This window comes from Canis lupus, chromosome 28, assembly GCF_011100685.1.
Source record: "Canis lupus familiaris isolate Mischka breed German Shepherd chromosome 28, alternate assembly UU_Cfam_GSD_1.0, whole genome shotgun sequence".
Classification (NCBI taxonomy): domain Eukaryota; kingdom Metazoa; phylum Chordata; class Mammalia; order Carnivora; family Canidae; genus Canis; species Canis lupus.
This window is the reverse complement of record NC_049249.1, coordinates 40864061-41098088: the sequence shown is the minus strand read 5'-3', so window position 1 is coordinate 41098088 and position 234028 is coordinate 40864061. Positions and strand designations below refer to the sequence as shown.

The following is a 234028-nucleotide window of genomic DNA, read 5'->3' as shown; positions in this document are numbered from 1 at the left end:
GCCACCGCGGGGCTCGATCTCACAACCCCAAGATAACGACCTGAGCCGAAACCGAGTCCCACGCTCAACCCACCGAGCCACCCAGGCGCCCCGAGACTTCCGCATTTTTACAACAAGGACTGTTTTTTAGACAATATATTTTATTGTAGGAAAGTTGGAGAATTAAAAAAGGAGAAAAATGTACTCAAAAGCCACGCCAGCGTTTGGGTGGCGTTTGAGTCAGCGTTTGGGTGGCCCCGTGCCTGCGGCCCTCCCTGCGCGGCGGCCTCTCCCGCGGGGCCACCCAGCGCCCCCCGCGCTCCCGCTGCCACACCTTGAATCACAATTCTCGTGGGCAGCATCTCGGGCGGGCGGATCAGCGGGGCCGGGGCCTGCGGGCTCGAGCAGGCCAGCGGGGTCGCCCCCCGTGGGACCTGCGGGCGGTTTCCCCAGCTCAGTACGTCACGGTGGGGCCTCAGTCGATCCCCGTGGAAGAGCGTCGCCCACCACCCCGGGGTCCGTGCCCGCATCGCCGCCGCCGCAGGTGCGCCCGGGGAGTGAGTGCGGGGCGGGCGGGCGCCGGGCCCTCCTCCAGGGAGTTCGGCGTCGGCTGCAGTCGGCCTCCCCGGTGGATCCGGATGAAGAAACCAGGCGCCTTCATACAGCTAAAGCGTTCACAGGTGCTTGTGTGTAGATTTCTATTCAGCCCCTCCATCCAGCCCCGGTCTCCAATAGTTTAATTTCTATATTAAATAATTAAAACTCTATTTTCAATTGCTGTGAACAATTGTTTTCCTTAATGATCTTCCCAGAGGAGCCAGTAATTTTATATCTTGTAAAGATGATGAAGTGGCATCATTATCCCATATCTCTGAAATATAACCGAGCGACTTCAGGGAAGGCCATTCGTATTCAATTAACGCTCCCTCGCATTAGGGCGGACAGTATTACTCCGCGCCGCGCACCCCCGCTGTCCTCTCATTTTATTATGACGATGATGGAGACAGAAACAACCAGTTTAATTATCCCATTTCCAACAGAAATCAATTTCAACACGTCCTCGCCCTTAAGCGGGAGGAAGCCAGCGGCGCGGCTCGGGGGCCGGGCAGGCCCACCCCGCTCGCGGCCAGAGCGGGGTGCACAGGGCCCGCACCCCACCCCCCCCACAGCCAGCCACCCACACCTGCACCCCGACCCTGGCACCCTGCACCCCGCCCCCAGCCCCACCCCCGCCCCCCGCTCCCCGGGGTGGCCTCCCAGGTGAAGCAGCCTGTGGGGACCGGCAGGCCCTGGGAGCACCTCTGACCTGCCTCCTGGCGTCCGGGCCCCGGGGACTGCGGGCTCCGCCTCCCTCCCTCGTCCCTCCCGCCGCCACGGACCCGCAGGCCGGGCCTCAGTTTCCCCCCCGGTGCTGCCGAGACCTGCTGCCCGCGCACAGGTGGGGGCGGGGGATTTACCGGCGGCGTCAGGGTGATTCAGGGGACGCGCCCTGCCTCGCCACTCAATCACGCCGCGCTCCTGGCCGCGTAATCTAATTGTTTGACATTTTTATCACAATTCATTGAGGCCGGAGGGAGATGACGAGACGGATGCCCCGGCGCTTGGCTGAGGGCCGGGAAGGCGCTGATGGGCCAAATGACAGGGGCGCTGCGAGCTTTTCTTATTATAGATTTTAATTCTTTGTGACAAGAGGCAGGAGATGGTGTCGGCTAATCAGGCCGAGCGGCTGCCCTGGCTGGGGCCCGGGGTGGGGCGCCCCCCACGCTGGCCCCGTTCTCCGGGCTGGGGACACGGCGGGTGGCTGGGGACGCTCGCACGGCGGCACAGCGTTCACCGGCCCCCCAGCCCCGGCGCGGCCGATGCAGCCACGTGTGCCCGGGACGCTGGGCGACTGGCCCTGAGGGTCCCGCAAGCCCACGTGGGGCCCCCCAGGCCAGGTCCCGTCCAGGGGTGCGGGGGGGCAGGAGGGGCCGCGGATCCCCGACCTGGCCCTGCTCGCTCCGGGCTGCAGGACCAGGTGCCACCGGCTCCTTCCCCGGCCCGGCCTCCCGGGCAGCAGGGGACCAGCAGGGGCTCCAGGGCGCCCCCACCTGCCCTCCTCCCCGAGCCTGGGGCAGGGGCCTGGGGCTCCGCTGCCAAACCACAGGCTCAGGGGCCGGGGGGCCCTGTTCCCGCTGGAGAGCCCGGGTCCCTCGCTGACCCCACGTGCCGTGTGGGCGCCCTGGGAACGTGGGCGGAGGGGAGCTCCCGTCTCCGGGGACGGGGCTGTGATCCCCACACCTTGGCGCAGTCCGTGGGGCAGCGAGGGCAGCTCTCAACGTCGCCAGGCGACCGGGACATGGCCCAGCTGGGGGCCCTGGGTGTGCCAGGCAGGGGCGCGTGTCCGGGCGGTGGGGCTGCTCCCTGGGCTGGTGCCGGGACGCGCCCCACGCTGCCCTCGGGCCGGGGACAGTGGATCCAGGCGAAGGCATGACCCGAGGGTCTCCTGGCTCCAGCTCGTGGCAGTGACCCCCGTCCGCGGCTCGCTGACCACACGTGGCTGCCCCGTCGGGTGCGCTGACCGTGACCCACCGGCCTCGGCCTCCGAGGGGAGCACAGCGCCCGGCCTGCCCGCCTCCCCCCAGAGGCCCCCCCCGGGCTGGCTCTGGGGGCCTTGCCCCGGCCCTTCTCACCCACGGGCTGACCCGCTGAGCACCCTCCGCGCCGGCCGACCACGGGCGCCGCCCCACGCTGACCCCCGGCCCCACTCACAGGCCTCGTCCCCCTTGGGGCGTCCCCCCTGGAATCGCGAGAATAACGGCGGCCCTCGCAGAGGGTGCCCCCCGCCCCCCGTGTCCCCAGGAGCACGGCCCCCCCGCCTCGGTCGGACTCGGAGGGTGTAGAGGGCACCGCACGAGGAGGCCGCTAGGGAGTGAAGGACGCTGGGGGCGGCCGAGCCTCGTGGGGGGGACGCTCCGGGTGCGGGGGGGCGAATGCCAGCGCGTGGGGGCTTGTCAGGACGCGGCCAGGACACTCCCCGCGAGCGCACCCACGTCAGGAAGGCGGCTGCGCCTTCTGTCCTCGAGCACCCACTGCCCCAAACCTCGGGGCGGATCCCCGAGGCGCAGACTGAGGCAGGAGACGTGACCTCGGGCAACGCGCCGCCCGAGGAGCCCGTTGCTGCTCTGTGGGTCGTGTTACTCTCCAGGATCGTGAAGGACCTGATCCTCCGCTCGGTCCCCGGGGGCAGATGGGACCGGGGCCCCTTCTCTGCTCCTCGTTCATGGGCTTAAAGATGAAACGACAATTTGTTTCGTGAAATGAGGCGCGCAGTTTCCCAGGTGGCGCCACGTGGGGGCCCCCGGCCCGGCCCCGCGGGCGTCCTCCCTCCTGAGCGGGCGCGTCACCTGCCCCAAGCCTGTCTCTGTTCCCCGGAAGTCCCCGTTTATCCCGCTCCTGTTCCTCGCACCCCACGCGGGAGAGTGACCGGGAGTTCACGGCCACCTGGGATTCGCTTTGCTGCAGCCCCCAGGCCGCAAACCCCACAGGTCTGACTCCCGTGTCCGTGTGTCCCGTGCAAACCACACGGCGGGCAGGGACACGCCGGCCCTGCACCCGCACCTCCGGGTCTTTCGGGGAGACGGTCCGGCCCGTCCTTCACGCACCCAGGGGAGGAGGAGGCGGCGCAGGGATGACAAGCAGAAAGAACCTCGGGGGCCGCGGGCAGAGAGGACGTGGGGCCACGGGGGTGGCTGCTGCGATGGCAGGTGACACCGCCACCAAGGCCCCTCCGCTGGGCCCGCGGCCCCAGCTGCTCACCCTGGCGACGCCCCGGGCGGTCTCCCTGGCGGGCGGGCTCGGCCCACTGTCATTTCACGGGAGGTCAGGGATGCTGCGTGGAGCCCCGGACGGGCAGCTGTGTCCCTGGCCGCGTCCCCGTCCAGCCCAGGAGGCTGGCGCTCCCGTCCTGCCCCTCGGGGAGGCCCCACCCCAGCACCTCCTCCCCATGTGGCCTCCTGGCACGGGCGCCTGTGTCCCCTGACGGCACCGTCCGCCCTGCACAGCGGGACCCGCCCACCCTTCCCTGCCCTGCGCGCGGCCCTCCCGTCTGGGTTCTGCTGGCCTCACCTGTTCCCAAGGACCGCCGTGGGCAGCACCTGCCCCACGGCCCGCCAGGCCCGCCGTGGAGGGCAGGTGTGTCACACACAGAGCCTGGCAGGGACCTGCCACCCAGGGGCACCGCGCTCTCTGTGAGGCGAGGAGGCCAAGCCTCCTCTGGTGACGTCTTCATGTCGTGCTCCCTGCCCGGGTCTGGCAGCTGAGAGTCCCCAGACCCCTGCCTGCTCCCCCCGGGATGTCCCAGAGTCTCCCGCAGCGATGGGTGTACCAGGGTGCCCGGCACGGGCTGCAGAGTGGGCCCCAGAGACCCCGAGGGCCGGGGAGGGGCCCCCAACACCAGGCCATTCTCAGACCCAGGCCCACGCGCCCCTCGCTGGGAGAGCGCGACGGGGCCCAGCACTCTGGCCTGAGACCACCCCCAGACCTTAGGACACGTCACAGACCTTCCTTCCGACTCCCTGGGCTGGACCCTGAGCTCCTGCCCCCCTCCCCAGCCCCGGGCCTCCAGCTGTCTCCAGGCCGGGTTCCGGGAAGCAGCCCCCCAGCCCCCCAGGCGCGTCGGCGGGCCAGCCCTTAGCAAGAGGGCCCCGGCCACCCTGTAACCCACGAGGGGACGATCCGCCTCCCATGACGGGCGACAGGCACCTCGTAAGAGCCCAGGATGGGGTGGACAAGGCAGCCCAGGCCAGAGCCCAGGGGGGCAGGGGCAGCCCCTCCCCGCGGCCGAGGCCTGCTGGCCCCGAGCGGCCCGTGGAAGGTGCCCGGCCCCCGTCCTGGCACAGCCAGACCCTCGCCCGCCACGATGCCCGCGCAGAGGGGGGCTGGGACCCGGCCTGGAGTGCGGCCAAGAGCCCTTCCGGAAGCCTCCGCCAGGCCAGGCCAGTCCCGTCCCATCCTGGGAGCACGGCGACGGCGGCCGCGGAGCGAGGCCCTAACACAAATCTTTTACTCGGTGCTCAATTAGCGTGTTTGGCACGCAGTCAGGACCCCCCAGCAGCCCCCGGGAGAGAGCTCATTACCCGCGATTGCACATCTGGGGCCCGCGCAGCCCCGGGGGAATGAGTCTGAGCCGTGATTTACGGCCACTTCCCTTTGTCCTTTCCTGAAGGAGACACGGTTCTCGGGACCCCAGAGGATGGCTTCCGAGCCGTCCTGTGTGACGATCCCCGAGGACTGGCCTCTGCTGTCCCGTTGTGCGGCCGCCCTCCTGGGGGCCCTCCTGCGACTCTGAGCCAGGCGGCCCTGCAGGGCTCCCCTCCAGGGATGGTCATCCCCCAGGGATGGTCCACGGGGCCCTGGGGGGTGACTCCCAGCACAGACCATCCCTGGGGGCTCGGGTCCCGCCTGCCGGGCTGGGCTGGGGCCGCCGCCTTGGATGTGGCTGCAGGGGACGGGTAGCCACAGGTCTCCGCGGAGCCTCTCAGAAGTGGGAGGGACAGCAAGGCGGTGCCAGGGCTCAGGTTCCCACGGGGTCCCCCTGCCCCCGGGGCCCCGGGCTCTGAGCTACCTCTTTGGGGTCTGTCTGTGGCTCAAGTGCTTATGGCCGCATGCCTGGCAGGGTTGGTGCCCATGGGGTGTCTTGCAGAGAGCGTGGGTCCCGGGAAGCAGAGAAGGAAGACAGGCACCTGCAGCAGCCACCCCTGCAGCCACCCGAGCGGCAGAGATCAGGGAAGCCGAGTGTGGGCAGGGGCAGCTGGCCGAGGGGGTGCCGCCCTCCGGAGAGGCTTTCATGAGGCGGAGGGAGGGAGTGTGAGTGGCCGTGTGTCAGCAGGGGGGACGTGGGCACCCCACAAGCACCCGCGGGCTGTGGACCTGTGTCCCCAGGGCGGAGAACGTGCGGCCAGCTCAAACGTCACAGCCCGGGAGCCCGGGAGCGTGTGGACCCCGCAGCAGGCCCTGACTCCAACGGGGGGCTGCACCTGCCGAGGAGGGAGGTGAAGACGGGGCAGGGCGGGAGCCCGCGGGTCAGCCCAGTACAGAGAGGGGGGAGCTGGGGCGCCGGCAGGGGCGCAGCGGGAGGCCGTGGACCCTGGGCTTCGGGGGAGCTTCAGGCTCTGCCCCGACGGGAGCGCCACCCCTTCCCCGCTGGCCAGGGAGGAGCCGGCCGGGCTTCCCTGCACCCCTGCCTGCGCCCAGCCCCCCCTTCCTGAGCACGCCTCCGGGCTCCTCCAACGGGGCTCCCGCCTCCCAGGGCCTGGCCGGCCTCTTCCTGCCGCCCCGCAAGATGCCCTTGGCTCAGGCGCCTGGGGCCCTGGGTGGTGCCTACCTGGGGGAGCACAGAGCCCCTCCCCCGCCCGGACACGGGGCTCCCACCCGCGGCTCTCGCCAGCCCCCGGAGCACCTGGGCACCGAGCGTCCCCGCCGGGCCGGGCAGGGTCGTGGGGACACGCTCAGGACGCGCATCCCGAGGTGCGGCGCGCAGGGCCTTGGGTGTTCCCGGGGCTGCACAGCAGGGCAGGGGGCAGGGGGCAGGGGGCGAAGGGGCGGGGCGGGGCGGGTGGGCGGAGGGGTGGGGGGAGGAGGCCCCTAGCCTCGTCCCCGCCCACCTGAGGGCCTCCAGGACGGCCCTGCTCACTCCCCCGCAGCAGCAGGGGTGCGGTGGGAGGGCGGTGCTCAGGTCCCACCGGGGGCCAGGGGGGCCGTGGAGGGGCGGGGAGCGCAGGGGCCCCTGCGTGTGGCCTCGGGGGTGACGCCACGCGGGCGTGGGCCTTGCCCCAGCCCCGGTCCCCGCCGCGCTCCCCTGCCCGTCGGCCCGGGGCGGCCCCTCCGCGTCCCCGACCTGCTGTGGCTCCGGGGCCCGCGGGCGCAAGATCCCTGGATGGGCCGCGGCGCCTGCTCGGGGAGGGGCGAGGGCTGCACCACGCGGGGCCCCGCGCCCCACCCCCGCCGCCCCGCCCCTGTCCCCCGGGCCGCCCCGCCCGCCCCGCCCCTGCCCCCGTGCCCCGCCCCCCGCCGCCCCCTCCCCCGCGGCACTTGCCGAGGCTCGGGGTTCGGCTCCGCGGCCCAGCGGTCCTTGGCGCCCCCCGCGGCTCCCGGGCGCCGGATGCTCGCAGCTCGGGGCCAAGCGCTCCCGGTCTCCGACGGCGGCGGGTTTGCGCGCAGAAGCCGCCGCCGCCGCCTCCGCCTCCGCCTCCGCAGGACGTTTCCTTCCAGGCCAGGAGGTGGCATCCTCCGACCTCGGCTCCGCCCGCGGGATCCGCCGCTGGGGACCTGCCCCGAGGGGGCGGCGCCTGGGGGCGCTGCAGGGGGCGCGGGGGGCGGGGCTGGGGGCGGGGGGAGCCTGGGGAGAGGGAGGGAGCGGGGGGTGGGATGAGCGGGGGGAGCCCTGGTGGGGGACCCGGGGAGGGGAGGGGAGGGGAGCGAGCGGGGAGGGACCCGGGAGAAGCCGGACGCCCACGCCTCCCCCTCCCCGCGCCCACTGGCTCCCGGGAGACGCGCGGCCCCATCGCGACCCCGGGCGTCCGGGCGGGAGCGGGGGGGGGGGGGGGGCGGGCGACGTCAGAGACCCGGGGGCGCGCGGGCGGGGGGCGGGGGCGGCTGGGGCCCCAGGTCCTGCGCAGCCTCCCCCGCGCCCCGCCCGCCCGCCCGGGGAAAGGGGGGCCCCAGGGACGCGCCCCGCCCGCTCCGCTCCGCCCGGGCCCGGGGTCCTGCGGGAGAGCGTCCCCCGCCGGGTCCCGGGGCGCACGGGCGCGCGGTGCAGCGAAGCGGGGCAGGTGAAGCGGGAGCCCCGAGGGCGCGGGGGCGTGGGCGCGGGGGAAGCTGCGCACCCGGAGGGGAGCGGGGAGCCCGACCGCCCCCGCGTCGCGAGGCCTCGTCCGGGCGGGAGTGACCGTGCGGCCGCCGGCCCGGGGCTCCGATCTGCCGCGGGGACCTCGCCGTCAACGCCGCACAACGAAAGCGGCGCCGCGAAGCGCCCCGGCGAGCGCGCCCCGGGTCCCCGCGCGGAGCGAGGCCGGGCAGTCGTCGCGGGCGCCCCGCACCGGGCCGGGGGAGGCCGCGTGGGCGCGAGGGTGTGGCCCCGCCGGCGGGGAGCGGCCCCGGAGGCCCAGCCGAGGCCTTCGCGAGGCGCCCCCGGGAGCGCACAGCCCCGCGCGCAGAGCCCGCCGGCCCGGGTGTGCTGCGTCGCGGGTGGGCCCCGGACCCGGCGGGGGCAGGGCGTGCGCGCGGGGCCGTGGGCCGTCGGGGCGGGGAGCGCGGGGGGCGCTCCCGGGGCCCGGGGCGAGGGGGGCGCACGGCGCGCGCAGGGCGGGTCTCGGGATCTGCATTCCTGCGGGCGATAGACTATGCCGCCGTATTTTTCCGTGGTTCCCCATTAAAAGCTTCGCCTAACTAAAGTCCCATCCGGCGGGATTTATTTCGTCCCGCGGGAGATAAATCAGGGCCCGAATTTACAGCCGGGGAGGCACCTGCCGCGCTAATGGGCCCTTCATGGAGTGCGGGCCGCGGGGGCGGCGGGCGGGCGGCGGGCGCTGGCCAATGGCCGGGCCGCGGGCGTCCGCAGCCAATCAGCGCGCGCGCCGCGCGGGGGCCCCCGCGGTTATCAGCGCGCCCGGCCCGCGCCCCGCCGCTCGGATCGGCCGGAGCCGGAGCCGCCGCCGCCGCCGCCGCCGCCCCTGCCCGCGCCCCGGCCCCCGGCCCCCGCCCCGCGCCGCGCCCGAGCCGCCGCCCAGCCTCGCGCCTCCCCGGCCGTCGGCGCCCGCGCCCCGAGCGCCCCGGGCCGCGCGCAAAGTTCCCGGGCGGCGGGCGCGGCGCGGGGCGGCGGCGGCGGGGCCCGGATGCGCTCCCGGGCCGGCGGCGGCGGCGCCCATGGACGCTAACCGCCCGGGCGCGTTCGTGCTGAGCAGCGCCCCGCTGGCCGCGCTGCACAACATGGCCGAGATGAAGAGCGCGCTGTTCCCCTACGCGCAGCTGGGCCCCGCCGGCTTCAAGGCGCCCGCGCTCGGCGGCCTGGGCGCGCAGCTGCCCCTCGGCACCCCGCACGGCATCAGCGACATCCTGGGGCGGCCGGTGGGGGCGGCGGGCGGCGGGCTCCTGGGCGGCCTGCCCCGCCTCAACGGGCTCGCCTCGTCGGCCGGCGTGTACTTCGGGCCCGCGGCCGTGGCGCGCGGCTACCCCAAGCCGCTGGCCGAGCTGCCGGGGCGCCCGCCCATCTTCTGGCCCGGCGTGGTGCAGGGCTCGCCCTGGAGGGACCCGCGGCTGGCCGGCCCGGGTAGGCGCGCGGGGCGCGGGAGGCGGGGGGCCGGGCGGGGAGCGGCGGGGAGGGGCGGGGAGGGGCGGGCGGCCGCGCTCACCCGCGCGCCCTTGCAGCCCAGGCCGGCGGCGTCCTGGACAAGGACGGCAAGAAGAAGCACTCGCGGCCCACCTTCTCGGGCCAGCAGATCTTCGCGCTGGAGAAGACCTTCGAGCAGACCAAGTACCTGGCGGGCCCCGAGCGCGCGCGCCTCGCCTACTCGCTGGGCATGACGGAGAGCCAGGTCAAGGTGAGCGGCGGCCCGCGTCGGGCGAACCGGGCGGGCGGCGGGTCGGTGCGCGTCCTGCGGGCCCAAGGCCCCGCGCGTCCCGGAGGCTGCGGGGTCCCCGTGCGTCCCGCGGCCCCGCGGCTCCTGCGCGCCCGCCCGCCCGCCCCCGCCCCCGCCCGGCCCTCGGGCCGCTGACCGCCCGGCCCCGCAGGTGTGGTTCCAGAACCGCCGGACCAAGTGGCGCAAGCGGCACGCGGCGGAGATGGCGTCGGCCAAGAAGAAGCAGGACTCGGACGCCGAGAAGCTGAAGGTGGGCGGCTCGGACGCGGAGGACGACGACGAGTACAACCGGCCCCTGGACCCCAACTCGGACGACGAGAAGATCACGCGGCTGCTCAAGAAACACAAACCCGCGAACTTGGCGCTGGTCAGCCCGTGCGGCGGCGCGGGGGACGCCTTGTGACCCGGTGGGGTCGGGTCGGGGTCGGGGCCCGGCGCCCCTCGCCGCCGCCCGGGTGTAGATATATTTTTACAGGATAAGTTATAAGGCGGCCGGCGCGGGCTCGGGCGGAGCCACTTTGTATGATCAATAAATTATTTAACACGTCCCGGGGAGCCGCGGCTCCGAGGCTGCACCGCGTGTGTTTCCTTCGCGGCCCCCGCCCCCCCCCCAGTCCCGGGCCCCGCGACCCGGACCCCTCGGCCGCCCGGGAGCCGGAGGAGCCGCGACGCCAGCGAGCGCCCAGCGCAGCGGGACGGGGACCGGACGGAGACGCGGCAGGTGGGCAGGTGCGCAGGCGGGCAGGTGCGGCGGCCTCCCGGGCTGCGGGCCGGCTCCGCGGCGGGGGCCTGGCAGGTGAGCAGCGCCGCCGCGTGCTGGGACCCGGGGCGGGCGAGGGGCGAGTCCCAGCTGCGGCTCCGCCCGCGGCCCGCAGCTCCCGGACCCTGCAGCGCCCGCGGCTCAGGCGGCCGCAGCCTCCTCGCTAGAAATGGTCGTTCGACTCATCCGGGCGCCAAAGGCAAACCCGAAGGAACCGCGCGCCCTCCGAGGGTCCGCTCGCACTGCCTCCTCCCCGGTGAGGCCCGGACGGCTCCGCGGGGGACGGGACCCGGGTCGGGGTGCAGGGAGCGCGGTGGGGGCGCAGGGACCGTGGTCGGGGCGCAGGGAGCGCGGTGGGGGCGCAGGGACCGTGGTCGGGGCGCAGGGATCCCGGTCGGGGCGCAGGGAGCGCGGTGGGGGCGCAGGGACCGTGGTCGGGGCGCAGGGATCCCGGTCGGGGCGCAGGGACCTCGGTCGGGGCGCAGGGACCGCGGTCGGGGCGCAGGGACCGCGGTCGGGGCGCAGGGAGCGCGGTGCGGACGCAGGGAGCGTGGTGGGGGCGCAGGGACTCCAGTCGGGACGCAGGGAGTGCGGTCGGGGCGCGGGGCCGCGGTGGGGGCGCAGGGATCCCGGTCGGGGCGCAGGGGCCGCGGTCGGGGCGCAGGGACCGCGGTCGGGGCGCAGGGGCCGCGGTCGGGGCGCAGGGACCGCGGTCGGGGCGCAGGGAGCGCGGTGGGGGCGCAGGGATCCCGGTCGGGGCGCAGGGGCCGCGGTCGGGGCGCAGGGAGCGCGGTCGGGGCGCAGGGATCGCGGTGGGGACGCAGGGAGCGTGGTGGGGGCGCAGGGACTCCAGTCGGGGCGCAGGGAGTGCGGTCGGGGCGCGGGGCCGCGGTCGGGGCGCAGGGACCGCGGTCGGGGCGCAGGGAGCTCACCGGCAGGCCCCGCCGCAGGTCCGGCTGGGGGAAGACCTCGGGCCGGCGCTCCACGTGGTCGCATCCTACTGAGAACTGTGGAGCTTACAGAAACTGTAAGGTTTCTCCTGGAAGGCATTTTTGAAAATGTTAGAGAAACGGAAAAGGCTGGTGATTGGTTCTATGCCGCGTGGCTGCACCATCAATTTTAAAAAACAGACGTTTCTTTTGAACCACTGGCCGGTCTTTTTAATGCAGCAACATGGAAACCTGTTTTATGTCTGGGTGAACTGCTTTCCCTGCTCACGTTGAGAGCAAAGGAATTTCCAGTTTTAAAGTCTCGAGGACAGCAGAGAGTTTTTATAATCTCGTTTTTAAATGCTGCGGGGTAATTCGTTAGTTACCGGTACGGTAAAAAAAAACAAAACAAAAAACCCGAAAGATGATTTTCCTGCACTTAACTGAGCGCTTGGTTTGGTGTAGCCGAGTCTGAGGACGACCTCCGGGATCTCCCCTCTCTCCTCTCGGCTCACCCCGGTCTCCAGTTAGCAGCCCACAAAGGAGCGCCCGCCCGCCGCTTAGCATCTCAAAGGCGATGGGGCAGGGAAGGCAGAGAAACAAAGCGGACGCAGGACTGTTTTCACCATGATCAATTTTATTGCTTAGGAACCGGAGCGGTCATTTCTAGAGGCCTCCACGGCGACCCACAGCCGATACCCCGTTCCACAGAAGCGCGTGGGGCCGGACTGCCGCGGGGCACGGGGACAGAGCAGCGGCCACAGCACTGACGCCGAACAGACCTCGATGGCACCGTCAGGAACGGATTCGGCAAGCGGACACCCCAGCACTTCAGTGGTAGTGATTTACCTAAAAACGAGCGTCTAAGGCCTTCGCCCAGTCCAGGAATTCTGTAGTGTTCTGAAGCAGATCAATAAAACATACGTTGTGTTTCATCCACAGGCTCTGCAATGACCTTTTAATGCTGTCCTTCGTGCTAGGGGAGACGTCGCGGCGAGGCTACTACTAGGCTGGCTGCGCTGCGCAGCCCGGGAAACTTACAGTTTTGCTCGTCGTAATAGGGTTATGTACAGCCCATGTTAGAAGCAGGTTCTATCTGAAGCGGACTAGGCTAGTTTTGTTTCTCCCATGATATTATTGTTTATGTAGAGTACTTGGCACCATAGAACAGTAACAAAAGACAGACGAAACGGTTTACAAAATTCTTAAAAGGTACACCCGAGCTAGCTACAAACTTCACATTCAGTTCTTAATATTACACAGAAAAAAAAGGCATAGGAGTAAGAATCTGCAAGTGTAGATGTGCTGTGGTCAGCGTCCCCCGGACGGCCCCGCTGGGGCGCGCGGTCGGACAGGTTCACGTGCCTCAACTGCTAGACTCCGTCTCTACCTGCGGACAGGACCCTCTCAAGCATTCATCCTGGAAAGTATATTTAGCATAAGTTTTGGTAAGATTTATAAATTATTTTTAAAAAGTATATATTTATATATATTTATATATATAAAAATGGAAAAGCAGCTGCAGTGTGATTCAAAAACCATGTAACACGGCAGGGGAGTAAATAACACGGCAGGGCAGCCGCCAGAGGCGGAGACGGGCCCCGGCTCTCCTCCAGCGGCCACACCGCCCACCGCCTTGCCCGGGCGCACCTCCAGCTGGCAGAGGGGACGTGGCCTCGGGGGGCTTCCACGCCGGAGAAGCTCTTCCCACGCTGACAATGATTAAAAATTGAAACTCTGAAGTCTCAGGTACAGACTCCCTCTCCTGTCTATAGAGTTTTGGCAACAGGACGGTGACTTATTACAAAAACCCAATATTTCTACTTAATGTCACACGAACAGACAAGACAGTGAGGTATGTGAGGCTTTTCCGGAACGTCCGGAGGCTGAAGCGAAGTGTGGGGCCGGCCGTCTAGCGGGTGGCGCTCGGGCGGGTTGTCGATGCAGCTGTAGGAGGACGTATCTCAATGGACGGGACGTCACCTGCTCCTCGCGCTACAGGGAGGTCTCGCGAAGGGCCCTCTGGTGTCGCTGCCATCGCTTCCCTGCCGTGGAATTGGTCACTCGTTAAAGGAACAAACACACCAGGAAAAGCTGAGAAAAGGTGGAGGAAGGAGTCATATTTACCACACGTCACTGCACGACACAACACTTGTGCACATGGGCGTGAGGTTTACCTGCCCCGGGCGCGATGCGGAACGCCAGGAACACGGGCTGCGGCGGGAGAAGAAGGGCGTCAGGAGCCCGGCCGAGCCCCGACCCAGCCCGACCCCGACCCGACCCCGCTCCGACCCCGCTCCGACCCCGTCACACGGCCTCCCGCTGGGGCCGAGTGGGAAGGGCGCGGCCTCCAGGTACAGGGGGCGCGGCTGCCCGCAAGGCCCTGCGGACGGGGGCACCGGGTGCCCTCCTGGGTCCGCTCCCGCGGCGACGGTGCCCTGAACTCGGGACAGCACAGCGCGGGCGCCCCGTCGGTCCGGCGGAAGGTAAGACGCGAGCAGCACTGCCCGGGCGACAGCGGGGGCCCCGGGGTGGGGGACGCTCAGGCGCAGGGCCACCAGGAGCCACCGCGGGTCCCAAGGGCACACGAGAAAGAGGGCCCTGGAAGCCACTGCTGGAGTCTGTGTCTTGTCATAAGTAGTGAAGTTCTCTACTTTGTTCCACGGGACTAGGCTTTTCTGTGCTTGCCTCCCCCCTCCTGGTATTTCACTGCAACCAAGTGAAAATAGACCAGGCGACCTGTGCCCTGGAGCCCGCCTGGCCCCCCCCACCTCCCACGACCAGCCCCGCCCCCGTCCCACCCCCACCGCAGTCCCTCCACCCCCACCTCCTGGTCCAGCCCCCCCACCTCCCACCTCCCACCCCGAGTCCAGCCCCTCTCACCCCACTGTCGCCCCCCCTCCCCCCCCCCCAGTCCAGCCCTCCTCCTCCGGGCAGTCCCCACCCTGGTCCAGGCCCCCCCTCCGCCGCCCACCGGGGCCCAGGGAGGGCACATCACCTTGTGGTCTCCCATGCAGACGTTAGGCCCGATGTGGTCGTAGGTGACAACCTTCTCCTCGCTCTCCGACTGGGGAAGCAAACAGAACCGTGTGGAAGGCGGGGATGGAGGGGCTTCCTGGGGGGGAGGGCACGAGCCCCGCACCCCCCGCCTGCCTCCTGGAGGCCTCTGGCCAGCTGGAAGGCAGAGCCTTCTGGAAGCCCCGTCATCCCCCTAGCCCCTGGCTCTTCCTGCTTCCGGAGCAGGGTCGGGTCGGGGCCCCGCGCCCTCGTCTCGTGCGCCCAGCGGTTCTCTTAGCCCAGATCCGTGTTTGGAGGCGAGCAGACGCCGAGTCCTGCTCCCCGCGTGTTAATTAACACTGTGCACCGGCTGCCCTTCCTCCGGGCGCCTCAGCCACCGGCAGGTGCCCGCGTGTTGGGGCGACCGGGAACCGTCTGTTCCTGGCAGGCGCCCCACTGGGCCGGATTTTCACATCCGCAGCTGAAGCACCGAGACCGTAAAGTTAGAACTGAGTTATCTTTAATGCAGCAGGAAGCTTAAGGTCAGATTCACTTTCCAGCACGGTCGCCTGCCAGAAAGTATAAAAACGTAACCTTCGGCGCCGGCTGCGCCCCTCCCGAGCCCCTCCCACCCTCACGCGCCGCGGCCCGCGAGGGGACATTCATCAGACACGCGCCGTAATTTACAAAGGCAGCAGAAAATTGTGGATTTCCATCCGCATAATCTCGAGACAGATAAACAAATTACAGCCGCGCGCTCATCACCGCGGCTCCCGGGCGCCGCCGCCAGCCCGCCGCCCTCCGTGTTTTCGGGCCGGGGAAGCAGAACGGAACATGACGACGAGGTAACCGAGCGTAGCATGATGGATGAGGCCGCGGAGCCGCTCGCGAGGCGCGTCTGCTCCGACTGTAACGCCCGCCGCCGCCGGGCGGCCCCCGGGGAGGGCCTGGGCCGTCGGGGGGGCTCCCTCCAGCTCTGAAGCATCACAGCTCCGAGACGTGAACGAGCAGGAGACCGTCTACAGGAACCGCTTCCAGGGAGCCGCCTGCAGCCCCGGGCGCGCAGCGGAGACGCCGCACAGTGGGTTTCCCTGGCTGTGGGTGCTTCCCCTGGTGGACGCCACCCGTGTCTCTGTCCCCCGCACCCTGGAGGCACCGCACGTGCTCGGGGCGGCAGGTGGATGCTGCGAGCCACCGCGAGACTGCGCCCGGTTCTCCCCAGAGCGCCACCAGCAGGCCGGGCAGGGAGGGCGCCGCCACATCCGGGGCCAGGCAGGCTCGGCCGGAGCCGTGGCCCTGTGCCTGCGTGGCCGACATCCCATGGGGCGTCAGTCGAGAGGCCCTGGGGGGAAGCGGTCCTGGGGCAGCCCCCAGCGACCGGCCCTGGGTGCAAGGGTGTCAGACGGGTGCGGGTCCCGGACGGGGCGCCGGGCAGGAGTGCCGAGGCCCCGACACAGCAGGCTTCCTGCAGACCCAGCGAAGCCCCTGCCTCCAGCCCAGGCCCCTGGGGGCTCCCCCTGGGCTCGGGAAGGACACCACGGGCTGCGCCCTCACGGAGCAGGGGGCACCGGGGGTGCGTGCGGCAGGGTGCTGGAGGCCCGGGGCAGCCTGGGGGGGGGGCGCTGCTCTCCTGGCTGTGACCCCGCCTGCCCAAGAAGGGCCCCGGGGGGGGGGCGGGGGGCAGCTGGAGCCTCAAGCAGCAGAGCTCAGGCCCACCCGTTGCTGTGTCTGCTCTGAGCACCGAGCACCTGCCTGCGGCCCTGAGTGGGATGTTTGGGACGCTTCCTCATGGACGGGGTTGAAAATCTAATTCAGATATTGATTCTTTTGAAAACACTCTCTGTATTAAAATGTGGGCACTGGAAATTCTGGAAAATCAGGAGGCTGCCTCCTAAAAGCTGCCTCGAGCCTGGATGTGAATCGGGCTCCTGATTTACAACTTGGGGGAATCAGGACAGATGGGTCCACCGCACTTTACAGCTTACAAGCGCCTGAGTGGACGAGAGCATGCTTGGCTCCCGAGGACACAATAAACTACTGATGTTTAAAGCACCGATGACCGTGCTGCGTGTTTTGGGTTCAGAAAGTCCTGGGGTGTCGCGAGGGCCCTGGGGCCGGGCGCAGGGTCTGAGGGGGCCCGTGTGGCCGGTCCTGGGGCAAGGCGGGCACTCACCTTCAGGATCAGCTCCCTGGCGGACGGGGACATGAGGACGCGGTCACACCACGCGGGGCACCGGGTGTTCATGTACTGCCTGCCCTGGCCGGAGTCCTCGCTGTACGGGTAGCTGCGGGGACAGAGGCACGGGTCAGCCGGTCGGCCACGGCTCTAGCCCCGCCTCCCGCGTCTTCCGGGCCCCCGGGGAGGGCCGGGAGGTTCTTCCCACGCACGCGGAGCGGCCAGTGCTGCGCAGGGAAGGAACCCACCAACAGAAGATTCCAGAGCACAAGGCCAAACCCACGATTTAAGTTCTCGCTTGAATTTTAGTTGTAACAGGCCCCGGGGACAAACCAATGGCATCACCTGTGATGCTGTGCTTTGGGTCTGGGACGCTGTCTGAGGACGGCTTGGCCCGGCCTGGCTCTGAACGCAGGGGTGCCGCTGGGGGACTCCCACCAGGCGCCCGGAGGCGGAGGCGGGGGTTCAACGCGGGCCCAGCCCCGTCCCCGTGCCTGCCCCACCACAGCGTCTGCTCAGTAGGTGTGCGGTGCCCCGGCCGCGGGCTCATCGTGGTGGCCCGGCCCATGGCCGTCCCGGACTCGGGGCTCCGGCCACTGGGCGCCCCTCCCACCCACTGACCTGGCTCAGCCACGGGGCAGGGCCCTGACGGCAAGGGACACAAACGTGGGCGGGGAGCCTGGGGGCGCCGCCAGCTGGGGACCCCAGGGCGGCTTCTTTCCAATTCCAGGACCCACGGAAGCAGTCCCGTCTCCGTCCACGGAAAACCGCCAGCCCCACCCCAAGTGGGCATCCTGACGGGACTGAGGGGTGAAGAGCGCACTCAGGATGAGCTGCCTTCGGGGAGACGGGGGCAGCGTCCCGTGTGCCCGCAGCAGTGAGGCGCATCTGCCCACCGCTGGTGACCTCGTACGGCCGTCACTAGAGTCTAGACTTTTCCTTGTAAAAAAATGTTTTTAAGTTCATTCCAAAGGCCCACGTGGTCTTGGGTGCGAGCTGGCGTCTTCTCTGCTTCACCTTCCTGCACCTGGAAGGGGGGACGGCGCTGGCCTTCGGGCCGCTCTGCGGAGGACCCGGTCCCTCTGCTCTGCGGCCTCCAGACCCGTGTCGGGCCTGCACGCTGACCAAAGGGTTCCCGCCTGCCCGTCCTGCAGGGGGTCCCACACGCCTTCACCAGGAACAGAGGCCGAGGGCCCCAGCCCCTCAGGGAATCAGCGTTTCACTTGACTAAAGACCCAAAGCAGCAAATATGCTTAAAACCCAAACCCACCCAGTCCTGCCTGTAGCAGCAGCGCGTGCAGGGGGCCCGGACGGCAGCGGCTCTACAGACGCCTGAGCAGGAGGGCGGCGAGCCCGTGGCCGATGCTGCTCCGCGCGTGCAGACGCCGGGCCCCCGGCTCCGCGGCGGTGAGGAAACGACAGCACCGGCCGGGCCCTGCCCGCCTTGGACCCGCAGCCTCGCCTGGGCTGGGGACGGGCTCGCTCCAGGAACGTGCTGCCTGGGAGCCGGGGACGGGAGTCCGCACGGATCAACCCCAGCTTCCGGAGGACAACGTGCGGAGTCGCGGGTCGAGAGCGAGAAGCCCCCCGGCTGGGGACGAGGTGGGGATGAGGGCGGCTGCGAGCTGGAAGCCGTGGTGGTGGGCGGGGGCTCTCCGCAGGCGACAGCGAGTCATCGCAGACTAAAGGGTCGTGCGGAGATGCAGTCGGGCAGGGATGAGCTCCCGGCGCTCGGACACCCCCCTCCACGCTCGGGCACGCCCCCGATGCTGCGACAGCAAACCCGTTCGGGGGCCCAGCTGGTCCTGGGGGCTCGTCTAGGGCCGCACACAGCACCCACAGACCACCAGGACCTACCAGGGCCAAAGCTCAGAGTTTGCACCACGGGCCCAGGGTTGTGCCAGGACACAGAAGGCGACTTCTAGATCCATGGGTCAGAGGTGCCTGCGCAGACCGCGGAGCTTCCGTCCTGCCCTGTCCTCGCCGGGACCCAACAGGCGGTCACCACTCACAGGGGCGCTGGGATGAGTCCCAGAGGAGAGCCGGAAAAGCCGCGAGTAGCGGCTTCTGGGTCCGCACCCCGAGGGCAGTCCCGGGATCCCGCATGGCCTGGCCCATCGTGCTTGGGCAGGACCCGGCCGCCACCGTCCACGGTGTCCACAGGGCACTCAGCAGGAGGAAGGACCTGTGCCAAGAAGGGTCCTGCTGGTCGAGGCACTGCCCTCGCTCCCACAGCGCAGGGGCCCCTGACCCGGGAACGGGCCCAGCCACAGGTGCGGACGGAACGGTGCCGCTGCCGCTGCAGGGAGGCCCAGGGAGCCGGGGGCGGGGGCAGAGCACCGGGGACCCGGCCCGCGCAGCCCCAGAGCGGATGGGGTCAGGACCAAACCTGCTGCCACGCCTGCGCCTCTGAGGCAAGCCCTGGAGGGCCGGGGGCACAGGCAGGCGGTGCCCGGGCCGGCTGAGGGGGAGCCGTGACCGCCGGTGACAATCGCCCACTTGTCCCCCCCACCCCCGGGGCACCTCCAGCTCCGTCCCTCGGGATGTGGGCAGCGGCCCCTTCGCGGAGGCCGGGAGACGCGAGGACTCCATCGGAGCAGGCGGGCGGGCGGGGCTGCGGGGGCGCACCCTGACATCACGGCCCTGACATCGCGGCCGGGAGGGCACAAAGCCCGGCTGTGTTTCCAGCCCTAACCCACAGGGCGGCCGCGGGTGGGGGACGCCGGGCTCAAGAGGAGACAAGGTAAAGCACAGCCAGACCAGGACGTCCTGCACCTGCTCCCCCAAGCAGGGGGCACCCAGGGAGGCCGCGGGGACCAAGCGCCTCCTCGGAGCCCTGCCCGGTGACAGCAGCCGCAGCCCGGTACCCAATACGCTGGTGTAGACGCGGGCCCTCGGCGGCCTGGCAAACTGCGTGTCCCTAAGTACTCTGTTTCAAAAACCCCCACCGTTACTGATATTCCCAGAAAAGACCGAGAAAGACAAAAAGAGAAGGAAAGGGAGCAGGAGCCGCGGCCACACTGCGCTCTCGGGTGGAGAAGGGGCGGCGGCACCCGGACCGGCCGCGGAGTGCGCACCTGGCTCCCCCGAGCGGCTCAGCTCTGGCCACCCCGACACCGCGGGGGCCTCGCCCAGGGCGCAGGGGACGGCGGGCGGCGGGGCTCCTTCCGGTCCGGACCTCCCAGCGGGACAGGTGACCCCAGACACCAACCTGCGGCCCGAGAGCCTCTATCCCTCATCTAGAAGTAAACGCCCCGGGGCCGACCGCCCGCCTCCTCGAGCCGCCTTTACCTCGCTTTACAGACTTTTGTCCTCAGAAGCCACGGCTTCCCCTCACTCTGTGATCAGCTGTTGAGCAGAAACACCTCCTGCCCACGGGACCGTGATCCTCCCCGCGTGACTTCCCCGGGGATGAGGAAACTGCTTCGAGAAGTTCTGAGTAGACCAGCAGCTCCTGTCGTCACCGTGTCACCCGCGCGGCACGGCCCCCACGTCCAGGGACGGCCCCGCTGGAAAGCCCAGGGTCGTGGCTTCAGCACCACCAGCAAGTCACGCCTGTGCGACCTGCGCGTGAGCACGAGTGCACGGCCTTCTGCCCCGTGCGGCTGCCCTGGGGTCTGCTCGGGACCAGCCTGCCGCATCCTGCCGCGTGGCGCTCCACTGCGGGGGCGAGTCTCCGACCGCCACGGTGCGCCCTCCGGCCCCTTCAGTTCCTGGCTAGTCCCGGGTGTGGTGTGTGGAGCCTCCGGGTCCCGGGGCCCTCCCGGGGGGTCGGGAAGGTGCGCGTGGCCCTCACGCGTCTGCCGCGGCCGTCGTGCTGGTGCTGGTGGCGCCCCTCAGCCCTGCCCCCTGGGCGCTGCACTCACCGTGCAGCCTGGGAGGCGTGCGGTTTCGAGATGCGGTGGGATGAGGAGAACATACGTGACGCGTGCTGCCGGGTGGCTGTTTTGGTTCATTTCATGGAATATCTCTGTTTTGCCAGAAAGGCAGACGCTGCTGTCACTCAGGAGTTTTGTCAAGCAGCGATGAAACGAGCCACTTCTCCAAGAAAACATCCAAGGCTATTTGTAGCCAGTGACAAAATCCAAGCGTTTGAGCCCAGCCCAGAACCCCGGAGAATGTGTGTGGGCCCCGTGCCTGACAGCGGCCCCGGGAAGACCGGCCTCCACTCGGTGATGCCAAGGGAAGCGCCGTCTGACACCTGCCGACACCTGGGGCCTGCGTACAGTCGGGCGACCCGGGGGTTCTGGGGGCCGGCTCGTGAGGTCGCCCCCGTGTGTGCATGGGCGAGAGACCGGGCCCTTCTAACCGCAAGGAGCCAGCGGCTCACAGATTCGGGTTCAGATCCACGCGGTGAGCCGTCGGAGGGCCGTTCGCCTCAGAAGCACAGGGACACACCGCCGGCATCTCGGACCTGCACGTGTCCAGGTGCCACCCCGGCCTGCGGGGCGGAGGGGGGCAGGTGCCACCCTGGAGCGCGGGGCGCGCCCTCCTGCCCGCCGCACACTCTGCCTCTTGATCACCACCCGCGGGCGGCGGCTGCCGTCGTTGCCCTAACGCAGGTGGGAGCCGCGCTGCGCCCTCGATGGGAAGGAGCCGAAGGCGCTCTGGGAATGTCGGAATGTCAGAATGTTAGCCCGTCTTCCAGCAAAGTGACAGCATGAAGTTGCAATCCACTAGGCCTGAGGGGCTGTGAGTCCGTGGGGAACAGCGACCGATGTCTGGAGAACCCTCTCTCCCTTTGAGGCCGGTCCGCAAACGGAGCGTCTGTGGGGGACTCGGCGTGTGGCTGTGCCGACGCTCCGCGCTCCGGCCAGGACGAGCGGCCCCGGGCATGCCCGGCCCCACGCAGTGCTGCGGGAGGCGCCCCCGGGAGGGACCCAGGCCGCGTGACCAGTGTGCAGCGCGCCCCCGGCTTGGAGGTGCAGGAGCAGCAGCCGCGGGAGCAGATGCTCAGGGTCCCTGCGCAGGACAGACAGGCGACGCCCTGGGACGGCGAGCCCCACGTTCCTGGATTCGGAAGAACCGGAGCAAACATAGGCCTTGCTGAGCCCAGAGCCCCGTGAGGACGGGACAGCCTGAGGCGGCCCCGGCCACACGGGCTCAGTCCTCGCAGCCTTCCAGACAGTCCCGGGAGCCCGGCAGCGCGCAGGGAGCTCCAGTAGGTCCTGACACGCACCGAGAGCCGCGCCGGCTGAGAGCACGCGGGGCCGCCCAGGAGCGCAAAGCCAGTCCCACGGGGCGGAAACGTGTGGGGCGCATCTCCCGGGCTGTGGAAGGGGCCTGGCATGCAGGGTACCCCTCGGTCCCTGCAGCATCTCGCTGTGCACAGCCCTGCCCGGGCAGCGTGGACGACGCACCGGGGGCCCCCTCTGGGAGGGTCCCCACAGGGCCCCGCCGACCTTTACAGACGTGAGCCGTGCAGCGCGGCCTCCGACCTCACAAGCCTCTGTCCAAGGGGAGGAGCATCCTCCAGTCCAGGACGCGTGTGCCTCGCCAGGGCACTGGCCTCCGCGGAGCCCCGGGGGAGGGTGGCCCTGCGGGTCGGGGTGCAGCAGCCCGGGGGCACCTCGAGCTCAGCCCCACCCGCAGGCGCCCTGGCCCCGTGCAGAGCCTCGTGGTCCAGCAGTCCAGCCTCAGACCCCAGTGCTGGGGCCCGGCCCTCAGGACACGGACACCCCCGAAGTCGTCCCGGGGTTCCCCGCACTGGCCCGGGGCGCGTGGGGATGGAATTCCTGCCTCCTCTCCCACGGGGGGACCTTGGGCCCGGGGCGGGGGCAGAGGGGCCGCAGGCCTGCCAATCTGGAAGGCTCTGGCCCCGAACAGGGGTTTGTTCACTCACGACTCAGCGGGCAGCGCTGCCCCTCCCCCGGTGGGCGTAGCACGGCGTCCCCAACTCCCGCACACTGCACACTTGGGGCTTCCCGCCCTCTGCTCCAGGGGGGACACGGGAAGCCCCCAGCTGCTTCCCGCCACGAGCTGCTCAGTGCTGCGGGCTGCGCACAGGCCGTGTACACACACCCACACCCAGGCCACACACGAGTACATACCCACACGTACACATGAATGTACACACTCCCTACTCACGTGTGTGCACACCACATGCACAAACTCCGCAATAGGTCTTGCACACGAACACACTCCCACATACACACTCATGCACATGCAAACAGCTACATGCACACGTGCACACATCACGTACACATACACGTACATAGCTTAGGCACACCCACACCCATGCAGTGGTCACTTGCATACACCCAAGTACATGCACACACCACATACAGGCCCTTGTGTGCACACAGCCATGCACACACGCACACACAACCCGTACCCCCACACCTGTATAAGATACGTGCATACACCCCTACACCTAGATATGTGCACATATAACCACACGTGTACCAAGTCTGTATACACACACCTACACACCTCATGTACGCGCGTGCAAACCCATGCACACATGTGTGGACTCTGTACACACATACAAACCCAAACACATATACGCTACACACACACGTACAGTAACCCACACACACCCTGCATGTACGTGCCTTTACCTGTGCACGTACCACATACTTACCCATGTGCACACACATGCACTCATACCTGAGGAAGACCCACATACTTGCTCACAAGCACATGTGCCTACACAGTGCACACAGTCCTCTGCACACATCCCCATGCATACATGGAGGTGCCCATGCGGCACACACGTGCATACGCCTACACACATCTGCACACGAGCTCATATACCATTAGGCACACATAGCCCCCCAGATGTACACACACGCGCACACACACACTGCACGCCCGACCACCTATTTTACGGTACAGTCAGGAGTACCTGGCAGGCACCACACCTTACAGCCGCTACCTCACCATCGCTCATCACCTGTCCTGGACTTTGCTGCAGCTTAAACTCTTCCCACAGCTTGGAGCTCTCGCAGCCCCACGTGGCCACCCTGCGGCTGTGGACCCTGGTCACAGGCATGATCTCAAAAACGCAAAAGAGCTGGGAGGCGTGGGTGGCTCAGAGGTTGAGCATCTGCCTGCAGCCCAGGGCGTGACCCCGGGTCCTGGGATCGAGTCCCGCGTCGGGCTCCCCGCAGGGAGCCTGCTGCTCCCTCTGCCTGTGTCTCTGCTTCTGTGTCTCTCATGAATAAATACAATATTTTAAAAAGTACAGAAGAGCGAAAGGAAGGGGATTGGTGTGACCCAGACATGGGGGAGGGTCTCGCCACGGTCTCTGAGCAGAAGCTGGGCTCGGCGTCTGAGAGCTGTCGGTTTGCTTGGAAACCTTCCACCTTCCCTCCTCCCGTGTCCATCCAGGGAAAGTACCGTCTCATTTCCTAATTAAAGGGAAAGTAGGGGATCCCTGGGTGGCGCAGCGGTTTGGCGCCTGCCTTTGGCCCAGGGCGCGATCCTGGAGTCCCGGGATCGAGTCCCACGTTGGGCTCCTGGCATGGAGCCTGCTTCTCCCTCCTCCTGTGTCTCTGCCTCTCTCTCTCTCTCTCTCTCTCTCTCTCTTTGTCTATCATAAATAAATAAATAAATCTTAAAAAAAAAATAAAAAAAGGGAAAGTATCTGATGAGTTGACTGACCAGGCAGGTAGCGCCTGCACCTGTGAAGCCAGTGCTGCTGAGACACCCGTGTCCCCTCCTGTCACAGTTCCTGTCCCCAGTCCGAGTGAGCTCTCTGCTCCTCAGGCTCACGGGGCTCCACAGGCCGACCTGGACGGCTCGGGACACCACCCTGCAGCCCCAGGTCCCCCGACAGCGCAGGGACATCGCTGGGGGCCATCCTCCCACGAGCCAAGCAATCCCCACAGAGATTTATGCTCAGCAGCAGTCGCATGCCTCACGGACCCGGACCTTGCTGAGGGCAGGGTGACCCCAGCCTGGGCCCACAGCCCACCCCAGGTGTCCCGGTGAACGCGGGAGGAGGTACCCCAACAACCAACACACACGCGCAGCTCTCCGAAGCTCCCCCCACGTAGCACGAAGTCACCCACTTCTCCTGTCCAGGGGCAGAAAGGGCCCCACACAGGCAGGCAGGGTACCCCACCCTCCCAGCGAGGCTTGTGCTTCCTCGGCCAGGGACCACCAGCCCAGGACCCCACCACCCACGTGGCCGTCCTGCCAAACTCCCGAAGTGTCGGGCGGGGCCAGGCGGGTTTCTCTCTGCTGCCCGGGCTGGTGGTGGGCTTGCTGCTCGCCCCCACGCACTGGCCACTAGGCCCTGTGGGCTCTGGGCTTGAGAGAAACTTGGAGATGCAGACACCAGTGCAGGGTACATGTGTCCACAGGGTCGTGGCCTCTGCCCGAGGTGGCCCCCAGGCCTCCTTCCTCCTCTCCAGCTCAGCAAAGACCGAGAAAGAGATCCTCGGGTTGTTCAAGTGAGAGGCGCCATTCGGGGCATCCGGCCTACCGCAGCCAGGAAGGGGCGGGCTCACAAATCCTAAGACCCTCTTTAGGTCTCAGGTGTACCTGGAAGTGTCGCGAGTTCAAGGGGGACACTGTGGTCAGTTCCTGGGTGGGAACTGCTGGGGTGGCCCCCTGTCCTGCGGCATTCCTGGCTGTCCCAGACCTCAGCCTGGGCACCGAGTCGCTGCCTCTCTGGTCCCCTGCAACTCACGCGGTGGCCCTCTCGGCCAGAGTCTGGACCCTGAGGTCAGAGGGGCACAGCCCATGTGCACCCGCTGCAGGAAGTCCTGTGCGCAGTGGGCTGCGGGGTCCTCTGCCAGCCTCCGCGCACGGGGCCCAGGGATGGGGCACCTTCACAGCACACGTGAAAGCCCATCTGGTTTCCGGGCATATTCTCGGAGCAGAGCTATTGTGTCTGGTGACAGGGTGTGACGTGGGCCCCGGACGCCCCCACGCCTGTGTTATAAAGTTTCCCTGAACGTGCCCCAGTGACGAGGATTCACACCGGGGTCTGAGAAAGGAGAAGGGCCGGGGAGGAGTCCCGGGAGAGGCCTCCGTGGCCCAAGGTGCCCTCCCCTGAATGCCTGGCACGGCGGGGGAGGCGGGCTGAGCCCCCGTCCAGCCGCAGCTGCCGAGGCCGCCCTCTGCGGCTTCCCTACGCCCCACGCCCTCTAAGGCCTGGGCACCGGTGCGGGCCGCACCCCCAGTGCTCGCGACGGAACGGGCTGTCACTGCTGCGGGTCAAGGTGCTGTGAACAGCAGAGTAAAGCACAACAGAAACTTCGTGTCTAAGAGAAAAACACCCCCAAACCTACCCCAGCACCCACACTGCCGAACGTCCTACGTTCCCAGAAAGACCCAGTGTGCTGGTCTGAGAAGTGGTATTTGGCATATTTCATAAAAATCTTTTTCTTTTTTTAGAGAAGAGAGCAGAATCGCTTATTGCTCTCAGCTGGCTGCGGCCTTCGGGGCTGGGCTAGAGCGGGCAGGAGGAAGGTGTTCACAGGTGCACACGGCCCCGGGGGAAGTTACCTGCTCATCCGGCACGCGGGGGCTCCTTACCTGGGAGGAAACGAGATGTCCAGCTCATACAGCCTGTCCTTAAAAACAGACAGCTCTTTGTCAAATTCTAAGAGCTAAAGAAAAGAAAAGAAACAAGAAAACAAGGTCACTGTGGCTGGCCTCCCGGGGGGCACGGTCGTGTGCGGCAGGGACCCACGCACTCCCAGGAGCCACGCCAGGCCACAGAGGGCCGTACGCAGGCGGAGCCGCCGGGGCTGCCCACGGGGTCCCGGGGGAGGTCTGTGGGCTCCCAGCAGGCCCTCTGCCCCGGGGTCCACACTGGGCTCCAGCCCCCTGCCCAGGGCGGCCCGGCCAGGCAGGGTCACCTCTGCCGGAACCACACGGGGCAGCAGACACGGCAGCGCCCTGACGCCGACGCCCGGCAGCACGGACACGCTCTCAGCTCGGCCCAAATTAAGGTCAACGGTGACCACGCTGGCGCGCAGGTGGGGTCAGCAGGAAGCCTGGGTGGGAAGCACTGGTTTCTGCGCGGGGAAGACAGCAGCCTGCCCGCAGAACCCTTCGGAACCAACCCCGAGGGGCACGGTGTCCCAGCGGGGAACGGGTGCCACCAGCCGTGTCCACCCCAGGCCGAGCTGAGCCTCCGCGATGCACAGCCTCGGACGTGCGCGTGGGTCAGGTCCTCGGCCCCCCAGCTCCTGTCCCGGCACCTCGTGCGTCACACCAGAAGTGTGACATCAGCAGCTCCATGTTTACGCAGTCATGGCCTGTGTGCCAAGCTGCTCCCTGAGCCACCTGCACACAGCGCCCCCCGCCAGGAGGAGCGCGGGGGGTTGTGGGGAGGGAGGGTACACCAGTAGAGCAGTAGAGCCTCACGCACGTTCCTGCAGAATCCCAGACACTCAGACGCGGATCACAAAGCACCTCGGACCCTGCCTGGGCAGGCTCAGATGTCAGGGGTTGGGGGCCTGGACCCCTCGTGCCACCCGTGAGCCCATATCTCCTGAGCGTGAGCCTGCTCAGCTTTCTGATGGGGACGGGCCTGGGGGACCCAGGGTGGTTGCCAAGCAGGGGTGCAGGGACCCACGGGGGGTGGAGCTTCAGGGAGGGGGTACCTGTGGGGTGGGGAAGCATGTGGAGCACACAGGGGCTTGGCTTCTATGGCACCGAGTGGCCTTGATGCCCAGCATCAAGGGGAGACTCTGGCTCCTCCTCCAGGGAGGTCTCCAGGCCAAACAGCTTCTGGAAAGTTCCTAGGTCAGTTCTTCCAGTGGGGCTGGGGATGGAGAGGAAGGGTCTAGGGACAGAGACGCACCCTCCGTGTGTGCGTGGGGCCCGAACAGGTCCTGCAGTTATGTGCACGTTTACTCCTGTGTTTCTACGCGTATTACACGCACACACACACGCCTATAGCGTGTTTCTTATCTAGATCACCCTGCAGCTTGAATTCCCGACTTCCCAGATCAGAGACAGGCCCTGGATGTGGCGGGGTGGACGTGGGGGGCAGCTGCTGGCTCGCACAGGCGCTCTGTGGTTTTGACCGAGGACGGATAAGAGGAACTGGCCTGGCCCGGGTCAGAGGCCGGGTTTCCAGAAGGGCCGGTGTGGAGCCTCTAGGGAAGTCCGGCCAGGCTGACGGGCGGCCTGGGGGTCAGCAGGAAGCATCCAGGGCCCCTTATTACTGCAGGGTCGTGTGTGCAGCCGCAGGGCCCGTGCTCCACTCTCCAGGCGTCAGCACATCTTCCCATCTCTCCCGCACTGAGCTCAGGCGCTTGGAGAAGTCCATGTTGTGGAGACGGAGGTGTTGAGACCCTCCGGGATGCGCGGCGGTGGCGTCCTGGGACCGCAGCGCTCCCACGCACCCCGCGGAGAGGTCCTGGGCCTCCCCGGCGCGCAGACTCCTCCCTCGGGCCGCCGAGTCGAGTCGTGCCTGGCGCCAGCTCCCCTCCTGCGGGGGCCGGCGGCCTCTTCGCTGCCCTCTGCCCGGTCTCCTCCGTCTGGAGCCCCGCTGCTGGTCGGCGCACCGCCTGCCCCTGAGGATGCGTCTCCCGTGGCCCAGCGTCAGCTCGCCCAGCGTGGCCGCCGGCGCGGCGCTGCCCTCCACCCCCACCCCTGCCGTCCTGCCTGGGGCGCCGCGCCCTACACACCGCCGCCGCCAATTTACCTCGAGGGCTTCTCTGTGGCCACCTTCTAGAAGTTCTGTGTTATTTAATGTTTCTTCCTGGGTGTGGTGTCTGTTTCTGATTCTTTCATGTTTTTAATCATTTTAAATATTCTCATTTTACAGTTTCTGTCGGCTACTGTGCTGTTCACGTGCTGTTCTCAAGCGTGCGCCCGACCTGTGTGGGGCCTGGACTGCAAGCTCGCCTTCGTGGACCTTCGTCTCGGGGGACGTGGGGCTGCCGTCCATCTGACCCCACCCGCTGTGAGAGGCGAGGGGCCAGGTGCTCAGGTACAGGTACTCGGAACGTGACCCATCCGCTGTGCGGTGCCGGGGCTCTACGCTCTTCCTTACACGTCGAAGGAAACCCGGGGAGACCTGGGGTGTCCCCCAGGCTCGTGCCCCCCGGAGCCTCGGCCAGGGCACCCCTTCTCCGCGTGGACGGCCGTGGTCTCTCCTGAGTCTCGTGCGGCGCCGCTTCGGGACTCACTTGCAGCTGACCCTCCTCTGTCGCCAGCAGCCCGCGAGCCCCATGGGGCATCTGTGTCCAGAACGGGGCCCGAGCAGCACCCACTTGGTGGCCCTAGGACTTGATTTTACAGCAATCCACACTCGCTTCCTACTGTTTCCTCAGGAAAGGGCACTGCCTGTGTCCAGATTCCTCCCCTGAAAGGGTTCTTCTCTCCCAGGGAGACGCCACTGCCTCCCGGCTGCAGGCCAAGCCCCCGCGGCCCCCCAAGCTCTGCAGGCGGACAGAGCACGCACCGTCCCTCGCTGGCACACGCACGCACACACGTGTTCCGCTGTTCTGAGAAATTTCTGAGTCAACAGACTATAAAGCAGTGACCACGAGGACGCTGACCAACTTCACTCCACTGTGTGTCTGACCCCAGTGACAACAGTGGGGGTTCCCAGGTCCCCAAGACCAGCCTGGGGGACACCAGGAGGGGCTACGGGGGCTGTGACTGCGCACTGACGCTGGCTCTGCGTGGGAGCCCGTGCACGTGGCTTTCCCTGGTCACCTGCTGAACGTTCCAGTTTTGTGCAGCCTCGGAAAGAGACCCTGGAAGCCTTCCCGGGCCCTGGGCCTCCGCAGTGGCCAGAAGCAGCCTGGAGGGCGTCCACGTGGGTGCCCAGGGCCCGTGGAACCCGATACCCGCACGCTCACACGCGTGTGCTCCAGCAGGCGCGGCCTGGCAGCAGGCCTGAGACAAGCTGGAGACTCGGATGAGCCGTCGGCGTGGCTCCGAGCAGGAGGGCGGCTCTGCCAGCGAGAGAGCACAGCGGGCAGGTGCGCCATGGGGCCGACCGCGGCAGCCCCTGGGAGGGAGCCACGGGGAGCCCGCTGCGTTTCTGTGTTTCTACCTGCTGCGGGTGCGAAGGAAAATTAAAGCAACTCGATAGCCGGTCTGGGACGGGTTTGAGCCTCCCAGCTGCTGAAACCGTAACAGCCCCTCTGGGGGGAGCTGGACCACCGGGGTCTGGCGGGCCAGGCACCTCCTCCTGGGCTGTCCTGCCGTGCGCCCGCACCCCAAGCCCCGCACGGAAACACGCAGCTGCTCCCCGGCGGCTCTGCCCGTAGAGCCCCCGTCTGTTGGCTCATCTGTCCGTCTTCTAACGTGGAGATGTTCTGAGCCGTGAATACTCACGCTAGGTCCACGGGTGCTTACTGAGCCTCTGCCGTGTCAGGCCCTGCTAGACGCTCAGGAAAGGCCGAGGACAAGAGCGGACGACCCTGGCCCTCCTGGGCCTCCCCAACCTGGCCCACGCGTCCCAAGCCGTGCTGGCAGCTCGCCGAACCCCCGGGGGACCAGGGGGACGCGCCCAGGGCTCCGTGACGGCGGGGGGCGCAGGGCTGCCACGGGGCCATCTCCAGCCCTGAGAGCTTCCTGATTAGAAATTATGCTGCATTTCTGTTGAAATGATAATTTGTTTCTCTTTGAGATTTTTCAGAAACATGATAACCAATTTCGCATGTATCTTAAACATTCTTGTTGATTACAAAGTGAAAAACAGCGCAGGGCGTGTGTGGACAGTGATAAAGCGGCGGGGCCGATCATATGTATCTGTCAGCAGCTGTCCCCGCTGTACAAATTCCACTGTTACTGCAGAGACACCACGCTGATAAAGAAAAAAGAGCCCGGAAAATCAATGCGCCTTGAGCTAGAGCAGTTGCTAAACACACAGAAAACATCTCTATCCAACAGGCCAAGCGCTGTGAAGATTCCCAAGCCCTGCCCTGGGACAGCCAAGGAAAATTTAATCTCTCCAAATCCTCACCAGGGCACTCCATCCTGCAGCCCTGACAGCCACACTTATAATTAATTATACAATTTCGATGGGAATATCGACTAAACAAAGCTATAAATCATAGAAAAAGTCAATAGGCATGGACACATTCAATCATGTCCCGGCCAATGATTACTACTCTTAAAATACAATAATTATTTCCAGAAGCCAGCTTGAATTAAATTTCTGTCAGGCGGGTACAAGACCGGTGCTTGATGAAGGGCGCGATGGATTTTGGGGCTGCGTCCGGCGCAGGCACATCCATCCTGCGGATGGCTACTTTGTTCCAGTGGCCGTGGGGCCGCCTCGCCGCGGAGGTGAGATGGCTCATCAGACCATTTATCTTGTCCCCCGTGGCTGGTCTGGACGACCCCGCTTCCTCTGTGTGACTGACGTGGAGGCGCCGTTCAGCGTGCCAGGTCGCGGCCGGGGGCACGGAGTGCGCGTCAGCGTGGCCCCGCGAGGCGTCTCTGGAGGCCACCCAAGGCCGGAGAGCCCTCGGCACACCCTCTGTGCCTCCGGGGAGGCCGCGGCCCGGGCGCCCTGCCCTCCACGAGGGGCCACACCGACCCACCAAAGGGGCACGCGAGTCTTTCCAAAAGAACCCCATGGAAATCGACTCTCCGTAACCCTACGCTGCATTTCTTTCATCTCCGAATGACATTCAAACAGTCTCCTGAATATTCAAACTCATTTTCCTCCATCTTAAAAAACTGTATAGGATAAATACAGAACTAAAAGCTGCCACCTCCAACAGTGACAGCATCGGTCATTTCTAATGGCGGTAACACGCGCTTTGCCCAGACGCAGAGGACAGTGGCGGGGGGTCCGGGTGTGCTGGCTCGTTTCCTGAACGCACGGCTTCTCCCGCCCTGTGCTGCCCTGGCCCCGGGCCCCACCGCACACCCTTCTCACCCATCTCCTGCTTCTTCCCGAACGTCCCAGCCCCTGGCCGCCTTGGTGCCACCCCCCGTCCACTCTTCGCCTCCTGGGCCCCGCATCAGGGGCTGCCTCTGTACCAGGGCCCAGAAAGCCTACGCTGCCTCTAAGCTCAGAAAGTCACACAGCTGCCCAGAGACAGCCTCCTGGGTACTTTCCCTGCACCCGGTCCCCCCAACAGTCCTGTCCCCAAGCCTGTGCCCTGAGTGCTCAGGCCCTAAAATCACCAGGTTGCTGCCCTCTTTGGTGCAGACAGCAGGTAGGGCAGGTCCTTACCCCGGTGCCTCCTGCCTAGGAAGTGGGCTGGGTGTTGCAGGGGACATGACTGCCGCGTGTTGAGCTGGGTGCTGCAGGGGACACAGAAGGAGAGTCGAGGAACCTCGCCAGTGCCTGAGGCCTCCGGAGGAGGTGAGACAGGAAGTGGCCAGGGCCGAAGGGAAGAGAGCCCAGTGGGACAGGCTGGTGGGAAGAGCAGGTAAGGAAACCAGAGCATTTGCTGGAGCAAAAGGAAACCCGGTGCCCTGAATGGTGGGGGGACGTGGGGGGAGAGCCAAGCAGTGAGCCCGGCCTCAGAGACCAGAGCAGGCTCCAGGCTCACCTGAGGTCGTGAGAAGCAGCAAAGAGCTTGGAGCAGAGGCCTGACCGGCTACACACGAGACGAGCCCCAGGTTGGGCCCCAGGGGAGACACAGGGATGTGGAGGGCGTAACGGACGTGGGGGCTGTGGGGATGGAGGCGGGAGGCAGCTCCACACCAGTGGTTTGATGGAGGGATCCATGACGGGCAGAGTCTGCTAGTGGGGCAGTGCCTGTCACCTAACACTGACACCTGCCAGCACTCCTCCCACACACTGATGGGAAACTGAGGCACAGGTGTAGAGCACTCAGCACAGCTGGGCCCCAAGGGCAGGGGTGACAAGACCATGCTGGGGCTCCCAGATGCAGAGAGGTGAGCACAGGGATGGCCAGGCGGGGGTGCAGAGTCCAAGCACCATCTCCAGGCTTTGGAAGAAAGATGTCCTCCAGACAGGTGACCGTGGTCTTGGTGGCATGTAGGCTAGACTGCAGGGTGTGGGGTGACCGGGAGATGAAAATGGGGACAGCTGTGCACAGCCCCTATGGAGCTGGGGTGGAGTGGGGGGAGCAGAAAGGCCGGAGGGCAGGCAGGTGGGTGGCAGGTGTGTTCAGGTGTCCCCACCTGCTGGGGCGCCTTTGGGGAAGCCTCAGCCTTCCAGCATGCACCGCCCCCACCTGGACCAGCCTCTGCACCATGAGCCCCGGGGGCCGTGGGGTCAGGAGCCTGGAACTGGCCATGGAACAGTCACACAGCGACTGTTCATCTACACAAACAGATACCCAGGAACCACATGAAAAACAGGCCCAAATCACATCGCGAGAGACTGGCTGCCCCTCGCTGTGCTGCGTCTCTGGGTTCTGAAGGGTTAGTGGGCAGTGGCTTCAGAGCAGGGGAGCAGTTCCCACACGACCAGGTCTCGACCAACTGGTTTGAGCTGCATGTTTCATTTGCACGCACATCCTCTGCTCACACGCACGCACACACGTGTGCACACAGGCAGGCACAGGGAGGCCTGGTCAGGCGTGTACACGAGCCCAGGCCGCGCTGGCCGCCCCGTGTGCCTGGAGCGTGAGCGTTCCACCTCCCGTGCCACCCGCCAACCAGACCCTGGGGCCCGCAGTGTGGCCCAGAGCCCGTCCCGGGAGAGCCCGGGGCTGCGACAGCTTCGAGGCCATCTGCAGCAGAGCTCACCGCAGTGCCGTTGTTGTCACGGAAAACCTCCTGGTTGAAGTAGTGGAAGAGTTTCTTCTCCAGCTGAAGCATGACCTGCAAAGCAAAAGTGGACGTCAGTGTGGGCAGAGTGGGGGCCAAGCCTCGAGCAGAGTCCAGACGCCCCCCAACTCCTGACGGCCGCGGTGCACGGCCCACCGTTCGGGCTTCACTTACCTTCCGGTCATTGTCCGACTCGCGAAATATCAGCTTCACGACTTCATTGGTGTCGGCGGCGCGGACCGTCTGCATCGTGGCCTTTGTGCAGAGAGTCTGCAAAAGACACAGAAGGGACTCAGTCCCCGGGGAGGGGCCCCAGCCTGTGTCCCCTGAAAGCGATCGGCACACCTGGCCTTGCTGCCCTGAGCCCGTCCTTCCCAGGCTGCTTCCGCCTGGCTTCGCACCAACGTGTCACGGGGCCGACACGCCAAGGGGCCACGGATCCGCCCGCACGGAAGCAGGGGCATCAGCAGGTGGGCGTCCGAGGGCAGGCCCGCCGGCAAGTGCCGCGCGGCTCTAGTGGCCCCGGCCTCCCTGTCCACCTCCCTGCCCTGAGCTGTCCCGGAGCGGGCTCACCTCTGACCCCGGAAAGTCTGCTGGGGGCTTCACTGCCCAGGGAAGTCACAGCCGCCTCATGGGGTCCCCAAGGCGGGCTGGGGATGCCCTGCAATGAGATCTGCCCTGGTGGGGGGGCAATGGGACAGGCCCGGGGGTAACAGAGGCCACGCTGGGTCCCAGGCAGAGACTCTGACTGGCTGAGGGACGGGACAGCTGGACAGGCAGGGAGAGGGCTGAGCGAGCACGATCACCCCCACGGCCGCCGGGCTGGCGCGCTCCACAAGGCACACGCAGCTCACTGCCAGGCCACCGCCTGACTACAAACTACCACCAGCTTTGTTGAGAAAATTCCTCTCTTCTGAACCTGGGTGTGCGGCGGGAAAGGCTTGGGGCGGGTGCCAGCGGGCGGCTTGCTGAACGCAGCTCCAGGACGCTGGAGACCCCCACCGGGCTGCTCACCCGGCTCCAGGGCAGGCAGGCACTTAGGAACGTATCCAGCAAAGCAAGTGCCAGGTGCGCCGACAGGGAAGACAGGGACGGCGTCGTACAGAGAAGGTAGGCCGCGCAGACGGGCGAGGACCCAGCGAGCACGCAGGAAGCAGGGCCCCTCCCCCTGCTGACCAGGGTCCATGCACACAAACGTCCAGGACGGGCACGCGGTGGCGGCCTGGGGCTGAGTGCCAGGGGACAGAGGCCGGTCTCTAAACCACAGTTCAACGGAGCTGCTCTTTAAAAAATGACTAGATGATTTTTATTAAAAAAAAAAGAAAAAAAGATGACTGCGAGGAAACAACTGATTTTGACTTTTAAAAACATCCTCCTCTCAAGGGCCCTTGTGAAGTCGTGGGAAACCCTTCACCCAGGGGAGGGCGGCCTCCGCGCAGGGGCGGGCAGGGCAGGTCCCGGTGCGGCTGGAGACCCTTCCTGGGCAGGCTCCACGGGCAGGGACCCGCTGGGATGAGCCGAAGCCTCTCTGCAGCCCGAGGCAGACCCTTCTGGGTTGGCCGGGACGTGCACACGCTGCGCCCAGCATGGGGCAGGGAGGCAGTGGCTGCTGTCCCCAGAAGGGTGGGACCAGGACAGGCCATTGACATTCAGAGCACAGATGAGTTAAGCAGGTCAAGCCCCCAGAGTGGCTTTTGGACTCATGTGTCACAAATCAGTCTGGCCGCCTTCAAACAGTGCGGATTAGAACAAGCGCAGGAACAATCCGGAGCAGAGCGCGGCCACCCTGCCCACCCCAGCGTCCGAGGAGGTCCGGCTCCATCCAGATGCTAATGTGCTTAAGTGGCTTAAGTGCTTCCGTGAATGGGGGAGGGCTGGGGCAGGCAGACGGCCATTGTCGCCACCCCAGGACGCGATTCAGGAAACTCCTGGTTCTTCTCCCAAAGGCATCTGCTAGAAACTTTTAAAAACATTGCTTTATTTAGCCATTTCGGGCGGGCTCCCAAAGGATAAACATCTGATCAGCCAGGCGCCCTGAGAGGGGCCACCCTGCGCCTCCAGCTCTCGGCCTGCTTTCTCCACACCCTCCCACGGAGGCACCTCATTCACCAGGTTTTAAAGAAGTGATCAGGACCCGGCCAGCCCGGCCTCAGCCTCGTCTCCGCTTTCAATCCGCAGTCATGACCACTCATGCAGAAACCTGCAGGCCGGGGCCTTTCCGCTCGCCTACTTACCGAAGGGATTTTTCTTTTGAAAGGAGGAAAAAAAATACCCAAAATGCTATTTTTTAAGCGCCATCTAAGATTTATTTCATGATCAGCTGCCACACGAAGGGGCACCAGATAGGACGGCCCCGCACTTTGTCTTCTTGGCACTCGGAGTGCCCGGGTTTTGTCTTGGAATTTCCCGGGACCGCTGTCAGCAAGCCTGTCCACCTGTCGTGTGGACAATGAGATTCCTGTGTTTCTTCGCAGTCTGGATAACTGCTGGAGTAGGCGGCCGGGACAGGGCACCCCCGGGCCCCGGGTCAGCCCAGGGGGCTATTTCCAGTGTTTTCTCCCACTCCTGAAGTTTACAGCCCACCTGACACTCAGCCACCAGCGCTCAGAGGGGCACAGAGGGGCACGCGTGCCCTGCCCACCCCAGGAGCTAAATTAGCCTGTCCTAAATGCCCCCATTCAACTGCCACTGATGCTCCCCCACGGCCCCAAACACGAACCCAGGCAACAGCTCTGGACCCATACAGCTGGGCCTTGTGGAGTCCACTCCGTATCCGGTGCTGCAGAGGAAGGACCCCGTGCTCCGCAGCAGCACGGACGGTGAACGTGTGCAGCTCAGGCCCCCCGGAGCGCACACGGGCCGCATGACGGAGCCCCAGGGGTGAGGAGCTCTTGGCTCCCAGGATGCCCGCGGTGCCGCAAGGGGCACCTCAGGAAGGCCCTGACTTACGGAGCCAAGCCTGACGGGGGGCAGCCTCGCAAGGGATGTGTCCGTTACAAGTCTGTCCCGACGTCCCGCAGGGCAGGCTTCAGTCCGTGTAGGCAAGAGGCACACAAGCAGAAACCTCTAAACGTAAATTCCAAAAACTCCACGAGGGACAGGAACGAGGTGAGGCAGCCCGAAGCACAGTCTGAAGGTCTTGTTTAAATCAGTCCCTTGCTAACCTGCGGATGAGAGCCGGACCCCATGCTGCGGATCCACCTGCAGAGGCGGCAGGGGAACCCGGCTCCCCCGCCTTTGCCGTCAGCTGCCGTCGTGGTCTCTGCGCGGCTTTGCGCCCAGCGCCCGCAGCCCGGTGCCTCTGGCAGGGGCTGACGCTCTCCAGGAGTTTCCAAAGCACCAAGCACAGCCCGGGCAGGTGAGAGGGCCGAGAGCCGCTGGTCACGGGGGTGTCGAGTGGGACCACGGCGACCCCGTAACAGAGCGCCCGGAGGAAGAACGGGGCAGCGACAGCGGAGCAGTCATGTGGGGGCTCCAGGGACAGGCAGTAGGAGAGCTGGGGAGGGCCTGGGGGGCCGCCGGGTGTGGGGTCTTCAGCCTGGCGCCTGTGGTGGGAGGCGGTGTCCCAGGAAGCAGCCCGGCCCCGGATGTGGGCAGTGGAGGGGGTGGAGGGGGTGCGTGCCCGCGGGCGTGCCCCCCCGTTCCCCAGGGGTGTAGTGGGTCCTTCCCTCCTCGGGGGCAGGCTCCTTGCTGGCTCTCCACTGTCCTGTTTCCCTCCATTCCAGAAAATGCAGGAAGCAACGCACATATTGCAAGCATATTTTGAATTTAAACCTGTCTGCTGAGCACAAGCGGCTAGTCCTCCTTCTGTCGGCAAGGCCCCGTGTGGCCTGGGAACCCGCGTTTGGTCCCCCCCCAACCGCCCCAGAGTCAGGAGGGGTCCCAGTGGGAGCGGGCAGCGGGCAGCGGTCTAGTCTCCCTCAGGCCAAGAAGTAGCCCACCTCCCCCAGGCTCCCTGTCTGGCTGGGAGTGGAGCTTCCTGGAGGGTGAGCAGGGCCACTGTCCCGGGGTCACTATCCGTCTTCTGTGGCGACACGGGGTGGGGGGGCCCAAGGTGGATCCTGATGCCCGTCAGGGATGGAAACCAGTTGGGGCCAGGTGTCCGCAGACTGCTGAACGTGCAGGAAGCGCACGGCGGCCTCTGCTTTCCTTCCCTCCGCGAGGCCCACGGAAACAACCGGTGGAGCCCCGGAGCCCGCTCGGCCTCGTGTCGTTCACACACGTAGGGCAGCTTTGAAGGAAGCACCGGAGGGGATCCTCGAGGAATCACACACCAGCCACCACACACGCTTTCTTTTGTTTTTAAACTGAGATCCCCGGAGGCGGCACCGGAGGGAGAGCCCCGGAGGGAGAGCCCGCAGCGCCCTGCACGGGTGGGCGCCCTCACCTGTCGCACCAGGCAGCTTGTGGGCGAGGCTCCCGAGGTGAGCGCTCACCCGGCTTTCCTGCTCCCGGCAACAGACAGGAAGGGAAGAACCCCTCTGCAGAGGACATCTGATGGTTAAGAGAAGTGTGCGGCTGGCACTTCTCAGATGTCAACACCCAAGGACAGAAGGAGGAGGAGGGGGGAGGAGGGAGGAGGATGGAGAGAGGAGGAGGGGAGGGAGGAGGAAGGAAGAAGGGGGAGTGGGAGGAGAGAGGAAGAGGGGTGGAAGGAGGACGAAGGGGGAGGATGAGGAGGGAAAAGGGGGGAGGGGAGGCGGGGTAAACGAGTAGAGCATGAAGGAGTTCTTCGTCGAGTCTTTTTGGGTGAGGAGAGAGGAGGCGAGAGAAGGAGGAGGAGGGAGAAGCCCTGAGCCCTGCCCCTGCCGCGTGCCCAGGGACTCCGGAGGACGCGCCCCTCCTCGCTCGAGGCCTGGCGCCCGTGAACTGGTGGGTGGGCTTGAAGACACATTTCCCCCATCGCTCACGCCTTGCCGGGGAAGCGGGACCCTGCTGCAGGCTTTCATCCCCTGACAGCTCCGCACACGACAAGCAGGCCCTCTGAGAGCGTGAAATCGGAAACAAAGGAATGCTCCAGCCTAATTTCAGCCGCAGATGCTCCAGAAAAGCCGCAGGAAAAGCTTGTGGAAGAAATGGGCCTTAAAGCAACGTCTCCAGAGGGGCCAAGGAAGTGGTGCGCCCGGCCGAGGCCGAGGGCGTCAGTCCCAGGGAGGCGCCTCCTTTGGGCCGAGGGCTCTCCAGCCCGCCTGGGACCCCAGAGCCATCCGACGGGGGCCAGTGCTCCCCGGGACCAGCCGTGGGCCGAGGGGCCACCCTCTGGGACCTTCCTGACAAACAGCTACGACAAAATGGCAGCAAAGCCACCCTGAGGAGCGCACGGTAGACGGAAGCAGCCAGGCCTCAGGCCAGCTGTTGGGGAGCAGGGGGGTGGGTGCCCCGGCCCATACAGAGCGGAGCGTGGGAGGTGGGGCCGCTGTGATGAGCGGGCCTCCGCCACCAAGAGGGGAGCGGGGCCACCGCGGGGCATGACCCCGAGTCCTGAACACACGCAAGGGCTATAATGGAGAGCCACCAGCCCATCACTTCGCTGAAGGTTCCAGAATGGAAACCGGTGGCTGTAAGACGCCTGGGTCCCTGGTAGCCTGAGCATCCGGGGGACAGTGCTGGGAAAGGGCGCCTCAGCCGCCGACCGTCCACTTCTCCGTCCCCCTGGGGGTGGGCTCATGCTGCCCCACAGCCGGGGTGGCCGAGGGGCACCTGCAGCGGAGGGGGCTCAGCCCCGGGGACATGGCTGCCGCACAAGCCCGGGAGGCCTGCTGCCCCGAACAGCAAGGACACACCGTGCACGCCCGGCCTGGGACAGCGGCATGAATTCTGGCGGACGTCTCAGCTCCTTCCCTGTCCCACGTGAGCACAACCGTGTACACGGACAGCAGATGTACACGCGTCTACACGGCGTGGGTTCAGGTCACGTCTGTGCACACACGTGCACACGGGCAGCACGTGTGTTTGATGCACACACAGGTGCATACGCTGCGCACCACTCGTGTACACACACACTGGCACCTGCACGCACGTGCACGCCTCCTCGCACAGGTGCACGGCTCCCGGGGGGCAGCGAGGGCTGTGGTAGCAGGGGAGGGCGGCAGGCCTGGGGCCGTGGACGGCCATGTCCTGGAGCTGACCCCTGGGGTTGTAGGATCAGGTCTGCACGGACACACAGAACAGTCCCGGATGGGGCCGGAAGGCAGCTTCCAGGGGAGAGCAGCTCGGGGCTCGTCCTCCCCCGGGAAAGGAACCATCCCAAACGGTCCCCGTCCCGTGCACACAGACTTCCCGAAGACCCTCCAGCGAGCTCTTTCAAAGGTTTTCCCACCAAACCCCTGCACTCCCAGCAGCAAAGAGGCCCCTTACTGTTGGGGAAACACCGCCTCTGAGGACCCCAATGTGCTGATGCCACGGGAGCGAGGGCCCTGCCACTGCGCCCGGGGACACGGGGAGCTGCTGGCGGGTCCTGAGGAGGCGCCGTTATGGGGCTTATGTCAGCGGCGAAGGCACCTTCCCCCTCTCTGTTTCAGACTGTGCACTGTTCATCCAGAACAACAACACCCCATAAAGACCCTTTCATCTCCTCTCCCAGGACGGCTCGGCCGACTCCCGACCAGCCCGGCCACGAGGGCGGGTGCCAAGGAAGCGGCAGCAGCGCCCACGCGCGGGTGCCCTGGGCCAGCCCCACGGTGCCTGTGAGCCCGCGTGGACCACTCAGCCGGCGTTCTGGAAGGGAGCCGAGTGGGCTCTTCTCAGGCCAGGACGGCTCCCGGCTGGGGACACGGGACGTGCTCCGGGTGTGGTCTCGAGAGCCCCGGGCTTCCACGGACACGCCAGGCTCAACCTGGGAGGAGAGGGGGCCGGGGCACCTCCTCCCACCAGCCCGGCTGGCTGATGTCCCCATGGGCTGTGCTGACCCCGAGCAGGAGCAAAGCAGTGTCAAAGCACCACCGAGCAGGACGCGCAGAACAAGGTGTGAGAGATCCGGGAGCACGGGCCTGACCACAAGTCAGAAAATCAAGTTCCCACAACAGGAGGCCACTGACGGGGAAAGTCTTTTTTGTATGATCACGGGAATAATTATTGTGACATCAATCTACCCGCTGGAAATATGAGCTAATTTGTAAGACGAACCTTCTGGGAGAAAATCCCCTCAACGTGACACCCAGAATGGTCATAAGTTTAACATCGTAGTTTAACGCCACAGGCCCCACAACAAAACAGATCAAACAAAGGTCTTTTTTTCTGAAACACTCATTAAATAAATTTAACGATTTAAATGAGTAAACCTTCTGTTTTAAAACAAGACCTTAGGGCAGCCCGGGTGGCTCAGTGGTTAGCGCCACCTTCAGCCCCGGGCGTGCCCCCTGGGTCCTGGGATGGAGTCCCACGTCGGGCTCCCTGTGTGGAGCCTGCTCCTCCCTCTGCCTGTGTCTCTGCCTCAGTCTCTCTGTGTCTCTAATGAGTAAATAAGTAAAATCTTAAAAAAAAAAAAACAAGACCTTAAAAGGCCACACGAGTAAGCTGAGTGATGCGGCTACCGCCCCCCGCACAGGCTCCCGGCTCAGCCACTGCCGACACAAATGATGCCCGGAGCCGAGGAGGCCGCGGGCCCCGCAGCCCGGTCTACGCTCCTAACTCAGAGGAGACACCCTCGGGAGCACTAGCGTTTGCCAGCGACCCAGGGAGGGGACGGGGCGGGCGGCACACTGAAGCCCCCACCGTCCCGGAGGCGCCATTCCCAACGAGGCTTTCTCCAGATGTATCCCTGTGGCGTCTCCTGGGCACCGGGCGGCCACAGCCGTGGCAGACACCGACCCGCTCCTGGGGGCTCACGTGGGCACCGTGTCAGCGGCCGAGGCTCTGGGGTGCAGGGGCGCGGCTGGGGCTGAGATCAGCAAGCTAAGCGGAGACCAACTGCAAGCCAAGCCAGCACTCCACCGGCACTCGGGGGCGGGGCACAGCGACTCTCCCGGCGGGCGGCCCTGGAGGGGTCCTGGGGAGCTGGCACCGGCTGTGACAGGGCCCCCCAGGCCGAGCGGGAGTGCCTCCCCGGGACGCCGGAGCACCCACGGGAAGGTCTGCGTCGGGGGACAGGGCTCGGGCCGCCGGCCGCACCACTCTCGTTGGCTGTGGTCCTCGGTGCTGTCGAGGGGCGGGGGGCGCACTGCTGTGCTTCTCTCCCGCCCCTTCCAAGGCCATGCTGTTAGCCTGGGGGTGCCCCTCCCCGAAGGGTCCTCGTGGGGCCCGCGTCCCCACAGGCCCACCTGGCACCTGAGCGCACGCACACGTGTCAGTGACTGGCAACTGGTTTTCAAAACAGCCGCCAGCCTCCAAAAACACATCCATCACCATCACTGTCAGGGATGAAGGACGGCAGGTGGATGCGCGGCCGGGCCTCACAGAGACGGGAGCGCCTGGCACTGCTGTCACTCTTTGTCACTGCGGCCAGCTGAGCGCCCCAGCTGCCAGTTGCCACTGCGCAAGGCATAAAACATACCCTCTGAGCGATGCCGCCAGCAGGGCTGAGCTGGAGGCTGCGTTAATAACCAGCTTCATGACGCACGACCCCTCGGAGGGCACGTGACGGTCGTGTCTGACTCGTGTTTTAACTACGGCTTCGGCAGAGCCCCGTCTCCTCAGTCGTGCCCTGCGAGCTCGCTGCAGGGGTCGCCTCGGAGATGGGAATCTGCTGAGTCCTGGGGGGCGGGGTCCTCTCACGCTGCACTCCGGGGACCCTGTACCCTTCCCACCATGCAAATGGCAAGATTCCGCAGCCCGGAGCTAGGGGCCTGCCCCCCCCCCCCCCCCGCCTCCCCCGCGGGAGGGACAATCGCTGCCTGTACTTCACGGGGGCCGCAAGCTGCTCACTGGCCCCTCATTGTTTCGGAGGCAGATTTAATTAACCTCTGATGACTCCGGCCAGTGTATGCGACAGCGGCGCCCAGGAGGACAGCGAGGAGCGCCCTCGTCCCGGGCCCAGGAGGCTGACCTTGCCGCTCCAGGTGCGCGATCGGCTGCGGAGTCCACGCCAAGGCCAGCGTCGGCTTCGAAGGGCACATTCCAGAGGAAGAGCCCTGCCCAGCGGACGGACGGACTCTGCACGCTCTGGCAGGAGGGGCATCCCCACCCCCGACGCCTCCCTAGGCCTCCGGAACACTCACAGCCGTGCACCGTCCAGGGCGCTCCTGCTCCCCAGCCGCGCTGACCTCGGGCCATCTGAAAATATGCATGGGCCCCTGTGCCTGAGCTGAGGGCTCAGACCTCCTCCAGAGCCAGGGCCGAGGCCGCATGGCCTTCTCCCACCCCAGGACCCCGTTCACAAGCACTGAATCTGGGTGTCCACAAATGGCTGTTGTAAGAGGGGTCCCTGCTGACCGTCCGCCTGTCCACCCCGGGAGGAGGAGGAGGGACAGTGCCAGGCTCAGGCCAAGGCCGGTGTGGGCAGCGTGGGTCAAGCCCCTCCGGGCTTCCCTCTGACCCGTGTCCTTCCTGGGCCCTGCTATGGTTTGGAAGGAGAGGCCAGTCCCCCACTCACCTCCGCGGCACAGCAGACGTGCAGAAAGCACTCTGAGCTGGTAGGTGGGCAGAGGACGCCTGTGCTCATCCAGGCCCCTCCTCCTGGGTGCGCACACCCGGCAGCCTGCCTGGGGCCGCACCTCTGCCCTGTCTACACTGCCGATCTCACTGACACCCCTGGAGGACACCTGAGACCCCAACAGGACCCCACAGCTCCCAGCCAGGCCTCGCCTACAGGAGACCCATTCCCAAACATGCCCTGCTGGCCCCGAGCTGGCACGACGGTCCAGACACGGATGCCTCTGGAATAGGGCTCTCCTGCGGAAGGCAGGTGCTTCTGGGACAGGGTGGCGGGAAGCACAGACGCCCTGGCGGACTCTGCTCTCAGGTTGCTTTTCAGACTCTGGGGGTCACAGAATGGACGGAAGCCCAGCAGGAAGGGCAGACAAGGTGCAGGACTCGGCCCACAGGCCGCCCAGGGCCCGGGGCCGTCCCACTCGCTGGGCAGATGCACCCCCACGGCTCTCCCGGCAGCCAGGTCATCGCCACGGGGGGCTGGGCTCTGTGTCCACCCAGGGGTGCAGAGCAGGCCCCACGCAGGAAACACTCGCTGGACAAACGGGGAAGAGACACCAGCTCTGGAGCAGTGGCTGGAAACTGAGCAAGATCAGAGTATCCAACCTGCCCACGGCGTCTGTGAGACGGACCCACCCGTGCAGGCCGCTGAAAACAAAGCACTAGCTCTGACCTCCCGGGGGTGACCCGGGGTCCCTCCTGACACCTGCCGCTGCAAAGACAGGAGACGAACTCGGGAACGTGGCAGGCGGCAGGAAGCGGCGCAGCCAAGACGGGCCGCCCACAGGACCCCGCGGCCCCCAGCCTAGTGACGCAGGCCGGCCTCCCGCGTGTTCTGTAAGGGGGCCGCCCGGCGCAGTCAGCCCGGAGGGATGCCGGCCGCTGTGTCCCCGTCCCGCGTCCCGGGGGAAGCCCCGGCTCAGCAGTGCAGGCCCAGCGGGCGCCTGGGTGTGACCTGCGGGGCCCGCGGCCCGGGGCGTGGTGCTTCACGTGACGCCCGATGCCCGAGGCTCAACGTAAAGTGCTTCTCCCCACGGGGCCCCAGGGATGAGCATTTCTAACAAGCTCCCCGTGACAGGAAGCGGCGGCGGTGCTCACCGGTCCCTCCCGTCACATCCTCACCACACAGTTACTTTGCACGACAATCAGAAGCAGTGAAGTGGGTCAGAGGCCCAGCGAGAGCCGGCCCCTCAGAGCGCGGGGCCCTGAATCTGCATTCGCGGAGGCCGGACTCCTGGACGCCCCTCCTCGACCGACCGCTCGAGGTTGGCTCTGGCGGACTCACACACTCAGGGTTCCCACAAAACTTCTGTTACTTGTTTTTGCAGTTAAAACCCCTTTTAAAAAGCCAGGCCAGGCCATTAGCAGATTCCGATTTTTCCCAAAGAGGTACTTACGCGGTATTTTAAAATTCGGTGACCGAAGACACCTTAACCAGCGCCACTAAATTAACCGCCAAGGAAAGAAGTGTGTTCTTTTTCAGTGCAACTTATTTTTAGGTAAACCTCTCCCAAGAAGCGTGTTTACTACGTTAGTGTTCGGTCCATCAAGTGAGGCGGGCGTGCTGATCTGTTCCGCGCTGTCGGGCCGAGGAGTGTCCCTCAAAATTGGTGTCCACCCAGACCTCAGAACGTGACCTTATTTGGAAGTAGGGTCTTTGTGGGTGTAATTAGTTAAGGACCTCGAGATTAAACCAGGCTGGATTTGGGACGGGCTCCAAGGCCAGTGGCTGGGGTCCCCCCGAGGGGACGGTGAGGACAGAGGTTGGGACAGGCCACATGATGACAATAAGCTAGAGGTGCACTGGGGCCACCAATGAGCCCCATGACCCCTGTGACCTTCTGAGGCCGCCCTGCACCCTCCCTGTCCGTCTCCCCACTGTGAGTCCTGGGTGTCCCTGCTCTCGGCCCCCCTGTGGTTCAGGCCTCAGGGTCCCAGGACGTCCAGGCACCTACAGGCCCCTGGTACCTCCCAACACCATCGCCGTGGGGCTTCCCAGCAGAGCAGTCAACAAGGACCTGGGGGCACACGTAAAAACATTCAGCGTTAACCGAGCTCCTTGAAAGGGGGAGCCCCACACGTGCAGGCTGATTCCCCCCAGGACTTTGCACCTTGGCGTCACAGGCACACAGGACACGGGACCGGAGCTTCTCCCCATCAGCGCTCCAGAAGTGCAGGCGGCTGACCTCTCTGCGTCTGCTCAGTGCGGCTGCGCCTCAGTCCACTGCCCCAGGGCGGGGGGGGGGCAGGACCCTGAGCTACTGGGGCCCCAGGGCCAGCCCAGCCGACAGTAGATGAGGACCCCACAGGCCCCACGGGCAGCAGGCATGGGCGGTTCCACTTTTGAAAATCAGCTACTGACGGAGCCCCACCCCGAAAATAGCATTTCAAATAATGCTTCCCTGCGTCAGGCAGTTTTGACGGCAACGTCATCAGAGGGAAGAGCCTCCTTTATTTCCTGCAGGAAGTGGGGGGAGGCTGTCATTAAACCAGGCAGCCTGTCAGATGTTGGTGCTCACTGATCTGGAACGTTCCAGGCCACGTGCAGCCTGAAGATTCATGAAGGTCTGCAGAGATCTCGATGAGAACGTGTCCGCTCTCGGGAGCTGCCCCCAGTTCACAAGACGGCCCCTCCCGCCGGTGACCACCTGTGTGCAGGGGCCCCACGCTGCTGAGGCCACGGGGCAGGGGAAAGGCATCCGTGCGTCCGCCCAGAGCAGTCGAGTCCGGCAGCCGGCGTCCTGCAGCGCCAGGGCCGCACACCCTCCCAGCACTCGGTGATGTCCGGGTGTGTCCACAGGTAGCTCTGTGGGCCCGCCCCGCGGGGTGCCGTCACATTAATCACAAAGAAGAGAATTTCAATACATTCGTCATCTCTGTGGAACGACGGGCAGCCCTGACTTTACAGAACGGCGTCTCAGAGAACGGACGACCACCGTGTGGCTGCGTCTGTGCAGGGGACCTGGAGGGAAGGTGATCGCCTGGAGGCCCCCATGTGTTCACCCGGGGGGCGGGCGCTGCACTCTGGGCAGGCCCCGAAGGCTGGCCTGGGGTGGGCTGTCGGCCTCCTGGGCAGGTGCGGTGGCGGGGGGTGGGTCTCCCCTCTGCTGCAGCGGGTGTGGGGCTGCGGTCACTGCTGCCAGGGCACACGCCGGAACCTTGGCCCCGAGCCAGAGCCACAGCCTCCCCTCCCGACTGCGGAGGTGACACTCGAGGTCACGCAGCTGGGACCAGGCAGGGCTGAGGCTTTCTATCTGCACCTGTCCACCGGGCATCCCGCCAGGGGCCCTGTGGGTGTACCTGGGGACACGGGACACGGCCTCCAAGCCCCCGGATAGAGCGGCACCTGTGAGTTTTTAAGTGGAAGAGAAGGACTGGTTTACAGCGTGGGCAACGGGAAGCGATGGGCCTGCCACTGGCCCCGCCCCGTCCCCAGCGGTGTCTCCAAGGCTCTACAGCTGAGGACAGAACCTCTGCGGCAGGATGCCGTGTCCCGGGGGACAGCAGCTGCGGAGGCCTGCAGGACCCCGTCCATTTCTGTGTCCAGCAACGGCCCCCCTTCAACAGTAAAACATCTTTATTGGGAACGTTTGCTTTATATACTAGCAGTGAGCGCGGCGGGGCTGAGCTTGCCTGCGGGGGGCGCACCCGCCTCGGCAGCTCCCGCGAAGACCCGACCTGGGCCAAGGCCCCCCACGAGGTGGGGAGCAGGTGCCTACCTCCACCACGGACTTGGAGTCCAGCCGGAAGTTGAAATCGCCAAACACAAAGTAGGACACTTTCTCGAATCGCTGGTCGATGATTCTGGGAGGAGAGAAGGACACCACGTTACCGCCACGCCAGGCCAGCCGCTCTCTCGGCCACGCGCCCCTCGCACGCCCTCCCGCGCACTCCCAAATGGCACGGGGACCACGCCGCGTGCCCAGCAGACAAGCGCAGCTCCCTCTGCACCGACACGCGTGTGCTGCCAGCGCATCCTCACACGTGGAAACTGCATCTGGTGGGAAGGGCAGCTGGCGTGGGGAGCAGTGAAGGCCGGGGCCAGGGACTCGGGGGAAGGACGCGGGCCGGGGCCTCCCCCCCGGCACCTCCATGGCTCCTCCCAGGCGGGTCGCACGCTTGTGCTCGCTCTGGAAGTGTTCACACATCATCCCCATTTCCAGGTTTCAAACGTGTAAAGCACAGCAACTGCATCTTTTTAAAAAAAGTGTGGCACTGCTCGCTTGGAAACAATTTTTTCACCTATTTTAAGTCGACCACAGTCCACTTCCTCGCTTTCCAGAAACACACACACAGCAAGTGTGCGACAGCCACGGCGTCAGCCAGGAGGCCCCTCACAGCCGCACGAAGACTGCTCCCTCTGCGCGTCCCCAGCGAGCAGCAGCAGCGATAACGACCACCGACCACCACCACCGACCACCACTGTTCACTCCTGACGCAGAGCAGAGCGTCGCTTACTTCCGGCGGGAAAGCAGAGTGCGCAGCATCGCCAACTGGACGAGCAGCGGAGCGGGGCGCCTGGCTTGGAGGGAGGGACGGGCAGGGAGCAAGGCCCCCGCAACGCTGCCCGGCCGTGGCTCCACTCACGCACTTGCTGGGGCGGGGCTGTGGGCCTGAAAATCCGATGTCGTCAGGCAGGCAGAGGCCAGGGGCACAGTTTCTGCCATGTTAACTCGGAAACTCCCTCTAGCAACGCCTCTCCGCTGCCAGCAGTGCCTGGGCCAGCCGGACGTCATGCTGGGGCTCCGCGTCCCCCTGCCTGGACTGTCCCCCTGCCTCGGGCACCACTTGCCACCGTGACCTCCTCACTCGATGCATTAGCTTGGGAAACAGAAGGGACCAGGCACAGGACCATGTGCCGCCGCCTGGCTCTGCAGCGTTCTCCTGGGTCGCAGGGTCTCCGCAGGCCGTGGCTGCTGCCCTCCTAGCACTGGAGGGCGGCAGGGCATGTGGGGTCCTGGCATCCTGGTGGCTTCCAGACCCCTGATGGTGCACAGTGAATTTGTTGACACCATCGACCCATCCTGTCCCTGGAAACGAGCTGTGCTTGTGCTGGAGTCTGTGCCCTGGTCCCCTGGGCCTCGCAAGGACGCTGCCTGGTCAGGTACCTGTGGAATGTGTGTCTTCTGTTCTTATTTCTGTTTTTCCTTTCAGATTCTCTCCAGTTTCTGTTTGAATCCCAGGAGCCTCCAGGGAATTGGTGAGAACCCACCCTCGGTCCCTGGCTGGTCTCTGGGATGTTCACGGGGCCTCCAGCTGCAACTGAGGGTCTGCCCCCTTGGGGGTGGCGAGCAGGCCCCTGGTTGTGCGTCCTGTCCAGGAGGCCTGCCCACCCCGGGCCGGGCAGGGCTCCCCTTCTTCCCTCTCCAGTTGGCCTTTAATTTGTCTGGAATCACAGTGTGAAGTCGGGATCTCAGGTATCGATTTTCCCGCCCATCGATCGACTGCTGTTTGTTAAACGTTCAATCCTCTTCCGTCACTTCATGGAGCACAGAATTCCCCAAATCATGTGGCCCCAGGCCCTGCCCCGCACGCCTGCAATCAATGCGACTTTCCACACAGACGCCCTTCCCGCTGACGATTCCTCTAAGACCAGCTCAGCTACCTTCGTGTTCTGCTCCCATCTTTTTTTTTTTTTCAAAAGATTTATTCATTTATGATAGACATGGGGGGGGGGGTGCAGAGACACAGGCAGAGGGAGAAGCAGGCCCCATGCGGGGAGCCCGATGCGGGACTTGATCCCGGGTCTCCAGGATCAGGCCCTGGGCCGAAGGCAGGCACCGAACCACTGAGCCCCCCAGGGATCCCCCTGCTCCCATCTTAATCGCCGTATCATCTAGTCGTGTTGCACAAAACATCCTGTTTTCCCTTCTAATTGGAGTAACTTTCCGCTTATGCACACATTTGAAGACAAAAGGCCATACTCAAGAGACCCCGAGGGTGCAGCCAGCGGGCCCCCTTCCTGCCCAGGACGTAGCGCTCCCGGGAGGAGCGGCGGGCGCTGAGGGGCCAGGACCGGCCTCCCCGCCGTCCTCTCCCGCCCTCAGGAGGCCTCGGCTGCTTCTGCCGCTAAACATCCTCAGAAACCAAGCCCGTGGGGGCCCGTGCAGGCGCCTGGGGAGGCCCCTCGAGCGTGGGCAGCAGGACACGCGGGGGTCCAGGCCCGCAGCACGGGCCGGGGAAGGAGGCGGCCGGGAGCCTGCAGGAGGGAGGGCGCCTCGGCCCAGAGGCTGGCACGCGGCGGGCGGTGCGGGCGGTGCGGGCGGTGCGGGCGGTGCAGGCGGTGCAGGTGGTGCAGGTGGTGCAGGTGCTGCGGGCAGGGCGGGTGCGGCGGGGGGGGGGGGCGCCGTCCGCAGGCGCAGGTGGGCCGGGGCGTCCCGCGGGCCCGTCCCAGGCTGTGGCGGGGCAGGCGTCCGTGGCGGGCGGGCCCAGCGGCGGCCCGCGGCTCCCCGACCAGCGACCAGCGACCAGCGACCACCGCAGGCAGGTCCCGCCGGCGCAGGAGCAGGTCCCCGGGGTCACGGGCCGGGCCGCCCACATCCTCCGCGCGGCCTCACGCCTCTCGAGTGCGCTTCTCTTCACTCTCTTTTCAGATATTTTTGAGAAAAACTAAACCACGGCGACGCCCCGGCTCGGCTCGCGCCCGCTGGGGGGCACCGCGGGCCGCAGCCGCGACACCTCGAGGTCAAGGAGCCCCGACCCGAGGCCTCGCTTCCGGCGAGGGGGCGGGGCGGGGCTCCAGGGGGCGGGGCTTCGGGGACGGGGCGGGGCGAGGCCTCGGGGGCGGGGCGGGGCGAGGCCCGGGGGGCGGGGCTTCGGGGACGGGGCGGGGCGAGGCCCGGGGGGCGGGGCTTCGGGGACGGGGCGGGGCGAGGCCCGGGGGGCGGGGCTTCGGGGACGGGGCGGGGCGAGGCCCGGGGGGCGGGGCTTCGGGGACGGGGCGGGGCGAGGCCCGGGGGCGGGGCGGGGCGAGGCTCCGGGGAACGACGCCCGCCGCGCAGGTGCCGGCCGCCGAGGGGAGGGCGTTCGCGCCCGTTCCCGCCCGTTCCCGCCCCCGGGAGCCACGGGGAGCCCGGCCCGACCCCGAGGCCGCTCGCAGGGCAGCGCTCAGTCCGCCCCCGCGACGCCGACCGCGTCCAGGTCCGACCCCCGACGGGACGGGACGGGTTTCAGGAAGCGCAGGGGCGTCCGGCCTCCAGCGTCCCGCGGCCCGCCCCGCCCCGCCCCGCCCCTGCCCTCCGCCCCGCCCCGGGGACCCGAGGGTCCTCCCAAGCTCTCCTTAGAACCGGAGACCCGACCGGGCTCCCGCCGCTCCCGTGGACGTCAGGGCCCGCGCTCATTCGTAACCCCCTCCCCTCCCCTCCCCTCCCCTCCCCCCCCGCCCTCCCTCCCCTCCCCCCTCCCCCGCCTCCAAAGGTCGCGGCAAGACGGAGGGGCTGTCAGGGCGGAGGCAATCACCTGAGTGCCAGGCCGCTGCCCTCCCGCGCTCACTTTTAATTTCAATAGAGTGCCATTTGGACCAAGAGAAAAAAGTTGTTTTAAAATTAATTACCTTGTCAGACGCTATTATGATTAAAAAGTAGGCCCACATCAATATCATGCGCCTAATTCAAAAAGAGAATTACAAGAAGAGCCATAAAAATCAATTTTTTAGGCCTTGAAAACAGAGTCTCGCCGTGTTTTGACAGGCGATTCCATTACGTGACAAGCCACGCTGACATGTGCCGTGTCCCGGAGGCCGCTCAGGAGGGGCCACGCGAGTCCCCAGGAACAGGCCACGTCCATCCTCCGAGCATGGAGACGACGTCCCAAGGGAGTCGGGCTCCCGCTGCGGACGCTGGTGCCTCGGCTGGTGGCTCTAGGCACGTGGCACCGACAGCGCGGGGGCACACAGACTCGTGTCACCCCGAGAATCTGGCACAGTCTGGAAAGGAGGCAGGCGCCAGTCGGTCCAGGCCGCGGGCTCGCTCCCCTGGCTTTCCCCTTTCATCTATGGCACACGCAGGGATCACACACGGACACGGGGTGACCAGCATCTGCACTCGTTCCCGGATCCACACGGACCACAGCCCCTGCTCACGCGGTTCTAAGCAGCCACAACACCCACCCGGAGGCTCCCACACAGGGTGGAGCTTCTGCGGTTTGCTGCACAGGCGTCTAAGCTGCTCTTACTGAGCAGACCAATCTGTTTTCCCTTCTAGTGACGGACAAAGATTTTCCACAACCTCCATGGGCATGTGGGACGTGTGTGGGGCACGTGTGGGGCACGTACAGGGCACGTACGGGGTGTGTATGGGGTCAGCAGCTCTCAGGAGGACAGTTGCCCAGACAGGACACAGGCCAGCACCAGGGAACCTGCGGAGGTTTGTGTACAAGGCTCTGAGGCAGACAGAGGATCTCACAGATGGATGAGGGGGTGTTTGAAGGGCCCGTGCCACCGTCAGGGCACCCACAGGCCTCAACGGCCCCTTTGGTGTCAGGCAATGCCCCAACAACGCACCTGCCCAAGGGGCACAGTGACGGCTGCTGACCAGCCCTCCCAGGCCAGGGCATCTGGCGGGCCTAGTGGACTGAGGCCATGGCACCCGAGGGCCCCAAGGTGGGGAGCTCCGTGGCTCGGCCCCAGGGAGCCATGGCAGGTACGGCAGGTAGCCCTCAGAGAGCCGGCTGTAGGCATCAGCATGTCCCTGGTTTGAGGGCAGCCGCTGGTGCTGGAGGCCCAGGTGGCCCACGATCCCTGTCGCAGGCATGGGATCGGCTGGAGCAGCCACAGCACGACTCGTGCTCTCACTGGCGATACTGGAATCACAAAGTCCGCTCTTTCCTGCTACCTGTCTCCTGCCCCCCACACCCCCCCCCCCCCGCCGGGAACTATCGCCACATTTCCAAAACCTGCCTCTCATCCTAGCAGCTGGAGCCTGAGCCAGCTGTTAGCAAGAGACCCTGAGGCCCTGCTGAGCCCAGGTCTGTGTCCCTCCCCCAGATTCTCAGGTCGAGGCCCCGACGCCCCTGAGGTTGGCCATGGGCCAGTCACGGCATTGGGGGTGACGAAGGTGAGATGGGGTCTGAAGGGTGGGGCGCCCTGGGGAGCAGACACCAGCATGCTCTCCTCCTCGTGCAGACACAGCAGCCAGGTAGCCGCGTGCCCACCAGGCAGCGGCTCCTCACCAGGACCCAGGCAGCTGGCACAGGCTCTCGAGGCTGCGAGCAGTGAGCGTGTCGTTGCAGCCACGGGTCTGTGGCACTCTGCATAGCAGCCTGAGATGACGAGACAACCTGAGCCCCCTCCCGGGCCTCGGTGTCCTCGCCGCCACTGCGACGGGGCCCCTCACGCCAGGATTTCCCAGTGATCAAGTCCCTGGTCCTCCTGCCCACTGTCCCCCAGCAGCAGCCTCTCCCGGGGGCAGAGCTGCAGGGCGCTCGCTCGCTGTGAGCCTCGGGCGGGGCTCCTGCTCAGGTTCCTGCAGCGATTCTCATTGTCACACCCATTTTCTACGCTGAGAACCACCTCTCGAGCCGCTCAGATACCACCACGAACCAGACCATCGGCACAGGAGATCTTGAGTGTCCGTCGGGACAAACGAGAGCCAGTCTGGGAGAGCCGACTATGCCTCGGAGGCCTTCGCCACCAGCAAGTGCAGCAAGCACGGGGAATTGCGAGCCACGCCAAGGACGCCCGCAGGATGCCCAGCCGCAGCTCGAGACGTCGTCCTGTTGGCAAACACGGAGAACAAGCCAAACGCCAACGTAGTGGTCGAGTGCGTAGGCGGCAAGTGCGTGACGAGTCCCGGAGCGGAAGCTGGATGGAGGCTCCGTGCAGAATGCCCCCGGCGACGCTCGGCACATGCGGCTGAGGTGCTTCCAGAGGCTTCCACGTGTGGAGGGGCACATGGCGCAAACGTGTGTGGCCAAGGCCTGCACGGGTGTGCACAGGACACACAGACAAGGGGCGGCGGCACCCACACGAGTGTCAGGAAAGGAGGGCTGAGGACGCATGAGCCACACGGAGACACCAGAGGTGGCTGAGCCGGGGCAGGGTGCGCGCTGTCCTTGGCGTCTTGTATGCTCTTCTGGACGCTGGGATTTGTTTTCAGTGAAGTAAAATAAAGGACAGATCACAGACCACGGCGACTGAGACGTAAGGGACACTGAGCTCATTCTGCTGGGTCTGCAACTGGACTTCACGCGTCCTCACTGGGCGTGTTCCTACCCGGCACCGTGAGCACGCAGCGGCCCAGGGCCTACGGGCTGGGCGGGGTCGAGGGCGCTGGCCCCTGCAGCTCCACGCTGCGTCACGCCCACGCGACAGCGGCCACCGCGGCCTCCAGGCTCCAGGCCTCCCTGGGCACTCAGAGCAGGGAACCAGGTCGCGGGAGGCAGCTCTGCGCCTGGCCACGCGGAGGGGGTGTCCCGAATGACCCAGGTCTTTAGCCGTGCTCGCCTTTGCCTGGAGACGCAGCAGGCTTTTCTTCTGCCCGCTGAACAGCCAAGCGAGTTCTGGGAACGGCCTGAAGAGAAACGTTTAGGTTGGAGGGGTCTTTGAGCAGCTGACAGCTGAGTGATGGCCGCCCGGGAGGCCACAAAGGGAGCGGGGCGGCGGGGCGCATCACGTCGCCTCTCCCTGGGAAACTAATTGCTCCCAATTGTTCCGAGCAACATTATTTTTCTGGCAATCATTTCCTTTGAATGCCCAAAATGAGCATGAAACAGCTCTTTTGCCTGGACATAAAAGTTAAATGTCCCAATGTTGATCAAATTAACTTGAGCGCCGGGACAATGGACTGTATTTCTGAGAAAATAATGGGGGGACAACGGGGCGCTTCATGCCAAGATTTCACAGTTGTAATGTAGAATGTTCTGTTGAACTAGGCCAGGCCACGTTTCAAAGGGGAGACAGAAGAGCCCTGTCACTTGTGGAAAAAAATCTCATTTCACGGCCGAAAGCTTGGGGAGACGTCAGGAAGTTCTGGCGCTGGCAGCTCAGGGAGGACGGTGCTCCGAGGTCTGCTCCTCTTCCACCCCAGGACGCTCCCCAAGTGCTCGCCCGTGTGTGCGGGAGGCGCACCGACCCGTCCCCAGGGCGGCATGGAGGTGAGGCGCTCCGGGGAGGACGGGCCCCAGGGTGCACACAGGCCTCCCAGACCCGCACTCCCTGTTAACCAGGGGTCGCCGCCTCTAACGTCTCTTGAGGTTAAAAGCAAAACATTTGTGAACTGCACAAAAAACACGGAGATGATTATTTGTAATAAAGCCCAGAGGACCCCATGGGCTGCGCTTTGTTAACACAGGGTCACCCTTGGAAGTCTCGACGGGATTCCTTCCCAGGAGTCCCAGGCTGCGGCCAGCGTCGGCCCAAGGGCCATATCCTGCACGAGTGCTCCCTGGCGCCCACGGCTGGCACGGCTCGGGGGTTACACACTTCCGAAGAGTTTGTCTCTTCAGTTTTGTTAAGGTAAGTTTTTAGTTTGGAATAAACTGAGATTTACAGAGAAGTTGCACAGGCAGCACCAGGTGCCTCTCAGTTTCCACCCAGGCTTCCCACCCCCGGCGCTGGGGGCCGGGGCGCCAGGCTGCTGTGCCACCTCTGCCCGGCCGACGCCACGGGGAGACGACGCCGGGAAAGGCAGGCGCCCCTCTCAGGAGCCTCCTTGCCGTCTCCCCGCGTCCCCACAGAGCGCGGCGGACAATGCTCCCAGAGGTTCCCAACGCCGTGAATGGGGCACTGTTGGTGGCAGCGTCCATTCAAAGGGCCAGCGTGGCATTGTCTTCCCAATCGGCAGAGCAGAATGCAGTCTGCTGGTGGCTGCCAAAAGGTTAGCCGCCCCGATGAAAGGAGGGCCCGTTATTCACCGCGGCTACAGAGCTGCCCTTTGTGCCGGGCGGCCCGGCCCTGCACGCCGGAGGTCCGGATCTGCGGCTGGCTGAGCTCCCCACAGAAGCGATTCATGGGAATGCAAAGTCGCAAAAAAGTGCCCCGAAACCCAAAGCCTGCTTTCCCGGAGGCCCTAGAGGAACGGCGGTCTGGGGCAATGACACATTTAACGGCAGAGCCCGGTGACAACCTGACTACAGGCCCCAGGACCAGATTGTTCGGGGATATGTCTCGGCCCCCAGACGCCGCGGGAGGTCCCGGCGCGTGGGTGCAGCCAACACAGAGCCCGTCGGGCCAGGAGGGCCACACATGGCTGTGCCTGGACCAGCCTGGCTCCCGGACCGGGGCTCACTGTTGCACCTACAGCACCGCAGGCAAGCGGTCTGGAGCAGGGAGCGGCCCCCGGCCCCTTCGTGCCGAGCCCCCGCCAGAGCGCTGCTCCCCTGCACCGGACGCACCTGCACGTCCCTGTCGTTTTTGCTTCTGCGACTAGACGGCCAGGCGCCGGCAGGTCAGTGCCCGCCCGAGTATTGGTGCCTGGGTGGTGCCGGCATTCTCACGGCATAGACACAGCACTGCTGAGGCCGGCACGTTGGGGGCCCTCCAGAGTGGGCCCGGGAGAGAGCTAGGGGCGGGGAGCCCCGCCGCGGGCGGTCATGGGCCGGCACGCTGGGATGCGGCTGGGATGCGGCGCCAGGCCCCACCCTGCATGCCCGGACCTCAGGTCGGCATGGGGCCCAGCTCCAAGAGCGCCCAGCCTGGGTCTGGGAGGACCCCCAAAGAGCAGCCAACACAGAACCTGTCCTGGGTTAAAGGCCAGGCCCTCAGCGAGCAGGACCAGCAGCAGCAGCAACCAGACCCCACGTCCCACAGTCGTGGCTCCTCTGTGCAGGCCGGCAGGTGGCAACAGGACCAGGGTGCCCAGACAGGTAAGGTCCCTGGAGGTGAACGGACGGCCACTGTCCCACACCTTCCAGCTCCCTGTCCAGAGCACGTCCCTGCTGGGCCCCGTGAGCCATCCTGAAGGACCATGCATGTGTCAGGTGAGGCCCCATGCAGGCCGGGGCCAGGGCCAGGGCTGAGCTGGGGGCCGGGGGTGGGGGGGTGCTGGGTGCAGGAGGAGGGGTCAGAGGTCAGAGTCTAGTCCTTGGCATGTTTATGCGGATGCGTAACTCCGTGCCCTCGCACAGACACAGAGGTGGGGGTGGCAGGGACCCCAGGAAATTTGAGATTGCCGGGGCAGATGTGGGGAGATCCTGTCAGCAGTGACCGCTCTTGCAAGGTCAAGTGGGTCACTGGCATCATGCAGGCGGGGGAAGCTGGTAGGGGAGGGCGTGGGTCTGAGGTCCGGGGAGGACAGCCCCACAGACGCAGGCTGCCAGGCTGAGCCTAAGCGAGAGGTCCACCTGCAAACCCAGGGGGACGCTGGGCCAGGACCACACGTACCCTGTCAGTCGGGGTGCGAGGGGCGGCCTTTCCTGCCCAGATGCCTGCCAGCCCCGACCCTGCAGAAGGTCACACAGCAGGGTCACAGGCAGCTGGCAGGCCTCCCGGGTCCAGAGTATGAGGCTCTGAAAACCAGCAGGAGGGAGAGTGGGGGCGGGGTGGGCAGGGCCCGGGCCGCAGTGGGCGAAGCCAGGGGAGCCGGAGCCCAGCAGCACCCAGAGCGGCGCGGGTACCGGGGCCACGGGAGGCCCGTCTATGGCCAGCAGAGCGCGGGCCACGGCGTCTCTGAGCCCTCGGCCGACACGTAACACTTCAGCTGACATCTGAGGACGTCCTCTTACCTTCCCCACGACGTGGGAGAGAAACTAAGACCACCCACCCACCTCCGGGTCCGTCTGGCAGGGTCTGCTCAAGCTGTGACACGGGGGCCAGGATTTGGGGCAACATTTTTGTATTGCACTGTATTTTGGCAAGTTTCGTATTTTGGCAAGTAGAAAAAAAACATGAGGGTAAGTGAGTTAAGAGAGAAAGAGCCAGCGTCCTTGGAGGAGGGGCGGGGGCACGTCCGGCACCTACCTGTCCAGCACGTAGCCCAGGGCCTTGTGTCGGATGCCCGAATACACCGAAGGGCTCGTCTCCCAAGCAACCAAATTGGAAGCATCGTGAAAAAGATGGATGTTGACCAAGTCAAAGGCACTGCGGAGAGAGAAGGAAACGGTGACAAAGGGCTGGGGCTGCAGGGGCGCCTGGCGTGGCCCAGGTCCCTGCGGAGATGTGGGGCCGGGGCCCGGGGGTCGCAGAGGGGAGCACCTCCTGCACCCACTCCCGTCCTCCTCAGCCACCTGGGTCGACCCAGAGCACGTCCCCTGCCGGGTCAGAGGGGGTGCATGCGACCTCAGGGCCAGTCTCTAAATACGTCCCGCCAACTGAGAAGGGGCTGTTTCCTGTCAAGGAAAAGATGTGACATGATTGCAGAAACCTTCCTCGAGCCCCAGGAGGAGGGAGGAAGAAGGAAAAGAGGAGAGAGGAGGGAGGAGGGAGGAGGCAGTGGAGGGAGAGGAGGGGAGGAGGGGAGGAAGGGAGAGCCGCCCCGAGGGCCCCGGGGAAGGCACGGTGCCGACTGCAGGGGTGGCTGAGGGCCCACCCGGGACGGGCCACCCCGCAGGCACCCAGTGCCCCCACCCCGCCCAGGCGTGCGCTCAGCAGGCCACTCCCGGGACCCACTGGCACTAGGACCCTAAGACCCGTGGTCCCTGGCAGCTCGTTAGGAAAGCTGTGGCAGCAGGGGTGGGGCCGCGCTGTCGGAGACCAGGCCCGAGGGTCGGCCTGGGGGGGCTGCCCACCGCCTCAGGGACCCTGCATCACACGGAGCCTCCGTGAACAGCGCGGGCCGAAGCGTGGGGGCGGCTGGGGCGCTGACGTCAGGGCGGCTTCTGGCGGCACGTGTGCCCACGCCGCCCGGCGGCACCATAGCCAGGGAAAACATTCCGAGGTTTACGAAGCGGGGATAAACAGCAGCAGGTACACGTACCAGTCCGCCACGCACCATCTTGTCCGGACGAAGCCTTTTCTCGACCATTTGCACTGAAAAACAAGTGGGTCGTACAAGTGAGCGAGCGTAACAGAGGAAGGGGACGGAGCCTCCCTCACACCCGGGGACACCCAAGGCGCCTCCCCAGCCAGGCAAACCGCTCCTCTTAGCGCTACAGGCTCCTGCAGGAAGAAGCGGAGCGAGCGCCCGGGAAGGGCAGAGCGTCCCACGGAAGGCCGGCCGGGCCCCACGCTCAGCCACGCGGGAGGGGAGGCAGCGGCGACTCCAGGCTGGCAGGGGTGAGGCGCCGCCGAGCAGAGGAGCAGAGGATGGCCTGCCCGCGGCCTCCACGAAGGCCCTGCCGCGCGAGCCCGAGAGCCGCCTGTGTCTGGACGCCGGGAGAAGGCTCCTGCTTGCTGGTCCCGGGGCGGAGAGGGGTCCCCACACCCACACCCGTGGGGGCTGCTCGCCGCCAGGCGCTCATGGGCCCCCGAGCAGTGCGGTGACCGCCCCGTCGAGCACGCTCATGACGGCCGGCACGGGGGAGTGTCACACTGCCCCACACGGGAGCCGTGGCCAGCTGGGCCACAACACGGCAACCGTGTCCCTGAGGAGCCGGTGGTTCCTGTGGTGACGCCCTGCTGGGGGTGTCCTCAAGGTCCCTACGGCCTCCAGGTGCCAACCCTGGAGGCCCCTCGTGTGCGGCCCCGCAGCCCTGGAGCCCCCACTGCCGAGTGTCCAGTGCGCAGCACCCTCCCCGCCGCCGCCGCCACCCTCGCCAGGCCGAGCCAAACACCCACTCCCGGCCCTGAGCCATGTTTTCCCTCTTCTCACAGACCCACCGACGCTCTGCAGGTGCCGGCACGCACGCTCCGGAGCCTGGGCCTCTGCTCCCCGACTGTGCCCACGGGACCCAGGCAGGTGTGGGGGGAGACGGGGGCCCACCCCGCGCCCAGAGGAGCAGCACGCCCGGGACGGATGCGCAGCAGGAGAGTCCGCGTCCCCACCGGGCGCCGAGCCCTGCTGCTGAGACCCCAAGCTGAATTTAACACGACCACTGGTTTCACTTCCGTTAAAATTGGAAGGCATTTGTGAATTTAATCTAATTAACCGAAATTTAATTATTGTTCTCAATTTTCAGTTTTGTGGTAACTGAGGTCTCTCCGTATACGTAGACGTGTACGTGTGCCTTCAACACTGCACGTGTGTACCTTTCTAGGTGTTTAAATTGTCCACAATGATGGAGCGTTACCGTCACTAACAGAACACACACGTGAAACAGGACACAACGTGTTACTTGTTTATACAACATCGATTTGTGATCGCTGTAACTTCAGGATCCTTAACCAGGTTTCAGATTTTTAACTACACTGCAAGTAAATCTCAAAAAAAAAAAAAAGTTTAGCAGAATACCTATTTTAACTAAATGCACAAAATATACTATTTTTGAAGTAACTTTGTCATCACAATTACAAACGTGTCTAGGCTGCATTTCTGAGTAACCGCACAGCATGAAAAAGCAGGGCCCCAGCCTGTGACACCCTGACCTGTCCTCGGGCGGCCGGGCTGCAGCAGGTCCTTCCCGAGACCCCCTGCCCCCGAGGGCCGGGCGCGCGGTCACGGCAAGCGCTGCTGCATCGCGGCCCGACCGTCAGCTGCCGAGAGCACCGGCTCCCGGAAGGAAGGGCCAGGCCCGGACTCTCCCTGAGGCCCTTGCCGGGCCCCGAGCGGGGTCGGTCACCTGGGCCACGCCGGGCCAGGCCGCGGCCAGGGACACACCCAATCACCCGAAGGTGTGAGTGCCCGCCCAGAGGGGCCTCCCTCACAGCCCTGTAGTGGAAACACACACGCGTGCTACCCGCACACGCACACAGGCCCACAGCTGTCCTGCACCCGGGAACCTGGTGCCTCGGTCCCAGGCTGTGGGGTCCCTCCAACGTCCGCCGGCCCGTTTCATCCCATCTTCCTGCTGAGACCCGCTGGTGGGCGGGCGCGGGGGCCGTGGCAGGGTCCCGCCCCGCCTGCAGAGAGGCTGTCGCCACGGAATGAAACCACGTCACGCGGGCGGGGGCACCGCCACATCGCTCACCTTGCAATATTAAGTCCCTGCTCAGACCCCCTGTTAATAGGATTCCTTTAGCCAGCAGATGGATGGCAAATGCAGGACGGTTCATCCACTAAAGGACGGCATAAATCAGCGCGGAGAAAGGGAGGCTGTGGGGAGGTTATCGGCACGCAGCCTTGCCCGTGAAAGGCCCGCTTTGGAGCATTAGTGAAATTAATCCATCTTTCATAAGAGCTCGGAGCAGTCCCCGTGATCTATGGTAACAACCAATTTCTCACCACGGGCAAGGGGAAAAAAACGCCTCGGCCCCGATCGACTACACAAATCTGCTTTTTAAAAATGGTCTCACATTATCTGGAGTGCTGCTCCCAGAGGCAGCATTTGAAATTCATGCCGAGCCAAACGCACCCATAAATCAGCAGGGAAAGTTTTGTTAGTTTTATATGCAGTGGGCTGTAATTATTTGGAATTGCATTATGGCTCCATCATGGTAATTACATTTAGATTATCCATAAGTGATGGCAATAAAAGAAGAGAAATCAGGCTTAGAATAATTCCCTCCCCCAAAACGCGTGCAAATCCAGCTCAAGGATTGGCTCGGAGGCACGAGAGCAGGGCTGGCGCCGGGCGGGCACGCGCCCCTGCAGCCCCCGCCACGGGCCCCACTGAGGCACCCGAGAAACACGTCACCGGTGTCTAACTAGGTGTCTCCTTGTCTTAGTTTCGCCACGGCCCCTCGCCACACGCGCACGTGCCCAGGCCGTGGGGACCAGGCGCCATCTCTAACGCAGCAACATCACGTCCAGCCAAACAGGGAGGGTGACCCCGCTGCTCTCCAGCAGAGACTGGGCTCTGCCCCGCGACACCCCGCCTCTCCTTCTAGAAAACCTTCCCTTGCCTGCGGATGGATGGTGGTCGCCCTGCAGCCAGGTCTGCGTGGGTGCTGGGACTCGGACCCCCCACTTCTCCCACAGGAGGGAGGCGGCCACTGGCCGTCACCCCCGCAGAGCCACCAGCACCTCAGAGAGGACGGCGGACTGGCCTCAGACGGAGGCCCCCGGGGGTGGCTGCCCGGACACGTGTGCAGGAGGCAGGACACCACAGCCCAAGCCCTGGACTTTGTGTGGACCCACCCACGCACCAGCCCCCCAGCCCCACGCCTCTCACCCGCACGGCCTGGGAGTGGAGGGAAGAGTCGGGACCTGGGCCAGGCGGCGGGGCCCCCACGCGCTGCGGTATAGGGGCCCAGGAGACAGCCTGAGGGCCGGGGAGCCGGGAGCCCCCAGGAGGCCTGTTGCCCTGCAGGACGGACAGAGCGTCTGTGCCGGGGGCTCAGCAGGCTCCCGGCTCCCCCGCGGGGCATCCTGCGTGGGGCCCTGCCCTGCTCTGTCCTCCTCTGGCACCAGGGGGACGCGGGGCCGTCAGAGGCCTCTTCTCTGGGTGCATCACAGCTCACGGCTGACCGAGCCTGACTCCGGGCACCTCCAAGGACCTGGGCTCCAAGGACGAGGACACAGGTGTGCGTGGGGGCGCAGGAGCGGGAGGAAGAGGGACCTGGGAGGTGAGCAGTGCGGCCAGGTGTCCGCCGTGCACGGGTGATCAGGGCCTGTCCTGTCCTCGGAGCGAGTGTGCACCACGCAGCAGACACCAAGGCCCCGCTGCACCAGGCGTCCCTGGCTCCCCCGTGCACACGGAGGTGCGTGGCTCTCCCACGCGGGGGCCCCTTGCTCCTCAGCAGGCGCCAGTGCACAGCCTGGGCGCAGGCAGATGCCGTCAGCAGATAGCACGGCTGGGGGCGGCCTCAGACCTCCCCCACCTGCCCTCATGTGGTCACCCCCGCAGGCCCCCAGAGTCCTGCCTCTCCCGGGTGCACCCCCACTGTGTCCACTCCTTGCGGGGGCCCACGCCACCGGCTGCCAGGCTCCAGGTGGTGCCCCCCCGACTGGGATGTGCTCTGGGCCAGGGCTCAGGAGCCGGGCAACCCCAGATCTCTGCTGCAGTCGCTCGGGCTGACGGAACAGCGGGAGAGGCAGCTGAGTGGGGCCCGGGGGCTTCTCAGCCACTGGGCGCCATGGGACACCCTCCGTGGAGAAGACGCAGGGAGACCTGCTCCCAAACCTCCCCGAGCACCAGTTAGAGCTCGCTCTCCCGGCTGCCCACGGCCAGAAACCCGTGGCGGCCCTGCCACCGGCTCTGCAGCCCACCGCCTCCACTAGGGCCCACGGTCACTCTCGGTGGCCCCGCTCAGCTCTGAAGCTGACTCTGTGGCCCCCAGCGCCTCCCAGGGGACAGCAGCTGGGGCAGAAGTTCAGGGAACACTGCCAGGGTTCAGTCAGCTGCTTCCAGAGCCTTCCAGCCACGCCGCAAGCTCAGGAGGAGCAGGGGCCAGCGGGGGCTGGGGCAGCCGGGACAGAGGCCGGCCCCGACACCGCGTCCTTGGCTCAGGGACAAGGGATGAGGAAGCTGCGCCCGGCGTGACAAGCGCACCCATCCTTCACCGCGGCGGCCACAATTCCTTCACCCCGGGCTGGCGTCGTAAACTAGTTAATACAGTTGTGGCCTTGCTGGAAATCAGCTCCGACGCGGGTGGGCGTCTCCGCGGAGGTGGGCGGTCCTCTGCAGAAGGGACCTGGTGGGGCGATCCTTCTTGCCCAGGGCCGACCTCCGCTGGCGGGGAGCTGGGCCGTGCAGGCGTGTCGACACCCCGTCCCCACGCTTCGGGCACGCTTCGCCGTGATTTCACAGACCACAGAGGGCACGGTGAGCTGCTCGCTCTGGGTCGACGCGTGAATCACACGGGATTAGCGGTCACGGAGTTTAAGATGATCCGTGCAGCGTAACGACTGCACACCAACAGCAGAACGACACAGAAATGCACGAAACCCCAGTGGAAACAGATCCGCACGTCCTGGTCACTGCGTCTGCGCGGCGGGAGGTTAGGAGCCCCGCTGTCCCTGAGCGCCTGAGCTCTGCGGCGTCAGCACCCCAGGACCCGGGGAGGGCGCCCTCGGCTCCCGTGTGCGGCTGTGCCTCTCGCGGGCTGCCCCCCGAGGCTTTGCCTGCGAGACGGCGAGGGGCCCAGCCAGCACCCCGGCAGAGGGGAGCCCCCGCCCCCGCGCCCCAGCCGCACTGGCCGGGCCCACCCGCGCCCTCTAATGTTTGCTGGGAGGCCACCGGCCTCTCCAGCCCCAGTGAACTGGTATTTTCCTACCTCGTGTGGGGAAGGCTCCTTTGCCTGGAAATGATGGTTAGAGAACTTGGTGGTTCGTGTAACGACAGACACGACAGGTTCTCAGCCCCACCTCGGACCCCCCAGATGGACCCACGGGGGCCTCAGGACCTCCCAGAAAAACCGCCTGCTGGACACGTGGGCAGCTGGGACGCGACCCCCTGCCCCGAAATACGAGGCCTTGAGCTCCTCCATCCCACCGCTGCTGAGGCTGCGGGCGGCCGGGGACCCACCTCGGGGAAGTAGTCCTGCGGGAACTTCTCCTTCTCCAGCATGGGCGTGCTCTCCAGCGTGTCCGAGTAGATCTCCTTGCCGGTGACTTTTTTATACTTCTTGGCTGGAAAAGAGCAAAGGGGGACACGAATGACCTCATGGCTACGCCCCACCCAACCGGAGCAGCCCGTGGGGAGCTCGGGAAGCCCCTGGAGGGGAGGCCGCGCGGCTCCGGGGGCCGCCAGTGGCTCGTAAATTCCCACTCCACGACCCGGAGCCTGACACTCCACTTCATTATCCCGGAGAGCTTCCAGCCTGCAGATTTACAAGGGCTAATTGGCCTCCTCTGTTAAAACTGTGAATATATTTAAGACGGCTGCAGAATAACCATTCACTCATACCTTAATACGAATTTACTTAATAACATCGATTTCCTCCCCACATGCAGCCGACATCACTCATGTCCGGGGAAGAGCAGTTTTTCTGTGAGGCTGAGGCACAGGGAATACGGTGTGGGGCGCTCTGGACTTCGCTGGGCACAGCTCCCTGGACCCCGCATCTGGGCTGACGCCCCTGCGGACAGGGCTCGGCCTCGTCCTTTCACACCCAGGCCCAGGCCCACTTCTTTCCCCCAATGGGTCACCCCACGCCCAGGGTGCGGTCTCACGCGTGGCCCGGTGGCGGGGGCAGCTGGCTTCCCCACAAGATACTGTGCAGGGAGCTCGGGCAGCAGCGGGCCAGACGCCTGCAGGGCCTGCTCCTGGGCCAGGAACACCTGGCACCAGGCGAAGCTCCTGCCAGGGGTGACGCCGAGCCGTGCTGTGTTTCTGTGGGGTCCGTGATCCTTGCCCCACAGCAGCCCCAAGGACCCACAGATGGGAGCGCAGAGCGGGAAGGAGGTTCATGCGCAATGTCTTGGGACGAAGCTCCGGCCACTGTGGGTGTCGGGGACAGTGAACCTCAGGTCAAAGCAAACCACGGCTGGTAAGGCCCGTGATAACCTGCCCCAGCAGCAGGAGACAGGATTTGGTGACTCAGGGAATTCAGGACAGAACAGTGATGTGGAGACATCCCCCAAAGGCAGAGCCGCACGCTCACTGTACCCACTGTCCCTCTGGTCTTGTTCTCAGACACGAGGATGATCACTGAGAGCACAGGTGCATGTGGTTCTGAGGCTAGTCCCCTGGTGTCCCCTCACCAGTCACCATGGCCTCCAGAGACCCCCTGGGGGAAACAGGACAAACCCCGTTAGTCAGGAGGCTGAGCCAGGGGGCAGGTGGGCACAGGTTGAGTAAAGGAACAAGTGGCCACCGCGTGGCCGTGACCCCGTGCCTGACACCCACCACCACTGGAAAGTGGTGCAGAAGTGTGTTAATCACCGGAGGCGGTTCCTGGAGCCACCCATCCACGTCCATGGCAGGACATTTATCAAACAGCAGCCCCGTGCGCCGTCACCACACTGGGGAGGTGCAAGTGCAAGCGCCCATCTGAGAGGGCGGCAGCCACCTGGCCCGACACAGGCTCTCCTCCGCGGGGCACCCATCCACGCCTGGGGAGGGCGGGCCTGAGCACCGCGAACTGCTCCCTGCGTGTCCCACCGGCAATGCGACGCTTCTCCGCGGCCTCGGCCTGTAGTGGCGGCTCCCCGGTCTTGCTCACCCGACTCCCTTTCTGCCACTGAGTCACCAGCAAAGGCCCAGCTCAGATGTCCCTCTGCAGCCTCGACCCTCCTGGGCTCTTCCTCCTGAGGCAGGACACCGGGCTGCCGGAGCACCAGTCCCTGAGCTGCAGGGGTGGACGCCCCCGAGGTACATGCTCCCAGGACCAGTCCTCCCAGGACAGGCGCCCACGGTCCTCCGTGGGCTGGGCGTGAGCAGGTGCACGAGCAGGGGCAGCGGTCGGAAGTGCCCCATGGCACTGAGGAAGGGCACAAGAGGCTGCAGGAGGCAGTTTTGCTTCAGATGCAAACCCTCGTTGCTTAAGAAAGAGGGTGGGACCGGGAGTGGAGAGCAGGCGGCCTTCGTGCTTCGTTAAGGAACAGACTACTTTTTGGAACAGTTTCAGGATAAAATCACTCGGGCGGGAAGCGGGTAAGCGCCCAGACTCCCCAAGTCCATCGGGCTCTCGACCCGCTGCACTGGCGCCCACGGTGTGCGGTTCCTGCGGAGGCCGGGGCTCGCCGCCTGCGCTGTGTCCCACTGTCCAGACGTGTCGGGGCTTTGCCCGCGCACCCGCCTCCCACAGCCCCTCCAGCACCGTGTCCTGCCTGCACCTAGCCGCCACCTTGTCACCAGCACCCACCGCTTTCACTCAGAAATACACCTGAGGTGCCTGTGTTTTCTGTGGCTCAACGGCTCACTTCACTTTACTGGTCATATTCCACTGCAGGATGGACCGCAGGTTGCTGACCCACTCACCTAGAAAGGACATATTCTGGTTCCTTCCAGTTGTTGGTAATTATGAAAAAGAGGCTGTAAATATTTCTGTAGGTTTTTGTGTGGACGTAATTTGTCAACCCCTCTGGGTGACACACCAAGCAGCATATTTGCTGGGCGGCCTAGTAAGCCTCAGTTTACTTTGTAAGAAGCTGCCAAGCTGGCAAAGGGGTCGCACCACGTTGCACCCCAGCAGTCCTGGGTGGGAGCTCCCGCTGCTCCCCGTCCTCCTGGCGCCTGTACCATCAGCAATCTGGGTGTTGGCTGTCCCAACAGGTACGTGGAGGTCTCCTTACCCGTGATGTGGAGCCCACCTTCATAGTTTTATCTGCCACCTATTATACATCATCTTGAGTGAGATGTCTGTCGGAACTTTTGGCTCATTAATTGGGTTTTCTTATTGTTGAGTTTTAAGAGTTCCTTGCATATTTTGGATTATCAGCTAGTTTTTTTTTTTTTTTTTGCAAATATTTTCTCCCAGTCTGTGGCCTCTCTTTCCATTTGTGCAGAGATTTGTAAATTTAATGAAGTCCAATGCATCAGTTTTCCTCACGAAATGTGGCATTGTATTTAAAAAGTCATTGCCAGACCCAAAGTAACCTAGTTTCTGTGTCACCTTCCAGGCATTTTATACTTTCATACTTTATACTTTGGTCTCTGATCCGCTTTCAGTTAACTTCTGTGAAGGTGTGAGGTCGGCTCTAGATTCAGTATTTTGCAAGTGGACGTCCAGTTGCTCCTGCACCACCTGCTGAAGAGATCATGTTTGCTCCACCGTCAAACATCCATCGACTATTTATGTGGGTCTTATTTCTGGGCCCTACTCTGTTCTGTTGATCTTTTTGTCTATTTTTTTCACCAACACCACACTGCCTTAACTACTAGAGCTTTTACAGTGAGTCCTGAAGTCGGGTAGCGTCAGTCCTACAACTCTGTTCTTCTGTCAACACCGGGTTGGCTGTTCTGGGTCTTTTGTCTCTCCACATAAGTGTAGAATCAATTTGCTGAGGTCTACAAAGTAACTCGCTAGAATTTTGGTTAACATTGCACCGAATCAATGGATCAGGAAGGGAAGAACCAACATATGGACAATACTGAGTTTTCCTGTCCATGAACATGGGATACTGCTCCACTTATATCCTCTTTGATTGTTTTCAGCGAGTTTTATAGTTTTCCTTGTATTAATCTTGTACATATTTCACTAGATCTATTTCTGAGTATTTCTTTTGTGTGTCTGCTGTTTTAGAGTATACCCCAGAGCCCCACTCCATGTTTTGGTTTGAATGCTTGGGTTTTGCAAACTGTCTTGTTTGCACAGCAAACTTTTACTAATTATTTACTTGAGTGATTCAGTGGTCTTACTTCTGTTATTTCTGAAATTGTTTTAAGTAATTTTTTTAGAGATTTTATTTATTTGACAGAGTTCTGAGAGAGTGCGTGCGCGCACACACATGCGTGCAGGGGCACATAAGTTGGGGGAGCGTCAGACAGAAGAGGGAGAAGCAGGCTTTCCGTGGAGCAGGGAGCCCGATGTGGGGCTTGATCCCAGGACCCTGGGATCATGACCGGAGCCAAAGGCAGATGCTTAACCCACTGAGCCACCCAGGCGCCCTTTTATTTCTGAAATTTTGACATAAGTATCTTGGGATTTTCTAGCTATCTTTCTGTTATTGATTTTTAGTTAAATTCCACTGTGGTCCAAAAGTATACTTTGTATGATTTCTGTTCTTTTAAATTTGTTGAGGAGTGTTTTATGGCCCAGAATGTGGTCTGCCATGGTAAATGTTCCACATGAACTTGAGAAGAATGTGTGTTCTGCTCTTGTTGGAGAGAATATTCTATAAATGTCAATTAGATCCAGTTGATTGATGGTGCTGTTGAGTTGAACTACGTCCTTCCCAATTCTCTGCCTGCTGGATCTGTCCATCTCTGATAGAGGGGCAACGAAGTCTCCACCTGTGACACTGGATTCATCCATTTCTCCTGGGAGCTCTATCAGCTTTTCCCTCCTGTGTTGGATGCTCTGCTGTTGGGCACACACACGTTAGGAACTGTTAAGTCTTCTAAAGAGAACTGACCCCTTTATCGTTTGTAATAAATAGGCTTCTTTATCCTCGATAACTCTCCTCGCTCTGCAGTCTGCTGTGTCTGAAATGATTTGCTACTCTGGCATTCTTTTGACTGGTGTTAACTGGCGTGGCCTACCTCTCTCCATCCCTTTACTTTCAATTTCACGTGTTAATGTGTTTTTAAGTGGGTTTTTAGTAGACAGCACATAGTTGGGTCTTATTTTGTTAACCATTCTGACGATTTCTGTCTTATAATTGGTGTAGTTGCACCACTGACATCTAAAGTGAACCTGGCTAAAGTTCAAGTAAGACTCCGTATCGCTACCTTGTCCACCTATTGCCTCTGTTTCCTGTGTCTTTTTTGTCTTCTTCTTTTTTTCTGTAGACTTTTCTGGTTTAATTGAGCATTTTGTATAATTCCATGATTTCTTCTCTATTAACATGTCAACTGTATTTCTTTTTAAAAATTTTTAGTGATTGGGGCACCTGGGTGGCTCAGCAGTTGAGCATCTGCCTTTGGCTCAGGTTGTGACCCAGCGTCCTAGGATCGAGTCCCACGTCGGGCTCCCTGCATGGAGCCTGCTTCTCCCTCTGCCTGGGTCTCTGCCTCTCTCTCTCAATCTGTGTCTCTCATGAATAAAATATTTTAAAAAATAAAAATAAAAGTATTTAGTGGTTGCCAGAGCTGCAATATGCATTCACCACTGACCCAAGTCCACTTCCACGTAGCACATATTCCTCTACAGGGAGGACAGGTTCCCTGCCACAGAGCCCCCAGCTCCTCCCTCCCATCCCTCCTAACATCACTGTTACCTATAAGCTATAGCCACATGATACGTTGTTGCTGTTGACACTTGGAGCAAAAGTTATCTGTCAGATTAAGAATAACAAGAAATGAAATATTTTACCTTCGTTTATTCCTTCTCTTAACACTTCTTCTTTCTTAACGTAGATCTAAGTGTGCAATCTATAGCATTTTCCTTTTGTCAAATAAATTTTAATATTTTTTGACAGGTGGGTCTACTGGAAACAAATTCCCCCAATTTTTGTCTGAGAAAGTCTTTATTTCTCTTTAACTTTTGAAGGATAACTTTGCTGGATACAGAATTCTAGGGTTTTTTTCTTCTACCAATATAAATATTTCACACCACTGTCTTTGCTTCCGTGGTTTCCGATGAGAAGTGCGATGTACTTTGTATCCTCATTCCTTTCTAGGTCACCCCAACCACACCCCTGCTTCTTTCAAGGTCTTCTCTTCATCTCTGGCTTTCTGCAGCTTGAGTAGGACATGCTTATGTGCAGGTTATGGGCATCTGTCTGCTTGGTCATCTATGAGCTTTTTGGATCTGTGGCTTGGTGTCTATGATTAATTCTGGAAAAATCTGGGCTATTACTTCAAATATTTCTTGTTCCTGTCTCTCTTACGAGTGCTGCCTCTTAGTGCACATGCCTCACCTTCTGCACGTGTCCCACAGGGCTTGGACATCTTGTTCTGCTTTTGTGTCTTGTTTTCTTTCTCTCTTTACTTTTCAGTTTACAAAGTTTTCAGTGACACTGGCTCTGTCCTCAGCCGTGTCTAGGCTGGTGAGCTCGTCAAGGGCCTGGTGTTCTCTCTCTTTTGAGCTTTACCTTTTGATTCATAGAGTTTCCAACCTGACTCTTGTTACACATCTGCTCTTGCACGCTGTCCATTTTTTCCATTAGCGCCTTCCACATATTAATCAGTTACCTGAAATTCCCTGACAGCTCCAGATGGAGCCCACGTCCTAGTCTGGCTGCAAACGTACCTGTTCTCTTCACACTGTATCTTCTGTCCTTCAGTCTGGCCTGTAACTTTTGGTTGAAAGCAAAACATAAATAATTGGAAAAAGGAACTGAGGCAGATAGGACTTTGACGTGAAGCTTTGTGTTTCTCTCGTGAGGAGCTGGACTGTGGTTCCTGCAGGGGCTCAGAGGCTGAGATATCCTCCCCCGTCCGGTTCTTGTCTCCTCTGCCGTCGCTGTGCTCCTCCTAAGAATCCTTCCTGAGTAGGGGGCGAGCTTTGCGGACTGTCCACCATGACCCCTGGTGCGAGGATGGGCACTGCGGCTGGGTGGAGGGCGCTGTCCCACCATCGCTCGGGCCGCAGGGCCCGGGCGCAGCCTTCTCACGTGCTCTCGGCACCTCGGCCCCCTCAAGCACGGCAGCAAGGCCAGGAGGCTGAAGCTGTCCACCGGCCTCCCCTAGGCCCTGGGCCGCTCTGGTGACATGGTCGTCCTCGAGGGCAGGCCTTCAAGGAGAATGAGCAGCTCCTTCCCTCTCCCCCCACCAGAAGGGCCGGGGGCTCTTCTCTGACCTTCACCACGACAACCTGGTGGGGCTCCTGCAGGCAGAGCTCACCAGAGTGGGGGGGCCGGCCTCGGAGGTGCTCTTCTCTCTCAAGCGCCCCAGAGCCCCCAGCATTCTGCATCCCAGCTGCTCCCACCAGTGCCCCTTGCACAGGCTGTGGCTCCCGGGCTCCGCCCACCGGGCCCTCCAGACTGGGGCAGCTCTAGCTCTGTGGCCTCGCTTCTCGAGGGACCTACCAGGCTCACTCTGCCCTGGTTTGCTCAGCACCATCCATGCTCGTCAGGTGTTGGACCAGAAACTAGTGTCCCTCCCACCCCTTTTCGTCACACCTTCTGGGAGTCCTCAAATTTCTAAGTACTAAATTTAGGCTATTGCTTCTTAAAAACTTAATTCAAAATTTTCACAAATTTGAGACTGTTTCTGCTGTAACTTAAGTCATACGAGTGAGCCTTAAAGAGCGGGGCCCACAGCCTGGGGGCAGGTGTCCCCGCTCCCCTGAGCCCCGTTGTGCCATGCACCTGCGCCCGGCAGTGATGTCATGCTCGGCCACCGTGCACCTCCAGAGGGAGCATGTAGTCCTGCCACAGACGTGCCCAGGCACGGTCACCACCACCGTCTCCACTCATCCCTGGGGAGGTGCTGGAGTGGGGCGTATCGGCTACTGTAGTTAGTTTCAAGCACACCACGGGCCAGCTGGGTGTGTCACGGCTCATCTGATTCAGTGATAAAACGTGTATGGAAATGGTTACTCAAAAAAGGAAGAAGTTCAGTAGACCCGCTACACACCCAAGCCTGACGTACATACAGGCTCATGAGAAGTGCAGCCCCGCTCCGCTTCCAGCTCCACCTGGAGCGTGCTGTGCCTGCACACCTCCCCTCTGCTCACTCTCGCCCACAGCCCTGCTGCTCCGGAGCACCACCCATGGGTGTCCAGCATCTAGTAACATCAGGGCAGTGGCCTCTGGCCTGTCTCTTGCGAGGTTTGCAAGGCTACTTACTCCCAAAAAGTCCCTGGGTGGGAAGTCAGTGCTTGTGTTTAAAACTCGGTAAAGAATCCTGAGGCAACAGGGCCGATGAGAAATCATCCTGCTGGCTGGAATCCTGTTCTTAGTGCTGATGAAATCACTACTCAAGCAATTTAGGGAAGACTGCTTCTCAATTTCATAAGAGGTGATCTGTCTCCTAAGTGAGCAAAGATAATGAATCTGAACAAACTGACATAATTAGTTGCTCTCCACAGTTATTACAACTTCAGTGACATCTCAAATTAATGTGATCTGGCTCAGGAGCCGACACGGAGTCAGAGTCACGTGTGGTGTGAAGGGGGTGTCGCACAGGGTGTGCACACAGACACCCACCGCCGAGCAGGTGGACGCAGGGCCGCTGGGCTCGGGGCCGCTGGCTCAGTGTGCGGAGACACAGAGACAGGAGCTTCTTAGGACGAACCTCCTCCACGAGCACAGGTGCTGGCCTAGAAATGCGGCCGGTTTTGCCCTCCACCGCTACCATCAGCTCTTTTTAAAGACACCACCCTTGCGGGCTGGTCTCCATTCTTGCCCATTTGATACAGACACAGACACGAGACCATTCCTCGTCCTCTGGACTCCACTGCGTGAGAGCCAGTGCCACCTGCCGGCCCTGCTTGGGGAGCTGGCGGTGGGGGGGGGGGGGGGGGCAGGGGCTGGGGTCCGGGGCAGGGTCCGGGGTGGGGTGGGGTCCAGAGCGGGATGGGATCTGGGATGAGGTGGGGTCCAGGGCAGGGTCCGGCAGAGGTGGGGGATCCAGGGCGGGGTGAGGCCAGCTGGGGAGTCCCGGAAGAGTCTTACCTTTAAAGTCAAACTGGTAGATGTTTTTTAAGGATTCGTGAAGAAAATAAAAGCTTCCTAGCGCCTGCAGAGCAAAGAGAGAAACCGAGTGAGACCAGCACTGGGGACGGTTTGAAAGCAGGTTCACGTGACAAACAAAAAGCTCGGTTGAACCAGAAAGGAGTTCAGGCATCAGGCCTTAATCGCGGTCCCTGGGATGGCTGTGAGCCCACCAGCGCCACAGCTCGGGCTCTTCCCCGACAGCGCGCACCCACTAGCGCAGTCCCGCCTCGCCTGTGAGCGCCGCGTCCAGTGGGGAGGGGCTCGCCTCCGGCCTCCATCCTCCTCCATCCTCGCCGCCTGCTGCACTCCACAGCGGCCCCTCTCTGCCCACCCTGCCCCCTGCCTTCCTCCTCCTCCTCCTCCTCCTCCACGAGGGGCGGCAACAGCACTCCCCCCAGAGCCACTGGCCTCGTCCCCTCCGTGGACCCCGGGGTCCAGTCCTGCTCTCACACTCAGGTGAAGGCAAACCTGCAGAGGTCAGGCTGGCAGTGGGGTGACCCCTGGGGAGGGCTGCGTGGGACGCCGGACATAAAGTTATTTGCTGTAGATGTGACATTCAAACTTGGGTGTGTTTTATAGGCTTGTGCGTGTGTATGTATGCACGTGTATACATCTGTGTGAGTCGGTGTAATGTGTGTACGTGTGTGCATGTGTGCACATATATATACCTGTGTACATGTACACATGCAATGTGTGTATGTGCACGTACAGCCGTGTGTATGTAGGAATGCCCATGTGTGTATATGTGTGCACGTGTGTGCATATACATGCACGTACATATATGTGTACACACACTTTAGGAGCATGCAGCCATGTACACACAGATATAGACGTGTGCGTGTCTGTACATATGTATATATATTTTATTCTTCTGCTAAATCTGGCAACCCCAACAAGGGGCCTGGGGAGACCTTTAGGTGATAAAAATACCCCACAACCAGATCGCAGTGGTGGTTACACACTACAGGTTTCTCAAAACCCACTGACCTATACCTTAGAAGGGGTGAATTTTACCTTTTATAACCCTGACTCATGCAACAACCCCCGTCGTCCTGGAGCTCCCACCCCCTGGGACAAGATCCAGCAGGGGACAGAGGACCAGCCAGCAGAGCCAGCAAGGCCTCTGCCTGAGGCTGAACCAGTGAGAGCTGGGGGTATGGACACCAGGCAAAGGGGCAGGTCAGTGCACGGCGTGTGGGGCTGGCCATGCAGGGACGCCGGCCGTGACCAGAAGCGCTCGGGCCACCCCAGGCAGGGCCTCACTGGAAGAGACACCAGGAGCCACTGGTGGGGCCCTAACCCCTACTTTTCATTTTGCAGCTTCATGCGGAAGGCTGAGGAGGTGGAAAAGCTGGGGGCGGACGGGCAGAGAAGGGCCAGTGTGCGAGCCGGACAAGCAGGCCCTTGACACCGGCGCCTCTCCCCCAGTTCCCAGCTGCCAGGACCTGCTGCACACACTCCACCCTCCCGCGTGCAGGCACATGCATACATGCACACATGCATACATGCACACACATGCACACAAGCACACACACACATGCACACATGCACATGCACATACACGTGCACACGCAGGCAGCAGAATCATTTGAAAACAGCTGCCAGCCCCACAACCCTTCAGGCCTGACGCACTGCAGCGGGCTCCCCTGGTTAGAACGTTCCCCTTCGTAACCACACACCAGTATCTCTGCAGCAAACGGGCAGGAGCGCCTCAGATGACCAATATCAAAGCCCAGACTAAAGTTCCCAGCCCCCCTGCCCATCCTCCATCCCTGCCGCTCCCCTGCAGCTGGTTTGGCCCGGCTTCCTCACGGAAGGGCTGCCTGGGGGGTGCACGCGGGGGGGGGGGGGACGGAGGTGCACAGTGCAGGCTGCCCACGTCCCCTCTAATCTGGGTGACGGCCTGCTGCAGGGCTCTCCACGGCCCCTGAACTCAGGGGTGCTCTGCTGGCTTCCTCGTGCCAGGTGTGGTTGTCTGCATGCCTTCCAGAGGGACCTGCTGGTGGGACCCTGCCCCAGTGCCCAGGACACCAGCCAGTGAGGACGGTGGGTGCAGGGGGTGCTAGTGACCTGGGGCACACATGCAAGCCCCATGCACCCTGACCCCAGCATCCCTCCCGCCATCCCCACAGATCTCCGCAATCTGGGAATTGCAGTTTCCGGCAGGCTCCACGCCCTCGGGGCACCACATTCTCAGCCATCCCACCAATGCTGCTTGTCACCATGACCCTCCCCTGTGGAAGATGCTGCAACTGCGGCCTCTGTCGAGCTGGGCCCCAAATACTGCCAGTCGGTCAAACGGTCAAAGGGCACAGATGCTCCTGGTTCTGGATGCATGTTGCTGATTCCACAAAGGGCACGTGTGTTCAGAGCCACGGCCCGGGCCCACTGGCAGAGGCTGCAGAGCACCCGCTCTCCGCGAGGTGCCGAGGCCCAGGCCAGGCACCGCACCGCGGGTCGGGGCTCTGCCCCATGCGTGGCTCTCCCACGGGCCCGGGCCCAGGCAGCCGGCAGTGTCCTTCACCCAGGAATCCACGGGCAGAGAGAGGACACCTCCTCGAGTCCAAGCACAGTGCCGTCTCACAAGCCTCCCTGATGGGATCCAAAGACAAAGTCCTGACACTTCCTGAGGTGCAGGCGTCCCCGGGGACCTTCAGACCCCTCCAGGTTTTGGGCCTCTCTCGGTGGCCCAGCACTTCACTCGCAGTGGCAGTGTGTATGTGTGTGTGTGTGTGTGTGTGTGTGTGTGTGTGTACACGGGAAAAGCTGCAAACTCGCAGACCAGACGCCTGCTGACTTGCCAAAGCACAGCACTGAGGCCTCGTCTTGATTCCTCGGGGAGACCTTCCCGTGTCTGTGAGCATATTCAGTGAGGGAGCAGCCGGGGACTCGGTGCCGACAAGTGGAACGGAGGGCTCCCTGCACCCCGCCGCCCCCCGGCGTCAGGCACCTGCCTCGAATCCACTCAGAGGAAGGCACACGTGTGAGGACGGCCAGCAGCGGCCGTCTTTTTTTTTATAACAAGACACAGTTGAGGTCCCTCCAAGTAGGAGGGACGGCAGGACCACCGGCAGCCCGCGGCCCCCAGAGAACGTGCAGGACGACGTCCCTGAGTGAGCTTGGCCTCTGCGGCCCCGCGGACGTCCGCCTCGGGCAGGGCGTGCTTCCGTCTGATTCCGGAAAAGAGGGCGCTCAGACGAAGTGTCAGGAAATAAACGTCGTGGAAACCTGTAACCACTGCCTTGTTGAACCTGTACCCAGTGCGATCAAGCTAATACCACATAATGAAGTTGACAATAAACGGAAAACACACCGCCAGTGCAGGTGTCGCAAGTGTAATTCATGGAGTCAGAAAACCCATAATTAGCTCTAATGAATATTTAAAGTCAAAGTTCAAGCTAACTTTTTCAATGTTTAACCCGCTCTATCAATATGGCTCAGGGCACGCACCTGTCACCGGACCCGGCGACGTCTGCACAAAAGCGCGCCCGGACCTGCGGACGGGAGCCCTGCACTCACGGGGCCCTCCGACCACGGCACCTGTCAGCACTGTGCTCGCCGCGTCTGAGAATATTGACTCCTTGCCTGTTTGGCTAAAAACAATTAAAATACTTTTTACATATTTATAAACCTGACTGTCAAGGGTGGCAATTAATTCCCCATTAGTGAGACGCAATCCAGTCGATGCCGTACTCCTGCCGGAACAGCTCACACGAGGTGGCTCCACCCACCGTGGGCCCGGCCTCAAGGCCTGGCCTGGGGGCGGGGGGCAGAGTTCCGGGGTCCTCCAGCACAGAGCCGAGCCCCCTGCAGCATGGGGCTGGGAGACCCTGGCTCCCGCGTTCGACGGAACACAGCAGGCCGCGGGTCCCCGACGCTCTGGGCCTCCGTCCACCTGGGCATCTGCACGGCCTGCTGCCCACCTCCCCCGGCCCAGCAGCGGACTCGGGGGCAAACGCCATGAAGCCAGTTCTCGGCCCAACTGGAGTCCGCCAACGTGATGCCTGGCCCCACGCGGCCACGGGCTTGCTCTCTGGAGTTGAAGTCTGATGCCAGGCAGCCGACGCGGGGGCGCAGACCACCCCACACATCACGCCCCTCCTCCAGTGGCGCTGCCGCACAGGCCCAGGGGTGACCTGGGCCTGGACAGAAGCCAACCAGGAAACAGCACAAAGCCACTCGTCAGAAAGGCCTCCATCACTTTTTATTTGCAAACAAATCAGAGGCCCAGTGATTAATCATGCCTGCAATTAGGTTAGCAGCCAAAGTACATATCATTGACCTGCAGGCCTCCTGCATCCGGCTCGCTCTTCCTCGCAACATAGAACGTTCCTAATGCTCACGTCAGGGACAGCAGGCAGAGGCTCTCGGGAGCATGTTCTTCTTCTGCAGACACCACGGAGAGCGTGTCGAGAGTGACCCCGAGGGGCGATGGGGGCGCCCCATGTCCTCATCAGTGTCGGCGGCCCCTCCCCACGGCCCCTCTGAGTCCCCAGGACACAGAGCCACGGCGGCCTCTCCCAGGGGCTGGGCTGGGCTGGGGCGGGAGGCGGGGAAGCCAGCTGCGGGGTCGGTACCCGGGCGGGGTCCTGGCACAAATGCCACGCGGCCTTTGGTGAGTGTGTCCTCCTCCGGGACGGCACACGAGCTGCCTCTACAGGTAAAGTGTCTTCAACTTGCTGTTTTTTAAAAATAAGTAAATGGATTTAAGAACAGGAACAGGAACTTCCTGAGACGTTGATAACCGTCAAGTTTACAGCAAATCAGAGAACCTGAGCTGTTCTAAGTGAGAACCAACGGATGAGAATGAATCACGGCTGGAAAAGCCTCCTCGGAGGGGAGGGTGGTGACGGCCCTGGCATGTGGCCCGCTCTGTCCCGGCGCAGGCGGGCAGCTCGGGGACCCCGTGTGACAGCCGTGGCCTCGCCCGTGAGTGTGTGGTGTGCGGTGAGCAGGAGGAGCTCCGGGTGCAGCCCTGAGACCCGCATGGGGACAGGCACTCGGCTGCGGGTCAGCCCCTTCCACACCATCCCCTTGTCCTGATTCGCGGCGACCTGAGCACTGAGGACACACACGACGGGGAGACGGGCGCGTCCCACATTTTTACTCTAGTCCACACTCATGGGGCGCGTGGAGCTCACTCTCAGAAGCGGGAGCCCTCGGGAGGTGTGCACACGAGTGCGGCAGCAGCACCTCCCGACACACGAGCTCACTAACGCTCAGCAGTGCCAAGGTGGGTGAATACAGTCTGCACTCTCCTACGATGGCGTACCACAGGCGAGGAAAGCAAACAAGTCATACCCCAAACCCAGATGGGCTGGGAAAGAGGAAGTCCCTACAACTGAAGTTGTAGTTACCGTATGGCCAAGGTAACAAAGACCTAATCAAAAGGAGCTGAAATTTAAAAAAAAAAAAAAAAAAAAAAGGTGATGTTAAGACTCTACCCCAAAAAAGGAATAAAATCATAAACACAAAATTCAGAGCATGAGGGTGGGGGTTCGGGCAGGTGCCTGTGCGCACCCGCAGTTACACCTGAGAGGATGCTGCTGGGCCCCGCGCGGGACACCACGGGCCTCTCCCCGGAGGTGGCCGCCATCCTGGACGGCAGGGACCAGGCTCCGAAGCTCAGCGCGCTCAACCCCATCAATCCCACTTTATCTACTCTCCGCAGGAGCTTGGGGTTTTTCCATTCAGGTATAGTTTACAGACATTCCAGACTGAGACTGTCACCTTAGCTTACTTTTAATGCTCTGTTACAATCCAATCTGTAGAAATACTGCGATTTTTATCCATCCCGTTAGAGGTGGAGACCGTCTCCGGTGTTTTCACTATGACGACTGCTGCCACGGTGAACACGCGTGCACAGTCCTGGAGCACGTGACAGGCATGAGAGGAGCACGTCTGCACTGAGTGTGCATATGAGCCTGGGCTTCCAGGTCACAGGGTACGGGCACCCTCAGACGCAGGCGTCATCAGGGTGCCCGGGCGACCCCACTCCCCAGCACTTCCGGCAGGGCCTGCGGCTCCTCATGCCCGCCCAGGCCTGGCGTCAGCACACTCTGATCTTTGCTCGTTGGAAGGTGTGAAATCACACACCACTGCTGCTTGGATTTGCATCTTCGTTATGCTGTCAGAGTCGTGCACCTCTTCTTAGATTTGGGTTTCTCCTGGGAATTCCTTATCAGTATCCTTTTTTCTATTTGTCTTTTTCTCATTTTATAAGATTTTTAATCTTTAAATATAATTGGAAATTATTTCTCCACCTACTACTTGCATTACAAAGAATTTCTCCCTCTTTAGCTTATCTTTTTGTGACAACTTTCATTAAACGAGAAGTTTTTGATTTTAAAGTAGTCAAAGTAATCAGGGCGCCTGGGTGGCTCGGTCAGTTCAGTGTCTGACTTTTTATTTCGGCTCATGTCATGATCTCGGGGCGTGAGACGGAGCCGCACCTTGGGCTCCATGCTGAGTGTGGAGCCTGCTCGAGGTCCTCTCTCCCTCCCTATGCCCCACCCCCGACACACACTCTCTCTCAAAAAGTAGTCAAATCAGTCAATATATTCCTCTACAGTTTCTGCTTTTATGTCTTATTTGGAAATAGTTCCCTAGTTTGACTCCACAGTGATATTCTCTGTATCTTTGTGCAAAGCGGTAAAACTGTGTTGTATCCATTTAAGATTTTCCAGTAACAGAGACTTGTTTGAGGCTGTGGCACAAGGTAAAGCCCCACGTTATTTCATTCTCCGTGGAAACCAATCGTCTGGTCTCCCCACGCCTTACCTCGCCACCCTCACAGCCTAGCTGTGCACCTACTGGAGGTCTGTTCGTGGGTCCTCAGTTCTGCCCAATTCATCTGTTTCTAGTAATACTTTTTCCTATTTTAGCTTTATAACAAGTGTTGATATTTACTCGTTTTATTCTTCCTCACGACCGCTTTCGTTATTGGGGCCCTCTGTGTTTCCATGAAGCTGCTAGACCTCGGGGTGTGAGATCGAGCCCCATCGGGGAGTATAGCTGCCGGATCACACCCACGGCATCTCGCTAGGGTCTGGATGAGACACAGGACTGCGGAGAGGGGAGAGATTTTTAGGATATTCAGCTTTCCTTCCCATAAATATGATACATCTTTAACCATATATCTGAAGTCTTTCAAAAGGTCTTCTAAAAAAGGTTCATGATTTTCTCCATAAAACCCTTGAAGCCCTTTGGTCAGACTCAGTCACCTTCTGGTTTCTGTTGCTATTAGAACATGTTTTTTTAACCGCGGTTGGTCACCAGCGACCAGGAGTGCTGCTGGCCGTGGTATGTTCATCTTTTGTTTAGCAACACCGCTCAGCTTCCTTTCCGGTCCAACAATTACGGATTCTGATGATTTCTGAGGGCTTCTTTAGGTTCACTTCTTATGCACAATCTTTATGCCTTTTCTTTCCTCGTTCTTTGTTTTGTCTTGTTGCAGCACCAGGTGGAAAGAAGGAGCCTGGCTCCGAGAGCACCGTGCATGCTGGGAGGGCAGCAGGGGGATGCACCTGATTTGATTTTCTGATAAATTTAAAGTAAAGAAAAAAGTAAGGTCAAAGATGACCCAGGCGTGGTGAAGGAAACGAGTGGGCAGTTTTCTGGGTGGAGGAGACTCCAAGAGGAGTGGGATCTGGTGGGAAACAAGTAGCCAGGATGAAACATCCACGCAGGGACGCCCCACAGGCACGGGGCTCCTGAGTCTGGGTCCATGTCTGAGCAAGATGGGACATTTTATTGTCTGTGAAGGTTGCGATTAGAAGTGGTGGGAATGCCCAGGAGGAGACGTTGGAGGGCTGAGCCCGGCGCAGTCTGCGGCAAGGCACGTCGGCAGAGAGGCCTGCTGGACGGGGTGAAGCAAGACGATCACAGGCCGTTTCTGGTCTTTAATCAGTTAAAGTAGTGAATCACTTTTAAACATTTTAAAATGTTAAGCCAGCCTTGCACTCTCGGTGTCCACCCAGCAGGCCCATCACGGGTGTGTTCACACGTGGTTGGATTCTGTTCCTAATACCGCGTGTAGCAGTTTTACAGTTTCCAAGCTTGTCTGTTCCCACGACCCCAGGGAAATGACTCTCTGCCAGTCTTCAGTGACGTTCCACCCAAGATCCAAAGTGTCCTTACACTTTCACGGCACTTGTGTTCTCAGCAGCACACATCGCCTGCCCTTCCTTCCTCCTTGACTTCTGGGTTTGAGGACGAGTGTCTGCCTCTCTGGACTCTCCTCCTCCCCAGGTGAGGACACACTGTGCATGGAGCCCTCTCCTCCTCCCTCTGTGGGTCTCCAACCTCCCCTGTTGCAGGGCCCGGGGCCTCCCTCTGAAGGCCAGCCGCAGCGGCCAGGGGTGCGCAGCTCCACGTGCCTTCTCGCGAGGAGCCCATCTCTCCTGACCGAGGGCATCACTGCCTCACCCCCTCCTGCCCCTGGAAACGGAGGGCCTCCGGACCCCTCCAGCCGCTTCTCCACCCACACTGTGAAGTCCTCACACCACAGAACCGCTGTCCACCTCTGTCCACTTGCAGCCCCACGCCGGGCCAGGACCCCTGCTTCCCCCACGGCTACTGCCCCTCAGCCTCTGCACCCGGCGCCGGGGTGACCTTTTAGGCAGAGAACGTGACCTGTCACTCCCCTGCTCTTCAGTGGCGGCCAGCACACGGGTCCTCCGGACCCACTCTTGCACGTTCCCAGGCCCCACCCCAGCGCACACACCCGCCTGCCGCCGCAGGTCTCCATGGAGCAGCTGCCTCCTCTGAGCAGCCCTCCCAGACTGCTCGTGCAGAGCCTCGGCAGCCCCAGCATGGCCCCCCACCTTCCCAGGGCTGCTCACTGTGGCCGCATGCCTGTTTCCTTCCCAGTCCTGCCTTCTTCACCAGGAGGGGTGGGAAGCTCCTTGTCGGTGTTCCCATCACCTCGGAGCCCCCAGCTCCTGGCACGCGGCAGGAACCCAGCCACGCCTGGCTCAAGGAGAGGGAAGCAGAGATGCCCCCGCGGGGCTGACTGCTGAGCGGCCCGAGACCCAACACGCGGGACCGTCGACTCAGGTTTCAGAGGAAAGCCTAACGCACGGCTGCCCGGCGTCTCCAAGAAGCTGAGCGTGGCTGCAAAAAAATAACACTTTTTATCAATAAGGGGAACAAGTCTTTCAGGAGAGTAGGCCCCTACCCCGCTCCTGGTTTTGAAACAATTTAATAGATTGAGTAATAAATCAAAGCAAAGTTACTGTAACAGTCATTAGATTATAAACAATAATAAATGAAACAAAGCTTTTGTTTAAATCAGCGTGGAGCTTCATTGATCTCTTCCTGTATAATAAACTCGCGGACGGCCGATCTAACTGGATGAGGGGCATTACTGCCCGTGGCACCGAGCGGCACCCAGCGGGGCGGCCTGTGCGGGGGGCTGCGGGGGGCTGCGTTTAGCACGTCACTGTCTCGGCGCTGTCCTCTCTCTCCGAGCGGCTTTGCAACCGTCTGAAATGAGAGCTGACTCAGGTACAAGGCACTGACGTTCCAAGTCCAGCTTCCGTAGCTAAACGCGAAACGACGGCACCAAGGTGTCCCCCCGCCTGACCCCCGCCACGGGCCCCGCTCCGGGCCGGCCGCCTGCCCGAGACATGCACGTGTAATTTCATTTCGTCTCCCGTCCAACAGCCAGCATTAGAAGTTAATTAAATTGGTTGTCCATTGTGTTCATCTACTTACAAAGTTAATGATATTCTGCTCCTGAATTAAAGAGCATTTTATAAAGCTTGCCCCGTGGGAGGCGGCACGCGGTGCGCTGGGTGCTGAGCCCTGTCGCAGCCCCCGTTGTAGTGGCCCCAATTAGGCCATCAGGCGAGGGCCCGGGCCAAGCACACGTCATCCTGACAGGAGGGTAAACGCTCCACACAACAGCCACTTAATATCTCACGTGGTTTCCATAAATCCCCCAGATTAATACGCCTGTTAACATTTCGTATTACCGCAGCGAGCGGCAACTGAAATGGAACAAGACGGCCTTTGGAAATGGCCTCGAGCACGTGACGTGATGAGCGCTGGGTGCTGTAACTACATGTTGGCAAATGGAATTTAAACTTTAAAAAACTAAAAAAACAAGAAACGAAAATGAAATGGCCGCAAGGACGGGCCGCCTGGAAGGGGGCAGGTGTGAGGGCGAGGAAGGCAAAGCGGTGGCAATGCCAGACCCTAGCATGCAAGGGACACTGGGCGGCAAAGTCACCAGCTGGAGCAGGGCACAGTCCTGAGAGGACTCGCGCCCACTCGCGCGCCCACTCGCTCCACAGACGGTTACCAGCACCTTCTCTGTGCCGCACGGGCCTGGGCGTCCAAATGGTCCCAAGGAGTGAATGGCTGAGGCGTGGGGGACAGTGACAGGTGCGTCCCACGAAGGGCCAGCTGCTGACCACAGGGGCCCGGCCCACAGGAAGCCCCAACACAGCGGAGCGGGGGGGGCACTCGGGGACCATGCCAGGGTTCCTGCCAGGGTGGCCGGGGTGGGCTCCTGCAATGGGGTCTCTGGAGAGAAGATGCCCAGCTTGAAATAGTTGTTAAGACTCCATAGGCAGACATTGGAAGATGCTGGACATTCGGGCCTGGGGCCCAGGACAGAGGTGGGAGAAGTGTAAATGGGGGTGCACAACACATGGGTGGTCGACACCACAGAGGCTGAGCTTGCCAAGCAGGGACTGGACTCAGGACCGCCACCAGGGAGGGACAGGGAGCAGGTGACAGAGCCAACAGAGACTGCCAAGTGGGGTCAGTGTGGACAAGGAGCTGTCAGCGAGGACAAGGGGAAGTCATGGGGACACGGGGTGGTCAGTGGGGACCCAGAGATGGGGGGGACATGGGGCGGTCAGTGGGGACCCAGAGATTGGGGGGGGACATGGGGCGGTCAGTGGGGACCCAAGATGGGGGGGGACACGGGGCGGTCAGTGGGGACCCAGAGATGGGGGGACACAGGGTGGTCAGTGTGGACCCAAGATGGTGGGGGACACGGGGCGGTCAGTGGGGACCCAGAGGTCGGGGGGACACGGGGTGGTCAGTGGGCACCCAGGGGCAGGTGGCGTCTGGAGGGAGTGGCCCCGGGACATGGGGACTGAGCCCAGCCTCCCACTCCGCCCGCGGGGGTGTGTGCGGCTGCGTCTGAACGGTCCGTGAAGGAAATTCTGGCCCTCGAGGCTCCTGGTCTCACGGGCAGAGACGGGCAGTCCCACCCCGAGGCCCGGAGGCCGGGGAAGCACGTTCAGAGGACACCGTCAGGCGGGTCGGGAGGCTCCCTCTCCGCACACCGTCACCTGCCGCCGTCCGGCGCACGTGGACCTTCCTCTCCCGAAGGGAGATCCTCCTGCCTCTCCCCCGACGGCACGGATTTCACAAGCTGGTGCCCACGACGGGCGGGGGAAGGCGGCCGACTCCCCCTGCAGCCTGACGGGGGGCGGGAGGCAGGCAGAGGCGGCAGCGAGCCCCCCGGCGCGCGGTGGTTCACGTCGCCTCTGGAGGTCCCCCTGCACGTGGACACACTTGTCGGTAACACGCGTTCTGCAAACTGGAAGTTCCAATGACGAGCAAAGAGAAACATCAGTCTTAAAACAAGCAGCTTTAATTATGAAATTTATTAAGTCATTTTTTCATGTCTAAGTGATTAGAAATATAAAATCAATAAACTTTTATGCCAATTAAATTATATGGAGCATTTGCATCATAATCAAAACAGCTCTGACTTTTATCTTTTCTCTTCCAAAAATCATTAGCTTTTCAATTACAATTTCACCCTTACCAGCGTTCTGGAGAAATCGGTGACGTGCATTACGGAGGGAGGATAATTAAAGTCAGATGCACTTTAAGAGTCAGACACAAGCTGTTTACAAAATACCTTCTGCCCTCAGGGAAGCCTGGGGCGTAGGAAATGCTACTCAAAACACTTAATTGATTTTTAAATTTCAATGATATTGCCAATGCCATCCACTCCGCTTCAAATAATTTAACTTACTCCCTGTTGCAGGGACACTCCGAGGGGCTGCATTCCGCCTCGGGCCTCGTCGCGGTTACTGTCCCCACGTCACAAGCCCTGGGAGTGCGGACCGGGACCCGCCGGCCTCGAGGGGACCCCCCGGCCCTGCACGCCACCGCGTGGGTCTCCGGGTCCTGTGACTGCTCTGCGCTCCCCCTGCCACCCCGTCCGGACGTCCGGACGCTTCTCCGCGCGTGAACACAGACCGTCCTGCAGGAGCCCCGCTTCCGTGTGGTCCGCTGGCCAGTGTCCGTGGCGCTCAGTGCCGACGGGACAGCACGACTCCACGGCGGCCTCCGTCCATGGGAGCCCCTTGTCCCCATCACCGTCTGTGAAGTGTCTCGTGTCTGTGCTCGAGCTCGGGGGACACTGGTCGCCCTGGGTCAGTGGCTTCCTCAATCTGTGAGGCCTTCCACGCGTGGGAAAGCTGTCCCCTAGCATCTCTTGCAAAATGGCTTCTTGAAACAAAGGACACGTGCTTCATCCCAGCTTGGTCCTGGGCTGCGCCCCACGCCCGCAGGCCTCGCCCCTCCACACTCTGGTCACTGGGCCGCATCCTCTGGCCCCGCGGCTCATCCCGCTGTTCCCTCCGGGCTGTGCGGTCGCTCACCCGGGCCATTTCGGTCCCCACAGGACCGGAGTCCCCTTCCGCACAGCGGGGCTGACCGTCCAGCTCTCTGCACACAGAGCCCACAGGGGAACACGGCACGGCGCCAGCGTGCGTCAAAGGAACCACGGGACAGCGCGGCTCTCCTCTGGGACCCCCCACGACAGGGCCGGGGCCTCAACTCCTTCCCCAAGTTTAAAAGCCCAGCACCCCCTTGCCCGCCCTGGTCCCTGGGTCCTCTGCTGGCTGCGCAGAGCCCCGCTTGGCGGCAGCCTCTTCCTGCCTGGGGGCCTCCGTCGGGCACGGGGCCGCGGCACAGGGGACATGGGCGGAGAACGGTGGAACCTGCTCCCCGGGGTCGCTTGCAGCCCTCGCTGGTGGTTCCGTGATGCCCCCGGGACGGGCTGTGGCCATTCAGCGCTCCCGATTGTTCCTACTGGGCGGTGCGCGGCCTGTGTCCCTTCCTGCGGCACCTGGAGCGCGCTACAGGGGGAGTGGGCGCCTCCACGTGTGGCTGGGCTGAGCCAGGGTGAAAGGTGTGGGAGGCACGGCCGTGCCAGCAAGGGAGGCTCTCCCGGTCCCGGCAGGGGCCGCGGCACCTGAGCACCCTGACCGAGCACCTGCCACTGCGCACAGCCATCGGCCCACCAGCAGGAGGGCGGTGAGGGCACCAGCTCGGGCGCACGCCACCCTCCGCATTGCGGGGCTGCCGGCCGGCCACTCACGCCTCCCATAACCTCATCCCCCTCCTTCTCTTCTGAGGCCAAATCACGGGGCTCTTCAGGGAGAAGCTACCACCTACCAACGGCCTTGATATCAATGAGGCCTGTGGATGGCGCCCACGGGGCGTGACGCCCACCCCCGGGTGCACCTCCTCCTTGCTGGTGCGGCTGCCCCGACCATGCAGAAATCCATCACTGTCCTTAAAAAAGATGGAGAAACAGTGTTTCCCTGGGACGGGCACCTGAGGGCAGGTGTGGCCTCCAGAGGTGTCTCCAGGAGAGAGGGAAACGCTGGCCCGCGTGTGCGGCGGGAGAAGATGCGTGAAGGGAGCCCCACGGTGGGGGCACCTGATGGACCCTTGAGGCCAGTGGGACGTAAGCAGGCACGACGCCCGCAGGAGGCCCCTGCGAGGCCCAGGTGACCAGGCGCCCTGTCCCCCTCCGCCCTCCTGGGTGACAGGGCCCCACGCGCCTGGTGGGAACAAGCAGCCAGGCGGGCGGCACACCCACCCTGTGGGCGCGAGTCTGACGCAGCGGCTGTGCCGGCAGGACACATGGACGCCCCGGGGCTGGCACAAGACAGAGTGGGGCCGAGGGGTTTCCCGGGAAGGGGTAGGTGAGGTTGAGACCCGGCGGGGCCAGGGCCGGGGCCGGAGAGGCGGGAGGGGCAGCAGGGCACGACGGCACGGGCACGGGGGCCATGCGGCCAGGACAGTGGCTGGGTGCTCGGGGCTGGAGGGCAGGAGCGCCCACGCGTGCGGAGAGCAAGCGCACCGAGCGGGAAGCAGGGCAGGGGCTGGAGAGCCAGGCCGGCGCGAATGCGGAGGGGACCCCAGGCCCGCCCGCGGCAGAGGAGGTGGCCGTTCAAGGGGGCCGGGCTGGACACGCAGGACCCCACCCCGCGCCCTGGCGACTCCGCGAGCCGCCCCCGGGCGGGGCCGCAGGCCTCACGCTCATCGATTTCCCATCACGGCCACAGCAGTCCCCATGGTCTGCCAGCGTCTGAGGGCAGCCGGCCGTCGCTGTCCCCTGCTTCCGAGGAAGTGTTGAGCCAGAGCAAGCGCAGCCACCTGTCCCCACAGTGTCCTCCGTGGGAGGCGCTGCCTCTAGTGCGTCAGACAGGGCTCACGGGCCCTCAGCCTCCCCGGAGATGCACCAGCAGCTCTCAGAGCGCGAGCTTACAGCAGCAGCGCAGGCCCGCTTCCGTCACGTCCCCCCGCAAGGGCAGCCGAGCCCCCGGGGGCTGCTGGGCGCTCCTCCGCTCACCGGTGCCGGCCGACCCGCGTCTCAGGGCTGCTCGGAGCGGGGAAAGCACGGTCAGGTCTGCACAGCGATGGATCCCGGCCGCGAGCAGGTGCCGAGAACAGAGTCCTGGTGGGGACGCAGCTGGTCGTCAAGGGGAAGAGACGTCGCCAGGGCTGAGGACCCGGGAGGCCGGACGGCGCGTGGAGGTCGCAGGCGGAGGGACGGGGGCCTCGAGGGCTCGGGTGCAGGTCCACGTCTCACTCGAGGAGAAACACCAGCGTGTTTTCACTTCCCCGATCATGTTTTAATTAAATCTCCAGCCGCCGTTTGAAATAAAGCCATTATGGACAGTGATCCAGAATTTCATCATTCCCTACTGAGCCATAAAATCAATCACCTAAGTTTTTATTATGTCAGCTCTACAGAGTAAAACGGGTGGAGGCGCGATGGGAGCCCCGGTGCCCACCCACGGCGGGCGCACTCAGGGGCACGGGCCGGCACGGCGACGGCAGGAGAGCCTCCCAGGGGGCCCGAGGGAGGTGCTGACTGAGTTCCCGTGTCATTCTGTCTCGAGGAGGACCGGCCACACGCAAGCCTGGGATTTGCCTTTGGAATTTTCAGGAGTGACATGAGGCGTGCGCGGCCCCCGGCCCCCGCACCCCACACACGGCCGCCCCAAGGGGCCCACCGACACAGCACGTCAGAAAAACGGAATAATTTTGTTTGATGTTACCTAGAAATGAGGAAAAATAACAAATACTTACAAAAGTTACACCTGAAAAATCTGCACTCAAACTTCTGTTCAATGTACTTAGCGAAAAGGTCAACGCTCGGAATTTGCTGGATAAATAAATGTTGGTAAGGCGGATGAATCACCGGAGAATTGGTGCATGGCAGCGAATGAATAACCTGCGGACGCTTCCCAAACCCCATTATTTCCCCTTTTCCAAGAGCCCGAGATTCATGTCCCCGCATGCCGCCAGTTCATTACCGAGAAATGCCATCCCTCTTCCGGCTCTCGCCGGGCGGCACGCGGCCCCTCGAGGACCCTTAATGTTTAATTCCCCATCATCCGCTCCGCTGAACAGCTTAATCTCTGCTTGTGTGATCAATACTATATCAGTGTAAATTAAAATGACAATTTTAAAGTAATTAAGCCTGTTAATGCTCGATTCAAATGTCATTATTTGCACAAGGGATTGAGGAGACGTTACACGGTGTCCAGGGTGACAGGAAGATCTCCGCGCCTCCTCACTCCTGCTGCGTGGCGGCCACTAGAGGCTTTAGCAAAGCGGATTAACTTCTGCTTCGCCCCGCCAGGGCACCTATCCAATTTCTAAAGAGGATAACGCAATTTGATAAATTTAATTCCAGCTACAAACTCAGTTACTGTGATAACACATGAAAACGGGGAGACTCTGAACGAGGCCCACATTTCTAAAAATACACTCGGCTCCGGAAGGAGGTACGACAGTTATGGTCTGATTGAATTTGTTCTCTCTCTTTCGAAAACCCTTTAAATAATTACGGTGGCTGGAAGAACCGCCAACGTTCATTACACAGACCAGCCCCAACCCAGAGGGGCCCGGCCTCCGCGGCTCACCGTGGAAACGCCTGCCGGCGGAGCCTGACACACGCGGCCACGTCATTAGGTCACCAGGCCCCATCCAGACACAGAAAACGCCTGCGGCCCAGACCCCCGCCTGGCCCTGCTCCGAGCCTCGGGCCAGGGTGTGGACACACAGAAAGGGAAGGGAAGCCAGCCGTCCAGGGCCTGGCACCTCGTCCGCCCCGGGGCGCGGGGCGGGGGGCGCGGGGGACGCGGGCTCAGGCTGCTGGCGAGGGTCCCACCCAGGAGCTTCTCCACCGGAGCCACCGGCAGCGGAGCCCGTGCGGGCCGCTCTGCGCCGCACACTCGCGGTTCGCCCGCAGGGAAGCCGCCGCAGCAGGGCCGCATCCCTTACTGTGCAATAAACACGGACAACCCGACCCTGATTTCACCACAAAGAGCAAAGTGTAACAATTTCCATCTGAAAGATGTGTGAGCGCCCCGCGGCCGGTCCTTCGGGGTCTTCTCGGACAGCCGGGGAGGCGGGAGCGGGAGGTGGCCAGAGCAGCAGGAGGGCCGCCCTGGGGCCGGGGTCTGTTCTGGGTTGTCTGACGGTTTTCGGTGCGCTCCATGGTTCCATAGACTGGGGTGGTGTGTGGCCCGCGGGGCGGCCCCAGGTCACCTGCATGCCGCAAAGGCCTTATCCTCCCCGCCTCTGTGCGTCCCTGCGTCCCTGCGTCCCTGCGCCCGAGTTGCTGCCTGCAGGGGCGCAAGGCGGCTGCAGGTCGGGGAAGGTGCCTGCACCTCTGCGCTGCAGACAAGGGGACCCCACGGACGAGACACCAGGTAAGAATTAATGATCGTTGACGACTAACGGTGAGACGGAAGGAAACAAACACCCGGCTCACAAGGCCCCGATCCTACGGCAAACGCATTAAGGGGGTAACGCGGTTACGACGTTCCTCCCTCCCAGCCAGGAAAGCATCACGTGCGATGCAGGAAACCCCAATCTCAGGGCTCCGTCTCTACGGCCATCAGGCATCGGCTCTCCTGGAAGGCCGCGGGTACACGGCAGCGGGAAAAGGGAGACGACGGTATTTTTACGCACCTAAGAGGCAGCGTCCTGAGATCTAGAGCAATGAGTCACCGCAAGACGTGAGCTCCTCGGGAGGGTGCGCCCCAGGGGAAGGAAGCGGGCCCTGCTTCGTCAGCCTGTTGTGAAGACACTGGAACAGCCTCCAGGAACCATGCGCAGTGTGCAAACCCGGCTTTTCATGTCCTCCTGTCTGAGGGGCTGCTGCGCCCGGGCCGTCCTGCAGATTCGCTGGATCCGCGTGGCCCGGAGGCCCTGGCATGGCCCCTGGGGGAGCTGCAGGCAGAGACCTGGCACGGGGGCCGCTGGGGCCTCGGGCAGCACCAGCCTGGGAGCAGCGGCCGCCCCGTGGCACGGGGACTCGGCACCGTGGGGAGCCCTGTGCTGCCCCCCCACGCCCACACGTGGGTGCAGCGCAGCAAGTAGGGCAGCAGGGTGTGCACAGGAGAAGTCTGACGCACAAAAAGACAGCACCTGCGGGGTGCGTGCACACGTGGGCCACGGGATTCACCGTGAGGACATGCAGAGGCTGGCCGGCGACACCACCGCGGGTCACACCTGCCGGGACCCGGTGCCACTGGCACCAGCCATCGGGGCCAAATGCAGCCCGGCACAGAGGCCAGCACCCCTCGGGCAAACAACGCTTCCCACGGCCCTCAGGACGCGGCAGGGAGTGAAGCCCGGCCACCCCGCGGTGTGGACGCAGGCGCGCGAGCAGGAAGCCCGGGGCGCACGGAGCTGCACACGGAGCCGCTCCTGGAGACAAACGTCGCGGAGGCCAAGTGAGCCCGACTACAAGCCAGACCGTGAATCAACCGTGACTATTTTGTTATGTTCACTGCTTCACTGATTTTCTGTCAGAAAATGCTAACAAGCAGGAAAGTCCTTAAGAGCTTTACAATTTTTCAGTTTGTTCACCAATACATTTCCAGCGGCGTATTTGTTTCCTGGGCTGCGTGTGACACGGCCCTCGATCACGCCTGTCTGCGCCTGATGGATCGGCCGGCCACGAGGCGCCTGTTCCGGACTCCCACTGGGGAAAGCCAGACCCGCCAGGGAAGGGCCGCTTGGACGCGCAGGGGACCCCCGGGCTCGTGCTGCCCAGGCCCTGTGCGGAGCGGCCCGGGGAGCGGGAGGGAAGCAAGACGGCCCGGCCACCGCGCTCAGAACCAACCCAGGCCCGGCACCCGGGGATCGCGTCAGTCCTGCCGCGGCACCAGCAGGTGTGCAGGCGAGTCCAAAGGGCGCGGCTCGGGATGACAAGGATGCACGAGGCCGCGGGCAGCTGTGTGGCCAGCCGTGGGGTGGACGGAGCCCCGCCTGCAGGGGGGTCCCCTCCTTATGCCACGTGGCTGCCGTGCAGGGTCCCCGCCCCCAAGCAGACCCCAGGCCAGCTCCTTGCAGAGATAAGGCCATGTGGCAGATAGGCTTATTGGGCACAGACAGGCTGAGCGGGCCACCCGCACCCCTGAGCGCCCAGCCCAGCCACGAGTCCAGGTCCCAGATGTGGGCGATGCTCCCTCGGACACCCTGCTACCCTCGGCGCCACATCCACCCGCTGGCCCCACTCCGTTCCAGTTCCCGGAGGACAGTGGCTCTGGTAGCAGCAAAGCAAGGCCGCGGGCCGGGGGGCGTGGCTCCCAGACGCGGGGCGGGGACAGGCCAGCTGGGGCCGCACACTCAGCCCATGCCGGACTGTCGCTGAATGCAGCAGCCTGGCCAGTGGGGGTGCACGCCGTGTGCCCGTGTGCCCGGCTGGCCTCCAGGGACACCTGCAGCACACGGCCCGCCCCCGGCCCCAAATTCATGGTGAGGAAGGGGAGACACACACAGGACAAGACGGTGGCAACTCGGGAGTAAGGGGCTCCACGGAGAGCCAGGATCGAAGCTCACCGGAGACGGGAAGCGACGCGTCTACACAAGGAGCCCCGCGGCGGTCCGCAAGCCCCCTGGCCAGCTGCGAGCGGGAGCGCAGAGCAGACGCGGGCTGATGTCACTCCGACAGGCAAACCCCAACCCTTATTTAACCTAAAACATGCTTTTCACGTCATACTGACGGCACCTGCACAGCGTGGTCGTGAGACCATGGTTCACACTTGGCTGCTCCTTGTCCTGCAGCGTCCCCCCTTCTCCGCAGGTGCCTCCCTGGAAGGCCGAGCACCCAGCCATTCGCCTGCGACCAGATTCTGTAGCAGCGTCACGGGTGCGGGGCCGCGCAGGCCGCAGTGTGCACAGGGTGGGGGGGGGGGGTCCGGCGGGCCCCAGCGACAGCACAAGCGCTGCTCCCTGGGCTCCCCGTCCCCGGAAGCCCCCGATCCGCCTTCCGCCCGTAGGTGAGTTTGCGTTCTCAGGACCATCGTGCCGGTGGAATCGCGGCAGGACCGCTGTGCCCCAGGCCGCTCCCCGCCTGCGGAGCAGGACAGCAGCCCGTCCCTCCGCCACGCGGCCGTCCTCAGACACGACGCCCCTTCGCGCGGGCCCCTGCGCTTGCTGGACAGGCTGCCCCGCTTCTCCTGGGCCACCTCGGGTCACTCGCAGGAACTGCCGGGGTCCCCCAGGGGCCGCGACTGCACGTTCCCGCAGGCCCCGGGGCCACCCTTCCCACTCCCGGGGTCCGGCCTTCCGCTGCCCTAACAGGCTTCCGTACCCTTCCCTGAGCCCGCGAGGCTTCCCCGTCTGACCTGGGCCGGTGCCGCGTGTTGGGGCAGCACTAAGTGGCATCGGTGCTTCACGGGCAGGACCGCAGCCCGAACTCCTTTGTCGGACAGAGTCTGCACGTTTTCTCTCTGCCTGTGAACAGCTTCCTCCTGTGTCTTTGGGAGAACCCGTGCTTTCATTCTGATGAACCGCAACAGATTAACTTTCCTTTCATAGCAGTTTGTGCTTTCTGTGTCACGTTTAAGGAACCTTTACCAAAGCTGGGGTGACTCAGAGCCTCTCTGCGCTCTCGCAGGGGCTCATGGTTGCAGCTCCCACACTAGGTCTGTGGTCTACTCACAGTTACGCTGTCACAAGCTGTGAGGCAAGGGCTGACTTTTTGCACACGATCATCTAATCGTTAAAGCGCCACTTGTGAGAGGACGGCCAGCCCCGCCCTGGACACGCACTCGGCTGGGCTGCCCGACGGCCTGAGAACCCAGGGGAGAGCTGTTCCTGGGCTCTCCACTCGGGCCCACGGCCTGCGCATGTGGCTTCACGGCAGTGCTACTGTGCCTCAAGGACCAGCGCTAGGACGTCTTCCCGCACAGCGTGAGTCCTCATTTACGGGCTAATCTAAGCCCCTTACACATCCACGAATATTTTAGAACCAGTTTGTCAACTTCCACCAAAAAAACGTCTGCTGAGATTTCAACTGGTATCTTTACATCAATGTGGGCAGAAATGACATCTACGTGGTAGTGGGTCTTCCAACCCCTGAACATGGTCTCTCTCTCCCTTTATTTAGATTTTCTCTGGTTTTTCTCACTGATGTGTTACAGTGTTTGGTACGTGGGTCCTGCTATCTTTGGCCTAATTTATTCCTAAATTTTGATGCTATCATAAATGGTAATGTTATTTAAATTTCAAATCCCAACTAGAAGGTGAGAGCTTATAAGCCATGACTACATGACCAGGCTGTTAAAACATCCGTTACGTTCACATCAGCCAATCCCTCTATTCACGGAAGCACTTGGTTCTCATCTTCTCCTGAAGGAGGCTGTGTCCTCGTCACCTCCAGTGCAGTCAGTTCGGTGAAGCTGACTTATGCCTGAAACAGCATACAGCAGGCTCCGCACCCTGTGATCGGCTGGAGCGAGGGGCGCACGCGGGGGAGGAACGCGGGCTTCGCACTAGGCCGGTCCGTGCTGTGCGGCCTCCTCACCGGGCGGAGACCCAGAGAGAGACCCGGAGATCCGCTCCATCTCCCAGGCTCCTGCGTTTGCTCCCACTTCTCTTGTGTTCACTAGGGCCCCCCTGGGTGTTGGAGCTTAGGAGAAGGAAGCAGAGTCCGCTCGGTACTTAACTTCAACCAGAGGTTCAAAGCGAGAGCTGACAGGTCTTTAAATCTGCAACAACCCATCTCCTCTTTGCCCGGAGAACCTCACCTTTCCCCCAGCTGCAATGGCTCCCCACTGACCATCTGACATCCTTCAAGTCCTTTGCCTGATGCTCAAAAGGTCACCAGGGCTCCAGCCTCCTCTGTCACTGCCAATCTCTTGGACAGGCTGGGCTCAGATGGGCGTCCTGCTCCTCCTGCCCACGACACACGGCTGCTTCGGCGTGCCACCGCGCCGACCCACATGCCACCTCTTCCCACACATCTTCTCTGAGGAATCCCTGCCCACCAAGGCTTTTTTAAGTCGGGAAAAAAAAATCACTCTACAAAAGGATTATTATGAAAAACAACAGTTCCCCGGCCATTTCAATGTTCTCCTCCCCAGAGAAGATTACTTTCTTTTACTTGTTTTCTTCTGGTATCCACCTCCGTACCACTAGAACTTATTCGGCTACTTCTTGATTTTCTAGTTTTCAACGTTAAGTATTGATTGTTCCACTGTGTTAGATTAAGATTTAATTCCCTCTCACTGGCTTTCCTCTTCACTCACACGTCACACACATGCATCCCCGATCCCTCATCCTCTGGATATAAACACATTTTTACTTTAATTAGTAATGAGTGTTTATATCGCCGTAACTTTAGTAATGTCCTTCGCGACAGAACATCATGACTGCATCTCCTTTTTCGACTGCTCTTTGTTTTTCCTGTAGATCGTTACTGCCTTCTTTTTATGTTCACCAAGTTCTTTATGTATGTTACCATGATGCGTCCGCACACTCTGTACGTCTCACCCCAGTAAGTCTCGGCACATCAGATAACCTATCAATTACATCATCTCTTGGAGAATCTTCTTAGAAACTGAACTAGCTTCATTAACTGCTCACCTGCTCATGATTCCCCTCCTGGGCTCTACCTTCACTCTTGACCTGGGGACCCCCTGGACAGTTGGGGCGCAGGCCTCACACACAGGTGTACACACTGGTGTTGCAGAGCTGGATGGGAAGGGCACTGCGTCCAAGAAGCGGAGTGACCCCCCATGCACGTGTGAACTCTCTGCTACACACCGTCAAGGAAGCCGCCATGTTCAAACCCCTGCTTCCTGGGTTTCCTGGACCCTGTGCCCACTTATTTGGATATAGCACCTCCTGACAGAGCTTCTTGACAAAGGGTGCTGGGGACATAATTTTTTCCACATCTTACATATCTGATAGACTCTTCATTTTTCCCTGTTTGCACGCTTACAGACTGGCCCAATGGGAATCCATAGGAGAATTTCTGGTATGCCAGAGGTTGAGGACACTGCTCCTGGCTGTCACCTGCTGTCCAACGTAGCACTCGAAACAGGGTACCACTCGGGTTCCAACTCCTTTGGCTAGAACTTGCCCTTCCCTGTTTTCCTTCAGGGCTGCCCCACAGGGCCTCACCAGCTGTATAACCCCCCCTCCCCGCCCCGTAGGGCCTGGGCCTGGGGGTGGGAGGCCAGGGGGGCTGTCCACAATCCTGCGCTCCACAGCGCAGTGGGCCATCCACAAAGGGGCCCAGGAGGTAGAGATCCATGTCTCCCGCGGCTTCCGTGCACACACCCCTGCCCAGCCTGGAATGCTTTTTCCTCTTTCCTTCCACGGCTCACTCCTGCTCATCCTTTAGGTTCAGATGAAACCCATCTCGTCAGGGCAGCCTGTTCGTAACTCCTAGATCCATCAGGCACCTGGGGTGCCCTTCTCTCTTGGTCACTGCACACTCTGTGCTTGTGCCCCCGAGTCTGCACGCTCCACATGGGAGGAGAACTTGAGGATGTGTCGTGTCACGGGTGGCTCTGTCACATGACATGCCATGGGTTGTGACCCAGTGTCGTGTGTAGGCACTTGCTCCCAGGGCCCATAAGCTTGAGGACAAAGAGCACAGTGCGGAGAGCGGTGCGTCGGGAGTCCTGCACTGTGTGCCATGCAGCGTGGGGCCCAGCCACCGGCGCAGGACAGCACGCTGCCCCGTCGGCTGTGGGAAAGGGCTGCTGGACTTCTCTCTTTCTGCTTCCCACCATGGAACTCAGGCTGGGAGCCGGAGTCCGAGCAGCACACGTGGGCACCAAGGTGATCAGGTGACCCGCTTTGCCAGTGCTCTAGTTTCCAGCCTCACATCTGCCCTCAGGCGTCCTTGCCCAGCAGAAAACCAGCCCCCGGCCTGTTTCTGCCACACCTGCCTCGGTGCAGAACGTGCGTGCACACGGCAGGGCCTGACCAAGGTTTGTGGACTACGTGAACCCACGTCTCAGCTCACCACTCATGTGGGGCTGTGGTTCCAGATTTTGGATGAATCTGAACATGATTATCCTTCAAAACTCAACTTTTTGAATCAGCGCTGGGGACCCACTCCACACGGAATTGTCAGCGTGCCACTGACCAGGGCACACAAGAGGAAGAGGACCTCTGCACACAAGCCACAGCAGCCCTTTGCCTCTCTGGTTCTAGATTCTTCTCAGGGAGCTCTTTTATTTATTTTAGAGAGAAAGAGCACACACGAGTGGGGGTCGGGGCAGGGGAAGAGGAGAGAAGCAGCCTCCGCGCTCCATGCAGGGCCCGGAGACACTGGGCTCGATCTCAGGACCCTGAGATCACGACCTGAGCTGAAAACTAAGAGTCAGACGCCTAACTGACGGAGCGGCCCAGGCGCCCCCCAGGGAGCTCTTTTTCTTAGAATTGTGTGCACTTAACGTGCACGACGGGATGATGCGAGGGGCCTTTCTCAGCATGTCCTTGTCCTGGTGGAGGCCCTGCCCGTGGGCGCCCGGGGCAGAGGTCAGGTGCAACCACCCACATTCCTGCAGCTAAATGGAACGACTTTAAGTCACCTTCATGCCTGGGAAGCCAGACCAAGCCTCTGCTGGGAACAGACCCCGGCTCTTAGGAAGGAGGCCAGCTCACGGCCTCAGCTCTGCACCAACCGAGGCACAGACAGGACCGTGGCCTGGCATTCCCATCAGGAGCCTCCTGCAGCCCCCCGCACAGCCCTGTCCCAGTCCTTGGCAGGAACCGGAGTGGCAACCTCTCAAGCTTCTTAATGCAGGCAGCATGCGTCCCACGTGCATTCTTACGTGAAATATTATTTCTAGAGGCAGGAATGGTGCCCAGAGCAAAGAGAAATGTCAGTAAACAGGACTGAAGGACTGGACGCTCATGGATATGTGGCTCTCAGAGACGAGCTCTCTTCCGGGCAGCGGTCATCTCCGTCCCAGGGGAGCTGGCTCCTCCTACCTCCTGCCCCAAACCGTGGAGCAGGGTGATGGCCCCCACAGGGCCAGCGTGCCACACGGCCCCACACACCACAGTCCCGCCAGTGTGGTCGGCCCTGACCACATCCACCTCGTTCCACCCCTGCTGCCGAGCCAGGCTGGACGACAGCGGTTCCTTCCTGCGTGACCCTCAACCCTCCCAGAGAGGCCCATCCGCGCCCCGGCTGGTGGCCCTCCTTCTGTCCTGCCAGCACACCAGCCCCTCGGAAACGCCCGTCAGCCTCCTGGACCTGTGCCGACTCCAATCGGTCAGAACCGCCGGCCCTCGTGTGAGGCACAGAAGGAATGTGTCCCTCGGGCTGTGCATCTCAGTGACCGCAGAGGAGCCTGTGTGTGCCTCGGCCTCCTCCATCTGGCGGGGACCACGGCCACATGCACGCGACACCTCTCATTAAGCGCTGTGGCCAGAGCGGCACAGGCACCGCAAGCGTCCTGCTCCGTCCGCGGTGTCAGGGGCAGACCACGTGCGTGGAAAACACCGGGCCGTCGTTTCTCGTGGCTCAGGAGCAGGGCGCCGAGCAGGAGGGGCATGTGGGCGGGGAGGCCCAGCACAGGGCTGGCATCCCCCGGGAGGCCCAGGGACAGGACCTTTCTTCTTGCCGCCCCCAGGGTGCAGCCGGGGGGCCCTGTGCCTGGCAGCGGCTCAGTCCACACACAGCGAGTGGGAAATGGTCGCAGGGGACCCTGGCTCGGGGCCGCGAGGCGTGCTGTCGGCCCCACATGCTTGAAGTCCCACGTCTTCCTGGCAACTCTTGGCCCCACAAGCAGCCACGCAGAAGTGGCCACCCCACCATTCGCTGCGTCCCTCGCTGGCACCCTCACGCCCCATCCTGCTGGGCCACGTGGACCCACACACACCGTGTGGCCTTGGGCTCTGAGCTCTGGGGGCCCCCGAGAGCCTCTTCCCAGAAGCACACGGTTCCCCGACGCTGCCGAGAACCACAGCCGCACCTGAGCCGGCCGCAGGCCACTGCTGGACGCCGGGGACCTGGGCCTCTCGGGTGCAGGGGGCTCCAGGGCTCGGGAGGACCTGCTGTGCCAGGACACACCCGGCGCCTCCTCGGAACGCACGGAGCCGGATAAAATTAACCTTGTGGCAACCGTCCTTCCCCGCTCAATAGCCCCACGCCACCTCATCTGTTAGAGGCAAATAAAAAAGTCAAGTCTAAATGTATAAAAAATTATGATAGAAGCCCTAAATAAGGCAGGGACTGCAAGCTTATTGAGTCAAAAATCAATCAATCAATGAGCGAGTGGATCAGAAGCACCTCATAAGCCCCAAAGAAATAATTTGCCCAAACACTGGGATTTAACAGTGGAAGACCAAATTTCAACACTTTTAGGAAGTAAATAATGAAAAATCAATTCAAAGAAAAAACAGATCAAGAACCCTGGACCCTGACGTGCCGACACATTTATTGCTGAGACCGTTTCTCGGCTGACCCGAAAACTTCGGGAGGTGTTTATTTACTTTCAGCACCTTCCAGAGATCAATATTTTTAATTTGGATCCGAGTTATTATTTTTCACATCACAGCAGCGGGGAGCGGAGTAAAGTGGCTCATATTTTAGTGCTAAAAAGATCGATATGACAGCTTCACCTTCACTGCGGGCCCCCACCGCCGCCCGGCCGCACATCACCGCGTCCCGCGGGGCTGCAGGTGCCGCCGAGGGGAGCCGGTCGTTACCGCCAGCAGAGCAGACAGTGTGATTTAGCGGAGCGCGGAGGGCCCGGTGCCCTCGGAAAACCAATCTTGCTTCCCGCACTCCATCAGGCCTGTCGGGCCCACAGGCAGGGCGCGGAGGCAGGCGAGCCACCGGGAGGGGAGCCGCTCCCGGAGCAGATTAGTTCCCTCATCAGAAATGCATTTGCCTTCCTTCCCCTTCCTCAGATCAAAGAACATCAGTAAACTCCATTAATTTTCCATAAATTTCCCCTAAAATCTTACTCAGGAGAGCAGAGACAGGATGAGGGGCTGGTCATGGGGGGAGCACGGGGGAGGCGGCAGGGCACGTCCTCCAGGAGCACGGAGGGGGCGGGGAGGGGCAGGGACGAGAGGGAAGCAAGACAGCAGCTGCCTCCCCCTCCCCCCGCCCCTCCTCACCCCGCAGATGGGGTCGGGGCAGGCAGGCCCAGACCCTCCCAGAAAAGTGGGCCGGGGTCAGCATGGAGGCCGTTGGGCTGTGCTCCCCGTGAGGACCCTCCTCTCGGCAGGGAGCCCCCAGGACGGGGGACGGAAGAGGAAGGAGCACGCTTGCTGGTGGCCAGCAGCGGAGGTGTCGCGGGGCCGGGGGCCAGCAGCGCGGGCACTGCAGCGGGGCTGTGGGAACGCACCTGCAGGCCGGAGGCCGCCCCCCAGGCCCCAGCCCCTGCCCCCCAGTAGGCCGGGGGAGGTGCCTCGGGAGGACAGTCTCCCCTGGAGGTCGGGGGTCGCTGCCGCGTGGCTTGCCTGGCACACACGCAGACGACGCCATGCTCCGGGCTGTCCCGGCGTCCCTGGGCCACGTCCGCAAGGTGCTGGCTCGACCCCACCTCTTGCCTCCCAGAAATGAAACTCAGCTGCGCACCTCTTTCCAGGAGCCTCACTGGCCGAGGGCTGAAGATGCTGCTGGGACCCCGCGGGCAGCGGAGGCTTCGGGGCCTCCCCGCGGTGGGCTCTGCACCCTGGGAGCCCGCTCCATGGCCCGCCCACCTTCCTGGGGCCTCGGTGACACTAAAGGACGCGGACACGTCTGTGGCTCCAGACCCCTCTGCCCAGAAGGAACCCCACTCCTAGAGCTTCAAGCAGCCAGAGCTTCCGGCGCTGAGGCAGCCCCACGGTCACACAGGCCCATGCGCTCTCCGGGCAGCGAGGCCCCAAGGACGAGCTCCGCAGGTACCAGCCCAGCGCCACACGACAGCCGGTGCCAGCCCTGCCCGCACCCGCCCGGCCCGGCAGACAGCCCTGCCCGCCTGTGGGTCCCGCTGCCGCGCACACGTCTGGGGCCCCCAGCCCCGGGCAAGGACAGGCAAAGCTGGCTGCCGTGGCTCCCTTCCCGCAGCAGCCGTGGCCGGGGCTGCCCGTGGGGATGCACCTCAGCCCCGCATCCGTGCCACCTGCACCCTTCCCCGCCTGGCCATCCGCGCAGCCGTCTTGTGGCGTGCAGACTGGCACAGGCTCCGCGCCGGGCTGCGGTGTTGGGGCCTCCAGCTGCCCCACCAAAACCACGGCCTGCGTCTCCACGGAGCTGGTGCCGCAGGAGAAACACCGCTGCACACGCCCGTTCACCCGGCCCGACGTCCCTGGCGCACGGCGGTCCCCGAATCCCGAGGGCTCCTCAGGGCACTGGGCATCGATCAGCCTGCGGGTCGAGGGGCCCTGACGGCCGGGTCGGTGCCCAGGCCCCCCGCAGGTCCTGCCCGGGAGCCAGGCGCCCCCATCCTCCTCTCCTTCGTTCTGCGCACGCGTCACCCAGGGAGGGCAGGGAACGCGGGGGCCTCCGGCCGTGGCTCCCCCAGGCCTCAGCAGCCCGGGCAGCCGGGAGTTCACACAGATGAACGGCCCGCTCCGCCGCCACCTCCGGGCCCGCGCGTCACACAAACGAGCAGCAGGACAGCAAGACACGCTCTGCGCCAGCAGTGAGAGGAGACGAGGAAATTACACCAAAATAAATTTGCAATTTCTTCCTCATTTAGCCATTTCTGAAGCCAGAGTACAGGAAAGCCGTTACCTTCACGTCCCCCTATCGACGTCCAGGCTTTTCAGGTGGTAAGTGATGAGCTTTCTATGTTCCTCCCGTGAAATGAGACACGATTCCTGTGCTATTGGGTCTCGGATCAATAGACACTCGAAAGCCCTGGAAAACTTCCGCAGCCACTCCCTCAGTGTCAAGGCCTGCACGGCCGTGCCCTGGGCTGCTGCGAAGTCAATGTGGCCAATCAGGGGGCACCTGAGAACCCAGGGGGAGCTTCCCAGGGGGGCAAGTCCTGGGGGGCTTCCTGCAGGAGGCATCTCAGGGCGTTTCGGGGGTCCAGGTGCACCCCGCAGCGCTGGGCGCTCGCTGTAACGCAGACGATAGCAGGTGCCTCGGAGTAGGTGCAGAGCCCCGGGTGTCCTCTAGGGACCCTCCTCCCTAAGCCTGGGGCCCTGGGCAGGCGAGGCCACGCGGCAGCCTCCACACGCCTCCTGGGCCGCAGGGCCCGGCACACGCGGCAGGGAAGGGCCTGAGCGGGCAGGTCCCAGGAAGCCGGACAGTCTGCAAAGTCCCGCCTACCCCGGAGCCCGTGCTTGTCACCGAGCAGCTTACTGAATCACCAGACACATCACGGCCCGACTACGACCGCCCTTCCCCACGGGCTCCATCACTGACCCCGGGGACGGGCAGACCGTGCGGGCCATGTCCTCGCGGGGCCAACAAGACGGCGGGATGGGGTGCTGGCAAAGGGCAGGGGCGCGCGTGAACGCACGTGGTGCTTCAAGGGAGGGAGGGTCCCACGGGGGGCAGGCCAGGGGCTGGGCGCAGGTGCTGGAGGACGGATTCGGGCAGGACGTGCATGAGCGTGGCCGCCCCCACCCCCCAGAAGATGGGCGCCAGGGGAGGGACCACCCGGTGACAGCAACGCCCGCCTCCTCCCAAGGACCTTCCAGACGCTGAGGCTCAGCCAGGGGTGTGCGGGGACCGCCAGCTCCCGGACCAGATGCTGCTGGGCCTCTGGGGCTGCAGGGACAGGCCCCTTGGGGGCACCTGCTCCGAGTGTCCTCTGCAGGGCCATTGACAGGGGACTCCTGTCCGTCCCCGCTGCGTCCCCCCCACGTGGCAAGAACAGGACAAGGCGCCTTCAAACAGCGGGTGGTTAACTCCAGTCGTCCCAGTTCCCTGTGGGCAAGTCCACAAACCCTAACGGGATGTCGAGACCTCAAAGCGCGAGGACACCGAAGGGCCCCGTGTCTGTGGAGGAGACCACGTCCCTCAGGGAGGGTCGGCCGGGCGTCCGTGTGCGCACGCTCAGGCAGGGCTCTGGGCAGCCCCAGGCGGGGGTCTGCACCCAGGCACCTCGGGGACGAGCCCCCTCCCTCGTGGGGTCTTTCCTTGCTGCCACGTGGCTTCCAGCACAGCTCGCCCTGCCTTCCCCCCGTGTCCCCTTGACGCCCCACAAGAGCGCACCTCATCTTCCCAAACTCCACATGTGCGGCCCAGGCTCAGGGGCCTCGGCCCTGCACCCCTCCAGGCCGGGGGGGCTCGCCCGATCTGTGCTCTAGGTAGACTTAAACCCCCATCCCGAGCTCACACCAGTGGACCCACAGGGACGGACGAAGGGCGCCCACGTCTCACCCAGGCTCTCCCGTCCCCGGGGCCCCACTCGCTCACGGACTCGGAGCAGGTGTGCTGCAGCCCCAGGCCAGAGCGGGCAGCCAGGGCACAATCGGGGGTCGGGGGGCTCGGGCGGTGGGGCGCCAGACGAGGTCAGCAGCAGGAGCGCCTCTGGAGCAGCCCCGCGAGGGGAGGGCCTCGGGGCGCCCGGTGCCCGGAACAGTCCTGGCGGGCGCTCCAGCTCGGGCAGGGTCCTCAGCCTGCCCCGGGGGCGTCCCCAGGGGTCCCGGGGCAGGTCGGGCCACCGTCCGGGGCCAAAGTCAACGGCCAGCCCGGAGCAGACACGCAAACAGGCGGTGACCCTGTCAGCAGCCAGGTCACGGCGCAGGGACAGGGACAGGGACAGCGGGCCCCACGCACACGGCCCGCGCGATCCTCAGGAGCAACCTCAGCATCCTCGCTGTTCCAGGTCTGCCAAGGCGGGAGCAGCTCCTGAACCAGCCTCAAGGTCCCACGCGCTGCTCTGGCGCCATCTCCTGGTGACAAGGAGCACCTGTGGGTCCCGCCTCCGCCCGCGGGCACCCTACTGAGCCCCCGGGGTGGGGACCCCCAGGCCGCGGCCCCCCCCAGATCCAGGCCCCCCAGGTCGAGCCCCCAGGCCCAGAGCACCCCCCAGCCGTGGGCCCCTCAGCTCAGAGACCCCAGGCAGCCGCGCCCCTGGATCGAGTCCCCAAGGCTGCAGTCCCCTAGATCCAGGTCCCCGTTGAGTCCCCCAGTCCGCAGGCCCCTCCCAGGCGCAGCCCCCACGCTCCTGCGGCAGGGTGGACCCCCGCGGTCACGCTCATGCCAGGTGCAGGTGCAGCTTCAGCCTCTTTCTGGGAACACACCGCTATTTTCTGATCCCTATTAATACCCGTGACAGCATTTATGTACAAGATAAATTCATTTCAATTTTCTTTTTCAATTAATGGACTATTATTTGAACCACACTCAGCTAAAAATACCGCTCCAATACTATTAATCTTGTAAAAATTAAATTTTCCTCCCTCTGACAGCCAGAGGCCACCAGGTGGGGGCAGGAGGGTGGCCACCCAGATGGCCCACAGACCCCAGCCCTGCCCGGACGCTGGCAGTGCCGGGTCCCCTCCACCAGGACGTCACAGGCCCCCCGCAGAGACGGTCCCACACGCAGCACATGGAGGCCCGGCCCCCAGGGGCCCCAGGTCCAGTAGGATTTTATCACAAACCACGGGCATCTGAGTCAGGAGGTGAGAAGACGGACGCACACGGGCCTCCGCGCCAACTCCGGGATGAGCTCCAGCGACCATTCCCCACTCGCCACACCGGCTGTCGGGCTGTCCCGTGGCCACCGGCAGGCCTCCCAGGACTGCGGCCCTGGGACAGCACCCACACCCGCAGCCGCCCCGCCCCGCGCCGCCCGGCCCGGGTGAGCCCCGCCGCGGGGACCGACTGGAGCGCGTCTCAGGCTCCACGGCCGCGTCTCCCACCAGCGACATTTCCGTGCTTCCGCCCCAGAGACGAAAGCGCGGCCCCTTACCCTGATCTGCCTCGGCCCGGGACCACCCGGCTTGCCGATGCTCCAGTGTGAAAACCCGGGTGCTGAAGAACCAGATGCGACGCCCTCGTTGAACACTTCGCCGCACCCATCGGACGGCAAGCGCGCCCGGCGAGGAGAGCACGGGCTCCGGCCTCTGCGCCTCCTCCTGGGGGCCTGCAGGCGGGTCCCCCCCGACGCCCTGCACCAGGCGACCTGTCACGTGGCTATTCCACGGGGTGAAAATCTCTCTGGTATTTACGTTATTTCCAGTTTTTGCCGTCGAATAGTTTTTGATGACCGCCGTGTACACAGCTGTCCGGGAGAGCGGCTCTTCTCCCCGGAGGCTGCGGCGCCGCGGGCGAGCCCCTGCCGGGTGTTTGTTCTCCACCACAGGCCGCACCGCGGCAGCCAGAGCTGCATCCCAGGGGACGAGGGGGACGGAAACACGCGCCCGGCCGACTGCCGACACCGCGCCCCTCGTCTTGTCGGCCACGTGCTCGCGTGGGACACATGCAGCTGTGTGGGCACAGGACGGCGGCGCGGGCGGCGGGGCCCGGCCCCGAGTGGCCGCGGCTGGGGTCTGCCGGGCCCTGCCCAGCGCGGGGAGCTCCTGGCCCCGACGGCCTGGCCCTGTCCCCCACAGTGTGCTGCCCCGCCAGGAGGCCCCGGGGACGCGCGGACCCGCCCGCCGACCGTGTGCTACCAGGACGAGGTCACTGGTTGCTTCTACCCTATTTTCCTCGTCACTCCTTTCAGCTCTTAGTTTATTATTTCCTTTCCTCTACTCGCTTTGGGTTAATTCACTTATTTTTAAGTTTTCTAATGCAAGCACTTAATGCTAAAAATTCCCCTGGATGCGCCACTCTAGGTGCATCTCACGAATCCTGAAGGGTTCAGTCTTTCATTCATCGGACCCACGAGCCAGTCTGCTCTGTGAGATTCTCTCGGACTCCAGAGATATTTGCAAGTTGACTGTTTATTTCCACGCATTTAGGAGTCGTCCACACATGGTTTACTTCCAGTCTGTGCACTCTGTGCTCAGAAACACGAGGGGTCTCGCCTCATGCTGGATTTCCACGAGCATGTGAGCGTCCCCGGGGACATGGTCCGACACCCCCGCGGCCGGGGAGGGAGCGGCAGGTGCACACGCAGAGTCCTCGGCAGGCGGCCTCGGGGCGGCCCGGAGCTCACGGGGCCACTCTGCACCCACCCGAGCCTGACCCAGCCTTCTCCCAAGTCTCCTTGCCCTTCGTTTTTAGACATTTTTCAGGAAACAGCAGCAGCCGGCAGCCACCCTGCCCGCCCCATGGCCACCGAGCGTCCTCTGGCGCAGGCCCAGACCCCGTGGCGCACACACAGCCCTGCGGGGCTGCCCCTCTAGTCGGTGTCCCGCCGACGATCCTTGGTCCCCCTGCAGCAGCAGTCTGTGGGAGGAGCCGTCGAAGTCTCTGCTGCCCCTGATCTGTCCCCTGATCTGTCCCCAGCCATCAGTGGTCACAGTGGGAGCACGATTCCCGACTCTGGGCACCACCCCGTCCCCGTACGTCCTCTTGGGGGCCTGGCCTCCTCCACCTGTGATGCTCCGCGCTCGGAGCCCAGTGGCGACTCTGACGCACTCACTTCCTCAGCGTGTGTCTGTGGGGCCTGTTTTCCTGCACCTTTTCCTGCTACGACACGGAGCCTCCCACTGAAAGGAGGCCGTGCAGACGTGAGGGGAGGTGACCGACCCCCGTGACCGCCGTGGAACGCGGCCGCCTCTGGGGCTGAGCAGAGCGTGCGGGGAGACCAGCGCCTGAGGGTGACGGGGGTGGAGGATCCGGAACCATGGCCTTGGCCTCATCAGGATGAACCTCTGCTGCTCACAGGTCGTCTGCAGGAAGCCTGCGTGATGACTCCATCTGCGCATCCACACGTTTCATCAAATTTTTAAAACTTTCTCTAACATCCTTCAGGTATCGGCCCGTGTCCTGCTCCCTCTCCTCCTGGGGTGCAGCAACACACACACTGGCGCCCCGGACGCTCTATCCCGGCAGGGACATCCCGTTAACCTCTTTCACGTCTTATTCTGAAGGGTCCCCGTTGCTAGGACCCCAGGTCAACTATCCACCCTGGTCCTCTGCAGTGGCCTGCGAGCCGCTCGCCCCAACCGACAGATTTGCACTCCAGGCACCGTGCTCTTCATCTCAAGTCCCAATGGGGGACAGTGCAGGGGACACAGGAGGCTCAGGAGTGCATTTATGCAAAGGACGGGCTGAGAGCAAATGGCCAGCGGTCAGGGGCAGGAAGGCCGCGGGGGCGCGTGTGGCTGGGCGGCCAGGACAGCAGCAGATCGCGGGGCAGCCAGGCCCCGGTGACCATCTGGGCCACAGGAGACACCGCAGAGCTGGCACTGACGCCCGGAGAGACTGAGAACTGACAGGCGTCCTTCCCACCACGGACGGTCTCCGAGGCTGCTCCCCACTCAGGACGTGCTCCCCGGCTCTGCCCACCTGGCGCGCAGGCACCTGCCGCTGCACACCACCAGCCTTCGGGGGCTCCGTGCCTGCGGCACCCCAGGCTTCCGGTGACGTGAGGGACTTCAGGGGAAGGACACGGGGAACAGAACCTGGAGGCTCTGAGCAGCCCCGAGACGTCCCTGAGATGGGAGCCGACGAGCAGCTACTTAAGACCCATCTGACATCTGCGCCTCCCAGAAGCCTTCAGCCCCACCCGTCACCAGTACCACGTGCAGCTGCTGCACCCCAGCGGGGGCCCCTCTCCAGGTGTCCACCGTCCCCCCACCAGGGCCCCTCGCAGAGAAGGGACAGGAGGCCAGGCCCCCGAGCAGTGCTGCGCGGGCCCACGAAGGGACCGGCCTGCATCCTACGGGCAGGACCGGCACGAGCAACTCTGCAGAGCAGACCCAGGGACGGTGCAACCCCTCACCTCCGCACGGAGCCCCAACTCCCCCATCAGCCCGTGGGCCACGGCCCTGGACCCCTCTTGGCAGCGGCCCCCCCCCATGGAGCCGGTCGGTGCCGCTGACGACAGGGAGCATCCCCATGGAGGGGACCCCAGTGGCCGCCTTGTCAGGAGCAGGCCCTGCGGACACTCACTGTGAAGTGCTCCTGGGATTTGAAGTTCTCGTCCAGGTAGACGCGGGCCCTGTTGTACTCCTTCATCGCGTCACTGGACAGCAGCTCTCTGGAAGGGAGAGGGGAGGAGTCAGTCCTTTAGTGAAGAGCCACCCGAGCAGCTGTTGTACGGCCCGGGCTCCCGGCGGGCACACCGTGCTGTGTCACCCTGGAAACGCCCCCAGCCAGCGGTCGGGAGGCAAGGGCAGCAGAAACTCAGGCACCCCGTGTGCTGCAGGCGGCGAGGGCTGCGCGTCCTGGCAGTGCCCCCACGACACCCGGGGACACTGGAGGCCGGAGACGCAGGGGGGCGGTGGCACGGGGGCTCGGCCAGGGCCATGCACCGCGACGGCACGACCCCCGGGACCCTGGGGGTCTCCCGGCTGCTTGTGCGTGGGCAGGGGCGGGGGCAGCACACTCACAATGCCCCCCGGCCCGGCCACTCCCTCGCTGCCTGCCCCCTGGGAGGCTGAGCACCGTGCGCAGCTGCCGGCGTGTCCTCCTCCTCAGGACACGGAGGAGGAAGCGTCTCTCAACACCGTCCCGCTGGGCCACAGTCTCATTTCACAACCAGAGAAGACTAAGTGGGCGCCTCGCCGTCATCTTGGCAAATGTGGCCGGAAAGGGAGCCAGTGTGCCCCCCGAGCCCCGCCAACACCCCAGAGCAGCAACGGGAAGCGAGGGGCCTCCCTGCTCAGCCGACGGTCCCAGCGCGGAGCCCCCGCAGCTCGGTGGCCACAGGGGAGGGGACACGGTGCCCCGAGGCGCCAGCCCGTGGGCCACACGGCAGAGGCCTCTGCTCTAGGAAGCAGGAGAGGGGACCTAACCGACCGCGCAGCGCCCCACGCAACAGTCGTCACGTCTGCGGCCAAGTCAAAAACTGACCCGGCGCACGGCACAGTGTGAGCCCGGCCTGTAGAGAAGCAGGGACGGCCGGCGAGCCCCAAGCCGGTCAAACATCAAAGGTCTCCGGGAAACCGTGAACGTGACCAGAGGTAAAAATTCACACCGCAAGGGACACTTCTCCAGCTGAAAACAGAACCCGGGGTGGCCGTGAAAGCAGGTGAAAACCCAGGGAAACAAGTGAACCCGCGGTCACTATGGGACACGGTGACGGGAACCCGCACTGCGGCGACGCAGCCGGAAGCGTGGGGCCCGGGAGACAGCACAGGGCGACCCCAGGACAGCGCCCGGGGACACAGCCAGGACGCGGGGACACAGGGAGGACAGCCTACGGCTTTTCCCAAATCCGGTTAAATTAGACGCCCAGGGACAGGGAACCACCGAGGAAAACCACCCCCACCTGCAGCGGGGACGGGCGCACCGCAGGGACCCTCGGCGAGGCCCACGGCCAGGCGCCACCCGCCACGGCACGGCCCAGCACAGCGCGGCGACGTCCTGCCGGGGGACGGGCCGCCGGGCTTCTGGCCACGACGAAACACCTTCCGACGCTGCAGACTTTCTTCAGGCAAACCGAAGGGAGAGAACGTGTCAGCGGTGACTCGTGCTGACGTGACGCACACGGCCCGGGGAGGGGGCGCTGCACGGACACCCGCTGCGGGGCCGCAGCCTGGAAACCGGCGCTGCTGGAAATAAACGGCCTCTTCTCTCGCTTTTTGATCTTCTTATAAGGTAACAGCTCAAAGCAAACATGATAGCGTGTGTCACACGTGGTGCGGGTAGGGGACCGACCCGACGGCAGCGCCAGGACGGCAAGGGGACCGCAGAAGCGGCCGTCGACACGCAGGGCGGGGACACGGGGCAGGGACATGGGGTGCGGATGTGGGGCAGGGGTTAGGGACTGGGGTGGGGGAACAGACGTGGAGGGGACACAGGGCGGGGACACGGGGCGGGGACACGGGGCAGGGACGCAGAGAGTGGATGCAAGGTGCAGACACGGGACGGGGGTTCAGGGACTGGAGTGGGGGGACATGGGGCAGGGACATGGGGTGTGGACACAGGGCAGAGATTAGGGCCTGGGGTGGGGGAACAGGACCCGGGGGGACACGGGGCGGGGACATGGGGTGTGGACACAGGGTGGGCGTTAGGGACTGGGTTGGGGGAACAGGATGTGGGGGGACCCGGGGCAGGGACGTGGGGCAGGGGTTCAGGGACTGGGCCGCGGGGCCGTGAGTGGCCTCCCTGCACCAGCCGCTGTGCACCTGCAGGCCCCCTCTGGGAACCCCCGGCCCCCACACGCCCGCTCGCAGCCTCCCCAGGGCTCCTCAGGTCACGTCCTGGCTTCTGCCCGAAGGTGTGTGGCACAGTGTCACAGCTGACTTTCACCCTTCCATTCACTCAAACTTCTGCATCTTTAGCACGTGACACATTTAGCACCTTTTCAAAAGAAATCTCTCCCTGCTGCTGAGCCGCAGACACCTCTCCCTGGTCTGGTCTCAGCGTCGTCACCCTGTCACATCTACTGACATGTGTGACACTCGTCCCGGGTGCGGGGATGGGGGGAGGCCCAGTGTCCTGTTCTCACGCAGACACCAGTGGCCGGTCCTCGGCTGCAGAGGGCAGGGCGACGCGGGGCGGGGACCTCCTGAGCACCCCCCCCGCAGCCCGGCCCCACCCTCGCCGCTCCCCAGGGAGGCCGCAGCCCAGCGGGGCACGGGGACGGGCGCCCACCTCACGCCTCCTCAGTATCCCTGTGGCTACTCTTGGCTCTTCAGCTACGTCCCTCGCTCTCCCACATTGACCTTCGCACTAGTTTAAGGGTCAAAAAAACTCGATTGCTTTAAAAGTACATTTTTGGGGACCCCTGGGTGCCTTCAGCCCAGGGCGTGACCCCGGGGTCCTGGGATCGAGTCCCACGTCGGGCTCCCCACATGGAGCCTGCTTCTCCCTCTGTCTCTCTCTCTCTCTCTCTCTGTACCTTGGTGTTTCTCATGAACAAATAAAATCTTTAAGAAAAATTTAAAAAACAAAAGTACGTTGTTTTGGGAAAATATGGCCACTCTTTTACAAAAAGTATGGCCCTTAACAGATCACCGCCCAGTTTAACCACAGAGAACACGGAGGCTCGCGTCCACCCAGCACGTCAGGGGCCCCGAGCACGGGTGGGGGGGCGGCCGGCAGCTGACCCCCGGCGGCCACGCGGCTGGGGCTCTAGGCAGGGAGCCCGCGGCCCACACCCCCGCCGGCACGGGGCCTCCGCTGGCCGCCTCCGAGGGCAGGAAGCTCTGGCCGTGCTTGGCGGGCAGTCGGTGTGCAGGTCCCAGCTGGGGGAGGCCCGGGCCACACCTGGGGGCTCAGGGGGGCACATGCAGCGGGGCCGGCGGCAGAGACGACGTCCTGGCCCCTCAGGTGGGAGGCAGCGCAGAAGGTGGGCACCCTGGTCCCACCTCCCCAGGACAGGCTATTGCTCCTGGTCCCTGCCCTGGGGACAGGCTGTCACCCTGTGGTCCCTCCCGGGGACAGGCTGTCACCCCTGGTCCCCCCTCTGCAGAGACAGGTTGTTGCCCCCAGTTTCCCCCCGCCCAGGGACAGGCTGTCACCTTGTGATCCACTCCCAGGGATAGACTGTCACCCTGTGGTCCCCTCCCCAGGGACAGGCTGTCACCCCTGGTCCCCCCTCCCCAGGGACAGGCTGTCGCCCCTGGTCCCCCCTCCCCAGGGACAGGCTGTCGCCCCTGGTTCCCCCCAAGGGGCAGGGCATCCAGGGAAGAGGCGCAGGGCCGTGGCGCACACCAGGACTTACTTGACAAACTTGTCCACGTGTGACATGGAGGCCTCGTAGTTCTTCCCTCCGAACTCCTGGCAGTGCAGGGCCATGAAGTGAGGCTTGTGTGTGTGCACGACCTGGGGAGGGAAGCGCAGGACACGGTCAGAGGCTCCGCACTGCACAGCCACGCGGGGAAGGCGGCCAGGACTGGGGCCCCGCACCCCCAACAAGCCACCTGAACGGTTTCTAGGGCTCCTGCATGCAGTCCTTCTGGCCCCGTGTCTTCTGTTCTCCTGATCCTAGTCCCCACGTGGGTTCAGAATGATCAGAACCCGCTTCTATAACCTCGAGGTTCGTCCCCTCCTGTTACAAACACACGTAGGTGCTGGAGTGGAGCAGCTGTTAAACCCCAAAGAACAAACACCCCGATTATCATCCCACTGCTGACACCGGGGCACATCCTCCACGGCGGCTGCAAGCCCAGCTGGCACCCATGCCGAGTGTGTGTGCAAACACCGCACGCATGGGCGTGTATGTGCATGTAAGCACGTGTGCACGTGTGGGCACGCACACGCTTCTAAGCTGCCCAGAGAAAGCCAAGCGGACGGCGTGCTCGCCCGGGGCTGGTGCTGCCCCATGCGCAGTGTGCGCACCGGCTCCTGACATCGCCAGGGGGCAGGCGCCCAGCGTCCATGTCCCCGCGGGGCACGCGGCCGCCAGCAGGACTGCCTCCAGGCCCAGGGCCACGCGGCAGCGGAGGTGGCACGGCCACAGAGCCACTGCCCTGCAGCCAGAGGACGCAGGGCCTGGGGGCGGCTGCGCGGCAGCCACGGCATCCTCTGGCGCCAGGGCTCGGCGAGCTGCGGACCCGCCCCGGGCCTTTGTTACCGGACAACACGAGCAAACATCCCCGACGGAACGGTTTCCTGAGCTGCCCGGCGACGCCGTCAGGAAGTGTGGTCACTGTCCGGAAGCCCTGCAGCCACGCCCCAGCCCAGCCCAGCACAGGGGCTCCAGCTCCCCGGCACCGACCCACGCTGGAGTCTCGGGGCGACCACGGCACGCGCTCACGGCAGCGACGGGGCACAGCCACCCCGCTCTCCTGGGCCCGGGGACAGCGTGTCACTCCTGGGCCCATGAGGCGGCCAGGCCACTAAGCCTGGGCTTGGGGCAGGGGCAAGGGCCGCGGGGACCACGGGAACCAGAGGGCCGAGGGCAGTAGGGCAGGGGTGCGGGGGCCCGTTCCCCGTCCCCGGCACCCGTCGCACTAAGTGCACATGCCCGTGGCTGCCAGGGTCGTCTTCTGGGTGTCGTGCGGCTCCTCCTCTCTCCCCAACACCTAAGTTCCCCTTCCCCAAACACAGCACCCCAGGGGCACCCCTGCACACGTCTGTGAGGTCACCTGGATCCCAGCCTCGGACGCGGTCTCCTGCGGGGTCTGGCGGCCAGACTGGTGTGTGCAGCCCCAGTGGACAGCAGCTGCTTCTAGGACTGAGCCGGGCCCAGAGCACGGGAGGAGGAGGAGGGCGCTACGCGGGACGGAGGCTACGGGCACCAGGGACGCACGGCACATGTCAGGGGACACGCGGCCCACAGCGCGGCCGGGAGGCTCCGCAGGCAGCGGCTGCCCCTCCGTCCACCAGCAGGCGCCCAGCGGCGCAGCCCCCTTGTCCTCCCCTGGGCCACGAACAGGCCACAACCCAGGCCCCAGGGCTCGGGGGTGGGACCAGGGGACCCAGGACAGGGCCTCAGGGCTGGGGGGGGACGGGGGTGGGGCCAGGGCTGGGGGGGACCACGGGACCCAGGATGGCAGGGGCAGGGCCAGGCCCTCAGCGCTCCCGCTCCCCGCTCCCCGGCATCACCTGACTGAGGAGTGACAGCCCGTACCCGTGCTCTGGGCCCGCCCCGCCAGCGCACCCCTCCTTAGCGCACGCCGGGCCTTCCCCAGGCGGCCAGTCTGCTCGGCCGGGCCTGGGGCAACACAAACCTTCTCAGAACAGGCGACTCCTGGGGCGGGCGGCAGAGAACGTGCTGGCCGCGCGGCCCTGCGACGCCCGACGCCGTGTCGGTCTTGGGCTGCCACGGTGGCCGAGGCCTGCGTCAGGCTCCAGAACTGCCCACGGACTTCCGACCACGGACCAGGCCTCCTGGACAACAGAGCCGCCGTGCAGGCCCCCTACCCTGACGGCCGCCTCGGGACCCCAGCCACCCCGCAGCGCTCTGCCTGGACAAGCGGCCTCCACTCGCCCCCACCACCCCGGATCCGGAAGGGAAGATGTCTGCAGGCACCAGGGGCTCTGGACACGTCCCTGACAGGCCCACCACGGGGGCCACGGGCTCTGAAAGGCACTGGTGGGATGGACTCGAGCAGCAGGTGCTTCGGGGCGTGCAGAGGGCAGCGGGGGCGTCCACGGGCACCGGCCCCCAGCTGCCCCTCCACCCACAGGCGCCCCACCCCGCCAGGCCGAGCCTCGACCGTGAGCCGGACCAGGGGGTCATGATCCGGGGCAGCCCTGGTCACGGTCTCCAAAGCCCACGGGTTAGCAAAGCCCTCGGCACCGGCTAAGGACGCTGATGAAGGGAACGTTCCCTGCTTTCCCCTCGTTCCGACCCGGGGGGCCGCCTCTCCACGCACCACACCCCCCGGGAGGCCTCGTCAGCCCAGATGGGTTCTGAAGGGTGCTCGGGATATAGGGCAGGCCCCCCGTGGGGGCTGAGGCCGGCGGCGGGGAGGGCAGGGCGTGCAGGGTCCCGGGAGCTGCCCTGGCCACCCCTCCCCAGGCCCTGCCGCCCGCCCAAGGACGCGGGGTCCCGAGGAGCCCAGGTGCGCTGCAGGCGCTCTGAGCACAGGCCCTCAAGGGAAGGCCCAGGCCAGAACCCCAAAAGCCAGGCTCGAGTCCCTGCCCTGACGCCGTCCAGCCGTCCGTCCCACAGCAGCTCACGCTCTCCGGGGAGCATCCTGACCATCCTTCCGCCCCCTCTGCCTCCCCCCGCCGCTCTGGGCAGGGCCTGGCTGCTTGACCTCGCTCCCTGGGGACTCCCCCTCTCCAGCACGGCCGGGCTGCCACGCCGCGTGCACCTGTCCCAGGCGACAGGGCCTCAGCGTGGCTGTGACATGTCCGGGGAGCACTGGTCCCGACCCTACGCCTCGCTGTGGGGTTGGCTGCAGCCTCAAACTCACGAGGGTGCGGGGCACTCAGGATGGGGCCGTGGGGTCTCAGGCCTTCCACCTCCGCCCCGGCACCTGCGAGCCCACCTTGACGCACCCCAGCCGGCAGCCGGGCAGCCACCCTCCGGCTCTCCGCCTCTCCGCCTCCTGCGCCCGCACTTGGCTCCGGGTCTGACACCCAAACGCCCGGCGCTGTGTCCCGGGGCCGCACCCTGCCCGGCTCCTCAGGAGGCGCCTCTCCTGCCCACAGTGCGGCCCCTGCGCCCCCTGGTCTCCAGGCGCGACGGCTAGTGCACAGGGCCGCGCCCTGACCGAGCCGCGCTTCTGGGCCAGGAGAGGCCTCGGCTCGATGTGTGCCGGACGGAAAACACAGCCACCTTCCAAATTAAATTCATATTTGAAACTAAACTTTAACTGATTGTAAGTTTAAATAAACAGCCAAGACAATGGCTCCTGTGACTTGACTTTATCTGTGTGACCTTCCCTGACAGCGACGGTCTCTGCAGCGACCCCACGGCCCCAGCAGCAGAGGCCGCAGGGCACGTGGCCCAGAGGGACGGGGCCGCCAGAGAAGGGACACACGCGAGGGGAGGCAGCCCCGGGCCGCTGCGGACCCGCAGAAAGGGAGGCAAGGGGGAGCCGGGCTCACAGGCCGGAAGGGTGGGGAGCCCCGCGGAGCCTGCACCTCGCCGGGCGGGCAGAAGGGGGTGCTGTCGGGCCGGGACTCGCACAGGCCTGCTCCAGCTCCTGCCCAAGGACAGGCGTCCCGCAGCCCCCGCAGCGACAGAGCTGAATCCACCCAGACCCCATCTGACAATGGGAGGAACACCTGGAATCAGAAACACAAAACAAACCAGAAATGGGCCAAAAACAAAAAAAGAAAGATGGCATTACCCTCAGAAGAGAAATGGAAAAAAGACAAAATCTTCACAGAAAAGAGGAACAGAGAACAAAGTACCAAGGGAGGGAGGCTCTACTGACAGGTCAAGCTGCAATGGGCGGGGGGGACGGGCAGAGGGAGGCGGACCAGTGCGGAGGGGAGGGGAGAGTCCGCAGTCCCTGCGGGAGGACCCACCAGATCAGAACTAACCCTTACAATCCTAATCCGAGGCAACCCCAGAACACAGAGACCTGAGGTGTACCCCACAGCCCCCCCAACATCCCCGCAGAGCGAGGTGACCTCGCAGGGGCGACCTCCAGGCCTCCAGGTCACAGGTCGGCGAGGAAAACCGAGGGTCAGAACCACACAGGAACCAAGGGGGCAACGGGACGGCCGCTCTGCAAACCTTGATCCCTTGGATCAAGTGTGAGCCAAGGACTCACACACCTGCTAAGGGTCCTTCAAACCTCAAAGGCTCAGAAAACGACTTTTAGACAGAAATCTAGGGAATTCCGCCCGGAGCACATGCGGGCAGACGTTTTCCGTGGAGAGAGCCACGCCAATGCTCTCAGCTTGGGAGGCCATGGCGTCTACACGGCAATAGCTCCAAGGTGTCAGTGTAGACAACAGCACATGTGTACACACACACACGTGCATGCATGCACACAGCCACCCATGAGCCCACACGTGTGCACGTGCAAACACAAGTGCACATTTACAGCCATGCACACATACGAGCACATGCATGTGCAAACCCACATGCACCCAGCCACACCCACATGAGCACACGCGTGCATACGTGCCCACACGTGTACACATACCAGCACATGCGTGCGTGCACACCCACACCCACACACATGTGCGTGCATATTCATGCACACACACGGGCACACACACAAGACCAAGTGACACAGCCAAGCACCCTGACGTAACAAGAGCCCGGGTGACGGCTGCACGCAGTCCTCTGTACGCACTGCAGGGCGGTCATGGCTGGGTCTCCGGGACTCCCGAGACAGGGCACGTGGAGTGCACCGGCGAGGGCAGCCCACAAGCAAGGCCATCCCGTGTGATTCCACCGACACGGAAACCTAGAAATGCAAACCCATGGATAGCAGGGGACGGAAAGCAAACCAGTGGCCACCTGGCACGGGGCCCCGGAGCGGCCACTCCAGCCTGCAGGAACCGTGTGGCACACGAGCCTCCAGGGTGGACAGGACGTGCCGCACCACCCGCTTCGAGCACGCGAGGCCCACTCTATGCCACTTACACCTCCATACAGTCATGAAAACATGTTTGTTTCTACCCAGTGATGCGCCGCGGGACAGGAAGTCCTCATGAATCAGGGGACAATGGGGGACACCTGAACACAGACCCGACGCTCAGGACGTGACGGAGCTCCTGCCAATCTTTGTAGGGGGCACCGCGACGTGGAGGGTGCTCTGTCCCTCCAGAGACACACGCAGACGCGCTGACATCTGACGTCATGCTGCCTGGACTTTGCTCCAAGTGACGGGGGGCGGGGGCACGACCACAGCAGGACCGGCGGGAGCTGGAAACCACGAGCGAGGGTAGTGGGGACCGAGGGACGTCGTCCTGGTCCCTCTACTTCACACACGTTTTAAATTCATCACTTATAAAGTGTGTTCAACACATTCATCGTCTGAGTCGGAGGAAGCGGGGCTCAGCTGCCCGCCCCCTGGACTCCGGAGCTGGGCAGGGGGCCTGAGGGACGAGGGCGAGGTGACCTCTGGTGTCCCATCTCCCCGGTTCCTTCACGGCAGGACCCCACAGCTCGTGCCGGCATCCTCCGCTGCAAATCTGCCTGCAGCGCCCAGGGGAGGGCAGGTGCCTGTGCGCAGGGTGTGGGACCCGTCGCCGTGTCACTCAAAGCAGACACACCAACTAAGGACTTTGTGTGAAGACAGATTTAATTACGGCACGTGGGGAAAAATTCAAAATAGCTCATTAGAAAATGATCATTTTAGTGACACGCTGTGAAAATTTTTGCTAAGGAAAATGTTTCCTTTGAAGCTGAGTGAAGCTGTGTGGGGCAACTGTCAGCTCGCCCGGACAGCCCCCTGAGTCGCACGGGTGGGGGGCATCCGGCAAGGGGCTGTGCTCACCCCGCGTGGACGATGCCAGTGCACGCCGTCCATCGTGCACACTTACCCAACCACACCCTGCAGCCAGGTGCCACCCCTCTGAGATGTCCTCACCAGACAGAAAGCACCTGTCCGGTTTCTGACGCATCCCAGGAACTGCCGCCCGGGGGGACAGGTGTCCTAGGGTCTGGGCCAGCAGCTGCCCGGCAGGTGTGCTGGGAGGCCTGACAACTGGCTCTCGGGGGCAGAGCCCCAACTGGTTGAACTGACCCGTTTCCACGACAGCACTGCCCTCTAAGCCCCCGCTGAGCTCCTGACGGGATGGCCCTGGACCTGGAGTTTGGGAGATGCTCAGCGACATGCGGCCACAGTCTCTCCCCTCCTGCAGACACTAATAGCCCAGATCCCAGGAGTAAGACGCCGTGAAGTAACCAGGGCGCAGTGAGTGTGGGGCAGCTGTCCTCTCTGGTTTTGTATCATTTACGGGGTCACAGGTTAACAGAACCAGATGGTCAGTGACGCTGCACGGAGCAGCCGGGGCCTGAGAGCAGAGGGCTTGCACAGCTGGCGGGGGCAGGCGGGGGGCAGGCGGGGTGGCGGCGTGGGCTCTGCAGGAGGCACATCCGCCGGAGGGGTCCTGCTCCGTCCTGCCTGGCGGAGACCCCGTGCCCGGCGCCCTGGGCCACCTGGGTGTCCATTTCCTGGGCAGCCTGTCTTGGACAGTCACCGAGAGCCGTTGGTGAGGACACTGGGCCCAGGCCCTCAGCACAAGCCGACGGGTGGCGGGATCTCGATGCATTGCATGGATCAGTGTGGCGGAGGCGCTGGGAGAGCTCTGGTCGTTCCCCAGCCCTTGGGGAGGGCTCGGGACCACGGTGACCCTGGGCACGGATTCCCCTCCGGGCCGACGACAGGGACACCCTGAGGATGGACAGAAAAGCCCTGCACCGCGGGGGACGTGTGGGGCAGCGCAGGCCTCTTCTGGTGGGAAACGTCTCAGGGCATGACCCGGGGGCAGGTGGTCTCCAGGCCCCGGGCCTTCACTCAGCTGGGTCCTGCCCGACGGGGACGCTGGTGTGTCCTCACCTGGGACAGCGAGCAAGTCACCGCCCAAAGTGCATATGCACGTCACCAAAGTTCTACAAAACAAAACACAGCAACAACAAAACACCTTCTGATAAAAATACACGGTTCTTTCATCAGAGGATCAAGAAAAATATTCTGGAAAAGAGGGAATTGGAAACGTGGGCCAGAAAGTGGAGGACGCCCCAGCACACAGGGCAGCCTCGGCCCCGTGCAGGTGGCCTCCGGAGGTGGCCTCGCCCACCAAGCAGGGAGGCGGCCGCGCCCAGCGCCCAGCGCCCAGCGCACCGGCCCCTCCGCGCCAGGAGGCAGCGCTAAAAATAGCAGCAGCCAGGCCTTGTTAGGCTTTCTGCAGAGAGGAGCAGCGGAGTGACCTAAAAAGGAATTACGTCCTGCACACAGGCCCTGGAAGCCTGGGAGCCAAGATAAGGCGCGGAAAGGGGACAAAGGAATTTCTCGAGAGAAGAGCTACTGCTCTTTACACGCCGGCTGCGAGAACACACTCATCTGGGAGACGCTCTGCCCACCCGGGCCGGGGCAGCCGGGCCTCCACTCTGCAGGCCGGGGTCGCCCTCCCCAGGCTCCGGGCCGCGCCGGGCGGGCGAGGCTGGAGGCTGGAGGCTGGAGGTGGAGGCCCGCCCCCTGGAGGGAGCCCACACTCCGCTGCCCGCGGCCCCGGGGACGCCCGCCCACAGTCCACACCCCGCGACCGCCGCCCGGCCGCTAGCAGCCCATCTCCCCACGGGCCAGCGCGCGGAAGGCCACAAGCTTCCGTGGCCCCAGCGGCCGGCGGCGGTGGCGAGGGCTCTTCGGGGCCAGCGTGAAGCCGGGCCCCCGCTCGGCGTCCAGGATGGGTCCGGCCCTGCCGTGCGCACAGCCGACGGCGAACGCCGAAGCTGCGGCTCCCGGAGGCTGGACGGGCCACCAAGCTGCGCGGTGTGCGTGCACGTATGCGGGTGAGCAGGAGGCCGCACCTGTTACAGACCAGCAACGCGCACCCTGGCTCCATTTTAACACAACTTGCTGCTCCGGGACATCAAAGCTCTCCCGGCACGGGTGGATTTTCACTTAAGCAGCACTTTTCCCCAAGGGAGGGGGAGCAGGACCACGCCGGGGCCCTAGCCCATACGGTGAGGCCTCCCACCTGCTTCGGGCTGACCACAGGGCCGGCGGGGGCCCCGGCCCAAGACACCCACACTTCCAGAAGGCCCGTGCCCAACGCCCACCCACCACGCACACCCACACGGCCCCTTCTTGTGATCCCAGGGCCCACACCTGGCCCTGGCCTTCCCCTCAGCTGCCCTCTGACCCCTCCACCTCCCCAGTCCCCCCAGGGAATCGGCCTGGCCTGAACTCCCAGCCCGTCCCTCCAGAGCCCGGCGACGTCCACCCACACGGAGCCCGAAGGACTCACTTCCAGCCCCACAGGAGTTACCACCAACCCCACGGGGAACCCCGGATCTGACCCAGGGCACAGCAGACTCCCCTCTCCTCCTGGGCCCACCGCCCTCCTCCTTCCTCCCTCCTCACGTGCCCACATCTGCCGCCCGCCCTGCAGCAGGAGGCCCCCTCGACCCCGAGGCCCCAGTTCCCTCCTGAGCCCCCCGCCTGCAGCCCCCCCGCCCCTGCCTGCTGCCAGGAAGCCACGCCCAAGCCCCTTCCAAGGCCGCCCTGACGCTGGACCCCCGCCCCTGGCACCACCGCCTCTCGCCCCAGGGCTACCCCCTCAGGGGCCAGCTGGGCCATTGGCCTCGCAGAGGCTGGGGCCCCCATCCTGTGGCTGCACAGCCTTGGGCACATCTCCTGACCCCTGCACGCCTCAGTTTCCTCATCTGTAGAGTGGGGCCACGGCAGAGGCTCCGCTGGGCTGCGGCTGGCGGCAAGCACCCACGGCTTAGCCCAGGGCCGGCTCCAGACGAGCCCTTGAGACGGAGGAAACGCAGGTGCATCGGAGCACGAACTCCCCCATCACCTGGATCCGCAGCCAAGTGTTGCCTGCACCGCCGCCAGGGCCCGCAAGGGCACGGCGCCGTGAGCTCCCTCCCAGGTCACTGCAGTCGCCACGGGTGCCAGACCACCTTCCGTGGGCCTGAGGCTGAGAGGCGGGCCCGGCAGTGCAGCGATGGGCCTGTGGAGGCGAGGGCCTGCGCTCCCTGGCCCACCTGGGAGGGGAGAGGGCACAGGGCTGGGGGTCAGAGCGACTCTGGTCCCCGCATGTACGGCCAACCTGCAGGCGTCTGTGGGTGCCGGTGGCCACAGGGGCCTCCGTCGTGGTCAGCGGCTGTGGAGGTGACAAGGGGCAGCTTGCAGCGTCTGTCCTCTGCGTCTGCCACGGTGCCGCTCAAAACGCACCCAGGCACATCGCGACGTGCCGAGGGGGTGGAGTACAGCGGGCGGCACGGAAGGACAGGTGGGAGGTGTCCCAGGACCGCACGGGGTGAGGGGTGGGACACGTTACTGAAGCCGTTTCAGCTCCTCCTCCGTCCTGTTCCACTGTGGCTCCCAGACAACTGGGACCACGTGCTCTCATGGGCTCGATCCTGCAAGACGCACTCTGGTCACGCTTCTGCTCGAGTTTTACACATTCTTCTCAGTTTGTAAGACTTCTTCATGAAGTTTCTCAAGACCGCACCTTTACAGAGTCAGCTCCATCGCCCTTTCCTCAGTGACCCCTTCAGCCATCGGGAACTCCGAAGCGCCGCCCCGTGCACCCAGAGAAGACACGATGTGGCTCGTCCCCCTCCCCAGCGCTCCCTGCACATGGGGGACAGGCCGGGCAGCAGGGCCCGCTCAGCTCACCGCGGTCCGGCGGGCACTGGCGTCCACGGTGCACAGCGGCCGGCGGCCAGGGCCCAAAGGCCACGCAGGGTGCTGGCACGTGAGAGCAGCGACTCTGTCCCTCCTTAGGCCTTCGTGGTCCTCAGGCCCCGGAGGGGTGGCGCGAGGGTCTGAGCTGCAGGCTGTGTCCACAGACGTTCACAAAGAAACGTCCTCAGGAGGTGAGGCCTGTCATCAGCTCTGGATCTGAGAGTGCCTTCTAGAGCAGCGCTCACCCAGGCCCGAGGCCCTCCCCGGAGCGCCCTCCCCGGAGCGGGAACTGCGGGTCCACAGGGCACGTGACCCACAGGACAGCAATGGCGAGGGTCTCCACTGCACCAGCAACGCAGCCCCCGGGCACGCGGACCGTCCGTATCCCGACCGTGTCCGTCCCCGTCTGCTCGCCCCACACCCAGCTTCTCCCAACCAGCTGCTGCAGCCGATGGCCTCCACGAGCGACCTCACCGAGGGCCAGAGGGCAGAGGGCCTGGGCCGTGTCGTGGGAACCCTGGTGCCCGAGCCCCAGCCCCAGCCCTGAGCCTGCTCCCTGAGCGGAGTCTTGCCACTCGCCGTGACTCCCACTTCTTCCAGCTGACAAGCAGCTCTGGGGTTTGGCCAGTTCCTAATTATGATAAATCCTAATTCCTCCATTTTTTTCTCTTATGAATGATGCTTTCGGTGTGTCTAAGACATCGCTGCCTAATTCAGGATCACAAGGGTTTTCTCCTAAGATTTCTTCTAGAACTTCTATGATTTTAAGTTTTGTATTTAGGTCCGCAGCTTACTTTAATCTCCGTGTGGGGTGCCAAGTACAGAAATTCTGCATCTGCAGGTGGACAGACGGACACCAATTTCCCAGCACCGTCTGCGGAACACACGTCCCGTCCCCTCACGAACTGCAGTCAGCCCTCGTCCCCTGCCTGCCGTGCTCCCGGGTCTCTGGGTCCCTCTTCGGCTCCACTGATGTGTAGCTCTGTCCCGACACAGAACACCGTCCCCACTGCTACGACTTTACAGTAAATCCTCAGATGAGACCGTGTGAGTCCCTAACCTCCTGGCGGACCTCGTTCCCTTGTCCTCCCAGGTAGCTGCAGATGTGTCTTGCAGGCTTCTACCAAACAGCAGGCGGAGGCGTCACGGGGAAGGGCACCACACGGGACCTCAGCCGGTGGGGGCCACGTGCTGGCACCATGGCGTCCCCATGCCACGAACCGGGCCTCTCTGTCTCTCCCTTGCACGCAGGTCACGGGTCTCGGCGCGCCCCTGCCACGCCCCGGCCTCGTCCCTCGCTCCAGCACGACCGTCAGGGTCACATGCGACCTGTCCCACTGTGCACAGCGAACAGGAGGGAGATGCTTCCACTCAGCCCCGTGTGCTGCCGACTGAACACCTGGGCTCACATTAGCAAGGCCTCCGCGGACTCCCCATGGCGCCCCAGCAGCCCCTCGCACCTTCACCCACACACGCGGTTTTGTTCCTTCCTTTCCTTTCCTCTCCTTGTCTGTCTGCACCTGCCAGGACCCCCGGGGCCACAGGGAGCGGGAGGGGGCCGCCAGCGCTGGCGCGGGCTGAAGACCCCCACAACCCGGGACAGGTCCCTCACTTCTTCGTTTCCTGAGACTTCTCATCAGAAATGGTTCTAGAATTTTGCCAGATGCTTTGTCTGCGTATATGGAGATGATTGTTGGCTTTTCTTCATTAATCTGTCGACGCAGATTTTATTGATTGATTTCCGATCTCCATTTGCTGACGATGCGCTGCCCTCTGATACGTAGTGTTTATGCGGCACGCGTACGCGTGTGACGGGGTCGCGTGCACCGGTCCACACGGTGGAAGTCAGCGTTTTCTCCTTCGCGCGTGTGGGCGACGTGGTGCGTGTACTTCTCAGGACTAAAGCCTCCGCCTGCCGTGGTGTTGGGACTGGCGTCGCAGGAAGAGGAGGCAGCAGCGCCTCCTGGAAGTTTCTGAACAACTGTGATTGTTTCCTGCTCAAACATGTGACGGAACTGACCGGGGAAGCCACACGGTCCTGGAGTTCTTTGTTGCGAAGAGCTGGGCAAATTTTAATTTTAATTTAACAGAAAGAGAGCTACTGAATTCACTTCTTGACCGTAAGCTTTGAAGCTGGACTTATTTACCAATATGTTCCTTTCATATAAAAGATAAATTTATTAGCATAAAGTTGCTTATGATACTCCCTTCTCGTCTGTTTCTTTAACATCTACAGGATTTTTAGGGATGATGCCCCTGTCGGATTTCTGAAATTGGTGATTTTGTCTTCTACCTTCAAAAATTAGATGTAGAGGGCAGCCCGGGTGGCTCAGCGGTTCAGCACCGCCTTCAGCCCAGGGCCTGATCCTGGGGACCCGGGATCGAGTGCCATGTCAGACTCCCTGCGTGGAGCCTGCTTCTCCCTCTGCCTGTGTCTCTGCCTCTCTGTGTGTGTGTGTCTCTCATGAATAAATAAAATCTTAAAAAAAAAATTAGATGAAGAAATAAAATAAAAAGAAATCAGAAATCAGTGGATGAAAAAACAAAAACAACAGACGTAATGAAACCCAAAGCAGGTTCTCCAAGATGGTAAAACTAATAGTCCTCCAGCCACACTCCCGACTGGTTTTCTCCTCCTTAGGGCCTGTTTTCCTGCATCCTTGCCGCCTGCTAACCTTCGATGGGGGGTACACAGTGACCGTACCCCCAACCTCGCTGGGTGCCCATCCAGGCGCCCCCACCCCTGGAGGCAGGTGGGGAGGCCTCAAGGCAGCTCTGACCCTCCCCGTGGTCACCGCCTGGCCTGGCCTAAGGTCTGAGGTTTAAAAACCACAGTTTCACAGACGTTTCTATTTTAAGGAGGGAGGGGGGAATCCCTGGGTGGCGCAGCGGTTTGGCGCCTGCCTTCGGCCCAGGGCGCGATCCTGGAGACCCAGGATCGAATCCCACATCGGGCTCCCGGTGCATGGAGCCTGCTTCTCCCTCTGCCTGTGTCTCTGCCTCTCTCTCTCTCTCTCTCTGTGACTATCATGAATAAATAAATAAAATCTTTATAAAAAAAAAAAAAGAAAAGGAGGGAGGGGAGGCTTCCTGCCCGTTCCTCCAGGTGACCTGGAAGCAGGTGTTGCTCATCACGTTCCTTTTACCGCTGCTGTCAGGAAAAGCTGAGCTCCCTGATTTGAGTCATCTCTTCCTTACTAATCGCTGAGCTGTTTTACGATTCCGTGAATTCTAAAACTTAAGAACGACGCAATGACGTGCGGCCGCAAGAGCACAGCGTCTGGAGGGGAGAACGGATTACCTGCCTTTGAGGGCAAATCCGCTGCTGGGAGAATCCGGGTTTGCTCTGCGGAGTCTTGTGCGCAGCAGGCATAATGTGCTACTTAACCTACTTGTCTGGTTAATAATAAATACTTATTACCACAATTTTTAGAATCTTCAATACTTGCTCAACTTATATTTGCACGAGAGACAGCCTATCTGTTTTAAAATGTATCCACACATCACAATGAACTCCGAACAACCTAGAAATCCTTCAACGGAACAATGACTTGAAAAGCGATGGCCTGTCCGGCTAATGAAACACTGTGGAGCCAAGAAGACAAGGGTGTGCGCTCGGTGACACAGGAAGACTTCCCAGCTTACCGGAGAAGAGAGCAAGCTGTCCAAATACATGTATCTGCAACGTGCCAGGGAAGGTGCCCTGCGCCGGGCACACAGCCAGCGAGGCGCACCGGGCATGAGCGTGGAACCATGGGCGCAACGGGGCAGGGGGAGCCGACTGATTCATCCGTTCTGCTTTGTACAACTGCCCCGGACTGTTACCCGAGAAAGAAGTGCTGAACGCACACCACGCACCAGACACAGCCCTGATGCTCAGGAGAGGCAGCAAGCGGGGCGGCAACCTGGCCCCGGAGCGACTCACAGACACGCCACCATCACAGAGCAAGGAAGGTCCAGCTTGAGCTCCCAGCAGCCTCCCCCGTGGTCCGGAGAGTCCAGGGTGACCCGGGCAGCAGGACAGCCCAGGTGTGGCCACGGCTCCTCAAGCGCCTTCCTGAGCACCCCGCCAGCAGGGGCCTGCACCCCCAGCTCCAGGCAGGCCGCTCCCTTCCCGGCACCACCCCAGGCCCTCCCGAGGGCAGGGTGTCTGACCGCCCTGGCTGTGGCCTCTCCCTCTCCTAGCAGGGGCAGAGATGCCGTCACGGGCAGGCCTCATGACCTCTTCCAACCCTAGTCTCCTCCCAAGGCCCCGCCTCACACACCTGCTTCAGCACAGGACCGTGGGGGCCATGAGGATCCGGCCCGCGGCAGGTGCAGAGCCTGCCTTCCCAGGGGCAGAGGTAAATAAGCACCCGACAGACAGGCTGCAAGTTCAGGCGGTGACGATGAATCCTGGGAGCACGAGTGTGTGGGGGAGGCCAAGAGTGACCTGGAGGGTGGGGGGTGGCCGGGCCCACGACCGGAGCTGGGGGCTGGGGGCCCAGGGGTGGGAGGTGGGGAAGTGGGGACCCGGAATACCTGGCGTGTCAGAGGACAGAGCAGAAGCCACATATGGACCCTGGGTCTCCCCTGGGGGGCCGGGAGCAGGACAGCCACCGACCTGAGCTGGTTTCAGGGAGCACCGTGCAGCCCAGAGAGAGAACAGGGATGTGGCCAGCCCCGGGGGAGGTTCTGGGCAGACCGAGCAGGGGGCTCGGAAGGCCTGGGGCTGCTCCAGAGGAGGAGAGCAGGACTGGCCTGTACTTGGGGCCAGCGCACCCCAACAACGGGGACGTGCGTGTGACCAGCCCAGGGTGCTCAGGGAGGCTGGATGGGGAGAGGCGTAGGGCAGCCAGCTGGGGTGACGCCAGACAGTGCACCCCCTCTGGTGCCACGGCCACATCCAGGACCCAACAGGTGAAAGTCCTGGATGCCCAAAGCACCAGGGGCTCGTCAGGATGAAGGATGGAAACCCCAGCAATATTTTCTCCTCCCTGCATTTTTATGGCAAATGAGGATTACAGAGAAAGCAAAAATTAATCCAAAGGTTTAAAGGCATGAATGTCATATTCAGTTCCTGTGTTTATACAAGCAGCCCATCAAAGGCTACTCTGAAAAAAACAAAGTAACTGCACGTAGGAACTCCAGGATTAAACATTTTTGAAAAAGGCAGTGGCCCTGGGCCCCGACGCCCTCCTTCCCGAGTCCGGCAGGCAGGACCCGCTCCCTCTGCGGAGCTGCGGGCGGCTGGCCGATCACTCACCGACCAGCTCAGCCCACCGTGTCAGGGCGCTGGTGTTAAGCCCTTACTTACAATCGTCGCAGAAAATTCCCTAAGTGTCGCTGGAACTTCTCCTTCTGAAGAGACTCCCGCCAACAAAGCAGGAAGCGCTCACGGGCACCAGCACGACCCTCACGCACGAGCCCTCCCGGCAATGGCTCGACGCTCCGAGCAGGACCCGGAGCAGCACCCGCGGCTCTGCTGACAGCCTGAGGGGCACCCTGGCCCCCGCCCTCTGGGCTCGTGTGCAGCGAGGAGGCTCAGGGAGGGCGACAGTCCTGAGGTCCGCGGTCGTCCGGGGTCAGCGTCCAGAGACCACACTGCCCAGCTCTGGACTCACTCGCACGTCCCGGCAACCGCATCATAAGCAGAGTAGGAAGGGGAACGGTCGGGGTGTGCACTGCAGTTCAGCCCGGGGCTGTCGGGCGGGGCCCCCACAGGGCCCCTCACCAGGGACCCACCTGCAGCGGAGCCAGGACAGCCGCGCTCGCCCTCCTACACCTACCTGCTCCTCGCAGCTCCAGGTCCACCCCATGGCCCCCCCACCCCCAGCCCTAGGACCTGCCTCTGAAAAACAAAGAGGAGCTGTAGCTTCACGTGGCAGCTGCTCCAGCCAAACTGACACAGACCCAGGAGCCCGGAGAGCAGGCTGGAGGGGACCCCAGGGCCTGTCCTGCCCCTGAGGCCGGCCTCCTACCTGGAGCCGCACCGGGAAGCCCTGGGCGGGGCAGAGTGTTAGAGGACGAAGGGCTGACCTCCCGACAGCCTCCCACCCGTCTATCCCACGGGACGCTCCCTCCAGAGCATTCCAGATGTCCCAGGGATCTGCCTTCCCTCCAAGAACCAAGCACAGCACCTGGTGACAACACATGTGGGATGGCTGAGGGAAGGACCCCACCTCCAAGCACCCAGGGGGACACGCGTCGCTGGACGCCAGGATGAAAAGGCCCGCCCGAGGCTCTTCCCTCCAGCGTGGGAGCAGGATCAGCCACCCGCTGCCACTGCACCCTGAGCATGTAGAGGATGGCTCAGCACCCGCTGACCCACCACCCGGCCGCCCTCCACCCCCAGCGTGGGCAGCGGGACCTAGAGCAGCCCACTGGCCCGTGCTCAGGCCACCCCCACCCCGAGCCAGGACCTTGCATGGAGCTGGCCGGACGCAGCCCACGCCCAAGGGACCCACTGCTGGGCCAGCCCTGCAGCCTCGCAGCCCCTCAGCCCGCGGACTCTGAGGCCAGGAGGGAGGGAGGCCCAGGGCCATCGGCGGTACCTCCTGCGGCTCCTGCTCACAGAGCGCGGCACTGGCTCACAGAGCTGCAGGAGGGCAGCGGGCCGAGCCCCAGCCGCCCCTCCCCCGGGGCCCCACCTGTGCCATCCTGCTCCTAGCTGCCCTCTGGGCTACCGGCCCTCACCTCCTGGTGGGCCAGTCAGCCACTGCCCCAGCCAAGCTGGTGCCAGGCCGCTGGGCTCCCCTCACCCACAGAAGTCCCCGAGCATCCTGCCTCAGAGCGGCCTCTCCGACCCCCACCCGGGGGCCCCCCACGTGTCACATGCTCAGCCCTACGGCACCCGTCATCCTCACCGTCTGCTGCTCCAAACCCGCCCCCAGCATCCGGCACAGGAATCACCACACACCGGGGGTCCCACCAATACCCGCTCCACACCCAGGGCTGGAGTCTGGCCCCTCGTGCCTGTGACGCGTCCCCTGGAGCCTGTGCCTGGGCCACCTCCCCTGGCCCGGGCTCCCCCGCTTTCTGCCCAGACCCCATCATGGCCCCTCTGGCGGCCGTGCCAGCTGTGTGCTCCCCACAGGCATCCTCATGTCCCCAGCAGCTTCCGGTGGCCTCCCCCTCTGAATCCTGGCCCAAGCGGGGAATCTGAGCAGGAGCCTCTGAGGGGAACGGGACGCCCATCACAGCCACGCACGACTCGGACAGAACACGGTTCCCACAGAAATAAAATACTCACGACGTAAATACTTCATCTGAGAGAGCTGCTGTCACAAGTACTTCTTACCTGATAGAACTCCCGAAGCCAGTTCTTCTGTAGGTTTTCTGGCTATAAATTAAGAAGAAAAAAAGACAGTCAGACCATTGGCACAGCCCCAGAGAGCCACGAGCAGAAGCTAATGGTCTTCATCAGGCCCTTGCAGGCCTCACTGGGGGCGTCAGCGGGGAGCACAGTCCGGGGGGGACCCTCCCGGTGCCCAGGAGAGGCCCCAGCTCCGCGTGGGGGGACCACGTGCAGGCCGCCCCGCAGACGCAGCTCTCCAGGCGACAGGCAGGCCCGCAGCGCCCGGTGTCCACACCCGTCCCCACGGGGACTGAGCTTCTGCCCCCACGACGCCCCCACGACCCAAAGTCATGGCAACCCGCGGCCGGCCCCCCAAGCAGGTGCTGGCTGCCCGCATCCTGATACACGGGAAGACGGAACTGCCCACGAGGTCCCGGCGGGAAGAAGCCGGGCTGGGGAGCGAGGGCCTGCAGGCCACCGGGGGAGCAGAGGCGGTGCCCGGGCTGCAGCAGGTGTGGGCCTGCCTCCCCCAGGACCAAGCTCAGGGGGCTGGGCCCAGGCCGGCAGCCCCCCCGACTCAGCAAGCCACCCGGACCCCGTCTTCCCTGCGGAGGAGTGAGGGGGAAGCTGCCCCAAAAGACAAAGACCGGGTGGGCTGGGCCGAACGAGCCGCCAGGGCAAGGGGCAGCGCATCGCGGGGCGTCGGTGTACAGACTGGGCCACGGGGCCACGGCACAGCCCTGGGACCCTGAAACCAAAAGGGAGAAGACAGGTGTGGGGTGGAGCAATGGGTGGCCCACGGCCACTGAGGAAAACAGTCCAGCGGGTCCCGAACGGGCGGGTGGAGTGTGCACGGGATCCTGAGGACACCTGTCCCCAGAGACAGGTGCCACCACTGCCAGAGGCACCGGTGGGAGTCACAAGAGGTGGGAGTGGCCCAAACATCCGCCCACAGAAGGACGTCACTCCACCTTGAAGGGAACAAAGCAGGGACACCTGCCCCAACGTGGGGGAGCCTCAAACTCGACGCTTGGACAGTCCACAGGGGGAAGCGGACTGTTGCGGGGGCCGCGGAAGTGAGGGGCCACCAGCCCTCCATGGGGTGACAGGAGTGCCGGGCGATGGACGAGCCCGGTGGCTGCAGCGCCCCGTGAGGCCACGCCCCCGCCGCGTGGAGCAGCGACACCGCGGGCAGGCGCCACGGCCGGGACGGGGCGGGGTGGCCAACGAACGGCCGCAGGACAGCGGGACCACAGCCCTGCCCGACCCCGGCCCAGTCCCGCAGGAGCAGAGGAGCGGGGGGCAGAGCTGCCCCTCTGGGGAGGTGCCTAGGCACACCCGTGACCGCCGCCTTTCACGGCCCTGAGTGAGGGAGAAGCGCCAGCGGCCCGGCCTGTGGCCTGACCGTGGCCTGGCACAGCCCTGCCCCCGCCCCCGAGGTCCCGCGGGGACTGTGGAGAGCACCAGGTCAGGCGCGGCGGGGGGCGGGCCCCCCGCTCCCTCCTCTTCCTCTTGCTCCTCTCCTCCGAGCTGGCAATCGCCCGCCTTACTCTCCCATTTTCTAACTTAATCTTAAAAGCTTAAGCCAGAGACAAACAACGAGGTGCTCAGGACGCCGTGACAACCCCTCCAATAACACTGGTCACCGCAAGCAACAGGAAGAGGCAAGGGACGACCAGGGAAGCCACTCGCGGGCAAGACGAGAGCGGCCGAGCCTGCGGGGCAGGAGCCGCGCCGTGACAGCTGCTAACTTTACTGCATGAAAAGCTGCTACCAACAGGCCAGACCAAGAGCAACGACTCACACGTGCCCCCACCGTGTGCACACGCGCACACGCGCACGCCGGCTTGGAAGCTGCAGGCCCCAGGGCTGGACGGTGCGGATTACACGTCTCCACCGACACGGGCTCGGCACCATGGAGCAGAACCGTCCGTGGGGACAGAGCGTGCCAGGTCTGCACCTGAGATGTGGCTGGTGTGACTGAGGGCCTGAGTTTCTACTGTCGCTTAACCCTGAGCAGTCACACGGCTGCAGAAACCCAGCTCGGGAGGAAAAAGAGGGAAGCTTCTAGGTCCCACAATGAAGCGAATGTAATACTGACGTACAGACGTGATGAACACGGCATGTGCAACAGGGCAGAAACCGGGACGCCCCGGGGGCTCAGGGGATGAGCACCTGCTTTTGGCTCAGGGTGTGACCCCGGGGTCCTGGGATCGAGTCCCACATCAGGCTCCCTGCATGGAGCCTGCTTCTCCCTCTGCCTGGGTCTCTGCCTCTCTCTCTGGGTCTCTCATGGATAAATAAAATCTTTAAAAAGAAAAAAAAAGGACAGAAACCTAGGGGCCACCCCTGTCCCACCGACGGCCGTCAGTACAGACACCCAAAACTAAAGAATGATGAGAAGCTGCTCAGGACCACAATGCGAGGAGGCTCCCAGGTCTGGGTGGGTTTACCTGCCGGGACTTAGCAGGTACTCAGTGTCTATGTGAGAGAAGGATCCCTGGAGAAAGATGCCCTCTCGGCTCCGGCCGGGGGACGGGAGGAGGAGCCTGGAGAAACACACCCAGGTCCATCTTGCTGGGAAGAGACCTCACGGGCGCCCGAGCCCACCCCTGGAAAGGGTGCTTCCCCCAACCCGCCTGTCTACCGCACGGAAGGACGGGCAAGGGGGAGCTGAAAAACACGCGTGGGGCACCCAGGACAGGGACAAGGCGCACCAAGGGTCTGAGATTTAGCCACAGGCTGCAGAGCGCTCCCCCCCTCCGACGGCAACAGGGCACCGGTGCCGCGACGGCAGGTGCCAGCACAAGAGGGCTGAGGGGTCCTCAGGGAGCCCCAAACACAAGCACGAGGACCCCGACACCACAGCCACAGCACGCAGGAAACACGGCCCAGAGGCAAGGCAGAGATACCTGTGTACAGACAAAGGGCATCAGACTCTGCCATGACCCAGACTCCGGAACTGTCAGGAAGGGAATTAGAGTGCAGCACGGGCTGTGATGGGAACGGGGGGCACAGGACGGAGGAGCCGCACAGGCAGTGTGACGGGAACTCTAGACTCCAAAGGAAATACTAAAATCAAAGACACCGCAGCCGAAACGAGGAAGCCCTGAGTGGCTCAACACACTGGACGCGGCTGCGGTAACGACCGGGGAGCCCGAAGACCGTCACACAAACCCCCACAACAAAGATGCAGAGAAACACTGGAGAAGCTACAGAGCGTCCAAGAGCCCACGGACACTGTCACACGACGAGGGCCCGAGAAGACCGCGTGGCCAGCGCTCGTGAGGCCCCAACGGGAGGATTCTTCAGGATGAACGACGAGCCCGAGCCACAGGTCCAGGACGCTGGGGCACCGCGCGGTGGCGTAAATCCCGGAAAACCTCCTTGCAGGCACCCGATGCTCCCCCTGCAGAACCCCAGCAACAGAGCATCGGGAAGGGGGGAGAAACAGAGGGGCCAGGGGCCAGCACCTTCTGACAGGCAGGCAGGCAGGAGGGCCACCGGGGCTGAGGGGCCCACCCAGGACTCTGCTTCTAGCAAAAGGATCTCCCAAAAGCGAAGGAGAAACGAAGATGTTCTCAGACACACAGGACAGGAAACTCCTCACCAGCAGACCTGCCCCAAGGGTAATGTGTGTAAAAAGTTCAGCAAAAAGGAAAACCACACAGGTCAAAATTGTGGATTTACATGAAGAAAAGATGGAGAAGAAACAAATGCAAGTTCTCCAGGGAGAGTCTGCAACCATTAGGGGCCAAGCTCTGGCGAGCCGGGAAGTGCCCGCCGAGGCCTGCAGCGCCGGCAAGCGCCCCGCCTGTGTGCCCAGGGGACCCTCCCTGGGCATGGCGCCCGGGAAAACCGTAAGGTGTGGCTCCCCCCGATCGGGCACATTAGTGATGAGCTGGAAGGGTCCACGGAGGTAGGCAAACCCCGAGATCAGCTGGGCGGGGCATCAGGTGGGCGGGGCACGGGCGGGAGCGGAGGGCGCTCGGCTGGGGCCCGCGGAGGCAGCTGCCCCCCTCCCACGGCGGCGAGGACATAGCGCATCTCTGGCCCGCCGGGAAGGCGCCTGGGAGGGCCGACGTCCCCGCGGGGCGGGAGAGCGGGACTGTGCCCACGGCGCAGGACACGGGCACCGAGTCAGCGTCAGAATCCGGCGTGTGCTGTGTGCAAGGTAACAAAGTAAGTGTCGCGGTAAACGTTTCTCTGCATCCAGACTTTATTGCGTGGTCAGGTCCACGGGGAAGGAGGCTCTAGCGCGCCCGTGGTGAACCCGCTGTCCTACGACGCGCCGCGCAGGCCGTGGAACCCGGTCCCCAAGGGCTACGGAGCGGCCGGTCTGTGTGCTGACCGCCCGCCCTCAAACACCGCGGTGACCAAATACGTGGCTCACGTAGGTGCTCAGATACACGGCTCTCAACGTTGCCTTCGTTCACGGGTGTTTCTGGTGTTTTTTTGTTTTTTTGTTCAATAACAAATCCGGGTTTATGTTCATCCTCCTGTCACGGGTCAGTTTACAGCACAGCTCGAATCCAGGCTTTCTGGGTGACACGTCTCCTCGCCTTGTGCGACTTGTTCAAGGGCGACGGCTGAGGGCCGCAGGCTGCACGCGCCCCCGAGCCCGGGACCGAGACGCCGTCACTGCCGCCGCCGCAGACACTACAACGACAGAGAAGAGCCTGAGGCCCCACGACGGGGAAGGCGCAGGGTCCGCAAACTACGGGGAACGTGAAAGAACTTAGAGCAGGATGTGAAATCAAGACGCAACCTCGACGGCCCCCCTCGCCGAGAAGCCATCGGAGGCCGCCCAGGGAGAAACCCTGTTTAGCGCAGCACCGTCGAGGTGACCACAGGCAATGGCACCAGGAACGAGCGCGAGCCCCGGCAGAGGCGACCCCCGGCCCACAGGGAGGGCGGCCCACACCCCCGCCAGCGCCAGCAGGTGTAGACTCCGCATCCCGAGCTCCACACTCGACTGTCAGGTTCACGTGGCAAAGCACACCCCGACTCGGAGTCTACACCCCATTCCCAAGGCAGACAACACGCTCCCCGCAGCCGCAACTGGGCGCGAAGGGACGGATGCCAGGCTGACCGGGGAGCGGGCGCCAGCGGCCACACACCCACGGCTGACCTTCCACACCCAGCACGTCTTCAAAGGTCTGATGGGAAAGTCACCGCCAGCAGGACCCCGCCCGAGGAATCCAGAAAAGGCCTCCAAGTCCGCGGACACGTCGGCAAGACGGTCGCCCCGTCCCCGGGCGAGAGCTGGCCAGCTGGGCCTGGCCACACAGCGGGCGCGCCAGGCGAGCGAAGGCACCCTTTGTTCTCCGGGAGCAGGGGCCGCGGGGAGGGCCGACCGTGGTGATGCTCGCCGTGACCGCAGGCCTGGCAGCTGAGGCAGGGCCGCCCGGCCACTCCCCACGCTGTCGCCGTTCCCGGGACGGGGTTGGGGCCCACGCACGACGGAGGCTGAATCTGCAACCGCAAGCAGTGCACCCGGGCGGAGCAGATGACTGGCGGCCGCCCACGTGGCTCTCAGCCAAGCGGCCCACGGCCCACGGCGTGACACTGAGCACCTGAGCAGCAGACGCGGCCGCACGCTGCCGTGGCAGGGTACGGAGTTGGGGGCGACCCACCCTGCTTGCCCGCAAGGACGTGAGCCCCGCATGCACCCCGCTGCCCTCACTTTCAAGGGACGAGAAACCCACAGGCCGCAGCTGAGCAGCAGGCACGGCGCGCGTCCCGCGGAGGGTCACCGCCCGGCCTCCGCACAGCGACGCAGCCGCAGCGCCCTGTCCTCGCCCGGGGCCCCTCCGGCACTCCCTGCGGCCAGGCCTTCCACACTCCCACGCGCCACGGCTCATCCACACGCGGAGGCAGAGGCCGGGTTTCAGGGCCACGCAGCTCGTCCCGGGCTGTGATCCCCACGAAGGCTGAGCAGGCGACCGCGGCGCCGCCTCCCCCACCGTGTGTGGCCCGAGACAGAGGCCAACTCTACGTGGCTCCTGGGGGTAAACACGAGCCCCGGGAGGTGACGGGAAGTCCCAGAACTGCAGGGCCTGGGGGTGTCTGAAGAAGGAGGCCTGTGAGCATGACAGGGAAGCGCCCCCACCCAGGTGGGAGCCGGGTGCCCACGCAGGCTCTTCAACACACGGGGATAAAACTGATAAACCCTGGGCAGAACGATCGAGAAGTCAAGGACACAAGGGACCAAGGGAATCAAGGGAAGTCACCAACACAGACCTGGAAAGAGCAACGAGAGGCCGCGAACATGCGCCAACAGACCTGACTACTCAGACGAAGCACAAACCCCTGAAAAGCCAACGGACACAGGATGAAACAGAAAACGTTCATCCACTGAATTAGTTGCATTTGAACCAAAAGCCGCCCCACAGGACGCGGCCGGGCTCCCTGCTGAGCCGCACGGCCACCAACAGACACGCATCAACCCCACGGTCTGTCCCAGGAAGCCAGCCCCACGGCGAGGGAGGGACACCGCACACCCACGTGTCCCCGAGCCACGTGCACGAGCACATGAGAGAAAGGCCCGCGTGGCCCGGAATGTCGGCCCAGGGACGCCAGTCCTGTCGGATGCTGGAGAGACCTGTGTCGTCCCCGAGGAAACGATGCCATCGCTGCCAGAGACACGGAACATCCTCCAAAGCTGGGAAACAGAACACAAGATCTCGCAGCAAAGAAAGAGAAGGAAACTTCCCCAGTTTGCAAAAGGCTCTAAAGAAAAGGTGGTGAACCCCAGTCTGCAGCTCACCGCCCCCACTGCTTCCCTGTGAGAAGAGCAGGGGCTGGCCGGGCCTGGGGGGCTGTGCTGGGACCTGGGGGGCTCTGCTAGGACCTGGGGGGGGAATCTGCTCGGACCTGGGACGGACTGTGCTGGGGCCCTGGGGGGACTGTGCTGGGAACTGGGGGGCTCTGCTAGGACCTGGAGGGGGGACTCTGCTCGGACCTGGGAGGGACTGTGCTGGGACCTAGGGGGACTGTGCTGGGGACCTGGGGGGACTGTGCTGGGGCCTAAAAGGGAGGACTGTGTTGGGGCCTGCAGGGACTGTGCTGGGGCCCTGGGGGGACTGTGCTGGGGACCTGAGGGGGCTCTGCTGGGACCTGGGGGGACTGTGCTGGGACCTGGGGGGCTCTGCTAGGACCTGGGGGGGGACTCTGCTCGGACCTGGGGGGGACTGTGCTCGGACCTGGGGGGGACTGTGCTGGGGCCTGTGGGGGAGGACTGTGCTGGGGCCTGCGGGGACTGTGCTGGGGCCTGGGGGGACTGTGCTGGGGACCTGGGGGGACTGTGCTGGGGCCTGGGGGGACTGTGCTAGGGCCTGGGGGGACTGTGCTGGGGCCTGCGGGGAGTGTGCTGGGGCCTGGGGGGGGAGGACTGTGCTGGGGCCTGGGGGGGAGGACTGTGCTGGGGCCTGCGGGGACTGTGCTGGGGCCCTGGGGGGCTCTGCTGGGACCTGGGGGGGGACTGTGCTGGGGACCTGGGGGGACTGTGCTGGGACCTTGGGGGGTTCTGCTGGGACAGGGGGCAGGGGCTCTGCTGGGACCTGGGGGGGGGGCTCTGCTGGCTGGGCCCACAGGCCACCAGACCCGCACGGGAACCTTCACCTGCGTGTCCCCCCAACCAGAGCAGACAAGTGCACAGTGAGATGCTGACTACCTACGAGCACCAAGAACACAAGTTACTGGGCAACACGCCTAACAACCGGCAGGCAGGCCTCCAGCTGACACCACAAAGCAGGGCTGAGCGACAGGAGCCGAGAGCCAGCAGGGCCAGGACGGCAGCTCCCGCTCTCCTGTGGGCCCCGGGAGCCCCGGCCGCGACGTCAGCAGGCTTTCTGACCCACGGACCCGCTGGCTCAGAGGCCCGGGCAGAAACGCAGCCGGCCCCGGATCCCAAGGCAGACTCTGCAGACTGTGAAAGTGCGGCGGCGCCCAGGGGCCGAGGCGGGCGTCAGGCCCCCCCCAGAAAGCCCCCAGGGTGAAGGCAGCCGGTCCTGGAAGTAAAGTGGACGAACAGATCAACCTGGAGAGGGACGCACGCTTGCACCTTGATTCACGTCAACAAAGGTGCCAGCGCGATCCACGGGCGGAGGCCGGGTGACGCCCCGGGGAGAACACACGCCACCACTACGGCATCGCACACGAAGATTAACTGAGATGAATGGAAAACCTCAAGATAACAGAGAAAACCGTACTGCTCGAGGAGGCAAAGGGAAGAAGGTCTTCACAACCTGGTGGCAGGCGGATTTCTGAGGGCACAGAAAGCAATAATCATAAAAAAAAAAAAATCACAATTAGACACTGCAGGTCACTGAAATCACCACCGAGAAAATGAACAGACAAGCCACAGAAGTCAAGCAAAGACTGGGCCGCGACGTGTAAAGAGTTCTTACAACCCAGTTATGAAAACAAACAATTCATGAGAAAGGGGCAAAGGACGGCACAGCAACTGATAACTTTACCAAAAACAAAAATGAAGACGCACAAATGGCCAACAAGCAGTTGAAAGCAGGTGAGTACCAGCAGTCCCGGAGGAGGGGCCACCGCGCGGCTGAGATTAGCGGATGGAAACGCCGACCTCCACCTCCGCTGGCAGCGGGGAGCAACCAGACACCGGGGCTGGGGACTTCGGGGCAAGTCCCGCCCGTGACGCACCAACTGCACTCCCAGGTGGAATTACCTGAGAGACGGAAACGTGGCCACACAAGCACCTGCACTCGAATGTTCAGAGCGTCGCTCACAACGAAAACGCGGGCAGAGCCCGGGACATGTGGGCGGGAGACGAGCTAGACCCCCCGAGGTACGGCCAGAAACCCCTACGGGGAAAAAGGAGCAAAGTGCGCTGCCAACAGGACCAATGGGACAGACGGACAGGACAGACCAGAGCCCACGTGGACCCACTGGCGGGACGGCCAGGGCAGCTGAAGTGCACAGGAGGGAACCGGGGCCCGGCTCCCCGGCGGCGGAGGGGACGGGAACCCTCTGGGTGGGCGGTCGCGGTCTACACCTTGATGAAGGTTTGGGCCAAATGTAAGAACTTGTCAAAACTCAGGGGCACCGGGCGGCTCAGGGCGTGACCCCGGGGTCCTGGGATCGAGTCCGCATTGGGTGCCCCGCAGGGAGCCTGTTTCTCCCTCTCTCCGTGTCTCATGAATAAATAAATCTTTTTTAAAATGGGGGAAACCATTAAAGAAAAAAAGAAGGGCCTTGTCAGAACTCAGCAAACGAACAGTCAACCCCGTCCAGCGACCACGCGGAACTGTTCCACCAACAGAAACACCGAAAGCCCCGCTGAGCCCCGCTGGCGACACGCCCCGGAGAGCTTGGAGGGGAGCGTCCCGCCTGCCGCCCGCCACCGACCCCGAGGTGCACGGAAGCCACGAGTGACCCGCGGGCGGGGCGGCGGATCAGCGCCATGAAACAAATGCAGCAGAAAGTTAACGACAGAACCCAGGTGGCTGACACACAGCACTAATGGAAAAATTCCTTCAACTTTATCATATGCTGGAAATTTTGTAATAAATGTTGGGAAAGAGTTTAAAAATAAACAAGAAAGGGCCGAAGTTGACGGTCCATGAGGCCCTTTCCGTGACTTTTTCCACGAAGCGTGGCCAGCTGCAGGAGCTCCAGGAGGCCACGGGCTTGGCTTTGCTCCTCCCCCGGCGGGACCCACGGCCGGCTGCCCCAGACCCCGCTCCCGCGCCCTCCACTCCCAGCCATGAGCCTCAGGAAGGGGCCGCTCCAGCCCCACCCCTGGGCGGACAGGGAGCCCCACCAGCGGGAGAGTGGCCACGGGGAGAGCGTGACCCCCTCCGCAGCCCGTGCTGGGGACAGGGAGGGAGCTGCCCTCTGTAACCCTGGACGGCCGTAGGGCCCTGCGGACGGCCAAGCGTCAGGAGCCACAGAGGGGCGGGCAGGTCATGAAGCAGGAAAGCCCAAAACACCCCTTCTCCAACAATCAGACATGCTAATTCTTAGTCTCAGATATTTTTTAATCTTAAAATTCAAGTCCAAAATAACTTAAGTCTAAAAATAGGACCCCTGTAAAGTAAACACATGTGAAATCCTTCCAGCTCCTTCCCTTTTCACTGGCCACACCCAGGGCTGCACTGATGTCACACCTCCCCAGAGCCTCGCAGGTCTCTATGCGGCAGGAGGGGGGCAGGAGGGGGGCAGGATGGGGGCCGGGGACAAATGCAAGCCCCCCAGCTGCAGGCAAGGCTGGCTCACCCCCGGGCCCCCTCCGAAGCCTCTGGCCAGGCTGTGAGGAGAGCACAGGGCCTCCGCCCGGGGCCCCAGAAACATGTAACAGCGAGGCACAGTGGTGGCCCCGAGGGACGGAGAGGCAGCCCTCGTGCTCTGGGACAGGAGCGAGGCACACGGACCTGCAGAGGGTGCCCTGGGGGAGCGGAGCCAACCACCCGAGTCCTCCAGCTCCAAGCCATCTGGGGTCTGGGGCAACTGGAGCCCGGGCTGGGGAGCAGGAGGTATGAACGCTGCATTCCTAGGTCATGGGGTCACCACACCTGGCCTGTGGAGTACAGGGTCACTGGCAGCGTGCCTGTGGACCACGGGGTCACGGACACCTGACCCACGGGCTGTAGGGTCACCGACACGTGCCTGAGGGCACGGGGTCCTAGACACTGGACCTGGCGCCGTGGGGTCATGGGGTCACTACACCTGCCCCACAGGCCCGGCCCGGCTGCGGCAATGGCTGAGCCGGAGGACACGGGACAGACGCACAGCAGGGCCGTCTCCGACGTGACTGGAGGAGGCAGGACAGGGGTTGGCGGGGCCCGAGGGCCAGGGCAGCACAGCGGCTCTGAGCGTGGAAGGAGGGGCGGGTGAGGGCTGGAGGCTCTCGATACTCCTCCCCCTACCTGACGCACACGCTGTTCACAAGTCTCATCAGACGCCCAAGGCAAAAGCTAAAACACGTTTTCCTGCAAAGGCCGCAGAAGTGACCTCCTGAAGCACACCCTCTGCAAAATCACTATTAAGGCAAAGGCGGAGCGGCAGTGAGTAAGGAGCGGGCGCGGAGCGTGTGCTGGGGCCACGCGGGGCGGGTGCCTGGACGTGCGACCCCCAGCCTCCCGCGGAGGCCGAGGCTCCCCAGGCTGAGAAAGGCGGAGCTGGCCCAACCGGGGCTGGGCGAAGCGGGGGCAGCTACACACCGGCCGGTGCTCGGAGACCCCGTTCGGAGGGAGGCACAGCCGCCCACGGGCCACGTTCCACAGCATCGGAAGCACTCACAACGCGAGTTTGTCTTCACTGACGTGGAATCTCCATCTCGAGACACGTGTGGGCCACAACGCTCGTCCACACGTCAGAGCCCCACCCCCGGCCCCCAGGTCAGAGGCACTCTTCCCACAGAAATGCAGGCTTCTCCTGGTCACATCCACCCAGGACCCGGGCCGCAGGTAAATGTGTGATGCACAGGGTCGCAGACCAGAGAACACACCGGCAGGAAGTCCAGCCCCGCGCCTCGCAGGCCCCGCGCCTCCCGTACATTTAATCTCAGATGCAAAGGTGAGTAACGCGGCCAGTGTGCAGGGCGACCAGAGGGCCCCCGAAACACACAGCAGCCGAGTAACTTCACGAAGCCCCGGTGCAGCAGTGCTGGGCTCTACGGGCACCGGGGCCGGGGGCCGCCGACCTTGTCCTCCCAGCTCGTCCCCAGGCACCGCGGCCCTGCCTGGCACACCCTCACACCTTCCACCTCGCTGCTTTGCTCCTGCCTCGGCCAGAACCCTCCCCACACCTCAACGCCCTTCCCAACCTTGAGGACCCCCTCCCAGGTCCCAGAGCCCCCCAGGGTCTGCAACACACATGACAGAGTCTCTCCAACTGCAGGTGCAGGCCCAGGGGGCCCACATGCCTCTGGCAGGTGGGCAGTAGGAAGAAGAGGGCAGCCCCAGGAGGGCCCATGCCAGCAGCACCGGGAGCGCGGGTGCCAGGCACAGGTGGCCGGCCGGGCCCACTCAGGCCTCAGGACGGAACCCACACTCCCATAGAGCGCATGCTCGCACGGCACGGGCGTGAGTCATCAAGAGATCTACTTCGTTGAGAGGCAAACGCTCAGTGCTGCAAAATAACCCAGGAGAATCTAGAACACTCTAACTCGCACGCTGCCAGTCAGGTGAGTCGGTAAATACCTGCGCTGTGTGCAGGTAGGCCCGAGGGTGGGAGAGTGTGGGTCGGAGAGGAACGGAGCGGAGGAGGAGGATGTCCCAGCGCAGGCCCTGCCCCGCCGTCCAGGCCTCGGGGGACGTTCCACCCAGGGCTGGGTCCCAGAACCCCAGGGCACCGTCCACGCTTACACGTCACCCCAATCTGAACCTGCCGTCCACCCTGCAAACACGGCCAAACCTACACACCCGGAGCCCCACCCTGGACAGCACAGGGCAAGTGCCGGACCTCACGGGGAGGGGATGGACCCTGGGCGCCCCCGCCTCTGCCCTGCGGCCCGATGCTGCAAGCACCTCGGCCATGCACGCAGCCTCCGCCACCGTGGCCACGGATGTGCAGAGCAGGGCGGGCCTGGAGCACGCGGGGTGGGGCCAGCAGCTTGGGAGCACCGCGCGCCAGCGGTGGCAACAGGGACAGACCATCTCCCTAGAAGGGACGGCGGTACAGGGACGGATGGGCCCCGGGGTCCAGAGGTCACCAGAGCCACAACAGTAGTCAGATGGCTCTTCGGCAGCAAGTATGAGAAAGGAGCCAAAGAGAGGCAGCGTGACAGGGTCCTCCGAACCCCACACCCAGGGCCGCGGCCACACAGCCACACAGAAGCTCAAGGGCCCTGGGCACCAGCGAGGCTGGCGGGAAGGGCCACTCGGGGGCCAAGAGCAGGGGCGCCCCATGAGCCAACTGTTTAACTTCGTACTGGATTCCTTCTGGCCAATGTAAACACGGTTTACAGGATTTCAAATAAACGGATTTCTACCCAGGAAAGAGCCTAAAAGTAAATGCACTCAAGTGCTTGTGGTCTGGTTAGGGGAGTGGGGGCCACGGCCTTCTCCTCTTTCACTAGTTTCCAAGTGACTGTGGGTGTGGTTAGATGGCTGGTTACTAATTTTACAATTTCCAGCCCGACTGCCACTCTGCTGCGGTGAGAGCCCGCCAGGCACGCTCCTTCCTGTGGGTTTCCCGCTGCCCCGTCTGTGCAACCCTCCCCTCCCCTCTGAGCAGAGGGGGCTCCTGGGAGCGAGCGAGGCCCCCCGGGATGAGGCCACCCCACCGTCAGCTCCTGGGCTGTGCACAGGCCTCTCGGCAGGGGGCGGGGGTGTCAGGTGCAAAGTGCCAACATCCAGGCGGCAACCCCAGCAGGGGTCCGGGCAATCCTTCAGAGATGTGCCAACACCAGGCCCTAAGGAAGAGCGCGCGCGTTTACCTGATGCGCAGATTATCCAAACAGCCGGCAGCGAGCCTGGAACCCACCTCTGCTGGGGTCTCACGCCTCAACGTCGTGCTCCTAAAGTCGGCAAAGTGCCGACCGGGCTTTTCAAATTCCAGGGCCCGGAACCAGTCCCCGTGCACGTGCTGAGAAGCCTCCCCGTCACACGGCCGACTTCACGGCGGCGTCCGCGGCAGGCCCTGGGAGCACACGCACCTCCCATGTTCCGTTCAGCGGTTCGGCTGCTGGCCCGGGAAACCAGCGTCGCTGCTCCGCGTTCCGACGCCACCCACGGCGGCTCTTCCCTTCCCTAGAACGTCGGGTAACGACTGGTACAGTCCCTTTAACGGGCCCCGTATGATGAGGGGCAAGAACAGCCTCCCTGAGCCCCGCTCGCTCGCCGCGGCGGGAAACAGACCCTGTCCTCGCGGGCTCCTACACCGTCCGTGACATCCCAACAAACCCGAGTCTCTGCGAAAAACAGCCAGATACCGATGAGCTCTGCTGCCGTGTCTTCAAGGTGCTCTCGCTCTGATTCTGGAAACGACCCCATGTGGATGGTTCGGCCCTCGGCGGCCCAGGACACAGACCCCAGACCCCAGCTCCCAGCTCCCAGACACTGAGGGCAAGGCGCACGGGGCCCTCCTGCAGCCCGGGCGTCTCCCGGCGGCAGGGGCGACAACAAGCCGGCAGGTGCGACCAGACCACGAGGAGCAACAGCAAAAATACTCTGTGGGAGCCACACAAACCAAACAGGGCAAACAAAAGACAACCCCACCGCGAGCCCTGGGCTCCCACGAGTGTTTCTGAGCGCCCCCAACACACCGTCCCCTGATCACGACGCGGGGCGGGGCCGGGCACACCCGGCGGCCTGCTCTCCCCGGCCCAAATCCCGGCTTCCTCCTGGATGCAGACGACCCGCTGGGAAAACCGCTCCATCCACACGTGAGCGGACCCCTCCACCACCCTGAGCCACACCAGAAGTGTCTCCAGCTAAGGCACGTACAACATCCTGAAGGACACGTCCCTGGACCAAGAGTGTCTCCCCATCAGTAACTCTCTCCATCAAAGTCTGCACTCTCACACGCTGATGGCCACCCTCTCGGCACACCTGGTCAGCACTCCTGGGTCAGTGCAGGTGGGCCGGCACACCTGGGGGAGGCACCTGGGTGAGCACACCTGGGCCGGCACACCTGGGGGTTTCCAGCGCCCTTGCTCCTCAGGTGAGTCACATGGCTCCCTGTGGATGACTGCTCAGTTGGCACTTCCCAATTGTGATTCCACGTGGGACCCCGCCTCGAATGCCTACTCACCAGGCCCTCCCACCATGCTAAGCAGGGAGGCACAGAAGGGCCTCAGAGCCCCATGGATCAGCCAGCGAGGCCTGTCCAGTTCCCCAAGGACACTGCCCCTCGGAGCCCCAGGAGCATGGAGGGGAGGGCTGTCCCAGGTGCAGGTGCAGGTGCAGCCCCATCGGGACCCCACACTCAGCAGTAAGGAAGGAGCCCGGAGCCCGAGGCTGGGCTCAAACCTTGGCCTCCCTCACCGTGTGCTCAGCTCTGGGGCCTTGTTCCCATGTGGACACGGGATGGACACAGCACACGCTCCCCGGGGCTGCTGGTTCTCCCAGTACGCACTCCACCCGACTGTGATTTGCTAAGTTAGCTACGCCCCCGGACAGCTCTGCTTAGGTCCACAGTGGCTGGTCTCGTTACTGCCAGGCCCGCTCACAACCACACGCAGTGGCGGTGGGTGGGGAGTAGGCCACCAGCAGGCAGTCGGGGGGCAGCACCCAGAAAGCCAGTGATGGGGGGCTGGCCAGGCAGGCCTCCCCTCCCTGCCCCTCCACGCGCACCTTCAGACCCACCGGGCAAGAGCCCGGGTCTCCAGCCTGTGCTGTCCACCCTCACCATCTGTCCCTCATCTCATCCCACCTGTCTCCCCGCATTCGGGGCACCTGGGCCTGGGGCAGGTGGGCCCAGCAGGTGCGTGGCCTGACCTGAACAGGCCCGAGGCGCCCACGTGGTGGTATCTGGTCTCCACTCCTCAGCCGGCCCAGCCAGCAGCTGGAAGGCCGACATGCTCCCTAGCAGTGGGAGGGGGCCCAGAGCAACAGCACCGAGGGCCCCCCTCCCCGCCTGCACGTGAGGATGTGAGGCCACACCCCTCCATCAGGCGCAGTGCTGCAGGGCGTCGGCCTCCCGCTGTCCTGACGCTGCGAAACACCCAGGGCCCAGCAGGCGCCCTGCTCCTCCGGAACACGCGCCACCAGGGTCCCCAAGCTACGGCCACTGACGCTTCCCAGTGGTTTCACCGCCTCCTTGTCCCGTGGCTGGTGCACCGGAATTCTTGGGGAAACAGAAGCAAGGGTGTTGGCACCCGCAAACACGAAAACATGTGACGTGGTATAAAAAACAAACTCCTAAGATGACGGGGGACTGAAGGCTGTTCCACGTGAGGACAAAGGCGACTCTTCCCCCGAAGCCCCGGGTGGTGGGGGGTGGAGATGGGGGTGCAGCAGGGAGCCCGAGGGAAAACCCGGTGGTGTGGCGCACTGCACAGAAGGCAGGCGACCAGGAGGCTCTACCAACAGAATCTGCCAGGAAATCCCTCCGCCCGCCTCAGGCGAAGCCGTGGCACCGCCGTGCGGTCAGGGAGAGCGTGCCGACGTAAAGCCCCCCACGCAGCCTCGGGAGACTTTTAAATAAAACTTAAATTGTTAACCAGAGAGAAGTGACAACAACCAGAAGATGTGCGAGTATGAGAGTCTGGTGCTGTCTTCGTGAGATCAGATCTGGGCACGGGTCGGATGTCCCGTATTTAAAAAAGCATTTCAAAAAAACACAAATAACATATCATCACAATCTATATTTATTGCCTTTTAATTTGTATTTTTTCCAAATATACATAACAAAGTTACACATCTTTGGTAATAAATTCAATCTTCATTGAAAGTTTCAATTATTTCAAAAAGATTCTTAACAATTTGCTTGGGATGGGAAACTCAAGGACTTAATTACAGACAAGCTAATGACTGGGTTGCTCTCCTGACGCTGCCGGGGACACTCTGGAAGTGTCAGAGCAGACTCTGCTATCGGCGCCTGTGAAAAGGGTTTCAGTGAGCGGTGAGCGTGCGAACTCCTGACTGGATCCTGCACAGGCGGCCTTGGGTGAAGGCCAGATGCCCGCCGACTCGGCCAGAACTTCCCAACGCTGGTTCCAGATGCTGTAACAGAACGCCAAGTTCCCGTGCAATGACTTAAAAAGTGGGAGAATCATCACGGTACATTGAGAGAAAATAAAACAGCGTTAAATACCTGGGGCCTTAATGATGAAGCCGGGAGGTGAGCGGGGCCCGGGCACACAGGTGGCTGGAGCAGCACACCCAGGCCTGCACCCGCCCCCCCGCAGCCCGTCCCACGCGGAGACCCACGCTTCACAAAGGAACAGCGCAGCGCGTCACTTGGAGGGCAGGTGGAAGGGGAGCTGCTCGGAGCTGCTTCGTCCTGTTGGGCAGCATCTCCCCAGAGGCCAGGCCCGCGTCTGGACCGCAGCAGACGCACCACTGTTTGTAGCGGGGAGTCACCCCGTCTTCCGACCTTGGATCCCGTGTGTGTGCAGATCTGCGTGCAGGCGCGAAGACACGTTTTACTTTTAACTCTTGTGGTACTGTTTCTGCTTTTCTATCTTCACACGGAAACCATCCACGTTTCTGAAACCCGGACCCGCCTCCGCACGGAAGGCTTCCTGCTTCTGTGCTGGCAGCGGTTTCTCTTTCCTTTCTGAGTACGGACAATAGTGTGCGTCCTGCAGCGGACACCCCTGGACGCAAGGAAACGCAGGGACGCTGGCCCCCAGCGCGGACCAGCCGCAGGGCCTGGGAGGCGACGGGCTGTCGTGTCGGGCAAGGCGTCCACGCTGCCCCACCAGCGTCACGCGGCCTGGCTCCCCGGCCCACGCCAACCTCCCAAGGCCTGTCTCACGCGTGCTCCCAGAGTGCCCCCTGCCCCCCGCCCTTGCCAAGGTGTAACGGACACAAAACGCTGGAGAAGCTGGAGGCGTGCCGTGTGACTCGATGCGTGTGTGTCACATAAGCACTGCGTGAGTCAGTGGACGACCACCACCCCCCGGCTACAGACGCTGTCCCCACGATGAGGCCTCCAGAGACCTCTCGGCGACGTTCGCGGGCGTGACACCGCGCTGCGCATCACCTCCAGGCCGCTCTGACCCCCAGCCTGGTGGCCCGGCCGGGCTCCCTGCTGGAGCAGCCTCTGCCTTGCTCTCCTTTCTCAGATTTTTCTTGGCTGCCACTCACACACTCCCTGGCTTGTCGAGCTCCAGAGCAGTGCAAATGGTCTGGGGTCGAGAGTCCAGGGGTCCGCGGCAGCAAAGGCACCCGCCGCGGGGGCCCAGGCCTGGGGAGCCCCCCACACCATCCTGCTCCTCTCCCGTCCGGCCTGGCAGCCAGAGGCTCCGACCGGACACAGCCCGGGGACACCGCTGAGCCTTCCCGGAGGATGCCCTCCCTGACAGGAAAGCTGCGTGTGACCCCTCGAGGGGTAATGAGCACACAAGCACCCAGATCCTGTTTCTAAATACCGTGCTCCAATAGAAGAGCCAGGCCCGGGAGAACTGGCTGGCTCCAGGGAGGGGGCAGGGGAAACACGAGATGAGTCAGGAAGCGCTCAAAAAAGCCCGCAGGACGGGCGTGTACACGGGAGCCAGACGGAGGACTCAGCAGCCAAGGCCCGCGTCCTCGACCTCTACCCGCCACGCGTGGGCCTACACCCGGCACCGGAGAGCACCCCCGAGTCACCCACCAGGAGCAATTCCGGGAGAACCCCAAGCAACACGTGTCGGTGCCCCAGGCGCGGCCTGGTTTACCCACGAGGGTGGGGTGCACGGATGCCTGGACCCCCGCAGGGCAGGGAGGGGACGCGGAGACCTGGCAGGCGCCGCGTTCACTCCTCGGTCTTCCTCCAAAAACCCGTAACCCCAGGCTAATCACGAGAAGGCACCCGGCAGACCCAAGTACAGGGGCACCCACAGAACGCCCGAGAGGCTCCTCCACGCGTCAGGAACGTGGAAAACAAGAGCGAGAAGCTGCCAGGGTCCCGAGGGGTAGGGGAGGCAGGGCAGGACGCGGGACCGGGTCTGGGGATGGCAGAGGCGCATCTGCGGGAAACCTGGTAAGACCCAGACTGCGGCTCAGCCCATGGCGTTGGGCCACCGAGACTTTCTCAGCTGGGACGGAGGTGCCGGCAGCTCACCTGAAGGGCAGCACGGGGACGCCAGCGTCTTCCCTGCCACCTGGCTGTAAACCTAAACCTCCCAAAACTGATAAGCTGTCTAAAAGGTACCCCAGGAAATGCTGGGGGGGTTTCTCCTATCCTGTCCCCCACCCCCCGCCCTCTGTCAACCACAAGTTAACTCTGTGTCTGAGGCCACTTACGTTCTGTCCAGTTGTTCGGATTTCTTTTTTTTAAGATTTTATTTATTGATTCGTGAGAGACACAGAGAGAGGCAGAGACCCAGGCAGAGGGAGCAGCAGGCTCCATGCAGGGAGCCTGACGCGGGACTCGATCCCGGGACCCCGGGGTCACGGCCTGGGCCGCAGGCAGCCGCTCGCCCGCTGAGCCCCCGGGGCGTCCCCCATTGTTGTGATTTTTAAGGTCCACACAGGGGGGAGATGACATGGCCTCGGCCTGTGATCAGCTCCCGAGCAGACTGCTCCCTGGGGCCGCCCGTGCTGGTGCAGATGGCAAGACTTCCTTTTGTTTACGGCGGAGTAATACCTCGCCGTGGGCACATGTGCGCACACGTGCTTCACCCACCCATCTCTGATGGGCGACGCGGGGTTTGCGTCTTGGCTGTCGTGCACAACGCTGCGGGGAACCCGGGGGTGCACACGTCTTTCCAAATGAGCGTTTTCACATTTTTTGGGAAAAGAATGGGGTTCTTGTTTGAGGTTTTCTTTGGTGGGGGACAGGGCTGTGCTCCCACCCCCACCCAGCGCCCCTCCCTCTGCCTACAGAGTGTGCCCTGAGGATCGGAGGGCGGCTCCCAGCCTTTATCAGAGGACAGGGCGGCGGCAGAATGGAGACGGGCGGGCTGGTCCCCGATGGCACACGGAGCTGCCCAGGCGCGCCCGCCAACTCCCCAAGCTTCCTGCTACGTGTGTGACCGCACGGCAGCCGGTGGCAGCCCGGTCGGAAGGGGACTCTGGGACTCTGCGGCTCGCCCCGCAGCATCCCAACTGACACGGTGTATTTCCCAGGAGATGAGTTAGATTTAAAGATTAGCAGACGTCTCTGTTCTACAGACGTGAGGCGTCTGCGCTCATCAACAGGCGCATTGTTTCCACTGACGGCAGCTCCTCTCCACGCGCAGATCTCGGCGCCTAAATTCATGGGCAGGTTTCACGACCACGGCGGGCGGGACGTCTTGTTTCCTGCCTGTATATATGGGAACGCCGTGGACTCTTACGTATTCATCACCACATGCTTTCATTGCATATCACAGGTTTTCAGTAAATTCGCTTTTCCCCAGATGCATAATCACGTTTGTAAATAATTCTCTCCCCATTCTAATATTTCAGTATTTATAGTTTTTCTTGTTTAATTACTAACTGCAGTAGCTAAAGCTTCTAGAACTATTTAAATAATCGCATTTGTGTCAGGTTTCTTTCCCTTGTCCTTCACTTTAACAGAAATGTTTTATTTACAAGTTTTAAAATAATATTAAGGAAGGACGCCTGGGTGGCTCAGTCTGTGAAGCTTCAGCCTTTGGCTCAGGTCATAATCTCGGGGTCCTGGGATCCAACTCCACGTCGTGGGGCTCCCTGCTCAGCGGGGAGTCTGCTTCTCCCTCTCCCTCCCTGTACTCGTGTGCTCTCTAATAAATACATTAAAATCTTAAAAATAAAATAAATACTATTAAGGAAATACGTGCCTATATCAATCTTATTAACATTAACCACTGTTGGGGATCCCCGGGTGGCTCAACGGTTTGGCGCCTGTCTTCAGCCCAGGGCGTGATCCTGGAGTCCTGGGATTGAGTCCCGCATCGGGCTCCCTGCATGGGGCCTGCTTCTCCCCCTGCCTGGGTCTCTGCCTCCCTCTCTCTCTCTCTGTCTCTCGTGAATAAATACAATCTTTAAAAAAAAAAGTAACCACTGTTTACTCAAAGAGATGTTGAATTTTATCAAATACATTCTCGGCATCTAGACAGATGACCAAAAAAGGAATATTTTCCTATTGACAAATCATTAACAAGCTGAATTATGTGGCCCAGTTTTTCCAAACGCAAACTACACTTACGTGTCTAATACAAATACACTCGACTGTCTGCGTTTGCTGCCGGCCCTCCACGGACCCTTGCACGAAGACGCCCAGGCAGCGTCCGGGGAGCTGACCAGGGCTCTGCGGGCCCCGACGGCTCTTAACCTCCCTGGAGCAGCGAGAGGCCACGCAGGCCTGGAGTGGGCGGTTCCCCGGCAGCCTAGATCCCCCCCCCCCACCGCCCTGGCACTTCTGCGGGGCAGAGTGTTGATGAGCCCATCACTCCTTTTTCCTCTGATAACAGGACAACTTCACTTTCTCCTCCTCAGTCAGGGGAGCTGTGCAAATGTTGCTAGAAATTTATCCATTTTGTTAATTTTTTCAGTTATTTGAGCACAGCTGTACCAATTCATGTCTTGAAACGGACTTAACTTTGACAAGTTCCCTTGGAGAACCAGGGAACGCAGGGCAGGGGGCCAGGCTGCTGAGGCCTCACGGCCCCCTCCCCACGCCCCACGGCCGCCCGGTCAGCCACCGACCTGGGTGGAACGTGGAGGACAGTGGTCTTCTGTCCTACGACCCCACTAAGGACCCAAGTCCCGATCCAGAGACCGAGGGAGGAGGCAGCAGCCACGGACGTGCACACAGAAAACGGGCTGCGCAGCTGGCCTCAGGTCCAGGCCGCGGAGCAACGCCTCGGGCCCAGCCTGCCTCTCACCCTCCAGCCAGAGCCACCTGGGACGCCGAGCTCTGATCCCACACAGCTTACGTGCCGTCCACACCACAGGGTGCACTCCCACACGCTGTAGGTTAAACGTGAAGAATGGAAAGTGCTCTGGGCGTCTTTGGCTTATTCCTTAAGTGGCTTAGGTTTGGAATTAAAATAAATGTTCAAATGTGCACCACTTCACATACACTCTACAAAATAAGCGGTGACATTTCTGCTCAGCACAGAGGCTGTAAAACGGCACCGTGGAAGTGGCTCGCTGGTGTCTGTGCTACGCCGGGCAGAGGAGCTCCCGGGAGCAGGGGCTCCAGCCTGGGCCCGAGGGGGCCCCCATCTCTGGGTCAGCCGCGGCCAGTCCCGTCTCCGCGAGGCTCACCCCGGGCCTCTCCAGGAGGCCTCCCCCGCACAGCTCAGGGCCCACACATGCAGCTCCCACAGCCAGCGTGGGGCCGGGCACACAGCAGGCGCTCGACAAACACTTCCGCGGGCACCAAGTAACCCCAGACGTAGCCGTCTTCAAGTCTAGAGCTCTCAGACCACATGGAAAGTCCCAGCACGGTCAGGAGCTGCAAACACGACCCGAGACCCACGGACATCGCCACACTGCCTTCGTGCCACTATCATCTCCATCCTCGAGTCCTCGGCCATTTAGAAAACACCCCTGAGGGACACATCCTCCTCCTAACGAGACCAGAGCGTTTGGACCCGGCCTGCACTGCGGGGGCTACTTCACGGCCACCGCTCGGGGGGGCGCACGGAGACAGGTGCTGGGCCACCACGGCCACCACGGCAGCGCTGGGTCAAAGCCTCTCAGACGCGCCCGACACTGCACAGCCCCAGGAGGCGGCCCCGGGCGTCCAGCACCCACCGGGCCCCCGCCGCTCCAGGCCCCAGCGCAGCCTTCCCGGGGAGGATGGCAGCCACGCCGACTTCCCAGGGGGACGGTGGCAGCCGGGGCGAAGTCACACGCAAGGAGAGCGAGAGGGGGCTGCGGCCACCCGGCGGAGGCCAGGCCACGAAGGCCGCGGACGGCGAGCCCCCGCCAGCTGTGCGTGGCCCCGGAGGCAGGTTCCAGGGCCCTTCCTGGCCGCCGCCTGGCCTCACCCTCATGGTGGGGATGGAGACCCCTCCCACGCACGTGCCTCCCTGACAGGTCCCAAACACACAGGACAAAATCCAGTCTCGGGGCCCCGACCAGGCCGGCCTCAGCAGCAGGCAGAGGGCAACTGGCGCCACCCAAGCGCCAAGGGGAGTCCGGGCGTCGCTCCCCCACCTCCCCGTCACTTCTCCGCGTCCTTTCCCCGGGGCACGCCCACTCCACACTGCAGCTGTCACAGCAGGCCCGAGGAAGAACTGCTCTGGGCTGCAGAGCCACTCAGCACGGCGACCCACAATTACCCTCGGCGAACCTACCGACACGCGCACCTGCTTTCCTGCCCGCGCCCGCTTGTGTAAACTCACAGGCGTGAACGTGCCTGTGCCTCACTCCTGCGACAGGAAAGCACAGCCACACTCCCACTCTGACACGCGGAGTCGCCCTGAAAGCGCTGGGACCGCAGCGGCCACGCGGAATCACCGCAGCCACACACGCTCCACTCCGGGACCTCTCTCCAGGGGCCGCATGAGCCCGGGACAGAGGCCAGAGCCAGACCCGTGGGCCAGGCGGGCTACGGGCAGGGGCAGGGCAGGTGCACGGAGACACGGGGGGAGCCCCGTGGTGCTGTGACCCTCGGCTGGCCCCCGGGGCTGGGGACGCTGCTCGCTCTGGCTTCACAGCCTAGACTCTGAACAACACATCAAGCTGCTTTCCAGTCTTGCCCAATTCCCAAATTCAGCCTCTCTTAACCCAAAATAAGAGTCTGGTGAAAGCTTTAAATAGAAAACCATATAGAAATCGAAAGGACAGGGGTCCCATGATCATCTGCACCCACTCCCCCTTCTCCTGGCATCGTGTCCTGGAGCCAGCGCGCCCCACACCCAGCTGGAGCACCAGCCCTCAGAGAAGGGTGCCCTGGTCCACATGGGCCAAGGAGACTCCACCTTCCGAAGCCCCCTCCCCATCTCCGGGGTGCAGCGCCGGCGCCTGGTCATTCCTCCCCACGGCCTGAAGGACCTCCCCCACACTCAGCCACCCGCACCCTGCAGGCCTGCCCCCAGTGCCCTCCATCCTGACCCCCATCCCCTCTGGCCCCTTCTTGTACCTCCTGTCCTCTGCTCCTATGGCTCCTCTGCCTCGGGGCGGGGGGCGGGGGGGTGTCTCCTCAGGTCCTCCCATGGCCCCTCCTCCCCCGCAGACCCCCTGGGCTCCCACCACTTCTGTGACTCTGGATCTAGTCCAGTTGGCCGTGTCTCCAGATGTGAGCACAGCCGCCTGGGGGCTTGCAGTGACGCCCACTAGAAGGGGTCCCAGCTCAGTGTGGCCGGCACCACATATTTAAAACACAACTTCAACTACATATTGTTCCAGTCTGACAACCACTCCTTTGAAAACATTCCAGAAGGTTCTGCTTCATCTCAATGGGCATGGGCAGGGGGCAGTATGAGCGCGAGGAGGAGGTGAGTCCCGGCTGAGCTGAGGCTCAGAAGGAAGGCCAGGAGCCCATGCCACGTGGAAATAAGCAGCCCTGGGGCAGCCTTCTTGGGGCCACCAGGCGGGAACCAGGAAAGGCCACTACCCCACTACACTGCCAACCAGGCCATCTGGGGCCCACGGGCCAAGGAGTGTGCAGTGAAGGACAGAATCGGGGGGTGGGCATCACCAACAGCTCGCTGCCAGGACCCTCCTCCGTCCCAACTCCTCAGACGTGCTTTCCAGAGGCGGGCCTTAACCCCCTCCTATTCCCTCCACGTCACAGTGAGAAGTCAGCCCCGAGTCCATGGTTCCCGGTCTGCCAGCTGCCATCTCTGACTCGGGTTTTCTTCTCAAGGACAGAAGACAAGACAGAGAGGTGACATGGCCAACCTCTAAGGACTTCTCTCTTACAAAGGGAATTCCGAGACCTGTTCCAGGCCCCTGGTCCTGTGGTTTGTGTGTGAGCCCCTGATGACACCGATGCCCGGACCCACACAAAGACTCCCTCTGCAAGGGACACACTGGGCCACTGATGCCAGGTCACAGGCTGTCCTGGGGCCAGGGCAGGAGCCACAGACACAGCAAGAAAAGGGGCCCAAGAATCCTGCATCTCAATAGGTTCCAGGGAGAAGAGGGCCCACCTGACTACCTCAACGGTGGCCCCTGTGGCCCCGAGTCCCAGGCAGACAATGGCTCTGAAGCTGGCTCTGGAGTGACAGCCGCAGACGGCAAGCAGTCTGCTCCTACATGCAAGACTCATGGGTATGGCCTGGGCTGCGTACTGCTGGACCCAGACCTCCAGGGTGGGCTGGCAGAGATGACTCCAGAGGCGGCAGGACAGTCCAGCAGGAGCCTGGGAGGAGGTCAGGATGGGGGGGACCGGCCTGCAGGAGAGCGGCCCAGGTACTGCTCCAGATGCCGCCCTCCCACGTCCCCAGGAACCTGCCCAGGGCTGCCCACCTTCAGGATAAGGGATGAGGAACAAGACATGGGGTCAGGGTAGGGAGGGGCAGACTGGCCACCAGGCTGAGGCCATACTCAGGGGGTAAGAGGTAGAAGGACCAGTGCATCGGGAACAGTCCACTGGCCCGAGGTCAGCAGGACTCCCACGGGGGATGGCGAGCTCCGCAGGCTAGACTTACAAATGCAGATGCAAAACATCCAAATCTGTGATTTGTTCTCTCAAGAAAAAAATAGCTGTGACCAGCAAGCAGAGCCAGGAGTTACTGTCCAGTTCCCACAGCCCCCAAACTAGCCCCCAAACCACTGATCCTGTGGCATCAGCGATCCTGATGGGACAGATGGCAGCTGAGGCCCCCAGACCGGCCCAACCATGCTTCCCAGCCTGGATGCGTGCCGAGCGCTCCGCGCATCTGGCCACTGGGAGTATGAGGCGTGTGAGAGCTGGTCCACTGAGGCCCAACCACGGATGTGAGAGCGGTCCCAGACGTGGGAGTTAGCCCATGGACATCCGCAGATGTGAGAGCTGGTTTACTAACACCCAGGGACGGGAGAGCTGGTCCACGGGCGACCACGGGCGGCCACGGGCGTGAGGGCTGGCCACATACGTGAGTGCAAGTGTGTCTACTCCTGCCACTTGTGACATCACATCTCACATCCACTTCAAAAGTCAAAGCTCCCAACCTCACAAGACAGGGCTTCCCAACTGGCTCTCGAGCCCACCAGCCCACCCCATCCGGATAGTGGGCACCAGCCCCACGGGGCCAGCCCGCAGGCCAGAGCTCGCACAGCTCAGCGAAGTGTGGGGAGAAAGGCCCCAGATCAGCCCATGGCTGTATGGCTGCCACGACAGCTGCGAGGAGCGCCCTTCTCCCTCGGGGACACCACCCCCGACCCTCCTATGTGTGGTGGACTAGCCAGTCCCCTGATGAGCACAGGACCCCAACAGATGCGGTGAGGCGTCCACAGCTCTCACGGTCGCCCCGCTGCCCTTGGTGGGGACAGGCTGGGAAGAGTCGGGCTGCCTGGGAAAGGTCTCCTGGCACACAAGCAGGAGGGCCCAGAAGACACGGCAGGAGCAGGAGGGGAGAAGGCACAGGTGCCAAGCTCTGTGGACGCGGGGCCCACAGGGAGCAGCTCCCGCTCCTGCTGAAGACCCCACGCTCAAGACAGAGCAAACCTGCCGGGGCCTCCGCACCTGTAGCCCAGGAGCTGGGTGACCTCCCTTTTCCCTCCTTCGAGGCAATTACCTGTGAAAACAAGTCCCAGGCCCCGTCTCCTCTGCACATTTGAGCCCAGAAACAACACCTGAGGCCTGTCACGCTGCTCCTTTCTGGGGCAGAACTCAGAACTGGAGGACCCGGGGTGAGACGCAGACACTTCCCACCCTCGGGGCCCCGGGAAGCCACACAGCCCCCTTTAGGATCGGCACTATGCTCTGTGCCCTTTCTTACCTCGAATGGAAACTGTAACCGTACTGAGCACGAAGGGTCTGAAACCAACGCTCGGCCGACCAGTGCACCAGCAGGTTTGGACTCCGGGTCCGCATAGACGCGGTTCCTTCCGACAAGTACACTGCAGTGTCGTGCATGTATTTTCTGTTTCTCACGGTTCTCTTGATGACACTTTCTTTCCTTAGCTTGGTTTACTGTCAGCACAGTATTTAACACACGACGCACAAACCCTGGTTAACTAAGCCGCTGGTAAGGCTTCCCTCCCAGTCGACGGCACCCGAGCACGGTAAGGTTTGGAGTCAAAATTTATTACGGGGGACTTCCGACGGGGGGGAGGGTCATGCCCCTAACCCGGGGGTGGTTCAAAGGCCAATAAGTGGAAGTAGTTTATATTAAAACACCCATTTACACACAGACGTGTTAAACTTACACCCAGACACACACACACACACACACACATCTGGTGTCCAACTTGGAGCTATAAAAATTCTAGCTAATGCCATTTTTAAAAAGCTCAAGGAACATACAAATATACTGCATTCCATGGAACCCAGTGGCGAAGAGCGCGACGGCGAGGGACCCGGCTCCCGCCCACCCCGCCCGGAGTGCCCTCGGCACCTCGAGGTTCGTCCTGCCCAAGTCCCAGGAATCAGTCCTCACCCTCTCAGCTTTCTTTTTAAAAAAACCATCTGTTTTCAGACGGCAAACGGCAAGCTGTTAGGAAAGTACACTTTAAGCAGAACCATGATCGCCCTCGACAGCAGCCGGGGGCACTTCGCACACCCCCAGCGGCCGGGCCGGGGAGGATGGCGTGGGCCCCTCGGCGCCTCCAGCACCGCGGCCTGGCAGCAGGATGGGCTCCCCAGGCCCCAGGCCCGGCCCGCCGCGCAGTGGGCACCAGGGGCAGCAGGAGGCCGTCCGGACACCCTTCCTGGCAGGGGCAGGGGCAGGGCGGGTGGGGACGGGCTCAGAAGCCGCGGGGCGGGTCCCCTGCCCAACAGCAGCGAGGGCCCCCAGAGGCGGGGATACACACAGACACCCCCTCCCTGGGCCCAGCACGCCTGACTCCTGGCCCTTCCCAGGAGCCACCTCTTTTTAAAACTTCCTTCTGTGCTTCAACTAGCCCGAGGAGCTGTGTCTCCCTAGAGCCCTGAGGCTGACAAACAAGATACAGCTGTAATCTCGCCCTCATCTTCCACTCCAAACTGTGACATCCCGAGGGCAGGCGATCCCACAGCCCAGGACCTAGGTCAGTAAGGACTGTGTCACCCCCTGCAATGCACTCCTCACCCCTGAGGCCAAGCGGACAGGTCCCAAAGGGCATTTCTTCCCAACCCCACTTCTGAAGACTATTCTAGGTACTTCCTGCTTCTTCCTACTGTCAGTCCAGTGGTGGGAGAGAAGGGAGCCCACGGGAGCAGAAGTCGCAGGCTCCAGGGTGCTAGTGGCCACGGCCCTCTGGCTCTCAGAGCTGCAGACCGGTGCCCAGAGGCGTCAGTGCTCAGAGGAGCATCTGGCTGGAGGCTCACTCGTGCCCAGTTTGCCTTTAATCAAGCAACAAAGAAAGTCAACACATCTGCCCTAAAGGCCACGTCTCCCGGCCCTGGTGCCCGGCATACAGGGGAAGTGCAGTCGTCCGGAGCGAGGACCAAAAGCCACCACCGGGGTGCCCAGCACAGGTGACTCAGAAGGCCACGTCGGCCTGCTTCACAAATGCCGTCTCTGCTCGGGGAAAAGCAGGACAGTGGCTCGGTGTCAACCACAAACACAAAGTGGAAGGCAAAGAATGAGATTCTATCACCAGGAGTTTTTCAAGAAAGGTTTCTGTGGGATTTAATTCTAAACGCGGCCAACACTGAGACCAGAAAAATAGCAGAGAAAAATCAATGAAACCGAAAGGCTGCTCCTTTGAGAAAAATCAACAGAACTGACAACCTTTGGCTGGACTGACACACAGGGAAGACTCAGGTGGCTAAAGTGGGACGGAAGGGGAACATCACTGCCAGCCTGAACCCAGAAGGACTACGGGCAGACCACGGGGGCCGCGGGCCAGGCTGGAAACCCACGTGAAGGACACAAACTAGCAAGAACCAAACCCAAAGAAACAGAAAATCTAAACAGACCAGCAGAAAGACGGGGGATAAATTAAACAAAACAAGTGCCAGACTCGTACTGAAACCCAGAGAACATCCCTGACAGACACCGAAGAGGACCTAAATAAACAGAGGGCTCTCCTGTGGCCTTGGACTGAAGACGCCACGCTAACGGGCCGCGCTTCCCAAAGCGATCCCTACGGACACTCCCGCGGGCGCCTCGGTGGCCCCGGACAGGCTCCTCCCAGGATCCGCGTGCAAGGGGAAGACACCCAGAGCAACCAAGCCCAACAAAGGGCAGGACTCGTGCTTCCTGATTTCAACACTTGCTACAAGGCTACCATCACCAACTCGGTGTGGTCCCCCCACGAGGGCAGACGCAGAGGTCAAGGGAACAGAACCGAGAGAAATCTGCATCTTTATGGCCAATTAATTTCCAACAAATTTCAATTCATTTCCTCCAAGACAATTCAGTGGCAGAAAACAGTCTTTTCAACAAATGGTGCTGAGACAGCCAAGTGTCCGTGGGCAAAAGAACAAACAAGAACCCTTAACTCACACCACATATAAAAATTAACTTGAAATATGAGACGCCTCAGGGCTCAGCGGGTGAGCGTCTGCCTGCGGCTCAGGGCGTGATCCCAGGGTCCTGGATCGAGTCCCGCGTCCGGCTCCCCACAGGGAGCCTGCTTCTCCCTCCGCCTGTGTCTCTGCCTCTCTCTCTGCGTCTCTCATGAATAAATACATAAAATCTTTTATTTTAAATAAATATAAAAATTAACTTGAAACAGACGACAGCTGAAAGTACAGACTTAGAGGAAAAGATCAGGGTAAGTCCCCCTGTAACGTTGGGTTGGGCAGTGGTTTCTCAGATACAACCTGAAGCACAAGAAACCCAAGACAGATAACGCGGCCTTCACCAAAGTTCCAGACGTCTGTGCTTCCAAGGACACCAGCGGGAACAAGACAGGACAACACACAGAACGGGAGAAAGTATTTGCAGGCCTCGCATCTGATAAGAACCCAGGACCTAGAATACATGAAGAAAAACTCAACAATTTAAGAAAAAAATGTTTAGCAGGCAAAGGATGTAAATGAACATGTGTCCGAAGTAGACCTACGGATACCCAGGAAGCGGACGGACAGACAGGCGACGCCGCCAGTCATCGGGCAACGCAAATCAAAACCACTTCACAGCAACGGGGAAGTCAGGATCAGAAAGATGGACACGCGTTTGCAGACACGGAGACCGTGGGGCCCCCGTGTGCGGGGGGCGGGGGGCAACACGGAGCAGCCACTCTGGACGACAGTAAACCTGTTACCACACGGCCCAGGGGGCAGTCCTAGGTCCACGCCCGGCGAGTCAGAAGCGTACATTCACACAAACGTTCCTGGCAACACTACCAGGGACAGCCAGGTGCCCACCAGCGGAGGAGGGGACAGGGGCGGTCCAGCCCCACAGCGGAGCAGCAGCCGAGGAGGAACGGCGCCCTGATGCACCCACAGCGCGGACAAGCCTTGAAGCCACACAAAAAAGACACGTGTTGTCAGATTCTCTCTAGAAAACCTCCAGAAGAGGCAAATTCATAAACACAGAGAGATAAGTGGTTTCCAGCATTTGGGGGTACCCGCTGATGGGTACCAGGATTTCGTAGGGGTGACGAACACGCTCTAGGATTGTGTGACCTTTGTAGACCCCGAACTACACGCTGCAAGAGAGAGTCTCGGGGCAGCTGAACTGTCTCCGTTTTTCAGTAACAAGAGCCACGGTAAACGCAGCCGCGCACGCCGCCAGCTGGAGCGACTCACTCTCCACCACGGGGCACTGCAACGCATGGCCGCAGCCAGGGTGCCAGGACTGGTGGGAGCCTGCCCTGAGGGAAGACGCAGGGGGACCTGCCCGGCGGCCACGTGCCCTCTAGGCACAAAGGCCAGGACACGCTGCCCCCGTGCGCGTCGCCATCCGTCCCGTGAGGCCGGGGCACTCCTGGCACTCGGCGGCGCAGCGTCCACTTGCACCAGGAGCCCCGAGACGGCAGGAGGCCCGGGCCCGCGCCCCGGAGACCCTCTCCACTCACGGTCACGCCAACTCAGACATGCAAGAAGAGCCTCCTTGGCCTTCCACCAAACGTACAAATGGCTATTTCCTCCGATTTCGGCACCCAGGGCCCTCGTTCCTACTAAAGAGTTTCTGAGGATTCCATGACCACGGGGGCCACCCACCGCCAGTGCCCGGCTGAGGACGCGTGTGCTGCCAGGAGCGACCCCCCGCCCAAGCCTCCTGCCACCCAACCAGAAGAGACTGCAGACTCATCCCATGCGGGGTCCCGCGCACCAGCGAGGCTGCCCCAGCCTGGCCCCGCGCGAGTCCCGGGAGCAGGGTGACCCCGACCACGAGTGCACGGCGGCCAGGACCCGCCTGCGTGTAACTTCGGCACCCGGAGGAGGCCTGTGTGCGACAAGGCAGGGCTGGCCGGGGCTCCCTCCGCGGTGCCCTGCACCCCGGCACACGCCCCCGACGCCCCCGCTGCACAGACCCCGCGTCGGCTCCCCCGCCCTGGGAACTGGACTCGCTCCGTGAAAGCAACCCCGCCGGAGCCAGGGGGGATTTACTTTTACAAAATGGTAAAACTTTGGGATCCCTGGGTGGCGCAGCGGTTTAGCGCCTGCCTTTGGCCCAGGGCGCGATCCTGGAGACCCGGGATCGAATCCCACGTCGGGCTCCCGGTGCATGGAGCCTGCTTCTCCCTCTGCCTGTGTCTCTGCCTCTCTCTCTCACTGTGTGCCTATCATAAATAAATAAAAAAATTTTTTAAAAATGGTAAAACTTTGTTTCTCGTCCCAAGTGGAGATTCCTAACGCAGCAATTCCCATAAAACACTGCAATCGTTCTTTGGTCGGTCTGTGCCGCTGGCTTGTCAGGCGATTCAAAGCGTCGCACGGGGTCTGCGCAAAGCGTGGCAGGAAGCCTTTGGGTCACTCTACCTGATTTTTTCATTACAGAAAACTAGAAGTACCCAGGCTCTCAGCCGGCAGCTTTCTCCCGGAACCCAAATCTCTAAGGCCCCTCGTACACTTTCCTGCCACGGAGAACAGACACGGGAAGCACACTCCTCGGTGCCCTCCCACCTGCCATCCCGTCCGTGAGGACCTCGGGGCACCCCCCCCCGGGGCACCGACCCTCGCCACCGCCTCACTCTCCAGCCCGCCCCGAGCACCCCCCCTTCCCCTTCCGGACTGACTCACTTATCAGCAGTGAAAACCCAAACGGGGCGCGGCAGCCCCGATGGCCCGGGTACCCGGACTCAAGGCCACACCTGGGGGTGACAGTGCACCCACACCTTGCTGGCCGCGGGAGTGGGGTCATTGGCCACAGCCCCCGTGGCCCGAAGGAGCAGGGGCTCAAAGGCCCTCCGAGCCATGCCACCCCTCGGCCCACAGTGCCTGGCTTCCGCCATCCACTGGCCCCGCCGGGCCTGCTGACCACACCGCCCACGCCAGCCGCACGGCTTCCCACGCGGGCTCGGCCCCCCATTTCCTGCCTCCGCTCCTGCTTGGCAGTGGCCCTGGAGGCCACCTCTTGCCCACTTCTCCAGCCAGCTCCCAGGCCCCACGGACTTCAGGTCCTGACCCCAGCCATTCGCCCAAGAGGCGGTCTGTGGGCCCAGGGCCCAGGGCATGTATTTCTGGGCATCCTAGGCCCCCTGGAGTCCACCTCCTGCCACACCGGCAGCTGGAGGCCTGGAGTGTGAGCCGCGAGCCGGGCTGCCTCGCAGGAGGCCCCTCGGCCCTGAGAGCGCGCTGTGCGTCCCCGCAGCAGGACAGAGCGGGAGCCCCCCTTCGGGCAGTGAGGCCTCGACCACGCGCGGGTGCCACAGACGATGAACCCTGGCTCCTGCCTGCTGGCTCCTGCGGCCCTGCACCCCACACCCCAGCACACCAACCTGAAATGCTCCTCCCCCAACCCAGGCCCCCTCCCAGGCCCCCTCCGGCCTCCTCACCTCAGCCCGAGGACACTCCCTTCTCTGCTGGCCCGTCACCTGCTGCCCTCTTCTCCTACAGTCCCTCATGCCTCAGATGAGACATGGTAGCTGCTTCCCACAGGGGTGGAAAATGGGGGCAGGGAAGGCAGCACGCGGGGCCACAGGGACCGCCCCCGGGGGACCCCAAGACCTCCAGCGCTCAGCCACCTGCCCAGCCAATTCAAGGAACTGCCCACAGAGGCAGGCAGGGCGAGTGTACTGCTGGGAGCACTGGTGTGGGGGAGCCGGGGTGCTCCCTGGTGCTCCCTGCCAAGGTTCCAGCCCCTGGACAAGGGCCCAGCTCTGGGGAGACACTCACTAAGCCCAAGGCCACCGGAACCACGCTAGTAACAGCCCCTAAAAATGAGCTCTCTGGGCCCTCATCGCCCACACACCTGCAAGCCCAGCTGAGGCTGAACCGGGGCAATTCAGCAGAACCACCCACAACCGGGAGCCCAGACCTCCTGGCCCCAGAGCTCCTCTCCAATAGCACCAAGCGCCTGGGCGGACAGGGCCCAGGGGCTTCAGAAACTTCAGCAAGACCCCACCTGGCCCAGTGACCGTCCTGGCCAGTCCTCGGATCGGCCACTGGGGCCCGGCCTTGGTGGCCCCGGTTGGTCAGTTCCTGCCACTCTGCACACTCTGCTCACAGCATCAGCAAGCACGACCCCCTCCCACCTGGACAGCGTGCACGGCGCGAGCTGCCTCAATGCAGCGCTGAGGGCGGTGACGGCGTTACAGCAAAAACAGGAAGTTGCAAAAGATCTGAAAAACCGTAAGTGATGAAGGAGAAAAAAGCAAAACAGGCGTCCCCACAGATCTGTCTGCCACTTGGACACATGTCATTCTTAACAGAATGACTCCATCTTGACATAATCCCAAATCACCCCAAATCACAACTCAACAAACGAGGAGCATGCTCTGCACGCAGGTGCTGGGCCACCACCCGCTGAAGCGGACGAAGCCAGCGCCCGCCGGTGCACCCCAACGAAGCCTGGACCCGGAACTGGTACAGGCCCCAAGAGGGTCTGGAGGGCACCCAAGGCAAACCGGGACGGCGGCTCTGTCCACTCAGCTCCTCCGTGGGCACCTCTCAGTGCAGCGGCCCCCCGGGCTCTGCACAAAGAGGCCTCAACATGGTTTTAAGAGCACTGACCCTTCACCCCAAATCTCAGCTCAGGCTCCACCAGCAAGTCAGAGCTCACCCGAGCCCAACCCTCTACCGGGTCGTCTTCTGGGGCCACCGACAGCTCAGAGCTGGGGTCGGGCAGCTGCTTCCCACAGGGGTCCTCAGGACCACCCCCCCCATCTGCTCTGCGGGCCTAGGCAGAATCCCAGGACTAGTGCGAGTGTGGCCAAAGGAAGCTCCAGGCCCATGCGGATCCTGGTGCAGACGAGCCGCAGGGACCTGAGCACGGGGCGGGCGCGTCCCCACGCAAGGATGGCCAGGCCCCTCCCGCGGGCCAGCATTCTAGTGCAACTTCGGGAACAGCTGCCGACTCCCTGAACCGTCCACCTGAGAGAGTCCTTGCTGACCAGCTGGGTGCACCGTGGAACAGCGTCCCCTCACCAGCAGGACTATAAAAGATCCCAGACCCCCAGGAGATAAAGGTACACGGGGGGCGGGGGGGGCAGACACCCAGAGGCTGGGAGACAGGAACTCACCTGCCAGAGGCACTCCCTGCCCCTCACTGCGGGCGGTGTCCTCCATGCCCGGGCAGTGGAGGGGAGGCTGCAGATGCCACCGCTGCTCAGCTCCCCAAGACTAATACCACCAGACTGATTGTTGAGCCACGACTCCGCTCCATCCCCATGGCGGGGGGGGGGGGGGGGGGGCAGGCTGTGGGGCAGAGGCTAAGTCCCAGGAGCCAAGCCCCAGTGCACCTGTCCTTGCCCCTGCCTCACCTGCATAACTACACTGGAGGGCACGACGCTATCACAGGTACCTGCCATCCAGGCAAACTGGGCCCCTCTAGGGAGGTCCCAGCATCCGGTGTGCCTGCCCCAAGGGGGTGAGCAGAAGTGCAAGAGCCCCAGAGGAGCCGCTCCCAGTCAACAGCCTGCCGAGTACCATTACCATCATAATCACGGTACCCACAAGACCACTGCAGCCGCCTATTTTTAAAGCCAGGGGCCAGAAAGTGCACAGGCCATCTCCACCACACCTGCAGTGGCCGACCCACACGGAGAGCCTCGGCCCCACGCGGCCAGGGCACGTGGAATGGTGCAGCTGCTTGGAACAGGTGGGCACTGCCCACAAAACCAGTGTCCGCTGACCACGCGACCAGAGGCGGAGACGATCGCTCACGCAGCTCAAATCAGAAACTACATCACATCCATCAACCGGGGAGCGGACACGCTGCAGGGCGCACACCTTCCGGAACCCACTTGACCCTAAGAAGGCACAGAACTGCTGAGACAAACAGCTACGCGGGCAGGACACCGATGCCAGGCCCAAGGACCACAGGCCGTGCGGTTCCACCACACAAGGTGGGTGCTGGGGGCGAAGTTCTGGAGACAGGACGCAGAGCCGTGGCACCGAGGGCTGCCGTGGGCAGGGGGCACCTGCTGTAAAATGAGCGTGGGGAGAGTCACACAACTGTCAGCGCTGCCCTAAGTCACTGAGCCGCACGCTTGCGCGGGGTGAGCCGTGCGACACACAACTGTCCCTCAACAAAAGCGCAGAGAGGACAGGCTGGCGCCCAGAGCCTTGTCACCGCGCCCGCAGGGGCCCCACCACACTCCCACAGCCCTGGAGGGCACCACCTGGCCTTGACACGCCCGGGGTCCGGCCACCTTCCGATTCCCTCCAGCCCTGACTGCTCCGCCCTCCACCCCCCCCAGAAGAACCCCAAATCCCACCCCGCAGCGGCTGTCCTGAGGCCCACACCCCTCAACACCACAGACGGTGACGACAGCCACGTGCGCACGAAAGCACAAAGCTGAGGGATTCAGGTGGGGAAGGGGGAGGGCGGGACAGCACGGCACGGAGCTGGTCACAGCACGCTGTCCCCAGAAGGGACGGTAAGCAGCAGGAGGCCAAAGGGACCCTGGGGACAGAGCAGCTGCAGAAGCACGCCCTGTGCAGACCACGGAGGACCGACCTGCCACGGGGGCTTGGTGGGGAAGGGGGTCGGGAAGGCGAGTGGGGAGTGAAGGGACAGCTACACGCATCCCGGACACCTGGCGGGGAGCCCGCAGGCCGAGGGCTAGAGCCCGGGCAGCCACCCCAAGGCCGCCCCACAGCCCGACACAGGAGCCTGCGTCCAGGGGACCGCGATGGACCAACCCGGCGTCCCCGGCGCTGCTCAGCCCTGGACGCGGTAAGGACGCCTTGGCTGGGCAGGAGGGGACGAGGTCTTGGGAGGAAGGCGCGGCAGGATCGCCGGCAGCCCCAGCACCCCCCAGGAAGCCAGGGCTGCTGCCCCCCTCCACGGGCGCCGCGGCCCGTGCCAGATGGCATGCCCGCCTCCTGACGCACCGAGCAAACAAGGGTGAGCCGGCATGGCCCTGGCGCGGGTGATAAACAGCACACTGCAGCCTCCACACCTTCCCGTCCCCCGTGTCCCTGCGGACTCCGCCACGTGGCCTCGCGCTCGCACGGAGGCAGGATCCCTCCCCCGAGACCCAGGCCGGGCCATGCCGCCCTCGCCCTCGTAAACCTCAGGGTCCTAGGGTAACAGCGATGGCTCAGGGGCCTGGGAGGGGGGCGGAGACGGCAGGTGCCTGAGCCCAGGCCCACAAGGCTGAACCAGAGCCAGGCCCGGACTCCGCCACGGGGAAGAGGGGCCCCCGCCTCCAGGAAGCAGTCCTGGACTCCGCTCCCGCGCACGCAGCGGAGAGAGGGCAGGGCCCGATGGGAGGCCCGGGGCCAGGCTCGGGCCCAGAGGCGGGGCGGGCCGGGGTGCAGGCGGATGCACCTCGGGGCAGGTCGGTCAGGGCAGGAACTCTGGGAAAGCCACCCCCACACCAGCACGTTTGGCTCAAACAGGTGAGGGGGTGTGGCCCTAGTCCCCGCGTCCCAACCAAGCCCGAACCCCAAAGAAGGGCCCTAGGCCCCCGTCAGAGCTCAGGAGGGAGAAGACAAGGGGCCTGAGGCCACAACAACCCCCCAGCGGGTCAAGATTCAAGTAACAGGTGACCCCAAGGCCACCCTCCTGGGGCGGGGCTGACTATTCCCCAGGGAAGACCAGCCCAGAGCGCTTCCCTGGAACTTCGTCACCTCATCCCCTGCCCCATGTGCCGGGGCACATCGTCAGCCCGGAACAGCCCTGCTGTGTGAGGGCAGCAAGAGCAGCCCCCAGCAGAGCCCCGGGCACCCCCGAGCCGCCCCCGGGGGCCGGACCAGCTCCCACGTCGTCGGGCCACTCGCCGGCGCTGGACCCACGGGTGGGCAGCGCGCCTCGGCACACAGCACCACCCGGCCCGGCCTGCTTGGGGCAGGTCCAGGTGGATGCTCCAGGGCCTCTTCCGTCTCCCAAAACACACCTGTGCGCCCAAACTGCAGATGTGAACAGTGCAGGCCCCCCCTCCATTCCCACGGCCAGAGCCCGGCAGAGGCGGGCACGGGGAGCAGAGCCTGCGAGGGGCAGGCCCTAAACACAGCCCCGCGCGTGCAGCCCGGCCCGTCTGCACCCACAGCAGGCCGCCCCAACCCCTGCCCCAGGTTGGCGCAACCATCACACAGTCATGTTCCTGGACTAACGTCCTCACCCACTGAAAAGGCCCCTTTCACACTGGCTCCATTTTCACTGCAGCTGGACGCGCCGCTGCTCTAGCCTCATCCATGGCTTAAGGTCAAACCCCAAAGGCTTCCCCATCGGTGGCTCCGTCAGGACGCACACGACTGTGTGCGCTCACCCACCGCCCACGCCGGCACCCAGACCAGCTCTGCACCTGCCCTACGGAAGTCCTCCGTATCGGGACACCTCTCAGGTTCCAACACACACAGAGTAGGGGGCCCTGGGAAGGGGACCGAGGCCTCGAGCCGGTAGGCCAGCTGCCACCCCGCGTGTCTAGGGAGCAGGTCGAGGCTGGACAATTCCAAACGCCCTAATTAATGAGGCAGCAACAGAAGAGAGAAGTCCCAGGCACTTTATGTTCAGCTGAGGAACATCTCTGCCCCTCTCTTCCCCAGCCCCCACGACCACCCTCCTCGAGCTCACGCATGTTGGAAGGGCCCCGGGAGGCACGGGGGCAGCAGGGCTGCATCCCAACAAACACTGACAAATGGTGACCAACACACTGCCCAGACGTCCCCTGCCCTCCTGGCCCTGTGCTGACCCCCCACCTGCTGGACCCCGTTCCTAGACACAGCCCGCCTCCCAACAGGAGACCCTCCTGCCGTCCACCACGCCCCCACCTGCAGGGGCTGACTCGGAGATGGTCAGCATTCAAGGGACCAGCACTCCGCTGTGCCTTAGCAAGCCCCGCTCCAGCTGCTTCATCGCCCCCCACCCAGGTCAGACAGGGGGCTCCCCTAAGGGCGATCCGCCAGGAGGCAGGCCTGGGCCCAACTTCTGTAACTTCCAAACTGGACCCAACGTGTCACGGAATCACACCCAGACAGGCCTCTTCCCCTCAAAACCTGCAGACCGCCGGAGACTGACCCAGGGCAGCGCTAGCCCCATCCCTGCTCCCACTCCGCGGAGGGCACCTTGTCTGCGTATGACAGTGTGTGTGATGCAGGGACCTGTCCGGTGATGGCCCACGAGTGTAACGTCTCCGGGTCATCCAGGCCAAGAGGTGGTGGATGCAGATGCATCTCGGTACAAACACCCAGCAAGCCCACCTGCAACGCTCACCTCACTAGATTCAAAGCACGCAAAATATTTAACGCTTTGAATGGAAGACGTGCCTCCCCGTGTGGTGGAAAGCCTCTCTCAGCAGCTCTAGAGCTGACGGAGACAGGAAACGCTGAGCACGCCCATGTGGGCAGAGGACACCGCGTGCTCAGAGGCTGCCGGACAGCGATGAGACCCAGCCGTCGGCAGGAGGGACGGGAGGCCTGCACAGCCTGCACGCAGTCGAGTCCCAGTCCCAGACCACGTCCAAGGCCGGCACGACACGCCGTTTGTCCAGAGTGAGAGGAGGTACACGGGGCACGGATGCGGTTTCCGGAGCAGAAGCAGCAGCACCAGAGCCACTCCGGGCTCTGGACCACCGTGCTGTGGGATGCTACCACCGGGGGAACGGGTCCACGTCTAGAGGCCCCCACGTTGGCAAACAGACCAAATTCTTAGGGAGAAAGTAACCTGAGACCTCAGGTCAGAGGCAGCAATGCAAACAATACCCACATGTATTGAGCCACCTCTAGCCTTGAGCTCTCCTGGGGGGCTCGGGAGCTGCAGAGTATGCAGGGGGCCCGCTGGGAGGCCCTGCCCTCCAGCCCCCACCCTGCACCTAGCACACACAGCCTGCGTTCGGGGGCTGCAGAGACGGTGCACGACCCATCGGGCAGCCCGGCACTTTGAGGGAAACTCTCCACCACGTCCCTGCACCGGCCTTGAGCCCCGGGCTTTCCCAAGCCACAGCAGGAGTCACTGAGCCGCTCCCACTGCGCTACGGGCCGAGTCCTGGGCCTGGGTCTCCTTCCTGCCCCCTGGGCATCTGCACGGATACGGTCCTTCGAGGCCTGAGTCCAGACCATCCCCAAGGGGGTGAGTGTGGCCAGAGAAAGGCAGCTGGTGCTGGGAGGTGGGGGTGAGGAGGAGAGCCCAAAGCAGGGGTGTCCACACAGCCCAGGAAAAACCCTTTAAAGAAAGAGGACAAGGCCAGGAAGATGGGAAGCAACCAGAACACCGGAACGCGTCTAACAGAAGGTAAAATCGTGCAGACGCTGGGCAGTAGCGGGCAGTGCCTCCAAAGGTGGGGCACAGAGTCGCCAAGGACCTAGCAGTTCCCCTCCGAGGCATGTGCCTGGGAGAAATGAGGACGGGGCACAGAAATGCTCAGAGCAGCACCGTCCGCAACAGCCAAAATGTGGAAACTGCCCCAACGTCCACCAGCTGACGGACGGATCAACAGACTACGCTGAGTCCACAGGGGGACGGGGCTCGGGCAGAGGAAGGGACGAAGCACCAGCACCCGCCACGTGGTACTCGGGTACTTCACGCCCGGTGAGGGAAGCCAGATACAAAAGGCCACATGTGCGACTCCAGTTACGTGAAACACCCAGAATAAGGGAGGTCCTGGGGGCAGGAAGTCGCCTGGTGACCACCCGGGGCTGGGGGCTCGGGGAGGGGGCCGCTACGGCACCTCTCGTTTCAGCACACAACAGGCTCTAAAATGGGCCGTGGTGACAGCTGCCCAAGTCTGCAAACACAGTGAAAACCACGGGCTCGTGACACGTGGAGGGGCGACACGTAAGACACCAGAATGATGTGTCCTCGAAGCCATCACCAAAGTCCTTGTAACACTAGACTGATCCACGGCATCAGAGGCCACCCGGAGCACGTGAGGACAGGCACGACAGCAGCCCCTGGGCTCCAGGTCCCCGTGGACTCCCTCCACCAAGCCCGTGTGACCCGGAGCTAGACAGGGCCCGGGAGGAGAGGGGGCAAGACAACGGGTACACGTGGCCCGCACGCAGCGCCAGCTGGGAACGTGCCCTTTCAGGCTGGGATGGGAACAAGGGCGAGGAGGGCCACGCAGAGGGACAGGAGAGACAAGAGAGACAGGGCTGGGCGGGCGGGGCCCAGGGGCACCTGCTGCCGGGAAGGCCCTGGCGACTGCAGCCAGCTCAGCTCTGCAGGGCTCCTGCGCGAGGTTCCGCAAGCCCCGGGGAGAGGGCCCAGCCGTTGACCCAGCAAAAAGGGAAACCAGCTCAAAAGTGACACAACTCTGAATATGCGCAGGACGAGCCCACAGGCAGATCCCCAAGGGCAAGCCCTGCTCAGAACCCTGCCCTCGGCCAAGTGCCTTTCCCAAGCAACAGCCCTGCGGCACGGCACGGGTGGGCCCCGCACGGGTGGGCCCAGCTCGGAAACCGCAGGGCAGGAATTCACCTTCTGAGTTCGCTTCCAGCAACAATGTAAAGAAGCAAACGCTAGAAATCCAGCTATCTGAAGCAAAACAATTAGGGGTGCAGGCCTGGCCACCCCTTTCCAGGAGCATGTGTAGTGACACCCGGAGGCTAACTGGGGACCACAGAAGAGCTGCAGGGCTCTCCTGACGCAATCTGGCCGCGGCCGTGAGCCCGGAAAAGCTGCCCCCAGGCCCCAGCCGGGGAGACTTGCGTGCACAGAGCCACCAGCGAGGACGGAGGGCCTGGGAGTCACGCCCAGGAGGCCTGGCTGGGTCTGCGGGTCACAGCCATGCTCATGATAACACTACGGTCTCCTCCCCTCCCCCCCCCCCCCCCCCCCCCCCCGCCTCCGTGTCCCCAGGGACCAGGAGCTCTCCGGAGGGCCGTGACGTGGGATGGCATCACCGTCCTGACAGCTAACGTGCCGCCGCCGGGTCTGCACGTCTCCCGGACTCTAACTTTCCGATGTGGCGAACGCTGATAGTTGCAACCTATGGGACCAAGAACTGTCCAGGGTCCCCCACGACTCTCCATAACAGAAGGGTGGACAGTGTGGGAACCGCCGAAGGGCAGCCGTTCCCACACCCTCAGGGGTATCACCGAAGGGGAGGAGTAACCCGAGGGCCCTTGGGGAGGGCCACCGCGCCAGCCAGTGGGGCGGACACGAGCCAGGGGCACTGGCGAGAAAAGAGCAGCCTGCCGGACGCCTCTTGACAGTGTCACCTCCAGATGGGGGCAGGTAATAAGGGGGGGCGGAGAGCTCCAGAAGCCCAGGTGCGTCACCTACCTCCCGCGTCCCTCCCGGCAGGCCATGCCTGGGTCTCACCCAGACGCCCCTCCCCACGGTGACAAAGCCAGGCAAGAAGCGTTCCTCCCCAGGCCTTGCCACCTTCTCAAGAGTGTGTCCCTCAGCACGGGCACACGTCGTGCGGACAGTCGCCGGGCGGCTCTGAAACCTCCCATACACCAAGGAATCCACTCGCCCTTCACTCGGTGCCGCAGCTCTCGCCACCGGGCTTCCCTGCCTCAGGCACCAGCACACCCCAGCCACAGCCCGGCTGACGCCCACCCCTGCCGCTCTCCAGGCCTCGAGGGAGGACGGCTGCCCCCTCCAGGCCGAACTCCACCGGCCCAGAAACCTGCAGGTTGGGCGGCTACCCCTCCACTGGCCTTCAAATCCAAAGACGTCCCGCAAGTTTAACCTGCGTACCGTTTACCAAAACAAATGTTCCTTCCAGGTGTAAACAGAACGCAAAACTCCATACAGCCTTTAAGAAAAATAAAAATTCAGGAAGAACACGTTGGCAAACAAAAGTAAATTCAGTTATCCGTTTTAACGTCAGCGGAGAGAAGCGTGCATGTACGACCGAAACACAACAAAAACGCCAGAACTCAGAATCAAAGATTACTGGAAAGAATGTTTGCACAGCAGAATTCTTTTCCCTCTGAGACTAAAATGCCCCACCATGCTTAATTTTCCTGACATTTCTGAGGCTTTGAAGCCTCAGCTAACGGATCTGAATCATCTGAGCAAAAACCATGTTATAGTGGCATGTTACTGGAAAGCCGAGAATAGAACGCTAAATATACAGACACACACCCATACAGGGCACTTTTGTAGAAAAACGATCAAACGAGAAACTAGATAAAGTTGTCCGGGGGAAACAGCGGGGAGGGGCGGCGGGGGGGACACGGTTCGTCTCCGGCAGGGAAGCAGAATACACGGACGGACGCCTGGAAGTTAAAATAAGAAAAACACAAAAATAGCGCCCACTTTTTGTCGAGGAAGGCGAGCCGAGCCCCTACGTGACCTCGGCTCACTGAGACGCTTCACCCATGCCTGCTGCCGGCAAGGGAAGGCTCGGCAGGACGCCAGAACCTTCTCCGGGAATCCAAGTCATGCTTGCACCGGTGGCCGGGCCCACACCCACCGCGCACCTCGCGAGGCCGCCACAGGCTCCATCTGTGCCATCGCCCTCTCCTCCCGAACGAGCGTGCCACTTGGAGCTGCATTCTGCTCTATTTGGGTTGGCAGTGCGAGCGCCAACAGCGGGGTGGCACCGCGGCGCTCGGCGAACTAGGTCAGCCCGGGCCTGCCTCGGGGGCCGCTCCCCGGCTTGCAGGCCGGCCGGGCCGGCGGGGGAGGCCCCCGGGCTGGAGGCAGAGGCCCCGGCGGTCACATCCCTTGTCCGGCCTTGAACGGCTTCCCGGCATCTTTCTCTTTAATAAGCAGGCGGCAGAGAGTCCTCCAGGGCTTCCCACGGCCGCCCTCGCTGACAACTAGATACTAAGTTGCAAGGTGAAGCCGCAGCCGCGCAGCCCCGCAGCCCCGCAGCCCCGCAGCCCCGCAGCCCACCCGCGGGGCCGGCCCGGGGTCCTCGGCGGGGATCGGGGATCGGGGATCGGGGCCCGGGCGGGCGGGGGGCGGGATGGGAGCCGAGGCCGGGGCCTGCGCTCCGGGGCTGCGCCCGGGGTCGGGGTTCAGCCTGTGCAGCCGGAGGCCGGCGGCGGGCCCCGGGAGTCCAAGGTTCGGGCGGGCGGGCCGGGGGCAGGGCCTCGGGATTCGGGGCCCCCGGGGCAGCCAAGGGGCTTCGGTCCACGCCCGGGGGCTCGGAGGCTCGGGCTGCGGACGGGCGCCGGGTCCCGGGTCGCGGGCTCGCGGGGCGGGGTCGCGGGGTCGCGGGGTCCCGGGGTCGCGGGGTCCCGGGGTCGCGGGGTCCCGGGGTCGCGGGGTCGGGGTCGCACTTACGTCGTCGAACAGCGAGCCCACGTTGGCCGTGACCAGCAGCACCGCGGTGCCCGGGGCGGCCGCCTTCCCCGCCATCGCGGCCTGGGCGGGCGGCGGGCGCTCGCGCGGGGCCGGCCGGGGTCTCCGCGGGCCGCGGCGTCAGCTGCGCCGGGGGGCGGCCCCGGGGCGCATCGCGGGCTCGGCGGGTCGGGCCGGGCCTGGCCGGGGTCCGGCCGCGCGCGCACTCGCTCGCCCTCGCTGCTCCGCGGCCCCGCGCCCGTCGCTCTCTGCCCGCGCCTCACCGCGGCCCGCGCGCAGCCATTAGGGTCGCCGCCGCCGAAGTTCCCGCAGCCGCCGCCGCCGCCGCTGCCGCCGAGGCGAGTCCCGCCCGGAGCCGGGGGGCGGGGCGTGCGCGGGGCGGAGCGGGGCGTGCGCGGGGCGGGGCGTGCGTGCGCGGGGCGGGGCCTCGGTCGGGGGCGGGGCCTGCGGTGGGCGGGGCCTGCGGTGGGCGGGGCTGCGCGGCCACCGCCCTCCCGTCGGCCCCCGGCCGCCCCGCCCCGCCCGGCGGCGCGCTGTCTCCGCCCCCCGCACTCCTGTGACGTCACGGCCCCGCGGCGCCCGAGCCTCTTAAAGGGGCCGCTCGCTAGTCTGGAGCAGGGGGGCTGCCGGGGGCGGTCCTGCGGCCGCGCAGGTGGGAGCCGGCGGCCCGGGACACTGGGTCGGCTCTCGCAGGCCGTGGGAGCCCGCGCCCAAGGTGGGGCTCAACGGGGCGTGGAGGCCTGGGCGGAACGGTGGGCTCGGGCCGGGGACGCGGGGCGGGCTGCGGACGCGCCTCTCGGGCGGGGGCGTGGCCAGGGGCGGGGGCGTGGCCTCGGGCGGGCGGGGGCGTGGCCTGGGGCGGGGGCGTGGCCTGGGGCGGGAGCGCAGGCGGGCCTCCTGCAGGCCCCCGCGCCCCGCTCCCCCGGCCAGGCCAGCGCCCCAGCTGTGCCCACGTGGCCGGGCGGGGGCGGGGGTGCCAGGGCCCGGCCGCCCGTAACCCGCAGGGTCGGTGGGTCTGCAGGCCTGTGCGCCCTCGCCAGGGAGGGCTTCCCTGGGGGATCCCGCTTGCCGCGACCACCTCCTGGCCCCAGAACCCATCTGACCTAGAAACCAAGGTCTAGTCCGCTCAGCGGGGCTGGACTCAGAATTGGCAAGGCGAAGCCCCCGCCCGGTGTCCCACGTGGGGAGGGGGAGGGGCCCTCCAGGGAGATCCTTAGGTTAGGTGAGGCCTTGAGGGTGTGTCCCTTTATCAGTGGAATTAGTGTCCTTCCTAGGAAGAGCCCCCAGCGCACAGGCTGTCCCCTCACCCTCCCGCTCCCAACAGAGAACAAAGGAGAGGTCATGTGAATGGACAGAGGCTGCCACCGATGAGCCAGGAAGGCAGAGCTTGCAGCAGAACCAGACCCCGTGGGAACTTGATCTCAGAATTTGGGCGTCCTGACTGTGAGAGATAAAGTTCTGTTGAAGGCGCCTGTTGTGCAGTATTTTGTCGGGGCAGCCCAAGCTGACCCATAACAGCATCCCCTTTTACCCTCTTACAAAATCCGTGCATGCTAAGGACACCCTTCACAGAAAGCAAACGAAGAGGCATCACTGACTCCAGGACCTGGTGCCTAAGAAGAGCATCGCCTCCACCCCCGTCCTCAGGCCGCATCTCCCCTCACAGGTCTGCACTCCCTGGCCTCGCGCATCAGCCTGCTCACCCCAAGACGGTGCCCGATTCATGGAACACCCAACCCCATACGCTGGTGCCTTCACGCAACACCCATCCTCCTGGCTTCCCTGTTTGAGCCCTCCTGCCGCCTCCAAGCCGCCAGCAGGCCCTACCATCTGGTGGACATGCTTGCCCACTAGCATGTGACCCTCCCCTCCCAGCCCACAACCACCCTCCGCTGTGTCATGCCATCAGCTCACAAACATCTGCACTGTCTCAAATCCTATAAAGTCCCCCTTTGTCCTCTGCCCCTCCTTGCTCCCCCACCTCTGCTCCCTTTGCTCCAAACCTTCCCCTAGAAGTGATCAGTCTGCCCCGAGTGCCAATGGACCACTCTTCCCACTGTGCTTCTTGTGCCTGCACCCCAATGGGGCATCCTCATGGTTAGCACCGGCTTCTGCCCCCCCTGACTTGCCCCCAGAAACAGGGTCTGCCCTGCTGACCATGACATTGGTGATCTCCGTCCTCCCCTGGCTGCCAACCCCCTCAGGCTCCTTTGCTTGCACTTCCCTTGTGTTGTAGTCCCCAGGCTGGGTCCTGGCTCCTTCCTTTGTGGGCACCACCTGCTAGCCAGTGTCCTCAGACTTTGTCCATGTGCCTGCTGCCGCCCTGGGAACGCCTTCCTCGAAGCTGGCAGATGGCAACAGATTCCAAATTCAGTCCTTCCTTCTGAGGCTCACACTCCAAAGTGCCCACTTACCAATGCATGGGGCCTGTGGCCACCTCCAGCCATGGGCAGCCTCGTTTGTGCCCCAGAGGTGACTTCACTGGCTTCTTCTGCTCCTCAGGCCTCCCAGAGGCTGCTTCCTCCCCCACCCACCCACCAGTTGCCACACACACCGTCACATCAGCTTTCCTTTCCCCTTCTCTGCCGTCAAGATGCAGAGTGCAGCCTGCCCCAGGGAAACGACAAATACGCACCATGCAAACCCAAGCCACGGCAGAGCCGTCACCGTGCCTGGGTCCAGGGTGGGACTTTCAGAGGCATAGGACACTGGCATCATCTATGTTAAAGCCACGTTCATAAAGTCATGGCAGAAAGGGAGGCTTGCTTTCTCTTTCTTTGCGTGTCCTTTTTTTGCCTTTGGAATCTTGTCCCGTGTCTGGTTGTTCCCTTTGCCAAAATAGTGATATCATTTTTTAAGTTTCACAACTTATTCTAAGTTTTGCAAATCCCACTTACCTGGCTTCAGGAGAGGCCTGGCCCCTCTGGCATCTGGGTCTGGATCCCCCCCAAGGAGCAGGGCAGAGGAAGTGAGGTGGAGCAGCCAGCGGCGTGACAAGGATTCTTCGGCAGAAGCCCGCACGCTTGGACCTGGCCTGCTTGGCCACGTGCCCTCTGGGCTCCCAAGAGAGAGTTTGGCCAAGTCTTTTATTAAACAACAATATGTTGTCAGCTGTTGTTTTAAAAAGGACACGCACGTTAGCCACTAATATCGTATCATTACTTAGTTTAAGATAGCAACCAATCTATTTATGAATTCGGATCACCCGATGCTTGAGAGGCTCACAGCTGGGATTCCTTACCCACAAGCGTGCTTAAAAGTCTCCTTCAGCAGCTAGATGGATAGATGGACGGCACTCTGTAGTTGCTAAGTGTGTTTTAATCCTATAGTCATTAATTTTCAATACTCCTGCCAGGTGGGTCACCCTTAGTCCACTATCTGTGGCGCACTGGGTTCAAGGTCTCACTCAAGTTGATTGACTCTGCATACACCCTGGCCAGACACACACTGGAGGAACCCAGGGCTCCGTCCTGTGGGGGAGGGGCTGGACTCGGTTGGTTGCTTTAGCCAGAGGCATATTATTGGCCATTAGTAAGTTAGTGGGCCGCTTGTTACTCCACACTCATCTGAGCAAGGGAGGTTTCTTTCCTTCTGAATTATTTGGATTCTTTCTTCATGAATCAGCTCTATCCAGTAACAGCTATCACTTTGCAGGCACCAGTTGTGCATGAGGTGCTTTACCATTCGTATTTCTACTCCTCATCAGCAGTCGCATGTGGGATGCAGCTCTGTTTTATAGGTAAGAAAACCGAGCTTCCGGAGAGAAAAGCTGGCCAACTCCACGCAGTCAGCAGGTGCAGGGCCAGGACACCAGGCCCGAGCCCCGGCGACCCTCAACAGCATGGGTGGCCTTACCCTGCGTCCATTCGTTCATTCCTTTTCTCACTCGCTTATTCGTTCGGCAAGCCTATCGGGTGCCTCCCCGTGCTGTGCACTACCAGGGCGGGGATGGTTAATGCCCTCGGGAAGCTGAGATCACAGCGGAGAGCAGGCGAGAATTGCACACACGGTCAGTGTGATTAGGTGGCATTGTGCCGGCTTACTAAGAGTCTCCTCGGCAGAGTCACGTGCTCATCAGAGCATATTGTAGTCCGTAGGAGTTGCACACAGAGTCTGGTAAGGAGGAGCAGTGGCTCATAATTTCACTCCAAACAAATCAAGCACTGTTACTATTTTCACAGTACTTGTGTCAAGTACCGTTTACGCTTAGCTCTTCACCTAGCTGATCAGGCCATACACACAGTCCTGGCTCCTCCGTTCAAAACCAGGCGTTGTAACGTCAGCGCTTTCTGATACGACTGAAAGCCCTCCCTGGAGGCTTTCAGTGCCTGAGTCTCAGACACCCGATGGACGAATTCTGTTGCCAGGTCAGGTTGTTTCCATGTCTGCCCATCAGGTCAGTGGGTTCAGAAAAGGCATTCGGCAAAATCTAGCATCCTTTCTGTGATTAAAAAACTCTGCAAAGTAAAAATAAAGAGAACCTCATAAATTGCATCTATGAAAAATGTGTGCGAACACCATGTGAGTGCTGGTAGACACCACTCGCTTTCTGAGTTTCAGGGCAAGGCAAGAGTATCCACTCTCACTCCTCCTGGTCAATCTTGGACTGAAGGTCTGTCTGTGCAACAAAATAAGAAACTGCATACAGATTGGAAGGGAAGAAGTAAAACTGATTTCAGGCAACATGATCATTGACATAGAAAATCCTGAAGAATCTACAAAAAGTACATCCAAATAAATGAATTTAACAAGGTCGCAGAATACAAGTCAATATTCAGAAATCAATTGTATTGCTATATATTAGAAATGAGCATCAGAGGGGCTCCTGGGGGCTCAGCGGGTGAGCATCTGCCTTCGGCCCAGGGCATGATCCCAGGGTCCCGAGATCGAGTCCTGCGTCGGGGTCCCTGAATGGAGTCTGCTTCTCCCTCTGCCTGTGTCTCTGCCTCTCTCTCTCTGTGTCTCTTATGGATAAATAAATAAAATCTTTAAAAAAGAAGATTGGAATGCTTATGAATAAACATAACAAAAGACGAGAAGATTCTGTGACGAAAACCTCAGGACATGGCAGGTTGAATCTAGAGGAGATCCGTGGAAATGGGGCGGCACCCCGTGTTCGTGGTGTGATGTCAGATTCAGCGAAGCTACGATGTCAGTTCTCCTCGACGGAGCTTTGGATTTAGGGCCATCCCGCTCTTAGTTCAGCTGGCTTTGTTTTTATGTTTCAGAAATTAACAGGTTCCTTCTAAAATATATATGGAAATGCAAAGTCCCTAGAATAGCCAAAGAGTTTTGAAACAGAAAAACAAAGCCGGGGTACTCACACTGCCTGATGTCGAGACTTCTAAAGCCGTAGTAGCCAAGACAGTGTTTGGCTGCCATCAGGATGGGCGTGCGGATCAGGGGAGCAGAGCAGAGCCCCGAGGCCGGCCCACACGCACGCGGTCTCCAGCGGTTTCCAGGGGACAGAACTGCCTTTTCGACGAACGCCGCTGGGGTGAGCTGGCCGTCCACGCGGAGCGCCGCACACCCTGACCGGCCCTCTACACACACAACATCAAAATCAACAAACACGGATCGGAGACGCACACGCAAAAGCTAAAGCTATACTACTTCTGGAAACATAGGAGAGTATTTTTGAGACCCTGAAGCAGGAACAGATTTCTCAGAGAGGATGGCAAATGCACGGCCCACAAATGGGGAAAAAAGGGTGAGTTGCGCTTTATCAACACTTTAAAACTATGCCTTTGTCACGCCGATGTCCGCCACGGGAATGGAGGGCGAACGAGGATAGCGGCCTGCGCGCACGACCAATGCATGTGGCGCTAGAAACAACACGGCTCCGCCTCGGAAACTCCACGCTGCGTGAAAGAAGCCGGACACGAGGAGGATGTAGCCTCCGCCTCCACGCATAGAACGTTCTGGAAGGCGGCGGGGAGCAGGCCGAGGCGCAAGCAGCGGGAGGGGGGCTGGAGTTTGGCGGGATGTACCCGGCATCTGGACGGCGGAGGAGTGACACGGGGGTATGCGTTTCTCGAAACTCACGGAACTGCCCGTTCAACACAGTTGGATTTCCTTGTGCAAAAATCACACTTCAAGGCAGACCTTACGTGCTTGAAGAAGGAACTGAATCGATGGTAATGTTCATGGGCATCTGCTATTTCTCACGCATGACGACGTAAGCCCAAATCCTCCAACGTCAGAAAGTCGGTTTTAAACCTGTTAGCGTGACCTGAACTGACTTAGGGTCCTCGGGTGCCAGCTTATTGTGAAAATCATGTGCTGTTTCTGAAACATCAGTACACGTGGGTACGGGTTCTCTGCGGGACCCGCCATCTGTGCCCCATCATACGGGGGGTAGGCCGCCTGCCATCTCCCTAAAAGCCCAGGGGGGAATTCTGAGCTCTAAATTATATCTGGTCCCAAGGGTTTCAGGTAAGAGATTGTGGAGCTTTAATTGGAGCAATCAGTACACGAGAAAGGAGACCACATTCAAATCTGTACATTTTATTCCCTAGAAAAAGCACCCCTGAAACGTAACAGCAAGAGGCTGCTCCTCACGCCCCTCAGGCCTCGGGAGCGCAGACAGGCTTCATCCTCATCCCAGCCTGCACAGCTGTCACCACCTGGCCTGGGGCCGTGCGTGGCCTGCGGCAGGCTTCCCCGTGGAACCCACTCGGGGAGGGAGCCGGGGGGACACGGGGGGCACCGTGCTGGGAAGAGACCTGGGCCCCGGGCATCGGTCCCCTGCCCCAAAGAGCACCGAGCATCCTCTGCCAGGCACGGACGGGGGTGGCAGCGGCATCAGCTCATGTCTTGTCCCCCCTGCTCCACCTAATGAACCACAATCCTCCATGGAAATGAGTCGCTAAGCAGGGACGTGGGCATGCTGTCACCGTACGGGTCACAGATCCCTGACCGTGAGGATGCGCGGCTCTGGGAGAGGAAGCCCAAGTCAGGCCGGACGCCGTGCGGAGGGCTTCCCATTCCACTTCAGAAACCTTGGGTTTCTCCTGTGTGATTTGTTCTTAGCTCTGTAAAATTAGTGGCACCCAGAATTGCTCCCAACAGGGTTGGCCCATTCAGCCCGGGCCTTGCAGTCCTCCGGGGGCGCTGGCCTTTCCCCACATTTCCTGGCGGCCTTGCTCGGAGCTGCTTTCATTCCGCTGGACTTTGGAGGATATCAAAGGGCGGTCGTGGGTCTCCCACGGCACCGTGTTGGTGAGATGTGTGTGCGAGCACAGGCCCGCCCTTCTGGTAGGACAGTGAGCTCCTCTCCTTTGGCAGAAACAGGCGTCGACATGGCCGGTCATCTACGTAAATTACGCAGGCAGAGCGTGTTGGCAGGTCCGCGATCAGGCAGGCAAGTGCGCACCAGACAGCCGCGGGCTGCCCGCCGTAGGCCTCAGGGGACACGGGACCCCCGGCGCTAGCCCCTTGTGGCGAAAGGAGACAGTTTCCAAAATCAGCAAGAGTCCCAAGTGATAACTAAGACAAAGTCAGGAAATTTTTTTTTTTTAAGATTTCATTTATTTATTCATGAGAGACACAGAGAGAGAGGCAGAGACCCAGGCAGAGGGAGAAGCAGGCTCCGTGCAGGGAGCCTGACGTGGGACTCGATCCTGGGACCCCGGGATCACACCCTGGGCTGCAGGCGGCGCTAAATCGCTGGGCCACCGGGGCTGCCCCAAAGTCAGGAAAATTATACAAGGGAAATCAGTCTCTGAGTCAGCAGCGCTCTTTTAAAGTGACCAGGGGCCCCTGGGTCACTCAGCAGTGGAGCATCTGCCTTCAGCTCAGGGCGTGACCCCGGGTCCCGGGATCGAGTCCCGCATCAGGTTCCCTGCAGGGAGGCTGCTTCTGCCTCTGCCTGTGTCTCTGCCTCTCTCTCTGTGTCTCTCATGAATAAATAAAATCTTTCAAAAAGCTAAAATAAAATGAAGCGGTCAAGGCTCCCGACACAGTGTCCATTCGCTCTGAGGATAAGGCCCGAGTGCCACGATTTTCTCCTGGTGACCGTGTTTGAAGAAGCGCCTGCTCTTGCTCCAACAACAGGCATGGCTGGTGCTGGCAATCCAGCCTCCGCTTCCAAGGATCCTCAACTCAGGTGTAGTTTCTATTTTGCAAGTTTGTGTTTACGAAATCAGCTTTGCAGAGATTCGGGTCTGCCGTCCGTTGTTTGAACCTTCAGAAGACCAAGGGTGTCCCGACGGTATTTTATTTTATTTTATTTTTTTAAATTTTTTTTAAATTTTATTTATCTATGATAGTCACAGAGAGAGGCAGAGACACAGGCAGAGGGAGAAGCAGGCTCCATGCACCGGGAGCCCGACGTGGGACTCGATCCCGGGTCTCCAGGATTGCGCCCCGGGCCAAAGGCAGGCACCAAACTGCTGCGCCACCCAGGGATCCCCCCGACGGTATTTTAAAAGAACCCCCCTCCACATACACATTCGCGTCTTAAGTCCTTAATCAACAGCACTTGGTGAGGGTGCGTCTCCTTCCCATTCTCTCTGACCTCCACGTGGAGCAGGTCCTGCCAGTGTGACGTAGGCACACCCAGACATGACACGCTGCTGCACGCGAGAACCCAAGCAGCGGCGAGTGGGCGTGCAAACAAGCCAGCGCACAGGAACAAGTGACCTCACTGGGCTCAGTAATTCACTAAGAAGATACATTGTAAAAAAAAAAAAAAGAAGATACATTCTATTACGTTTTTGCGTCATCGTCGTTGCTGTGAGCAGCGGCCGTGCCAGCCAAGCCCCTCTACTGATAACAGCACCGTTTCTAGTAAAACATGCAGTGATTTGTGTTTGGCGCCGAGCACGCCTTGGCTTTGGCGCATCCTCGCCGACCCGGTACGGTCAGCGGGATTGCTCCTTCGTTGTAAAGGGAAGTGGCTGAAGTTCCAGGGGTCTAGGTTGGCCGAGCGCTCCGGGGGCTGCTCACGGCCGGGCAGCGCGGCGCCGAGGGCCACACGCTGGTCCCGAAGGGCTCCTGTTGGCGGGGAGAGCAGTTCCTGCGACAGCGCAGGGGGCCGGGACGCGGGCTCGGAGGCGAAGCCACCTCCCTGGGGCCCTGTCCTCGTGGACCCGGACTCGGGAGTGAGGGCGGCAGGAGGCCAGTGGCGACGTGGGGACATGGGGTTGGGGGGGGCCTGGAGGCCCTTCCTCCTAGCGGAGAGGGGCATCAAAGCTGGGGGGTTTGGGGCAGCGTGGGGGACACTGGGTTCCCCAAGCGCAAAACAGAGCGGCAGCAGGGTCCGTCCCGTGATGGGGACAGGTGTCCTGCGCAGACTCAGGGACAGGCAGGCGGCACAGCAGACCCGGGTACAGCCCGCCAGCTGTCGGGTCCCGAGGGGAACGCCGTGGGCGCTGGGAGCAGCCCGTCCGTGAAGGGAGCGTGTGTGTCTGTCTGCGCCGCCTCTCCGCGTGTTTAACAAGGGAGGTGTCCTTGGGTTCGGGATAAAGTCCCTCCGACTGTGTTCTAGAGCTGGTTTTCCTGAGTTTATGGAAGCGAGGAAAGGAAAACAAAGGGCTCATCACCACGCCCTCTGAATTAGGGTTTCATACTTTTTTCCATACACTCCCTTGGGGACAGTCCTCCAGTCACCCCCGGAGCTGCCCCTGCTCGTGGCCGACTGCCATCCTGGCCTTGTCCCTGGTACGGGCCATCCCCGGGACGATCCGGGACGCCAGACCTCACCCTTATTACACACACGGTGTGTTTTCAGATCTCCTGCTGTTTAAAATATTTACTTATTTCCAACCAGTAATACCTTATAAAACAGGTTTGCTCGTGGGAACAGTAATGACTGCGGTGTAATGACGAGACAGCGGGAAACACCTCCTGGCTCGCTTACACGAGCCACGTTGATTCACCATTTGTGCGTAACTGAGGGTAATTCGAGTCTAATGAGGAGAACTAGGAGCAGCCAAATATTTCATTTTCTGGTTATATCTATGTATGGATTTTAGCCTCCTCCATTAAATAGAGGCATATCATTACTGATATTAAGAGAATTCTTTTTTTTAAAGATTTATTTATTTATTTATTTATTCATGAGCGAACAGAGAGAGAGAGAGAGAGGCAGAGACACAGGCAGAGGGAGAAGCAGGCTCCATGCACCGGGAGCCCGACGTGGGACTCGATCCCGGGGTCTCCAGGATCACGCCCTGGGCTGAAGGCAGGTGCTAAACCGCTGAGCCACCGGGGGGGGGGGGGGGGCTGCCCTATTAAGAGAATTCTGATACTGTACGATACACTCTTTCACCCGGCAGGAATTATTTATCACCCTTTCAATTATAAAATTAAAATACGTCTCAAAAGAGGCCTTTCCACTAACGCAAAGATTCTTAATACGTCCTTCCTTCAGCCCAATTCCCTTTCTTTCAAGACGTGTCATCCGTAGTTTCCAAATGTATTCCTGGGTGTCTGGACTGTCGTGAGGACTAGGACCGTCTTCTCTCACACGTCTCAAGCGAGCGTGGTCTGCACGCAGAAGCACGCCGCGATCTAAATGTGCGTTTAACATTTGAAAACTCTCACTTCTGGTTTCCTCTCCGTCGTGACTTACGCGGCGTTCTCTCCACGTACCCGGCAGCTGACTCACTAACACGTTTGATGTTAAAGCTGAGCTGAGACGCACCCGAAAATGGAAAGTACCGGACAGATTTTCTTTCAAACCACAAGTAGATTTGATCAAACTGTTTGGTTTTTGACATATGAGTCAAGTAAAATATTTACTTAACGACGTGGCCTATCACAATTTTTTGAATGATATACCTTGAAGGGTAAAGCCGTGTCAAGCATCCGTGTGTGTGCGCGGGAGGGCCACCCAGCGGGCCCGGCCCGGCAACGGAGGCTCTGCCCGTGGAGAAGACGCCCCGCGGCACCCGTGTCTTTCGACTTTGCTTTGCTCGGGTGGCGCATTCCTCCCGCCGGTGCTGGCTGCTGGCGGAGGCTGGCAGGAGTCATCGGCCCGAATTCCAGCTGCACAATGGCAGGTGGGACCACCACCCGCTCAGCAGCTGGCTTGTCACCCCCTTGACCGGGACGTTGAGTCTGGATCAGTTAGTGCAACAGCTGCCTTAATCAAAAGATTCACCCTAAACTCAAAGCCTGCTTAGGAACTGCAGCTTTTGCCCCTTCTAGCCAAAGCCCAGGGAACAACGGGGCAGGAGTCCCCGGGGCTTCAGGAAGCACAGACCGGCTTCTCTCTGCGGTCCCTCTCGGGGCTTTGACGCCGGGCCGCACCCCCTCCCGAGAGGACACGCTTCCCCTGCGCCCCCGACTTGGCTCCCACTACCCCGTCCTCCTCCACCGGGACGCGGAGGCCACGGACTCGGCTTGGGCAGGCTGGGGAAGCAGGGCCAGGGCCCCATGCCTGTGGGACGAAGGCATACTCACGTCCCACTTCCCTCCAGCCCAGCGGACTCCCCTTTCCTGGGGGGCCTGCCCCCTGGTCGGCTGCTCCCACTCGCACGGAGCTCATTGTTTCCGCAGGGCTGTGCAGGGGCCAGGGGGCTCAGCTGCTCAGGCCTGGGGGTGCGGGGGTTGTGGGCTGGGAGGCGAGAGGGGCTGGGGTGCCCTCCACCAGCTTCCCCACGTGCAGAGGAGCCCAGAAGACCCGGGCCGCAAGCAAAGACAGCAAAGCAGGAGCTGGAGGGACAGACAGACACAGACAGGCCCACGGAGCCTGAGAAAGCAGAGACAAAGAGAGAAACTGAGGCCCAGGGACCCTGAGCTGACCTCCGTCAGGGTCGGCCGCACCCGGACAGCTCCTGCGAGTCAGCAGCGGGACCCAGCCTTGCTCTCTGGCCCTGCCTCAGACGACGCAGCCCAGGGCGAGGCTGTGACAGCGGCCCCGCGGCCCACGGGGCTCCTCGTGCAAGCTGGGAGCACGGGGACAAGGGACAGTACGACGCTGGAGTGTCCTGTGGGGACAAAACCAGGCTGGAAGGGGCGGAGGGCAGCGGCCGTCAGAGCACGTGCCATGCGGGTCTTGGGCCAGAAGTAAAGGACCCGTATTCGAGAGGTATGTCACCCACGAGACCGAGAACGACACCTTCACCAGAACAGAATTGGAGCCGAGGGAGGGGACCTGCCACATGTGTGCCATCGGCGCTAGGAGTCTCGGCTCAGGCCCTGCACGGCGTCCCCGGTGCTGGCAGGTGGCAGGGCGGGGAGCATGACCAGACCTGCAGGAAGAGGGGAGGGGACGGCCTGTGCGGATCATGGTCACACAGCCCAGGAAGGACGGAGGACACGCCCCGGCTGTCCTCTCCCTGGCCCTTCCTGCCTCGACCCAAAGAGAGGCCAACAGGCAAGCCGGGCTCAGCCTCGGGGCCACAGCAGAGGGCAGAGGGCGGGCAGGGGTCAGATAGGTGCAGAATGAGCGTCACTTCCACCCCAAGATCCTTAAGTTGTCCTCCTGGATGGGGCAGGGAGAGGCTGCTCAGCTTCCAGGCTTCTCACACCTGCCCAGGACGAGGTGGGCCGGGCCCCTGGCTCCACAGGCGGGGAGGGGAGGGAGGCGGCCAGGCTGCACCCCACTGGGGAAGCCCCCCCCTTCTCCCCAAGGGGTCACGGGGTCAGCCGCCCCCAGGCCAAGGCTTTTCTTACCGAATCAGCCTAGGAGCTTCTTCCCTTGGCAGAAAGACATAATGACTAATTCATTCTTTTTTTTTTTTTATTGAAGTTCGATTTGCCAACATATAGTGTGACACCCAGGGCTCATCCCGTCCAGTGCCCCCCTCAAAGAGCCAATGTCACTGCATTCATTTCCCTGCAACGGCCACAGGACTGCCCCAGGGCGAGGGTGAGGACGGCCTGTCCTATAGGATTCAGCTGCTGGGGGCCCCTAACCCTGCTCAGGCTCAGGCACTTCCCTGCCCCCCTGGCAGGACCCCGTTCCCAAGCCAGGCTCCTCCTGCGGGGATCCTACTCCTCTGAGCTGGTGGGGCCATCCCGTCCTCACGGCGAGTGGGTTTGCAGGCGCGGCCCTCTCTGGGGGGCTCCCCGGTGACACTCTGACGTCCTGGTTCTTGGAGTCCCTCTTGGCAGCTGCAGGTGTCATGTCACCGGAGGGCCTTGCTGCCTCCCGGTCAGCAGGTCAGCATGGCCTCCCTCTCCCTCCCGGCGGAGCCTCAGGGTCCTACAGCCTGGCAGCTTTGCCAGGACCTGGGAGCACAGCCCCTGGGGCAGCGCCGGCGGAGAGCAGAGGACAGGCCCAGGGCTGGGCAGCACCAGCCATACGGGCTGTGCCACCGGGCTCAGTGCACGACCTGGGAGGACCTGGCTGTGGTCAGCCCCCGAGCAGCAGAGTGCGGAGGCTGGAGGGGGAGGAAGCAGGCTTGGGGAGGGGCTGAGGAGTGTCTTGGCACCGACCCCTGCCTCTGGGTCTTGGGCCTGAGGGCAGGAGGGACCCAGGGAGGGTGGGCCCAGGACCCCAGGGCCTGGTGACCCACCTTGGGGAGACTCCGGCCCCGTGTGGTTGCTGCTCTGAGGGCGTCGGTCAGGCCTGTGCAGACCCTCATCGTGCCCCCACGCCCGGGGCTGGCCAGAGAGTGGTCGGCCTGAGTGCACCCACTCTAAACTGGCTCTGGGTGTCACCACTTCTAGGCAGCCTGGGGAGACTCCTGGGTGCCGTCCAGGGCCACCACGACCAGCGTGGTCAGGGGCTCGAGCTCACGGTGGCCCCGGGGGGCAGGTCACCCGCTGCCTGCACCTGCAGAGCCCGCGGGCCTGCTTGCATACAGGCCAGATGCGGGGCGGCCAGGGGGCACCCCAGACCTCTGCGGGGCTCCACCCGAGGCCCAGATGCAGCGTCGTCCGCGTTCGGTGGACAAGGAGGCCACGCTGGCAGTGGGCACTCCGGGTGGCTGGGGTCCGCCGCTCTCCCTCTTGTGCTTCTGGGAGGCTGGCGGTCCTGGCCTGTCCCTCAGCCCCAGCGTGAGCTCGGGCACACGCCTGCACGTCCCCGCCGCGGCCTCCCCGTGTGCGCCAGTGTGCCCAGCGCCGTGAGGGCAGCGACCTTAGGGAAGGGGCCTGGCCGTCACCTGACTGCAAAAGCAGCGTTGCTCCCAGAGTCACACGAAAAGGAGAAGCGCTGTCGGCCGAGCCGCCTCCTGACAGCCGCCGCGGGCCAACCGCCTGAGCCTCGGCGGAGGCCAACCAGAGGCCCCGCTCCAGGCTATTTTAAGCATGGACTTAAAAAGTAAAAGCAGCTGTGAAGTGAAAAGTTTTAGGAACATTTCCATTTCCTGCAGCGATGGCGCGCAGAGCCCGGCCCGTGGCCCAGCGGCACAGGGTCCCCTGCGGCAGAGGCGAGGCGTCCTGGCCTGCGCCAGCCGGGCCGGCTTCGGGGATCGCCCGGCCCGGCCTCGGGCCACCGCCGGGTCTGCGGGTCTGCAGGTCGAGGTTGGGTGACTCATCCGGGTGGGTGGCGCAGGGCAAAGGCCGCGGCGGGTGTGGCCCCGGGTGCAGCACAGGCGGGGTAGGAGCGGCCCTGACCCGTCCAGAGCCAGTCCTGCGGGGGGGCCCCTCCATCGGCCCCCTCAGTCCTAGGCTGGGGGCGCCCAGCAGGGTGGTCACGCAGGTGGCTCTCCACCTCCTGGTCTGCGTCCTCGGTCTCCCTCTCCCTCTGTGCGCCCCTCGCCCCAGGTCTTCAGGGCCCACTGGCGGGCCTGGCCGTGTCCAGCGTCGATGGGGCTGCACCTGCACACAGAGCACAGGGCCCAGCGTAGGGCCCCCAGCAGGAGCGTCCGGAGGCGGGCGGTGTCTGGGTCTGAAGGGCTCCTGCAGGTGCACGCCCGGGCGTTCCCACCCGCCCTGCTCACAGGGGACGCCCAACAGGTGGGACCCTTGAAGGCCTCTCTCCCTACGGGTCACTGCTCCTGGGCCAGGGACAGTCCTGCCTCCAGCCCCGGGCTGACCTGTCTCGGGCTTGACTGTTGGCTTCTTGACTCTCGTGGGGAGCGGGCTCCTCTGTCCCATCCCGACCCAGGGCGCCCAGAGGGACCTGGACGTGGTCTGCTCCCAGGACCGGGGCCCCATCCTGGGGAGGGATGCGCAGCACTCACGGCCTGGTGGGCAGCTGCCGGCCACGTCCTGGGGAATCCAAGCACCACCACAGCCATGGGGGCCGGTACCCCAGGAGAGAGGAGGGAGGGAGGGAGGGAGGGGACCACAGACATCCCGGGGCTCCGGTCCTAACGTGGGGCTTCTAGAAATGAATCAAGCGCAGGGAGGGAGGCGTTGAGTCTGCAGGCCCCTGGGGGTGTTACCTCGCCCATGTCCTCCCTGCTCTCCAGGCTGCTGTGCAGAGCCCCCCGCCCCCGACAGTTCCAGGGGAGCCCAGCCACCCTCCATCCTGCTTCCCTGGGGACACCCGGCGCCGGTGCTCAGCCAGCTGCAGGCCTGGCCAGGGGTGGGGATGGCCTGCACCCCAGCCCCGCACGGCGCAGTGAGGGGCGGCTGCTGCTGCTGACGGTGCCGGGGGGCAGAGGGCTCGTGGAGGACAACCCCCAGCTGGCAGCAATGGCTGTCGCCCCCCCCCCCCCATCTTCTCTCCGTCGCCGTCACCCGCCTGGGATGGGATGTGAGTGTGCGGAGGCCAGACCAGGCCTGGGCTGCACAAATGCCTGTCTCCCATCACCGCAAATCAGATGTCTGCTCTCAAAGGTCAGCTCTTACTTTGAGCAAAGAGATAAATGTGGATCTTTATTTCCCCATTAGGGTGGCATGGGCACCCGCTGCCCCATTTACCCCCGGCCCTCCTCAGCCCTGACTCCGAAGCCACACTCCCTCTGGGGCCGGGCACCCCTCTCTCCTGAAGCAAGTGCTCAGCCAGCTCACCTGTGCGCACCTGTGTCCCCCGCAAGCCAGGTCCAGACTTGGGCTCCAGCACCAAGGGGGCGTCCATCAGCCTGGGACGTCATCTCCACTCGGCCCCGATGCCGGTGGCTCACATGCGGTGGCATCACTTTCGGGGTCACCGAGTCTGTGGGCCCCGGTGAAGGGGCCATGCCCGTTCCCCGGCCTCTGCCGCATGGTAGGTTCCAGCCGGGGGCGGGGGGGCCGAGTCCGAGGGGCCCAGGGCTCCGGGTGTGGAGCGGGACACCTGGGAAGGTGGCGCTGTCAGAGCCCCAGCTGGAAATCGGGTGCAAGATTCCTGCTTTTTTCTTGGCTTCCTGGGAAATTCGGCCCCGTTAGTGACGTGCGATGGCGAGTGGAGGGGACACCTGCAGGCGGCTGCACTAGTGGGTGACGTCAGCAGTGCACCTGCACCGTGGGCAGCTTCGGGCCCCTGGGTGGACTGGTCCGCAGTGACCGACCGGCGTCCCGGCAGCCGGGTCTGCAGCTGGGTGCCTGTGCCTGCAGCTGGGGTGCCCCAGCTCCTCGGGTCAGCTGCTTGTCAGCGCTCACAGGACTACATGGTTTCCCCCGAAGATCTGTCCCCTGAGGGGGCTCTGGGAAGCGCTAGCTGCCTGGAGAGAAGGCTCCACGTTCTCCCCACATGCGCAGCCCCAGGGGAGTGGGTGCTGGGGACCCTGGTCCTGGAGACCTTGGGGGGCCGTGCAACCCCGACAGGTGAGCCCTGGCTCATGTCCTTCCAGCCCATGAATCACCTTTTCAGGAGGAAAGGGCTCATCCTCGCCATAGGTCTGGAGGCCAGCATGGCAGTGGCTCCTTCTGGCCCCGGGGGGGGGGCGGGGGGAGCGCCTGCAAAGGCCCCACTGCGGGTCAGGGCTGAGCATGTGGCTCTCCCGGGCCTGGCCGGTCCTGCTCCCTCCTCCGGAAGCCCCGAGGGACCGGGTCCCTGCACTTGAGGGTGGAGTCCCAGCCTCGCTGAGCGGCTACCGGGTGCTCGCGGTGCTCAGGGACGCCTGTGCTTTGGGCTGAGCCCCGTGGGTGACCCGATGACGCTGACGCTGTCGGGCGCCCCATGAGCCGGCACCCCTCTGGGCGTCACGGGTCATCCCCGGCCTAAGTGCCACTGGCGATCCGAGTGAAGCGCCATCCTGGTTGGTGTGGGTAGGTCACGGCGCCCGCCCCCAGCCCGGGGACAGCGGGCACAGAGCGCTCACTCGGGAAGTTCCTGTTTCCCTAGGGGCTTCCTGAGGCCGGGCCCCCGCCCCGTGGAGCTCACCCCTCCGGAGAGGGAGTGGGTGGCTCTGCCCCAGGACGTCCGCTCGCTCGCGCGGAGTCCAGAAGTTAGCTAGTGCTGGCACAGCTTCTCACCCCGCTGCTGCGTGGAGCCCCTTTACCACGAGAGGTGACCCCACGCGGGGGGAAGACCCCACACGGCAGCGGCAGGCCCGGCCCTGGGGCCGGCTCTCCCCCAACGGTCTCTGGCCCTGGAGGCCGCTGGGGTTGAGGCCCTGGCTGGAGGCTGCTGGCTGGGTCTGAAGTCCTGGGTCGCGTGGGGGGCAGGGGGCTGGAGTGGGTGGAGGGCCCTGCACGCCTGTCCGGGGGCAGTGTCCCGTCCGGGGGCTCGGGGTTAACTGGAGAGTTTCTGAGGGAGCCTGATCTCCCCCGGAGCAGCACCCAGGGGCCACCCGCCTCCTCAGCAGCAGGATGACCAACCCGAGGGCCATGACGTCACACGAACGGCTCAAGTCACCTGGAGAGGAAGCCTGACGGCTGTTTTTCCCATGGAAACAGACGGCGGGCTTGGTGTTCAGGGACCCCTGCTCCCCCCACAGGCTCTGAGGCTGTGACCTCTCTCCTCGGGAACCCAAAACGACCTCTGGGGACAGGTGCGGGGCCAGCTTCCCAGGCTGTGGACTGGACAGTCCCCCAGGACAGCAAGGTAGAAGGACCCCCTACTGGTCCTGAAATTCTGAATCCTTCTCCCACAAGGGGCCACGTTTTCATTCGGGCCCCACATCCCGGGCTCTGCAGGGGTCACCCCGGCCTGTGTGAAGGGCCAGGAGCTGCCACGGGGCCACCATGGGTGCCAGGATTAGGCTGTCTGGGTGGGAGGAGGGTGGGGGGCTCCACCCCTGGGCCCAGGGAGAGGGTGGGCTTCCGTGTCCAGGGCTGGGGGGCCAGGTAGCCCTGCCTGCCGCCTGTCCCTTCTCTTCCAGGGGCTCTGAGAGGCGGACCCCTCCCCCCCCCAGGGGCTCTGTGCGGCCTAATAATAACTGCAGGCCTGGCCCCAGGGGCCGGCTATTTTTAGAGCCCCTAACCCAGCCCCCATGTGACTCAGCAAGACCTCAGCAGGGATGAGAAAGTCGGAGGGTGGCCCGCGGCCAGGGTGCTCAGGCGGCGGCAGGCAGCGGGGGGCCCCCCCAGCCAGGAGGTGAGGAGCCCTCCCGCCGCCCCCTCCGCGCCGGCTCCGCCCCCGCCGAGCATGGAAAATCTGATGTCAGAATTCCAGCATTGGCAAGGAATGCGGCTGACCTTCACCTCCCGGAGCCAGAGCCCGGGCTCCCACCCAGGCCCCCAGGCGCCCTGGGACCGCAGCCCCTTCCCCTGTCTGACCCCCCAGTGTGGCCCTGGCCCCACCAGCCCAGGGGGGCTCTCCCGCACGGAGCCCCGAAGGCACCCCCCCAGCGTGTCCCAGGCTGGTCCCGCCCCAGGCTGGCCCCGCCCCCCACAGGCCCGGACATGTGGGTGGCCCCGCCAGGCCATTTGTTCCAGGAAGGGTTTCCAGAGCGGGTCCCCCAGGCTGGGTGGCGAACCCCTGCCCCGCTCCCGGCTCCCGGCTCCCAGCACCGCCTGCAGCGCTGAGGCTCCTGGTCCTGTCCACACCTCGAGGAATGTCGGCAGGATGTGGGGAGGGTGGTGGGACCAGCAAGAGAGCAGTGTACATGCATGTGAGCATGCTCGTGTGTTACGGCATGTGCACGTGAGTGTATGAACGTGTGTACACACGTGTGCTCGTGTCTCATGCGTGCACATGAATGCAAATGTGTCCTTGTGGGCACGGGCACACGAGCATAGGTGTATGGGTACACATGTGCACGCCAGATGCTCTGGGTACGTGTGAGGCACGTGTGTTCACATGTACACAAACATACGTGTGTGTGTGCACACGTGCATATGTAGGAGCTTTGCTCCCTTGGAAGTACGCTGAGTTCCCGCAGCACCTTCTGGTCAAGTGGAGGCACACGGACAGCTGTTCCCGCCTGCTGCCCGGTCCCTTCCTCCCAGTGGGAGCTGTGCCCCCAGCTAAGGGAGAAGACGGGGTGAGGGCGAGGTCTGTGGGGACCTGGGTCTCTGGGTCAGGAGGGATCCCTGTGCATTGGGGGCCCCATGAAGAATCAGGGAGACACTGAGGAGCGGTGGCGGGGATGCCCTCGGGGAGGATCCCAGCCGCAGAGGGCAGGTCCTACGAGGCCTGGCCCCCCTTTCCTGGCAGGTCCATGGCTTTGGGCCGCCCTGCAGCCGGCAGGGAAGGGCAGCAGCCTGGCGTGCGCAGCCTCCCACGCCCCGGGGCCCGCCAGCGCCCCCGCCCCTCCTGCTCACTCTTCCCAGGCACCCCCGGTGCCCAGCTGCGGTCCAGCTGTGAGGCATCTGTTGTTTATTCCCCAGAAAGCCAACGTGCCGGTGTTCACCTTGGACGCACAGCCTTTGGGTCGGCTGCTGTTTGTTTTCTCTGCTTGGAGCGTCAGGACGCGGACCTATTTAGGGAAGGCGTTGCTTCCCAAAGATGGATAATGACAGTAATTACATCTGGCCTGTCCTGCGTCTTCCGGCCCCACGTCTGTCTTCAATGAAGTAAAGAAGAATTAAAAGCCATTTTCTGGAATGAAAGCATTTTGCTGTTTTTCATTAACTTCGGAATCACCCAGGAAAGGTTTTCCCGAACAGGATACGGCTGCCCGCCCGTCACAGGCTTCCTCTTCAGGTCCCGCTATGACCCCCTGAGGCAGAGACGCAGAAGCCCACCGCACGTGGGGAGCCAGGCCATCCAGTCCTCGTGCGAGGCCGGGCCAGGGTGCCTGCCGGCTGGTGGGCGTCAAGCGGGGGTCCCCTGCCCTCTGCTGGCCCCGTGCCGCCTGCAGCCTCCCGCTCAGGAGCGCCAGCCTGGGCACACCAGGAGCCCCCAAGGCCCTCTCGGCCGTGGGGCTGCTCTGAGGCGGCTGTGCTGGTTCCCAAGAGCCCCCCGAGGCTCTCGCCCCCCCAAAATTCAGGATGTGGTGGATGGCAGGGGACGTCCCCTCTGTGCATGTGGACCCTGTCTGGGGACCCCCACGGGGACTCAGGGCCAGGCCAGTGGGAGCCAAGGATACAGGGCCTGGGACAAAGGTGATCGGAGGACAGAGGACCCCTAGACGTGGGCCCCCCAGGCTCCCTGCTGCAGCCTTTGTGGGACAGGGTGCTGCACCCCCGGGAACAGAGGAAAACCAGTCCCCAGTCCTGCCGGGGTGGACACGGATGGCCCCCTGTGTGCCCACACGTGCACCTGCACACAAATACGCCCATGACAGACACACACGCCAGCCACACGCATGCACACACACCACACACACTCACAGAGCACACGTCCCAGAGCCCGTACGCTGGTCCTGTGTAAGGGAAGTGAAATGGCTCCCCTCCAACAACAACATGAAAGAACGAATCTTTGGACAGGAAGGAAACTGAGGCAGCCCAGGAGTCCGAGCCGGAGGAGGAGCGGGGCTTCCGTGAGCCAAGAGCAGGGGCGGCAGGGGCGTGCATGGGGCGGGGGACGTGTGGCGCCCCGGCTCCGAGTGCCAGGCTGCGGGTGTTGGTGTGTAGGAGCTGCGGGCGCCGAGCCACGTCCGCGGGAGTGTGTCCGTGTTGAGAGATAATCACGCACCAGCTGCCGGCTTTGGACCCGTGAAGGGAGTCGAGACCTTCGGCGGCACGGTTGAAGTGACCGTGTTACAGAATGCCGGGTGTCACGTGAAGAATGCACTTGTTGGTGAGCATGTGTCACATCTTCCTCGAATTTGCTCATGTACCGGACCTCGTGAAACCTCAAGCCTCCCAGAATATGTTTCTGTAGCGGCCACGCTTTTCCACCTCGATGAAATACGCTGGAAGGGAACGACAGGCACGACAAGGACCCTGCACGTCTGGCTGTGTGGGGCACGTGCACGAGCCTGAGGCTTCCCTGACGGCCGATGGCCGGGGGACACGGGACGGCCTCTCCTCAGGCTGGGCCGGGCAGCCCTCCTAGCTTGCCTGGAGACCCCAGCCACTAGGAAGGAAAGCAGATCCCCCCAATAGCAGGCCACGCTCAGATACTGGGACATCGTGGAATTGCTGGTGCTACCTGTTAATGGTTATAGGACGTGTCAACTTCTCTTCCCAGACCCAAACTGGGAGGTCTTCGATGTTGTCCTTGGGAGGAAGCGTGAGCATCTGAGCATTTCTCAACTATATCAATTTTAAAAGCAAACTGGGGGGAAGAACTAAGTATCTTGTAAGCAAAAACTAAAGAATTAGAAAAACGATCAAAACTGATCAATACATCCAACTCCCGCTTCGTGGAAAGGAATGGCAACAAAGAAAGAGATCGGTGGCAAACAGAACCTGGAAAAAGAGCAAAAATAGAAATAAGCAAAATCGTATAACAAAAGACACACAGTTAATGCATGAAAATCCCAACAAAAATAATTTTATAAAATATAAGTTAACAGGGGATCCCTGGATGGCTCAGCGGCTGAGCATCTGCCTTCAGTGCAGGGCGCGATCCTGGAGCCCTGGGATCGAGTCCTGCATCGGGCTCCCCGCATGGAGCCTGCTTCTCCCTCTGCCTGTGTCTCTGCCTCTTGCTCTCTCTGTGTCTCTCATGAATAAATAAATAAAATCTTTAAAATATATATATATAAGTCAACAAAATGGCCTCAAGAAGCATGAGAAAATAGAACACTCATGGGAGAAATTGAGGAAGACACAAGAAAATGGACACAGTCCATGCTCATGGATTGAAGAATAAATATTGTTAAAGCGCCTTGCTAGCCAGAGCCATCTACACAGTCAATTCAATCTCTGTCAAAATGCCATCAACTTATTTCACAGAGGTGGAACAAATAATCCTAAAGTTTATCTAGAACCAGAAAAGACCCCAAACATCCAAAGGAATGTTGAAAAAGAAAGCCAGAGCCGGGGGCATCACAATGCCGGACTTCAGGGTGTACTACGAAGCTGTGGTCATCAAGACAGTGTGGTCCTGGCACAAGAACAGACACAGAGATCAATGGAACAGAACAGAGAACCCAGACGTGGACCCTCAACTCTGTGGTCAACTCGTCTTCAACAAAGCAGGAAAGACTCTCCCCTGGAAGAAGGACGGTCTCTTCAACAAATGGTGCTGGGAACACTGGCCAGCCAGGGGCAGGAGGATGAAACTGGACCGTTTCCTCACACCGCACACAAAGATAGACTCAAAATGGGTGAAAGACCTAAATGTGAGACAGCGGCCCAAGAAAATCCCAGAGGAGAACACAGGCACCGACCTCTGTGACCTTGGGCACAGCAACTTCTTGCAAGACACATCTTTACTGGCAGGGGAAATAGAAGCAAAAATGAACTGTTGGGACTTCATCGAGATAAAAAGCATCTGCACAGCAAAGGAAACAGTCACGAAACCAGAAGACAACTGACAGGATGGGAGAAGATATTTGCAAATGTCTTATCAGATCAAGGGCTAGGATCCAAGATCTATAAAGAACTTATCAAACTCAACACCCAAGACAGAAACAATCCAGTCATGAAATGGGCAGAAGACGGAGGAGGACATAGACGTGGCCACCAAGCACGTGGGAACGTGCTCCGCATCACGTGTCCTCAAGGAAATAGAGATCAAAACCACGACGAGATCCCACCTCACCCCAGTGGGAATGGGGAAAATAAGACAGGAAGCAGCCGGTGTTGGCGAGGATGTGGAGGAAGGGGAGCCTCCTGCACTGCTGGTGGGGATGTGACCTGGTGCAGCCTCTCTGGACAACACCGTGGAGGGTCCTCAAAGAGTTAAACAATGACCTGCCCTACGACCCGGCAATTGCCCTGCTGGGGATTCACCCCAAAGATACAGATGCAGCGAAACGCATGGGTCACTGACCTCTCCCTCCGAGACTGACAGTACGTGTTAATTAATTGAATTTAAATTTAAAAAATTTTAAAAAGCAGCACAAGAAAAACTATACGGGCCGATCAATAACTATAGAAGATTTTCGAAAGACGCCTGGGGGACTGTCCGTTCATTCTACGAGGTCGGGCCGCCCGAGGAGCCCCAGCCCCGCGGAGGTCTGTGCCCACGGACACGCCGGGGCTGCCCCAGACGTGCCTGTGAGAAGCAGAGGCTTTTCTCCTTCGTGGGAAGTGCACGCGGGACCCCGGGGACGACCCCCAGGACCCAGCCTCCCGCGTGTCGCATGTGCTCAGCTGTGCCTGCAGCTGGGAGAAGCGAGCATGTGACGTGCCTTCCAGAGGGTTTTTGTTGCACATGTGACACTTGGGTGAAAAATGACTTTTTTCCATCTCTCGTTCCAGAACATGAGCGCTTCCCGTCCGCTGGAAGGGCTCCATCTGTCCAGCGGTCCGGCGTCCTCGGTTCAGCCACGGGCCCTGCGCAGCCAGGAGCCGACGGACGCTGCACGCTCGGCGGGGCTCACGCACGCCAAGGCCAGGAAGCCAAGGCTGCCGTCATGGGGTGCCCACCTCCCGGGGCCCTTGGGGTCCCCCGGCCTTCCCTAAGCCCCTGCAGATCCCCTTCTGGATCCGTCCGTGGGCCCAGGACCATCCGGGAATGACAGGCCCACTCAAGCCCGTCAGGCTGCACCCCACAGGGCCGGGGGTGCCGACCCGGGAGCGAGCCGGAGCCCGAGAGGCCCCGGGGGCCGGGGGGGTCACTGGCAGATGCACGGGGGCAGGGCTGGACCTCTGGCAGGCTCGCAGGCCCGGTGCCCCCAGAGCAGCTGCCCCCGGGCACCAGCTGAAGCCCGCGGCCATCGCTCCGTGGCCTCTTTCTGGGAGTTTCCACGGGAGCCTCTGCTCCTTCGCCCAGCGTCTGACGGCCCCTCTGGGATGTGTTTTAATATCCTCGCCAAATTGAAATGTGAGCCACCTACTTACAATCAGAGCACTCGGCGCGGGACGAGCTCCTTGATCTTGGGAAGGACAGTTCCCGTCGCTCCCTTGAAGGCACGTCCGCGTCCACGTCAGGACGGGGCCGGCGGCTCCGGGGCCAGGTGGGAGCTGCCAAGTCCCAGGGGCCGCCCTAGGACAGGCTGAGGCCCACTTGGAGGCTCGGTCCCCCGTGTCCGGTCGCACACGAGAGCTCCTCCCGGCCTGGCCTGCGTCCTGGCCCGCCGTGCTTCCAGGGCCCCGAGGGCCAGCGGGAGGCCAGCTGCCTCCAGAGGGTGCCCGGATGGACCCCACGACTCAGCTCTGTCGCAGCACCGAGTGGCCCCTGTGCAGATGCAGGCCCCTCCTCGGTCCGGGGGGACACTGGGATGGGGTGCTTTTCCCGGGCCGGTCCCTCCAGGTACCAGCTCACGGCTAAGGATGCTCCCCTCACCCCCCGGGTGCAGGGCATGAGGGTCACAGGGGCTCATCTGGCAGCGCAGCAACGCTCATCTCCGGGGGCACATGTCACCACCGCCCGGACCTCGCCGGGCCCTCTCTGCTCATGCACCCTTCTAGGGCTCCCGCAGGACTTCGTGGGCCAGCGGGGTTTGAGGAGGAACCAAGTGTGTTGGGTGGCGGGGACTGAACCTGGGGCCTCCGTGGGATGCGCTTGGGGTGCACGACCCGCCCCCACAGGCCCCTCTGTTCCATCTCCTACACTAACCAGCCCAAACACAGCGGCTACCTTTAGCCTTTGGGGAGCCAACCCCCAGGGATATCGGACCATTCACCATTTTTATCAAAGATCCAAGAATGTCCACCAAGAACAAGTCCGACTGTCTGAAGGCCGGGGAAGTTTCCAGAAGGGGCACAGACCGTGCGCTCCCTCTGCCACCTGCCAGCAGGGATGTAAAGAGCCCCGCATCTGGGAGGCCCCCGGGAGGCGCAGGTGGGACCCGCAGGACAGCTCCTGGGGAACCCGGGTCCGAGGAAGGGAACAGCCGGGGACAGAGGGACATTCACGTGCCGGGGGGGTGGTCAGCGGAGCCTCGTTGACCAGCTGGGCGCTCTGGGCCACAGGGACACTGGGGCTGCCTGGTCTCGGCCTGGCCCGGGCCTGTGTCCTGCGCTGACCAGTCCTGGGTAGGCCCAGCCGGGGACGCAGGCAGCACATCTCCCCGGAAACGTCCGCTGCTTGGGAGCGGCTGTTCTGGGGCCTCAGGCCGTGGTTACAGGTCACCGGGGCGCGTGGCTGGGGTGCGCCCCTCCCTGTGTCCTCTGGCCGAGCTGCTCCCGCTGCTCCTGTGGGACGTGCCTCTGTCACCCCGACCCGGGCCTGGGCTGGGCCTTCCCGGGGGCGGCGCGCGGGGCCGCCCAGAGCCCACCCGACCGCGGAGTGGGCCGGCACCAGGGCTCAGAGGCGGGGGCATGACAGCGAGTCCTCACGGTGGCGGCAGGGACCCTCCGGGGCCGATGAGGAAGGCTGCGGGACCCCGCCACGGGCGTCGGGCCGGAGCCGCTGCAGCCCTGCCCTGAGAGCAGCTGCCTCTGGAAACCGCGGCCTGAGGCCTGAGGGGCGCGCAGCGGGGCAGGGCCTGGGAGCCGCAGGACGATGCCGAGGCCCTTTGCTGTGTTTAACAGGAGAGGGACGAAGCCGAAGCCCCCGCCCCGCCCCCGCCCGGGCCGTGTGGGGACGCGGGACCAGGTCTCCTCGGCCTGAAGGCGCCTGGAAACAGGGTCTGGGCAGATCCTTAAAAGCTGACCTTACAAGTCATCCTTACCAGAGATTGATCTAAAAAGAGATTTCCTTTGTCATTGACTCATCTTGGCCTAAATTCCGTGGGAAATTTCCACAGCTTCTCGCCCGACAGGAGCGCCGCGGAGTCCCGCGCGGGGTGTGGGCGCCCGTGGGGCAGCGAGGCTCCCAGGGGGCGGGTGGGGGGCCGCGGGGGGCCGCGGGGCGGCTCGGGGACGCGGTCCTGGCGGGGGCCCAGCCCTCGCCCACGTTTGCCTGTAGAAATGTCTTCCGAGAAACCCCCCCTCGCTGGGCTGTTCCTGTTTTTCCAAAGCTTTCCTGAGGCCGAGTTCACGCACTTACACTTCACCCGTGAGCGCACCGTGCGGCGGCTTGGCGTGCCCGCGGGGAGGTGGGGCTGCTCACACAGGCAACGCGAGGACACTTCCTGACCTCGGGGGAGCCCGCTCCCCGACTCGACCTGCCCCCACCCCGAGCAGCCACGCGTCGGCGCCTCCGATGCTGGGGGATTCCACGGGATTGGAACAGCTGATGCGGGGGCCCCTGTCTCCACGCCCCTCTGAGTGCGGGAGGCCCTGCATCTGGGCGACGGCCGCTCAGGGCGTCTTCCTCTGAGTTCCAAGAATGAGTTCAGCTCCGGGGCGTCACGGAAGACCTGCTTCTCTGCACGAGGTCAGAGACCGGGGTGCAGGGGACACCGGACCACGGACGCCCGGGCCCCGCGGAGGCCTTGCTGCCTGCGGGACCTCGCCCTCCCCGCTGGGTGCTGGCTCCCCAGTCCCTTGTCCCCCCGGGGGAGGGGCAGCCGGCTTCCCTTAGCAAACGTCCCGGCTGTTGGTGGCTCTTCCCAAGCTCCGAGGCCCACACCAAGCTGCCCCGGCCCCGGCCCCGGCCCAAGCCCTGCCGTCCTGCCCTGGGCCTCCTGCTCTCGGCTCTGCTCCCCTGGAGGAAAAGCTAGCTCACGAGCCGGTGCACACAGCCCACAAAGCCACTAGCCAGGCACATGGCAACCACAGGACATTTCAGCAGCTGAGCTGTGAGGTCCAAACAGACGGGGGGGAAAAAGATGTTTTAACCAACTCTTTATGTTTAAATAATTTCAGAGCCAAAGAGATCAATGCACAGCCTGTGCTTGGACGACCAGGGTCACCAGGGCGGGGAGGCCAGGCGCGTGTGGACGGGCCACCCTGGGAGGAGCCCCCACAGCAGGCCTCGATGACAGGAGTCCCGCTGCCTCCCAGCACGCAGGCTCGGCACCATCAGCAGTGGGAAGAGGCATAGCTAAGTATAGAAATGTTTTCAGAGAATCAAACCCAAAGTGTTAATTTAAATTGTTATTTTTTCTTGTCCACAATTTGCTGGTTTCAGTTAGAAAGCTTCAGAGAACAGATGGACGGACGTTCTGGCCCCCACTGTCACCACCTTCTGGTTTTGAGGATGTCATGGCCCAAAGGAATGGGTCACACCCAAGGGGGAAGAGTGCTCTGAGCTGGGGACGGTGGCACTGGGGGCTACTGCCACCTAAATGACCATAGTCTGGCCAAGGCTGGCAAGACTGGTCCTTGGACAAACGAAACATCACAAAGTTAGTTCCTGGGGGTTTTGACTTAAACACGAGTCCTCTACAGTAGCTCGTTCTGAAAGACAAGAATGAGTGAGAGAGTAGGGCCCCGGGCTCATGGGGGCAGCATCCAGGAGGAAACAGTGCCCTACCTCCCCAGGTGGCGGGAAGAACAAGCAGGGCCGGCCAAGACTTGAGGATATCCAGTCTCCCACAGTGGACCCAGGCTCAGGCCATGATGGAGCCAGGCTCAGCTGAGGATGGAGCCAGGCTCAGCTCAGGGGGACCCAGGCTCAGCCAAGGATGGAGCCAGGCTCAGCCCAGGGAGGCCCAGGCTCAGGCCATGATGGAGTCAGGCTCAGGCCAGGGGGACCCAGGCTTAGGTCATGATGGAGCCAGGCTCAGCTGAGGATGGAGCCAGGCTCAGGCCAAGGGGACCCAGGCTCAGGTCATGATGGAGCCAGGCTTAGCTGAGGATGGAGCCAGGCTCAGCCAGGGTGGACCCAGGATCAACACTGGCAGCTTTTGAAAAATGAAACTGGGTCACAGTAGACGCACCCCATTTCGGGCTCGGGACGTCTGGGCCGCGCTCGCTGGCATAGACTCTGACAGTACATCGCAGCACATTGGATTTGTTTCAAAGCTGTTGACAGAGGCGCCCGCTTCCTTCCCCGTATCAGGAGCCGCGCCCGCTCTGGGGTCAGCAGCTGACAGGGACGCAGTGGCCCCCACGCTCAGCCGTGTGCGCCCGGGGTCCTCGGAGAGCACGCGGGCCTTGGGGTGAAGTTAGATCAGCTCCCCTTGGGTCAGCGCCAGGCTGGACACTGTCCACGCCCGCAGGCCACTCCCCGAGTGTGGCCCTCGCCCCCCTGGGCCTGCGCTTCCGTCTGGGGGAGGACGGGACCCCTTAGGTGGGGATGTCCCGGGGCTGGAGGTAACACCCGCTCAGCCGCGCTGTTTCCTCCGCACCTGAGGCTCGGCTCACACCCCGTTCCTGTCGGGGAACCCAGAATTTCTGCAGGGAAGCATCTCAAACGGGCCGACCCAGAGGCACAGGGAGCTGTGGGTCCGAGAGGAGTGACGCGCCCTGGCCAGGCCCCTGCCGCCACCCCGGGGTTGCTGAACCTCACTTGGCGACCTCCCCTCGTGGCTCCCACGGGTCTGACCCTGGGGACGTGGTCCCGACGGGGCTGCTGGACCTGCTTGCAGCCTGGCTGCACAGCTTCCCCAGGGTCCCCAACTTTGCAAGCTTGCTTCCAGAGATTTCTAGCGCTGTGCTTCCCTCTCCCACTTCCTGAGTGGTCGCGTGGCGCCGCGTGGCCCCGGCATTAAGGAGCAGCCGAGGAATCGGGGCCTGCTCGCCGTGCTGCAAGCCGGGCTCCCACTGGTTCCCACCAACCACCGGACAGGAAGCGCCGGTCGGAGCCCACGAGGGGCCCAGGCTGTGCCCTCCAGCCTCACCTCCCGCCCCCACGGCGCTTGACTCACCCACGACGGACAGGCCAGGGCCAGAGCCCACACATGTCCCTGCCCATTCGGCACTCATGGTCCAGAGGGACAGATGGACAGAGGAGAATCACAGCGGGGACCGGGGAGGGCCTGGCTGGAGACCCACAGAGCCTTTTGGAAGATGGGACATCGAGGGGTGACCTGAGAGGTTAGAGTCCCTGCTGGCTCGCTGCCCCGTCTCCTGGCCTCTGATGGCCGTGCTGGTCCCTTCGGCCCATAGTCCCTAGGAGAGGATTCCACGGACATTCCCTTTGGGGAGACAGATGGGGGACCTCAGTGGTTGGGCTTGGCCCGAAGTGTGCGTGTGACTGTGTCTGTGTGACTGTATTTGTCCCCATGTCTCCATGTCCCCGTAGCTGTGTGTCCCCGTGGCTGTGTGTCCCCTTAACCGTGTGCCCCTGTGGTCATGTGTCCCCTTGGCTCTGTGTCCCCTTGAGTCTGTGTCCCCTTGGCTCTGTGTCCCCGTGGCTGTGTGTTCCTGTGGCCATGTGTCCCCTTGGCTCGCTCTGTGTCCCCGTGTCCCTGTGGCTGTGGCTGTGCCCTGAGTGAAGCAGGCCCATGTCACTTGGATGAAATGCAAACTTGGGCCCCCACTGGAGGATGGATTTGAACGTCTGTGTCCACTGTGTGTGCGTCTGTGCCCCTGCGACCCTGCAGTCGTGTGCAGCACACGTGGTGACAGGCTCGTGGAACGTTCCAGTAGACTCATCTCCAGGAGGCCCTGAACAGTCCCAGCCTGTGGCGCTTGCCCGAGAGGGACCCTCTGTGCACCCCGAGTGGTGGCTGCTGCTCCTCCCGCTGGGGCACCTCTCAGAAGCGGGCCGTCCACCTTCGCTCTGCCCCGAGATGGGCGGCCCCCCGGGAGGAGGCTGGGCTCTGGGTCTGCACGAGGCCCGGTGGACGTCCTACCTGGGCACAGCATGGCCATGGCAAGCGGCATCCTGCAGCCCCGTGTCCAGCGGCGCCGCCGAGTGGACAGGAATGTGGAGGGGGGGACACACGTCCAGTGGGGGGCCCAGCGCTGTGCGGAGGAGCTCGGGGCTCAGGGAGGCCAAGAACCTGCCTAGAGGCCACCTGCTGGGGAGCATCGCAGCCAGGATCGTCACCAAGGGTGACTTGTCTTCGAGAGGGTGGACCGGGGTGGGGGGCACCGTCTGCGTCGAGGAAAGCCCCGAGGCGAGGTGGGGCCTAGGGGCCTGGCTGGCCTCCTGTGAGCCCAGGGGGCAGGCTCGGGAGCAGCGGGCCTGCACCCGGCCCTTGTCCAGGAACCCGCACACGCCCTGGAACCAAAGCTCCCCCAGCAGCACCCCGTGAGCCCGGCGGCCTGGCGGCGGGGGCTGCACGGGGGGGTGGGGAGGCCCGGGGCCCAGGGAAGAGGGCAGGGACGTGCCGCCTGCCGGGCTGTAGATTGAGGCGGCCATACAGACCCTCCTCGGAAGGAGGGGAGGGTCCCAGGGTCCCTCCAGCCAGCGCCATGGTGAGGAGCCTCGGGGGGGACGCGGGTGTGGACATCACACAGCACGGCAGAGGCCAGGCCGGGGCTCCCGGCAGGCAACGGTGCGTCCCTGGGGCAGCAGGCACCTCGGCCGCTGCAGGGCCCCGCCCTGGGGCTCCCCCCGCACCCTGCCAGGCCAGCTCCCGCCTGCCAAGGAAGACAGAGGGGGACCCCGACGCCTCAGCACGCCCCGGTGACTTCCCTCCCTCCAGCCCCCCCCCGGAAGTCGGTGGCCGGGCGGCGGTCCTCAGAGGGGACCCCTTCTCCTGTCTGGGACAGGCCGCTGGCCTGGCTCCTGCCTGTGTCCCTCCTCAGGGCGCGGCTGGTCCCCCTCTGCACCCTCCCACCCCCACCAGACCCCGTGCCCCGCACGCCCAGCATCACCAGGGAGCCTGTTAGAAATGCAGGTTCAGGACCCTCCCTCCCCGGGCATCAGGATCAGGAGCACCGTCCAGCGAGCTCCAGGGCATCCTTGCTCGTGATGCAGCCCCACACAGCCTCTGCCGAAGGGCCGCTCCGGCGCTCCTCCCACAGCGCCCCTGCTCCCCGACAAGGCGCCCGCGGGCCAGCGATGCCCACCACCGGCAGGAGCTGGACCCCAGGATGCCTGCCCCAGGGTCCCGAGTCCCTCTCCGGGGCCTGCGGGAGGCCCTCCCCCTTGCTGTGCTCCAGATGGGGTTTCTAGAACCTCTGAGCTTGCAGGTGGGCTCCAGTGAGGACGTCCCTCAGACGCGTGACATTGCACACAGTTGTCCCTCTGAGGAGGGTGAGAAGACACTCGGCGGCCCTGCCAGGCTCCCCGGGCGGAGGGGGTGTGGAAGCGGCTCTGCCCTGAGAGCCCCCTCTGTCTGCCGGCCTCGCTGCAGCGGTGAAGCACACGGCCCCGTCCCGGGCCCGGGACCCACGTGGACACGGGGCCTCCACAGGCGCAGGTGATACCTGGGCTCAGGAAAGGACGCGGGGTCTCCAGGACTCCCAGCCTCCTGCCGGGCTCGCGCTCCTTCACTGGCCGCGGGCGTTCAAAAGGCAAGTCAGCGGCGTGGGGGGCCCGCGGCGTGGAGCTTTGAGTCTCGGGTCCGCAGAGAGAAGCGGAGCCCTGCGAAGGCCTGTCCAGGGCACAAGTCGTCTGCAATCATTCGTTCATTCATTCATTCATTCATGAGAGTGAGTGAGTGAGGGGATGAAGAACAAAGGGATAAAGGGATGAATGAGTGAGTGGGGAGGGGACAAATGAATGAGTGAGTGAGGGGATGAATGAATGAATGAGGGGATGAGTGAAGGAGTGAAGGAGTGGATGAGGGGATGAATAAATGAGTAAGAGAATGAATGAGGGGCGAGTGAATGAGAGGGAGGGAGGGATGAGTGAGGGGACAGTGGGTGACGGAGGGTGAGGACGTGCTGCCCATCCCCACAGTGGCCGCCGTCAGTGCGTCCCGTGTGCTGGGGAAGCCCAGCGAGCAGATGCTTCTGGGTCCACCTGTAGCCTGGACCCACGTGTCACGAGGGGTGGCAGCTCGGTCGTGGGGGCCCCTGCGGTCCTCATGGACACGGTGGCCTCCAAGCCCGAGGACCACGGGAGCCACTCAGGCTGCTCGGGCAGCGACTCGCTGGGAGCCCCCCAGGGGAGGTGGCCCTGCCCGGGTGTCCTCCGCGTGGAGGCCCCCAGAGGCAGCAGGGCTCCCGACCCCCTGCCCAGACCCAGGCGGCCCTGCCCGGCCAGGCGGTCACCCCAAGCTCCCCTGCTCCTGGAACCACAGTCTGTGACCCGACCTTTCGGGCCTGGAGGGAGGCAGACGGGAGACGGGAGCCCCGGGCCACAGGGATGACCCCCCCACCCCAGGCCTCCGGAGGGGACGCGGCTGCCACACCTGGATTCGGACCTCGGCCTCCCAGGCTGCGGGCGTAGGCGCCGCGGAGGGTCGGGGGGCAGAGGGCCGGGCCTGCATGATGGTAGGTGTCGAGCCGAGGTCCATTCCAGGCCCCCGGTGTCCCCGGGGCCGAGGGAGCCCCAGCTGGACGGGGCAGGCAGGGGGCCCCGAGCCCCTTCTGGTGACGGATGTCAGACCCTGCCGGGGGCTCATGTGTAGCCAGGTGACCACGCCAAGGCTGCTGCTGGTGGCCACCAGGCTACCGACCACCGTGGGCCGTCAGACAGGTGAGCCGCCTCACCCGCGGTGGCAGGTGGCCTACAGGTGGCCCACAGCGGCTCCCAGAGCAGAGGCCAGAGACTCGCTTCCCCAGGAGCTCAGACACGGCGGCAGCCGGCTGAGGCTGGGGCCCGTCCCCACCCGGGCCCGGACAGGCCTGAGCATGAGCCTCGAGAGCGCCACCCGGCCTGCGTCCACTCTGGGACGTGGGTCCCCGGACACAGCCCCGCTGGATGCGGACACGAGGGGGAGCTTGGCACGCAGACCCGGGGCTGTGACTGACACAGCGTGAGTCAGAGCCAGGGCACCCAGAGCGCAGGCTCTCCGGCACCCGCTGCAAGGGACAGAGCCGCACTGGGTGACCGCAGGGGTGACGGCGGCGCACACCGGGGGCGGCCAGGCGCTGGGGGCAGCGGCCTCCTCCCAGGACGTCACACAGCAAACGGGCATGAGGGCAGTCGAGAAGCCTCTGCTCACACGGTCTCCGCTCCCTGGGCCTGCAAAGCCTCGTGCCGCTCCAGGACGACGAGCAGGGAACACCCCCATGCACGCACACACACATCCACAAACACACAAGAGTGCACATGCACATGTGTACACACCTGCACGTGCGTGCACATGGGCCCCACACGGACACATGTCGGTTCCCACAGGCGCACATGTGCACACATGCATGCACGTTCACATGGGAGCACATCCGTACACATACATGCACGCACACATCCCAAATAAAACCCACTTAGGGCCTATAAAGAAATCTTTCCTTCCAAAAGTAGAGAATAGGGGCGCCTGGGGGCTCAGTGGGGTCAGCACCTGCCTTCGGCTCAGGCCACGATCCTGGGGTCCTGGGGTCGAGCTCCCTGCTCAGTGGGGAGTCTGCTCCTCCCTCTCTTGCTACAGCTCCCCCTGCTCGGGCTCATTCTCTCTCTCTCTCTCTCTGTCAAATAAATAAATAAAATCTTAAAAAAAAATAAAAATAAAAGTAGAGAATCTAACAACCAAGATGAAGATAAAAAACATATTTTACAAAATATTTTCTAACAGAGAAGTACGACTTTCAAACTGTGTGCTTTGAGCTTTCACTAAAAATCAAGAATCAAGGGCGCCAGGGTGGCTCAATGGGTGAGCATCTGCCTTCAGCCCAGGGCGTGACCCCGGGGTCCCGGGATCGAGTCCCACGTCGGGCTCCCTGCATGGAGCCTGCTTCTCCCTCTGCCTGTGTCTCTGCCTCTCTGTGTGTCTCTCATGAATAAATAAATAAAATCTTTAAAAAGAAAATCAAGAATCAACATGCTAAAGAAACAGGAGACGAGGTCTTGGTGGAATCATAAGATTTTAAAAGGAGAGCTGAGGCCTAAATATCAGATGAAAATAGAAAGATTGATGGATGGAAAGACAACAAAGGGAAGGTCATAGAGAAACTGGAAGTAAACTGGAGGAATGGACTATGCACCAGAAGTGGGGGGAGCGTGCATTCCTGCTTCCCAATGCCGGAGTCGGAGGGAGGATGCCGAACGAAGGACACTGTGATGAGGGACAGCTCGAAATTAGAAAAAAAACTTTAGTGACTTTTGAAACAAATTACAAGTAGAAAGAATCTACATGTGTTTCGTTCCAATGCAGAATTAAGTATCAAAAACAATTCTTAAAAAAAAAAATAAGAATAATAAGTGAAAAACATACATCAAAATAAATTTATACCTCTAAAGAAAAGGGTGATTTTCCAAGAAAATAGGCTTTTCCAAAGCTGTATTAAGAGAAAATTTGAAAAGTGTGATAGGTGAATAACCATGGAATGAATTTGAAAGTTTGCATAAGTGGTGGCAGATCAATACAATTTTAAGCGTGGATATTTCAAAATTTTAAGCAACAGTTATTTCCAATGCCATATAAACTGATAATCAATTAATAAACTGATAATCAATTTTAAAAAACATATGAATACCTTCTCAGGGTGGCTCAGTCAGTAGAGTGTGTGACTCTTGATCAAGATGGGGTTGAGTTCAAGCCCCATGTTGGGCATGGAGCCTATTTAAAAAAAAGAAAATCTTCTCAATTTTATGATTCCAGTTTTTTCTATTTAAAAAAAAAAGATCTTATTTATTTGTTCATGAGAACCACAGAGAGAGGCAGAGACACAGGCAGAGGGAGAAGCAGGCTCCCTGCAGGGAGCCCGATGTGGAACTCGATCCTAAGACCCCAGGGTCACAACCTGGGCTGAAGGTAGACACTCAACCGTCGAGCCACCCAGGCATCCCTTTATGAATCTTGTTTAACCGTGATACTAAAGCTTGGCAAAGACAGCATTAAAAGAAAAACTGTGGTGGGGCACCTGGGTGGCTCCACTGGCTAAGTGTCTGACTCTTGATTTTGGCTCAGGTCATGATCCCAGGGTTGTGAGAATGAGCCCCACATCGGGCTCCATGCCCAGCATGGAATCTGCTTAAGATTCTCTATCTGCCTCCCTCTGCCCCTTCTCCTCACCCCACTCTCTAAAAAAAAAAAAAAAGAAAAAAGAAAAAAAAAAGTATGGTACAGTCTCAAATATGAATACAGATCTAAGAATTCCAAATAAATTTCTAGCAAGTTAAATGCAGTCACTATCTTAAGTTAACAATGCATTGAGCGCATGGGGTTCATCCTTTGAAGACAATAATCAGCTAGAATCATAAAATCCAAGCTATATCAATAATTTAATCATATCTACAAGTAAATGAGAAATATAATTTATTAATAAATACCACAAAAGGCATTTGATAATAATTAATATCCATTGACCTTGACTTTAATCAAAGTGATATATGATTCATTTTAAAATTCAGAATTGTTAGTTAAGGTTTATAGCATAATGCTCTAGTCCCTTAATTCCTTACTTCTAGAAATTTTCTGCTCCCCAGAGGTGACCACTTATAGCCCTTTTAAAAAAATTTCTTCATACCTCATAAATTTCTAAATAACACATTTCTCCTATCATTGCTTGAGTTTTTCATTTTTAGGTATTATCAACTGGGTTCTTAGTTTGGAAGTTTGAACTTCTCTTTCATTGTCTCCACCATTATACAGACCCATGAGCTTTTCCCTCTTCTCCTTATTTTATGGGATATATCACAATTTTTATTAAATCAAAATTGTGGGGATCCCTGGGTGGCGCAGCGGTTTGGCGCCTGCCTTTGGCCCAGGGCGCGATCCTGGAGACCTGGGATCAAATCCCACGTCGGGCTCCCGGTGCATGGAGCCTGCTTCTCCCTCTGCCTATGTCTCTGCCTCTCTCTCTCTCTGTGACTACCATAAATAAATAAAAAATATTAAAAAAATAAAAAAATAAAAAATAAATCAAAATTGTGTTTGTGTTATTAGATAAGGCAAATGTCATTCAGATCTGAGCTATGAAATGTACTTTAATTATATTTCCTTTATTATGTAACTTTATGTTTTCCCAGAGTTAATAATTGCCTTGTTATTCATTAGCTTGATTCTTCTGCCAAAGGTCTAGAATCCACGGGCTGATGTTTTTCATTTGTTCTGGAAATTTTTAGCCATTATCTCTTTGCACAGTACTTCTGCCCCATTTCTTTCATCTCTTTCTGAAACTCTAAGTATTAGTACATTAGAAATTTTGAGCATGCTTCATATGTCTTACATGTTTCTCTGGCTTTTCCCCTTATACATCTTTATTCTCTGTGCTTCAGAATTTTCTGTTAACCTGGCGTCTGGTTCCTCATTCCTATGTTCTGCTGCCTAGGGCATTGGTTGAGTTATTAATTTCAGATGTTGAATATATGGTTATAGAACATCTATTTGATCTTTTATAATTTTTTTAAATGGGCTTCATACCCAACATGGAGCCCAATGTCGTTCTTGAACTCATGACCCTGAGATCAAGACTCGGACACTTAACTGACTGAGCCACCCGGGTGCTCCTTATAATTTCAATGATAGTTTTTTTAAGAAAAGATTTCAATTCTCTTGTGAAACTTTCCATCTTTTCCTCAATTTCCTTTAATGTATTCATCATAGTTATTTTGAAGTCCTTGCCTGCCAACCCTGATGTCCGGATCATCTTTGGGTCTAATTCCATTGTCCATTTTTCCTCTCAGTTATGGGTCATATTTTCTTGCCTTCACCATGTGTGATAAGTGTTCGTTATATGCTTCACACTGTGCGTCCCAGGACCGGTGAGATCCAGGGAAGGCTACCTCACAGCAGTCCCACCTTGCAGGTGTCAGGCGGGGGTCAGGGCTGGAGCTGGCCGGGCTGCCCAGGCAGGGCCTGTACGCCTCGCTGGTCTGAGGCCGAGAGGGCCCTGACTACCTCTCTGTGGTTCTCGCCGACCCTCCAGCCTCTTGATTCCAGCCTCCCTTCTAGCGACGTCTTGAGGAAGAGGCCGGGGCGAGCTTGCAGAGCTCCCTGCCCGCGGGGGGACTGCCAGGGATTCCCTCTGCCTTTCAGAATTGCTCAGCCTGGTCCCCGGCCTCCCCTGAGGCCTCCGCTCAGAGAACCCTCGTGGTGTGTTTGAGGTGCCCCCAGGGTCCCGCCTGGCCTTGGTGCAAGACTGCGTGTGGAGCTGGCTTCTCTCTCCTCAGCAGGGCCTCTCATCTGGGCCCCCGGTGCTGGGCCAGACCCAAGTGGGCAAGGGTCTCTGGGTAAAGGACCGGAGGCTCCCACCCCCACGGATTTCATGTGCTTCTCTTTGCTGCCTCCGCGGCTCTCTGCCGCCCTCAACGCCTTGAGTTTTGTGCTTTCCCCGGCCTTCGGTGCCGGCCCAGAAGCGTGGGCCTGCCGTGACCCCCAGCCTTCCACCCGGACGTGGGGGCTCCGTGTGCACTGTGGGCACCCTGTGGGCCCTGTGGCCAGCTTCTGCTCCGAGGCCCGCGCGGCACGCCAGCCTCCCCTGGACCCTCTCCTCTGGGGCTCCCCGGAAGCGACGCCCGCCCACGCGGCCCTCCCACTCTCCCACGATCTCACTGGGGAAAGAATTCTGGCTCCGAGTTTCGAGGACGGAGTCCTACCTTCAGTCTCGTGGCTTTCCATTGCTGCAGTTTGACGTCATCCTGTTGCACTGAGCTCTCCACCCCGGGATGAGCTTTAGCAGAGGGAGGGAGGGCAGGTCAGAGAGGCGGGAGGCCGGGGAGGCCGGGGCAGGCTGGGTCCCTGGCCCCGGGGCGGGGGGCGGGGGTGCAGCGGTCCCTCCCCGTGGGGCCCCTCGAGCCCAGCGCTCGCCTCCTGGGTTCGCTCTGAGCCCCGCCCACAGCCAGGTAGCCCCAGCCCCGGGCCCGGACCGTAACGAGTATCCGACCAACCTCGCTGGGATAATTGGCTAATTATTGGGAGAGGAGAATAAAGCTGTCGCCCTGGCCAAGCATCCATATAAATTGATTCCAGATGGGCTAGAGAAGTATGAAAAAAATGAGAACAGAAACTCATGCCGTAAATAAAAGAGGCATATGTAAGCATCGCGCCAATTTTGAATTTGATAAGAACTTTCTGAGCATAAACCCGAAGATGTCATCAAAGGAAACTATGGCTAACTCAGTGAGCACTGGGTGGGAAACAAAGGCAGGAGAGAAATGATTAGATCTCCTGGCTCCGGGCCGCCCGCTGCCGCGTCCTCCTCCTCCAGGCACTAGGCTGCCTCGGACGTTAGCAGCCGCTGAGGCAACAGGCAATCGGAGCCCGACCCCGACCCCGGGACCCGTGAGTCTCCTTCAACACATAAACGTTCCTTTAGAGACTTCACCTCTAAAGGCCCGAGACCCGTGCCGGCGACCACCCCCCAGCCCAGGCCCCCCGCGCAGAGACTCTCGTGACTCGTGACTCCTGACAGCAGCTCCAGGTCCTGCAGACCCCGCTTCCCAATTCCTTAGAGACTCACGTGCTCCCTGACGCCTCCCAACTGGGAAGGATACGCGGGGCCCCTCCTCACCCCCCCACCCCGGGGCAGCTCTCCCTGCCCCGGGCCTGTCCCCAGGCTCCAACCAAACCCCCTTCTGGCACCAAGGGCGTCTCAAGAACCCTCTCTTGGCCTCGGCTTCGAGCCCTGACGTCTTTCCCCACATCGTGTACCATCCTCCCATTTCTATACGTAAATGTCTTCAGTAAATTAGAAGCCAAGTGACAAACAGGAAAAAACATTGATGATAGGAGAAGAGCTCCAAAACTAACAGAAAGTGGAAAATGGGAAAGACTAGGACCCAAGGGTTTCAATAAAATAAATCAAATGTCTGCAGGGAACATGCCTGGTGCCTCTGAGCACCAGAGGAATCAGACGAAACCCAGGTAGGCCTAATCCCCCCCAGGCCGCCCAGTCCTGGTCCTGGTCCTGGGGTCAGCTGCCCTGCAGGCCCCCGGTGGCGGGGGGGGGAGGAAGGCGGGCTTCCTGCAGAGCTCCCCATTCTGGGCCCAGCCTGTGCCCCAGGATTCCAGGACTTTCCCTTCAGATCTGAAAGGCCCGTTAACATATTTTCCTAAACACATAAACAGTTTCCCCTGGAGACGAAGTGCACCCCCCCCAGGAAGGAGGGCTGAAAGAGAGCCAGGGCTCCCCCCACCCCCCTGCCTGCCAGCGCCCCGCCTCACGGGAAGCCCCTGCCCGCCCCGACCCCCCTCCACCTGCATCTGGGCCTGGGGGGCCTGGGGTGAGCTTTGCGGCCAGGAGCAGTCCTGGGGCCAGGACACGAGGACACGGCTGCAGGGCCCCGGTTCCCTCGGGCTCTGGGCGTGTGGGGGACAGGGCTGTCCCCGGTTCACGGATGTCCCGACGCCTATGCTTGCGGGAGGCAGCGCCCGTGGTTTAGGAGGAGGCGGACGCAGGGGAGCCTCTGGGCTGAGGAACTGAGCCCGCGGCTGAGGGGACTGCGTGTGGGGCCGGGAGGGGGACCTGCCGCTGGGCTCAGGCCGAGGAACTGGATCTGGCTGGGCTCCTCCGGGCCAAGGGGCCATAAACACCTCCTGCTCCAGCACAGGGCCAGTACTCAGCTCTGCCAGAACTTTCTGGGCTGTGATGCGGCTTGATGACAGCCCTGCCCGCCCCAGGCACACCCAGCCCTTGCCCAGCCGTCAGGAGGGGCCCCCGGAGCAGGAGGGTGTGAGGGTCAGCACCCAGGGGCCCCCGGGGCGGGACAGTGTGAGGGTCAGCACCCGGGTCCCTCCCGGGCAGGACGGTGCTGCTGCTCCTGGGGCCCCTCCAAGCCTGGGATGCCCGAGCTCAGCCTGGCGGCCCTGCGGAACCTCCTGCGCGCCCCGTGCGTGAGCCACCTGGAGGGCAGAGCCGGCTGCTGGCCAGTCCCTACTGACCCGAGCACTGCCACTAGGCTGCCCTGGGAGGGGCCACATCCCCCCTCTGCAGACGGGGGCCTGCAGGCGCCCAGGTCACCCTCCCAGGACGGAGGCCAGGCCTGGTGGCCGCACCGCCTCCCTGCCCCCTCCGTGCCGCCGGGCCTGGGCGGGCCACGGCAGGGGCAGGCGCGACCCGCAGCCCACTGGGAGCCCCGGTAACGAGGTGTTGTATAACTCCCCGCTGCCCTCTCTGGGCTTTTCGGTTTAATTGGGAGTGTATTTCCAGAAGCAGAATCTGGGCCACGGTGAGGAGAGCAGGTCTGAGGGGAGGCAGCGAGGCCGGGGGGGGGGGGGGGGGGGGGGGGGGGGGGAGGCCTCTCCCTCCGCAGTTCCCACCGCGCTCCTCTGAACTGATGGGCTCGGGGACATGCTGGGGCCCCCCTCCTGCGGAGCACCGCTCGGGGGCGACCCTGGGAGCAGGGAGCCTGCAGACCCTCCTGCCCTCTGGGCCACCCCTCCTTCTGGATGCTTCCTTCACTGGGAAGTGGCCAGCGCTGGGTGCTGCGGTCACCGCCGGGGCCTGGATCTCCAGTGGTCACTGAGGCGTCACCGCGGTGTGCCCCACCCTGTCCCTGCCTGCAGGTGGCCCCGGCTCGGCAGCGGACACCACAGGAAGTTGCCGGCGGCGGCCGGGTGGCGAGGGTCTTTCATTCCCTCCCACACTCTGGGCTTCCACGGCGGCCCGTGTCCTCAGGCAGGACTGACCTCTCCTGGCCTCAGTGTCCCCACGTGTAGCTGTGCTCCGAGGAGCAGGGACCTGCTGGCCACCTCTAGGACCGGCAGGTGGGGGAGGCGAGTGGCCTGACCTAGAGGCCGGCGGCAGGTGGAGCGCCGCTCCTGCAGGCCGGTCGCCTCCGTCCCAGCCAGGAGGGTGGCCCTCCGTCCTGGGGGCCACTCCCAGTGGACCTGGCACTCAGCTGTCCCGGCGCGGGGTGGGCAGGCGGCCCAGGGCTGGCTCGGGGAGGGATGAGCCCCAGCAGGCGCTCCAGGAAAGCGTCCTCCTCCGGAGTCTCGGGTCTGGAGCCGGGACAGTGCGGACCCCCGGGGCGTCCCTACTGCCCAGGGGCAGGTCCTGGGGGGAAGGAGGCTGAGCCCCCTCCCACCCGCAGCCCGGCCCCCGGGGAGAAGCCGAGCGGCCCTCGCTGCCGCTCTAGCAATGGGCTTTTCTTCTGGGCGGATTAGGGCGGCAGGCAGCCAGCAGTAGGTGAAGGGCGGGCCTTGGGGGTTGCCCACAGCTGGGCCAGGCCACCAGTGACATTTTTAGAAAGGATTTGGTATTTGTTATTTCCAAAACGGCATCCAAGGAGTCTCTATGGGAAAGAGCAGAACCTTGACCTCCTTCCACGTACTTGACAGCTTAGCACTGTTTCTGCTTTGAATTACACAGCGGTGGGGGGTGGGGCCCCAATCCTCCGGCTCTGGGGGCCCCGAGGGCCAGGGCAGGAGCCCCGGGGGGAGCCCAAGGGGGACCCCCAGACCCGGCCCCAGGAGGACACGTGCAGAAGTGCGGCAGCTCCACGAGGGGCCAGGGCCCGGCAGCCGGGGAGCCCAGCAGAGATGTGACCTCTGACCCCACTGGGGGGGCCCCGACCCAGCCCCGGGGGTGTCTGCTGGGCCGGGGGTGCCACCTGCCCGCTCCTGGGACGCCGGGCACCACCTCGGGGGTCAGGACCCGCGGTGCCCTGGGCCTGCGGCCGGCTCCTCCTCCTGCGGGCCGGTGGGCGGGCCCTGGCTCGGCCCCCGGGGTGTCCTGGACGCTTCCGGGTCGGGGTGGGACAGGCCCGGCTCCCTGGAGTCCGGCCAGACCAGAACTCCAGATGGGCTTGTCCGGAGCCAGGCCGGCACCGCCGCTCCCACCTCCAGCCGGCACGCGCTGCTCTGAGAAGGAAGAGCCTCCATCCTGCCCCCAGGAGGCCCGGGGGGGGGTGTCGTGGGGGGGCACCCGTGGGGACCTGGCGCCCACCCCCAGCCACCCCCGGCCCACCCGGCCCTGCTGCTCCCTGGGGGAGGGGCCCCACCGACCCGGGACCACACGCCGGAGCCCGGGGCCAGCTTGGCCGCAGAGCAGGTGACCCCCGGGGCCTGTGTCCCTTCACCCAGCCCGGCACGAGCACCCCGCCCAGGGCGACGGGCGGACGCCAGGATCCCTGGAATGCTGGACAAGAGGCCCTGCCTCAGGCTTGGCTGCGCCCCCTCCGGACGCCGGGCCAGGGCCAGCTTGGACGCGGCGAGCTGCTGTTTGCTGCAGCCAGAAAACATGAGGCTCTGGCCGCGGGCGGCGGGCGGCCCTTCCAGGGCGGGCGGGCAGGGCTCCTGGTCCGCCTGCGGGGGTGCTGGGCGCCCTGGGGGTGCTGCGGAGCCTGCCGGGGGCGCGGGGCCCGGAGCTCCGGCCTCGGGGGGCGGGGCTCAGGGGGCCTCACGTTAGGGCCTCCTGGTCGGCGTCCAGCGCTGCTGCTGAAGGCAGGGTGACCTTGGCAGGGGACCCAGCCCTCCTGGCCTCCGTCCCGCATCTGTGGCCTGGGCCCGACCGACGTCCCTAGAGGTGCAGTGGGAGCTGGTGAGCAGGGGGTGATGACCCTCCGTGGGGCCCGACCCCTTCCTCAGCCCGGCCGCCGCCCCCGCCTGCTCCTTGGGGAGACGGCCGGGGCTGCAGGTGCGGAGAGGGCCCTGCCCTTGCTCCCTGCCCACCGGTCATCTCCGAAGCTGCGCACCGACCTCCTGCCCCGTGAGTGTGCCCCGCCCTGGGGAGCACAGAGCCCGTCGGAGGAGAGGGGCCCAGGGGAGACCGATGGGGGGCTGGAGAAGGGGGTCTCTGTGGGGGCACAGGGCAGGGCGGCCCAGGCACGACGTCCGCCTGCGTCTCCGTGCTGGCCCCTGGGCGCCGCTGGGGACGCTTCAGTCTCGTGGTGCGTGGGGCGGGAGGGGCCTGTCTGCGAGGCCTCTGCCAACGCCTGAAGGAAGGGCTGGGCCCAGGCCCGGCCTCGGGCTCCAGCAGACGCAGGGAGGCAGCTCCCAGGGGACGGTCCTGCCCCCAGACGCTCACGCTGACGCCTGGTGAGGGGACATCACATCCCGAGGCCCATCCCAGCCCTGAACGCTCCGCTTCTGCGGCCGGAACACAAGCCTGGCTCTCGTCCTGCATCCCGGGCCTGTCCGGGCGCTGGGCCCCAGACTCAGGCCTGTACCGCCTGTGGGGGTACCGGGGCCGGCTCCCCGAGCTCTAAGTGTCTGCGTCGGCTCTGGGGCCTCCCGGCCGGCCCCCTGCCAGCCCCGCTGGTCCAGCTGCAGCTCCGCCCGCCCCCACCCAGCCCTCACTAAGAGGAGACCTGGAGCGGCCCGAGCCGTGGGAGGGAGCCTGGGGTGCTGCCCCCTGGGTCCCCCCGGGGCGTGCTGGGGGCAGCCTGGGCCACTCCACTAGCCCGCTGTCCTTTCCCAGAGCCCCCTACAGCAGGCTCTCCCCTCCCAGAAGAGAACTTTCTAGAAGCTATGGGCTTTGCCGGGGTTCCGACGGCCGCCCGCTTGGAAGGAGTGTGGTGCGGACTCTCGGCCTTGGCCAAGAGCGCTGCCGGCCGCTGGACGGAGAGGCTTGACCAAGCCCTTGGCTGAAGGCCCCCCCCGTCACTTCTGTCCCCAAGCTCCCAGCATCCATTTCCAAGGTGGCCTCAGAAGCAGCAGCAGGCCTCCCGCTTGGCTGGAAGGTGACTGTGCGGGTCTCCAGGACCCCACGACGTCCCACGAGCCCACGGCCCCGGGGGAGCCCCGTCGTCGGTGCTGGTCTTAGGGCTCCTCTGTACCCTGTGAGGAAGAGCTGCTGGTGCCCCGCTTCAGCCTCCGTCAGGGCGGGGGGCGCCCCGGGGCCCAGGGGCCTGCAGGCAGGAGGCAGGGGCCGTCCCAGGGGAGCCCACCGGTGCCTCCAGGAGGCGGCTGCCGCTCAAGCCAGAGGGAGGGCAAGTTCCCGGGCAGCGCAGTCACGCCCGCGGCGTCGCTCCTGGGAGGCCCCAGCCCTGCGCCGGGACCCCCACCCGGGAGGCAGGACACAGGCCCCCTGAAACACAAGACGGCGATTCTGGGCTCTGTCCGACGAGGGGTCGCCGGCAGCCCCTCGCCCCAGGCGGGCCCTGCAGGGCGTCTCTGGGTCCCCAAGCCAGTGCACAGCGCCCGACGCCACCCCGCGGCCGGACGTCCTAGCCAGGCGCGTGGAGCCCCTCCCGGCCTTCTTCCTCCCTCGCTGCCTGTCCCCCATCTAGTGTCCCGAAGCGCCCCCACGCGAGGAGCAAGGGTAGTGCCGGGGACACGAGCCGCGGGAGAGGCCGGCCTGGGAAGGAGAGGGAGAGGGAGGGGGCCGGGAGGGCTCCAGGGGGGAGGTGAGGCCGGGGGACAGAAGGGGCGGGATGGGGGGACGCCCGGGGCCTCAGAACAGGAGCCGGGCAGGTGAAGGCAGGGTCCCAGGGTCCCCACGGCCCCGTCCCGGGCGGGCCCCACCCAGAGTCGGAACTGCGCTCAGGCCCGGGCTGAGCAGGAAGGCAGGAGGGCCCTTCCCTGCCCCAGACAGCGTGACGGTCACCTGGTGGCCACCTGGTCTGCAGCTGCCCCCGGCTATGGGGGACAGGGGCCCTGGGGGCCGACGGCGCCTGCTCTGTCCTCTGCCCTCCTCAGCAAGGCGGGTGGGCACAGGACACACCCTCCCCACCTGGTCCCTCGTGGGCTGCTGTCGCCCGTGTCCGGCTTCCCCTGAGGCTGCCAGCAGACGGGGACGGTGTCGGGGACGACGTAGTCGGGTGGAGCTGGAGGGCGCTGGTCGTCCTGCCCCACGAAGCACACAGGCCGTTCCTCGCTGTCCCTCGTGGGGTGTCTACTGAAGCGTTCCGAGGGGTTCCCGACCTGCCCTGCGGCCAAAACCCCTGAGCCGGGCCTTGGCGACGGTGCCCTGTCCCTTGTCCTCCCTCCTGGGATGTCCCGCCCCGCCTGTCTGCGGGGAGAAGGACCTGCTGACACCCCCCCTCCGCCGGGCCCGGGCAGGTGGCCGCCGCTCGCCACCGAGACCGCTATTCGCACCTGCGCCCCGGGCACCCGGCAGGGGCTCACCGCGTGGGGCGCCCACCTCAACTCCAGGCACGCGGCCTGGCTTCCCAGGAAGAGGCCCCACGTGGTGGGAAGATGAAGGCCCCCAAGATGTCCACATCCGGACCCCTAACCCCACGACCCGTGGGTCGTCCCTGTGCATGGCCGGGGGACTCTGGTGGCCAACGGGACGAAGGCTGACACACGGCCAGTGTTCGGGTGGGAGGCGCCGGGCTGATCCGGGCAGACCCGCGTCCTCTCGAGGCTCCTTGCCGGGGAGCAGGGGTCCGGAGAGCCTGTGGGTCAGAGAGGGGCACCCTTTGGCTCAAAGATGGGGGGCCATGAGCACGGGGTGCAGGCGCCTCTGGAAGCTGGAAGAGGCAAGGAAACAGATTCCTTCCCCGACACCTTGTGGGACCCCCCCCCACCCTGTGCTTAGCCCACTTCAGACCTCTGACCTCCGGCTGCGAGATGGTAGATTTATATTTTCTAAGCCACGGAGCTGTGGTCATTGGTTACAGTGGCCATAAGAAATTCACTCACCCTCCTTCCGGGAGGCAAGAGTCCTGCCTGAGAGGAGCACGCACGCACGTGTGCACACACAAGACCACACACAAAGCCACCGTGTCACTGCGTGTCCACAGTCGGCCCGAGGCGGTTGGAGAGCCCGTAAGGACCACCAAGCGACATGCCCGGCCCGCGGGTGCCACGGTGCAGCCCCCACACCCCCACCCTGGAGCGCCGGCCCCTGTTCCTGGATGCTGGTCACGAATATGGGTGCTCAGCCCGGGAGACCATCAGGGGCCATATGGCCTTGTAGGAGGGGCCTGTCTGTGGTCAAGGTCATACGGGGAGCCTGGCCGGGGGCGGCTGCCTCGCATCCCTTCCTGTGCCGCCCACCCGGCACCCAAACCCTCCCGGGTTCAGAGCTAGGAGCCCAGTCGTTTCCACGTCACGGAGGAGAAGCCCCTCGTGCTGTCTGTAAAGGGCTGCTGCCTCCTGACCCGCAGCTCGGCTCCAGACTCCATGCAGAGGGGGCAACGGTGGTGAAGATGAAGATGGAGATGGTGGAGGGGATGGTGGAGAGGATGATGGTGATGACGGTGATGATGATGGAGATGATGGAGGTGGTGGTGGGGATGACGACAACGGAGATGATGGAGATGAAGATGGAGATGAAGATGGTGGTGGGGATGATGAAGATGATAGAGATTGATGATGGAGATGATGGTGATGATGAAGGTGATGGAGATGCTGCTGCTGGTGACATGGCAACCCCCACACACGGCCACCAAGGTGTCGCCACAGCATCCTTGCAGAGAGCTTGGCGGTGGCTGTGGGCTCACAGAACCCTAGTGACACCAGGGCACAGGTAAGGAGGGTGAGAGATGCGGGCAAACAAGCAGCTGCCTTGGGGAAGACCACCTGGGGGGAGGCCCCGGAGGAGGGGGCCACCCTGGTGTCTCCCGCTGGAGGGTGGGGAGGGACACTTGTTCTTTATTTTTATTGTTTCATTTTGTTCTTTCTTTATTTTTTTCATTTTGTTCTTTAAACTTGCAAGTCCTGGGTGCCTGGCGGCTCAGTCAGCAGAGCATGCAACTCTTGATCTCAGGGGTTGTGAGTTCGAGCCCCACGTTGGGTGTAGAGATTTCTTAAATACATAAAAGTTCTTAAAAAATAATAAAATAGACTTTCAAGTCTTCTGTGGTGTCTCCGCAGGTTTGTAGTGAAGGGTCTTCGGTGCAACTTCGGTGCTGTGGGGTCGGGGGCAGCCTGTAGGCCGCGTGAAGGTGAAGGTGGGGGTGCAGTGCAGCAGCCGGCGTGCAGCACCCCCCTGCCCCCAGCATGTAGGCACCCTCTGCTGACGGAGGTGGGTGCAGCTGTGGGTACTGGGGGCCGGGGCGCCTGGGGGGGGCACACCTGCTCAGGCTTGCCTCCCCCTGCTCCTGGCCACCCCCCAACCATGGTTCCCGGGGACTTGTGTTAAGAAGGCAGGAGGACCTTCCCTGGAGGACGGACTCCTGGCAGCGATGGCCGATGGCGGGAGTGTCTCTCTCTCAGGGGTGTCTCGGGGGTGTCTGTGTCATTCCCTCTTCCCCCACCCCCGCCCCCCGCAGCAGCCCCTGCCAGCATCCCGGGAAAGGTGGGGTCGGAGCCCATTCCCATCCAGCCCCCCTCCCACTGCGGCCACTTGACGGCCCGTGTGGAGTTGGCGGGGGTGTGGGTCCCCCTGGGCTGAGTTTGGGCAGATGGAAGCCCCTCTGTGCTCCGTGGGGTTGGGTTCCTACTAACAGACGGCCACAGGGCGCTGGCCTGGGGCTGGCAGGGCCTCTCTGAGACCCCCTCAGTGCGCCCCACTTGGGGACCCCTGCCCCGGGGCTCACCTGCACGCAGCCACCTGGAGCCCGACTGCGTTTCTGTCAGCGGCACGGCCGCCCCCGCTCCAACAGGGCTGGGGAGCAGCGGAGAGGGAGAAGCTGACCCCCGCCCCGCTCTCAGCCGCATGCAGGCGGGCGGTGGCCCTCCGCGTGGGGGCTGCTCACGGGCTGTCAGCGGTCACCACCGCGGGGACCTGTGCACACAAAGGCACACCCATGAGGCCCACCGACATCCTCGCTTCCCTGGGCCCTGGCCGTGGCCCTGCTGGCACTTCAGGAGGTGGGGGGGGGGCACCTCCCCCCCGTGGGCGGGACCCGAGAGTGAGGCCCAAGTGCTGCGTCTCGTGCCGACCCACTAGGGGACACTCGCAGAAGGCTCTGGGCTCAGGGAGCGGCCCCATGGCCCAGAGGCCCCAGGATGGAGGGTCCGGGGTCCCCGGGAGCCGCCCCGTCTGGTGAGCTGGCTGCAGCCCGCGGGCCACTTGTGTGGTGCGGACTCCCGAGTGCGCGGACGTGGGTCCGCGTGGGGTGTTGGCGCATGTCCTGGCTCCCACCGGCCATCACCCTGCAGGCCTCGCGGTTGCTATGGCCATGACCCACCCTGGGCCGCCCCCACCCCCCGCCCGGGCTCTCGGGCCATGCGGCCTGGGGGTCTGGGGGGACGCGCTCTCGCCCTGTCCGGTTCCGCTGTTTCACTGCCACAGTAGGACGGGGCCTCGCTGTCCGCGGCCCACGACAGTCTGCGTCCTGCGGGGGTTGCCTGTGCCGGTGTCACCCCCGCCCCGTCCTCCGGATGCCGGGACCCCGTCCTCGCAGGGAGGGAGGGGCTCGCGGGCCTGCTGTCCCGGCTCCGGCTCCGGCTCCGGCTCTGCGTCCTGCGCCCCTGCCCGCGGCCCTCCCTGCCCCGCCCGCGGCTCAGCACACCGGCCCGGCCCAGCAGCAGCCAGAGGCCCGCCTCCTGCGTCCTGCCCTCCGCCCTGGCCAGCGTCGGTGCAGGTGGATGAATTTTTAAAAAACTCTGCGTCTGGTCTCTGGGAACCTCTGTGGCCCGCTCCGTCCCTGCGCCCCGGCCTGCGTCTGCAGCCCCTCGGGCCCCACGCCCAGACCCGTCCGGACGGCACCACTTCCCCGTGGACACCCGGGGGGTCCCGGGGGAGCGAGGGTCGGCCACCCGCCCTGCCCTCCTCAGGCCCTGGGTGGGGCTCTAGGCCGGGTCTCGAGTGACCCCAAAGGGGCCCAGTGAAAGAGCAGGGGCTCACACGTCCCCGAGATGCATGCGAGCTCTGTTGCCGCAGGAACTTCATACATCTGGGTCCGGCTGCTTGGATGTGGCCGAGTGAAACCCAGCATGTCGCCTCCTCCTCAGGACCCCTCGGGCCCCGAGCCGTGGGAGGACAAACCACAGGCAGCTGTGCCCGGGGGAGGGGGGGTCCTGCAGGTGCTGTGGCTTTGGGAGGGCCGGGCCCCCAGGGCAGAGACCTCGACAGGACCTGAGCCAAGTCCCCATGGACGGAGGGGCTGGCCCTCTGTCCTGGACGCCAGGCTTGTCGGGGTGAAGGACTCGCACTCACAGGTGAACAGGAGGGGTGTGGCCGGGGTATAGCGCACTCCTGGGGGCACGAGGGCCCGGGGGGATGGGGTGTGGGGTGGGGTGGGGCAGGAAGGGCTCAGAGGACTGTGTGGCCCTGGGGCAGGGAAGAAAGGAGGGCAGCGAGGGCCTGGGGGCAGGGAGGCCCTGGAGGCAGGGAGGGCCCAGGGGACAGGGAGCGGCTGAGGGGGAAGGGCGGGGGGGGGGGCACGGAGGGCCCAGGGGACAGCATGGCCCTGGGGGCAGGGAGAAAGGGGGGGCAGGGAGGGCCTGGGGACAGCGTGGGCAGTGAGCACAAGGGGCCACGTGCCTGCTGGTGGCTGTGTCTTCTGCAAAGTGACCAGGAGAGGGCCCCCGTGCCCTGCGTGGCTGCGTGGACCACCCGGAGGCCAGGTGGAGCCGCCCAGCAAGCCTTGGGGGCCCAGGGCCGTGCCCCCATGTGCCTCCCTCTGGGGCTGGGCCCCGACGGCAGCTCCCCCTGCTTCCAGGGACCCGGCGGCCCCGCGGAGGCAGCCCCCAGTACGCGCTGGGCTGTGCAGGGGCATCGCCCTCCCCACTGCTGCCCCCACTGGGCTCACCATCCCCCCAGGGCCACGCGGGGACACCACAGGGGGCGAGGTTGGCGCCCTCCTCCACGGTCCCCTCTGGAGAATGTTCCCTTGGGAGGCGTGTGAGGTCCCCCTCCCGTCCAGGCTGGCGGCCAGTCACCCAAGTCTGAAGGTCGTGCCAGGGTCGGCGCTGGGCCGGGGTCCCCTGAAGGGAGGTCCGGGCTGTGTCGGGCTGTGTCGGAACGAGGACGTCTGCCCCCCTCCTTCCCCTCTGCTTCTCCCTCCAGGGCTGCGGCCTCCCTCGCCTCCCGCCCTCGGCCCTCGGAGGCCCGGGAGGCCCCTGCACGGTGTCGCTCTGCCCCCCTGGCAGCTTCGAGCAGCAGTGAAGAGGACCTTCTGGTCATTCGCACACACACACAGGCGTGCTGACCCTCCGGCGGGCCCAGACGCGCGTGCACACACCTGCTCGCACCCCTGCATGTGTGTACACGCTCACGCGCAGTTGTCTGTGTGCGCCCCTGCTTCATGGACTGGGCTGGCGTGTGTTCTGGTGGCTTCCACGGCAGTGGCCTCTGAGAAATCCAGGTCACAGATCCGGAGGGCACTGCCTGCAAGGACGGCCCCTGCGTCCCAGGAAGGGCACACGCGCGTGGGAGGGCCCCGGGGTCCGGGGTGCCCGTGCATCTCTCTGGAGGAGGTCTGGCAGCCCCCGGGGACCGGAGACCCCCCTGCTGCAGGCGAGCCGGGATGGCCTGGGCCTCGGGCGGAGGGGTCCGCGCAGGAAAGGACAGAGCCCCACGGTCAGCGTCCTCCCGGCTGGCGAGGGTCCAAACGCGGGTCCAACCATGGGGGCCACCGGGGGCCCTAGGTCAGGGCTCCGCTGGACGCGCTCCTGCCGCCCCGGCTCCGCCGCCTGGGACGTGTGGCCCACGTCGCTTCTCAGCTGCTGCCTGGGCAGGGGGCTGACGGGTGGGGAGGGGCGGTGGGGCCTCCAGGGCCAGCCTGGGAGGGGGCAGGGACCCTGTCGGGGTGACCTGCCCCCCCACCTGGAAATGCACAGGAATGGCCACGCCGTGTCTCTGCTGAGCCCCCTCCTGCCCACCACACGGCCCCGACTGTCAGAGGTCCCGCCCCGGGCCCTGGGGGACAAGCTGGACCGGCCCGGGAGCCCTGGAGGTGGGCTGGGGGTGCCTGGGGGTGCAGGGAGGGCGGGCCCTTCCCCCAGAGCCCAGCCGGGTCCACAGGGGGGGTCTCCTGCCCACGTCTCGCCTCCCAGGCACCGAAGGGGATGTGGGTGGGGATGGACGCACCTCCCTGGCCTGGAGCCCTTGTGGTCCAGGCCACACGCTCAGGCACCGGGAAGGCCCCACGCGGCCCCGGCACCCATCCTGCGTCCGGTGGGCCGCTCGGAGCTCCCCCGCGGACGGTGGGCGCCGGAGATAACTCGCGTTCTCTGTGAACGTGTCAGAGAACGAAGCCCGGCCACCTTGGGGGATCCACACGGTGAGAGACGCCCCCTCCGTCCACACGGCACCCTGAGCTTCCGGTGGGGGCACCCAGGGCGCAGGCCACGCCCTCCCGGCACCTCCACCCACCCGCTGCCCCTGTGCCCCGCGGACCCCACCTGTCCTCGCCGCGCGCCCACATGGCCTGTGGGGACGGGTCCTCGGGGCTGCAGCACCCCGGCCTATGCGGCACCCCTGCCCTTACCGCACCCCGGCCCGTAGCGCAGATTTGCGGGACCCACACCCCTGCTTTGCGGGAGCACATGTTAGCCGGGCTGCAGGCCAAACAGACGGCTCCCCGGCCCTTCACCCCCTTCGTCCCCCCCATGATCTCCTGTCCTTGTCTTCCCCGAAAGGAAACTTTGTATTTTCACCTTTTCTGTAATGAACAGCTTTTTAAAAACGTATTTTTTTTTTTGAAGATTTTATTTATTTATTCATGAGAGACAGAGAGAGGCAGAGACACAGGCAGAGGGAGAAGCAGGCTCCATGTGGGGAGCCCGATGCGGGACTCGATCCCGGACCCCGGGCCGAAGGTGCTGCTAAACCGCTGGGCCACCCGGGCTGCCCTAAAACCCTATTTCATCAAAATGTATAATTTATTTGAAAAATAGCGTAAGACAGAGCCGTGGGTTCCCAGGAGAGCTCGGGAGCCCGGGGTGCAGGGGCAGGGCTGGAAGGGCCGGGTGGGTGGGGGAGGGAGGGGGCCCAGTTCTGCCTGGGGGGCTGTGACCCCTCCCGCTGCTCCCCCACCTCCCACCTCTTGGGGAGCGCCCCGCCCCGCTTGCGGCTCTCCCTCCCCAGGGTCCCGGGCCCCCAGGCCTGCCCCCCCTTCCTCTAGGCCCCAGGAGACCCTGGAAGCCAGGAGGGGCCCTGAGGGTCTGTGGGGAGGTGCAGGGTGGGGGCAGGCCTCCTCTCCCTCCCTGGGGTGAGCCCAGCCCCCAGCCTGCTCCCATCCCACCGGATGCCAGGATCCACCTGCCGGCAAAGGGCCCAGGCGGGGAGGGGGAGGGGCAGGCGGCCCCACCGAACAGGCTTTCCCAGGCGCCAGGGCCCTGGGGGTGCAGAGGCTCAGGCTGGGGGCGGGAAGGCGGGTCTCCTGCTTGTCTCGGCCTCATCTGAGGTCTGCTCAGGGTCCCCTGTGACCAATGGGGGGCGGGTGTGTGTGTGTGTGTGTGTGTGTGTGTGTGTGTGTAGGGTGATTGATTGGGGGGGCTAGAGAGGGAGGGGGTGGGGGGACGCTTCCCCGCACTCCCTACTTGTGAGCACTCGAGGCCTCCCGCCCCCTCCAGGCCGCCCCCAAGGCCCTGGGAGCCCAAGGCCAGACCAGTGTCCTCCCTGCAACCCCGGGGAGGGGGCCCACTAGGCTCCGTCACACCCCACACTGCGCCCTGGGCTGGACGTGGACCCCCATCTGGGTCCCCTGGCTGCCCTGTCCCCTCAGCCCCAGGCCATGCGCCCAGCTGGCAAACCGCAGGCCCCTCCCGAGCTGCTGATTCAAAGCCTGAGGCTGGAAGTTGTCTCAGGAAGTCCCAGCCTCAAGGGACCCCACAGCTGCCCTCAGGCTCCATGGGACCCTCCCCAGCAGCCCACCCCACCCCTGCGGCCCTCCCCGCCCCCCGGGCCTCCCTGCTCTAGAGCTGTGGCTGCAGCCCAGAGCCTGGGAGGGAGGAGGGAGCAGGCTCTGGAGGCCCTGTGGAGCCTTGTCTTCCCTCCCCTCCCCTCCGCTCCCCTCCCCCTCCTCCCAGCTCCCCTGCACTTCCTTAGTGAGTCAGCGGGGAGCCCGGAGGCCATCTCTGAGGTCTGTCCACGGCCCTCCCCAGGCTTCCAGGCTTCCCTGCTTCGAGAATGCTCCACACCTGAGGCTCCCTCCGCACCCGGCCCCACCCCTCCCCACCCCTCCCCTGACTCAGCCGGGCTCCTGCACCTGGAGGAGGCAGGACCCGGAGGCAGAGTCTCTGGAGCCTGGGCCCCAGCTCGTCCCTCCGCCTGCCTAGCTCCTCTGGGGGAGCTCCCCGGGGCTGAGCGGCCTTGCCTTTCCCTGGCCCTGGGGCCCCACCTGCCCTGGGAGGGGGGAGGCGGGAGGGACTGGGCATCTCTGGGTGGAGCGGCTCTGGCTGGGGCCTCGTGCCTGCGGACACAGCCCTGGGGGGCCCTGCGCCCAGATCCTGTGGGCAGGGGAGGGCCGCGCGGACTCCAGGAGGCGGGCAGAGCTGGGGAGCATCTGTGTGAGGCTGGGGCACAGCCGCAGGTGGGCAGTGACAGGTGGCCTGTGACCCAGAGGGTGTCCGGGCTCTGCTGGCATCGCCCCCAGGCCCCCAGCCCTGTGTCCAGCCCCAGGACCTCAGGGAAGGAGGGGGTGAGCAGGGCTTCCAAGAGGCAAGGCCAAACATACTTGGCCTGGGATCCTCCAGTCTTGGGGGCACCTCCGCACTCCCAGCTTTGAGGGGGCAGAGTGGGCGCCGTGCTCGTGTCCTCGGGGGGCTACAGGGGGGCGTCAGGGTGCGTTGGGTGCCTGGCGGGCAGCCTCCTCCCCGGGGCAGGGCTGGCTCCTCCTGCGGCCGAGGCCCCGGGGATCTGCGAGCCTGGGGCAGGACCCCAAGGTTGACCCCAGGACCCCTGGCACGGCGGGGGCCCACGACTTCCTGACCGGGCATGCCCACGAGGTCCTTGGGGCATCGGCAGCACGAATGTCTCACGGGGCTCGGCCGCCACCCTGCCACCAGGGCTCTCCCTCCTGCCGGCAGCTCACACTTCCAGCAGGCTCCCAGGGTGGGCAGCCGTGTGCCAGGCCCTCGGACACCTGCCCGGGCGCGCCATCCTCTCGTCAGCAGGCCGGATGCACACCGGGGCCCCCAGCAGGTGTCTGCACAGGGTGGTGGAGCGTGGACCTGGGCGTGTCCTTCCCTTCCGGGGACACGGGGGGCCCGGTCCTTCCCCGAACAGGCTGGAGGCCCAGGGCCGCCCACCGTGCCAGGACTCTGGGGCCCGAGGGCCCGGCCCCTTGCGAAGCAAGCCCGGGTCCCAGCCGCCGAGTCGCTGGGGGACGTCAGCCCGCAGGCTCACTCCCAGCGAGTCCCGGCTGGCAGGGGGGTCTGCGCCCGGGGGATGGAGGACCCTGTGCTGGGGGAGCCCAGGAGGGCACGGCTCGTCCTTCCAGGGCGTCAGGGGGAGCTGGTGCTGAGACCCCGGGCGGGTACCCAGCCCCTCACCCTCCAGCTCAGGAACTTCCAGGGTCTGCAGCACCCACGCTGGCACCCACGCTGGCTCGGCTACAGCTCATAAATATTCATTTAAAACCCAAAGCCTCGTTAATGAGCGTTGCCCATCCTGGACTTATTTGCGCGCTACCAAGAGGTGGCTGTGACCGGACCGAGGTCCCGGATGCCAACCGGAGGCTGGGCCGGCGCCGTCCCCGGCCTGGGTCTCCGCTGGGGTCTGGGTCCCTCTCTCCTCCGCTGACCTTGGGCAGGTGGGCCGGGAGGACGTGGGGGGAACAGGAGCGCGGCCCGCCGCCGTCCAGACTCTCGGGAGGTTCCTGGCCCCTCCGCGTGGCCTGTCGCGCAGAGCTGACAGGCCCGTGGCGCCCGCGCCTTCCTCTGGAGCCAGGTCCCCTGGCCTGTGACACGTCCCGCTCCCCGCTTTTCCCTCCGCGTTCCCGCCTGGGTTTGGGGGATGTTGGCGAAGACCCTGGGGTCAGCCCTCGGCGCTGCTCACACCCCAGCTCACAGCACAGCTTTGCTAAGAACCCGCTTTGGTAAAAACTCCCGGCAGCCCACAGGCACGGCCCCGCCTGGCCCACCCGCAGCGCAGGGGTCCAGGGCAGCGGCGGCAGGGACCCCGGGGCACACGGGGTGGCCTGGATGCTTTCCGACTCTTGCTATTTTTGATTATTTTTGTAATAACGAAGAAAGAAAATAAGCTTTAAAAAATATGAGATCAGGGTCCTTGGGTGGCTCAGTGGTTGAGCATCTGCCTTTGGCTCAGGGGTGACCCCAGGGTCCTGGGATCGAGTCACACATGGGGGTCCCTGCATGGAGCCTGCTTCTCCTTCTGTCTGGTCTCTGCCTCTCACTCTCTCTCTGTCTCTCATGAATAAATAAATACAAAGTTCTTTAAAAAAAAGATTGTATTTATTTATTTATTTATCTATTTATTTATTTATTTTTAAATTTTATTTATTCATGACAGATAGAGAGAGAGAGAGGCAGAGACACAGGCAGAGGGAGAAGCAGGCTCCACACAGGGAGCCTGACGTGGGCCTTGATCCTGGGACCCGGGGTCACGCCCTGAGCCGACGGCAGATGCTCAGCTGCTGAGCCCCCCAGGGGCCCCTAAAACCCTGTTTTTTAAAGGGTAGAGAACAGGGCACCCTCCACAATTCTGAGGAACGCGTGCGAGGTCATCCGCTGCCTCGGAGCGCCTGGCTGCGGGCGGGCCTCTGCCCCTGAGCAGGCGCCTGGGGGCTGCGGCCGTGGCCACAGTGGGCCGCATCCTGTGGGGGTGTGGGGTCCCCGTCCCGCCGGTCGCAGGCTGGGCACAGGGGCTCGCGCAGGCACCGTGGAGGAGCGTGTGGAGCGTGGACATGTGCGCCCGCAGAGCCGGCCCCCAAGTGCCCCCCGGCCCCAAATGGCCCTTGGCACCAACAGCCTCGGACACGTCCTCATGCTTGGGTCCTCCCCCAGGGAGCGCGACCGCTTCACACGAGGGCCGACGTGCTCACCAGGGCTCGTTGGCAAATATTCGTGGCAGCAGGGAGCAGGGCACCAGTCAGGGGAGCAGATTCCTGACGGGTCCTGCTCAGGGAACACCGGGCAGTCCTAGGGATTCTTTGGGTTTTGGGTGCCCGGGGGGCTCCGTCGGTGGAACGTCTGCCTTGGGTTCAGGTCATGATCTTGGGGTCCTGGGATCGAGCCCCGAGTCCTGCCTGCTGCTCTGTGGGGGCGTCTCCCTCTCCTTCCCCGCCCCTTGCTCATGCTCTCTGTCAAATAAATAAATTAATTAAATATCTTTTTTTTTTTTTTTTAATTTTTATTTATTTATGATAGTCACAGAGAGAGAGAGAGAGAGAGGCAGAGACACAGGCAGAGGGAGAAGCAGGCTCCATGCAACGGGAGCCTGACGTGGGATTCGATCCCGGGTCTCCAGAATCGTGCCCTGGGCCAAAGGCAGGCGCTAAACCAGTGCGCCACCCAGGGATCCCAATTAATTAAATATCTTAAAAAAAAAAAAAGAATTGGGCAGCCTGGAGGGCTCAGCGGTTTAGCATCGCCTTCAGCCCAGGGCGTGATCCCCGGGTCCCGGAATCGAGTCCCACGTCGGGCTCCCTGCACGGAGCCTGCTTCTCCCTCTGCCTGTGTCTCTGCTTCTCTCTCTCTCTGTGTTTCTCATGAATAAATAAATAAAATCTTTTTAAAAAATGTGTAAGAAATGGTGATGTGTACGGAATGATTTCCATAGCTCCTTGCACACGTGCATCGCCCTCCCGGAGAAACACGCCAGACGTGACTATGATGATCTCTGCTGGGGGTGATTACAGGCAATTTGAATTTTCTTCTTTATATGTTTTTCTCAATTTTCTTAATAACATAGCATAAACTGCTACAATTTTTGTCATCAGAGCAGGACAGAACGAGGAAGGGCTGGCCGGCAGGTCCTCCCGAGGATGGCTCCGGCCCGTGTGAGCAGGAACTGAGGTTGATGTATTGGCCGCCTTTGTACACGGCCCTAAATCTCGGGGGGGGGGGGGGCACAGGCCACCCACCCGGGGAAGAGCTGGAGCCTGGAGACGGACTTCCCTCCCCTAAGGAGACCTCAGTCTTTGCCCCTCGGTGCCTTCAACTGATTGGAGGAGGCCCACCACATGACGGAGAACAGATTCATCGGCCTCCATATCCTGACACGGGGCCTACGTCCCTTGGAATTTCCTCTGACAGGAGCGTCTTCCATCCTGATGAGGTGACCCGGGCTGGGCTCCCGGTGGGGGGCCGGTCACCAGAAAGCCCAAGCTGTGGTTAGAAGCTCGGACGTTCACCGTCCCGGCCGCCCCCGCAGCCCCCGCAGCCCCCGCAGCCCCCGCAGCCCCGCCATCCTCTGGGCAGTGGAGAGGCCGGGACGCAGGTGATGCTCCATCGAGGCCACGCGGCGGAGCCTCGAGAAATCTCTAAGGGCCGCGGTCCCGAGAGCTCCAGGTGGGGAGCACATCCGCGTGCGCTGGGGGCACAGCCCCGCCCTGCCCGATGGAAGCTCCTTCATCCCCCCCTTTATGGTCAAATAAACAGGCCCCGTGCCCCCCGCACATGGGAGCCCCGATCCTGGGGGGTGCTCTAGCACGGGAGTGAACCCCGGCCGGGCCGCTCCGGAGGCCTTGGGGGTGCAGCCAGGTGGACGGAGGCCGTGTGGAGCCGGGCACCAGCCGCTGGCGCCTGAGGAGGGGGCGGTCCCCCGGGCCGGAGCCCCAACTCAGCTGAGCGTGAGGCACCAGGGGTGCCACAAGGACAAGCTCACGCGCCGGTGTCGGGGGTGTTAGGGGAGCTCGGGAAGGGGGGTCAGGGAAGCTCTTCCGGGCGGGTGCTGTGCTTCGCTCGGACCCTCGCCTCGAGCACCCCGCGTGACAGCTGGCCTGCCGTCTGACCACGTGCTCAGGCACACAGCCCAGCCAGGCCGTGGCTGAACCCCCCCACCGCACAGCGGGGGCTCCAGGGCAGTGGGGTCACACCTGACGGGGCCCCGTGGGCCACCCGAGGAGGGCCTGGGCCCCCTGAAGCACGGGCCTAGCCGCAGGGAGAGCCCCCCAGCCCCCAGCCCCCAGCAGGCGCCCGGCCCAGCTCTCCTGGATCCTCCGGGCCCCCCTTCTTCCTGGGGGCCAGGCCATAGGGTGGTCGCCACACCTGCTGCTGAACCAAGGGCCCCTGGGACGCTCGTCGTTGCTGTCAGCCGGCGGACCCCTTGAGCACCGCGGCCCCGGCCCAGGAGGCCGCTCCCTCCCGGCACCCAGCTGGGGCCAGCCCTTCGGGGGCTCTGCTGGCTGGGGTGTCCGCATGCCCGGAGGACGGGGGGCTTGCGGGGATGCTCGCCCTGGTGCCGGCCAAGGGGGGGACCAGAGGTCCCAGGCAGAGTGGCCATGGAGGCCCAGACACGGATGCGCCCAGGAGCCCAGCCAGGGTCATCTCATTAGGGTAGAGCGGGGATGGGCTGCAGACTGGGGTTCCTAGGCACCTCTGGCCACCCCTGCCCCCTGCACGTCCTGCCCGCGGCCTCCAAGCCGGTCCCCACGTTGCTTTTGCCGAGGAGCCTCCAGAGGGCCTGCCAGGGTCCACTCTGCAGGCCGGCCTGGGTCCGCCCCCCAGCCCCCAGGGCCCCAGGGGAGGGGCTGCCAAAGCTCCTGGGCCTCCCAGCCCAGCCACGCGCACCCACGGGCCACAGATCAGGCCCCAGCCCAGGGCACGGTCATCCCTCCTGCTCGGTCCTCCTGGGTTCAGGCAGGACAAGCGGCCTCATCATTTACATGCAGGTCTGGGGAGGCCGGGGAGGGCCTGAGGGTGGCACGAATGCACCCCCCTCTCCAGTGTGTCCTGAGGGGTGCCTGGGACCTGCACCCCTGCCCCGGTGACCCCCACAGTGCCCCAAAGCCCCTCCCCTGAGCCCGGGGCCTGGGCCAGCACCCACGGGGACCAGAATGGTGGCCTCTGTGCCTCCTCCCTGGGGAACGGGGGAGGGGGAGGGGCCCCTGGAAGCTGGGGGTGCGGGGCTCTGAGGACCACTCCAGGAACTGGAAGGACCCACGGCTTCCTGCGAGAGCTGGCCACGGCCCTGCCCCTGCCCGGGCCTGCGCAGCCCCTTGGAGGCCCACACCCAGCAGGCCAGGTCCCGGGTGGGGCGGTGGGGGGGCAGGGACTGCACAGGCCGCCCCACTGTTGGGCATTTGCCGGGGGGCCCAGGGCAGGTGGCAAGCGGCGAGAAATCCTTCCCACGGCCACCCTAGTCCGGGCCTCAGGGCACGAGGACCCACACCTGCGGATGCTCCCCACACAGACGCCCTCGCAGCCCCACAGCCCTGCTCCGTCACACACACAGGGACGCACACCCCTTCCCACCTAGTGTCCCGGCTGCACCCCCACCGGCAGGCAGGCCTGGCAGCTGGCTGCGGTTTCCTAGGAAACCAGTCACCATCGTGGTCGCAGAGCCTCCGGGGACCCCAGCATGTGCCAGACAGGCCCCCGGGGGCCCGCGGGGGATGCAGGCTGCAGGCGGGCACAGGCTGGATGCAGCACAGATGCCAGTGGGCAGAGGGGCCTCGGCGGGCCAGGGACGGGCCCCGAGACCCCGAAGAGTCTCCACGAGCCCAAGGCTGATGCCCCGGAGCCCGGCCCTGCCCTTGCCCGCCACGTGGCCCGCAGTGGGACCCCCTGCCTCAGACGCCGGCTCTCTGGGGACAAGGCCACTTCCTAGAGAAAGAGAGGAGCCAGGAGGAGAGCAGGCCACGGGGTCTGGCTCCCCCAGGACAGGAGGCGACGGGACATCTCCAGGAATGGGGGTCAGGATGGGAGCCTTGCTTCCTGGGCAGGGCCTGGTCCGCGCCTCCCCTGGAGCCAGACGGGGGCCACTGCCCAGGGCCCGTGAGGGCGGCCAGCGGCATGGGGTGGGCCCAGCTGTCCACGGGGGAGGCAGGCGGGGCTGGAGGGTGAGAGAGGCCGGCCACGCAGAGGGCAGCGGTCACGCCGTTTCGCGGGCTGCGGGCTCTGGGGGCGAAGGCAGCGTGGGCTCGGCACCGGGGATCCCCACAGAGAAGGCTGCGTGGGAGGCAACGGGGTGCGGGGGTGTGAACGGCGAGGGCGGGGGCTGCCCCCCTCGGTCAGAGCTGGTGTCCGGGACTGTAGGACGCCCCAAATCCCTCCCTGATCCAGAGATCCCCGAAGAGGCCTGTGTGGAGCCCGAGGCACTGGCCCCAAGGGGCGGGCACCGCCGTGGGCCCTGCGGTTGGGCAGGCGGCTCCGGAGACAAAGGCTGCAGTGTGTGGGTGGGGGGGACCTGGATCCCGTCCTGGGGCTGCAAAGTGGCCGCTGGGGGCCCTGGCTGCTGGGGGGCTCCTCGCCCGGGAGCCCAAGAGCCTGAGAGCTGTCGGGGGAGGCGCTGCAGAGGGCGGTCACCCGGGCCCCAGGCAGGGAGTGCGCGGGGCTCACCCGCGATTGCACGTGAACCTTCCCGGCTCCATGTGGGGCCGTGACAGACACCGTGCCATGGGCCGCGGGGGGCGCATTTACACCGCGGAAAATGGAAAATGCTATAAACCAGAGCTTTTTACTCTCCCAGGAAAGGGCTCCCTGCGCAGGGAGCCGGGTCCACCTTCGCTCCGCTGCTGTCCTAGCCCCCGACACGGGACGTGCGGCAGGTGCTGGTGAGGCCCCTGTGGCAGCGAGGGGACGTCCCCCGCAGGTCGGGAGTGCACTGCCTGGCCCTGAGCAGCTCCACCAAGTCATCCTGGAGCCTAAGTTGCCAGAGAGGCAAGCAGACGCCCAGCCGTGCCCCGAGGCCCACCTGGAGCAGCTCTGCGGGACCCAGGCAGGCCCGGGGATGACCCCGACACAGGGCCGCCCTGCCTGGTGCCAGGGCCTACCTCCGGGGCTCCACGGGGCGCAGGGGGGCAGATGGGTGCTCCGAGTGGCCGGCTCTCCTCGATCCTTGGCAGGGGAGGGGTGGGGGAGGCAGACAGCACACAAGGGACAGGGCTGGGTGGGGCTGAGCCCCTGGGGTGCAAGTCACATTCAAGCCCCAGCCTGACTGCCCGGGCTCTCCCGGGCCCTGGACAGGCCGCCCCTCGTCCCCACGGCACACCAGGTGCCCACGTGGAAAGACCTCACCTTGACCTGCCAGCCAGCCCGGCCCTCGGCCTCCAGGGGAGGGATCGGTGGTGGGCGGGGTGCGGGCTCTGGGATCCAGGGGGAGAGGAGGGCACCAGCCCCGAGGAAGGAGGTCAACTCAAGGGGCCAGAGAATGACATGGCGGGGCGGGGGAGGGACGGCAGGAGGCCCAGGCACAGAGCCGGCTGGGGACCAGCAGGGAGCGCCCAGCCAGGAGCAGCGCGAAGGGACCCTGGGCGGCTGATGCCAACCACGCGGGCATCGTGTGCACGGGGTCACCCTGCGAGGGTCTGTGCTTTGGGGCCCAAGGATCCCCTCCTGCAGGAAGCCTCTCCCTACAGCCCCCTGCAGGGTGACGCTCTCCCCTCCTCCGGGCAGTGCATGCGTTCCGGGGCCTGCACGGGGGTCCCCGACACAGCACTCAGGAGTTTGCACGGCACTGTTCAGCCCGCGTAGCCCACGCGCAGGACGAACCCGCGTGGAGGCCACCCCGGAGCAGCTGCACGAAGGTCCTGGGCCTGCCGCCTGCTGCGGGGACCCTTGCAGGCTGGACGCACGGCCCCCGGCGCTCGGGGAGCCACAGGCTCGGGGGGACGCTGACGTGCAGCCTTCGCGCCTGACCGAGGAGGGACGTTCGTTACGTTCACTCTTGCAAAGCCTCCTCCACTCCCCGCATCAGCCCGTCTTCTGTCCACGCGGGTCTCGGGGGCCGTCGAGCGGCAGTGCTGACCCGAGTCCCGGCCTGCGCGGTTGCTGGGACGGCGCAGGGTCCAGAAATGATGTGTTTGGTTTTGAAAACACCTTTTCCATTCCTGCGCGTGTTCTTCTGGCGGCACAAGCTTCCAGGGTTTCTTCTGCATCGGGGATCCTTAATCCCGGGGTCCGGGAGCTTGGACGGGCGAGGACGGCTCCTTTATCTGCGCTGACCTCCAGCAGCTGAAGTGTAGCATTTCCTCCCGCTGGGAACGTCAGCGGCCCTGGAGGTTTTGCGCCCGGCCCACAGCCCGGCGGTGTCTGCGTCGCTGTCGCCTGTGGCGGACACGTCAAACGTCCCCCCTTATCACAACCCCTGAACCAGGGCACCTCTCGCGGGCTGGGAGCACACGCGTCACCACGTCACATGTCTGCTTCTGGAGTTTCGATAATTATTTTAAAATAACTGCTTCCATTGGGAGCCCCCGTGTCTTCATTTCTTTAGAGCCTTAACCCACGGGGGCACGCCGGGGATTTCCGGGGCAGTGGGACGGTTCCACGACACTGTCAGGGAGGACGCAGGGCACGTGCATGTTAAAACTGGGAAACTGGGACACGATTCGTAACAATGTTTCGGTGCTGGCGCGACGATTGCAACGATGTAGCGCCCGGGCGAGCGACAGGGCCGACTCTGTACCACCTGCCCCTACGGTTTTCTGTAAACCCAAAACTGCTCTAAAATATAAGGGTCATTAATTTTTAAAAGTCTGTTAATTATGAAAACACTTATCCCCAGGCGACCCCCCCCCCGAACGGCAGGACCTGGGCGTCCCGGGGCTAGCAACGGCCTCAGGGCAGCGAGCACCCCCGGGGTGACTGTCGGAAGAAGCGGTGACGGGGAGAGCTCACAGCCGCGCCCCGGGACGCGCCCAGAACGTTCCATTCCCGGCCTTGCAGACCCGGAAGCCCCCCGTAACGTCTCCCATTCTGCACGCACACGCGGTTTCATCTCAGCATCACATCCAGAGTCATTAAACCAAAACGCTCGCTTCTGAACAGAGACGAGGTATTTGAGCTCCTGCGCCGATGCTTCCCTTCCGCCCCCACGGTCTAGGTAACATTGTCGCCTCCCGGCAAAGGCGACCCGGCCACGGGCCCCTGGGCAAGAGATGCATTTTCTCGTGAAACGCCATCTGCGCTGTTCAGACGTACAGCTCGGGCAGGATTTTTTTTTTCCCATTTTAAAATCTCAGAGCCAAGTTCAGTTTAACAAGCTAAATGATTAGCCTTCTCCAGCGCTAATGTGTTTAAAGTTGGAATGTAACACGTTCAGTATTTCAAGGAAAAAAGGCACGATGTGTGAATCGGAAAGCAGGGATTCGTCGGAGCTAACCCCAGCAGGGGCGGCTGCTCATGGGGCGCGCTGGCCGGCGGCAGGAGGCTCCGGGAACGCGGCCCTGTGCCACCCTCCCTGCGGGCACCGCGACCGGAGCACCCGTCCCCGCCAGTGTCGCCCGCTAGGTCCCTGCGTGGCACACCCATTGCCAGGTGGCGGCGGGGACACAGATGGGCTCTGAAATGCAGCAGGCTTGACCAGAGAGGCGGGTGGCATGAGCGCCCCGTCAGGGGACAGGTGCCTGTGGGGTGACCCGGCGCTCACCTGACGGGCATCCTGGTGGGGCCGGGGGCATGTGGGGGTGCGGCGCTGAACGGCTGCCTGTCACCACCCTCTCCAGCGTCCATGGGACAGCTGTGACAGGCCAGCAGGCCTCAACTCATCCTACGGGCACCCGCTGGCAAGCAGAGCGCAGTGGCTAGCCGTGTGGCCCGAGAGGAGCTTGAACGGTGCGTGTGCGAGTGCCCCCCCCCCGCAGGCCACCCTCCCAGGGGCGCTCGGGCGGGTGGTGGGAGGCCCGCATCCTGCAGGTGGGGCCACAAGCCAGGGTCTCGCTGCTGGCCAGGCCGTGCTGGGAGCCGGGGCCTCAGC

At 63.3% G+C, this 234028-nt stretch overlaps 3 protein-coding genes and 1 long non-coding RNA gene across 5 annotated transcripts; 3 read left to right on the top strand and 1 right to left on the bottom strand.

Annotated features, from left to right (window-relative positions):
* Positions 1-8851: 8851 nt before the first annotated feature.
* Positions 8852-12187, top strand: NKX6-2 (NK6 homeobox 2). 2 transcript variants are annotated; one of them, XM_038579182.1, is made up of 4 exons: positions 8852-9286; positions 9385-9557; positions 9748-9963; positions 11934-12187. In XM_038579182.1, exons 1-4 carry the CDS (start codon positions 8884-8886, stop codon positions 12150-12152), a joined length of 1011 nt encoding a protein of 336 aa, XP_038435110.1. In that variant the 5' UTR covers positions 8852-8883; the 3' UTR covers positions 12153-12187. The 2 variants fall into 2 exon arrangements, with proteins under 2 accessions (XP_038435110.1, XP_038435111.1); XM_038579183.1 differs by lacking the exon at positions 11934-12187 and having other exon boundaries at positions 9748-10144.
* On the bottom strand, positions 12171-170864 carry INPP5A (inositol polyphosphate-5-phosphatase A). The gene is given in 16 exon segments (NM_001003257.1): positions 12171-13330; positions 13413-13499; positions 14284-14352; positions 16456-16567; positions 25948-26021; positions 33064-33138; positions 33259-33354; positions 46389-46473; positions 56564-56683; positions 57519-57571; positions 63046-63149; positions 71685-71748; positions 106240-106327; positions 109961-110061; positions 127246-127287; positions 170540-170864. Coding segments are annotated over 15 exon segments (1239 nt in total). The 5' UTR covers positions 170615-170864; the 3' UTR covers positions 12171-13330; positions 13413-13418.
* Positions 117914-122172, top strand: LOC119866624. Its single transcript, XR_005380795.1, has 2 exons — positions 117914-121013; positions 121218-122172. It is a non-coding gene; the product is annotated as an uncharacterized LOC119866624 (long non-coding RNA).
* Positions 170865-184832: 13968 nt separating the features above from the next.
* Positions 184833-190321, top strand: LOC119866505 (translation initiation factor IF-2-like). The gene is made up of 4 exons (XM_038579181.1): positions 184833-184978; positions 186296-186611; positions 188266-188372; positions 190100-190321. The coding sequence occupies exons 2-4, from the start codon at positions 186302-186304 to the stop codon at positions 190223-190225; spliced, it is 543 nt and encodes a 180-aa protein (XP_038435109.1). The 5' UTR covers positions 184833-184978; positions 186296-186301; the 3' UTR covers positions 190226-190321.
* Positions 190322-234028: the final 43707 nt, after the last annotated feature.

What these genes read in the sequence shown, in the direction of transcription:
- LOC119866505 (XM_038579181.1), top strand. Translation starts at nt 186,302, where the DNA reads ATGGGCACCCGCTGCCCCATTTACCCCCGGCCCTCCTCAGCCCTGACT. An exon ending in TCCCCGGCCTCTGCCGCATG is followed by an intron (nt 186,612 to 188,265) that starts GTAGGTTCCAGC and finishes CTCCCCCCACAG; the next exon opens with GCTCTGAGGCTGTGACCTCT. An exon ending in CAGTCCCCCAGGACAGCAAG is followed by an intron (nt 188,373 to 190,099) that starts GTAGAAGGACCC and finishes TTTATTCCCCAG; the next exon opens with AAAGCCAACGTGCCGGTGTT.
- NKX6-2 (XM_038579182.1), top strand. Translation starts at nt 8,884, where the DNA reads ATGGACGCTAACCGCCCGGGCGCGTTCGTGCTGAGCAGCGCCCCGCTG. An exon ending in CCCGCGGCTGGCCGGCCCGG is followed by an intron (nt 9,287 to 9,384) that starts GTAGGCGCGCGG and finishes GCGCCCTTGCAG; the next exon opens with CCCAGGCCGGCGGCGTCCTG. An exon ending in AACCCGCGAACTTGGCGCTG is followed by an intron (nt 9,964 to 11,933) that starts GTCAGCCCGTGC and finishes TTTATTGCTTAG; the next exon opens with GAACCGGAGCGGTCATTTCT.